The 250,427-nt window shown below is 41.7% G+C and overlaps 1 protein-coding gene, 1 long non-coding RNA gene and 1 pseudogene across 2 annotated transcripts; 2 read left to right on the forward strand and 1 right to left on the reverse strand.

The window, feature by feature from the left end:
* The first annotated feature begins 354 nt into the window (after nucleotides 1–354).
* On the forward strand, nucleotides 355–142,885 carry LOC132494212 (centrosomal protein of 78 kDa-like; annotated as a pseudogene).
* On the forward strand, nucleotides 64,909–108,590 carry LOC132493380 (BCL-6 corepressor-like). The gene is given in 19 exon segments (XM_060103841.1): nucleotides 64,909–65,060; nucleotides 84,996–85,129; nucleotides 86,450–86,528; nucleotides 87,475–87,528; nucleotides 87,530–87,901; nucleotides 87,903–90,317; nucleotides 91,497–91,683; nucleotides 92,495–92,557; nucleotides 97,088–97,333; nucleotides 97,678–97,687; nucleotides 97,689–97,753; nucleotides 97,756–98,019; nucleotides 98,605–98,786; nucleotides 99,035–99,268; nucleotides 104,154–104,320; nucleotides 105,699–105,844; nucleotides 106,286–106,348; nucleotides 106,519–106,675; nucleotides 108,098–108,590. Coding segments are annotated over 19 exon segments (5,271 nt in total). The 5' UTR covers nucleotides 64,909–64,919; the 3' UTR covers nucleotides 108,390–108,590.
* Nucleotides 142,886–162,997: 20,112 nt separating the features above from the next.
* Nucleotides 162,998–231,988, reverse strand: LOC132493394 (uncharacterized). The gene is made up of 5 exons (XR_009532977.1): nucleotides 231,780–231,988; nucleotides 196,469–196,595; nucleotides 176,000–176,096; nucleotides 167,868–167,951; nucleotides 162,998–166,688 (listed from the first exon to the last, which is right to left on the reverse strand). It is a non-coding gene; the product is annotated as an uncharacterized LOC132493394 (long non-coding RNA).
* Between the last annotated feature and the right edge of the window lie 18,439 nt (nucleotides 231,989–250,427).

Genomic DNA, 250,427 nt, shown 5'->3' on the forward strand with positions numbered 1-250,427 from the left:
CAAGTTCAGAAGAGTGGTCACCCAGGGTCAGCTGGGGAGTGGCTGTGTTTGGGAAAGTGGTCACATCAGGCTCTTCAACAACAATGGTAATGTTTCAGTTCACACGCTGGCTGGAGGACGGAGGGGTGTCTGCAATGTTATAATGTGAGCACGCTGCATGTGAAAGCCATTGCTGACCACATCTAGGGGATCTGATACGCGGGAGCTGGTAGTGGGTGGAGGCATCCAGAAGGTGGTGGTAGAAGAGGAACGTTGTATGCATAACGCCTAAGGCCTGACCAGAGGACGACCACTGTTCTAGAAACTGGACACAAATCCAACTTCTACGGCCAATGTTAAAAGACAAACTGAGGCATGTTTAAAACAAGACTTTACGTGAGCAAAACTAGATTCAATTCAGGCACCGCCAAAGCGGAAGTGGTGAGGAGCGCTCCAGCCACAGGAGCTGCAGAGATTTTTAGTTTCAAAGGGCAGAAGCAAAGCAAGGAAGTGACTGACTTGCTATCGCTTTAAAGCCTAGTTGGTGGTTTGTGACTGGTTGTCCTCAGCGGTGTGCGTCACCCTGAGGCGTTGACAGGCTTAGATTTTGGTTGCTTTACGTAGGCGGCCGCATCACTAGAGCCACCGCAGGCTAACGGCCTCCTTGCAGGGTTCATTTACTAACACCAATTGTCTGAGTCCTTACTCTTACTCGGTCACTTCACTTCCTACGCCTCACTTTCTCTTCTGTAAAGTGGATATTCAGTAGTAAATTCTCTGTGGAGTTGTCAGTACAAAACAAAGTGATTATTAGTAACCACGATCATGTCCTGAATGCATGGAACACGTCACCATTTGCCAACTACCGTGTCAGAAACGACAGAAATTAAGAGCTCTCCGCATAAATTCACACACCCGTGCACCAGGTAAGGGACCACAGGCAGACGTTCACTCAGCCTTTCGTGTGTCCCTCACGGAATACACGCTCTCTCCGGGGCGGGGGGAGCACAGACACTTACGGGAGTTTACTTTTCAAATGCGTTGATACAACCAGGTCTCACTTTTGTTTGGATGAGTCAGCAAACGCTTTTTGGAAGCCCCAAAGTCTCCACACCTCCAACGTTTCGCGCTGCCTTAGTCTCAGAGCTCAAGCCCCTACTCTTCAGGCCGCGTCACCATGGGAGACAGGCTGCATGCGGACGCGACGCACGGCGAGCGTGCTGACGTCCTCGAGCCCCGCCCCCACGGTCCCGCCCACTGACTTAAACGGCAGCCCCGCGGCGTGGAGGGCGTAGATGCGTGCGCCAACTCCAGGCCCTGCGGGGTGTCTGGAGCGTGGCATGGGGAAGGTTGGCGTAGCTGGGGCCCGTGGCCCTATGTCTTCTGGCTGCGACGCCGGTCCTGCGCACGCTGCGGGGCCGCAGCCGCCGGGCGGTGGGCGCCCGAGGGGCCGGGAGGCGAGCCGGGGCCCCCAGGCGGGTGTGGGCATCGTGTCCGCAGCCAGCGTCCCCGAGGTCGCGCTCGGGCCATGATCCCTTGGTGAAGCTGCGCCGGGACAGCGTGGTCGATATCTTTCCGCGCTCTGAGGACCTGTGCGCGCTGCAGGACTCGGTGCCTCTGCCCTCCGTGCGCGCTTCCCTACAGGAGGGCCTGCTGGACTTCAGGCCGACCGCCTCCGCGGGGTGCACTGGGCGCCGCTCCTGAGCACCCGCTGCCCCTGATCTGTATCCAGAGCTTCTTCCAGCCACGGCTTGTCGAGACAGGTTTGTACTTCCCGCTTCCAGGGCCCCTCGTGTGGGCGCTGAGAAGCGGGGTTTTAAATGGTGCAAGGTGGAGGGTGGGCACTAGAACCAGCGCCCAGTGACCGGGTGTGCGTGCACTAGACGGGGCGTGCGGCCTAGGACTCCTGCCAGCTCGGTGACCCCGGCCGAGTGCCTTAAGGCTTCAAGGTCTCAGTGTTGTCATCTGTAGCGTGGGCTTAACAGGACCCAGTCTCTGTGGCGGTTACAAGGATGCACTGTGTTAATGCTTCTAGACTGTACAAAGTAGAACACTTAGCACAGTTTGGAGCATCGTTAATTGTTGCACAGATGTTACCTGGTCTGTTGAATGACTTTGCCTGGTACACACCAAAGCGATTAGGAAATGGATATATCCCAGCTTCATTTCCTTTCCATTAAAACAGGGCTCAGGAAAGAAAAAATCTGTTTTTCAGTAGTCGTATCATATAGTGGAAAGAGCCCTGGTGTGAAGGCAGCCTAGGGTTTGAATTCCAGGGCTTATGGTGTCTGTGGCCTGGGCAGGTTTCTTTTGCACTACAATCCCCACACTTGTCAAATGACATTAATAACCACTCTTTCTGTGGGTTCTTAGAATTAATTAAGCAGGTTATGTGTGTAAAGTATCCTGGCACTTGAATGAGTTGTCAGAACCAAGGGCTGCTGGAGACGATGCTTCTGCCCTAGGTAATCTTCCCTTCTACTGGGCAGCAAGTAAACACAAGCACAGTAGTCAGTGCTCTGGAAGAAGTGAGTTCTGGTGCTATAGAGCACAGAATCTTGGAAGGGAAAGTTCATGGTAGGATTTTTGGAGGAGGTGCCATCCTTTCTAAGGATATGTAGAAGCTCCTGGGGTGGCAGGAGAGAGCAGTGTGTGTTGAAGTTTGAGAAATATAAGAAAATATGGCAAAACTAAGGTATAGGACTGGAACTCAGGGTTTGGGAGAGAAATGAGAGTTGATACTGGAAACTTAGTGGGGCCCAAGAGAAGGGGGCCTTGTTTGTCCTGTCAGAAGTTTGGATGTTTATCCTGAAGGCTGTGGGAAACACCAAAGAACAGTGAGATGAACTTGGGGTTTAGAGGCTCACTCGGACCTCCATGTGGGAGGCAGTTGATTTGGTGCAGGGTGAATTGTAATCTGAGGGTCCCACTGAAGTTATGAAAGGTGGGACTGGGTTTTGCATATCTGAGAGAGAATGGGTAGGGCCTGGTGACCAGTTAGAAAAGGGAGGGCAGCAAGCGTGGGTGACAGTTTACAGCTGCATCTTTTTGAGAGATACAGAGCCCAGTAGGAAGGGATTGGGGCTGGCGAGAGGATCTTACTTCATCTTCAGTGCTTTAGAGGGGCCTGGTAGACGGGTCTGGACCCAAGGTACAGATCTGGGCTTTTTGGGAGGACAGGTGTTTGAAGGCATGGTAGAGACTTAGGTTATCCACAAGAAGATCCAAAGAATCATAGGTCTGAGAGATTTTTAAGTGGGTATATTTGAGGATGTTTATAAGCTGTGAGAAAGCAGCCAGCAGAGGAAGGGTGTAAAGATCTAGGACAGGAAATGATTGTTCATTTGATTTTGAAAAGCTGAATACTTATCGTGTGCCTGGCCCTTTTCTAGGATCTGGGGTTCACACCATCTGTTATCTCTTCTGCAAGGATAGTTCAACTCATCCCCTGGTGAAGAGAAGTCAGATTATTCTTTGCATCCCATTCAGGTATAAGAACTGTTCTGTACCTCTGAAGGGACTTTACTTAACCAGAGTAATAAGTTAGAAATCAAAAGAAATTAGAGCTGGAAGGGACCTTAAAGGCCACTGTACTTAATTTTGCCTGATATTTGACATTGAATGTAAGAAAAATTTATTGTAGAGCCCATTCTCTTCAGAGTTCCTTCACTGAACTTTCTTTATGTCTTGCATCCAGTGGGTCTAGCTTGTAAATTTTGGCCTCCTCCTAAATTTGCTTCTTCATCCATATTACATTTTGCCCAGACTATGGCAGAAACACCTGGGTGGTTTCACGGCCCCTGGGTTCAGTTCCTCTAAGTTCATCTGCCTACTCGGGTTAAGTGATCTTCTAACAGAAAAAGATGTGCTTAAAATAATGCTGCTAATGGCTTGCCCACACAGAGTTAGTGCATACTAGCCGCCCAGCGTGTGCTCTGCACGGAGGCGTGTAATATGAACTGTGCTCGGCCAAGCCTTATAGGGCTCTTTGCCCTGAGGAAGGGGAGCTTTTTGTGATCACTCCCTTTATCTAGTCGGTCCTTCAGCAGCGGGAAGCCTTTTTCTAATCAGCAGAGGCATCCTTACTCAGCTAGTGGTAGCCCCAGGTCTCACCACCTGTGGAATACAAGCCATGCTCTCTCCCAGGCTTGCTTGGACCAACATCTCTATTTTCATTTCTGTCTCTTCTCACACTTGGACCCCTGGCCTTTAGTCATCCCCACCTGCAGTATTTACAGTGCCCATCAGGAGTCAGGCTTGAGTGTCTTTTCACACATGTTCCCTCTGCAGCTAATGCACCTCCTACTCCAACTCTGCGTAGTCTCATCTTTCCAGACTGTACTTCAGGGTTATCATGAAGCCGTCACTTAGATATAACTTTTTGCCTCCATAGGAAGCTCTGTGCATAAAGGTTACGTTTATTTATCTCATGTGATTGAAATTTTGAGTTTATACATCTTCCTCCTTAATGAAGGCTTTAAGGGCAGGAGTCGTTTCTAATCCTTAGCCCAGAGCAGATGCTTTTGTTTTTATTTAGATACTTTTTAATGATGATAAAATGTATGGTTTAAATCACTCATTTTACAATAATTTTGCTTTAGGTTGTGACAGAAAAAGAGTTTTCAGAAGTCGTGTTCCTGCGATAAGAAATAAAAATGTGACCTTTCAGTTGTGTAAAGCTCATAAATGCTGTGTATGTCCGTCGGGTGCTCTAAGGAACATGGAGCTAAGTGGGCTAGTTGTGTGAGAGAGAGACTTAACTATGTTAACAAACGTGAGCCTTCATTGTGTCCTGCCAACATTTGATAGTTGCTTTTGGGGCTAACTAAACCAGTAAAAGTTTAAACTGTTCCTCCCCATTAAAGGGATTGAATAATTGGCTTCTTTGGTGCACCTGTGTCTTGTGAATTGTCCAGTTGGGGATGGAGGTTTAGAAAGTGGGTTTCAGTCTTGTTTAAGTCTCTTCCCATCAGACTGGTCTCGTGATTTCCTACACACCGTGTCTGTCTACCTTTTCCTGTCTACCTTTTGTTGGTAGTGTTCAGGCCTTGATTGTCTCCTGTACCTGCTCAAGCCTTGGTCCATTCTCATTTGTACCATGGAAGTTTGTCATGCTGGATACTGTCAGAATTAATCTTACTTAAGTTTGTGTTAAGCCACAAACTACATGTTTTGTATATTTTCTGTTTTCTCTGTTTGTTTATATTTTTATGGTTTCTCTTCAAGAAGTATTATGGGAAGGGAAATAGCAAGATGAAGAGCAAAAAAGTCATCATTCTCTTTCAATTGTTAGAACATCTATCTGCAATCATAATTATGATGCACCGTGGTATGTGTTTTGTTTTTTTTTTTTTTTTTGCGGTATGTGGGCCTCTCATTGTTGTGGCCTCTCCCGTTGCGAAGCACAGGCTCTGGACGCGCAGGCTCAGCAGCCATGGCTCACGGGCCCAGCCGCTCCGCGGCATGCGGGATCTTCCCAGACCGGGGCACGAACCCGTGTCCCCTGCATCGGCAGGCGGACTCTCAACCACTGCACCACCAGGGAAGCCCCGTGGTATGTGTTAAAAGAAGAAATATATGTAACGTCCCGTAGGAGCAGCAAACTCAGTGGTGTTGGTGAGGGTGTGTCATGGAAGTAATCACAAAGCAGGTGACTCTTGATTAGGGTCCTGAAAGATTAGTGTGCCTTCCCTGTGTTCAGTAGTGGTCTGGAGGGGTCAGGAAGCCTGCCTTTCAATCTGAGGGAACAGAGAGTTTGAGGTCCTCTCTCTTCTATTGCTCTAGTATACTGCATAGCAGCTAATAAAATACTGGGTTTATAGTTGACATTTAAATCGCTGATTGATCATCAAGATTGGCATGTATCATTGGAAATGAAAATCGGAAGAATCGTATGCTTTTCAGGTTTTTCTTTTTTTTTCCCTTTGTCTCAAAAGTATGTAGTACTTTACTGAGTGGTTGGGAATAAAGTTTGCAGTATTCAGTGTATTCAGTTTTAGTACCTAAATAGAATTAAACTGTTGCTGTAAACTGGAATAACACTTTGTTACTGACGAGTTTTAGGATGCATCAGTTCATCAATTACCTGTTTGGGAAGATTGTAGTTAATGATTTTAAGAATGTGGCTATAAACCTCCAATTGACTCAAGAAAAGCAAATAAGTCAAGATTGACAAATGTATAGGCTCTTCATCTTATTGTGTGTGTGTTTTTTTTTTCCTTTTAGTTACTTGTCAAGGTATAAAGAACTCTATCACTGTTAAGACAGTAAACTTCACAGGGTATAATCTGACATGGCAGGGAACAGATCACATGGTCAAGATCTTAAAGGTGATTTGATGTTTAAACTTTCATGAAAACATATGTGATTGAAGCACATTAACATATTGATACAGATGGCAGTTAATTTTTGTCTTTTCATACATGTGAGTGCAGCTTTTGTTTTGTAGAAAGAATATGACTAAATGGTGATGTGAATTGCTGTTGCCTAAACTATAGTGTTGAATCCCCAGTGTTTGCACTTGAGTTTAACAACTCTGTGGTTTCCTATCTTCTTCCTGAGACACTTAATCTCAGGTCCATCCTCGTTACACAGAGTGGTAAATTAGAGAACAATTAATATCACCATTTAAAGAAGTGAGACTGAAATCTCAACCATCCTGAACATAGGAACTGAAGGGGGCTCTCAGCTGTTCAGAGAGTTATTACCAAGCCAGTCGGCTTAATGCTGTTCAGTTTTCTCCATAGCAGAGCTTTCCAGGTCCTTCTTTTGAGCTTATTTATTTTTATACACAATTCTGTATGGATACTGTACATAATACTAAATAGTTGTATTAACTGGGTTTAACTGGTGATGTATTTACATGAAGATCTAACTTCGTCTTGTTGATATCTTTTTAGGGGCTTTCCATTCATCAAAGCTTGTGATGTATGTAATCAGTTGCTGGTGTGTAGCTATCATATTTATGATATATAGGGCTTGAATTGGGAAAGGTGGATGGTCATTCTTCTTGCTTTTTAAACTGACAGAGCCTTACATGAAGCATTTCCCTCTCTGAAATAAATCCATGTAAAACATGTTTGGTCGCTCTCCCAATGCAACTGTGTAGTTGTGTGGATTTGGCGCATAAATGGCAGCCTTGTGGTTATGTCTGTAAACAAGGAAGCCTGTTTTCCAGTCCGCAAATCAGCTGTTACCCAGTGAAACGAACTTGACTGCCATTTCTGACCCCTCACATGGAGCTGTCATACTCAAGAATGTTCACATGTTTTCAAGAAACGTTGTTTGAGGGCTGTATGTACAAATTCCTGATCTGAAAGCCAATATAAAGCAACATCTCCCAAACCTCTGCTCTCTCACCAAGGCCACACACATTCCCTCGCTTATGGCCTCGTGGCAAGTGAATACTGTCAGTATCAGATTCTCCTTCCCAGTGGTCTTGGGAGACTGCATAGTTGCTCTGTGAAAGGCACCACTGCTGAGGTTGAGAGAAGCGCATCTTGGGTGTCAGTCCTGGTCTTGCATTCCCAGGGAGAGGGGTGTGCACCTCGTTCTCCTGTTAGGGTTTTCCTATGCTGCAGGGTTTGCTGCTTGTTGTCAAAATGATGTCCTAGTGACTTGTCTTCTGCGTGGTTATATAATCCCAGCACAGTTCTTTATGATCTGTAGACTTTTATGGGGTTGTGGCCAGGTCAGTTTTTAAATGTTTGGAAATGTCCTATTGAACAACATTGCAGTGTCAGTAAAGCTTGATGGGAGAATTGTATTACTGTTGCCCTAGTTTTGGCTTAAGGGTGGTGAGAAGATGAAATTTTTGATGGGTCAGTTTTAGTTGTGTATGTGTATGTGATTTATTTTTTTAAATTCTAATGTCTATTATTCACAGCTTAGATATGTTGACTTTCTGATTATTCATCAGTCCCTTTACTGATGTATTTTCCTCTGAAAAACTACATTTTCTTCCAGACTGTTTTTTTTTTTGCCTTATTTTATTTTATTTTATTTATTTTTTTAATTATATTTAATTATAACAAAGTGAATCAGTCATACATATACATCTGTTCCCCCATCCCTTCCCTCTTGCATCTCCCTCCCTCCCACCCTCCCTATCCCACCCCTCCAGGCTGTCACAAAGCACCGATCTGATCTCCCTGTGCTATGCGGCTGCTTCCCACTATCTATCTACTTTACGTTTGGTAGTGTATATATGTCCATGCCTCTCTTTTGCTTTGTCACAGCTTACCCTTCCCCCTCCTCATATCCTCAAGTCCATTCTCAAGTAGGTCTGTGTCTTTATTCCTGTTTTACCCCTAGGTTCTTCATGACATTTTTTTTCTTAAATTCCTTATATATGTGTTAGCATACGGTATTTGTCTTTCTCTTTCTGACTTACTTCACTCTGTATGACAGACTCTAGGTCTATCCACCTCATTACAAATAGCTCAGTTTCGTTTCTTTTTATGGCTGAGTAATATTCCATTGTATATATGTGCCACATCTTCTTTATCCATTCATCCGATGATGGACACTTAGGTTGTTTCCATCTCCGGGCTATTGTGAATAGAGCTGCAATAAACATTTTGGTACATGTCTCTTTTTGAATTATGGTTTTCTCAGGGTATATGCCTAGTAGTGGGATTGCTGGGTCATATGGTAGTTCTATTTGTAGTTTTTTAAGGAACCTCCATACTGTTCTCCATAGTGGCTGTACCAATTCACATTCCCACCAACAGTGCAACTTAATAAAATAATATGGGAAATTCCCATTACTAATCCTAACCATGTACAACAGAGGTCTGTACAGTAACATAGCAAAAATAAGTTCCTGTAATTTTACTTAGTCATTGCCTGTTTTAGACTAAGGAGCAGTGAGAGACATTTATAAATAATGACACCGCAGATCACTTTTGTTAAATGCCCTTTAATATTTGCATATTTGGATCTGGCTTGTGTTATCTATTTTACAATCTTGTCTTCTTTCTTTGCACTTTAGTGTAACAACTCTGTGATTTCTTATCTTCTTCCTCAGACACTCAGGTGCATCAGAATTTCCTGTGACTGTCGAAGAGGTCGACGTTTCCTCAGAACGTGTTCAGGAGGAGCCAGAGAAAATCCGTTTGAAACAAGAAGCATTGCAGGTACAAAGTTATCACTTTAAAGCTATAGAGAAGATTATTTTTCAAATGGAAGCCTGACTGCAACACTGCACAGCTTGTGTGAGGGTTCTGTTTTCTCCTCCCATCTGCGTTGTATCCCCTTGAATGGTTCCTTAAACTTAGACCAAGGTGAATGGTGGACATTTGAACTCTAAGAAATAAAAATCAAAATTGTCGTTAGTAATATATTTTCCTTTCCTTAGAACCTTAGTATATTAGATTTAGGGAGAAGCTTAGTGATCATAAGATAAAGAAATTGAGTTCTGAATGAGTAGAGTCAGCTGATTCAGTGCTCTTGTTTAAAGATGAGAAAATTGACAGTTCTAGTTGACCTCTCTTTTTATAAGAGGAAAATATGGCCTCATTTTAAATAAAAGTAAAGTTGAAAAACGTTTCGATGTTGATATTCTCCTTTCCTAAAATCAAAAATATCAAGAAGCTACATTCTATTACCAAATAAACCTGACCTCTAATGTCATTCCATACTTTTGTTTGTATGGACAGAAAAGAAAAATTGATTTTCATAAGAAATTTTTGCACCTCAAAAATAATATATTTATTTTATTTCAACTTCAATGCAGAGCTGAACACTTCTAGTAAATAAAGCAACACCATTTGGGGGGACCTTGTCTTTGTGCTACAAAGTCCATGTTTAATTTAAAAAAATTATTTAAATTTAATTATTTAAATTTAAAAATTATTTAATGTGATTTTCTTTTCATATGAAACATGAAACTTGACAGGTTTCAGAACTAATTATCCCATTATTGTAGGACTATGGGAATTACTCTTTGATTTTCAAAAGAGAAAGTTAGATTTTTTTTTTTTTTTTTTTTTTTTTTTTTTTTTGTGCAGTACGCGGGCCTCTCATTGTTGTGGCCTCTCCCGTTGCGGAGCACAGGCTCCGGACGCACAGGCTCAGCAGCCATGGCTCATGGGCCCAGCCGCTCGACCGCATGTGGGATCCTCCCGGACCGGGGCATGAACCCGTGTCCCCTGCATCGGCAGGCAGACTCTCAACCACTGTGCCACCAGGGAAGCCCGATTTTTATTTTTTTAATGAAAATTAATGATAATATAGAGAAATTTTAAGAAAAGAACTTAGAAAATTATGAGTTAGAGCAGGAGAAATCTTTAGTTCATGTAGAGTTACCCCCTTTCGTTTTATAAATGAGCACCTACAATTTGTAGCACGTAAGTGGTTTTTTAGTAAATAGCAGAGTACGACAAGACCCTAGAGCATGTAACCCGCATTCCTTGTCATTTTAGATGTGGTGTATTCATTTCCTTCACGAGTAGACCAGGAGATTGTATTTCTAAAAGCAGTGATAGACACTGGGGAAGACCAAGAAGTTTAAACACTGGGACCACAGAATAGCAGATTCAGAATGCATGAGAACCCTTTTAGCTCTTCTCCATTTTGACAAGACACAAAAATGATGGTATCAAAGTGTTTAAGTATATAAGCCCACAATAATCAAGAGATTTCAACATAGTTTGGGAAGACGGAAGACAGGTGGAAGAGTGTGAAACCGAAGCAGTAGAACAGAGGAAAAGCATCACCTAGAATATGCACAGGGACCACGTGCAACTGAGGAGGATTCTGACCCCACCTGCAGAAGTAGCTCCGTGCTTTGATGCGCATGTATGAGAGAGGGTGGGGTTAGTTAAAAGTGTGACTGAAATAGGGGAGCTCATTGAAGGGTTGTGTTTGGAGGAGTGGACACCCAGCCCCGCTCTCACCCTCCTGAAATGAGATGATTTCATTTTGAAAACAGTGAAACTGGCGAGATCTAGGGCAGCTAGTGTGAGTTTTTACACCCGAGAAAATTGTGTTTGGGGGGGATCCTGTTACAGTTACTCCCCACTTCTTCCTGCATAAGAAGCCAATCAATCGTTGACTTCAGGGAGCTTTCTGCACTCATTCTTTTTTTTTTTTTTTTTTTTTTTTTTTTTTTTTGCTGTACGGGGACTTCTCACTGCTGTGGCCTCTCCCATCGCGGAGCACAGGCTCCGGATGCGCAGGCTCAGCGGCCATGGCGCATGGACCCAGCCGCTCCGCGGCATGTGGGATCCTCCCAGACCGGGGAACAAACCCGTGTCCCCTGCATCGGCAGGCGGACTCTCAACCACTGCGCCACCAGGGAAGCTCTCTGCACTCATTCTTAAATAGAAAATAACTGTCATTTACCTGATAGCTGAGTAAAGCTTACAACATCAGAGAGGGGGAAAAAGAGTGAAAACATATCCTAGTAGGACCAGGGACAATTTAGGGAACAAAATAAATTAAGGAAAAACCTTAATTAATATCCTGAGAGAGGTTTAAACACACCTAGAAACTATAAAATAAGACTAGGGAGTTAATTAAAAAGAGAATGATCAGAAATCAAGAGAGGTCTCCTGGAAATGAAAATATGGTTGCTGAAATAAATTCAGTAGGAATTTAAAAAATTTCTCAGTGTATAAAAAAGAAAGACACAATGGAAAATGTGATAGAAATATGTTAGAGAGGCTGCATCTGGGAGATCCCACATGTTACTATTAGAAACTCTAGACCCAGAAAAAAACTGGAGGGAAGCTATCAAAGGGCAACAAAATTCCCCACAGCTGAAAGTAGACATCAGGCCTCAGACTGAAAATAGTTATACAAGACGAGCAAGAATAGCCTCATACCTAGGCACCCTTCCTTGTGAAACTTTAAAATACTGAAAAAATAAATTAAAATAGAATAAAATACTGAGAGAATACATCCATTCCAGAGAGAAAAATACTGGCTACCTAAAAAGAAAATTTAAAATCTGACTTTATCATACTTGTCATGAGCACCATGGATCCTGGAAGGCATTAGAAAGATACCTCCAAAGTTTTTCAGGCACATACTTTTCACCCTAGGGGTTTGTATCCAGCCAAACTATCAGTCATAAGTGGAGGCTGAAGAAGATATTTTGTACAGAAAGAAATTTGAAAAATTGACCTCCTGTGCTACACCTTAAGCTATTTATAGAAATAATCCAGCAAAATGAGGCAATAAACCAAGAAGGAAGGTAATAGGGGATTCAGTGCAGATTGCAGCTAGTCTAGAGTGGAGAGGCTTCTATTGATTGTGTGATTGAGAGCATAGAAACACCTTGAGGCATATTGTACTTACTAGGTATTAGGCACTGTTGGAAGGGAGGAGGGAGAGGAAGAGGAGAAGGAACTTGAACTCCAGAGGAGAAAAGGCTATACGGACATAAACATAAAGCCAACTAAACTATGGTTGATTTTTAACCTAGTATTGGTGAGGAAAGGAAGAATCCACTTCAACGTGACACTATAGATGTCCCCCTTTTCAGTGACACACAGGGGTAATGACCACGTATCTAATTTGTTGTCCAAACCAGAACTTGTCCAAACTCCTTACACTTCAATAGTGTAAGGAGGCACTCTAATGCTGTAACATCAGGACAACAGGTATAAACTGGAACAGCCCAAGGCGGCTTGGGGTATGTGGTCACCCTGCACAAGGGCAGTGACACTGGCACAGTATGGAATGAGGTGTAGTCTATACACAGAGACACAGTACCTCTGCAGTGGGCAATATTAATTTCACTGTAATAATGGCAGTACTGTCTTGGTTTGCAGCTTTTATTGTCAATTTGCATGTAAACACAAATAACTAAAGTAAACTATACTTAGTATGTATTAGTATTAACTTGGTATGTACTGAAATGTATTGTATACTGGTATGTACTTAGTATATATTAGGCTCTAAGTGTTTTTGCATATATTAACTCATTTAATCCTCTGAATTGCCTTATGAGGTTGGTGCTAATATCATTCCCACTTTTGAGAACAGGAAGCTAAGTCAGGGAAGGAACTTGCCCAGGCTGTACCTAATTTAAGGTTGGATCGAGCCTTTGAGTTCAGGCTCTCCGCCTGTTCTCTTAAACCTTACTCCGTACTGACTCTCAAATAACAGAAGACTTAACTGCACATAGAACAGAATATAAATTTCAACTTTGACAACGTAAAAGCTAGGTTTGGAAGGTAGACAGGAGGTAGAAAAAAGGGAAGATGGTATGAATGTCCTCATTTTACAAAGTGTGACGTTGAGAGAGTTTCTAGTTGATCAACAATGTAGGTTTTTAAGTATATGACTACAAGTCAAAGAGATCATGAGCAGTGGAATAACTCATGATGACATAACTTTACTGAGCAGTGTGGACATAGGAAAGAGTGTAAAGGAACTAAACCCTTACTTATTAGTAAGTTAGAAAATGAAGAGATAATGCCTCCAATTTAGTGAGAAAATAGTCATGTAAGAGTATTACTTGGAAATGGAGAAGAATTCAAAATAACAATAGTTGGACTTCCCTGGTGGCGCAGTGGTTAAGAAACTGCCTGCCAAGGCAGGGGACATGGGTTCGAGTCCTGGTCCGGAAAGATCCCTCATGCCGCGGAGCAGCGAAGCCCATGCTCCACAACTACGGACCCGGCGCTCTAGAGCCTGCGAACCACAACTACTGAGCGCACGTGCCACAAGTACTGAAGCCCGTGCGCCTAGATCCTGTGCTCCCTAACAAGAGAAGCAACCTCAATGAAGAGTAGCCCTCGCTCGCCGCAACTAGAGAAAGCCTGCACGCAACAACGAAGACTCAACACAGCCACAAATAAATAAATAATAAAATAATAAAAATAATAATAAAAAATAACAATAGTTGATGTAAACCTCATAAAAAAGGAAATCCAAACAGCCAGTAAACAGAGAAAAGCGTACGACTTCGTTAAGTAATAAGAGACAAGTGAGTCAAAACCAAGGAAACTACACGCCAATGAGATGGACAAATACATACAATCTGGTAGTATCAGGTATTGTAGACCTCGAGTACTATGGGAATCTTCTACCCTGTTTATACTGGAGTGTAAATCGACACAACTACTTTGGAAAGCATTTAGCCCTCTCCATCAACTGAAGGTATATAAATAGCCTGTGAGCCAGCAGCCCTCAACCCCGCCCTGTGTAAATGCACCAGAATAACCGGTACAGCAGGATTCCTGTCCATGATTTGCATTAGCACAAACTGAAAACAAACGAAATGTCCATTAAGAGTCAAAAATTAAAGATGATACAAATAGATGGAGAGATATACCATGTTCTTGGATTGGAAGAATCAACACTGTGGAAATGACTCTACTACCCAAAGCTATCTACAGATTCAGTGCAATCCCTATCAAACTACCACTGGCATTTTTCACAGAACTAGAACAAAAAATTTCACAATTTGTATGGAAACACAAAAGACCCCGAATAGCCGAATCAATCTTGAGAACGAAAAATGGAGCTGGAGGAATCAGGCTCCCTGACTTCAGACTATACTACAGAGCTACAGTAATCAAGACAGTATTGTACTGGCACAAAAACAGAAAGATAGGTCAGTGGAACAGAATAGAAAGCCCAGAGATAAACCAACATACATATGGTCACCTTTTCTTTGATAAAGGGGGCAGGAATGTACAGTGGAGAAAGGACAGTCTCTTCAATAAGTGGTGCTGGGAAAACTGGACAGGTACATGCATGTAAAAGTATGAGATTCGATCACTCCCTAACACCATACACAAAAATAAGCTCAAAATGGATTAAAGACCTAAATGTAAGGCCAGACACTATCAAACTCTTAGAGGAAAACATAGGCAGAACACTCTATGACATAAATCACAGCAAGATCCTTTTGGACCCACCTCCTACAGAAATGGAAATCAAAACAAAAATGAACACATGGGACCTAATGAAACTTCAAAGCTTTTGCACAGCAAAGGAAACCATAAATAAGACCAAAAGACAACCCTCAGAATGGGAGAAAATATTTGCAAATGAAGCAACTGACAGAGGATTAATCTACAAAATTTACAAGCAGCTCATGGAGCTCAATACCAAAAAAACAAACAACCCAATCCAAAAATGGGCAGAAGACCTAAATAGACATTTCTCCACAGAAGATATACAGACTTCCAACAAACACATGAAAGAATGCTCCACATCTTTAATCATTAGAGAAATGCAAATCAAAACTACAATGAGATATCATCTGACACCAGTCAGAATGGCCATCATCAAAAAATCTAGAAACAATAAATGCTGGAGAGGGTGTGGAGAAAAGGGAACACTCTTGCACTGCTGGTGGGAATGTGAATTGGTACAGCCACTATGGAGAGCAGTATGGAGGTTCCTTAAAAAACTACAAATAGAACTACCATATGACCCAGCAATCCCACTATTGGGCATATACCATAAACCATAATTCAAAAACCAGAAATTCAAAAAGAGTCATGTACCTAAATGTTCATTGCAGCTCTATTTACAATAGCCCGGAGATGGAAACAACCTAAGTTTCCATCATCGGATGAATGGATAAAGAAGATGTGACACATATATACAATGGAATATTACTCAGCCATAAAGAGAAACGAAATTGAATTGTTTGTAGTGAGGCGGATGGACCTAGAGTCTGTCATGCAGAGTGAAGTAAGTCAGAAAGACAAATACCGTATGCTAACAGATATATATGGAATCTAAGAAAAAAAATGTCATGAAGAACCTAGGGGTAAGACAGGAATAAAGACACAGACCTACTAGAGAATGGACTTGAGGATATGGGGAGGGGGAAGGGTAAGCTGTGACAAGGTGAGAGAGTGGCATGGACATATATACATTACCAAACGTAAAATAGATAGCTAGTGGGAAGCAGCCGCATAGCACAGGGAGATCAGCTCGGTGCTTTGGGACCACCTAGAGGGGTGGGATAGGGAGGGTGGGAGGGAGGGAGACACAAGAGGGAAGAGATATTGGAACATATGTAGATGTATAACTGATTCACTTTGTTATAAAGCAGAAACTAACACCAAATTGTAAAGCAATTATACTCCAATAAAGATGTAAAAATAAAAAGTGTAGGCTGTTTTTATTATTGGATGCAAGCTAGTGATGCTGTAAAAGCTTTCAGCAAGTATGTGTTTCTTTCTTATATAAAGAACTGCCATTAAGGCTGCCTTAATATTTTTTAGATTACATTTACCTATAGATTACTTACAGGTTCAAATCTACAGTGGAAATAACTTTTTTTTTTTTTACTAGTTTTGGAATGATGTTTTTAAACCAGTTCCTTAGAAGACTCCTATGTGACCCACACTAGTAAAATATACCTTCAGGTGCCTCCTCTGTTTGTAGGGAACAGCAGTGTAAAATATGTAAACAAATGAGTGTCCTTGTTTTCTAAAATTTAGTCTGTTGATCATGTTGTATTATTGCTCTTCCCCAAATTCTCTCTCTCCATCAGGTAACATTCCTTATTATTAGGAAGAGGAAGTTCCTTAACATGTTATTTCGACAGCATAATTTACCCAGATGATGGTCATTATGATGATGCTTCATTTGTTTTTGATTTATTTTATTTTTTTTGATGATGCTTTAGATTCATTTAGAGTCCACCATTCAGAGAGGAAGAATAGCTGGCCTACATTATTTCTCATACTTATTAAAAATTGCTGCATTCCCATTTGTGAGTTTGTTGAACGACTGGGTAGCATACCTCTTTATAAAGCTAAAATGGAGAGTAATAAATGAAAACACTCCCTAGCTATACTATTGATTTAATTGTTTATTAAAATAACCTCATATTGGACTTGTATTTTCCTCTTAGAAAATTGGCAAAGTGCTAATATATTTAGTTTAACTGGACCAAGTACATGTCTTATTTAACTTTGATTCCCCAGCACAAACTCATTTATTAAGAATAAATGCTTGGGGGCTTCCCTGGTGGCGCAGTGGTTGAGAGTTCGCCTGCCGATGCAGGGGACATGGGTTCATGCCCCGGTCCGGGAGGATCCCACATGCCGCAGAGCGGCTGCACCTGTGAGCCATGGCCGCTGATCCTGTGCGTCCGGAGCCTGTGCTCCGCAATGGGAGGGGCCACAACAGTGAGAGACCCGCGTACCGCAAAAAAAAAAAAAAAAACCAAAAAAAAAAAAAAAAAAGAATAAATGCTTGGGACTTCCCTGGTGGTGCTGTGGTTAAGAATCCACCTGCCAGTGCAGGGACACGGGTTTGAGCCCTGGTCTGGAAAGATCCCACATGCCGCAAAGCTGCTAAGCCTGGGCGCCACACTACTGAGCCTGCGCTCTAGAGCCCGTGAGTCACAATTGCTGAAGCTCACACACCTTAGAGCCCGTGCACCGCAACTACTGAGCCCATGTGCTGCAACTACTGAAGCCCACATGCATAGAGCCCCTGCTCTGCAATGAGAAGCGACCACAATGAGAAGCCTGCACAGTGCAACGAAGAGTAGCCCCCACTCGCCACCAGTAGAGAAAGCCCATGTGCAACAATGAAGACCCAACGCAGCCAATAAATAAATAAAATAAAATAAAATGGAATAAACAGTCGAGAATATTGGACTTTATTTAAAAAAAAGAGTAAAGGGCTGTTGAATCGAATTAATCAGCCAAACGGTAGACAAATGAAGGTTGTGGTTAATAAGATGGGCCAGACTGCAATAGTATTCTTGTTGAGAAGCTTGCTTTAATCACCTTCTTATTTTCCAGCCTTATATAATCATGTATTAATGTGATAGAATATTTCTCATATTGAGAAAATAATAGTTTTGTATTATGCTGAATCTGCCTGGGAATAAAATAGACACCTTATCAAATTCAGTGGAGGTGTCATGAGAATTGATACCTAAGGGTTGTTGTGGGAACACATTTAAATTTTAAAAATATACAAGATTTTTGATATTGTCTCATGCCCACTATATTGTTTGGGAATAATGCAGTTTCAATTTATAGAATTGCATCATGTATTTTAGGGCTGGAGAGAAACTTGATAAGCCCTGCATTGAACCTAAAGAGGAATGCATTGCCATAAGGTGCTCATTCAAAAATCAAATAATGGGGCCTCCCTGGTGGCGCAGTGGTTGAGAGTCCGCCTGCCGATGCAGGGGATGCGGGTTCGTGCCCCGGTCCGGGAGGATCCCATATGCTGCGGAGCGGCTGGGCCCGTGAGCCATGGCCGCTGAGCCTGCGCATCCGGAGCCTGTGCTCCGCAACAGGAGAGGCCACAACAGTGAGAGGCCCGCATACTGCAAAAAAAAAAAAAAAAAAAAAAAAAAAAAATCAAATAATGATGTGAATAATGTTGATCATCTCTGCTGGAGGAAAAACATGCTACACATTAAACACATTACTTATTATATATTTATTTAACAATCTTGGACTTTATTAATACAATGTTTTGTAGTATGTATGCCTTATTTCTTTTCTTATAGTTAAATGTCTGAATTCTGAGAAATTTCAGCATGCTTTGGTGAGAGGAACAGTCATCTTATTTTCAAAAAGATGCAGGCACAGACTGTTTTTGACCAAAAGGTGTATTACTGACCAAAATTCAGCCATCTAGTCTGGAAAATAAATGAAGAATTCTGCTGCTGGTGAGATGAATACATAGGTAGAGGGAGGTGAAGAATATAAACTACTTAGCAGCCTTAAAGTTTCTCTTGACTTTGATATAAGTGCTGGAGAAACATCAATGTTATCATTCCCAGAGACCATTCATTTAGAAATGTAAATTAGAACAGATGGAAAAATACAGTGTTGGAAGTTACCTATCAGGAAACAAAATGGATGTGTGTGATATCTACCCACTGTCATGGTGAGGGGCCTGCATTACACTTAACTGTCTAAAGCTTACTCTGCTGAAACCTTCACAGCAAAGGTTCCCGTTCCTCATAATGACCTCTAAGTGAAAGTGAATGAGGTTTAGCTACCAGGTATGTGCTTCTGGAACAACACACGAAGGGCCCTATTTTTTTTTTTTTACTTTATTTTTATATTATTTTATTTTTTGGCTGCGTTGGGACTTTGTTGCTGCATGCGGGCTTTCTCTAGTTGCGGCAAGTGGGGGCTATTCTTCATTGTGGTGCATGGGCTTTTCATTTCGCTGGCTTCTCTTGTTGCGGAGCATGGGCTCTAGGTGCACAGGCTTCAGTAGTTGTGGCTTGCGGGCTCTAGAGCACAGGCTCAGTAGTGTGGCACATGGGCTTAGTTGCTCCGCGGCATGTGGGATCTTCCCAGACCAAGGATCAAACCCATGTCCCCTGCATTGGCAGATGGATTCTTAACCGCTGCGCCACCAGAGAAGCCCACCGTGGGACCTTTTAACGTTGTTTCCAAAGCTATTTTCTTTGGAATACTGTTCTGTGAGATTTGGTAGAAAAAGAATCCCATGATCAGAATGTTTGGGAAACACTGAATATTTTAGCCCCACGTTATACATTCAAAATGTATATTTTTTACATCAGACCTAAAAATCCTAGAATAAACAAAAACTGAAAAAACAAACCAAAAAATCCTGCTAATTCGATTAATACAAGTTTTCCACTGACCACTTGTGAATGTTTTTGAGGCACTGGCTGATACTGAACACAGTCTTGGGAAGGCTGATCTAAGGAATTAAAATTCTGTAGATTATGAGGAAAACACTTATAGGTGAGAAGAGATGCATATGGTAGCAGGCTTCAGTATTCTGTATTTCCATTCGGGAAATTGTTCTTATTTGATCCCTTCCACCCTTGATCCTTTTTCCTTTCAGTGGACTCTATAGTAGGGATAAAGGGGAAAATGTCATTTACTACCCTAGAAGAGCTATTTACTCTAGTGTAAATACAGTGGAGGCTGGTAAAAGTGTGTTGATAATAAGACATATTAGCTTAGGTTCTCTTGGTAGCAAATAACAAAAACTAAATCAAAGTTGGATATGTGAAACCCAAGGGCAGAAATACAGCCAGGCTCAGGAAAGGTCTAGGAAGCAGCTATATCATTTCCAGTAATGTGATCGCCGAACTGCTTTTCAACAAAGGGCGTCTTCCTAATGAACTTCAAAATGAGCTCTGCTGCTTGTTGGAGTTAAAATATATACATATATATATATATATATATATATATATATATATATATGTTCATACATATATGTATACACACACACACACAAGCATGCATATATACATATGATACAAAGAAAGAAAACATATATAAGTGGATGTTTTGTTATTACAACATGCATGCCAGGCATTGGTGACCATGGGAGGTCACCTCCGTGTTTCTGAGCAAGACAGCCTAACACTCATTTTTCCATTATCACTGTTGCCCAGAGTGAACTTGTCAAAGAGATACTCCACCATTCAGACTTCCCAACCCCTCCACCCCCCATCTTGCTACTCATACTTAACCATTAGTATTTGCATAATTAATGCACATAAACATTTCAGGTGAAACTGAAGACACCCTTTATTTTAATCCCTGCCCAATCCCATTCCCTTCACTTGTTCCCCAGAGGCAACTGCAATCATGATTTTCAGGCTATGGTTCTATACTTTCACTATGCACATGCACCCACATTCACCAGGTACCCCTACCTCACCCCACCCCACCCCAGTCTACCCCCATATACCTACATTATTTATAAGGGGAAGACTGATTTTGTGTTTTCCAGGGCCCCATGGAACACCTTCTCCCTCCCACTGTGGAGATCCTGAGCTGCATCTGGTTGGGGTATGGCTGTGTTCAGAAACTCCTGGATACCTGTTTTAAAACTTAAAAAATGAGAGATTTGCCCACACGAATCAACCAGAGACGTTAATTTATTTATGAACCAATAACTTTATTGGAAGAAACGGAAAAACTGGAAGAAAAAAACTTAAGTGATAAAGTCCAGGAAAAGAGAGTCCTGCCCTTGTTGCCAAAAAAAAAAAACAAAAACAAAACTTAAAGTGAACTTCTTCTGCAAGGGCACTCTTGCCGTCTGCATGGCAGGCATGGTGACCAGGGCTTTGGTCACCCCGTGGCTCTGGGGAAGTCCAGTCCAGGCTCAGTTCTTCTTGTCGCTGTCGCCCAGGGTGAGCTTGTCAAAGAGTTACCCTGCCAGCTCGACGTCTGGGGCCCCCATCATGCTCAGGGTGGTGACATGACCCTCCAGCTGTCTGATGAGCGCCACCTACTGGCTGAGGTAGTGAGTTGCCAGGAAGTGGAGCAGGTGGGGGTCGCACTTGTCGGTGGCCAGCTGGTGCAGTGGAGCAGGCTCCGGGTCACTAGCTTCTCCAGGAACAAGGCGCACTTCATGGCCTTGAGGCCGCTCTTGCACTCGTCACTGACTGGCTTCCTGATGTCTTGGAAGTTGAGGCGGCCCCCCCGCTCTGGTTCTGCAGGCGCTTCAGGCCCTGGGCCCACAGTGGCGCAGGAAGAACCGGCTGAAGTGCTTCAAGGCCACGTCGTCGCGGTGGAGGTAAAAGGCCACGGCCAGGCACACGAAAGAGGCCTGGAGCTGCAGGGTGAAATGGCTGTTGACGGCGGCCTCACAGTCGGCGTGGTAGCTCTGACGCACCTGCGAGGGCGGCGCGGGCAGCGTGGTGGGTGTGAAGGCCAAGGTGAAGGCGAAGCCGCGGGGCCTGCGGTACCTGTCTCGGAGTCCCTTTCACGTGATTTAGCAATTTCCTTCGTCTTGGGTAAGTGCAGACTTCTCTTTTGTTTGTCAGAAAACAAAAGGCTTAGGTGTATTCTTAGAGAAAGAGCTTAACTGTGTGGATGTATTTATCCCCTCCAGCCTCATTTGTCCTTTCACTGCCACTCAGCAAGCATTTTTTTTAACCCCTCAATGATGTTGTATGGAATGAGCCGCAGTGGTAGGAAATACCATTGATCTCAAATTATCTTTCATTCATTCATTCAGTAAATATTTATTGATTACTTAATATGGCCCAGGCCCTGGTATGGGATTTGGGCATATATTAGTAACAAAGAGAGACAAAGTCTGTTCCCATGAGGTTTGTATTCTAGTGGAGAAGCAGACCAAAACAAAACAAAACAAAAAACTACTGTTTTTCTCCCTTTCTTGTCTCCAGTAAATACGTATAAGATATTACACATGTATATGATATTAAAAAGTCAATATTTTCTTAGAAGTTAAGGATGTTATAGTGGAAGACATAAGACCAATCTAGGTATTTATAATTAATTAATTCAACAGCCATTTCTAGACAGTATTCCAAATATGTGTCAGTGTTTGACTCTGGAGATACACAGAAGAATCAGACATGGTCTCTGTTCTCAAGGTATAAGAAAGAGTGATGGACTGTTTTAAGTGCTCTCAATGGTTTTAAAGTTTTTGGATAAAATAGCTGTTTTCACTTACAGTTTTATTACCATGACTTTGACTAATGTACTTTTTTGGGGGGTCCCTTTATTTCTCTTTGAAAGCTCATGCTGTGCTATAATTATTGTTCATGAAGGAAGCAAAGGATCAAATATCAACTGTCACTTTGTACACTTATCTGAGCAATTTTAGAGGCATTTAATTGTTGAGTCTGTAAAGAAATAGAATAATAACAATGTCTATTTGATAAGTTGATGTTAATGATAGGATCATACATTAGAGATGGAAAAGAACTACATGATCAGTTTCTCAGTGAGATAAAATTGTATTCTATGTTTGCTTAACACCAGTGTTTAGTCTTAATATAATTGCAATCTTTCAAAAATTTCCTTGAAATAGTCCATTGTAGACTTCACTGGAAGAATCTATTTAAATAGAAGAAATCTTGATTTTGTAGAACATTTTCTCCTTATGTCCCAAGATCATTTAATAATTAATTTATCTGGACAACTTTACTCTTCAAATATTAAAATAATACTATTGAATGGTTCTATGTCTACTAAGGGGTGATAATGGTGTTTCTCAGATTTTTTATCCCTCATCATTACTCCCTAGGTTAGAAGATAATGTTAAAATACATGTTATAACTAAGAGAAACCTAAGGTTTAAAATCTAACTTTTTAAAGGGAAATCAATAAACTAGCACGAACTGGAACCTCAAATTTCCATGAAGGAAATATACATATATCTAAACAAAAACATTGCATCCAGTTTTTCTTTAATGAGGAATGTAAAGCTAAATACAAACACAGAATGAAAAAACTTCAGAGCAGATGATGTTTTTAGAAAAAATTTAAATTTTATTTTTTAAATGTATTTATTTTATTTTTAAATTTTTGGCTGCATTGGGTCTTTGTTGGATGTGGGCTTTCTCTAGTTGCAACGAGTGGGGGCTACTCTTTGTTGCAGTGCATGGGCGTCTCATTGCGATGGCCTCTCTTGTTACGGAGCACGGGCTCTAGGTGCTTGGGCTTCAGTAGTTGTGGCATGCCGGCTCAGTAGTTGTGGCACATGGGCTTAGTTGCTCCGTGTCATGTGGGATCTTCCCGGACCAGGGCTCGAACGGATGTTCCCTGCATTGGCAGGTGGTTTCTTAAGCACTGTGCCACCAGGGAAGCCCCCGAAATTAAAAAAATTTGATAATCAAATTTTATAGTTTATAACTTGGTCTGTGCTAAGATAATGTCTTTTAAAATATCAATATAGGACTATAAGATGAAGGTTTCTTTGAAATGTTTGTGGTCAGTGTTGGTATTATGTTAGGATTCTCCAGAAAAACAGAACCAATAGAAGATATATTTGTATATTATATAAAATAAGGAATTAGCTCACGTGATTATGGAGGCTGACAAGTCTCAAAATCTGCAGTTGCTGTACTTGAGACCAGGAGAGTCCATGGTGTAGGTCCAGTCCAAAGGCCAGGAGGCTCAAGACCCAGGAAATTCAAGTTGAAGGCAGGAAAAAACAATGTCTCTGCCCCAAGGCAGTCAGGCAAGAGGAGTTCCTGCTTACTCAGAGGAAGGTCAGCATTTTTATTTTATTCAGGCCTTCAAATGATTGTATGAGGCTCATCGACTTTAAGGAAAGCAATCTGCTTTACTTAGTCTACTATTTCAAATGTTAACCTCATGGAAAAACACCCTTTCAGGCACAAACGATAATATTTGACTAAATATCTGGGTACCCCCTTTGAAGTTGACATATAAAAATTAGCTATCACAGTATTATTCATGAGAAATGCAGAGTCAACAAATAAAAATTCTCATGCTATAATCTGCAAAAACTGTTTCGAGTTTCAGTTCCCTTCATTAATTTACAAATGTTACAGAACTAATAGTTACACAACTGATATTAGACAATAAGTTCTGACTCCGTGTCAATGATTAGCTCTCATTCATTCATTCGGCATATTTCTATTGAGCACCTATTATATGACAGGTATTTTATAGGTACTAACATAAAAACTTGTTCTATAAGCTCCTGATATTTGTATTTCTTTTGTAGCTAAGTGCTAGTAAATGTTACATATAATTCCTTCTTTGAAAATTAATAGATGAAGTAGGATCAATGGTATAATCTTAAGGAAGTAGACCATAAGTAGCAGCAGTTGGTGGCTTATCTCACTCTCTGTGTTTTGTGTGTGTGTGTGTGTGTGTACATATGTATAAATCAGTCATTTAATGAGAGGTAGTGAAAAGTGATACATCAATATTGTATATCTCTGGGCTGTTCACACTGCATTACCTCACTATTACAGATACTGGATTAGATTTGATTATTATTACCCATATTTTACAGATAAAGAAATTGTGAATTAAAGTATGTAACATGATCAAACACAGAGCTTATAAATAGCAGAGAGTGACACTCTGAATTGGATTCCTCTCTAGGTAGTTTGGGAAGTTTGGCTGGACCATGAGCTCCATTAGAACAAAGACTGTTCAACTTGTGATGCTAAATTTCACATAGTAGGGGCTCAAAAATATAAATTAAAATATTGAGTGGCCTATGAAAAGCTTTAGTCTCATTATTTCTCCAAATTAAAAAAATGAGTGGGAATAGATGTTGAATATATATTTAAACTCTATTTCCTTTAGAAGGAAAAAAAAATCAAAGACACCCAATGGTGATAAATTACTATTATAATTTTACTTTAATATGCATAAACATAAAACCAGGCATAGAAATTGGTATGCTTTTATAACTGTAAACCAGACAATTTGTAAATATATGCAACTACAACTATAAAACTATTAAAATTAAGAAGTTCCAATTATGCACCCGATTATGCTTTTTGTCTTAAACACAGTCCCTTGTCACTGAGAACACACTAGTTGACGAGATGCAGGTTCCCTTTCGAGTGCGCCGTGTCTGTGTCCCGACATCCGTGAAAGATCTCAGTGCTCTACCGCCCTTCTGTACTGAAGACATGACATACTTTAGCTCATATGATGATTCATAATGTACTTTTGCTTTCAGGTAGTGGAAGTCATCATTCAAATAGTGTCTGTCCATGTTCTTTTTTATTAGTTTGTGAAAAGTAATTCTGATGCAGTTTGTTGATTTCATGAACTACCATTAAAAGCCTCAGTAACTTCAATAACTGAAGAGGCTGTTCAAACTGGGAATTGAGGGGGAAGAGAACTACGGACAGAATTTTAAGGGATAACACTCTTCCCTTTGAGTTTCATTCTATTAAACTATTTTTCACCTCCCAGTCATCACTTTAAAAGGAAATTTTAGTGTTTGCAGCTGGTAAAATGTGACTATAAGGGTGGACATGCGACAGTTGTCCTTTTTACACTAGAACATGCCAGCCTAGCAGCCGTCACACTCAGTGTGATTCAAAACACACACGCAGGCATGGACAGTGAGTTTGTGCTGCTGCATTGAGCTATAGACAGATCCAGATAATTCTGAAAATGCTTCCAGTCATTTTTCATTTGGATGTAAACACAAGAACAGATCCATGGAATTCACCAATACAGGTAGAGAACACTGAGTTAGAATGGCATGGACACACCATATATCTAGTCAATAACTATCTAGGACCTAATATATTCCAGCTTTGTGCTAAATGCTGAATGATTGCAACAGGCGTTGACTTTAATCTCATGGGCCCTAGAGTCGGTTTCAGTTCACTATGTTCACTGACAGAATGTATATGTGATGGATGTAAAATTAGATGCTAATGAGTTGATAATAGAATATGTATATATATATTGAAATATTCATATATATTCAATATTTTTTTTTTTTTTTTTTTTTTTTTTTTTTTTGCCGTACGCGGGCCTCTCACTGTTGTGGCCTCTCCCGTTGCAGAGCACAGGCTCTGGATGCGCAGGCTCAGCGGCCATGGCTCACGGGCCCAGCCGCTCCGCGGCATATGGGATCCTCCCAGACCGGGGCACGAACCCGTATCCCCTGCATCGGCAGGCGGACTCTCAACCACTGCGCCACCAGGGAGGTCCTCAATAATATTTTGTTTGAAATCTTTACTACTATTGTCACAGATACAGAAATTGCTACAGACGTTCTCATACCTTTTCCTACATAGCAATTAGGTTTAGGGAAAATAATTTTGGTGGAATGGTGTTAGTCAACCTACAAATCCAGAATGTCTTGGTTGAAGGTGTAGATACTTTGTTTCACTAAAATCAAGTGTAAGTTTTTCCAAACAAGTTAGGAAAAAAATGCAAAATCCTTATAAAATGTTCCTTATGATTCCATACCTTACTATACTATTAACCCAATGTGTTAATAAGCTTGTATTTAATGTAATCATTATTCTTCATAATTTGACATGAGTAATGTGCTCTCACATTTTAATTTTCTAAATTTTTTTTTTTGTGTGGGACGCGGGCCTCTCACTGTTGTGGCCTCTCCCGCTGCGGAGCAGAGGCTCCGGATGCACAGGCCCAGCAGCCATGGCTCACGGGCCCAACCGCTCTGCAGCATGCGGGATCCTCCCGGACTGGGGCACGAACCCGTGTCCCCCGCAACGGCAGGCAGACTCTCAACCACTGCGCCACAAGAGAAGCCCTAATTTTCTAAACTTTTTAACCATATTCTCAATGACTTATTTGCTGATTTCCTTTTTTATAAAAATATGATACCTCAACCAACCACTGTTAAACTCAGCAAAAAGCACAGTTTCCAAAGTAAATGTTTTGTAAAGTGTTTCCTGTGTATTACTCACATTTATTACTTTTCCTCTGACCTTTTTATATTTCAGTTCATACATGAAAAATAAACAATGTCCTTTTGACTTATTTTCTTGAAGTCTTTTGCCATTTTCCAAATATATCTGAGTAGTTAAGGTCAGTTAAACCTATTTAAAGTTTCAAATTTCTAGGAAATATCTGATATTTAGTAACTTTCTGCCCAAATGATTTTAAATCTCATTTATTATAAAGTGAATTAAAAGATTGGCATACGTTCTTTAAATAGAAAGATTATCAACCTGCTTTTGCTAATGTAGATGGTGCTCTTAAGTTCTGATTTCATACATGACAAACAACCCAGGATTAAAGGCTCATTAATAATCTGCCAAATACTGTCAGCTGTATGACTCAATGCTCCATTAGTAATGTAATCCCTTGATTTTCTTCTGCCAGAAAAGTGATTCTTTGAAACCATTGGCAGTAATATGAATTTATACATTATATGTGTGTGTGTGTGTGTGTGTGTGTGTATCTCTTGGAAGAGAGACTGAACGCCAAGACAAAACCTTGCATTCCTTTACAAGACGTGCAATGCAGATCTATTGTGGAGTAACTGCTGGATCTGGGAAGGAAGGTGAGGCTAAAGGCAGCCCATTAGAAAGGGAAGAGGCTGTTGGAACTGGGAGTTGAGGGGAAGAGAACTACTGACAATTTTAAGGGATAACACTCTTGCCTTTGAGTGTCTGTGTGGTAGAGTCCATGGCCTAGAGTAGAAGGGGGAAGCTGTACTAGAGCAGCTTCTGGTGGCGGGAATATTATTTTCTTATACATGCAGCTATTGAAACATTGCTTAACATTCCTCAGATCTTAACTGTCAAGGACAAAAACCAGTAATGATAACTGGAAATGTCAGTTCCACATCCACAATAATCTATTTACAATTGCTTCCCTCTTTCACGAGTTCTCTATCAATTATCCACGCTTTTATCCCCCCCCCCAAATCATCACTTTTTCCTTAATCACATGTATTCCTCAGTTATGCTGTAGAGAACTGCAATTTTCCCTTCGTGGCCCTTCCCCCTTAATCCTTTTTTTTTATTTTCCACATTAACAATCCCTAATTTTTAGAAAAAAGACAATAGTATATAAATGAATCAAGGTGCAGAATTCCTCAGATTATAAAAATCAATTCCTGGAGCGTTATTGATTGGTAACTATATTGATCACATCAGTGTAAGTATTTTAATCAGTCTGTCTACAGAGATTGCAGCTACAAGATAAAAAAACATAATCAGTTTATTCAGTTGTTACAAATGTAGGAGGGGGAAATGGAAATAGGTTTAACAAGATTTTATGCAGAACCAAGAGTCCACTTCCTTTTCTTTCCAGAGACACTATTCTATAAACCATGGTATTGCTTCTCCTAGCCAGACTATGAAGCATGTTTGTTTAGATTACATTTTGAATTATACCAGTTCCTTGGAGTAAATGTCTCTATGGGACACTTGGGTTTATAAAACTCTGTTTCATAGCTGGATGATGTAGAGCATCCCTCAGACTATCTTGTTGCAAAAGAATGCTGTTGGGTCAAATGAACAAGAGAAAACAGGTAATAATATAATATTAGAACTCTCTACAAAATAACATCTCAATTCACATTTTGCGCTACGTTCAGTGACATCTTAGAAAACCATTCTGTGTGTATGTATGTATGGAGTGCACAGATTCGTACGTACATATTGGGCTTTGATCACTAATGTTAATGTTCGCTAAAATTTGTACCTTAATGTGGATTGTAGTATGAATATATATGTAGTAAGTTATTATAAAGAGATATGGTTATTAATATAAAATAGTATTCTGTATTTTATAATTAGGGTTAGAGTGGTATAATTTAAAAATAATAATAATATTGAATATTTTTGCCTACCCTTCCAATATTGGACGTTAGTTAGGTAAAGTAGACATTAGTGGAAACATGCATCTTAGCTGATTGTGTATGTATATACTCTGTCAATTTTTAATTCTTTAAAAAATACAAATGTTGTATTAGAAGCCATGGAGTGTTAGAAGTCAGCGGTAGTGAAAAACTGAGGTTATTGATTATTTTGTGTTTTCATATCCACAATATGAAGTGATTTTGGAAGTTTTTTGCTAGCTACTAGAAAATAAGCTAAGATTTATGTTAGCTCTTTGAATGCATCTACCGAAGTTCCATCACTAGGAAAGTGAGGTCACCCTTCTTTGATTAAATCATCAAACATAACATAGTACCATTTACATGTCCTCAAAGTTTTATTACAACACAATTAATAGCCAAGATTTTAGCTATTTACAAGGTCTTCTAACTATATACCAGATAGTTTGATGTGTACATGGCATGAACTACCTTATAAAATAGAGCTGCCTCTTTTTATTTTCTAAATATTATAATCTATCTATATTAGTGAACTGGAGCTGTGGATCAGATGATAAGCTATGCATAACTGTGTGCACTGAGTGATTGGAATGCCACTTGTTATCTTTTTTTTTTTTTTTTTGTGGTATGCGGGCCTCTCACTGTCGTGGCCTCTCCCGTTGCGGAGCACAGGCTCCGGACGCGCAGGCCCAGCGGCCATGGCTCACGGGCCCAGCCGCTCCGCGGCATATGGGATCCTCCCAGATCGGGGCACGAACCCGTATCCCCTGCATCGGCAGGCGGACTCTCAACCACTGCGCCACCAGGGAGGCCCCCACTTGTTATCTTTTTTCTGGAAATGTCTATATAAGAAAATAAAAGGTACTTTATAGAAATATGAAAAACATAGCAGCCTGATACTGTTCATTCTTACCCTTTTTGGGAATTTGAATAAGTAATTTATTCTCCCTTAACCTCAAGTTCTCTATTTAAAAAAGTGACCTTGGACTAGATCCTGTTGCAGATACTGTGGTCAAATGATTTTATGCCCAGGGATTTCAGCCGTTGGCTGTGAATCAAAATCAGTTGAGGAAATTCTGATTCAGCAAGTTCGGGGTTGAACTCTGGCATATGTACAGTTGACCCTTGAACAACTTTGGGGTTAAGGGTGTGGACCCTCACACAGTCGAAAATTCAAGTATGACTTTACAATTGGCCTTCCGTATCTATGGTTGAACATCTTCATATTCAGTCAACCCCAGACTGAGTAGTACTGTAGATTAAGTGAACCCACCCGGTTCAAGTCCGTGTGGTTCAAGGATCAACTGTACTTTTAAGAAGTGCCACAAGTGATTCTGATACTCAGCCAGGATATGGAATATTGATTCTATGCTATTTGATGCAAAGAACAAAATGGGAATCTCTCAGTCTATATATTGATTATAACTTATCTAAATATCATACCTTACTAAGAAAAAATATCATTGGGTGTAGCAATGGTAAAATAGCTGCAGTGTATTTCATTATAAGAGAAGATGGTTACAGTGTTACTGGTAGAAAAATGATCAGAATAGTGTATTAGTTAGGGTTCTCCAGAGAAACAGACCTAATAGGATATTTATATTATATTGGATTCGATTGGATATATAATAGGTTATTGTATTTTATATAATAGGGTAAACTATCATATTGCGGTTGACCCTTGGATAATATGGGTTTGAACTGTGTGGGTCCACTTATACACGGATGTTTTTCAGTAAATACTGCAGTGCTACACGATTCGTGGTTGGTTGAATCTGCGGACGCAGAACCGGATTATGCAGTTTTTAACTGCACTCTAAGCCCCATGTTGTCCAAGGATCAAATGTATATATGTGGGGAGGGGAGATTTCTTTTAAGGAATTGTCTATTGGCTTTGGTTTATGTGATTGTGGGGCTTGGCAAGTCAGAAATCTGCAGGGTAGGTCAGCAGGTTGGAAATTAAGGTAAACGTTCATGTTGCAGTCTTGAGTCCCAAAGCTAGAAACTCAGACAGAATTTTTCTATTGCAGTCTGGAGGCATAGTTCTTTATTCATGGGAGGACTTCAGTCTTCATTCTGAAGGCCTTCAACTGATTGGATGACGTCCAGCACACTATGGAGGAATCATCTGTTTTTCTCAAAGTCTACTGATTTACAAGTTAATCACATCTAAAATACACCTTGACAGCAGCTTCTAGACCAAAGAACCAGGCACCATAGACTAAGTTTACATGTAAAATTAACCATCATAAATGGTAAACATGAGTGAGGGCTAGCTGATGCAGGCAGAAGAATGCCGAAGTGGGTTCATTCAGAGGGAATGTGATTGGGTATCAGAGGAGGGCTGGCATATGCTGTGTGGGTGGAGGAGGCAGCAAGGTTGTGGACTACTTGAATCTGTTGGGGCTCAAAACTGGTGCCCTGAGCCAGCATGAAGTCTACCACAGTAAATGTGGTAGGCAACTGAGGGTGGGCAGAGACACACAGGATGTCATACTTGAGACCAATTAGGCTTCATTTAACCAGTGAGTTTCATCACGTTGATTTTCATAGTTTATTCTCATTCCCTTGTTCATCTGTTCATTATAGAACACTCCAGTCAGAGCCTTTCAACTTGCTTGAGCATTTGTTTATTAGCTTAGTGGTGTTGGTTTTGTTTGTCAGTACAGCACTATTCATTTTTGGAGTAGTATCACTTCATACTAAGGCAGTTGTTGCCTATTGATTGAACAGGCCCGTTGTAATTTCTCTGCACTCCATAGCAATATCACTTTTCTTCAACCCAGGAAGGGTTGATTGAATAAGCAAGTTGCTTCCACTTTTAGTCTTTGAGCTGCCACTTGGATACTTACCATACTTTGAATCCACTTGCCAAACTGTCATGACCCTGTTATCCTGTGTGCCCACCAGTTATATACATATTATCTTTCCTTACTATCTTGCATATGCTGAATTTTGACTTTCTTCAAATTTGGTTACCTTGGATAATACCATTACTACTTTGGTTTTTAAAGCCTTTAAAAGTCTTTTGGGACTATAAAAGGCACAGGGCTCTAGAAATGGAATCCTCAGATTTTGGTGTGCATAAGATTCACCTATAGCTATATGAAATGCAGGTTCTTGGCTCCATTTCTAGAAAATTCTGATACAATTTATATGGAGAGAGGGGGTTTTGCAAATCTGCATTTTACAGGAGCTACAGTTTCTACTATGCTTAATAGCTATTCTGTGTTGATTCATCATAATGCAATGCAACTATGCACTTAAACAAAAACTAAACCTTTTTTTGAGAATATTAGATTCATCAAACAGTTGCAGAAATAGTACAGAGAGTTCTCATATACTCTTCACGCATCTTACTCTAATGTTACTATTTTACGTAGTACATATGTTAAAACTAAAAAGACAGCGGTGCATTACTTTTAGCTAAACTCCAGACTTTATTCAGATTTATCGATTTTTTTTTTACAATTATGTCTTTTTTCTGTTCTCGGACCTAATCAAGTATATCACATTGAATTTAGTTATCATCTCTCTTCTATGGTCTCTGACAGGTTCCCAGCCTTTCCTTGTTTCCCATGACCTTTATAATTTTGAGAAGTACTGGCCAGCCTTTTGTAGAATGGCCCTGAATTTGGCTTTGTTTGCTGTTTTTCTCATGATTAGACAGACCAGGGTTTTGGGGGTTTTGGGGAAGATTACCATAGAGGTGAAATGTCTTTCTCATCACCTTGTGTCAGTAATGACTTACTGGTGATGTTAACCTTGATCACTTGGTTAAGGTGAGGTCTGCCAGATTTCTTCACTGTGAAGTTACTATTGTTCCCTTTCCATAATCTATTTTTTGGAATCCAGCCAATACTCCGAAGAGGGAGTTTAAGCCCCATCTCCTGGACGGAAGAGTATTTACATCTGTTATTTGAAATTCTTTGTAAGAAAGATGTGTACCTTTTTCCCCATTTATCTATGTATTCAGTTATTTCTATCAGTATGGACTCATGAATATTTATTTTATATTTCTCTATAACTTTAAAGTTTAATTAATTTTATGACTCAAATTGTTCCAGCTTAGGCCATCAGGTGCTCCTTCAGTTGGGTTCTTGTGTCCCTTTGATCTGCCTCTATCCTTTTGATTTTTGAGTGCTGCCTTACTTCCTGTCCCTACATAATGCTCCAGGCTCATCTTGTGTTTTCATTGCCCCAGGCCTAGAATTAGTCATTTCTCCAAGGATGTCTGGTTTTTGTTATTTTGGAGAACCATGTTTAGAAACTAAGGCCTGGATGCTAGATGTGTTTGTTGCTACTTGGTGTCATTGTTCCTAGTCTGTCCGCAGAATTATGGAATATATGCATGTATATTAACCAATGTATACACATATCTATAATCCTTTCTATAGGTGTCTATCTCTATACCTATTAAACTAAACGTGAGTTCATACTGATGTCTGACTCTAATCCAGTATCACATGGTTCATTCTAGCTTTTGCCTCTTGCTTATTTGTAACTTCTGTTACTAACAGTGAGAAACCTGACTCAAATTATTTACCATTTATTTACTTATTTGTTCTACACTAGTGTAAGTGTGTTTTCATATTTCTTAACTGTATTCCTGTGAGAAACAAGCTTACCAACTAAAATGGTGTTTATGTACAGTTATTTCCGCGCCTAGTCTTAGAGTTACCCATCAGAACATCATTTTCCAAAGTCACTCGTGTCAGTTCCTTTTTCTCCACCCCCTTCAGTGCCGTTTTATCATATATTGGGAGTACAGTTAAATTTATTTGTCACAGTATGCATTACATCCAGGATACTCTGATTAAAAATTGCATACATTAAAGTTCACCCTTCGATGTCCTATTCTACGTGTTTTGACAGATGCGTAGTCATGTATCTTATGCCTAGTACCATACAGTGCAGTTTCATCAACCTAAAATATTCTCTGTGAGTGGCCTTTGTAGTCATTCACTCCCAACCTCTGACAAATGCTGATTTGTCTTCCATCCCTATAATTTGTCTTTTCCAGAACGTTGAGTGAACGGCATCATACAATATGTAGACTTTTGAATTTGGCGTCTTTGACTTAGCAACATGCATTTAGGATTCATCCATGTTGTTCTGTGAATCTATAGTTTCTTCCCTTTTATCCCCTGAAGTATCCATCATCTCGAATACCAAGTTTGTTTATCCATTCACCTGTTGAAGGATAATATGATATGATTATTTCCCGTTTGGGACAATTATAAAAAAAGCTGCTATAACCATTTGGGTATAGGCCTTTGTGTGAATATAGGTTTTCAATTAGCTGGGGAATATGATTGCCTGATCCTATTGTAAAACTATGCTTAGCTCTGTAGGAAACTGTCAAACTGTCTTCCCAAATAACTGTATCATTTTATATTCTCACTAGCAATGAATGTATGTTCTTGTTGCACTTCAACAGCATTTGGTATTGTCAGTTATCGGATTTTAGCTCTTCTAATAGGTGTGTAGTTATATCTCATTGTGGTTTTATTTGTATCTCCCTAATGACATATGATGTTGAGCATCTTTTCATATGCTTATTTGCCATCTGTATATCTTCTTTGGTAAAAATATGTGTATATGTATTTTTCTTTCTTTTGTTCTTATAGATTGTGTGTGTGTGTGTATACACACATATATAAAGTTAGGTTGCTTGTTTTCTCATTGTTGAGTTTTAAGAGTTCTTTATATATCCTAGATATGAGTCCTTTATACAATATATTGTTCTGGAAAGTAAAAAAAATGAAATGGATACAAGGTACAAATAAAAGTTTTAATCAACAGTCATATGAAAAATTTTGAAGCTGCCCAGTTGAACTTTAGGATATTTTAGAGAAGGGAATACTCATTAGCTTGTTAGTTACAGTATTATTAAAGGGAATGGTTGAAACATTGGCTCTTATATAAGTTCCTCAGAATTTTTCTAAGTAAGGAAGCTAAAATTATACCCTTATGAAAATTCTCTTACTATATAAATAAACATGAAATCTACTAAATGTCTTGAGACTTTAAAGCATATTCCTATAAATAAATGAAAATATTTGTGAGACATAAGAAGATCTCTATGACTTTTGCTTCCCCTTTATGCGTTGAATATAGTGTACTTCTGTTTTCTAATTCTAATTATACTGTATGAAATAGCAATATTATACTGGATGCTTATTCTGAGACAGATAACATGCAAAAAACCATGTTACATAAATTATATTGATTTACAAATAACCCATTTGTTTGATTTCATATGAAATTTAGAAAGAATCTATATTGTGTCCAGTTTACAGAGGAAGAGCCAGAGGCAAAAGAGTCATTTATCATTCCTCATTCACAAGGAGAAACTAAGGCATACTTGTTAGTTAGGTAGAAAACATCATTCAGCTACATCTAACAAAGGAAATGATAAATATTCCCTTGACAAGTTAATAAACATGTTTAGAACAATTAATTCTGTCATGAAAAATACTGTGATAAAAGAATAATCCAAGATGAATTCAAATCTTTAGAAAACAGCTTTTTCATGGGCATTGTTGTAAGCACCATGAAAGAGATAAAAATCTAACTGTTATTATTCATGGAAAAATCAAGGATTGCAATTGGATCTGTAGAGTAACAAATATAAATCTGTGATGTTAATCACCTACTGCTTAATAGGTAAATGTCTCAGTTTCCAAAGTCTTGTGTATTTATTTATTTATTTTCTTTATTTTTAAAAATGTATTTATTTATTAATTTATTTTTGGCTATGTCGGGTCTTTGTTGCTGCATGTGGGTTTTCTCTAGTTGCAGCCATAATGTATTTATTTTTATTTCTTTGGAAATTTATTTTCTTCTTACAGATCATATGGTATCACCACTGTTTAAAATTCTCATATTATTCTTTCATTTAAAAATTATTTTGCTAAAGTACTTAAAATTTTTATACAATATTAAAGGTTACTTTCCATTTACGGTTATTACAAAATATTGGCTATATTCCCCGTATTGTACAATATATCCTTGAGCCTGTCTTACACCCAAGAGTTTGTACCTCCCACTCCCCCACCCCTATATTCCCCTTTCCCCTCATGTCTGGTAACCACTAGTTTGTTTTCTATATATGTGGGTCTGCTTGTTTCGTGTTATGTTAATTAATTTGCTGTATTTTTAGATGATACATATAAGCAATATCATACAGTATTTATCTTTCTGTCTGATTTATTTCACTTAGCATAATGCCCTCCAAGTCCATCCGTGTTGCTGGAAATGGCAAAATGTCATTCTTTTTTATGGCTGAGTAGTATTCCATTATATATATTTGTATATATATATATATATAGTGTATATATATATATATATATATATAGTATATATATATAGTATATATATATATAGTATATATATATATATTTATATATAGTGTGTATATATATATATATATATATATATCTCACATCTTCTTCATCCATTTATCTGTTGATGGACACTTAGGTTGCTTCCATACCTTGGCATTGTAAATAACACTGCTTTGAATATTGGGATGCATGTATCTTTTTGAATTAGTGTTTGTTTGTTTGTTTGGTATATACCCAGGAGTGGAATTGCTGGGTCACATGGTATCTCTGCCATTCGTTTTTTGAGAAAACTCCACTGTGTTTTCCACACCAATTCACTTTCTCAACAACAGTGTACAAGGGTTCTTTTTTCTGCACAACCTCACCAACATTTGTTATTTGTTGACTTTTTGATGATAGCCATTCTGACAGGTGTGGAGTGATATCTCACTGTGGTTTTTATTGGATGGGCCAAAAGGTTCATTCAGTTTTTTCTGTAAGATGGCTCTAGTAGCACTTAGTTGTCTTTAACTTTCTTCAAAACAATTTTGTTAGATTGTATGTGACAGCTGTCATATCAGCATGCATATAAAGAAAGACTTATCGGGCCTCCCTGGTGGCGCAAGTGGTTGAGAGTCCGCCTGCCGATGCAGGGGATACGGGTTCGTGCCCCGGTCTGGGAGGATCCCATATGCCGCGGAGCGGCTGGGCCCGTGAGCCATGGCCGCTGAGCCTGTGCGTCCGGAGCCTGCGCGTCCGGAGCCTGTGCTCCGCAACGGGGGAGGCCACAACAGTGAGAGGCCCGCATACCGCAAAAAAAAAAAAAAAGAAAGACTTATCAAAATTGGTAAATTTTTGTGTAGCCATTTTAATATTGAAGATGGAAGAAAAAAGCAACATTTTTGGCATATTATGCTTTATTATTTCAAGAAAGGTAAAAACGCAACTGAAATGCACAAAAAGATTTGTGCAATGTATGGAGAAGGTGCAGTGACTGATTGAACATGTCAGAAGTGGTTTGCGAAGTTTCGTGCTGGAGATTTCTCACTGGATGATGCTCCATGGTCACGTAGATCAGTTGAAGTTGATAGCAATCAAATCGAAACAGTAATTGAGAACAATCAACATTATACCACGTGGGAGATAGCCAACATACTCAAAATATCCAAATCAAGCACTGAAAATCATTTGCACCAACTTGGTTATGTGGCTCACTTTGATGTTTGGGTTCCATATAAGTTAAGTGCAAAAAATCTTCTTGACCATATTTCCACCTGCGATTCTCTACTGAAACGTAATGAAAACGTTGCATTTTCAAAACACATTGTGATGGGTGATGAAAAGTGGATACTGTACAACAATGTGGAATGGAAGAGATCATGGGACAAGCGAAATGAACCACCACCAGCCACACCAAAGGCTGGTCTTCATCCAAAGAAGGTGATGTTGTGTATATGGTGGGATTGGGAGGGAGTCCTCTATTATGAGCTCCTTCCAGAAAACCGAAGGATTAATTCCAACAAGTAGCGCTCCCAATTAGACCAACTGAAAGTGGCAGTCAACAAAAGCATCCAGAATTAGTCAACAGAAAATGCATTAATCTTCCACCAGAATAACACAAGATCACATGTTTCTTTGATGACCAGGCAAAAACTGTTACAGCTTGGCTGGGAAGTTGTGATTCATCTGCCCTATTCACCAGACATTGCACCTTTGGATTTCCGTTTATTTTGGTCTTTACAAAGTTCTCTTAATGGAAAAAATTTCAATTCCCCGGAAGACTGTAAAAGGCACCTGGAACAGTTCTTTGCTCAAAAAGATAAAATGTTATGGGAAGATGGAATCATGAATTTGCCTGAAAAATGGCAGAAGGTAGTGGAACAAATGGGTGAATATGTTGTTCAATAAAGTTCTTGGTGAAAATGAAAGATGTGTCTTTTATTTTTCCTTAATAACTGAAGGCACTTTTTGGCCCACCCAATATTTGCATTTCCCTGATGATTACTGATGTTAGGCATCTTTTTATATGCCTATTGGCTATCTGCATTTCTTCTTTGGAAAAATGTCTATTCAGTTCTGCCCATTTTTTAATTGGGTTGTTTGTTTTTGATGTTGAGTTTATAAGCTGTTTATACATGTTGGATATGAATCCTATATTGGTCATATCATTTGCAAATATTTTCTCCCATTCAATAGGTTGTCTTTTCATTTTGTTGATGGTTTCCTCTGCTGTGCAAAAGCTTTTAAGTTTAATTAGGTCCCATTTGTTTATTTTTGCTTATATTTTCTTTACTTTAGGAGAGGAGTCCGAAAAATAGAGCAGAAATAAATGAAATACAGTCAAAAAAAAATCAGTGCAACTAAAAGCTGGTTCTTTAAAAAGATAAACAAAATTGATAAATCTTTAGCCAGACTCATCAAGAAAAAAAGAGAGAGGGCCCAAATCAATAAAATCAAAAATGAAAAAGAACTTACAACGGACACCACAGAAATACAAAGGATCCTAAGAGACTACTATGAGCAACTCTATGCCAATAAAATGGACAACCTAGAAAAAAATGTACAAATTCTTAGAAAGGTACAATCTCTGAAGACTGAACCTGGAAGTAATAGAAAATATGAACAGACTGATTACCAGTACTGAAATTGAATCAGTTATTTAAAAACTTCCAACAAACAAAAGTCTAGGACCAGATGGCTTCACAGGTGAATTCTACCAAACATTTAGAGAAGAGTTAACACTGATCCTTCTGAAACTAATCCAAAAAATTGCAGAGGGAGTATCACTTCCGAACTCATTCTTTGAGGCCACCGTCACCCTGATACCCAAACCAGACAAAGATACTACAAAAAATGAAAATTACCAGCCAATATCACTGATGAACATAGATGCAAAAAGTCTCAACAAAATACTAGCAAACTGAATCCAACAATACATTAAAAGGATGATACACCATGATCAAGTGGGATTTATCTCAGGGATGCCAGGATTTTTCAGTATCCCAAATCAGTCTGACACACCACATTAACAAATTGAACAATAAAAGCCATATGATCATCTCAATTGATGCAGAAAAAGCTTTTGATAAAATTCAACATCATTTATGATAAAAACTCTCCAGAAAGTGGGTATAGAGGGAACCTACCTCAACATAATAAGGGCCATATATGATAAGCCCACAGATAACATCATACTCAACAGTGAAAAGCTGAAAGCATTCCCTCTAAGATGGGAAACAAGACAAGGATACCCATGCTTGCCACTTTCATTCAACATAGTTTTGGAAGTCCTAGCCACGGTAATCAGAGAAGAAAAAAAAAAAAAGGAATCCAAATTGGAAAGGAAGAAGTAAAAACTGTCACTGTTTGCAGATGACATGATACTATACATAGGAAATCCTAAAGGTGTCACCAGAAAACCACTAGAGCTCATCAGTGAACTTGGTAAAGTTGCAGGGTACAAAATTAATATGCAGAAATCTGTTGCATTTCTATATGCTAACAATGAAATGTCAGAAAGGGAAATTATGGAAACAATTCCATTTACCATTGCATCAAGGAGAATAAAATACCTAGGAATAAACCTACCTGAAGAGGCAAAGACCTGTACTCCAAAAACTAGAAGACATTGATGAAAGGAATTGAAGATGACAGAAACAGATGGAAAGATATATCGTGTTCTTGGACTGGAAGAATCAATATTGTTAAAATGACCATACTACCCAAGGCAATCTGCAGATTCAGTGCAATCCCTATGAAATTACAAATGGCATTTTTTACAGAACTAGAACAAATAATTTTAAAATTTGTATGGAAACACAAAAGATCCCGAATAGCCAAAATAATTTTGAGAAAGAAGAACAGAGCTGGAAGAGTCATGCTTCCTGTTTTCAGACTATACTACAAAGCTACAGTAATCAAAACAGTATGGTACTGGCACAGAAACAGACACATAGATCAATGGAACAGGATAGAGAACCCAGAAATAAATCCACATACTCATGGTCAATTAATCTGTGACAAAGGAGGCAAGAATATATAGTGGAGAAAAGACAGTCTCTTCAATAAGAGGTGCTGAAAAACTGGATAGCTACATGTACAAGAATGAAATTAGAATGTTCTCTAACACCATGTACAAAACTAAGCTCAAAATGGATTAAAGACCTTAGTTTAAGAGTGGACACTATACAACTTCCTAGAGGAAACCATAGGCAGAACACTCTGACATAAATTGAAGCAATAGTTTTTTGTAAAAATACTTTTAATAGAATTTTAAAAATATGAACAGGGCTTCCCTGGTGGCGCAGTGGTTGAGAGTCCGCCTGCCGATGCAGGGGACACGGGTTCGTGCCCCGGTCCGGGAGGATCCCACGTGCCGCGGAGCGGCTGGGCCCGTGAGCCATGGCCGCTGAGCCTGCGCGTCCGGAGCCTGTGCTCCGCCACAGGAGAGGCCACAACAGTGAGAGGCCCGCGTACCGCAAAAAAAAAAAAAAAATATATATATGAACATGTGGTGGGAAAATTTTCTTCGCATTTGCATTTTTTTCTTCTTTCACAGAATTGGTCATCTGACTGGGTATAAACTATTGGTATAAAATAGTTTTTATCAGGCATTATTCTGTTGACGTCCAGTATCCAGCAGTTCTGGTAAAGGGTTAGTAGGTCCCTTGTTTTTCTGCTCTGACATCTTTTTAGAAAGCCTTATACTTAAGTTTCTGAAATTTCATCAGCGTATGTTTCGCTATGAATCTTTTTTTAGCACTTTGAACTCTGTAAATTACTCTGTGGACCTATTTCAGTCTAAAAACTCAGATATTTGTTCAGCTAAGGGATATTATTTTATTAATGTCTCTGATGATTTCTTCTCTGTTTCTTATGTTAACTGATTTTAGAACTTCTGCTAGTTTTGTGTTGGACTTAATCACCATATTTCTTAATTATCCCTCATATATTTAATCACTGTAACTTTTATTTAACATTCTGTAGTATTTCCTCAATTTTATTTCCCTTTTGCCTGATTCATTGCATTATTCAGTTCATATACTGAAGATTTAAATTCCAGAAATAGTATTTTAATTATTTATTTATAATATATAAATGTAATATTGTGTTAATTTTTATAACTTGCTTAATCTGAATTGTAAACAGATAATATTCTCTTATCTGGTGTTTTTCCAAAGGATGTTCCACTTGATATATGAGAGTTTCATAGGTATTACTTGAAAAAAAAAGTCTTTTCTGACATCAAATGAGTTTAGGAAACACTGCGCTTAACAAATATTAAATTTATTTCTTGAATCCGTTATTGTAAATGGCATTTAATGAACTCATGGGCATTGGGAAACTCTAAGAAGCGATTTTATAGGGCGAATTTTTCAGATTTATTTTACTAAAATATTTATAAATTAAAGAACATATTAAGGCACAGGGCAGTTTAAGAAATGGAACCATGTCACTTTAGAATATACAGCATTGGAAATACATTTTTTACAATCAAATTTTGTTAAATTTAATCTGGTATATTATTAGAAATTTCTAATGTCTTTGTATTAAATAAATAAATTAAGAAGTACTTTATGAAGATAGGAGCAAGGGAATATCATTTTCTCCTCCATGCCCATTTCATTTCCTCCTCCAGGATTTTGAAACTAATTTATCACATCTTTATTTTGGTGACAGGTTAAAGTTTGGTTGTCTTTTTCTAGATGATAGTAATTATATTAAATGAAGGGAATTAAAGTACTACAGGAAGGCTTGACTAAGTTTACTTTAGCTTTCCTCCTTATCACTATTAGGAAAACAGTATTCAATCAAGATCTGTCGGTTTGGAGACTAACTGTTGACAGGGTCTAAAAAAACACTGTGTTAAGATTATTTCTGGTATAAAATTTATTATAATCAGATCAACAGTGGGCCACAGAAATAGCTTTTTAAAAGTAAAACCAATCAGTCAACATATGTATTGACTGCCTATATATTTGTAATAAGAAGAGCTGTATTGTATATTGACTGTTTTGTTGCCAAATTACAGGAAAAACCACAGTTGTTTACAGCAGTGACTTTTTTACCCAGCAGGATGGAGAAAACATTCTCAGAAATGTTATAAATATTTTCAATGTAGTCAATTTTGTGGTTGCAACTGTATTTATTTTGATTGATTTAACTCATGGTTAAGTGTTTGCAAGGCCCTTTGTATGTAAGTCTGTGGTGCATTATTGTGCATTATTGAACTAGAGTTCATTAGGTAATGGAGTTTTATGAACTTTATTAACTTTTTCATTTTCTTACCCAGGAGTAAATAAATAAGGTTCTTGCTCTAAATAATAATTTCATGAACTATTGGTAAGATGACTTTAATTTTATTTTATTTATTTATTTTTTTTCTTTTTGCGGTATGTGGGCCTCTCACTGTTGTGGCCTCTCCCACTGTGGAGCACAGGCTCCGGATGCGCAGGCCCAGCGGCCATGGCTCACGGGCCCAGCCGCTCCGCGGCATATGGGATCCTCCCAGACCGGGGCACGAACCCGTATCCCCTGCATCGGCAGGCGGACTCTCAACCACTGCGCCACCAGGGAGGCCCGATGACTTTAATTTTAAAAAGGCTAGCAAAAATAAATGAATGAAAAGCTTGTTGCTGTGTTCTGTCATCATCATCTTGCAGAATACAAATTTCATATTCACATTAAAAAGACATATTGCTCAAGTTGATCATTAACTAGGAAAATGAGCCATAGGGTATACATTATGCTAAAGAACAGTGAAGTGAGAAAAATTCCCAAGACATTTGCCTCTTGAAAACAGCCTATAAGTAAAACCTTTTAAGCACCATGCTGTCATTTGATAAACTGTTATACTGAAAAGGTAAAAGTCAATACCCAAATTTGAGATGTCACCACACACATATACTGTGTGACTTCACTTGTCTGTAAATTGAAGTCCTCTTTTTAATTTTAGTTATAATAGTCAATATTCTGGTAGTTAGCAGAAAGTTAACAATAATAGCTTAATGATAAAATAGCAGCCCTGGGAATTGAGATAATTCATGATCTATATATATTCTCAGTGTACTGCTCCTTCATTTAAGATATATAGGTACAAAATGAATGCAATAAGCAGTCTTTATTTCTTTTGCAGGTATGAAAGACTTGGGCTTCTGTGTCCATAAGTCCTCAGTTGAAAGCTTGTTCCAAGCTATGTGAACTTGCATATAGTGATTTACTCATCAGAAGAATGGGGCTAATAATACCATATATTATAAGTATTAAGTTAGATGATTCATTTAAAATGATGCTAATGTTACACTTAGCTCATTGGCTTCAATTAATATGTGGTAGCAATTATTTTTAAAAGACTGACCTTGATAAAGTAGTCTATTCATTATGAAAAAACTCAAGTTCATTTTTAAACTTTAGGTTCTTCTGTTGTGAGTTTGGAAGGCTAACATAATACCTTTCCCCCCTTTTTTCTTTTTTTTTCTTTTCCAGCTGGTCACTGAAATCTCATTTATATTTTTTCTTGTAGAAGTGTTAGTAGGTAGCACATTTCCAGCATGTGAATAGCTTTTGGAATCAATAAATCCTGAAGATTAGTTTGAGACAGAGGAACTAAACTTCAAAAAGTAGCTTATCAAGGGCTACATTTATATGGCCTTTAGACATTTCTTATATTATTGTCCTGAATTTTTATTTAATTTCAAGAGTAACTCTCTTGTCTCTCTAAAAACAGCAGAAAAGGAACCTTAGATATTGTCTGTGTTTCCATTACAGATTTTTCTCTCCCAGAGGCTCAATAATAATGGTGTAATAAGTAGTAGATCTTATGGAGTTTTTTAGTCCACTGAATACAGATCCACTAAATATTGGTACTGATGCACTGTACTCTGAAAATTTTGAAGGTTCATCATGCTAAATTTGCTTTTTAAAAAAATTGGAGGAAAGATTGCAAACATACAATATATAGTAGATTTCAGTGGTTTTTATTTTTTATTTATTTTTTAAAATAAATTTATTTATTTATTTTATTTGTGGCCACATTGGGTCTTTGTTGCTGCGCGTAGGCTTTCTCTAATTGTGGCAAGCAGGGGCTACTCTTTGTTGTGTTGTGTGGGCTTCTTATTGTGGTGGTTTCTCTTGTTGCAGAGCATGGACTCTAGGCTTGCAGGTTTCAGTAGCTGTGGTGCATGGGCTCAGTAGTTGTGGCTCACGGGCTCTAGAGCACAGGCTCAGTACTTGTGGTGCACAGGCTTAGTTTCTCTGCGGTATGTGGGATGTTCCTGGACCAGGGCTCGAAACCATGTCCCCTGTATTGGCAGGCAGTTTCTTTTTTTTTTAATTTTTGAATTTAATTTTTTTTTTATGCAGCAGGTTCTTATTAGTCATCAATTTTATACACATCAGTGTATATATGTCAATCCCAATCGCCGAATTTATCACACCCCCACCCCCACCCCCCTGCAGCTTTCCCCCCTTGGTGTCCATACGTTGTTCTCTACATCTGTGTCTCAACTTCTGCCCTGCAACCTGGTTCATCTGTACCATTTTTCTAGGTTCCACATACGCGTGTATGACAGTCTCTAGGTCCATCCACGTCTCAACAAATGACCCAATTTCGTTCCTTTTTATGGCTGAGTAATATTCCATTGTATATATTACCATGTCTTCTTTATTCATTTGTATGTTGATGGCCATTTAGGTTGCTTCCATGACCTGGCTGTTGTAAATAGTGTTTCAGTGAACATTGGGGTGCATGTGTCTTTATGAATTATGGTTTTCTCTGGGTATATGCCCAGTAGTGGGATTGCTGGATCCTATGGTAATTTTATTTTTAGTTTTTTAAGGAACCTCCATACTGTTCTCCATAGTGGCTGTATCCATTTACATTCCCACCAACAGTGCAAGAGGGTTTCCTTTTCTCCACACCCTCTCCAGCATTTGTTGTTTGTAGATTTTCTTATGATGTCCATTCTAACTGGTGTGAGGTGATACCTCATTGTAGTTTTGATTTGCATTTCTCTAATAATTAGTGATGTTGAGCAGCTTTTCAGGTGCTTCTTGGCCATCTGTATGTCTTCTTTGGAGAAATGTCTATTTAGGTCTTCTGCCCATTTTTGGATTGGGTTGTTTGTTTCCTTAATATTGAGCTGCATGAGCTGTTTGTATATTTTGGAGATTAATCCTTTGTCCGTTGATCTGTTTGCAAATATTTTCTCCCATTCTGAGGGTTGTCTTTCATCTCGTTTATGGTTTCCTTTGCTGTGCAAAAGCTTTGAGGTTTCATTAGGTCCCATTTGTTTATTTTTGGTTTTATTTCCATTACTCTAGGAGGTGGATCAAAAAAGATCTTGCTGTGATATCTATCAAAGAGTGTTCTTCCTAGGTTTTCCTCTAAGAGTTTAATAGTGTCCAGTCTTACATTTAGGTCACTAATCCATTATGAGATTACTTTTGTGTACGGTGTTAGGGAGTGTTCGAATTTCATTCTTTTACATGTAGCTGTCCAATTTTCCCAGCACCACTTATTGAAGAGACTGTCTTTTCTCCATTGTATATCGTTGCCTCCTTTGTCATAGATTATTTGACTATAGATTAGTGGGTTTATCTCTGGGCTTTCTATCTTGTTCCATTGATCTATGTTTCTGTTTTTGTGCCAGTACCATATTGTCTTGATTACTGTAGCTTTGTCATATAGTCTGAAGTCAGGGAGTCTGATTCCTCCATCTCCGTTTTTTTTTCCCTCAAGACTGCTTTGGCTATTCGGGGTCTTTTGTGTCTCCATACAAGTATTAAGATATTTTGTTCTAGTTCCATAAAAAATGCCATTGGTAATTTGATAGGGATTGCATTGAATCTGTAGATTGCTTTGGGTAGTAGAGTCATTTTCACAATATTGATTTTTCCAACCCAGGAACATGGTATATGTCTCCATCTGTTGGTATCATCTTTAATTTCTTTCATTAGTGTCTTACAGTTTTCTGCATACAGGTCTTTTGTCTCCCTAGGTAGGTTTATTTCTAGGTGTTTTATTCTTTTGTTGTAGTGATAAATGGGAGTGTTTCCTTAATTTCTCTTTCAGATTTTTCATCATTAGTGTATAGGAATGCAAGAGATTTCTGTGCATTAATTTTGTATTCTGCTACTTACCAAATTCATTGATTAGCTCTAGTACTTTTCTGTTGGCATCTTTAGGATTCTCTATGTATATATATCATGTCATCTGCAAACAGTAACAGTTTTACTTCTTCTTTTTCAATTTGTATTCCTTTTATTTCTTTTTCTTCTCTGATTGCCATGGCTAGGACTTCCAAAACTATGTTGAATAATAGTGGTGAGAGTGGACCTCCTTTTCTTGTTCCTGATCTTAGAGGAAATGCTTCCAGTTTTTCACCATTGAGAATGATGTTTGCTGTGTGTTTGTCGTATATGGCCTTTATTATGTTGAGGTAGGTTCCCTCTATGCCCCCTTTCTGGAGAGTTTTTATCATAAATGGGTGTTGAATTTTGTCAAAAGCTTTTTCTGCATCTATTGAGATGATCATATGGTTTTTCTTCTTCAATTTGTTAATATGGTGTATCACATTGATTGATTTGCGTATATTGAGGAAACCTTTCATCCCTGGAATAAATCCCACTTGATCGTGGTGTATGATCCTTTTAATGTATTGTTGGATTATGTTTACTAGTATTTTTCTGAGTATTTTTGCACCTATGTTCATCAGTGATATTGGTCTGTAATTTTCCTTTTTTTGTAGTATGTTTGTCTGGTTTTGGTACCAGGGTGATGGTGGCCTCATAGAATGAGTTTGGGAATGTTCCTTCCTCTGCAAATTTTTGGAGGACTTAGAGAAGGATGGGTGTTAGCTCTTCTGTAAATGTTTGATAGAATTCACATGTGAAGCCACCTGGTCCTGGACTTTTGCTTGTTGGAAGATTTTTAATCACAGTTTCAATTTCATTACTTGTGATTGGTCTGTTCATATTTTCTATTTCTTCCTGGTTCAGTCTTGGAAGGTTATACCTTTCTAAGAATTTGTCCATTTCTTCTAGGTTGTCCATTTTATTGGCATAGAGTTGCTTGTAGTAGTCTCAGGCTGCGTTGTATTTCTGCAGTGTCTGTTGTTACTTCTCCTTTTTCATTTCTAATTGTATTGATTTGAGTCCTCTCCCTCTTTTTCTTGATGAGCCTGGCTACTGGTTTATCAATTTTGTTTATCTTCTCAAAGAACTAGCTTTTAGTTTTATTGATCTTTGCTATCGTTTTCTTTGTTTCTATTTCATTTATTTCTGATCTGATTTTTATGATTTCTTTCCTTTTGCTAACTTTGGGATGTTTTTGTTCTTCTTTCTCTAATTGCTTTAGGTGCAAGGTTAGGTTGTTTATTCGAGATGTTTCCTGTTTCTTAAGGTGGGATTGTATTGCCATAAACTTCCCTCTTAGAACTGCTTTTGCTGCATCCCATAGGTTTTGGGTCGTCGTGTCTCCATTGTCATTTGTTTCTAGGTATTTTTTAATTTCCTCTTTGATTTCTTCAGTGATCACTTCGTTATTAAGTAGTGTATTGTTTAGCCTCCATGTGTTTGTATGTTTTACAGCTCTTTTCCTGTAATTGATATCTAGTCTCATAGCATTGTGGTCGGAAAAGATACTTGATACAATTTCAATTTTCTTAAATTTACCAAGGCTTGATTTGTGACCCAAGATATGATCTATCCTGGAGAATGTTCCATGAGCACTTGAGAAAAATGTGTGTTCTGTTGTTTTTGGATGGAATGTCCTATAAATATCAATTAAGTCCATCTTGTTTAATGTATCATTTAAAGCTTGTGTTTCCTTATTTATTTTCATTTTGGATGACCTGTCCATTGGTGAAAGTGGGGTGTTAAAGTCCCCTACTATGATTGTGTTACTGTCGATTTCTCCTTTTATGGCTGTTAGTATTTGCCTTATGTATTGAGGTGCTCCTATGTTGGGTGCCTAAATATTTACAATTGTTATATCTTCTTCTTGGATCGATCCCTTGATCATTATGTAGTGTCCTTCTTTGTCTCTTCTAGTAGTCTTTATTTTAAAGTCTATTTTGTCTGATATGAGAATTGCTACTCCAGCTTTCTTTTGGTTTCCATTTGCATGGAATATCTTTTTCCATCCCCTTACTTTCAGTCTGTATGTGTCTCTAGGTCTGAAGTGGGTCTCTGGTAGACAGCATATATATGGGTCTTGTTTTTGTATCCATTCAGCCAGTCTGTGTCTTTTGGTGGGAGCATTTAGTCCATTTACATTTAAGGTAATTATTGATATGTATGTTCCTATTCCCATTTTCTTAATTGTTTTGGGTTCGTTATTGTAGGTCTTTTCCTTCTGTTGTGTTTCTTGCCTAGAGAAGTTCCTTTAGCATTTGTTGTAAAGCTGGTTTGGTGGTGCTGAACTCTCTCAGCTTTTGCTTGTCTGTAAACGTTTTAATTTCTCCATCAAATCTGAATGAGATCCTTGCTGGGTAGAGTAATCTTGGTTGCAGGTTTTTCTCCTTCATCACTTTAATTATGTCCTGCCACTCCCTTCTGGCTTGTAGAGTTTCTGCTGAGAGATCAGCTGTTAACCTGATGGGGATTCCCTTGTGTGTTATTTGTTGTTTTTGCCTTGCTGCTTTTAATATGATTTCTTTGTGTTTAATTTTTGACAGTTTGATTAATATGTGTCTTGGCTATTTCTCCTTGGATTTATTCTGTATGGGACTCTCTGTGCCTCCTGGACTTGATTAACTATTTCCTTTCCCATATTAGGGAAGTTTTCAACTATAATCTCTTCAAATATTTTCTCAGTCCCTTTCTTTTTCTCTTCTTCTTCTGGAACCCCTATAATTCGAATGTTGGTGCGCTTAATGTTGTCCCAGAGGTCTCTGAGACTGTCCTCTGTTCTTTTCATTCTTTTTTCTTTATTTTGCTCTGCATCAGTTATTTCCACTATTTTATCTTCCACCTCACTTATCCGTTCTTCTGCCTCAGTTATTCTGCTATTGATCCCATCTAGAGTATTTTTCATGTCATTTATTGTGTTTTTAATCGATGCTGGATTCATCTTTAGTTCTTCTAAGTCCTTGTTAACTGTTTCTTGCATTTTGTCTATTCTATTTCCAAGATTTTGGATCTTGGAAATAGCATCGTGGATCAGCTTTACTATCATTATTCTGAATTCTTTTTCAGGTAGACTGCCTATTACCTCTTCATTTGTTAGGTCTGGTAGGTTTTTATCTTGCTCCTTCACCTGCTGTGTGTTTTTCTGTTTTCTCATTTTGCTTATGTTACTGTGTTTGGGGTCTCCTTTTTGCAGGCTGCAGATCTGTAGTTCCCGTTGTTTTTGGTGGCTGTCCCCAGTGGCTAAGGTTGTTTCAGTAGGTTGTGTAGGCTTCCTGGTGGGGAGGGACTAGTGCCTGTGTTCTGGTGGTTGAGGCTCGATCTTGTCTTTCTGGTGGACAGGTCCCCGTCTGGTGGTGTGTTTTGGGGTGCCTGTGGCCTTATTATGTTTTTAGGCAGCCTCTCTGCTAATGGGTGGGGTTGTGTTCCTGTCTTGCTAGTTGCTTGGCATAGGGTGACCAGCACTGTAGCTTGCTGGTCGTTGACTGAAGCTGGGTGCTGGTGTTGAGATGGAGATCTCTGGGAGATTTTCGCCTCTTGATATTATGTGGAGCTGGGAGGTCTCTTGTGGACCCGTGTCCTGAAGTTGGCTCTCCCACTTCAGAGGCACAGCACTGACTCCTGGCTGCAGCACCAAGAGCTTTTCATAATGTAGAGAACATATCATGGGAAGCACATAGACAGTTGTTAAGCTTCTCCACTGTATGATAAAATTCTTGAATTATTACATTATAAACCGGTCCGGGGAGGAAGGCGCCATCCGGGAGCGCGTAAGGGCTGCGCGGCGCAGGCGGCGGGCAGGGCCGAGCGGTGGCAGCGGCGCTGTCCTAGGAGAGGTACTGGAGCCGGGGGACGCCGAGGCGGCGACAGCGGCGTCGGGGGCGCGGGGCCCTCTCTTTGTGTCTTAATGAACAAAGGATAACTGGGCCTTTTTTGAAGTCTTTGCTTGAGTTGAAGACACAAAATGCAACCTGTACTCTTATAATATGTTCAGTTTATCAGTACACAAACTTATAAACCGTGAATTTCCCTAAAGTTATTATACCATTTAGAAGATGTTTGCTGGGACGTTTACTTAAAACCAAACAATTGAGGTCTATAGGTCCAAATAATTTCCTTCTCTCTTGCTGTCTCCATTTCAGTTTCCTGAGTTTCTGGGAAGGCCTGGTTTCCCCAAAGGAACGATTTCTGGTAGAGGTCTGAAGGTCTGACCCAAGAAAAAAATCCAGTATAGCCAATGAATGGAGGACAAGAAGGTTTCCAGTCAGGAACATTTAATCTCATACATTACAATCACCTTAAGTAAGGTGTGCTGATAGCTGGATATGATTTAACTTCTTGGAAAAAGATGCATATATAACCTGCCCCACAAGGAAGCTGTTCTCAATTCCCTTAGTGGTTGTGGTGTTTATCAGAGAGTGCCTTGGGGGAAGATGAATACAATAACAGTATGATGCTTTTCTTTTCATTTTTAGCTCATTGTTGCCACGTACACTTGGTGATCTTGGTGCCTGTGGTTTAATCCCAGGAGGTTAGACATGTGGAACAGCACATTAACCCTTTTTAGTATTTTCTCCCAAGACAAATCATTTTTATAGGTTGTCTCCATGGTCTTCTAGTTGCTTATCAAAATTAAGCATCAAGTCTTCTAAGTGAGCAATAGCCCCAGTCAGTGTGAGGAAATCAACCTGGTTCTTATTGGGGCACAAATTCTTGGTCTTGGCACAAAGTGAGTTCACATAGGGAGTTAGAAGGAGAAGAATGGGGCATGCGAAAGGGGAGTTCTCTGTTCTCATTTACCTATGCATGTTGAAACTCCACTAACAGTTTTATTTTCATTAGCAATTTGTGATAAAAACTTAGGGTAAAGGGAATAATGAAGCTGTCCCATTATATGGCAGGACAAAAGATAGTAGGGACATCAAAATCAGGGCCTATCTATCTCATTTGCAGTTATATACTCAGTGTTTAGCATAGCATTTGACCCCTCATCAGTATTCAATAAGAAGATGCGTGTTGAATGACTTAGGGATGAATTAATGAATGAAAAAAGTTAATATGGTAGAAAATGTGTTTTATCCTTGTATTTTCGTGTGTTGACTTCTGTATTTCAAGACCCAGCGCTGTAACTGACACATAGAATATAAGCAGTAAAATTTGCTGAAAGAATGAATGAGTCCCCAGAATTCTAAGAAGAATTTTAAGACCAACACAGACCCCATATCTGCCAAGGTCTATGACAGAAGTATCCAGAGAAGAAAGCCTGATCTCAGCTAGTGGTAGAGCTGACAGAATTTATCTAGTTTTAATAATTTACAGCTCATCCCATTACATCTAGGCATAGTACCTACGTGAGCCATACAATTAAATGTTGACTGAAAAAAAATGCACAACCTAAAAGTTGAGAATTATGTTTTATTTGGAGGACATACTGAGGACTTAAATCAGGAGACAGCCTCTCAGATAGCTCTGAGCGACTGTCCTGAAGAGGTAAGGGAGGGCACAGGATATTTAGGGGTTCTTGCAAAAAAAAAACCCAGGTAGTTGGAACATCAAAAGATTACTGTTAATTAAAGAAACTAGACATCTTAAGTTAATAAATTTAGTACTTTTCTATATATGGTGAGATGCAAGAATATGGTCTCATGGAAATCATTCCCTTGATATGCACTTTAATTATCTAGGGCCAGTATCCTGTTTTCTCCATCCTGAATCCCCTCAGGGTGCAGCATTGGGGGTGGCTTCTGTGGCTGATGGCTTGATGGCTATAACATCCTCTGTTACTGATACCCCAGGCTACATTCTTTGTCCACGTAAATGACTTGAATATGGATAGTAAATCTGTGGATTTGCAAAACGTAATTCTTGGAGCATTTTTAGAAGGACAAAGTTAAGGGCAATTTCAGAATCACTAGCAGCTAAAATTGCTATTTATACTTTTCCACTGGTAGGTAGTAATCTGCTGTTGCTATCTTCAGTATTCCCAAGGGATAACAAAAGCCATTTAATTCAAGAAAGAAATGTAAACTTTAGCACAATGCAACTTCCACAAAACCAAACACACAAACACACACCCAACTCTCGCAGATATGAAGTAATAATCTGAAATAGAATCCTGGAACTAATTGCAAAAAAAAGAGCAAATGTACTCATATTAGATTTTATCCTTTTATTAATGTTTGATATATATATATATATGTATTTATTAATAAAATTCAGAGTTGCTATATGGAGAAATAGCTTTGTACGAATATTGTCTTTGTAGTGTTTATCAATAATGTATGAGATTGCCTCCTATGCTCCTTTTCCTTTATTCTCTTGCAGGCAGTAAATGTAGTTATCAGTTGTTTTTAAAATTTCTAGGCAGCCAAAGGACTAGTATCACTTAAATAAAGAAGGCAAATTGTCCCAAAGTAGGAACAATTTCCCTTCATTATGGAACATAAAGTCCTCATATGAAGGGGGAAGAATTTCATAGCTAAAAGCTTTCAACTACAGAAGATTTATGAGTAACTATGTATGTTGTTTCAAAGTGGACTCTCTATAATTAATGTCTAGGGGTTATCTTTGGTATATAATGGATTTTCATTTTTTAAATATTATTAGATAATATACAGAAGAATATATTTAATTGTATGTAAGTTATGAGAAATAATAAAAACTCCTGCAAACACACCACCAAAACTAAGAAGTAGAATCAAAACTGCTGAGTCTTCTCTCTGTTCTCTACCCTGATCCCACCTTCCTGCTTTCACCAAAGAAATCACTCTGATCTTAGCTTTATGTTCAACATCCACATAATTTTTATCTGATTTTGCTTATTATTGAGATTTATAAAATTGATATCATACTTTAGTCTTCTGTGCTTGCTTTTTTTACTCAACATTATGTTTCTAAGGTTCATCCACTTTAACTAGTGTTCATTCATTTGTACTACTGTATAATATTTTATTGTATAAATACAAGAAAATGTGTTTATTATTCTATTAATGATATTTGGGTTGTTTGGGGCCTATTACGGACAATACTTCCATGAACATTTATTTTAATGTTTCCTGGTACACATGTGCAAGATTTAACATAAGTAAAAGAGTAGACATACTAAGAGTAGAATTGCTGAGTTGTAGGGAATTCAAATATTCAACTTTAAAGATTCATGTCACAATGTTTTCCAAAGTTATGGCATCAATTTTCAGCCCTTTTGCTCTATAGCTTCACCAGTTAGAATGGTCATTCTAGTCTTTTGTTCCTTGTATTAGTCTGCTCAGGTTGTCCTAGCAAAATACCTCAGATTCAGTGGCTTAAAAAACAAGAGATTTATCTTCTCACAGTTCTGGAGGCTGGAAGTCCAGGCTCAAGATGTTGGCAGTTTTGGGTCCTCCTGAGGCCTCTTTCCTTGACTTGCAGATGACCACTGCTTTCTTGCTATGTCCTCACATGGCCTTTTCTCTGTGTGTATACATCCCTCTTATCTCTTTCTCTTCTTACAAGGACACCAGTCATATCAGTTAGGGCCCCACCATTATGACCTCATTTAACCATAATTATGTTTTTAAAGTCCCTGTCTCCAAACAGCCACATTGGGAGATGGGGCATCAACATACGAATTTTAGGGAACACAATTCAGTCCATAACAATTTTAATTTGTATTTCCCTAATTACTGATAGGCTGAGAATCCTTTCATCTGTTTAATAGTTGCCTATGTTTCCTATTCTGTGAAGTCCAGAGAATATCTTTTGTCCATTTTTCTACTGTTTATCTTTTTCTTACTTATTTGTATTGTTTTTTAAATACAAGCAAATAATCTTTGGTCAGCTATATATGACACAAATAAGTTATTTCATACCTTCTAACTTTTTTAATGTTGTCTTTTGATAAATAGCGGCTCTCAATTTTAATGAAATCAAATTTATCTTTTAGCTTAGTGTCTTTTTGTTCTACTTAAAATGTCCTTCCCTAGTTTAATGCTACCCAGATATAGTATATTTTCTTCTGAAAGTTCTAGTGTATCTTTGTTTTATATTCAAGCCATTAATGCACTTACAATCGTCTTGTCTGTATTATCCAATTTCTTTGTTTTCTGATGAATAATTAAGTTTTCCAGGACCATTTTGGAATGAATGGATTTTTTAGGTGTGTCTGAGCTGTTCTTGACCATTCACATAAATTTCAGAATTGGCAATCCTGGAAAACCTCTATTAAGTATTTTTATTGTAATTGTATCGACTCTATAAATTAAGTTGGGGGAAACTTACACCATTATGATGAGTCTTTTCTATCCATAAACAAGATGTACCTCTCCATTTATTTAAGACTTCTTTAATATCTTTCAATAAGGTTTTATTTTCTCCATAAATGTCTTGCACATTTTTATTTAGATTTATTCCTAGGTAGTTTTTTTTTCCATTTTAAATACTTTTTAAGCTCTCTCTTTGTTCCTGGATTATAGAAATCCAATAGATTTTTGCATCTTGAGCTTATATCTAGCCATCTTGCTAATATTGTTTTTTAGTAAGAGAGGATTTTCTTAGCAAAGAGGAATAAATGTAAAATTAAATAAAAAGGTTATGGGTCAGCTCTGGTCAATAGAACTTTCCATGATAATGGAAATGTTCTTAGTGCTGTCAAAAACGACAGCCATTAGTCACATGTGTTTTTAACTTTTTAAATGTAAGTTCAATAAAATTAAAATTTCAGTTCCTAAGTCAAACTTGCCCACATTTCAAGTATTTAATAGCCACTTGTGACTAGTGGACACTATACTGGACATTGTATCTCTAGACTATTAGACTGTGAAGCCATGGCGTCCCGGGATTTTATCTTTGTCAGTGGCATAAGTGAGATCTTTCATGTGACAGTTATTCTGTTATTAAAAAGAGAAGTTACTTAACCTAGTCATCCCTAACTTTTTGAAATAATCCAACATAGCTTTCACCACCCATGAATTTCTTGAATCATATTTATGTTTCTAAACTATTTCTTATGTCATGTGTTCACTTTGTAGCAAGTTCATTGTCCTAAAATGGCACATACCAAAGTATCAAGAGGTTCCCTTATTCCTGATAAGCTGTGATTGGATGAAGAAGACCTTGTTACCCTGCCTATCTGATTTTTATTATAATCAGATGTTAATCTGTATCAGTCTCCATATTCAAAATTCACCTTCAAAATTATATGTTATTCCCATGATGGTTGTCTTTATTTCATTTAGCTAGTATCATGACCTTTTAAATGCAGTTTTGGTCATTTTCTACTAAAACCTCATATTTATCTGTGTGGAAATACATCTCCTACTTGTTTGCCCTCTTATAAACTCTTCCTGTAATTTAATCCTCATGAGCTTTATTTCCCCGAATTTTAATTACTTAATATTTTGTAAAACATTTAAGAGATCACTGGTATGCTCTTTTTTTCAATCATCTATACTTTTAAACAGTGTGTTGCAATAAGAAATAGTACTGGTAATCAGAAGACCAGAGTCCTAGTTTTACCCATAAAAATGAACTATATGTGCATTTAAATAAGTTTTATATAAGGTTATATAAGGTTTATTCTGATTCTAAAATTGTTATGATTATTTAGAAAATTATGTTTGAAATATGACATTATTCAAAACCAATAGAGGTTTGAAATCTATTAAAAATCTACAAAGAATTCAACTATTTCACCTTTTTCCCTGATTTGATATTAAACTGTAATCCTTCATCTTTCACTTACAGCATGCTGTAGCTGCTGTTGACACAAAGACAAAATATAATGTCTAAATATTGTGTACTTGTTTTTAAATGAATACTTTTGTTTAAAATTGTCTTTTACATAGATTCTTGATTCCCTTTTCACAACTTTTCCATTCCCCATGCTACTGCAATCAATCACTCATGATAGAAAATTATTCTCTTTTCTGTTTGCTAAAGCTCTTTTTAAAATACCAAGTTTCAGGGCCTCCCTGGTGGCGCAAGTGGTTGAGAGTCCGCCTGCCGATGCAGGGGATACGGGTTCGTGCCCCGGTCTGGGAGGATCCCATATGCCGCGGAGCGGCTGGGCCCGTGAGCCATGGCCGCTGAGCCTGCACGTCCGGAGCCTGTGCTCCGCAACGGGCGAGGCCACAACAGTGAGAGGCCCGCATACCGGGAAAAAAAAACAAACCAAGTTTCAAATGATCATCAATTCAAGAAACTTTGGGAAATGAACCTCATAATTTCCAGAATGAATATTTTGTTTCACTGGCTACCAGGACACCATCCTCTCCTAGATTTCTCCCCTCTCACTCACCATTCCTTGGCAGCCTCCCTTGGTGATGCCTCCCATCCCTCAACGTCTGTTAGAATGCCCTAAGGCTCATTCCTGGCCCCCTTCACTCTCCATCTACCTTAACTACTCATGAGTTTTAATCTAGTCCCATTACTTTAATGGGAAGATGACTTATGACTCCCCAATTCATACTTCTAGCCCTAAGCACTCACCTAACCTCCAGACTCCTAATTCCAATTTCCCACTAAATATCTCCAATCTATGCATAATAGACATTTCAAACTTAGCAAATAAAACTAAATATTTTGCTTTGATCCATCCATTGCACTCCAGTTTTTCCTGGCTCCATAACTCATCCAGTTGCTCAGGCCAAAAATGTTAGATTCATCCTTAAACTCTCACTTTCCCACAATTCCTATGTCCAGTCCATCAGAAATTCTTGCCAGTCTAACTTGAAAATACATCCTGAATCCACCTACCTCTCACCTTACTCTTGCCGTCTTTTCTTACTCCAAGCCATCATTGCTTGCCTCATCTAATGCAATAGGCAGCCTCTTCCACAACCTCCTTGCTTCCTCCCCTCTTGCCCCAATCCTTATAGTCTCTAACCAATACAATAGCCAGAATAATCACAAAAAAACCATGAATCATATTACATTATTTCCCAAAACCTGTTCCCATCACTTTAGAATAAAAATTAAACTTTTTACCTGTCCCACGTGCTTTATCCAGTATTTCTTCTGCCCTACTCTCCAAGCTCGTTTACTACTACTATTCTCTCACACACACATCCAGATTTTCTTTCTGCAGTGGCTTTCCCAACATCAGGGCCTTTGCACTTGCTATTCCCTAAAACCTGGAAGATTTTAAAAATCTGTAAGATTCCTCCAAGCAAGATCTTAGAAGGTATTTACATTTCATTTTGTAGAGACATTTGGTAGAAGACATTTTTGCAGAAGATTGATACATTTTACTTTGGCGGCTATTCACACATCTGGCAATTTCCAAGTTGGTTAAATAACAAATGTGAATTGATGAAGCTAAAATAAAAGAACTGTAGTTGGTGAGACCTATGTGTTTTAAACCGTGAACTTTGAGGAATTGTAGACATGCAAACTACACCATGGTTTCAGTGTTAATGTGTGAGAATTAGCTAAGGTATTTTCCAAATACTCATTACTCTCTAAAGAGCTTCTGAGCAGGAAATCAGAACAGGGCCTGTGGACCTGAATTTTATCTAGTACCACAGTTGATTCTGTTGCAGATGGTTTTCAGTCAGCCCTTTGAGAGACACCAAGCTGGGGTATTTGCCCAGATATGATTACCAATGGTCATGCAAGTCACCAATGAGATACAATCGAGAATCAACAAATGACTGAAAAGAGTGACAAAAGAAGAAGAGGATCCAGTAAGGACCAGTAGAGACGCTATCCCAAGCACTCTTGGCTAGGAGTTTTACAAATCCATTCATATAAATGGATGATAGTTAACAGCCAAATGGCACTGCATATTTTTTTAAGTTGCTGAGTATTAAAGTGTATGGCTAAGCATCATAAGTTTTGTTAAATTATATTTTGGTTGCTATAAAATTAGGTGTACATTGTGTGTCATAGATGTAGGGATACAGATGTGTAAATATATGTCGTTGTTTCAGTTCTTCAGCTGATACTTCATAATGTCTTTGCAACTTCTAAATGAAGGACCTCTTCAAATATTGTTTAGAAAGAAAAGATGCCTGTTCATCCCTGTCCACCTCCCTTTCTTCATCCCCTTCCTTGTCCCTTCCCTTCTTTTTTTAAAAATCTTTATTGGAGTATAACTGCTTTATAGTGTTGTGATCCCTTCCCTTCTTGAACAAATTAGTCCATTAAGTGAGGTAAAATAACCCTTTGTCAGCATGGGGGAGGTGGGCATTCAAGGAACCACATGACTTGGCATTGGGTCTCAGAGTCTGAGAAAGGGGAGAGGATGTCTGCATAAGGGAGCCTGGAGTTGACTGCTGAAGTCTGATTCGTGTGAAAGGGCATCCACATGAGGAAGTGGCCTTGGCAACCACTCTGTACAGATTGTCATAACCCGTGCCAGGTGGAGAAAATGTGTGGATGGGAAAGTGGCAGCTACAAGAATTTACTTAAATACAGGAAGATTGATCAAATAATTAAGGATATTAAGAATATGGTAATCAGTGTTATTTTAATATCTGTGGAGGGAGTTAAAATATGAAAAGGGCAAAAACTAGAATGAAAGGGTGTTGAAAGGGAATGGAGGATGTTAATGTGAACACATGATTTTCAATATAGAGACATTATAGAAATAAACATAGACTATATGTATGCATATGTTTATGAACGTGTTTGTGAATATGTGTAAATGGTTATGAATATGTGTTTTCATATGTGTGTATATATATATGTACATAAATCCCCTAGCTCTGCCTATTGAGAGTACCTGGGACCACTGCTTCCCAAGAGCAATGAATACACCTAGTGTCCAGATCTTGGTTTCTAAATACAGCTCTCCAACTGAAGGAACTAAAGGTCTTTGGAGAAATGGCTGATTCTAGAACCACTACAGGGAAAATATAAGATGACCCTAGAACATACTATTGTTTCAAGAAGTAAGGGATCAGCCATAAAAAGAAACGACATTCAGTTATTTGTAGTGAGGTGGATGGACCTAGAGTCTGTCATACAGAGTGAAGTAAGTCAGAAAGAGAAAGACAAATACCGTATGCTAACACATATATATGGAATCTAAAAAGAAAAATGTCATGAAGAACCTAGGGGTAAGAAAGGAATAAAGACACAGACCTACTAGAGAATGGACTTGAGGATATGGGGAGGGGGAAGGATAAGCTGTGACAAAGTGAGAGAGCGGCATGGACATATATATACACGCTACCAAACGTAAAATAGATAGCTAGTGGGAAGCAGCCTCATAGCACAGGGAGATCAGCTTGGTGCTTTGTGACCACCTAGAGGGTTGGGGTAAGGAGGGTGGGAGGGAGGGAGACGCAAGAGGGAGGGGATATGGGGATGTATGTATATGTATAGCTGATTCACTTTGTTATAAAGCAGAAACTAACACACCATTGTAAAGCAATTATACTCCAATAAAGATGTTAGAAAAAAGAAGAAGAAGGGAGATATCAAAGAATAATTGGGAAACATCAAAGGATATGGAAGCCAAACTGAAGGGGTTTCCACTGGACAAATCTTGAACAATCTAAGCCTCAAAATAAATAATGGTAGAAACGTATTATAGTCAATTGAATAAAATAGGAGTCTATGAGTTCATACTGATTTAAATAATTAAATTGAATAAATTATGTTTGATGAGGAACAGGATATTTACATAATTACAAAGTGCCTTACCACAAAAATTATTAATAATGAAGGAGAAAAAAATAACTTTACAATGGAAAAGACTGGGTGATACACCTTAATCAAATGAGTAAAATAATATTCCAGTAAGGTTACTAGTTAAAAGTTTGCCGAAATTGTTTGATAGGAAGCAGTGAGAAGAACAGAGCTTCACCACTGTGTTATTCCTGCCAACTATACATATCCTGAATAATCATGAGACAAATACAAACAGCTAAATCCTACAAAATAGCTGATCCATATTCTTTAAATTTTTCTAGTTTATGAAATTCAAGGGAAGCCTGAGAAAATTTTCCAGATTAAAAAACTAAAGAGACAGGACAACTAAATGCAACATGCGACACTGGGCTGATCCTTTCATTATGAAGGACATGATTGGGATAATTGACAAAACTTGAAAGGGGTCTGAAGATTAGTAGCTCTGTAGTCATGTGTCAGTGTTAATTTCCTGATTTTCATGATTATATTTGGACATATGTTTGTAGGAAATACTAGAGGATTTGGGGGAGACATTGCATTGTGTTGGCAACTACTCTCAAATGGTTTGGGAAATAAATTATTTTTATTGTCATTTCAACCTTTCTTTAATTTTCGAGATTGTTAAAAGAAGGCAAACAAAGGAGAAGACCCCTGAGTCAGGTAACCCTCCTTTTCCTGGCGACTCCCATAGTTAAAAGCTCAGTTTACAATGGTGGTCAGTTTTTCAGTCTATTTGTGCTAATTTCTGTTACTAACAACATAGCATCTTATTTTCTATTTGAGGTTTTTGGATTTTTCCTAATTATGCTTTTGCTTTTTATTCTATCAAATGTCTGTGAGTTTGATAAAGTCCTTGGTATTAACACAAAATCAGTAAGATTCATAAAAATAAAAATAAGTTCTTGGAGAAATTTATAAATTTCTACCTGCATTCAAATTGGAGTAAGTTGGCAAGAAATTTATAAGGGGAAAATACTATAAGGAGCACTCCCATTCAGAAACTCAAAATGGTTGCACGGGGCTTCCCTGGTGGCGCAGTGGTTGAGAGTCCGCCTGCCGATGCAGGGGACACGGGTTCGTGCCCCGGTCCCGGAGGATCCCACATGCCGCGGAGTGGCTGGGCCCGCGAGCCATGGCCGCGGAGCCTGTGTGTCCGGAGCCTGTGCTCCGCAACGGGAGAGGCCACAGCAGTGAGAGGCCCGCGTACAGCAAAAAAAAAAAAAAAAAGGTTGCACGTGTTTATCCTGTAAGAGGTCTGTGATGAAACAGCAGGATGAAGGCTATATGTCCAAACTTAAATGCAATCTTTTAAATCACCTTTCATGTCAGGCCATGTAAGAACTGGGCAATTCAAGAAGTAAATTAGAACAATTCTTATTTTCAATAATTTCTTAGGTCAACACTTAGAATAATGAAAAACTTATCTTTAACTCCAAGAAATCTGGACAGTTATTAAAGCAAATGTGTTGTCCTACTGGCCTACACCTGGTTATAAACAGCAGTACGACTTCAGAAAACCCTGAACACTGAGTGAACTTTCTAAATATAGCTTTTTCGGGCCTCCCTGGTGGCGCAGTGGTTGAGAGTCCGCCTGCCGATGCAGGGGACACGGGTTCGTGCCCCGATCCCGGAGGATCCCACATGCCGCGGAGCGGCTGGGCCCGCGAGCCATGGCCGCGGGGCCTGTGTGTCCGGAGCCTGTGCTCCGCAACGGGAGAGGCCACAGCAGTGAGAGGCCCGCGTACAGCAAAAAAAAAAAAAAAAAAAAAAAAAAAATAAAATAAATAAATAAATAAATAAATAAATATAGCTTTTTCTTTCTATAAAGGTGTTTTACAAGAATGCTATCTTTTGTGAAAATGTGGCCTTTATAAAGGGTACACTAAGGTCTGTGACTTTTAGACCTAGAAAAGATTTGAAATATTTTCTTAGCCTGGGAATCCACATTTTAGAGGCATAGAAAGAGAAACCCAATGAAATTAAATATTTTGCCCACCATCAAATGGCAAACAAGCAATAACGACAGCACTCAAGCCTCTGTCTTCTAAATCCATTGAATGCAGCATAAATAGATTGCAATAACTGCTGATTTTCATTGTCCTCAACGCTACATTTCTTCCGTGCCTTATCCCTCTTCTTTGAAGAGGGATGACAACATTATCTGCAAACTTTATCTATAACTATTTTTTTTTAATTTTGCTGTTTTGTAACTCATTTTTGAAAAATTCTGTTTCTATGTTGAAAATGTGTAAGGACATTTACCTTCTTTCTTGAAACACCTTTGCCTGCATTTATCTCATTTTATTTTGAACTATTGTGTAGCAATAAGTTCAAAAGCGCGTCTAGTAGAGGAGATAATGTCAGAGGCAACAAGGTGTGTGTATGGGGGGGGTCGGGGTTAGAGTTGACATACCTTAAGGGAGATGAGGAGAGAGGGAAGAGAATAGAAATTTTATTTATTTGAAAAAATATGATGGCAAGTTAGAGAATTTTGGCTAAACTTAATACAATATAGCTTTCCTTAACTTAAATTCTGGGTTAACTTCCACTGTTTACATTGCCACAGACTAGGGAATAAACAAAGCAAAAAGATTTGTGGTACCACCATTTTGTGTTAATTTCATAAAGATTTCTACAAGACTTTTAAAAAATAAATTGAAAAACGAAAGTCTTGTCTTTAGCTTATTTTCCCTGCATGCTTGCACTTTAATAAGTTGATAAATGACATTTAAACTCAATAGTTATGATTAATTCTGTCCCACAATTTTTAAAAGCACTGGGGATTGTGTGCGCGTGCATGCGCGCACCTTTACAACCAGTAAAATACAGTTCTTGATCAAAAAATTATTATCACTTAGACTATTGAATAAAATCAGATATGATAGAGGGGCCAGCTGTTGATAGGTTTAAAAGTCACCCTAGGTGATTAATTCATGCAGCAGTGTTGCACGTTTCTCTTTAGATGAAGCACTTAGAAGTATAACCAAGCTTGGCTCTAATTTCATATCTGAGACCTGTTTTATTTAGAGTTCTTTGGCAAGTGCTTGCTCTGTGTTTTTATAGTCTTTGGTTGTGCTATAAAAATGTCAAAATTATGAATTAACAGATATGCAAAAGTGAAATCCTAGAAGATAGGATAAACATGAAGTCCTCTAATTATCACTCAAATAAGTTTGGTTGACACAGAACTGGGAATCAGATAAAGACATTAATAATTCATAATGCTGAAGTTAAAATCTTCTAGTTACAGTACAAAAGAAATCCTAATTTGTACCACAAGGTAATGAATTCAGTACTTTTCATTTGTTAAATATTTGCTTATTACCCTGCACCGTGCATAGAACACTGTTGCCAAATTTGGAGGGCAAACAGGAGAAACAGACACTCTCTACCCTCAAGTTGTTTATACTGCAGTCAGTGAAATTTCTCTACTTTGAGATCTTTTAATTCCTCAGTTCATTGTAACATCTTCTTCAGATGAATTGTTTTTTATTTGTTAAAACCAATGTTTAGCACTTTAAATAGTTTCTTCAATGTTCCTGATGGTGAAATAGAGTCATCATGCTAATTTCCAATACTAATTACAGAGTTGATAGGAGAAATGCTCAAGATTGATAGTAAAGTGATTTCGATAATCTACAAAATGTCTTGAAGTTTCCCAGATAACAACTTGTCTCCCAGACAAAAATGCACTTATTATTGATATTCCAAGCTTATAAAAATTTTTGCACTTTAATCATATAGCGATTTTACAACATCTTTTCATTCACATTTTAAGATATTTTGTTCAGTAGATTATCTCATTTTGAAACTATTGATTTATATATACATACTATGTAAATATTAGTATATATTTCTCAATGACTAGATTAGTGCTTTCTTAACTACTTAAATTTGTTTAATTCATATTGTTGTTCTTCAGCATTTCTTTTACTCACTGGAGCCTATCCCACTGACTTCAAAAAAGCCTGAAAACTCTGAAAATCCCATTTAAAGTAACTGTATGGAAAATCGTTAAAATAACATGTAATAATGGTAGAGAAGAAGTGTATTTAACATTGTGCTGAGATTATCCCATTAATAGAGAGATCAATCAATAATTCTAACATTCAGACATATAATAAAAATGAAAATCATAATACTGAGCAATGACATTTTCAATAAAGGGAGATATTAAATATTGTATAGGAAACGAGAATCTGCAAAGCAGATAAGTTGGCAATGATTATACATATATTTAAAATACGTTGAAACAGTCATAGACAGTTTTTCTTTTTGGATGGAAAGAGGCATATTGAAGTGTTTAAGCACTACTTCAACTGGAATAGATATTTAGACACTATACAGAAAACACATGATTGCAGAAGAGCAGATATTAGCAGGTGTGTGAATGTGTATGTCTTGAATTAATGCATTTTCTTTTATTCAAAAAGGAGGAGAATGCCAAATTTACTTTAAAGGTGGCATTGTGATATGTTAAAGTTCCATTCTTAGACTTTTGCTGCTGTTACTGTTCCTTTAGTATTCACCAAAGAGTACCGTCCTGTCATTTATCCAAGTTAGAAATCTAGAAGCAATCCTAGGATTCTCATTATAGGGTCCCCTACCTTCATGCTCCCCCCTCAAGAAGTAACAAATTCTTGGCTCTCCTATATAGGAAAGCTCTCTCCAACGTACGCCTGCTCTGTAACTCTCCGGGTCTCGGCGCGCGGCTGGGAGAGCCGCCCCCGCCGCCCCCCATCCCCTCGGCTCAGGATCAACGGGCCGCCCGCGCCGGCGCCGCCGCCCAAGTCAGTCTCTCACTCGCCCAGGACGCGCGCCCGGGCGGGGTGTGCGCAGCCAACTCGGTCCAAGCGGGGGAGGGGAGGACATGGGGCGAGGGGGACGCCACCCATGTGGTCTGGGGTTCGGACCCAGCTAGGCGAAACGCGCCGGGAATCGATGACGGCTGGGGAAACTCGGGCAAACCTTTCTTGGGGAATCACCCCTCCGACACCCCACCGCCCAGGCGCTGCAACGGAGGGTGAGCGGAGGGTGAGCGGAGGCTGGGGGAGCTCAAACTTGCGAGAGCTGGAGGAGGCGTCGGGCAGGCGGCTGTCGCCCGAGCGCTGCGCCTGCGGGGGGAGGGGAGTCGGCTGCTGGGAGGGAGGGAGGGCGAGCGAGAGGGCGGAGGGAGGGGGAGGAGGAAGAGGAGGGAACCAGGGACGGAGGGCGCGTTGGGATCGCGGCGCGCGGCGTCAGACGGAGCCTGGGCTCCCAGCGGCGAGGTGAGGCGGAGCTACGCTCCTTGCTGAACGCGAACCGAGCTCGGCGGCAGCGGGGAAGACGCGCCGGAGCCCAGACCGCGACCGAGAGCGGGAGCGAGGCGGCAGCGGCGGCGGAGGGGGAGCCCGCAAGCTGCCGGGCGGGGAGCCCAAGCCGCGCTGTCGCCGCGCAGGGAAGACTTGGCCAACACACTCACACACACACGTTCACACACCCAGCCCGAGCTGGCGCTCGCGGCTAATCGTCAACAAGGCGCTGGGGCTCCTGCCCGAGCGCGGGCGGCAGCAGCGGCGACGCGAGAGCTGCTGAGCCCGGCCGAGCCCGGCCCAGCCGCCGGAGCCCGGAGGATCGCGCGGGGCTGTCGCCACCTGCCCGGAAGCTTTGAGCCCGCCCCGCCCTGCCCCGCCCCGCCCCCACCCGGCCCAGAGCCCACCCCTCGGCGGGGCTGACCCCGAGGGCAGCCGGCTGGCAGCAGACGGCGAGGGAGGCGAGCGGGCGCGGCGCCGCGAGCGGGTTGCGGGCAGCGGGGCACGGCAAACTTTGCAGTTCGCCGCGCTTCCCCGGCCCGGCCCCTTCTCCCATCGCCAACGTCGCTACCCCACTTTGCTCCAACCCCGCACACCTCTCCCCACCCACCCCACCTCCCGTCGCTCCTCCTCGCCGCCTCGACTCTGCTCCGGGGAAAACTTCAAAGCGCCGGATCGCAGGCTCCCTGCTTACTCCCCGGCTGGGGATTTCAGGTCAGTGCCCGGAACACCTTTCCCCGCGGAGGCCGCGCGGGCTGGCGGGCGGGCGTGCGTGCGGCGGGCTGCAGTCGGCCCCCTCCCTCGGGGCCCAGACTAGCGGCGGGTGGCTCCTCTGACTCTCTCGCGTACCCCTCGAAGCTTGTGCCTCGCGCTTCACTTTGGCTGCTTTGCTCGCTTTCGTTTTTATTTCCTAGCTGTAAGTTATTAAAAATGCAGCCAACCTAAGCGGCCCGGCGTGGGCTTCGGGGAGGGAGGGGCGCGGCGGGGGCGGGCTGCCGCCCCCCTGGGGGCTGGGAGGAGAGCAGGGTGTTCGCGGAGTGGAAGTTTGCAGGCAGTGTGTGCCTGTGTGCGCGGGAGCGCGGTCCTCGCTGAGTGCCGCGAGTCGGGCGTGGGGGGCGGGGGGTGGGTGAGCTGGGCTGGAAGTTGGGAAGCTCGTCTCGGCGTTAGCTCGCTAGCAGGAAGGGGAGGGCGGCGGGTTCCCGTCTGCTTTCTTTTTCGACTCGGGAAAGAACTGTAAAAAACCCCAGCCGCCGCTGCCTCGTCTCGCCTCTCCGGGGGCAGCTCGTTCTTGCTCGTGGAACGACGGCGTGTGCGTGCGCGAGGGTGTGTGTGGCGGGCGCCCCGGGCCGAGCCGAGCTCGACCTGCCGCCGCTGCCGCGCGACTCGGGAGGGGAGTCCCGGGTTTTTGTTTTTTTTGGCTTTTTTTGGCTTGCTCCAAAGCGTGAATCACGTGGATTAAAAAAAATACTAGGAAATGGAGCAGAGCGAGGGGTTCCGACTCTGCCCGCCCGCCAGCCAGCCAGTCAGGTCAGACGCTTTGTTTTGTAAATGTTCTTTTAAAATTTTAATCTGCCACTCTGGTCCACCCCCACCTTCCCCGCGACGTCGTGGGGTTGGTTTTAAGTTGTGAGACCCCAGGGGTGGGGGTAGATCGTGCGGGGGCGGGGGCGGCGGCGGGCGGGGGTGCGAGACCGGGGGGGCGAGACCTGGTTCCTCCTCTGGGTAGCGTGGAGTCTGGTGGAAAGCCCTGTAGGGCGTGTGCGAGTCTGCGGCCGGAGGAAGTTGGTCCCACTCGGAGGGCGTGCGGCGCAGAGGCTGAGGGCGAAGAGGAACTTGCGCACCCGGGCGCGATCCTCGGCCGAGGCGGGGAGGGCGAGGCGCCGCTGCGCCTTGGGGCAGGCGGGCGGCTGCGCTGCAGAGCCTCCGCCAACTAGGGGGCTCGGGGTGGCGGCGACGTGCTCCTGCTGTTTACCAAGCAAGCCCCGGGGCGCCGTGTGCGGAGTAGGGCAGCTCGAGGCACGCGTGGTCCCGGCGGGCTTCCCGCCGCCTGCACTCTTGAGTGGGCACGTCCCCGGGTCCCTGAGACGGCTGAGCCTGGCCGCGTGTAGGCCGAAGCCGGGGCGAGGCTTAATTTGCAGTTAATGAATCTTTTCCAGAAAGTCCGCGATCTCCAGCTAGAGGCTGTGAGTGCCCGCGCGCGAGGGCGCGCGCCGCCGGCGTCTAAAGGGTTGGGGGGTTGCGGGGATGGAAGAGCGAAGGAGGGGGGAGGGTTATGTGTATTTAAAAACAAACCTTAAAAAAAGAAACCAGCGCGCTTCAAATAGGTATTCGTACAGCCTCTTGTGTCTAGAGTAGACAGCTCAGGGTTTTAGCTTTTTGTTTGTTTGTTTGTTTGTTTCTTTTTTGAGAGAAGGCCAGAGGAGGGGTAGTGGTATTTGCTTCTAGGGGTAGTCTCTGGAGAAAAATCCTTAAAATGACTTGGAAATAAAAACGAGGAGGAAATGGCCCACCCCAGAAGGTGGTGGGTGGTGAACGCAGACAGACTTGGGTATTTGTAGCCATCTGACACTTGCTGTGGCACTGGAAACGGACACCGCGGGCCGAAATCAATCCTTACGAGGTGTTGGATTCGGTTTGGCCAACAGAATTGCTTGTGTGGAAGGCATTTTAATTGTCGGCCTCCGATACTCCTGTACGTGGACACTTGGAAAATACATTTGCTTCTCGACCCTTCCCACTCCACCCCTGACCTGTTATCTGGTCTGGGCTTTGCAGTGTCGGTTCCCGTGTTTATTTTGGGCATGATTTCACCGCGAGGAGGAAGCGGGGAGATGGCGGTGATTAATATGCCGTCTAGGTTTAATCCGAGGCTGGCCTTTAGTGTGTGGGTTTACGCCGCCACTCACCGGGATTGCCTGGGGTAGTGGGGGGGCGGGGTTCGGGCGCCAGGCGCTCCGCAGGCAGGTCGGGGTTGGGGCTCGGATGGCCCCAGCGCTGTCCTTTGAGGTGCTGTCACCAGTAGGTGACTGAGAGTTAATTAGGAAGTGTTCTCCGGATCAATGGGCCGCACAGCTCATTAGCGATTCTCTCCAGCCCTTTGCAGGGCCGGCCGGGCCTGTGCCTCCCACACAGGCCGGGGCCCCGCGGCCCGGGCTGCGGAGAGCGCCTCTGGGAAGTGGGGAGGGATGGGCAGCGAGGGGCGACCGGGAGGTGCGTGTAACTTGGCCGGGCGGCGCGTTGCGTGCGGCGCCTCGAGGCCCGCGCAGCCCGCTCCTTCTTCCTGCTCTCGGTCGCCTCGACTGTGTCTTTAACTCGCTCCCGCTCGCGTCGCTGCCTGGCTGCTCGTCCCCGGCTCCCTCGCCTATCTCTTGTTCCCTAAGCACGACGCCTGTGCTCCCCGCCCAGTTTGGGATTAGACAAGATAAAAATCGGCGCGCAGAGCTGTGACTGTGCCCCGGCAGCCGGGCTGGCGGGAGCGCTGTGGGCCGGGGCCGGGGCGGACCCGCTGTGCGCTCGGGGCAGCCCGAGCCCGTAGAGTCCCACCCCGACCCTGCAGGCGCGGTCACGCTCCAGCGTTCTGTCCGCCGGGAACCGTGCGGGCAGGGGGACCTGGGTAAGGTCTCCGCGCTCTCGCGGGTGTTGTTGGTGTGCCTGTGATAGATGGGTCTAGACAGGCATGCAGGCTCCCTCCCGGCTGAAGGACGGGAAGTGGGGGGCGGGCCGCGGAGGCGGCGGCAGACTCCCGTGAGCGAGCGAGCCTTCGGGCCCAGCGACCAGGGTGGAGGGAAGGCTGCGAGGGTTTCTCTTAACCCTTTAAAGACGATAGGGAGAGTGGGGGTGGGGAGTGTAGTAGAAATTCCTGGAGGCAAAGTAGCCCCCTGGGGAGAGGAGGCGGGAGTCTGGGCTTTAGGGTTTTCCTTTCTCTTCTGTGTATGCAATCTCACATCCTGGTACATTGGGCTCGATTCTTCGACGAACCAAACGCAGCTGCTAGGTGATCTAATTTGACCCGATACTTCTCAGTGGGGAAGGTGTGAACACACACAGTGGGCACCCTCACTTAAGGAAGTGAGTTGGGGAGATGCAGAGGTTTGACCTTACCGTTCCCAGCGGCCCAGTATGTGAAGGTCTGCTCAGAGCTTTAGTCAGTGGGGCCTCTGACCGAGAGTGTTGCCTACCAAAGACCCAAGCCTGAAATGCCTGTCCACTGCGTACAGGTATGCGTCGGAGAGAGCAAAGGGGTCCTTGAGTTGTCTATGTAAATAAAAACACTTTTAACCATGAACTTGTGGAGAGTTCAAATAAGATATGTTCAGGGAGGCAGCCTCCAAACAGGAGTTGGACAGCGATGTGTACAAGATCGATCATTTGTATACACATCCATGGGGTCAACATTGAATGGGTCTAAAAATTTAATACAACTCTGCAGGCATTGGTCTCGTTCTTTCCCTGAGGTAGACCCCTGAGGTAGGTGGGTTACCCTATAGAGAAATGAATCATTAGTCACACTCCTCTCTCCTTCCCCCTCCTCTTCCTTTTAGGGTTTGTAGTCTTAGGGGATCCTCTAGGTACATTAAACTGCAAACCCATATTGGTCTGGGAACGAGCCCCATTATAGGCAAAGCAAGAATGTAAGTCGTGGGGAGGTGTACGTGTTAGACAGGAATGCACAGATTAAGATGTGCGCCTGAATGACATGTGCTGAGACAAATCAAGACACGGGCTCTGGTGCCCACATGGAACAAGAGATAGAGAAGAGAGAAAGAACTGGCCGCGAGGAATGTAAACATGGGTATGCAAATACTGAGACCTAGAGCGAGATTCTAGGAGAAAATCCCAGACTTTGTTGAGCTGGAAACTGGAGCAGAATTTCTGTAAGTTCGTTCGAGAGACAAAAGCCCATTTAAAGGTGTGAAGAGGGTCACTTGGAAACACAAAAAGCATTCACATGCATACATCCATGCTTAGATACACAGGCTGAATGACAAAAACTCCTCAGTGCCTGATGAAGATTTTCCTGCCCGGTGAGACACAGCAGGGCACGGAAGTGTGGGCCACACAACCACATGCGCACACTCATTCACTGGGAAATACTGTGTCTTCGGCTAGAGGGAAACTGAGGGCGACGGTGCCTAGCTAAGGGTGGATGGCCCTTGGTTACTAAGATTGCTTCTGGTTATAGTTTCTTCCCATTTAGAGTGGGGAAGAGAGTACGTCTTGAGCAGGTAGGAGGATTTCTGAAAGATTTTTGAGTTCTGGACCCTGAGAGGATGGATGGTGGAGGAAAAAAGAGGAGTAGCTTTGCATCCTGGGTCGGAAGCAAGGGATGTTGCGCTCCTCTAAGCCCTGTTTGCTAAGGTGGCGCAGGGCCTAGTGAACTGAGAGAGACTGAACCGAAAGAAGTGCGAAGCTCGGCCTCTGGGCGGAATCAAGGGGAGGTATGCTTACTTTCCCTTTTTTTTTTCCCCCTTGAGGAGACCGTGCGGGGACGGCCAGCATAGGGAGGATTAGCAGGCGCCTCTGTGACCCCAGACGCGCGTGTAAACTCGGCTTGGGTTTGGTTTGCGCGTGGCGTCGGTTTGCCGCGGTCCCTCTTTGTCTGAGCCCAGCCGGGAATTCCAGCTTTTATTGGGAAGACCGCACTCGGGTGGAGCCCTTGCTGGGTTGGGCACGACAGCCGGGGCTGGGCAGGAGGCTCGCCGGCCTCCGAGCCGCCCGAACCCCAGGACGGTCCTCGGGAGTGCCCAGCGGCCCCCGGCAATGCCACCTCACGGGTCCACTTGGGCCGCCGTACCGCCCCTCTCCCCGTTGGCCCCACTGCTCCCCCGCCAGCCCGAGGCCGAAAGGAGCTCTGAAGGCCCTTTGTTAAGCTCCAGGGTCACACCCGTGCCCTGGGGGCCGCGCAGGGGCGGGAGGACCTTCTCCTGGCTGGAGGCCTCCAGCCCTCGGCTCACAGGGGCCTCGGCCTGGAGGGGCCTCGCCCAATCAGGGGAGGGGAGGCTGCCGGCAGGATTCCGTTTGTTTGCAAGGCTGGCTGCGCTGCCGGGGCCTAGATGGTGGCGCTGGCTTGAGAAGCAGCCGGGGCAGGAGTGGAAGGTCTTCTCAGGCCATCCCCGTGGCAGCCAAGCCGCCTGTGCCCCGAGCACTTGGCCGGGGACGTCTCCCAACCTCCAGCCCGGCCCGTCGGCTTTCGCTGGTTGCCCCCCATGTGTTCCTCCGGAAGGGATAGCTGACTTTCTGTTGGATGGGAATTAACCAACGAGCTCCCCCGCCCCCGCAACGTTTCTGTAGCAGGCCCCCTTTCCCAGCGCAGGCTCATTTCCGCCGGCCCCTAGTCGAGGGTGTTGGAATTGGGGGGGGGGGGCGTCCCCGCACTTTGTTATTTCTTAGAACCATGTCTCCCCGGCCAGCCATCGCCCCTCAGCACCCATGGGCTCCGGCGCCCCGTGATTAGACTAGCGGGAAGTCCGCTAGGAGAAGATCCTGACAGCATTAAATAGAATTTGATCTAAAAGACAGTTTCCAGTATAATCTCGTTATGCATCACAGACTCCCGGTGTTATTTTGTGGAAGGCGGACAATGATCAATTTACATTGACCCGGGGCTGGGCGAGCTTTTAGATGGTAATTGCCATATTGATTTGCATGCAAAAAGGAGACCTGCTAAAATTAAAGACCGGAAGCTAAATGAAACTAAATTTATTGTCTAGGTGCAAACCAGAGGAACTGCTGGGGGGAAGAGGGTGAGTGAGGTCGGGGTGCTAGGGGCAGAGCAGGTGAGAGGCCCAAGAGCTCCGGGAGGTCACAGATTTGGGGGCGATCTTTGCCCTGATGATTTCAAAACGTGAGGAGGGGGCTTGTTTAGGGTATGGGGACCCAGCAGGGAAAAGTTATAAACAGGCACTATTGCATTGAAGGCACTGGGATCTTTTAATGCTAATAGTAACTGCGAGGGGGGAAGAGAGGTTTATAGGGTTATAGGGGTCTTCCTGCACCATTTCCGGCACCCCCCATTTCTATTGTTCTACCCGAGCGCTCATAACCGTGCCAAGGGCACCCAAATTCTTGCATCTGAAGAGTTAAATTTTTTTTTTAAAGACAGGCCTTAAACTTTCCCCGCCCTCCTCCCCCCCCTCCTCCCCCCCCCCCCCCGCGTCTGGTCTTTCGAAGAGAGCGCGAGTAGGGGGCGGTTCTGCATGCCGCTGCGGGCAGGCCTGGACCTTTGGAGGCTGCGGGAGTTCCTCCCCGGACGCAGCAGCAGCCCCAGACTCGGCCGGACGCTGATCGCTTTGGGAAGCGGCTCGTTCCAGGTGGCCCAAGTGGCGGGGGCGGGGGAGGGTCTGGCGGGGCCAGGGACTCACGGTGCCCGGGGGCGGGGGTCACCTCCCTGGAGGTTGGAAGGGCCTGCACGGAGGGTGTGGAGGAGGGAAGGCGGGGGCTGGAAATCCTGTCCCAATCGGCGTTGATCGCCAAGGCCGGAAAGTTTAAAAAAGAGAAAAAGCCACTGGCTGCAAGCCAGGGGCTGCCGGGCCGCCGGGGCGTGTTTGGCTGACTAGAGGGGTGAGGACCCGGCTCCGCCATCGCCTCGGTCCCTCCCGCTGCGGAGGCCCTGGCCTGCCCCAGGCGCTCCTGGAGCCATTTCACGCATCCGGAGCCTCGGCCACTGGAGGAGCCACCCGGGAAGCCGCAGGGGCGGCTGAGTGTCCGGCGCTCCTGCCCGTTCCCCTTCCCACCGAGCTGAGCTGGAGACGGCCCTCGGTCGTGGAGCCTGTCGCGTCTGTGGCATCGGGTGTGGATGGTTCCCGGAGCTTCTGAAAGCCCGGGGCAGAGCAGGAAATTGAGGATGGGGTGGGGAGGGCATGTTGAGCGCTGACCCTGCGCTGCTGGGATGAGAAGTTGGGGAGAGGAGAGAGAACCCCAACCTCCGGCTTGTCTCGGGACTTGGCTTTTTGTGGGGACCCCCAGGAGTCCAGGAGGGTCCAGCATCTTGCAAGCCGCTTCCCCCTCAGTTGCCTCCCCAGCCCACTTTGGTCCCTGGGTTTTTCATTAAAGTCCTAGGAAAGGTAGATGTAGGCAGTCTTTCCAAAGGGCTTTTGCTCTGTCTAGATAATTTGATTGATGGCTTTATGTGGCAAAACTAGTGTGGCAGGCCTTCTTGTAGTTCCAGGTGTCAGCACTTTTTCCAGAGACCTAAGAGTAGCACCCACCTCCCACTGCCTGTTCTGGGCTCCTGGAGGAGGGGAAAGTGGAGCCTTGTTGGGAATCCCTGGCCTCACAGCAGGGTGTTCCAGTGTAGGGAGATGGGTAGGATGTTGGCAGAAATTTCGAAAGACTTCACATGGACCAAGAGATTTCTGGGTGTAGGAGAAACTAGGATGCGGGCTCCTTGTGGACCGAAGTTCATAGGTGTTAAGTGCTATCCTTTTACTCTGTATTGGAGTACAAGGGCTAAGGAAGCCTTCCGAACTTCTTGGGGATTCTGGATGGCACAATTTGACCGATAATTGGCTCCTCTCCGCAACTCCAGGACTGAGTTTGACCGTGGCCCATTTTTACTAGCTGTGTGACCTTGGGGACAGGTTATTTATGGCCTCTGAGCCTCTGTAAGTTTCTTATTTGTAAGACTGGGTATAATTTTCCACCTTTAGGATCAGAGAATACTTGGCACATAGTAGGCCCGGAGGATTAGTAATTGCTTTGAATGACTGGTCAGATTCCTATAGGTTGCTTCTCCGTGCCCTGCTGCCCCTGAGATGCCTGCCGCCCTCCCCCTGCAAGACCTGCGTAGGCCAGTGTCTGGGAACCAACCTGCAGGTTAAGCTCCCCTCCAAGGGTATTCCTGAGGCTATTCCTCCAGGTCTGCCTCCGTGGGTTCCTCCTTCTTTCCCTTTGTTACAGTTCTTTGCATTCTGGGCTTTAAAGGAATCCATATGAAAAGGCTGGGATTTTTTTTTCTCCCCCTAAGTGGGATCATTTATATGGTTAGGAATTGATTCCAGAACCGGTATCTAGGTGCTCTTTGGCAAGTCCTCCCGCCATTCTTTCGGGGGGAGGGAGCAGCAGCGGCTGGAGGGGAGAGACCTGGTGGTAAGAGGTGAAAGGGTCTGGCCCGCTGCAGAGGCCAGAGGTGCTGTGGTTTGTCTGATAGGGATTAAGTCCGGATGTTATGAGGTCTCAGTGTGGTTTTCAATAAAAGTCTGTCAGGGATTGCTTCTTTTCTATCGATATGTATTTTTAAAAATTTACTAGCATGAGAAGAAAACCAGACCTGTATGGATCCAGGCCGGTAGTTAGCTACTGTGATCAGGTTTCCTACTAGACTCCCAGAGGGGAAGTCAGCGTTTGATTGAAGCTACACTTGGTTCTTGACTCTCTGGGGATGCCTGCTCTGAAACAGGAGCCCTCCCTTTCTCTCCTCCCCCCCCCACCCCCCTTTTCCCTTCTTCCCCTAAAAGCCTTTGTGCTGAAAGAGCTTCAGTAGGCATGAGTCCCTGGTACCTCTCTAAAGAATGCCTTCCAGTCTTTGCTGACATTGTTTTGTGAACAGTGGGTTTTACCAGGCCAGCAGTTTTCCCTCGATCTTAGCTCACTATTTTAGAGGTTCGAGTATGCCCAGGATGCGCCCAACTGCAGTGCTTTCCAGTGTGTGTAGCCAGGGCCTTGCCTGTAATCTGAAGACACCTTAACCTTTGCCCTAGGTGCCCCCCCGCGGGTGGGGGTGGTGAAGGTGGGGAGAGCAAGGACAGGGGATCTTGTTGAGGGTCTGTTTGTTTTCTCCAGCCACAGAGGCAGAGGGGTGGAGTGGGGCGAGGCCGAGAGTACGTTCCAGCCTTGGGTCTGATTTAAAACTTGGTTTAATTGGAGAAACTCTTAGGCAGTTAACAGTTCTGTACAAATGCAAACTTGACATAGCTCTAGGCCTACGTCAATTAGGAAAGAATAAATGAAGTACAGAGATGTCCAAACTATGTAATTCCTAGAGTTGTCTGCCCTCCCATAAACACATGACAAGTGCCAAGGCATTTCCAGTCAAAACACCCATGGAACCAGCAGCCTCCATCCTTTATATTTATTATTTTATTAACAGCATTTTACAGAGCATTTAACAAGCACAGCCTGCCTGCTTTCCACCACGGCTCTCAGCAGACTGAGGGGTGGAAAACAGATGGGGGTGGCGAGGAGTGGTCTCTAGAAGAGACTTCTAAGCTGGAGAAATCTCTTCAGATGGGCAAGGAAAAGGAACATTTGGGGTTCCTTTCTCCTGGCCCCAAAGAGAAGACAAAAGTAATGCTTTGGAGGAAGAAATCCCCTCTCCCTTCTCCGGAGGAAAGTTGTGCAGATGTGGTCTGTCTAGTCTCCACTTGGATTCCAGAAGGTGTGAAGCAGGGTCTGCTTTCCCAATACTCTGCCCATCAGTTATTGGTGCTTCTCAAAGAATAAGTATTTGTCTGCTATCATTATTCTATATCCTGGTGGAAAGTTTATAAGGAAAACTAATGCCTTTCTTAAGTCATAAAATGAGCCTTGTATGATTATTTAATTAAAATCTATTTAAGGACCGATTAGGCATGTAATTTGCGCTAATAATGACGATGATGGAAATGTTCGACTTAACCAAAAATCATAAAAGGAGACATTTTGATCAGTGGGGCGACCAGGAAGGATTCAGGGAGTTGGGCGGTTTTTCCGAAACACGAGGCTTTGGGCTGCAGAAAGTGCCGAGCTGCCTAGCCTCTGGGACCACGGTAGAGAGGGCTGCAGGACCCCAGGCTTGGCCGGGGCAGGCCGACCCACGCTTTGCTGAGCAGAGAAACCGACCCTGGGAGTCTGAACAACCTTTATTCCCAGCTGAGGAAATGGGGGAGGGGGCCTGAGAGGCGGAAACTCTGGGAGAGAGCTGATGAACCCCACAGAACTCTGCGCGAAATGGCTGTGTTCTCTTGCTTTAACAATCAGCAGCAACACACGCATTGCTGCCTAGGCTAGCCTTGGCTGGAGCCTGGAAGGGTTGGGGGCGGGTCTCTTGTTCTGGAGAAACCTGCCAGCTGCTGGGCTTGGTGCGAAGGCAGACACAATGCTGCTGTTGGTTTGATCTCTAACTGGATTGTTAGTCTGGCTTTAACTGTGTGGTAAGGGGGGAATGTGAAGGCTGTTTACAGCGAGTGCAAATAATGTGACAGCTGTTGGTGCAGGAGCAGCGCTGTGCCTCCTCGGCGCTCACACAATGCGTGCACTGTGCAGGCCCACGGAGAGCTGCAGAGGTGGCCGCCCCTTGCTGGCCCGGGAGCCCTCGGATGCGCTGCGAGAGAGCCCTCCGGCGGCGGCACCCGCACCCCCGCACCCCGCGACACGCATCTTTCTGGCTCCTGGGATCGTGGTGGACGTGCGCGCTGGTTGGTGTGTTGTGGATTAGGGAACTTGTTAGGCAGAGGTGGCAGGAGAAGGCCTGCGGGGTCACGAGTGTCAACTGTCTGGAGGGGTTTGGCCGGGATCTGTTGACCTGGGGCCTCAGTGGCTTGTGACCGGGTTGTTAAGACTTGGGAAAGTAACTTTCCACCCTAAAGCAAGCCTGTTGGAAAGAATGTATTAACTGAAGGCTTTCTGGAAATTGCAGAGGCTCTGAAGGCCGTTGTTCTTCCTCTGAAATGGCCCTGTTATTCAGACAAGTTCAAGAGACAGGCGGCCGCTGTGTTCTCTGCCCTCGGCCCCGTTTCCTGGATTGGAAACACAAGTGTGTAGGTTCAGGACCCGAAGGGGGGTGAATGGGGGTGGGGAGGGGTGCAAGTGGGCTTTCGATCACCCGCCTCCCTTTGCCTTCCCGCTTCTTAAGAGCGCGCTTGCCTTTCAGCTGCAGGACCAGCGGTGCTGTCTTGAGCTCTGCCCACAGCGCCACCCACTGTGTGACTTAATCAACGAGATGCCCGCAGCCCGGCCTTCTCTGAGTTCCTGGTCCTCTGCCAGGCACTGCGGGGAGGCGCCAGGGTGGGAGGGAGAACAGTTGGTGGGTGGCAGCAATACCCCGCTGGGCCGGTCCAAGCTGGCGGGCTCAGGATGGTCCTCAGGATGGTCCAGAAGCTGGGCCTGCCCCTGGGCTGTCCTGGGGCAAGCTGGGTGTCAGCACCACTCCCCCCAACCTCAAGGTTGAAGGCTTCCGCAGCCCTGGCCCCCGGGCTTTGGAGGATCATTTAGAGCTGACTTAATTCTATATCCTGCCCTTCTGTGTGATTTCGGCCCCTGAGTGTACAGCTTGCAGGATATCTGCAAATTACGGGTCCACCTCCGCTCCCCCCTGCCCCCACATCTACTCTCTGAGTTATAATGTGGACTTCTACATCTAGTTGGGTTCCCTAGTGGGGAGCTGGGAGATGCTTCTGGAATGATACATGAACTTCGGTGCCAGTTCTAGAAATGGGTCTCTTTTTAGGACGTGTGCCATTTTCTGTAGGAATGTTGCTTGCAAAACGAGTTTCGCCTTGGAGGAAAGGCGGAAAGATAAACAAGCCTGCAACGCCAAAGCGCTGGCAGTCTTTCCCTCCTTCCAGCTCTCTTAAAGCAGCCGGGCTGCATTTCCAGGATTAGACTCGTGCTTGTGAAGAGGGACTCTGGTTGGCTTTTTTTTCCCCCGAAGCAAATGCAAATTAGAGAAAAATAATTTTCTTTCACGGATATACAACGTAGGAGTCACTTGTTATCGTGCTCCGAGGCAGGCCTCATTTGCGCGTCTGCCAGCTCGCTCACATCTGCTCGGCGCTGTTTGGGGCATTTTAACCTTGGTGGTGTCGTGTCTGGTCCCACGGGTCAAGGAGGAGTAATTAAACTCTGAACAGCTAGAAAAATTCACGGGCCCCCACGTCTACCGCAGTTTTCCCACAGCTTTGTTTGGGGTGTTTCGGGTTCCAAGATGAACAGACGTGGGGTTCCTATTGTTCCTCGTAAAGAAAGTGGGAGCCCCTGTCCTCCTCTGACCCTCATCCCCAGCCTTCCCAGGACTCCCAGGCTGCACACAATCAGCAGGGAAGCCGGGTGCAGATCACAGGACCCTGTGTTTTATGCATCTTTTATTCGTAAAAAGTTCCTTTGTGCTTCCTGTGTGTACTAATCATAGCTTTCTGGTCTAGCTTGTTCCTTGTGGGGGGAGGAGTTTGCAGTGAGTTCACTTTATTTCTTCAAAGCCCCGATGGAGGCTGCAGTGCAGTGACACCCCCTCTAGAGTCGTGGTCTATGGGTCGTTTATTCTGGATCTGCCTCCAGGTTGTGTAGACTCCAAGTGGGAACCCGGCCTGTAGGGACCAGACCCGAGGGGGTGTGGAGGGTGGGCGGGCGGGGAGGAGAGGAGTCAGGTTGGTTAATTGCTTTCAACCTCGGTTTCCTGTCCTGGGCTGCTGCCTCCTGTTGAGGGACGCCAGCTTCCAAGTGGGGCCCCCTCTTGCATACACGCGTGCTTGTGTGTGGCACAACCGTGAAAGAAAGTGAAAGGAACAAAAAGCCGAGGCCTGGCGTCGGGAGGGGGGGTTGGCGGGCGGAAGGGGAAGTGTCTGAGGTTGGTCCAAGAGCTGACGGGGGGCCACGGCTCTGTTTTTGGGAAAGGGGGTGTGTGGCGGGCAGCCCCGGTTTGGCAGCGGCTCTCCCGGTCGATCCTTGCTGGTGCCCCCCTCCCCAAGCCCCCGAGCCCCCTTTTACAGCTGGCTACACCTGGCTTGCATCTTTGAACCGGGGAAGGTGGGGGAGGCTTCCACGGAGAGAACACTCCAGACTGGCCCAAGGGAGCGCAGGACGATGGGCCGGAGCGGTCTCCAGTCAGTGCCCACTCCCCTGGGGCGCGCCGCCGCACATCCTGGGTTCTCCGTGCGCCCACCCAAAGTTGCTTTTTGTCAGAGATTCAGCGGCAGGCGCCTGGGAAGGGGGAGCCCAGAGGAGCGCGCGGGCGGGGTGAGCTGGGGTCGGGGGCTGGCCGAGAGAGCCGGGGGTCCTGGAAGGTCGGGCGAGGGGTGCGTGTGGGGGGGCGGCCCCGCGCGGGGACCTGGCGTAGGAGGGGCGCGGAGCCTGCGGCAGCGCGGGTGTGTGTGGTGGGAGAGAAAATCCCTTTGCAGCGCGGGTGTGTGTGGTGGGAGAGAAAATCCCTTTGCTGCCGACCGATCCGACCGATCCGTGTTCGGGGCTGAGGCGGGGGAGGGGGCGCCCCTCCCCCACTCGCCGCCGCCGCTGCCGCTGCGGGCCAAGTTCACTCCCGACTGACCCGAGTGGCTCGCGGCGCTATCCTGGCGCCCTGGGAGGAGGCAGGGAAGGTTCTGGTTGCTCAAAAGGTCAGGGCCAGCCGCGTGAGTTTCCCGTCCCCCACCCCGTCACACCCGCACTCCTGCTCCGCAGCTCTGTTACTAATGCAAAACTTGGGTCGTGAGTAGGGACGCCTCTGGAGGCGGCGACAGCCATGACTTGGAGTGTGCCAAGAGACAGCGCCTGGGCAGGCTGGATCACTCCTTCCACCCCTCACTCCCCCCCAGCACCCATGCCCGGCTGCAGGGACCCGTCGGGCGACCTCCTTCAGCCACACCCCAGGAAGCCTGCGACCCTTGCCCCGACCTGGGGGCATCCTTGGGGTTCCCTTCTCCCCACTGCTACACATACTGGGGAAAACATCCCAGGAGGACTTGCCCCAACGCTGCACACCCTGGACCGCTTTTTCTCATCTCCCACCTCCTCGCGGCCCCCAGTGCTAAAATAGGAACTTCTTCTTCCCTCCCTTCCTTGACACCAGTAGAGAAGTGTCTGTGTGTGACTCAGTCTGCGCTTGGAGCAGTCCCAGGAAGGGCTCCCGCGCCATGAGCTTTGGGCTTCCATGAAAGCCACACACTCTGCAGAAGGTCACCCCTCCCTGGTTCCCTCTGTGTCCCTGCCTCAGCCTTCCCTCTGCCGCAAGGAAACTATGTAGCCATTCTGGGGTTTGTTTGTTACGTAGACTGTTTAGTGGAGTCAGATGCTGTTGAATGGGTTAGATGTGGCCTGCACCAGCTATTGCCAGGCAGAACTCAAGTCCATAGTGTAGTTTAATCCTCTGGAAAACACGGTGCCAAATATTTACAGATGAGGGGGCCAGAGTTGAAGAGGTCCGGCCACCTGCCCAGAGACACGCCGTGGATGAGAGTGGGAGCTGGGAGGCTGTGGTGACTGCGTGCGCGCGCGCGTGTCCTCCACAGAGAACCAGCCATGCCGGTGCAGCGAGAGACACCCCTTCCCCGAAGAGGTCCCCAGCCTACGGAGGACCGTGGCACATGGCATGCTGGCTGGGAGCCCTGCCGTCTGCCCGGCCTTCTGAGCCGGAAGCTCCCCAAAACCCGTCCAGGTCTTCTTGGTCACTAACTGGATAAGTGCCTGATGCGGCATGGGGTGCCTAGAGAGTGAGGCCCTAGGAAGGGGCACCGTTCCTATTGGAGTGGAGTTGGGATGGTTTGGTGGCACTGCTTCCCATTCCGTCGCTGTCACTTGACAAGCGTGCTGTGCAGACTTGAACCAATCCATCAGCGCCTCAAGGGCGGAGGCAGTGGAAAGTGGCCCGGTGCCAGGAGGAGCTGGGGTGGAGAGAAAGGAGAGGTGGCAGGAGTGGCCTGGTGCTGCCTTCCTCCCTGCGCTCACGCCAGCCTCTCACGGCCACTGCTCCTTCCTTTGCAGCCTGTTTGTTGCCTGCCAAGGGAAGTCGCCTTTAAAGAAAAAAAAACAAAACAAACGTTCTCTCCTTCTCCTCATTCCATAATGGTGTCTTCATGGCAGGAATCGGCAGAACGGTGGTGGGTGCAGCTGGGGACCCGTGTGCCCCCTCGTGTCTTTTCACAGAGGGCCAAAGTGCCCTCGCTCAGGGATGCCGAGGTTGGGGGGACAGCTCCTAATCTTGGTCCCTCTGACCTCTTTCTGCCAATCAGGCTCTTCTCCCCAGCGTCCAGGCCAAGCTCGGATGCTAATCATAACTCTTGGCTCCCGGACCAGATGACTGCCTAAGTCTGTCGAGGGAGACTCAAGCTCTCCTGTGCTTGCCCCTAGGGCCAGACCGAAAGCCGGAGACCACGCGGCAAGTCTGCGTTTTGCAAGCCGGGTCTCTCCCAGAACTGGGTGTTCAGCGGGCAGCCACCACAATTCCTGGTCTGTTCTTCAGAAACCAGACGCTCTTCCGTCTCCCCGGCTGACCCCTTCTCTTGGCCACCTTCCCTCTTCATCCCTGTCCCACATCCTTGCCCCCTTCTCTCCACTGCTGGAAAAAAGGGTTAAAACCCAGAGCCAGGGTATAGCTTAGCAGCTCCCACTGGAAACAGGTTGGTGCTTGTAAAGTGCTTTTCATGACTGGCTTCACACATCTTGGCACTTCCAGAAGCATCACCCACCTGTGGAAGAAAAGGGGGGGGGTCGTTGAGAAATAAGGGCAGATGAGCCTCTTATATACAGCAGCAAAGCGCCTGCTCTGTCTGTCATCTAAATCACGTCATTTGCACCCTGCAGCATGACCCACAGCCAAGGGTCAGGGAAGTCACTTTTGAAGAACTTTTCCTTGGAGGTTAAAAAAAAAAGAAGAAGAAGAAAGTAAGAAACACCCCCAACTATTTCAATAGCCGCTTCTAGAAGAGGAATGGGGTGAGCGTGGCGGTGTCTCTGACCCTATCTCTGTGTCCCTTGCGCCCACGATCCCCTTAGTTAGTTTAGTTCTACATCCCAGAGAGATGGGGGGTGGGCCCGTTCTTCAGTGATGGTGGGGTGTACGCAGTATGGCCTTTGCCCAGGATGAGGGTGTTCCTGCCCAGGATTTGGGCTGTCACTCTGGAGAAGGGCCTCACGCCAGGCAGGGCCCCCGGCTCCTTGGCCCTTTCCGCTCAGGTCCATCTTTGGCCCGGAACCTGAAGAGTTAAACGTCTTTAGCTCGTTGCAATGAAATTATGGCTGGCAGTGGCGCCGCTGTTTGTTCAACAGACCTCCACTTTTAAACAGTTCACAAAAAGTTCATGGGGCAGCTAAAGTTTATAAGTGTGTGTGTGTGTGTGTGTGTGTGTGTGTAGGTGGGTGTAGTCAGCAGGATCCAGTACTGAGCCTTGCCCCTCCTCCTCTTGTTTTTTCACGGCCAGCCCCCCGCCCCGCCCCGCCTCCACTCCCGTGACACCGGACCACGCTCGGGGCCTCAACCCTCCATCTGACCCTGTGCACTAAGAACACTTCATCCTGACACTGGGTGTTATTTATCTGTGCGGCGTTAATATTGAAAACCCCACCAGTCAAGACCTGGAAGGGCGGGGAGAGGCTTTGACAGCACCCCATGGTCCCAGGTGTCTCTAAACTGCATTCCCCTCTCATGCTAAGTCCAGGCCACCCTTTCTAAAGAAAAGCCCTTTCAAGGGAAGGGGGCTGCTGGCCCTTTTTGAGGGGAGGGGAGAGGGTTCAGTAGGATGATTGTGGCAGGGGCCTTTCTGTTTCCTCAGTCAGGTGCTCAGAGGTCCTTGTCCCAAGGTGACAACTAAAGGAGACATGTAAGAGGCAGCTTGTGTAAGTTTTGAAGACTGGAGCACCAGAAGATTGGGGCTTCGAGGGCACACACGCTTCGTCCCTCATCCTTTTCTTAAGGGTTTGATGGAGTGACCCTTTGGCTTCTGGTATAATGTCCAAATTTCATCATGACACCCAGCCAGGGGGTGGCATGGTGTGGTCCTCCCGCTGCAGCCACGGCCAGGACACTTGCACCGAGGAGTGTTGCTCCTCCACCTTGTAGATGAGGCTTCCCTGGACATCTTCCTTTTGGTCTTCCTTTTGTAGAAGGGGCTGCAGGGGTTAGGGAGGGGACACTTTGTTGAACGTGCCTTCTGGTCGGCCCTGCACTAGTGGTGGCCTGCCCCCAACTTGATTTGTATGTTCGAAACACGGAAGAACAGCCCGTGAGCCCCCAACAGAACCTTCCTTGATGCCCAAGTCCATCTGAGTCCACCTTTTCGGGGCACTGTGGCCAGCCACTGGAAATGCCCCAGTCTGTCTAAAGAAAGGGACGCTTCCTAAAGAAATAGCTTCTCTAGAATCCCACCAGGCCGGACACAACTGGGAGATCCCTGTCTCTCCTCCAGCTTCATCGTTGAGCTCTTAACTACGCGCCGTGTGTCTGCGGCGTGGGGCTCTTGATGAACAGACGGTGTTCTCTTCTGTATAGGGGCCGATGGGGGATGCTGGTGGACAAAAGCCTGTGTTAGGACAAAGAAATGCAGAGGGATAGCCTGGCTGGCTTTGGGATTCAGGTCTCCCAGGTGCTCCCCGACCCCACCCCTAGTCACTCTCGGAAAAAGAGTCCCCAGTCCTTGGTGGCTCCCACCCAACAGACCTGGCAGTCAGCTCCGTGTGCTGAAGTGTAAAAGCAAGCATTTGCGTATTTTTTCCTGCTAACAAAGGAAATGTGTCGACTTGGGGAACATTTGGGCTTTCGGGAGCTGTGTGGGTGGGTGTGTGAGGGAGGAGAAAGAAAAGTTGCCCCCATGAGCTGCACACCAGTGATTTCACACTCAGGTTTGGGTCCTGTGTAAAGAGCCCGTGGCTGGGGGGGGGCCTCCCCCGCCACCCTGCCCCGGACAAGGGAGTCTGTGAGCAGGGGAATTGCCTAGGGCCATCGGTCCCAGGCATTAAAGGCTCCCCTACTTATTAACCCAGCATTTAACAGCAGGATATGGAGCTGAAGCGCAGTCAAAAGAAACGGCTCAACCTCCAAAGAGCAATTAAAATCCTGCACGAGGATAAATCACGCGCCGTGATAATCCTGTGAATAAAATGCAGCTTGTCCTGACCCTTCACTCATGCAGCAAACTAGAATGTGGTGTGGGTGGGGCTGGTGGGCCGGGAAGTTAAGGAGGGGGCGGGGCTCTCCCCGTGCCTCAGCAGCCTCCCCCCTCCTCCCGGTAGACGGGAAACGGGTGGCTTCTGCTTGCTCCCCGTGGGCCGGAATCTTGCAGCCCCAGCCCCAGCCCCAGCCCCAGCCCCAGCCCCAGCCCGGCAGCCTGGGCTGCTACGATTTCTGCACTCGCTCCTGATTGCTGGTCCCCAGCGAGCAGGCGTCATTGAATTACTCAGCCGCCTCCCTCTGCAGCTCCCAGGCCAAACCACCCAGGTTTGGGGCTTAATCTAATCTAGGGCTCGGGTGGGGTGGCTCGCCAGCCCACTGACTCTTTTTACCCCTCCATCTGTAAGTCACACGCACCGCAGCCGTGGAAGTGAGTCGTAGTTTGGGCCGCCACACCGGACTGTTGTGCCTTTTATCCCACACCCCACCCCTGTCCCCAATCCTTTCAGCCACAAGAAGAGTCAATGTGGGGCTCCCTGGAATCTAGCACCGTCCACTTTCGATCCAAGTGTGTTCTCCAAAAGGCTGGGAAAGGGGAAGGGAGAAGGGAGAAGGGCAGGTTAAGGGTGTCATGTGCTGTACCTTGAATGGTGTGGCCTGTGGCTCTTGAACTCTCTGCATCCCCAGCGCCTCCTGCCAGAGAAGTTCCACCTCCCTCCTTGAACCTCTGGCTCAGGTGTGTTCCTTTGCTTCTGGCCATCTGTAGAACGTGGAGCAGGGTCTGCCTTCCCAAGTGCATTCTGTATGAAGTGCCTAGAAGGAGGGTTTCTCTTGTTCCCTCTTTGGCTCCTTTTTTATTCAACCTCCTGGGCTTCTTTTTGTTTTAAACAGACTAGACGCTTGAAGAAAAGCTGCCATCCAAGAAGACGACATGCTTTCAGCACCCGCCCCCCCCCCCCGTATGGGAATGTTCACAGCTGGATGAACAGCGAGAGGGTTCGCATGTGTGGGATCAGCGACGACAGGTAAATGCGCGTGTCCGGCTGAGGCCTGGGGAGAGCGTGGGTCCTTCCTCAGGGCTCCTGAGCAGAGCCCCCCCCTTCATGTCCTCACAGCCAGAGTGGGCCCTAAGGGGGTAGGGGGGAGATCTCCTGCCTAGCTGGTGGCCCTTGATTTACAGTTTTAACAGGCAACCTGGCTCAGCGAAGCATTGCCGCCCTTTAAGAGGTTAGCCCCTAAAGCGGCCTTTCAGTGCACTTTCATCCTTAATTTATTATTTCATATTTACGAAGGAGAATTAATCCCAGTCTATATGCTGCTTTAGCTCTAAATGTCAGGATTGTGGGCCCAGGTGGATCGGCCTTCGATGTGCTTTTAAAACAAATAGTTTGCTCAGTAATAAATGGGACGATAGCCACCCTTCACACCATTGAAGCCCAGGGTTTCTCTGCGTCCTCCGCCACCTGTTAAGCGAGGCCACTGGCTCCTGGTTTCAGTCACCCGGCAGCTCTGTTATGCTTCCTCATCAGTAATTTTGGAGTGCGGGGTAGAGGCAGCTAAGCAGTAGATAATTGAAGCTGCTCTTCCGGGTAATGATGAAACTTCTCTCTGCCGCTTGTCAGTGATTTTATCCTGGGGATTTGGAAGTTGGCACCAAGCACTTTCTTTATCGATGCTCTCTGATAACAAGTTCCAGGGGCAGCCGCAAGCAGCCTGGCACAGATGTGCGGCTTCCCCTGGAGCAGCTGACATTTGTATGATATTAGTGTGTTATCCCCCATCATTTTGATAGAGGCAGTCAAATATGGCTTCATTATCACCATGGAAACCAGTTTCATAGGACATGGTACCTAACTTTGTTTGGGGAAAAGTTTTGAAAGCCTGACCTCACGAGTAACACAGAAGTAATTGATGTAGCCAGCTCGCAGACTCCAGCCTTGAGGTCCCCACTTTGGCTTTGGACATTGTATTACTTCATTCCTGTCCTCAGGTAGAGCTTATAAGGGTCTGCTAGGACAGCAGAGCCCGGACTGTCCTGCCCGGCCTCTCTGGAGGAAAAATTGTGAGGGTGACGTGGTTGTGCAGAATTTCTGCCTTACCCACCTCGAGGACGTAGCATCTGTGATTTCACATCCCTGTTGCCCTGCCTTTCCTTTGTTTTTCCCAGTCCCGTTGAATCACCATTCGGGGACAACTTTCAATATGGGCCATTGGGGAGGATTTTTTTTCTTTTAAGGGCTGTTGGAAAAACGGAGTTATTAGAAACTGGTCTATTCTGGGGCAATCTATGAAAGATGGATTAAGTGAGGAATGCTTTCATGAAGTTGGTGTGTCCTTCTAAATAGGAAAATTCCTGTAAACGAAGGTGACACTTCAAAGGCCTTACTGGAACTAAGGGAAGAAAACCCCTTGAATCACAACGTGGTAAGAGATTAATGGCTTCTGTTGATGTGCTGAGTATCAGTGATCTGTAATCAATCGTGCATTCATTTGCATACCATTAAAGGGCCTTTTGGGGGCGGGGCGGGGTGTTTCAGGGCAGGGCTGAGTAGAAAGCCTAGGCCTCAGGACGAAGCCTCACCCAATTTCTTCCTGGCTCGCTTTCTTGGCTGTGCTCGCCATTTACGTCCTCGTCCCCTGGTGACTGGTGGGATACGTGCCGCCTTTTCTTCGATAAGCTACGTGCCACATCAGTGCTCCCAGCTGGATAAATGTGTAGCCTCCAAGTAGACCCTTAGGGTTTCCCTTCCCAGTAAAATATGAAACAGAGCTGTCTTCAGATACCAGGGAGAGGAAGTCAAAAGACACAACTACAGTTTGACCCGCGGCCTCTTCATTGATTTAGAAATGAGACAGCTCAAGTCCTTCGTTCCTTACTGTCCCCCTGAAGGTTGGGTTTTGTTATGTTAAAGAATGCCTCCCCGCTCCATCCGGGAAAAACGCAGTGCACATCGCCCCGCCCTAACCTGACTGGGGCCTGGGGAGGGTGAGTCCGAGTTCTGTACCCCACGAGGGTGGTTCTGAGAGCAGTGGAGTTGGTATCACCTCAGTTGCAGCAAAGAATTTCTGCTGAGAAGGGGGATCTTCCAGAGTTAATAGATGACTGCATTAATGCAGGGGCCTCAAGTCTAAAGGGACCAACGTTTTCCGTGCTTTGAGGACACTAGTTGGACAAAGGTGAGGCGGCAGGCAGAGGAGGGTTCTGGATAAGCGGGGAGGGGGCCAAAGACCTTGTGAATCCTTCAGTTTTTAGCCGTTTCGGCTCAGATGTTGAGGCTGATGTCCTGTTGAGCTAGTCCGCGGTTTCTCTTTGGGATGGGCTGCTTTGAAGGCATGTCCGCGGTAACACCCATATTCTTCTTCTGCGAAGGTGGACGCGACCACGGCCCATCGGATCGATGGCCTGGCAGCGCTGAGCATGGACCGCACGCACCGGCCTGATCCGGGAAGGGCTGCGTGTCCCCGGAAACATCGTCTATTCTAGCTCGTGTGGACTGGGCTCAGAGAAAGGGCGGGAGGCTGCCACAACCATAGGTGGTCTGGGGTTTTCTTCCGAAAGAAACCCAGAGATGCAGTTCAAACCGAATACACCCGAGACGGTGGAGGCCTCCGCTGTCTCCGGAAAACCCCCAAATGGCTTCAGTGCTATATACAAAACGCCACCCGTAATACAAAAAAGTGCTGTCCCCACGGCAGAAACACTGGGCTTGGACAGACCTGCCAGCGACAAACAGAGCCCGCTCAACATCAATGGTGCTAGTTACCTGCGGCTGCCCTGGGTCAATCCCTACATGGAAGGGGGCCACGCCAGCCATCTACCCTTTCCTCGACTCGCCAAAGACGTATTCCCTGAACACGTACAAGGCCTTGCTACCTCAGCAGTCCTACGGCGTGGCCCAGCCGCTGTATTCTCCGGTCTGTACCAATGGGGAGCGATTTCTCTACCTGCCGCCACCTCACCACATCAGTCCCCACATCCCATCATCCCTGGCCTCGCCCATGAGACTCTCGACGCCTTCGGCCTCACCCGCCATCTCGCCTCTGGTCCACTGCGCAGACAAAAGCCTGCCCTGGAAGATGGGCGTCAGTCCTGGGAACCCGGTCGATTCCCACTCGTATCCCCACATCCAGAACAGTAAGCAGCCTAGGGTGCCCTCTGCCAAGGCGGTCACCAGCGGCCTGCCGGGGGACACGGCTCTCCTGTTGCCCCCCTCGCCTCGGCCTTCACCCCGCGTCCACCTTCCCTCCCAGCCCGCTGCGGACACCTACTCCGCGTTCCATAAGCACTGTGCCAGGATCTCCACCGCGCCCTCGGTCACCCTGTCGAAGCCATACATGACGGTCAGCAGCGAGTTCCCCGCGGCCAGGCTCTGCAGCAGCAAGTATCCAAAGGCTCCAGAAGGAGCCGAAAGCACCCAGCCAGCTCCCGGGCACACCCGGAAAACAGCAGGTGAAGACAGAAAAGATGGCAGCTCACCTCCTCTCTTGGAGAAGCAGACGGTTACCAAAGGCGTCACCGATAAGCCACTAGACTTGTCCTCTAAAGTGGTGGATGTAGATGCTTCCAAAGCTGACCACATGAAAAAGGTGGCTCCCACCGTCCTGGCTCACAGCAGAGCTGGAAGCGGCCTAGTGCTCTCCGGAAGTGAGATTCCGAAAGAAACTCTATCTCCTCCAGGAAATGGCTGTGCTATCTATAGATCTGAGATCATTAGCACGGCTCCCTCGTCCTGGGTGGTGCCCGGGCCAAGTCCTAACGAAGAGAACAATGGCAAAGGCCTGCCGCTGAAAAACAAGGCCTTGGACTGGGCCATCCCGCAGCAGCGCAGTTCTTCGTGTCCCCGCATGGGTGCCGCCGACAGCGTGGTCACTAACGTTTCGGGGTCGGTGTCGAGCGTGGGCCGCCCAGCCTCTGCGTCGCCGGCCCCAAATGCCACCGCCGAGGGCAGCGAGACCAGCAGGAGCTCCGTGGATACCACGCCATCCGTCATCCAGCACGTGGGCCAGCCCCCGGCCACACCTGCCAAGCACAGCGGCGGCACCGGCAGCAAGGGCGCCAAAGCCAGCAACCCAGAGCCGAGCTTCAAAGCGAATGAGAATGGCCTCCCGCCGAGCTCAGTATTTCTCTCACCAAACGAGGCGTTCAGGTCCCCACCAATCCCCTACCCCAGGAGTTACCTGCCTTACCCAGCGCCCGAGGGCATTGCCATAAGTCCCCTCTCCTTACACGGCAAAGGCCCTGTCTACCCTCATCCGGTGTTGCCCAATGGCAGTCTCTTTCCTGGGCACCTCGCCCCAAAGCCGGGACTGCCCTACGGGCTACCCACGGGCGGGCCGGAGTTTGTGACCTACCAGGACGCGCTGGGGTTGGGCATGATGCATCCCATGTTGATACCTCACACGTCCATCGAGATCACTAAAGAGGAGAAACCGGAGAGGAGGTACCGGTCCCACGAGAGGAACCGCTACGAGGACCCAAGCCTCCGGAACCGGTTTTCTGAGATGCTGGAAGCCGGCAGCACCAAGTTACATCCAGAAGTCCCCGCGGACAAGAACCTAAAGCCCAGCCCCAGCTGAAATCAAGGGAAGACCGTCGTCAAGAGTGACAAGCTTGTCTATGTAGACCTCCTCCGGGAAGAGCCAGATGCGAAAACCGACGCTAACATGTCCAAACCCGGCTTCAGAGCTGAGAGTGTCAGCCAGAGTGCCGAGCCCACCAAACCCCCGCCTGACCCGGCTCTACAGCCACACCGGGATTTCATTGCCCTGAGAGAGGAGTTGGGGCGCATCAGTGACTTCCACGAAGCCTATACTTTCAAACAGGCTCCGGGCCAGCCAGTCTCCGGCTTAAGCAAGGAGAATGTTCCAGCGGTAACCAACAAGGAGAACCTGGCGATGCCGGTCTCGACTCCATTCCTGGAGCCGACCCTGGGGAGCGACAGCTCTGCGGTCACTTTCGGGAAAACCCAAGAGGATCCCAAACCATTTTGCATGGGCAGTGCCCCACCGAGTGTGGACGTCACCCCCACCTACACCAAAGACGGAGCTGACGAGGCAGGATCAACCGATGGCAAAGTTCTGAAACCGAAGCCATCTAAGCTGGCAAAGAGAATCGCAAACTCCGCTGGTTACGTGGGTGACCGGTTCAAGCGTGTCGCTACTGGACTGTACGCAGACTCCAGTCAGCTCGGCCGGGAGCAGCGGGCATTGCAGGTGAGCCCCCCCCCACCCGAATTTCAGGAGCCTGACCAGTTGTCAGGTTTTTTTAATGTGTGAAGAGGAGGGAGCCAGGGGTATGAGAGGGCAGGACACCGGACTGATCTGGTTAATGAAGCTTAGGATAATTTAAATGTTTGAAATGTGTCCAGTAAGGGGACGTAAGTGGATACTTGAAGTTATTCTGTAGATTTTAAGCGAACTCCACTCAAATGCTGATAACGGAAGTTTTAATTATTGCGAAGGATGTCTAAAAGACTGCATGACATTTACCTATCAATCGCTTTGATTTCTCTGCCGTTATTGTACGTTAACAAATATACCTAAAAGCGCTGCTTAGAATGCCTTATGTGATACTTGGTGGAGGTGTGTAGCGGCCGCATGTCTGTGAGATTCGTGCAATTTTTTTTTCCACCAAACAAACAAACAAAAATAATAAAAAGCAAACCTTGCTTAAAGGGATAGAGTATGTATTTAACTTGCTAGTGAATGATAGATGTTGTATAGGAATTTCCTTAAGATATTTTACTTTTAATTAAAAGACAAATAAAGCCAAATTGTTTTGCAATGTTAAGAAAAAATTGGTTTATGCTTAAAAAAATGGATGAAGTTATCTAAATGATCCATTCAGTGCCCATTTTAATGACATAGATGGAAGGATTACAAGAGGACAGTATTTTATGTCTACCCGCTGCTGACTGTAAGGTCAGTTTTTCAAATTTTTATTACTAGAATCTTCCATAGACCTTTTGAGTTAAATTTCATTTCCAAATATACAAAGGGAAGTTTGTGGGCCATGGTCGTCTTTATACATTGTGCATTTGTTTTCTTTTCTGTTGTGTTTTTGTTTCGCTTTCTTTGCGTTGTGTTTTTGTTTTGTTTTATTTACCTTGGAAAGAGAATGTCTGTATGTATGCCACAGTGTATGTATGGCTATACATACACACCACATATATCTCTACATACATATGGCTTTAGGAATAAAGAGTGTGTGACTAGTTACACATAGACACTCTTACATTTCTATCGTTCAATTTTAAAATATCTTAGTTGTATCATAAATTGTGGTTGGTTTTGGGCAAACTTTTCTTTGAAGATACTTTCCTTTAAGGTAAGGGCAGTGAAATAGCTTTGGTGGTAAGGTGTGTCATTTTTCCATCTCCGTTCTCTTTCTAGCATGCAGTGATGCGCTTCTCAGAGTTGGAGATGAAAGAGCGAGAAGGTGGCCACCCCACAACCAAAGACTCTGAGGTGCGCAAATTCAGCCCCGCTGACTGGGAAAGGCTGAAAGGAAGTCAGGACAAAAAGCCAAAGTCGGTCGCCCTGGAGGAGGCCATTGCCGACCAGAACGACAGTGAGAGATGTAAGTGAACCCAGGCGGCTCGCGTGTGGTACCACGTCGGTGGGAACGGGGCGGTTCCGCTCCCAGTGCCGAGGGAGGTGAGAGGAAACAATACGCTTCCGACGGCCCAGCGTCTGGGTGCTGGCTGTTCGGAGAACGGGCTGCTCTGGGCACCCTTCCCAGCTGTGGATTGCAAGGCTGGTTGTCCTTTTGAGCGTTGCGGCATCCAGGAGTGAAGCACCTATGAAATGTTGTTTCCTGGCACGCATCTCCTTTTTCCGGAGAAATGCTAGTCCTGTAGTTAGTAATAGTCTGATACAGTAGAGCAGAGCAATGGCAGTGCAAGACCTCCAGCGTAGCAGGTATGTGTTCTGTTTTGTAGCAGGTACGGATACGCGTTTTTGGTAGCAGTGGAATGACACTTGCAGCCAGAGCCAGACCCTCCAGAGTGACGGTCTCCTATGGGAGGGAGTGGGGAGTCCTCGGATTCTCCCTCCGAAGGCAGAGGTTCCGTTCAAGTGAGATGAGGGCTGATGAAGGCACCAGAAAGAGGAGCAGAATTGTTCTCTGTGGCAGGCGTGTTTGCAGTCACTAGGAGTTGACAGCACGCTCCGAGGGCGTGGGATCGACGAGGCCGTTCTTCCCACCAGACGGGCTGTATTCGGTTTTGGAGGCCAAACGGGAGAGAAGGCTAGTGTTTGCCTCGAGTCACACTCTGCCGTCCCATCAGCTGCTCCCCCACTGGGGTTGACTTCGGGCTTTGCCCTCGAGACTTCCTGGGCTAATGAGATGTGTTGGCAGCAAGTGGAGGTCTTTCTCCCGCTTTCTTCAGTGTGCGTGCTTGTGGCCTGTGGCCTGCAGCCTGCTCCGGACCCCAGAAACCTCACCGGTGATGGTGAGTGAGGGCACCTAGGTGAACGTCGAGGACAGGGTGGGCGTGAAATCCTCCTGAGACGGGACAGTCGGGGGTGGTGGGCACGTTTGGGAGGCCCAGGCCCTTGGACCCAGTCGTAGGGTCGGCGTTCGCCCTCACGCTTAGGTCGTGGGTGCCTGATGCAGTTCGGGAAAATTGTGGTCAGCCACAGCGTGTGCTTCTCTCTGCTGCTTGGAGCACTGCCCTCCCCCAGCTCATCTTTAGGGTCAGACAAAGGCCTGTGGCCAGGGTTCTGGGTAAGCCACACCGGGACCGGTTTGTCCTACGTGGCTCCCATAGAAGGGGATTTCTGGGGCTGGTCAGTGGCGGCCTTACCCGAGGGATGGTGCTCTTGATGTGCCTGTAGTAGACGATTCCGAGCTCCTCCCCCTCGGGACTGATGAAAAACGGAGGGTCCAGGCCACCCTGGAGTGAAGCAGCAAGAAGGCCTCCCTCCTTGCCTGTGCTCACCGCTGACACGCAACCCTTACCCTCCTCTGAGTGGCCTCATAACTCAGCTCCTGGGGAAGTTTCTCAGAGAGATGTGATAAAAGTGGGCAAGGCCAAGTTCACGGGGATGCACTTTTCTGAGGAGGGGATCTGCCTGTTCTGGGTGGACGGTGAGGGAGGCTGGAGTAAGGGAGCGGGCAGTTAACTGGCCTCGAGTCTTCTCGCCCTTTTCTCCAGCAACGTGGCCAAACCCAGGGTGGCCGCTGCCCTTCACTTTTCAGTGGCCTCAACCGCCCTTCTTCCCAGAGACGTTTGTGTGCGTCCTTCCCAGTCTTTCCTGCTGAGCGTGGAGACGAGAACTCGGTGTGGCTGATGGGGAGCAGGGCCTGAGCCCCAGATGATTCCGAAAGACCCCTTCCCCCACCGCCTGCCTCCAATCTCAGACCGACCGACGGGTCTCTTCCTGGAGCACCCGGGACATGGCCCAGTGAGCCATGAATCGTCACCATGGGAGGGCAGGAGAAGGGTTGGGGAAGGTGAGGGGCTCCGTTTGAAAGGTTGGGGCAATGGAGGTGGGTTCCCCACCCACCCTCTGTCTTGTAGAGACGTGGGGTTTGTAAATAGCTGGTCAGGAAAGGTCACCTGAAGGGGCCACTGTTCTTACCACGGTCTCCACATCCAAGGCCCAGCAGGTGTTCATTCCATTCAGCTGGATATGAACGGGCCTTCTTGTTCTTGGGCCATCACGTCTTGAGCTGATATGGGCTCAGGTCCTTCTCATGGGTGTCGGTGTGGCCGAGAGCCGAGCTGTGAGCACATGGGAGCTGGGGCGGGGATTTGGGGCGGGCAGGGGTCCCAGAGAGGGTCCAGGATGCCTTCAAGATGCCTTCCCCCTTCTGAGGCAGCCCCTACCCATGGAGGGACCAGGAGCTTCCAAGGTGGTGGGTGCTGTTTGCGTGGCCCTGGTTGTCCTGGTGTGGGTGCATCTTGTTGCTAGGGGCTTGTTTAAAAAAAGGAATTAACTTGAAAACACAGTGGCCGAGATACTCATTTATTCTTTATGATCACATGGGTGGCTGAGTGAAATTTTTATTTTGGAAGTTCACCAAATGAGTTTGGAGGTTCCTCAGACTTGGAAGTTCATCACTAGGAACCCTCAGTGGCATTTGAAGATGGGGCGGGGCAAGGAGGCATTGGTCCCTTCCTTCTCAAACTTGGAGTAACCATCTCCCTTGCCAACCACTTGGCTGGGACAGGCCTAGGACCTGCTCAGTGGCAGTGCCTGGCCAGGAGCTGGAGGAAGCCTCAGTCGAGGGGCTTCATGAAACTTCTTTGCTCAGGGAACTTCTCTTCCAGCTGAGCACCTGCACGTTTGTAAACTACTTTGGAACAGAGATCCCCTGCACTCCTTGTGTAGCGGGTGTAACTTTGAACAAGGTTAGCCCTGACTGGAGGTGCTATTATAGTTAAGCTACAGAGAAGGGGATTTTAATCCTGGGGAGCCTTCCAGCAACTCAGAACCCTCTCACCTTGTTTAGGCCTCACTGGGCATGGCTCAACAGTGGTGAGGGTGCTTTGCTGCCACAGTGACTTGTAAATGTTGCTGTGGTGATGCTTCTGTGAGGTGATGCTTCTGTGAGGTGATGCTATGGTACAACCATAATGAATTTGGGATATATGTGTTGTGAGTCATAGGACCATGCTGCAGGGACCACGTTCACATCTTGCTTAGACTGGGTGACCAAGGGCACATGGCTTCCCACTTTTAGAAGGGCCAAAATTAGCAATGATGGCAAAGCCTGATGGTTAGGATCCCCGTGTATCTATTTATCTCCCCATCTCCTTTGCCCTCAAGGGTCATCCTCCTGTGGGTCGTGGTTAGAACAGTCTTTGAGAAGCTCCAAGTGACACGGAGCCTCTACCCCATAGCTGGTGGCCATGGGTATCTTGAGCAGTCGGGGTGGGTGTCCTTCAGGGTTATTAGTGGCCTGGGTAAGGTCACACTAGCGTAAGGTCTTGGGGGGCCTTAGCTGAGGGGAATTGAGATCTTTGCCCTACAAGGCTCCGGGGTTGGGGGAAGGGTGGATGGACCTAGTCTGGAAAAAGAAACTTTCAAATTGGACATGGGGGTTCTTAAGGTAGCCCTTCCATTCCTCCATGGATGCCCTCCCACGGAGCTTTTAGGGAAGGCTGATTGGACCAGATTGGACCAGAGAAGTCCAATGGTGTAACCAGCAGGGCTCACCTCTTAAAATTTCCTACATTTCAGGCCTGAGATTCAGGCTGGTCTGAAAGTCTTGGCATCTTTTGGTTAAAGGGATTTTTCCAGCCTTTCTCTGTGCTGAGCCCGGCCCGTGATTATGAAGCCCACCCCTGGAGGGAGGCTAGCAGTAACCTTCCCACTTGACAAGTGAAGGGGGCCGAGTTGTAAAGCGGCGCCATTCCTGCCCGAGTGTTTAAGAGGGTCACAGAGCAGCCGGAGTGAGAGTTGCAGCACGCCGTCTTCACCGGGCCTGCGGTAGCCTGGGCTGCACAGGCCAGGAGTTTGGGGTTTCTCCTGCTGCCATGATAGGAGACCCTCGCGGTTGGGGTGATTCCACCATTCCGGCAAGAGTAGATGAGGATCTCTCCCACCTTGGGATACCCTTGGAGAAGAGCTAAGTGTGTTCCAGCATTGAGAACACAGGTCATACTAGCCCAGGCCAGGGTGAGGTTCATCCCCACAACTGACTGCCATTAAATGCTGGGAATGCCCCCAAGAGAGGCTGATCAGGGGACCAGCCGGCTGGGCAGAAGTGGGAGTGATACTTGAAGTGGTCTAGGGAGAGGAGGAGGAATGCGAGCAGCATGTGAGGGGTGTGTCCATGATTTCATCTAGAAAAACGGGCTGTGGGAGCTTAGCTCAGGTGTTAACGAAATACCAAACTCATACACCCACCCCCACCCCCGGCCGGTGATGGACACAGGGTCATCTTCGGGGAACTCTTTAACAGCACAGTGATCATTATGGAATTATTTGTGTGTTAGAAACAATGTGACTAGCTAAGCAGTTGAACTGTTTCTTTGGCTAGAGCAAAAGTGAGGAGTGATGTTAGGCTGGGGTGATTGGAGGAAAAGCCCCAAGTGGATGCTAGATTGAGCAGAGGGGGCAGGAGCAACACAGGCGGAGCTGAGGTGTGAGCAGTTCAGCCCTGCCCGCCACACCCCCCCACCCCACCCCCATGAAAGGGGTTGGAGTCTTGTCTTTGAAATGTCCTTAGATGCTTGTTGCCTGGGAAGGAAGGCGTGGAGACGTGCCAGGTGGGTGACTGGTGTCACTGAGGGCCTTCTTCCTAGACAGGAAATAGGAGCAGCCCCTCGATGGCAGTGAAATGCTTTTCCCCCCACCGGTGTGGAAAGAGGACAGACGGACTTGTAGCAATCTGGTTGAGTTCTTTGAAATTGCCCTTGACCCTTGTGTGTGCACCAGGAAGCCTTTCCTTTCCCTTTGCCAGGCTCCTCTTGCCTTGGTCCCCCCAGCTTCCCAGCCTCCCACCATTCTTTCCCTACCCTTTTTCTTCACCCTCGCCCCTGCTGACCCAAGTGAACATTGGTGCTATGTCTGTGTAGATGGCAGTTGGGGGCTATTTGGTCTCTTGATGACATCAGCCTTTTTTGTTGACTAGCAGCTGTTTCCATAGTCATTTGTAGCTCTGCCCTGATTGGTTGGATCTTACTGTGAGGTCACTCACCCCCCCTTTAACAGTAAGCCACCTTGGAGAGTTAAGCAGTTAGGGAGTGATCTCACATGCCTATAGACGGATGGTGTAGATGCCTCACCTTGACCCTTGAAGGATGGATTGTGAGTGGGCTACGCGCCTCATTTTCTGCTTTCTTTGCTGGTTGTGTTCAGCTGTCCTTCCTTTGGGACGTCTTTCTGAGGGTTTTGTGCTTCCAGCGTGTGAGGCCCCTGGTCTCCAAAGGGGGGTGGTCTGTTGGTAGCAGATTGCCTTGGGCATGGGAGTCCTGCCTGCTCCTGGTGACCTTTGTTCCCTCCTTTCCGGGTTGTCTCCCCTCCCCTAGGGGAGTGTTATGATGGAAGCAAACCTGACCCCTTCGAAGCCCCAGAAGACAGTGATCTTCCTGAGGACATGGACACGGAGCCCCCGAGAGAGTCCCCCGCCGACCAGGCGGCCCCGGACGCGTCACGCAGCCCCACCCTCCGGCTGAACAGAAAGCGCAAGGTGTCTGGCGATAGGAACCACACTGAGACCACTGTGCTCCCGGAGGACTCTCTGCTGAAAGCCAAGCGGAGACGGGTCTCCAAAGGTGAGCTCGGTTTGGCTTCGGGCCCGCAGGACACCCTACGGCAGTCCTGGAGCAGAGCAGTTGAAAGTTGCAGTCCCACCCTGGAGCCCTGGGGGGAGCCACTCACACCTCCCCATCCCCCACCCCCATCCCACCCCCCACCCCCCCAAAGCCAGGTGGCGGGGCTGGAGCCCAAAGGTGGCCAAAGGCAAATAGGCCCCCTCCCGAGACTTGGTGACAAGTTCCAGCCAACACAGTGACCACACCCCTCCCCTCCCCCACCCGTTAGTGATGTGTAAGACAGTTTGTCCCCCACCCCCGCCCCGTGGGGCTTCTTCATTAATTTGTAGTTATTTCTCCATTAGCTGACTGGCCTGAGGGAAATGACAAACAGTTCCTCTAACCGCTTAGAAGAGCCACATTATAGTGAGCTGACCAACCTGAGGTGTGCATTGAATTAACAGGGCTCCATCCCAGAAAGCAGCGCTGCTTGCTGCACCTTAGAGAACGGCGGGAGCAGCAGGTGTCGGTAGCAGAGAGCAAACCTGGCCGGCAGGGCAGGAAGGAAGTGACCCAGGCGGTTCAGCCTGCGGTCACCCCCCAGGGCAATAGCATCTCCGAAGAAAAACCTGGCAGGAAAAGGGCAGAGGCCAAAAGCAACAGCAGCTGGTTGGAGGAGTCCCTTAAATGCAGTGACAATGAACAAGGTACGCACGGGGCGGGGGGCGCTCCTGGAGGGTGGATCACCCGCCCTCTGTGGGAAACGGCCCTGGAGGGGACCTGAGCGCCATCCAAGTTGACAAGAGTAGCGTGTGGCGAGCGGGGAGTTTTCTTCCTGAGGTCCTTTCAGCCTGCACACTTCCTTATGGAATGGACAGTGAGGCGGGAGCTCGACTTCCTGGGCTGCTCCTCATCACCCAGCCCGCAGCTGGGCAGTAAGGGAAGTCTTGGGTGACCCCGGGCGCTTGTCAGTGCCCTCATTCCAGCCTCAGGCTGTCTGTCCCCAGGCGCCCTGTCCCGAGCACCCAGGCCCCCCACGGGTGGGGACGGGAGCGCACGAAGGGCTGGCTTCTGCCCTGTCTTGCGGCCCTTTGAAGCGACTTGCCATTTGGCGTTTCGTGGGTTAGCCTGTTTGCCGGTTGAATGTGGGATAATTAAAATATTAGTGCTTTGAAAACATAATTGGTATATCTTTAAAAACTGAAGCTGCTCCAACGATCAGTGCTAACAGTGGGCTTTTCTTTCCTCACCGGCTACAACTGTGTAACGCCCGCTGCTTCTCCCACTGACAGATGTGCTGTGCATGGACGAAGGAATGTTTCGGCAGCCTTCGCCCCTGCCGCAGAAATACACCAACAACAGCGAGAAACCATCCGGGAAGCGACCGTGCAAAACCAAGCATTTGATCCCTCAGGAGCCCAGGCGGGGCTTGCCGCTGCCAGGGGACTCCTACGTGGACAATGCGGATGGCAAGGTACCTCTTGCCCCTGGCTCTCCCCCGCCCCCCGGGCCTGTGCAGGCACATCCCGCCTGCCTACTTCTCTGCTTCTGGGGACAAAGCTTTCCTTTTCCTGAACCCCTCCCCCCAAAACGTCCCTGCCCCTTCCTAGGGGACCTGTCTCCTGGGTGGCGGTGAAGTTTCCAGCTAGTAAAAATGTAGGCCCTTCCTCGCGCCCCGCCTCCCTCAGACGGAGAGGAGGAAAAGTGCTTTCCTCCACTCAGGAGCGGCCTGAGCCCAGTTCCGACTATGATCTTTCGCCGGCCAAGCAGGACCAGAAGCCCTTGGACCGTTTGCAGCAATTGTTACCAGCTTCCCAGGCCTCGCAGCTGACACGCTCAAGCTCCCCTCCAGAGACCACCCAGTCCCGCCCGATGCCACCGGAAGCGCGGAGACTTATTGTCAATAAGAACGCAGGCGAGACCCTCCTACAGCAGGCCTCCCGGCTTGGCTACGAGGTGAGCATCCTTGTGGGTGCCCCGGATCAGGATCCGCCGGCTGCTGCTCCTTGGGTGGGGGACACACTGGCTGGGGATGGGGTTGGGTCTCAGAGCCCAGCCCCCTCCACGTGGCGGGCTGGGCTGGGTGTTCCAGCAGGGTGTTTGCGTTGGCCCCGCTCACACTGCGGGCTCTTTGGTGGCTTGTTCAGTCGTGGTGTGAAAAGAAAGGCAGGCATCTCTGATGTTCCGTTCCCGTTCAGGCAGGTAGGCTGCTTCAGCCAGTCCGGCTCACTTATCTCTGATACAAAATCTGACCTAACCCAGGGCTTGGCGACCAGGGGAATTTTAATGAGCCCTTTTGGATTCTGAATAGCAAGAAGGAGAGTAGTTATTAGCTCTACTAACTTGTGCTGTTTGGGGCAGAGTGATGCCCCTGTGGGGTAGCGGGTGGGAAGTGTCTGTGCAGAGTAGGGGTGGGAGTGGGGCAGACCTGAGCAGTCTCTTTCTGAGAGGGCACGGGAGCCGAGGGCTGATGGGCGGGGAGCAGGGGTTGAGCCTTGCACAGAACTCCCTGTCCACACTGCTGTATCCCAACCCAGCCCGGCTGATGACAGTGACAGCCTCTATTGCTAGAGCAACATAGAAAGATAGCTGATATCTGCCTAAGCCCGTGTGATCTGTAGTAACTCCTTTCGCCCTTTTAACATCTTCACTTGGGAGTAACGAGTACTAGCCCACTCTCGGATGAGGAAACTGAGCCTCAGAGGGGTTAGCTGATACCCGTACAGGTAGCAATCCAGCAGTGCTCCACAGCCCACCACGCTCCTCAGCAAGACTGGCTCACACTGGAATTGCCCTTTTTACAGTTCAAAACCTCTGTGAGACAGATGACTCTCCCTGCCCTGTGCAGTTCCCCCACCATACTTGTCAGTAGCAATTGTGATGTAATAGCCCACAGGGCAAAGGCATTTTTCTGTGCTGGCATCAGCCCTCTGGGAGTTGAATGGTGACAGTAAAACACGGTTCAGCAGGCTGAGCGTGGAGGTGTGTGGCTGAGCACTGGGGTGGCAGGACCCAGGCTGGCCCGGAGCCCTGGCGCCCACACCCTCAGCCAGCTCTGTGCCCCTGTCCCCCGTCTCCCGTCGTGTCCCCCCACCCCGGTCCATAGTGCCGTGAGCCCTTCGAAGTGTGCCTGCCTTGGCCCTAAGGCATGACTGTGGGTGGGAAGTTGGAAGCACTAGGTCTATGCTTAGTTTGGGGGTGTTTTTTGTTGTTGTTGTGGGTTGAATGTGCTGTTGTTTATATCTACACGTCTCTTGGAGACCTCTCCATTAGCTAGAGAGCACTTTGTGGTAGTTAGCGCACTTACTTGCAGGTGAAGTCCAAGGAGCACCCAGTTGGTTTCCCAAGAGCTGAGAGCGGGCGCCTAGGAGGACAGGGCAGATGTTGCACATAGTGTTGAGCTAGACCCCCCGTGGTTGAGAAGATAGTCTCCTTGCTTCCAGCAAACGCTGGAGGTCGGGGGGAGACCCCTAACCCCAACTTTTGGGTTAGGGTTGAGAAAGCAGACTCCCGCTTCCAGCAAATGCCGGAGATGGGGGGGCGGGGTGCTGCTGCACCCGCCGTGGAGGGCGGGGCTCCGAGCCCCACCTGTGAACTTGGCATCATTTCCAGCAGCCTCCCTTTGGGACCAGAGACGTCAAAAGACCCTCGTTGGTCCTCTAAGACAGTTTCCATTTTGGTTTGGTGGCTCTGAGGCCTGGACCAAGGGGCACTTGATCCATACTTTTTTAGGCTACCTGGCCTTTGATTGCACAGGAAGCCTTGGGAATGTTTACGGTGGGATTTGTTTTTTTCTTCAAATGTAAATTTCAATATGTAGATTCCACAGATCACCAGTGTTGATGCTGAGCATTGTGACAAGTAGATGAACGCTTTCAACTTTGAATCCAACTTCCTGGGATTTCTCGGGGCAGAATTTTAAATGTTGGGATGATGGCCCAGTTGGGAGATGTGGCAGCTTCAACCTTTTAAAATTGAAGGACAGTTTGCTTAAGCAGATAAGGGTGTGGTTTGGGAGGGTTTTCCTGAAGTTTGTCTTCAGCATTCTTGGTTATTTTCTTCTGCTTAGCCAAAGATACCATGTGCAGTATAAAGGCTGTCTGAGCTTTATGTCATGATAATGTGGTTCTGGAAGTTTAGAAACACACTCTGGCTTCAGATCCGCATTAAATAGATCACTTGCGTGGCCAAAGACCTCAAACCTTTCCCTCCTGGGAAAAAGGCTTCTATTTCTTAGGCTGAAACGCCCGTGTGCAACCACATGCTTGTGCCTTTAGCGGTGATGGTTAAATTTTCTATGAATTGAATGTCATGTTTTTTAAAAAGTTAATGAGGCATTTAATTAATTAACAACGTCGGGCTTATGACCTTTATAGTTACATTTTGCGGGTAATGGCATTCGGCTTATAGCTGCTGAACGGAGAGCTGTCCGACAAGAGCAGTTTGACTTTGCTTGGGAATGGCTGGGCTGCCCTTCAGACACTCCCGTTTATTTCTAGCGGAGAAAATAAACCAAGGAATGTGTTGCGTCGACAGACTCGCCCCGCCTCTTCACCTTTCAGTTAGAGAAAGTGTTGGTGGCGATGGTTGCCATCCATTTAGAGGCCATCACCCTCCTAGCTAGGAGAGTGTAGTTAGCCCACTTGACCCCCAACAGAGAAGGCCTGTGGGATGCTCGTCACAGCTGGATTGCATCCCTCTAACTGGGGCCCTCTTGGGCCTTTTGAATCTTCCCAGCTGACCAGGTACCAAAGACCTGAGTTATAGGTCTAGTACTTCATGTTAATTGAACTTGGGGTTTAATATCTCTGGGCCTCAGTTTCCAAGTGTTGAATGAGGATAGTACTACCTTCCTTTCCTGCTATCTCCTGGGTTCCTGCGGGTGACAGAAGACGTCCTCATCTGGGGAAATGAGAAGCACTGTGTAAACAGTGGGATCGACGTGGTTGAGTTAGGACAGCCCGTGGCAAAAGGTCTGACCTGGCCGTGGGGCTACTGCTGCCTTTGCTGCCAGCTTCCAGGAGAAGAGAGTTGACTTACCCACCAGCTTGGACGGCCTTTCATTTCTAGGTACCCTTGAACCTGCCCTAGTAGTGATGAAGGTTTCCAGGCGAAGGCCGTGATTGTCACAGCAAATAAACCCTGGATTGAGTAAATTGATGTGTGCACAGCAGTTGGTGGCGTTCAGACCTGATCCCAGAGCCACGTGACAGGGCCTCTCCCTGGCTGGGGCACACAACTCATTAGCTTGCAGCCGTCCACTCAAGTCTGGCTAGTGAGGGCCTGCTAAAAGAGCAGCAGCTTCATGCGGTATCCTGGATACCAGGGCTCGGGGCAGGTGGCCTGGGAGCCCAGAGGATTGTGGGCTTTCTGGCAGGTTGGGATGTAAACGGAGAAACGCATTCGTGGGCGTGCCTTTTCTCTTCCTCCTCTTGTTTTGGAAGGGAGCTGCTGCAGTGACCTGAAGTAACAGGGCACCGATGGCCAGGTTTACCAGCATGCCCCATTGGGTTCACGTGGTAAGGAAATGGAACATTCTAGTTCGCTCCCAAGTGAGTGGTCACCTTTGATTGGCGTGTCCTCCAAAGGGCATAAAAGGTTTTACAGAACCCATCTCGCAGTTATGGGCGGCTAGAATGGCCCCCGTTTTGGGTATAACAGATGAGTTACCTGAGAGATGTCACAAGGAGGCCTGTTCTGACCCCATCGCATCCCCCCTTACCCAGCAGACCATGTGTTGGGCCACATGCACGTTCTGCCTACTCCCAGCTCTCAGAACCTGACAGCTCTCTGCTGGGCACAACTTACCCAGTATAAACAGTGTAACGTGTTTTCTGGTGGCAAATGCTTTCGATGTGTCTGAAAACTTTCTTAAGGTAATAAAACATTGAATAAATTCCTGCTCTGCTTACTGGGAGTGGTTCATATTAATATTTTAACAAGCCAAAGAAATAAGGTTAATAACAGTGATTCTAATGCACAGTGTTGACACAGAACATCTCTGGGGGCGGGGGGGGGGCGGTGAACGTTTTATTTGATTCTTGAAATGTGGAGGTTGCAGCCTGTGGTGTATCAGGTTCCTGTCATTAACTTGAAGAAATATGAAAATATTAGACTGATTCTGCCCCGAGAGGGTGGAGTGAGGCAAAATAGAGGGTGGGGTTATTGGAGGCATTTTGTGTCATTCCTCGAGGATGGAGGGAGAGAGCTTCTCTTTAACTCTTCTTAACATACAGACAAGAGCATCTGAGGCCCAGGTTCTGATTGGGGGTCTTAACAGGGGGCGCGAGGATGTAGCTGACCTGGGTGTCCCTGCTTCTCTAAGCTGGGGAATGTTCTCTGGCTGATTTAAGCTCTCTTTAAGTGTTGGTCATCCATACTTTTATCTAAACTTGTGTTATCGTCCACTGCCACCGACTGAACAGACCCATCAAGTGAGAATGGTCTGTGCTTGGCAATGTGTCATCTAAGATGTTAGCAGCCGTGACACCTCTGTGCTGGTCACGTCGGCCCCTGGGCTGAGGGCTTTCATCGCTATCCGAAGGCGTCCTCTCAGCAGCCCTGTGGAAGCTTGGAGAAGTTCAAGGGTAACTTGCCCATGGCCAGGCCACTGGTGCAGCAGAGCCTTAGACAACACTGTCTGCATCTCCAAGCCCTTCTCACGCACTCTCGCCCCCCAGCAGGATGCCTGCCGCCTGCCCGCGCCATGGTGGGCTTTTGGCCCCAAGGACGTATGCCTTTGAAAGTGGGCACCGCCAAGCTATGGGGAGGTCACCCTTACAAGGTTCACTGTATGGTGGTCTGATGGTATCTCCTCTCCTCTCCTCTCCCCTCCCCGTAGGAAGTGGTCTTGTACTGCCTGGAGAACAAGATTTGTGATGTGAACCACCGCGACAACGCGGGTTACTGTGCCCTGCACGAGGCTTGTGCAAGAGGTTGGCTCAACATCGTACGACACCTCCTTGAATATGGCGCTGATGTCAACTGCAGTGCCCAGGATGGAACCGGGTCAGTGACGGTCTTGCGCTCTTGGCCTGACCCTGCTGGGGCATAGGCAGTGGTTCTCAGGGTGTGCGGGGAACCCCAGAAGGAAAGATGGAGAGTGAGTGCCATGTAAGCACACTGATGGCGGAGTCCTCTAGAATGGAATCGCACAGATCTTTCTGGCAAATTTACATAGAACTTTAAAAGTCTGTGACGCTCTTATGGACAGAAGTCCCTGAAAATGTTGAGCCTGCATGAATAATCAGGGGTGTTCTCTTTTAAGACCCTGGACTCTTCACCAGCGTCTGTTGAATCTCAATCTTGAACATATATGTGAGTTGAAAGTTGCAGGAGTACAGACAGGTCCAGTGGCAACTGGCTTGATAGGACCTGCCGTGTCCACCCACATCCCCGGGCCTGGCCCCCACTCTGTCCTTGACCTCGGTTTATTGGCCAGAGGCCCAGGTGTGAGTCAGCCCAAGCATCTTCCTGGTTGTACCTGGGATGCCACCACGAGGCAGGGCACTGGGGCTTTCCTGACAGTCATAACATTAGCAAAACCGTAAGGTAGGGCCTCCCTGGTGGCGCAGTGGTTAAGAGTCCGCCTGCCGATGCAGGGGATACGGGTTCGTGCCCCGGTCTGGGAGGATCCCATATGCCGCGGAGCGGCTGGGCCCGTGAGCCATGGCCGCTGGGCCTGCGCATCCGGAGCCTGTGCTCCGCAATGGGAGAGGCCACAACAGTGAGAGGCCCGCATACTGCAAAAAGAAAAAAAAAAAAAAAAAACCGTAAGGTATTTGGTGGTTCGTGGTTTCCAAATAGCATCCTTTCTGGATGGGACTGCGGACAGTGTTCCTGACCCCAGCGGACACGGGCAGGAGGACTCTGTATCCTCCTGAGAACTCGCCCTGCCTGTCGACTGCTTCTGGGCGAGAGGGTTGATCACTCATCTCCAAATTGGTTTCAGGAGAGGTTCCACTTTGCCCCTAGTTTCTTTTACAAACTGCACTTTTTGGGTTTTGTTTGTAATGGTGTAACAATGGCTTGTCGTATCTGCTTCCGTGGTGCTGGGGTTCTTCCCCCCACCCCGCCGTATGTTACCTTCTTACAGTCTGTCACTATTAAAGTTCATTGTAAACGTTTTCATCGTGGCCTGAGTTCCTCCTTGGGCCATGCATTAAGAGAGATTTGCATTGAAGAATTAGGCCTGAGATGGTCCCTTCACCTGTCCCGTAAAGGGTTATGTGTTGAAATAACAGAGTAATTTGTCGCAGCGACCGTACACTCACCTCCTCGGTGAAATAGCGCGCCTACGAGGCTTGGCCGCACACGCTCGATTTTGCCCCGTGTCCTTAGAAGCAAGCGTCGCGTGCACAGGTGTAATCCCCCTCACCTCTCCTAGGCCTCTCCACGATGCTGTCAAGAATGATCATCTCGAAATTGTCCGCTTGCTCCTCTCCTACGGTGCTGATCCTACCCTGGCTACGTACTCAGGTAGAACCATCAAGAAAGTGAACCACAGCGAACTTCTGGAGAAGTTCTTAACAGGTACAGCAGAGGTCAAGACACGGTCTTGTTCAAGCATCTAGACGGTGACTTCACAGCCTTTCACCTGGGTTCCCCCTACCCCCACCCCCCGTTTACTCTAAGTGACCCTTTACTGGGAGAAGCGGCCCAACGTTAGTCTGTCAAAGAAGAGATACATACTTTGAGTTTTGCGAGGTGGGGGGCTGGAAAACTCTTAGCTAGCCAGGCTAGCTTTTGTTTGGCAGGCTGGGGCGGTGAGGCGGGCAGTCCCTCAGGAAGGCGGGTGGACGCGTGGGGAGGTTTCAGTCAGATACCTGGAGGCGTGTGCAGTGGGACTTGTCAGGAGGTGACACCAGCCCCAGCGTGAGCTGTTCCCGAACTCCAGCAGCATTTGCCTCTTACCAGCAGGCGTTATCTTGTTTCTCTCTCTCTCTCTCTCTCTCTCTCCCCCTCTCTCTCCAGACTGTTTAAATAACCTGCAGGCTCCTGACGACTCTTCGGAGTTCTCTGGCAGCTGTGTGTGTGGTGAGCAGCCTTGTTCGTTTCAGTTGGGCAGGTGGGGGTGGGGGTGGGGGTGGGGGTGGTGCTGTGAGCAGAACTTGCTTGGGAAAGAATTTTCCCAGGGTCCTTTTTGGCGAACAGCTGGAATCTTGCTCCAGCTTACTGACCTCTCTCTTGTTTGCCCCCCCGGTTAGAACCAGATGATGAAAGTGGTTACGATGTTTTAACAAATCCCCCAGGACCGGAGGACCAGGATGACAACAACGAGGCCTATGGTGACCTATTGGAATCTGAATTTTCTGAAGAACCCCTTTTGCCGTGTTATAACGTCCAGGTGTCCGTCGCTCAGGGGTGAGCGTGGCCAGCGTGTGGTCGAGAGCCAGCCCAGCTGCTCTGTGGGGTGGCAGGAGTTAGAAATCCCCTTCAGCAGATGAGGGTGGATGGGTTGGGGGGTGAGTGAATTCCTCACCAAGTGTCCAGCGACCTCACATAATGCAGTGGAACTTTTCCAGAAAAGTTTGGGGGGTGGGAGGGCTCCCCAGCCAACTGCCCTCATTGGAACACACCCCTAGAGCCCAAAGGACACGGGAGTCAGCGACTGCAATTGCACAGTTTCAGTCACTAAACGCTTGGGGAAGGGATCCTCCCCAAACGGCTACCATAGGGGCCTTCCAAGGTGCGTGAGGTCCACGGGACGATACTGATGTGTACCCTCTTGTCGTATAAGATTAGAGAAAGCCGTATGTGGCACCTGGGATCTTATGTGTCTTCAGATTTGCTTAGATCGAGTCTTGTCCCCACGGTCGGGCCACTGTGCCCCATGACCAACCCTTCGGAGTGAACATATCAGGAGACCTTGCTCTGCTGTGTGTTGACCCCGGTGCTTAAGGAGTAGCATCCTCCTTGGACTCTGAGGCTGGGAACGTGTCTGCCTTTGTGGTGACATTCTATTCGGGATAGAGATGATAAAGCGTGGCAGGGTATCAGGAAGGATTGTACCACCTCCCTTCTGGAAAAAGCCTCACTCCCGGCAGCATTGAGGGGCGGGTTGGAGGTGTGGGAAACGAAAGGAAAGCCAGGTGACCTCGAGTGTTTCTCATGCTCTCTCCATGAGGGCCGGTGGAGAGGAGAGGTCAAAGAGGTGTTTGCCATCTCTCTTGGATTGGCATACAGACTGGTTTTCCCCAGTGACTAGAACGGGGTGCACTTACTTGGAGAGGGGTGACCTGAGTTGTGACCAGAGCCAAGGCAGCACTGGGGTGGCCTGCAACGAGGCTGGTTCAGGGGCGCTGCTCCTGCTTTTGTCTAAGTTGGCTGATCCGCCCTAGGTGGTCTCTTAACACATGCACATGAGTCCAGAGTTCCCCCACTAGAAGTAGATCTTCCGGGCTTCCCTGGTGGCACAGTGGTTAAGAATCCGCCTGCCAGTGCAGGGGACACAGGTTCGAGCCCTGGTCCGGGAAGATCCCACATGCCACGGAGCAACTAAGCCCGTGCGCCACAGCTACTGAGCCTGCGCTCTAGAGCCCGCGAGCCACAACTAGAGAAATCCTGTGCGCAGCAACAGGCCCAACGCAGCCAAAAATAAATAAATAAATAAAATTAAAAAAGAAGAAGAAGTAGATCTTCTAAGGACAGTGAGAAGTGGGGTGGGGGTGGGGTAATCAAAGTGGAAGTAGCAGGCCCTTTCACCGCCAGGAGACTGGTAGTTCATAGTTGGGAGCGCCTCTGATTTTGCCGGAAACTCAAACCACTGTCCTTTCTCTGGTGTAGGCCTCGTAACTGGCTGTTGCTCTCAGACCTGCTCAGGAAACTGCAAATGTCCTCCTGCATATTCCGCTGCAATTTTCCAAATGTGGAAATTGTCACCATCGCGGAGGCCGAGTTCTGCCGGCAAGTGTCAGCAAGTCGCTTATTCTCCTGCCCCAAAGACCTGGAGTCCTTTAATCCAGAAAGTAAGGAGCTCTTAGATCTGGTGGAGTTCACGAACGAGCTTCAGACTCTGCTGGGCTCATCCGTGGAGTGGATCCTCCCCAGAGACCTGGACTCAGACGACGACTGGTGAGCTCGCCGGGGCCCGCCGTGTACAGTGTGTCATGGTGTTAATCCTTGTGCATATGTGTCCTAATACAACTATTTCTGTAAAGAAAGGACACTATGAGACACGACTCCAGTCGGAAGGACTTCAAAACATGTTTTTTTCTTTTTAAAATTTTAAGTCAGTTTTTATGAAGTTGTTAATAAAGTTTCTTTACTTTTCAATGTACACATGCTTTGGAATATGTTTGTTTTTACTCGGAACAGTTGTTTCTTTTCTTTTTTAAGGAGAAAAAAAAAAGGCAAAGGAGCTCCACACTTGGACTTAATTTCATACAAAGCTCCGACGACAGAGGCCATAACTGTTGAGAGTTGCTTTTGGGGCAAATTAAACCAGTAAAATTTTAAACTCTTCCTCCATATTAAAGGGATTGAATAAATTGGCCACTTTGGTGCACCTGTGTCCTGCGAATTGTCCAATTGGAGATGGAGGTTTAGAAAGTGAGTTTCAGTCTTGTTTAAGTCTCTTCCCATCAGACTGGTCTCGTGATTTCCTACACACCATGTTACTTCCTGTCTACCTTTCCTTGGTGTTGTTCATGCCTGGATTGTCTCCTGTACCTGCTCAAACCTTGGTCCATTCTCATTTGTACCATGGAAGTTTGTCATGCTGGATACTGTCAGAACTCATTTTACTTAAGTTTGCGTTAAGGTGCAAAGCACACGTTTTGTATATTTTCTGTTTTTTGTGTTTGTCTATATTTTATGGTTTCGCTTCAAGAAATATTATGGGAAGGGAAATAGCAAGATATAAAGAGCAAAAAAGTCATCATTCTCTTGTTAGAACATCTATCTGCAATCATAATTATGATGCACTGTGGTATGTGTTAACATAGTAAATACATGTAACGTCCCGTAGGAGCAGCAAACTCAGTGGTGTTGGTGAGGGGTGTGTCACGGAAGTAATCACAAAGCAGGTGACTGTTGGTTGGGGTCCTGAAACATTAGTGTGCCTTCCCTGTGTCCGGTAGTGGTCTGGAGGGGTCAGGAAGCCTGCCTTTGAATTTGAGGGAACAGAGGGTTTGAGGTCCTCTCTCTTCTATTGCTCTAGTACACTGCATAGCAGCAGTATACTGGGTTTATAGTTGACGTTTAAATTGCTGATTGATCATTAAGATTGGGATGTATCTTTGGAAATGAAACTAGGAAGAATTGTATGCTTTTTCTTTTTTTTCTTTTTTTTCCTATATCTGAAAAGGTATGTAGTACTTTGCTGAGTGGTTGGGAATCAAGTTTGCAGTATTCAGTGTATTCAGTTTTAGTATCTAAATAGAATTAAACTGTTGCTGTAAACTGGAATAGCACTTTGTTACTGACAAGTTTTAGAATGCATCTGTTCGTCAATTGCCTGTTTGGGAAGATTGTAGTTAATGATTTTGAGAATGTGGCTATAAACTTGCAACTGACTCAAGAAAAGCAAATAAGTCAAGATGGACAAATGTATAGGCTCTTCATCTTATTGTGTGTGGGGGTTTTTTTTTTTTTTCCTTTTAGTTATTTGTCAAGGTATAAAGAATTCTATCACACTTAAGACAAGTTAAGTAAACTTCACGGGGTGTATTCTGACATGGCATGGAGCAGATCCCATGGCCTAGATCTTAAAGGTGATTTTATGTTTAAATTTTCATGAAAACATATGTGATTGAAACACATTAATATATTGATACAGAGGGCAGTTAATTTTTGTCTTTTTGTGTGTGTGTGTGCGTGTGGTACTGTTGTGGCCTCTCCCGTTGTGGAGCACAGGCTCTGGACGCGCAGGCTCAGCGGCCATGGCTCACGGGCCTGGCCGCTCCGCGGCATGTGGGATCTTCCCGGACCGGGGCACGAACCCATGTCCCTGCATTGGCAGGCGGACTCTCAACCACTGTGCCACCAGGGAAGCCCTAATTTTTGTCTTTTGATACATGTGAGCACAGCTTTTATTTTGCAGAAAGAATATGACCAGTTTTCAGTTTGGGATTCTACCATTTAGTAAAGATAGTCCACTTAATTTTAGAAATAAGAGATTTAATATATAATACCTAATAATACTTTTATGTATTTTTTTTACTGAAAACTTTTATTGTAATACTGTGAAGAAACTATTCCATTCTAGTCTTCAAGACTTAAATGAATCAAGTGTTTATTAGCTGTTGTAGTTTTTAAACTAATAAAAGTCAGTACATCAGCAATTTGTAAATACAGTTTTTAAAATAATGCCTTAACAACTTTACAGTGGTTATAATGACTGTATTTAGGCCTAAAGTTAGTTAATAATTTGACATGAAGGCTTTTTAATAGTTTGATGGTGCAGATCAGGGATAGGTAAACTCTGGCTGGTGGGCCAGATCCAGCCCGTCGCCTGGCTTTGTAAAGGAAGTTTTTCTGGAACATAGTCGCACCCATTGTTTACATGGTAGTTATGGCTCCTTTCACCCCACACCAGTGGGGCAGAGTCGTTGCAACAGAAACTGTATAGCCCACAAATGTGGAAATGTTTAAATTTAGATTTTAAAAATTGAAAACTTCTTTGAGCCTATACCTGGCGAGTCCATTGACCCCTGAGGTAGAAAACAGTCAGGAACTTGGGTGCGGAAGCCAAATGGCCTAGGTTCAAATTCCCTTTCTCCCATTTCATAGCTCGTGACCATGGGCAAATCACTTAACCTCTATGCCTCGTTATGAGATTTAAATGCACTTATTTGTATAAATAGTGCCTGGCGCATACTAAGCACTGTGTAAGTGATTGCTGTTGTTTCTGCTTGGAGCTTTAATAAGTTATTGTTAATAGAAAAATGACACTAATGATTTTCCTTTTAGAGTAACAAAGGCACTTGGAGTCTTTTACTTTTTCAGGAATGTAATAAGACTTTTTTCATTGACAGTCAGTGTTCCCTGTTACCAAAATTTACCTTATGAATATAAAGAACTGAATGTCTTCAAGACAGTACTTTTGCTTAAATGTCAAACCATTATTTTCCCAAGGCACATCAAACTGGCTCTGCATAGTCCAGGCCTCTAAAGCTTGTGTGCACGCCCTAGGTAGCATGTGAGATACATTTTGTAAATATAGTTTTTTAAATAATGCTTGAGACTTCCCTGGCGGTCCAGCGGTTAACACTATGTGCTCCCAATGTAGGGGGCTTGGGTTCGATCCCTGCTCAAGGAACTAGATCCCACGTGCCTGCCATAACTAAGAGCCCACATGCCACAACTAAAAGATCCGGCATGCTGCAACTAAAGACCCGGCACAGCCAAACAAACAAACAAACAAATAAATAAATCTTTATAAAAAAATAAGTAAAATAAAATAATGCCTTAGGAGTTAGGAAAAGAAAATATTAGAACATTTTTTACCTTTGTATTATTTTTAAAAATCTCTGTAGTTTATCATGTACATAAATTCTATGTATGGAACTTTGTATATATAATTTGTTAATAAATAAGATGCATATTAAAAAGTTTTCTTATGGTTTGCCCAGTCAGGTGTTTGGAGGCCATTGGAGGACAGGATGATGAAATATAGGGCCTCAGCAAAGATAGAATTTAGAACCAATTCCCTGACTTAAAAGATAAGGAAAATAATTCATAGACTGTAATTGAGTTGTCCAACTTTACATAAGTGTTCAGAAATAGGAAATGCAGTGGCTAGAATCTAATCACTGACCGAGCAGAATCTGGGTCACTGGACTCGTAAACCAGAAGTGACTGTTGAATTTCTCAGGTTGATGCTCCTGGCATATATGCTTGATCTGTGTGTGTGTGTAAATCTCTGACATAAGAAGCCATACTCAGGCACACCCTGTTTCCTTATTCAAGCATCTTAATTTCATCCCATTAAATCTTTGAAGTATCAGACTACCAGAAGGCATGAAGAAACCTGGGCTGAGAGTCTTCATTCCAGGAGACCTGATCTTGACTGCATGGCTGGTTTGAGGCACATCACTCTGAACTGCAACACGCTCATTGGTGACCTGGGTGCAAGTGCTTTGGCAGAATCTCTTAGTGAGGATTTATGGCTTAGAGGGAAATTCTAAAATTGAAAATATTGAATGTTTAATATGAAATATGCTTAGCTTTTGGCATGATACTATTGTGATAGGATTTTTTATAGCCTCATTGTACTGATAGCTTTTATTTTGCTTTTCAACTTTCTCTAAGAGTTGCATATATCCTTTACAGAAAATACAGAGTAACAAGAGAACAATTACCTATCATTTTAATACCCAGATATAATCACTGTTCATTTTGACGTATATACTTTCAGTCTTTTTTTTTCTACAAATATATATGTACACTTAGGGATTACAAAAATAGAATTGTAGTATACTTGCTATTTCATATTCCTGCTTTTTTCACTTAATGATGTATCATGTAGTATTGCGTCGTATTGATGTCCCATAGTTTAATCAATTCTTTGCAATTCTATTTAGACAGTTTGCTTTTCCCTGTCAGAGACAATGTGAATACGTTGTATATACATCTCTGTGTCCATCGGGATTACTTCTGTAGAATAAGGTACTACAAGTGGAATGACTAAGTGTGACCTATTTTTAAGACATTTGATACACATGGCCAAATTACCACCCAGAAAGGCTATGCCAATTTGTAGTCCACCCCAACAGTAGATGTGAAGCCTGCCTCTCACAAACGCTGGCCTGTAGCACTTGTAAAAAAACGTAAAACTACAAAAATGAGTACCTCTCCATTTTCTATGCAAGTGGGATTACTCCAAATTTTATAACTTTTTTCAATTAATTTAGTATGAGCATTTTAGCAAGTCAGTAAATTTGCATCTCCTATATCATTTTTTGTGATTGTTCCGTATTCCATTATATGAATATGCCACAGTGCACATAGCTTATCCATTCTTGTATATAAGCTTTGTCCAGTTTTTCAGTTACAAATAGTACTCTGATATATATCCTTACCTATATCTCTGACTGTTTCTTTTGGTTAAATTCTTAGAAAGAGAATTGTTGGATCCAAAGGGTATAGACATTATTTAAAGGCTTTTCTTACAGAATCTTGGCTTCATCTGATAGGAGAATAACCACATTGTGTTTTATTTTGTATTCATTTGATTGACTGGTGAGGTTTACTGGCTGTTTGTATTAATTTGGCTATTTGGTTAATTATACCCTGTGTCCATTCTTCTGTAGTGAGAGTTTGTAAGGGTTGTATCATATCCTGTCAGATCCGTATGTCTGACTTGCTATTTCTGTGTGTCATGGGGGTGTTGAAAGACTCCAGTTATTTTAATGTGATGGTCCACACAACACTTAAACAAGACTCATGATAGTTTCCTTTCATGTAATAGTTTTTAATACCTGTGCTTTAGTGATGATCCCTTTGGTTTAAATGAGTAGGTTGTTCAGCCCCAGAACTACTAGAATTCATGATCAGTTTTTCTGATTTTTGTCTGACCTTTTACTGCGAGGGTTCTTGACCATCATACTTTCATGATAGGTTTTTAGTATGTATTCTCTATTCACACATTGTTGAAAGTTTTTATTATTTGTATCCTCTTAGACTTGTCTTTTTTTCCTCTAAAACTAACAGTTATTACATTTCTTCTATTTTGTTTTCCCCTTTGAACTAGTTTCAAGTGTGATTTGGAGCTGAAGATCATGATCAAAAGAATGCAGTGCATTTCTGAGCTCCACCAGGTTTTGCTTGTGAGGTTTACACGCCCCTGCCGCCCTTGCTAATTATGAACTGAGATTCATTTTGTGATGCTTTTTGCTCATAGGTTCTATACAGTTATTCTTCAGTTCTGTAATTGTAAAATACGTTGTCTGATTTATTGGTACTAAAGCCAGGGTTATCATTGCACATCCAAGAAGAGGTTTTAAATTGGATTATGCATTATGTGTGTGCGTATATGTCTCTGTTTTTTTCCATACCCAAAATTACAAACCTGCCATGACTTGTCTTGTGCAGGACTCTTCCACACGTGAGAAAATGAGAGTTGTCTATATGTTAAGTCTGTAGAGTTAGCAAGTGACCTTTTGTCTTTCATCGAAAGCACTTGACCTGCAGCAGTGCGGCCTCACCAGTGAAGGAGCAAAGGCTTTCCTAAAGGCCCTTGAAACCAACAGAACTCTGCTCGTTCTGGATATAAGAAAAAATCTGCTTGTTGGTATGTGGTCACTTTTTTTAAATTGATGAACACATAGCAAAACAAAAAGAATTTGTTCAGGTATTGACAGTTTTTTAAAACTTAATGTGTTTAACTTTCCTCATCATATCCAGTTGGCCCTTGAACAACGTGGGCTTAGGGGTGTCGACCCCTACGCAGTTGAAGATCTGGGTATAAGTTTATAGTCAGTGGTTCCACATCTGTGGATTCAACCAACCTTGGATCATGTAGGACGATAGTACGTATGTATTGAAAACTATGCGTGTGTCAGTGGACCCGCGAGGTTCAAACCCATGTTGTTCAAGCTTCAACTGTACTTTTCTAGTGTTGCACTTCCCTTATGTTTTTAGCAGCTAATGTACTAATTAAAGTGAATTATACTTGTAAATTTTTCTTATCTCTACTCTGAATAGAGGTGAACCTAGATACTAAGCCTGCTTCCACCAAGAGCATTCTTTCTTTCCTGTGCAACCTCTGAATTCTTGCCAGGAGTACTTTATTCATTGTCAGATTCACAAGTAATTTTGTAATCATCTTCTGTGTGCCAGATACGGGTTTAGGGACTAGGGATAAAGCAGTGAACCAGACAGACAAAAGTCTTGCCCTCATGGAGCTTACATTCTAGTGAAGGAGATCAGATAGAAATGAGTAAACAGATAAGTCATATAATTTTAGAGAGTAGGAAGTGCAGAAGTATCTTAATGTAAGGAGAGTGAGGGAGAGCAGGTAGGACTCCATTGGATAGGTTTGTTAGGGGACAGCTTCACTGGAGAAGTGGCATTTGAACGGAGACCTGAATGAAGAGAGGAGCAAGCCATGGAAGATGTGGAGTAAGCACATTCCAGGACAAGGAGGCAATGAGTATGTAGGCATGTAGGTGGGTGGCGTATTTAAGGAAAAGCAAGGAGGCCAATCTGGGCAGAGTACCGAGTGAAGAAGAGTGTGGTATGACATGAGGTCAAGGAGCTAGCCAGGGGTCTGCTCTTGTAAAGTCTTGAAGGCCAGAGTAAAGATGTGGATTATTCTAAATGAGTAGAGGGGTTTGAACTGGAAAAAGGCATGATCCAAATCGTATCTGAATAAGGTGACCTGGTATAGAGAAGGGACTTGGGAGGATAAAGAAGAGGAACAGGGGGCTTCCCTGGTGGCGCCGTGGTTGAGAATCCGCCTGCCGATGCAGGGGACGCGGGTTCGTGCCCCGGTCTGGGAAGATCCCGCATGCCGCGGAGCGACTGGGCCCGTGAGCCATGGCCGCTGAGCCTGCGCGTCCGGAGCCTGTGCTCCGCAACGGGAGAGGCCACAACACTGAGAGGCCCGTGTACCGCAAAAAAAAAGAAGAGGAACAGGGAGACCAGTTAGGAGACTATCACAGTGCTCCAAATAAGAGATGTTTATGGCCTAGGTTAGGTTGGAAGTTGGCAGCAAGTGAAAAGTGGCTGAATTCAGGTTGTGTTTTGAGGGTGTAGCTATCAAGACCTGCAGATAGATGTGAGGTATGAAGGAAATAGTAACAAGGAGACAAGTCGTTGATTATGTGTGCAACTGGGTAGTATCACTTAGAAGAAGGGGGCTGATGGGAGGAGCAGCTTTTGAGGGAATATCAGGACTTGGTTTGTTATCTTGGATGCTCTGGTTTGATATCTTAGATTCTCTTTAGGTACCTAAGGGTCTGGACGGCGCTCAGACTGTACTTTGTATCCAAAGGTCTCCAAAGCCACTTTAGATGCAAAATGTTTAAAGTTGACCTTTGCTGCTGCCAAAATAGTAGCCACTGTGGGCAGTCTGCAAGATGGCATCTTAGGTTTCTGAGGAAGAAATTAGAATACACAAAGGGGGAAATAAGTGTATAATTATATAATGTAGATTTCATATTTAAATGTATGGGAAAAGCAATAATTAGTTGGCTTTTGGTTTTAAATGGAAATAGCCACTCATTGGAAAATAATTACTCTGTAATTTCAATTCATTTTACTTTAGATCATTCTGTGATGAAAACAGTTACCAAAAAAGTTCTCCAGATGGAAGGAGTGCCAAGTCAGAGGTATATAACATGTTTCAGTTCTCTCGGAAGAATTTCTCTTTAATGGCTTGGTTTTCTTTCTTTCTTAAAAGAAAATTATCAGGGTACTTTCTGCCATCTTAAAACTAAGATTTTAGTCAAATCAAATGGCTTTTCTGTTTTTGAAAATGTTGTGTGATGCTTTAATTTAGGTTCCCAGATATGCAGCTTGAAAACCTTTTAACTTTTTATTTTCTGTAACATATTATCATTAGTCACAAATAGTCTCTTTTTTTTGGTGATAAGAATGAATAGCAGGAGCAGCATTTGTGAAACCAAATCTAATATGAAACTGACTCTTTCTTGTGAGTAAATTTGAATTTTGAAACAGCAAAACAATAAGGTTTAATAAAAAGCAAAATAAATTTTTTACGTTTATGATCTGCCAATTTCCCAGAAAGAGTTTTGTGGTGACTTTAGTTATATACCAGATACATTAAAATCACCAGTGGACAACACATCTTTTATTCAGGTGCCCTCTGAAAGTTTTAAAAATTTGTTGACTTCATATCACTGAACGGTCCACTTTAAAATGGTTAAAATTATAAATTTTCTGTTTTGTGTAGTTTACCACAATTTTTAAAAAATGTGTTGTTTGAAGATTTTTGGGTTTTATAAAGGTATTGTATTAGCATAAAAATGAAAAATTTAAAAGACCACCTCTAATCCCATTATCCTATCAAGCAATATTTACATTTTAATTTTCTCTTCCTGCTGTCTATAAACATAATTCCACATAGCTTCAATATAATTTGCCATTCTTTTCATACTAAATTTAAATTCTGTGATTCATAGTTATACTTTTTAACATTGCATTCACAAGGTTTCATTGAGTAGGTCAATTTTTTAAATTGGTGAAAAATTGGAAATAACCTCAAATAAACTATTGTAAACATCTTCATAAATACAGCTTTTTTTTTTTCCTACTTCAAGTTGTATGTTTTTGATTCTCTATTAATCAACTTGCTTGGACAATAGTGTATTAAATAAGTTGTTAAGAGTGTTTATGAAGTCAAAAAAAAGCTTCTGATCGTCTGCCCATTGTTATTTCAAGAGAGTGATATTTTAATAATCAAATAGTACATTCAAAGAAGTTAAGATTTGTGATATCACACTAATTAGATATTATTATTAAAAATTTATATCATATGTAAAGCATTCTTAAAATAGCTACATTGACTTTTGCTATGATATTAGAAATGGAAAGATATATAAATAAAACATGTATATGTAAAACATTAGGAATTCTGTAATATTAGTACAGAATAATAGGGCATCATGGAATGAGAACAGTTAAACATTTTTTTTTAGTTAGCATGATTAAACAAAGTGGAAATGTAACTGAAGTATACAAGCTCATTGAGCTCTTCTAAGAGTAATTTTATTTCTTGGGCTTTTTTTTGTATTTGCCTCAGTTATTTGGAGACATAGAGGTAAGCCAAATCAGTATCTGGGTATATACCTAGATCCAGGTGAGTATAGAGGTGAAATAATGGTGTGAATTGTGTCACATTTATATTATACTTATGTATGCCTAATAAAAGATGGGAACTTTTATTAGAAATTTTTTAATCTCCTAACAAGAAAAGTGTAATTTAAAAAAATTTTAATACAAATGTATTTGCATTAGTTTCTGAAAGTAAAGGAAGGGTATACACATACAAACCATATGCATACAAAGATTTTTTTTTTTGATGGCAATGAAGTTAAAAAACACAATAAAATAGCACAAAATGAACTGAGCTCCTATATATTTTTAAGAGGCATGTAAATCACAGAGGATCGTGTGGTGATTATCAATAAGCTACACTCTATGAAATATTTGTCCTGTATTACCGCATACACTCCATTTTACCCTGCATCCTAATGCTGCTAAAATATAGTAGAAAGCAGCAGCATAGCACAGGGAGATCAGCTTGGTGCTTTGCGATGACCTAGAGGGGTGGGATAGGGAGGGTGGGAGGGAGGCTCAAGAGGGTGGGATATGGGGACATGTGTATGCATATGGCTGATTCGCTTTGTTGTGTAACAGAAACTAACAAAGAATTCTGAAGCAATTATAGTCCAATCAAGATCTATTAAAATAAATAAATAAAATAACATAAAATACAGCAGCTTTGAAGGATAAATATTACCATTTTAACCTATGATGTTTGTTTTCAGTAAATTCAAATTAAATATTTAAATGTGAATTTTAATATATGGCTTATTCTAAGTAAAATATTAACACGTAGGTCTAGTTTCTGCAACCAAATGTTTCCTATAAAGATACTTGCCTCTTTACTACTGAAATATAGGGTAAGTCTCCACATTTCACTCTTTCATCCAGTGGGTTTCATTTGTTTTTTGTGTGTGTTTTCTATATGAAATCAAAGGAGCAGTGAAGGTTGACAGGCTTATAGGAAGGTAAAATTGACTCACCTACCCCCCAGCAACTTGCAGCCTTATAACTTGTATTGTTTTTACATAGAAAAATTCATCTTAAATTTAACTTTTGGTCTACTTCTGAAGATTCTGTTTGGCAGAAGTCATGGGTGTATCTGTGTTTCTGTGTCCTTGAGATTCAGAAATGCCAAAGGTGTTCTACGATTCAGGAAACTTGAGTGTTTCTGCATGATACATGAAATGTATCATACTTTGGGATTTTTTTTAAACTTTATTTTTGCATTTCTGCACATGTCAATACTTTTGTTTTAGTTAAAATAACTTGTTACTGTAGAGAACTTATATGTTTTAAAATGCTGGCTTATGTAAAACCTTTGTACAAAACGATCCTCTTTTTAATGGGCTTGGCATCATTGTCAAGTGCCTTCTTGATTCCTTTCGACGTGTGCACGTGTGACAGTTGCTCTGTAGACCTTTGGTGCATCTTGATTCCTTGTTTTCATGCTTTGTCCAACGTAGTCTTGGCCGCAAAGAAGCCTGTAAGTAATGGAAGGAAACACTCTGCTGGTAAAGAATGTTACCCTCCTGAAGCGCTACCACCTGGAGTGTCTGGTTTCCGGCCATTGTGTCCTGCAGAAAGTGCAAAAAGCAACAGGTAACATGTTTGCATTCCCTGTCTTTTTCAGTCATTTAGAGTTCTTTATTTTGGAACTTGTATTATGTGGGTGGTCTCTGGTGCTTTGTGTAGAGGAAAAAAGGTAACTCACACATGGCTTCTGCCTAATGAGCCCTCTAAGGAAGAAAAATTAAAAGTAATTGGGAGTTTCAAGTTGTTTCTCAAGTGTCACAACAGAGGTAACTCCGTGGGAGTCTTGAGACTAAAATGATCACCAATTGTGCATGTGAGAAAAGTTTGATTAAAGGCAGGTGTAGTTGAGCGAAGCCCTACAGCACAGAAGTAGGAATTTGGAGACGTACGAATGGGAAAAAAGACATTTTAGGCATGGGAAATAGTTTAATGCAGAATGGATGAAAAATATGCATTAGACCTATTCTAAATCAACTGGCTTATTAACTCAGTAAATCCGATTTAGTGAGTCAAACTAGCATTACCTGATTTCTTATCCAGGGGATAGCTGTTCATAGTAATTTTTGTCACAGAACAGTAAATAAAATGGTTGAATTATAGCTTTAGGCTTGCTAAGTGAAATAGATGGCTCTAGATGATCTTCAGGTGACTTACTTGGTAGTAATCAGGAAATTGGGGATTAACAACTGCTTAAGAAAACAAAGAGAATTGATTTTAAATAGTACCTGAAGTAGTTACTGTGTCAAATATCTGTTCAGTTGCTCATGTTAAATGGATGTTTCTAATCCCCACTGGACAACCGACTACTTTTTTGCAAATGGTAATGTGAATTGCTGTTGCATAAACTATAGTGTTGAATCCCCAGTGTTTGCACTTGAGTTTCACAGCTCTGTAGTTTCCTATCTTCTTCCTGAGACAATTAATCGCAGGTCCATCCTCGTCACACAGGGTGGTAAATTAGAGAACGCTTAATATCACCATTTAAAGAAGAGAGACTGAAATCTCAACCATCCTGAACATAGGAGCTGAAGGGGCCTCTCAGCAGTTCAGAGAGTTATTAGCAAGCCAGTAGGCTGAATTCTGTTGTGTTTTCTCCGTAGCAGAGCCCTCCAGGTCCTTGTTTTGAGCTTATTTATTTTTATACACAATTCTGTATGGATACTGTTCATACTACTAAACAGTTGTATTAACTGGGTTTAGCTGGTGATGTATTTACATGAAGATCTAACTTCGTTTTGTTGCTATCTTTTTAGGGGCTTTCCATTCATCAAAGCTCGTGATGTATGTAATCAGTTGGTGGTGTGTAGCTATCATATTTATGATATATAGGGCTTGAATTGGGAAAGGTGGATGGTCATTCTTCTTGCTTTTTAAACTGACAGAGCCTTACAAGACGCATTTCCCTCTCTGAAATAAATCCATGTAAAACATGTTTGGTCGCTCTCCCAATGCAACTGTGTAGTTGTGTGGATTTGGCACACAACGGGCAGCCTTGTGGCTATGTCTGTAAACAAGGAATCCTGTTTTCCAGTCCACAAATCAGCTGTTACCCAGTGAAACGAACTTGACTGCCATTTCTGACCCCTCACATGGAGCTGTCATACTCAAGAATGTTCACATGTTTTCAAGAAACGTTGTTTGCGGGCTATATGTACAAATTCCTGATCTGAAAGCCAATATAAAGCAACATCTCCCAAACCTCTGCTCTCTCACCAAGGCCACACACATTCCCTCGCTTATGGCCTTATGGCAAGCTAATACTGTCAGTATCAGATTCTCCTTCCCAGTGGTCTTGGGAGACTGCATAGTTGCTCTGTGAAAGGCACCACTGCTGAGGTTGAGAGAAGAGCATCTTGGGTGTCAGTCCTGGCCTTGCATTCCCAGAGAGAAGGGACCTCGTTCTCCTGTTAGGGTTTTCCTATGCTGCAGGGTTTGCTGCTTGTTGTCAAAATGATGTCCTAGTGACTTGTCTTCTGCGTGGTTATATAATCCCAGCACAGTTCTTTATGATCTGTAGACTTTTATGGGGTTGTGGCCAGGTCAGTTTTTAAATGTTTGGAAATGTCCTATTGAACAACATTGCAGTGGCAGTGAAGCTTGCTGGGAGAATTGTTGCCCTAGTTTTGGCTTAAGGGTGGTGAGAAGATGAAATTTTTGATGGGTCAGTTTTAGTTGTGTATGTGTATGTGATTTATTTTTTTAAATTCTAATGTCTATTATTCACAGCTTAGATAGGTTGACTTCCTGATTATTCATCAGTCCCTTTACTGATGTATTTTCCTCTGAAAAACTACATTTTCTTCCAGACTGTTTTTGTCTGATGGTGAAGAATAAATTTTTCATTTGCAGTATAAAGTTGATCTGAGAAAAAGTGTTTACCTTGGATCTTCATTTGGCTTCTGTGAAAGAAACTTAATAAAATAATATGGGCAATTCCCATTACTAATCCTAACCACGTACAACAGAGGTCTGTACAGTAACATAGCAAAAATAAGTTACTGTACTTTTACTTAGTCATTGCCTATTTTACACTAAAGAGCAGTGAGAGACATTTATAAATAATGATACCTCAGATCACTTTTGTTAAATGTCCTCTAATATTTGGATATTTGGTATCTGGCTTGTGTTGTCTTTTATACAATCTTGTCTTCTTTCTTTGCACTTTAGTTTAACAACTCTGTGGTTTCCTATCTTCTTCTTGTGACACTCAGGTCCATCAGAATTTCCTGTGACTGTGACAGTAGAGAGTCCTTCCTCCTCAGAAATCGAAGCGGTCGATGATTCCTCAGAACGTGTTCAGGAAGAGCCAGAGAAAATCCGTTTGAAACAAGAAGCATTGCAGGTACAAAGTTATCACTTTAAAGCTATAGAGAAGATTACTTTTCAAACGGAAGGCTGATTGCAACACAGCACAGCTTGTGTGAAGGTTCTGTTTTCTCATGCCATCTGCATTGTATCCCCTTGAATGATTCCTTAAGCTTAGACCAAGGTGAATGATGGACATTTGAACTCTAAGAAACTAAAATCAAAACATGTCGTTACTAATATATTTTCCTTTGCTTAGAACCTTAGTATATTAGATTTAGGGAGAACCTTAGTGATCATAAGATAAGGAAATTGAGTTCTGAATGACTACAGTCAGCTGATTCAGTGCTCTTGTTTTACAGATGAGAAAATGGACAGTTCTAGTTGAACTCTTTTTATAAGAGGAAAATATGGCCTCATTTTAAATAAAAGTAAAGTTGAAAAACGTTTCGATGTTGATATTCTCCTTTCCTAAAATCAAAAATATCAAGAAGCTACATTCTATTAGCAAATAAACCTGCCCTCTAATGTCATTCCATACTTCTGTTTGTATGGACAGAAAAGGAAAATTGATTTTTATAAGAAATTTTTGTACCTCAAAATTAATATATTTATTTTATTTCAAGTTCAATGCAGAGCTGAACATTTCTAGTAAATGAACACCATTTGGGGGGGACCTTGTCTTTGTGCTACAAAGTCCATGTTTAATTTTTTTAAATTATTTAATATGACTTTCTCTTCATATGAAACATGACACTTGACAGGTTTCAGAACTAATTATCCCATTATTGTAGGACTACGGGAATTACTCTTTGATTTTCAAAAGAGAAAGTTAGATTTTTATTTTTTAATTAAAATTAATGATAATATAGAGAAATTTTAAGAAAAGAACTTAGAAAATTATGAAATGTTAGAGTAGGAGAAATCTGTAGTTCATGTAGAGTTACTCCCTTTCGTTTTATAAATGAGCACCTACAATTTGTAGAACGTAAGTGGTTTATTAGTAAATGGCAGAGTATGACAAGACCCTAGAGCATCTAACCCGCATTCCTTGTTATTTTAGATGTGGTGTATTCATTTCCTTCACGAATAGACCACGAGATTGTATTTGTAAAAGCAGTAATAGACAGTGGGGAAGTCCAAGAAGTTTAAACACTGGGACCACAGAATAGCAGATTCAGAATGCACTGAGAACCCTTTTAGCTCTTCTCTGTTTTGACAAGACACTACAATGATGGTATCAAAGTGTTTAAGTATATATGCCCACAACAATCAAGAGATTTCAACATAGTTTGGAAAGACAGAAGACAAGTGGAAGAGTGTGAAACTGAAGCAGTAGAACAGAGGAAAAGCATCACCTAGAATATGCACAGGGACCACGTGCAACTGAGGAGGATTCTGACCCCGCCTGAAAAAGTAGCCCCATGCTCAGGTGCGCATGTAGGAGAGAGGGTGGAGTTAGTTAAAAGCGTGACAAATAGGGGAGCTCATTGAAGGGATGTGTTTGGAGGAGTGGACTCCCAGCCCCGCCCTCACCCTCCTGAAATGAGATGATTTCATTTTGAAAACAGTGAAACTGGCGAGAACTGGGGCAGCTACTGTGAGTTTTTACACCCTCGAAAATTATGTTTGGGGGAGATCCTGTTACAGTTACTCCCCGCTTCTTCCTGCATAAGAAGCCAATCAATCGTTGACTTCAGGGAGCTTTCTGCGCTCATTCTTAAATAGAAAATAACTGTCTTTTGCCTGTTAGTTGAGTAAAGCTTACAATATGAGAGAGGGGGAAAGAGTGCAAACATATCCTAGTAGGACCAGGGACAATTTAGGGAACAGAATAATTTAAGAAAAAACCCTAATTAGTATCCTGAGAGAGGTTTAAAAAGAGCTAGCAACTATAAAATAAGACTAGGGTATTAATGAAAAGGAGAATGGTCAGAAAGCAAGAGGGGTCTCCTGGAAATGAAAATATGGTTGCTGAAATAAATTCAGCAGGAATTTAAAAAATTTCTCAGTATATAAAAAAGAAAGACACATTGGAAAATGTGATAGAAATATGTTAGAGAGGCTGCATCTGGGAGATCCCACATGTTACTATTAGAAAGTCCAGACCCAGAAAAAAAATGGAGGGAAGCTGTCAAAGGGCAACAAAATTCCCCACAGCTAAAAGTAGACATCAGGCCTCAGATTGAAAATAGTTATGCAAGATGAGCAAGAATAGACTCATACCTAGGCACCCTTCATTGTGAAACTTTCAAATACTGAAAAAATAAATTAAAATAGAATAAAATACTGAGAGGATACATCCATTCCAGAGAGAAAAATACTGGTCACCTAAAAAAAAAGGTTAAAATCTGACTTTATCATACTTGTCATGAGCACCATGGATCCTGGAAGGCATTAGAAAGATACCTCCAAAGTTTTTCAGGCACATAATTTTCACCCTAGGAGTTTGTATCCAGCCAAACTATCAGTCATACGTGGAGGCTGAAGAAGATATTTTGTACCCAAAGAAATTGGAAAAATTGACCTCCTGTGCTACACCTTAAGCTATTTATAGACATAATCCAGCAAAATGAGGCAATAAACCAAGAAGGAAGGTAATAGGGGATTCAGTGCAGATTGCAGCTAGTCTAGAGTGGAGAGGCTTCTATTGATTGTGTGATTGAGAGCTTAGAAACACCTTGAGGCATATTGTACTTACTAGGTGTTAGGCACTGTTGGAAGGGAGGAGGGAGAGGAAGAGGAGAAGGAACTTGAACTCCAGAGGAGAAAAGGCTATATGGACATAAACCTGAAGCACACTAGACTATGGTTGATTTTTAACCTAGTATTGGTGAGGAAGGGAAGAATCCACTTCAACTTGACACTATAGATGTCCCCCTTTTCAGTGACACACAGGGGTAATGACCACGTATCTAATTTGTTGTCCAAACCAGAACTTGTCCAAACTCCTTACACTTCAATAGTGTAAGGAGGCACTCTAATGCTGTAACATCAGGACAACAGGTATAAACTGGAACAGCCCAAGGCGGCTTGGGGTATGTGGTCACCCTGCACAAGGGCAGTGACACTGGCACAGTATGGAACGAGGTGTAGTCTATACACAGAGACACAGTACCTCTGCAGTGGGCAATATTAATTTCACTGTAATAATGGTAGTACTGTCTTGGTTTGCAGCTTTTATTGTCAACGTGCATGTAATCACAAATAACTAAAGTAAACTGTACTTAGTATGTATTAGTATTAACTTGGTACGTACTGAAATGTATTGTGTACTAGTATGTACTTAGTATATATTAGGCTCTAAGTGTTTTTGCATATATTAACTCATTTAATCCTCTGAATAACCTTATGAGGTTGGTGCTAATATTATTCCCACTTTTGAGAACAGGAAGCTAAGTCAGGGAAGGAACTTGCCCAGGCTGTACCTAATTTAAGGTTGGATCGAGGCTTTGAGTTTAGGCTCTCTGACTGTTCTCTTAAACCTTACTCCGTACTGACTCTCAAATAACAGAAGACTTAACTGCACATAGAATAGAATATAAATTTCAACTTTGACAACGTAACAGCTAGGTTTGGAAGGTAGACAGGAGGTAGAAAAAAGGGAAGATGGTATGAATGTCCTCATTTTACAAAGCGTGACGTTGAGAGAGTTTCTAGTTGATCAACAATGTAGGTTTTTAAGTATATGACTACAAGTCAAAGAGATCATGAGCAGTGGAATAACTCATGATGACATAACTTTACTGAGCAGTGTGGACATAGGAAAGAGTGTAGAGGAACTAAACCCTTACTTATTAGTAAGTTAGAAAGTGAACAGATAATGCCTCCAATTTAGTGAGAAAATAGTCATGTAAGAGTATTACTTGGACATGGAGAAGAATTCAAAATAACAATAGTTGGACCTCCCTGATGACGCAGTGGTTAAGAAACTGCCTCCCAAGGCAGGGGACACGGGTTCGAGCCCTGGTCCCGGAAGATCCCACATGCCACGGAGCAGCGAAGCCCGTGCACCAGAACTACGGAGCCTGTGCTCTAGAGCCCGTGAGCCACAACTACTGAGCCCATGTGACACAACTACTGAAGCCTGCGCACCTAGATCCTGTGCTTCATAACAAGAGAAGCCACCGCAATGAAGAGTAGCCCCCGCTCGCCGCAACTAGAGAAAACCTGCACGCAGCAACGAAGACCCAATACAGCCAAAAGTAAATAATAATAATAAAATAATAAAAAATAACAATATTTGACGTAAACCTCATAAAAAAGGAAATCCATACAGCCAGTAAACAGAGAAAAGTGTACGACTTCATTAAGTAACAAGTGAAAAGTGAGTCAAAACCAAGGAAACTACATGTCAATCAGATTGACAAATACATAAATAAAAAGTCTGGTAGTATCAGGTATTGTAGACCTGAAGTACTATGGGAATCCTCTACCCTGTTTATACTGGAGTATAAATCGACACAACTGCTTTGGAAAGCATTTAGCCCTCTCCGTCAACTGAAGGTATATAAATAGCCTGTGAGCCAGCAGCCCTCACCCCCGCCCTGTGTAAATGCACCAGAATAACCGGTACAGCAGGATTCCTGTCCATGATTTGCATTAGCACAAACTGAAAACAAACCAAATGTCCATTGAGTCAAAAATTAAATAAATGATGTGTATTTGTACAGTGGGAAAACTATCCAGCAATAAAATTGAATGAACTAGAGCTACAGGCAGCAATGTGGATGAATTTTTTAAACCAATGTTGAGAGAAAGAAATAAGATAGAAAAGACTTCATATACTATGATCCTGTACATAAAGTTAGATGTTGACCCAACTAAACTCTTTTGTTAGGGATGCATGCAGGTTAAAGGAAATGACTGTCAAGAAGTGAGGTTGGTGTTTAACCGGGAAGAGGGAAGGAGCTTGTGATGAGAAAAGGATATGGGGGGGTTTTTGCGATGCTGACAAGTCTCAATACTTTCAGATTCGAGTCGTGCTTATGTAAGTATTCTCTTTTTATTTGTCACATTCACAGTTTTGTTCTGTGCACTTCTCAGTACACATATCGTATTTTACAATTAAAAACTGCGTAAAGAATCGGTCGCTTCTTGAGTGCTGGATGTGGGAGTGGGATGAGACCGTTTCATTTTAAGCCCTTCACTACTGTTTGCATTCGCATGTTCATTCATTCAGCATTAATTGCACATATTCTATGTACCAAGCACTCTTCTAATTTTATATGTGTTTTAACTCATGTAATTCTCACAAGAGCTCTGTAATATGGGAGCTTATCTCCATTTTATAGATGAGGAAGTTGAGGCCTAGAGTTATAGAACTTGTCCAAGGTTATGTAGGTAATGGGTAGTGCCAGGCCCATTTGCCTCAGAGAATCTGAATATTTACAATATAATCTAAAAGAGAAATTTAATGACTAATTATAAGCAAAAAAATTGCACATTAAAGAAGATGACAAGTTTTCATCTATCCAGTTAGAGAAAAACACACAGTCCGTCTTTCACACACGTACATTTTATATGTACGTGTGTGGCAGGGATTTTCCTTATTAAGCAATTATTTACTGACCGTCTATGTTGTGCTAGGCACAGGTGCTGGGGATAAACACTTAATAAAATACACCCCCTATCTTCAAATAACTTGCACTCTAAGTGAGGAAGTAAGCCAACAGTTATAGTAGAGGTTATATACCAAGTGATACATCGCTGATGGCAGTGTAAAATCTCAGAAATCTTTTGGAAAGAAGTCTGGACGTAGGTACCTCAGAGCCTTAAAAATGTTCATTTGCTTTGATCTCAAACTCATTTTTATGGATTTATTGTAAGAATGTTATTCTCAATATGGAAAAAGGCCTTCATGCATAAAAACGGTTATTTTGTCTGATAATACTGAAAAGTTGGAAAGAATCTAAATGTGTAAAATGGTTAACCAGTAAACCCACTCAGTGGAATATTTTGTAGCCCACACAAAAAAATCAAGTTTATGAATCCCCTGATTATATGAGAAATGATTGATTTCAATGTTAAATGGAGAAAAGTGGAACATAAAATTTGATATCCAATATGATGGGAGCTTTGTCCCAGAAAAATCACCCTAGCCGGTGTACAGAAGGGTGGAATGGAGAGCAGATGGCAGGAAGGAAAATTACTCCAAAGCCTTATCATTAGTCTTACTTAAGTAATAGAATATCAAGCAATTTTACTTTCTAACTTTTTTGGTTCCATATTTCCATGTAAGGGACATGAATTCTGAATACTTTGTAGGAGGAGGGTACACTTTTTCACAAAAATTGAACACTGTGTTCTAACTTCCTCCATTAGAGGGAGAAACTGTTGCATGTAATTGCAATTTGATGTGCTATTTAGAACCAGTCAGGAATTTTAGTGTAGCTTCCTCTGACCGTGCTGAGGGTTTTTTGTTTTTTTGTTTATTTGTTTAGAATTTCTTTGAAATCAGTTTTAGAAGATTGATTAAACCATTATATTAAAAGTAGAGGAATTCTGCAATTTTTTTCCCTTTTTCCCCATTGAAAACTTGACTGGCTTTAGTAATGAAACATTAAAGAATTTGAAGTTCTTAGACTCTCAATTTTTTAAACATGTTCTGAATATAAAAATATATGTAGGGGCTTCCCTGGTGGCGCAGTGGTTGGGAGTCCGCCTGCCGATGCAGGGGACACGGGTTCGTGCCCCGATCCCGGAAGATCCCACATGCCGCGGAGCGGCTGGGCCCGCGAGCCATGGCCGCGGAGCCTGTGTGTCCGGAGCCTGTGCTCCGCAACGGGAGAGGCCACAGCAGTGAGAGGCCCGCGTACAGCAAAAAAAAAAAAATATGTTCATTGAGCAAATGTTTGAAAACAATGAACAACTTCTTGAAGGAAATAAAAGCCACCTCTGCATGTACACACACCTAATCTGCTCTTTTTTTTTTTTTTTTTTTTTTTTTTTGCGGTATGCGGGCCTCTCACTGTTGTGGCCTCCCCTGTTGCGGAGCACAGGCTCCGGACGCGCAGGCTCAGCGGCCATGGCTCACGGGCCCAGCCGCTCCGCGGCACATGGGATCCTCCCAGACCGGGGCACGAACCCGTATCCCCTGCATCGGCAGGCGGACTCTCAACCACTTGCGCCACCAGGGAGGCCCTAATCTGCTCTTTTGTCTTAAGAAAGTATCCGAAATATTTTGCCATGTCACTAACTACTCTTCTACATCAGAGAATTTGATTAAGCTTATGCATCATCTCCCAGGAAAAACGCACAGATATATTTTTTTTTTTTTTTTTTTTTATTTTACAAATTTAATCAGTTATACATATACATATGTTCCCATATCCCCTCCCTTTTGCGTCTCCCTCCCACCCTCCCTATCCCACCCCTCCAGGCGGTCACAAAGAACCGAGCTGATCTCCCTGTGCTATGCGGCTGCTTCCCACTAGCTATCTACCTTACGTTTGGTAGTGTATATATGTCCATGCCGCTCTTTCACTTTGTCACAGCTTACCCTTCCCCCTCCCCATATCCTCAAGTCCATGCTCTAGTAGGTCTGTGTCTTTATTCCTGTCTTACCCCTATGTTCTTCATGACATTTTTTTCCTTAAATTCCATATATATGTGTCAGCATACAGTATTTGTCTTTCTCTTTCTGACTTACTTCACTCTGTATGACAGACTCTAGGTCCATCCACCTCATTACAAATAGCTCAATTTCATTTCTTTTTATGGCTGAGTAATATTCCATTGTATATATGTGCCACATCTTCTTTACCCATTCATCCGATGATGGACACTTAGGTTGTTTCCATCTCCGGGCTATTGTAAATAGGGCTGCTATGAACATTTTGGTACATGTCTCTTTTTGAATTATGGTTTTCTCAGGGTATATGCCCAGTAGTGGGATTGCTGGGTCATATGGTAGTTCTATTTGTAGTTTTTTAAGGAACCTCCATACCGTTCTCCATAGTGGCTGTACCAATTCACATTCCCACCAGCAGTGCAAGAGTGTTCCCTTTTTTCCACACCCTCTCCAGCATTTATTGTTTCTAGATTTTTTGATGATGGCCATTCTCACTGGTGTGAGATGATATCTCATTGTAGTTTTGATTTGCATTTCTCTAATGAGTAAAGATGTTGAGCATCCTTTCATGTGTTTGTTGGCAGTCTGTATATCTTCTGTGGAGAAATGTCTATTTAGGTCTTCTGCCCATTTTTGGATTGGGTTGTTTGTTTTTTTGCTATTGAGCTGCATGAGCTGCTTATAAATTTTGGAGATTAATCCTTTGTCAGTTGCTTCATTTGCAAATATTTTCTCCCATTCTGAGGGTTGTTTTTTGGTCTTGTTTATGGTTTCCTTTGCTGTGCAAAAGCTTTGAAGTTTCATTAGGTCCCATGTGTTTATTTTTGTCTTTATTTCCATTTCTCTAGGAGGTGGGTCAAAAAAGATCTTGCTGTGATTTATGTCATAGAGTGTTCTGCCTATGTTTTCCTCTAGGAGTTTGATAGTGTCTGGCCTTACATTTAGGTCTTTAATCCATTTTGAGCTTATTTTTGTGTATGGTGTTAGGGAGTGATCTAATCTCATACTTTTACATGTCCCTGTCCAGTTTTCCCAGCACCACTTATTGAAGAGACTGTCCTTTCTCCACTGTACATTCCTGCCTCCTTTGTCAAAGATAAGGTGACCATATGTCCGTGGGTTTATCTCTGGGCTTTCTATCCTGTTCCATTGATCTATATTTCTGTTTTTGTGCCAGTACCATACTGTCTTGATTACTGTAGCTTTGTAGTATAGTCTGAAGTCAGGGAGCCTGATTCCTCCAGCTCCATTTTTCGTTCTCAAGATTGCTTTGGCTATTCGGGGTCTTTTGTGTTTCCATACAAATTGTGAAATTTTTTGTTCTAGTTCTGTGAAAAATGCCATTGGTAGTTTGATAGGGATTGCATTGAATCTGTAGATTGCTTTGGGTAGTAGAGTCATTTTCACAATGTTGATTCTTCCAATCCAAGAACATGGTACATCTCTCCATCTATTTGTATCATCTTTAATTTCTTTCATCAGTGTCTTATAATTTTCTGCATAGAGGTCTTTTGTCTCCTTAGGTAGGTTTATTCCTAGATATTTTATTCTTTTTGTTGCAATGGTAAATGGGAGTGTTTCCTTGATTTCACTTTCAGATTTTTCATCATTAGTATATAGGAATGCCAGAGATTTCTGTGCATTAATTTTGTATCCTGCAACTTTACCAAATTCATTGATTAGCTCTAGTAGTTTTCTGGTAGCATCTTTAGGATTCTCTATGTATAGTATCATGTCATCTGCAAACAGTGACAGCTTTACTTCTTCTTTTCCCATTTGGATTCCTTTTATTTCCTTTTCTTCTCTGATTGCTGTGGCTAAAACTTCCAAAACTATGTTGAATAAGAGTGGTGAGAGTGGGCAACCTTGTCTTGTTCCTGATCTTAGTGGAAATGGTTTCAGTTTTTCACCATTGAGGACGATGCTGGCTGTGGGTTTGTCATATATGGCCTTTATTATGTTGAGGAAAGTTCCCTCTATGCCTACTTTCTGCAGGGTTTTTATCATAAATGGGTGTTGAATTTTGTCAAAAGCTTTCTCTGCATCTATTGAGATGATCATATGGTTTTTCTCCTTCAGTTTGTTAATATGGTTTATCACATTGATTGATTTGCGTATATTGAAGAATCCTTGCATTCCTGGAATAAACCCCACTTGATCATGGTGTATGATCCTTTTAATGTGCTGTTGGATTCTGTTTGCTAGTATTTTGTTGAGGATTTTTGCATCTATGTTCATCAGTGATATTGGCCTGTAGTTTTCTTTCTTTGTGACATCCTTGTCTGGTTTTGGTATCAAGGTGATGGTGGCCTCATAGAATGAGTTTGGGAGTGTTCCTCCCTCTGCTATATTTTGGAAGAGTTTCAGAAGGATAGGTGTTAGCTCTTCTCTAAATGCTTGATACAATTCCCCTGTGAAGCCATCTGGTCCTGGGCTTTTGTTTGTTGGAAGATTTTTTATCACAGTTTCAATTTCATTACTTGTGATTGGTCTGTTCATATTTTCTATTTCTTCCTGATTCAGTCTTGGCAGGTTGTGCATTTCTAAGAATTTGTCCATTTCTTCCAGGTTGTCCATTTTATTGGCATAGAGTTGCTTATAGTAATCTCTCATGATCTTTTGTATTTCTGCAGTGTCAGTTGTTACTTCTCCTTTTTCATTTCTAATTCTATTGATTTGAGTCTTCTCCCTTTTTTTCTTGATGAGTCTGGCTAATGGTTTATCAATTTTGCTTATCTTCTCAAAGAACCAGCTTTTAGTTTTATTGATCTTTGCTATCGTTTCCTTCATTTCTTTTTCATTTATTTCTGATCTGATTTTTATGATTTCTTTCCTTCTGCTAACTTTGGGATGTTTTTGTTCTTCTTTCTCTAATTGCTTTAGGTGCAAGGTTAGGTTGTTTATTCGAGATGTTTCCTGTTTCTTAAGGTGGGATTGTATTGCCATAAACTTCCCTCTTAGAACTGCTTTTGCTGCATCCCATAGGTTTTGGGTCGTCGTGTCTCCATTGTCATTTGTTTCTAGGTATTTTTTAATTTCCTCTTTGATTTCTTCAGTGATCACTTCGTTATTAAGTAGTGTATTGTTTAGCCTCCATGTGTTTGTATGTTTTACAGCTCTTTTCCTGTAATTGATATCTAGTCTCATAGCATTGTGGTCGGAAAAGATACTTGATACAATTTCAATTTTCTTAAATTTACCAAGGCTTGATTTGTGACCCAAGATATGATCTATCCTGGAGAATGTTCCATGAGCACTTGAGAAAAATGTGTGTTCTGTTGTTTTTGGATGGAATGTCCTATAAATATCAATTAAGTCCATCTTGTTTAATGTATCATTTAAAGCTTGTGTTTCCTTATTTATTTTCAGTTTGGATGACCTGTCCATTGGTGAAAGTGGGGTGTTGAAGTCCCCTACTATGATTGTGTTACTGTCGATTTCTCCTTTTATGGCTGTTAATATTTCCCTTATGTATTGGGGTGCTCCTATGTTTGGTGCATAAATATTTACAATTGTCATATCTTCTTCTTGGATCGATCCCTTGATCATTATGTAGTGTCCTTCTTTGTCTCTTCTAGTAGTCTTTATTTTAAAGTTTATTTTGTCTGATATGAGAATTGCTACTCCAGCTTTCTTTTGGTTTCCATTTGCATGGAATATCTTTTTCCATCCCCTTACTTTCAGTCTGTATGTGTCTCTAGGTCTGAAGTGGGTCTCTTGTAGACAGCATATATATGGGTCTTGTTTTTGTATCCATTCAGCCAGTCTGTGTCTTTTGGTGGGAGCATTTAGTCCATTTACATTTAAGGTAATTATTGATATGTATGTTCCTATTCCCATTTTCTTAATTGTTTTGGGTTCGTTATTGTAGTTCTTTTCCTTCTGTTGTGTTTCTTGCCTAGAGAAGTTCCTTTAGCATTTGTTGTAAAGCTGGTTTGGTGGTGCTGAATTCTCTCAGCTTTTGCTTGTCTGTAAACGTTTTAATTTCTCCATCAAATCTGAATGAGATCCTTGCTGGGTAGAGTAATCTTGGTTGCAGGTTTTTCTCCTTCATCACTTTAATTATGTCCTGCCACTCCCTTCTGGCTTGTAGAGTTTCTGCTGAGAGATCAGCTGTTATCCTGATGGGGATTCCCTTGTGTGTTATTTGTTGTTTTTGCCTTGCTGCTTTTAATATGATTTCTTTGTGTTTAATTTTTGACAGTTTGATTAATATGTGTCTTGGCGTATTTCTCCTTGGATTTATTCTGTATGGGACTCTCTGTGCCTCCTGGACTTGATTAACTATTTCCTTTCCCATATTAGGGAAGTTTTCAACTATAATCTCTTCAAATATTTTCTCAGTCCCTTTCTTTTTCTCTTCTTCTTCTGGAACCCCTATAATTCGAATGTTGGTGCGTTTAATGTTGTCCCAGAGGTCTCTGAGACTGTCCTCTGTTCTTTTCATTCTTTTTTCTTTATTTTGCTCTGCAGCAGTTATTTCCATTATTTTATCTTCCACCTCACTTATCCGTTCTTCTGCCTCAGTTATTCTGCTATTGATCCCATCTAGAGTATTTTTTATTTCATTTATTGTGTTTTTAATTGATGCTTGATTCATCTTTAGTTCTTCTAGGTCCTTGTTAACTGTTTCTTGCATTTTGTCTATTCTATTTCCAAGATTTTGGATCATCTTTACCATCATTATTCTGAATTCTTTTTCAGGTAGACTGCCTATTACCTCTTCATTTGTTAGGTCTGGTGGGTTTTTATCTTGCTCCTTCTCCTGCTGTGTGTTTTTCTGTCTTCTCATTTTGCTTATGTTACTGTGTTTGGGGTCTCCTTTTTGCAGGCTGCAGGTTCGTAGTTCCCGTTGTTTTTGGTGTCTGTCCCCAGTGGCTAAGGTTGGTTTAGTGGGTTGTGTAGGCTTCTTGGTGGAGGGGAGTACTGCCTGTGTTCTGGTGGATGAGGCTGGATCTTGTCTTTCTGGTGGGCAGGTCCACGTCTGGTGGTGTGTTTTGGGGTGTCTGCGGACTTTTTATGATTTTAGGCCACCTCTCTGCTAATGCGTGGCATTGTGTTCCTGTCTTGCTAGTTGTTTGGCATAGGGTGTCCAGCACTGTAGCTTGCTGGTCGTTGAGTGAAGCTGGGTGCTGGTGTTGAGATGGAGATCTATGGAAGATTTTCGCCGTTTGATATTATGTGGAGCTGGGAGGTCTCTTGTGGACCAGTGTCCTGAAGTTGGCTCTCCCACCTCAGAGGCACAGCACTGACTCCTGGCTCCTCAATTTGGGATGATGTGTTGTCTATTCATGTATTCCACAGATGCAGGGTACATCAAGTTGATTGTGGAGCTTTAATCCACTGCTTCTGAGGCTGCTGGGAGAGGTTTCCCTTTCTCTTCTTTGTTCTCACAGCTCCTGGGTCTCAGCTTTGGATTTGGCCCCGCCTCTGCGTGTAGGTCGCCGGAGGGCGTCTGTTCTTCGCTCAGACAGGACAGGGTTAAAGGAGCAGCCTCTTCGGGGGCTCTGGCTCACTCAGGCCTGGCGGGAGGGAGGGGCACGGAGTGCGGGGCGAGTTTGCAGCGGCAGAGGTCGGCGTGACGTTGCACCAGCCCGAGGCGCGCCGTGCGTTCTCTCAGGGAAGCCGCCCCTGGATCCCGGGACCCCGGCAGTGGCAGGCTGCACAGGCTCCCGGAAGGGCAGTGTGGACAGTGACCTGCGCTCGCACACAGGCTTCTTGGCGGCGGCAGCAGCAGCCCCAGCGTCCCACGCCCGTCTCTGGGCTCCGCGCTTTCAGCCGCGACTCGCGCCCGTCTCTGGAGCTCCTTTACGCGGCGCTCTTAATCCCCTCTCCTCGCGCACCAGGAAACCAAGAGGGAAGAAAAAGTCTCCTGCCTCTTCGGCAGCTCCAGAGTTTTCCCGGACTCCCTCCCAGCTAGCTGTGGCACATTAGCCCCCTTCAGGCTGAGTTCTCGCCGCCAGCCCCAGTCCTCTCGCTGCGCTCTGACCGAAGCCCGAGCCTCAGCTCCAGCGCCGCCCGCCCCGGCGGGGGAGCAGACAAGCCTCTCGGGCTGGTGAGTGACGCTCGGCACCGCTCCTCTGTGCGGGAATCTCTCCGCTTTGCCCTACCCAGGTATGTGGGGAGTTTCTTGCCTTTTGGGAAGTCTGGGGTCTTCTGCCAGCGTTCAGTAGGTGTTCTGTAGGAGTTGTTCCACGTGTAGCTGTATTTCTGGTGTATCTGTGGGGAGGAAGGTGATCTCCGTGTCTTACTCTTCCGCCATCTTACCCGGAAGTCGCACAGATATATTTTGAATGTAGCACTCCTGAAGCCCATTCATGAACTCTGGTTGAGACCTCTTGTCATTCTTAGTGGCTTCATAGCGCATTCCTTCAGACGATGAGCTGTTTTTATTTAAACCAGTCCCAATTCGGAGGCTCTTAGCTTTCTTCTAGGGTTTGGTTATATACAATCTTATGACATCATGTTGGTAGATAAATCTTTGCCCACATCTTTGATTTCCTTAGGGTAAACTCCTGATATAGGATTGTTGTTAGGTACCAAAAGCTACTGTCCAGACAGTGATACCAGCTCCTCTCCCAATGATGGCAGGTAATAGAGTTCCTCATTCTTTAAGTGATTGTTCAAAGCAGTTAACATGTATAAATATACCTTACTGTTTTCATAAGTATAGGTATTATGATTGTTTATCACTGCATAAGAAACCACCCCAAAACAGTGGCCTAAAACAATGACAATCATTTATTTTGCTCACGAACCTGGGGGTTGAGTAGAATATTAACTCTTTTACTACACTCTTACTGACTGAAAACAATACCTATTTGACTAGCTCAGAGTTCTGTAGGTCAGAAGTCCAGGCACAGCGTGACTGGGCTTCCTGCTCAGATACATACGGGAACTTGTGGGTTCCCTCCTGAGAGTGTTAAAGCACGTGAAATTTAAGTGTAAGATATTGAGCCCCAAACGTTGGATGTTCACCATAGTTTGTGTGGGCCACAGAGCTGAAATCAAGATGTCAGTCTGGCTGTGTTAGCGTCCAGAGGCTCTGGGAAAGAATGCCTACAGGCTTCTTCTGGCTTGTTGGCATAATTCAGATTCTGCAGTTGCAGGACAGAGGTCCCCATTTCCTTGCTGGCTGTCAGTCGGGGGAGTGTTTCAGCTCCTAGAGGCCTCTCGCTTGCCTTCCCTGCCGCAGCATTGGACTTCTTCAGAGCCAGCAATGGAGAGTCTCCCTCTTGTCCCTTTTGTACTTCAATTCAGGAAGAGTTCAGGTCCTTTTCATGGGGTGCCTGAGTAGGCCACATCCACCTAAAATAATCTCCCTATCTTAAAAGATCAACTGATTTTGAACCTTAATTCCATGTGCAAAATCCCTTCACTACAGCACCTACATTTAGAGTTTGATTGGATAAGTGGAAGGTTTGTGTACTTCAGTAAGTGGTCACCTTGGGGGCTCTGTCAGAATTCTGCCTATTGCAAGCAGTGTCCCCACTTCAAGGACCGAAGTGTCTTAGTTCCTAAAACTCCTAAGATAGTTTATCAGTGTTCATTTTACTTCAGTGACCTTGGTGACGGGAAGACTACCACCTCCGTGAGCAGGAATGGCAGCCAGCTTCCTGAGTCCACAGTGTGGCTCTGCTACTTAGTAGTGTGACCTTGGCTGTGCTGCTCTACTTACTCTACTGCTCTGCCTCTGTTTCCCTCATCTGTAAAATAACATGGAGCTAGTGATCGTTCTTTCCTCGTAGGGTTGTTTGTTTTATAAATTTATTTTTGGCTGCATTGGGTCTTCGTTGCTGCTCGCCAGCTTTCTCCAGTTGCGTCGAGCGGGGGGCTACTCTTTGTTGCGGTGCGGTAGCTTCTCTTATTGCGGAGCACAGGCTCTAGGTGCACAGGCTTCAGTAGTTGTGGCACGTGGGTTCTAGAGCGTAGGCTCAGTAGTCGTGACGCACAGGCTTAGTTGCTCTGCGGCATGTGGGTTCTTCCTGGACTAGGGCTCGAACCCGTGTCCCCTGCACTGGCAGGTGGATTCTTAACCACTGTGCCAGTAGGGAAGCCCCCTCTTAGGGTTTTGATGATTCGATTATTTAATACCCAGAGAACTCCAGGAACAGTGCTTGACTGTAAATTGCTTTAAAAGTGATTACTTTTTTAAAACATGCTTTTGAATCTGCAATTATGCAATTCAGCTATGCTAAGCAGGTTCGTTAATAGGACTTCCTGCTATAAAGAGACCCACAAATAAAAATAGAATTTTTCTTTCTTGGTCGTAACTTCTTATTTCTGACTTACTATGTTATATGCATATGCCTTTTATGGTGGGCTGCCACAAATTTATGTTGGAAAGAGTGGAATTTAAATAAATCTTTGCAAATTTGATAGATTTTGATCATTCATTTCACTGGCATGGTATGATATGACCAGTAGCAGACTAAAATCTGAGTTCACTTCTGGCTCTGCCCCTAAATCCTGATGAGACCAATAGCTGGAAAGGCTTTTGGATATTATACTATGAATTACTTATAATATTGACTCTGTTTGTTTAGGAAACCCTGGAGGAGTGCCTAAAGCAGTTAAAGGAGGAAAGAGTAATAAGACTGAAGGCTGATAGACGAGTCAGTGAGGTAAACATGTTTCATCTGCTTTTGAGAGTGTTTTGGTTTTATTTTGATTTGATTTTAAGCCATATACACATATTTTGTAAGCTTTAGAACTGTAATATGTTGCAAATTGGTTGTGTCATATGGACTTTTGCATTTACTGGTATTTAGTGATCATATGATCTATATTCCAGAAAGCATGTTTTTAAGGATGTGAAAATCTGGTTTTGTGTATGTGTGTGTGTGTGTGTGTGCTTTTATATGACATTAGCTTATTTCCTGTTCATGATTCTTTGATTCAAGAAGGCACTTTCTGTGCATGTATTGTATATACAGTAACATAAAAGACATGATGAGACTCTCCTGGCAATGAATTAGGAAAGTGAATCATTGAAATAAATTTAAGATATTGGAAAACTTCTAAGAATGCAATGAAAGATAAAAATATATACTATGAGAATTACATTAGGTAATGTGCATGAAAGCAGGGCATAATTAAAAAGTTCTATCTAAATATAATTTATCACAGGGTGAGTGTAGGGAGGAATTTTTGAAAGTGCATCCATTGGATTGGCAGACACTCATTCAATAAATGTTGAGTACCTGCTCATGTAAGGCAAAAGGGGCATCATGAACATTAACAGCCTTTCTGAGAAATACGAGAGTTGAGCTTACAGGGGGTTTTAAGTGCGTAGATGATGAGCGGAAGGGGAAGAGTGCACGGGGGTGAATATGTTGAAGAAGCCAAAGAAAATATTGGTGATCGTACATTTAATAAATTGGGTTGGGTATGATTTAGGACTTTTAAACGTAAGCATTAGATATTTTACTCACTAAAGTTAATTCTTAACATTCAGCAGAGTTGTAATATGTTTTGTTCAAATCAGATTCTATAACTCACTTTCTAATTTAAGGGAAACTTAAAGCAGGTCATTTTCTAATGTGGAATGAGGCTCCATTATGAATTGAACCAGTTAGAAATGTGATCTTTTGTGAAAGATCATTAATAAAACGGTAGCTTGGGTTTATTTATATACCACCTAAGTGTTATATAGGAAACTTTGTTGGGTGCCTGTGGGTTTTGGTTATTATGTGATAAGGTCTCTGTCTTTACTGGCGGAGGGTTACATTAATTATAAATTAATTACATTTTGAGTGTTTTAGTTTTGTTCCTTGAAACTAGGCAAGACTACTTTTTGTTTGTTTGTTTGTTTGTTTTTTGGGTTTTTTTGCGGTATGTGAGCCTCTCACTGTTGTGGCCTCTCCCGTTGCGGAGCACAGACTCCGGACACACAGGCTCAGCGGCCATGGCTCACGGGCCCAGCCGCTACGCAGTATGTAGGATCTTCCCGGACTGGGGCACGAACCTGTGTCCCCTGCATCGGCAGGCGGACTCGCAACCACTGCGCCACCACGGAAGCCCAAGGCAAGACTACTTTTGATGACAATGAGAAAAAATCATGTCAGACGTTTTCAGTCTTCTTGTATAGCTGGAACATGAAAATGCCCAGTTAAGAAACACAACGTTCTCTTTGTGTGAAGCCCTTCATGCCCACTCATTGACAAGCATGATCCTGGATGATGAAGGTGTTTTGGGCAGCACTGAGAATTCTTTTCAGAAGTTCCATGCTTTCCTGGTTCTCCTTAAAGATGCTGGGTTAGTTCATTTCTCTTCATGGCATTCTTCTCTTTGCGACTCTAACGGTAGTTTGCTGAGGAACTGGAGCAATTTTCATGACTTACGTGGCTATATTTAGCCAAATTTAGTGTAATTATAGGTAATATAGTTGACGTTTTAAAATGAGGAATTAAATTTTTTAAGAAATGCAAGTAGGGAAGCCTGCTTTGGTAGAGTGGGGAGCCCATTATAAAAGAGTAACCTGTAGACAGAATAATTAGTAGGTATAGTTGTTTTGTAAAGACTAAATTAAAGGCAGTTTTCATTGAAAATAGTCGGGAATGCATAAGAATTTTCCTATCTTTCACTTATTTTGCTTGTTTGATAAGTTTGAATTAAAGTTATCTTTGCCTTAGACATAAAAATGATTATTAATCTGCAAGGAAGATATAGGTCAGTGGTTCTCAACCAGGAGCAATTTTGCTGAAAGAGGGAAGTGGAGATTGATAGTTGATGGAGTGGTGTTTTGTCAGTGAATGAATTGGTGTTGGTGTTGGGAAGGAAGGAACAAACACATTCTTGAAAACTGGAGGAAAGGTGGTAAAGAAGTGTGGGAATGGAGGTGTGACAGGCAGTGGACAGGGTGCATGGAACATATTGAAGCTGCTAGTGAGACAGTGGGATGTCTCCTGGAGGATGAATCTGGAAAGGGCTGAGGATTTGGGGGAGAGAGAGGCTTGTAGTCTGGAGTAGGATGTTGGCTTTTAAGATTTTAGAAGTAGGGCTTCCCTGGTGGCGGAGTGGTTGAGAGTCCGCCTGCCGATGCAAGGGCTACAGGTTCGTGCCCCGGTCTGGGAGGATCCCTCATGGCGCAGAGCAGCTGAGCCCGTGAGCCATGGCCGCTGAGCCTGCGCGTCCGGAGCCTGTGCTCCGCAACGGGAGAGGCCACAGGAGTGAGAGGCCCGCGTACCGCAAAAAAAAAAAAAAAAAAAGATTTTAGAAGTATTTCATGATTGTAGGTCTGGGGAAATCTAAACTGCTCTTCTGTGATTATAATAACCTTTGTCTTTTCTCCTTTCCTCCTCTCGTCTAGGCTTGGGCAGTTGGCCACAATGGCTGGTATAAATCAGTCAGATTTTCAATTACTAGGTCGTCCCCAGATGAATTCTCCTGTTAGTAGTCCACCTAAAGAAGAAAAGAAGGCACTTGAAGAAGGAAAATCAGAATCAAAACAGGGTGCCCCATAACAAATGCAAAATAGCCAAGTAAATGGACAGAACAGCACTTAATGATTCTAAGAGTGATTAGCAAAAAGGAAATGACCAAGTCAGGGAGAAAACAATAATGATCAGTCTCTAATAGCTCACATGCTCGGGAGCTAGAAGACTCTGGAGTCCTTTCCAAATCTGAGATTAGTAAATGTGTGCCCATTTCATGATACTGTACTTTTGTAAATAAGAAGACTGGAAGTTCTCTAGAAAATTTATGAGTTAAAGCAAACTATCCTTAATGAAGAAAGAAGACATTAGAGAAAATATTCCAGATTTTAAATTGTATAAATGTCTATTCTGTTCATATTTTATCTAGGTTTCTATTTGTATGCAGTCAGCTTACAATGAAGGAAAACTAATGAAGGTATACATACTGATATAATTTTTAAAATAAGTAGTCCAGACATAGCTAATAGGTAACATATTAGAGTGAATCACCTGGTTATGGGAATGGGAGGGGGAAACCTGTCAGCTTTTCCTCTAGCCTTACTTGGAGCCCCCATCAGCCAATCTCAGAGTGGTCTTGGGAACTGACAGCTTGAGAACACAGTCTGGTCACAAACTATATAAGGTTTACATGTGCCTAGAGGATAGAAAAGAAATTAATTATCTTACAGAATAGGGTTTTGTTTTTAGTGAGGGAAAGGAAATGGGTAATAAGTACCCCAATCACCAAAGTCTGAAAACGTAGTGGACATAGCCTTGGATATAGCTAGGTTAAGCTGAGAATCACTTGGCAAGATATAATTACAAAAAAAACTGGCTCTGAAATCTTCTGATTAATCAATTGACTGCGTTAATAATAAGATTACAGAGTAACATTGAAGTTTTGAACTCTACTTTTTAATGGTTGGCTTTGTTCATCACTGAATTTTTGTCTTGTCTTTTGTCTTCCCCTCCACTTTCCAAAAATTACAGGTGATGCTAGGATTCCTTTGCCTCTCGACTCCTTCCGTGTCCCAGCGTCTAATCAGGAGGCCTTAGAAACTTCCAAGGACAACCTGGGGGTCCCAGTCACAGAGCAGCGGCAGGAGTCTTTTGAAGATTTCATTGCTAGAACATGTTCTCCTTCAGCAGACGTCATTTCTGGAACTGGAAGTCAAAGAAAAGAAGAGGAATTATCTAGAAATAGCAGGTCTTCTTCAGAAAAAATGAGCAAAGCAGGTAAATAGACCAAAAACTACTCTGCTAAGAAACAACCTGGGAAGGACCTGCATTCCTGCTCTGACTCACCTGTAAAGCAGAAAAGCAAAGGAATTGGGCAAAATAATTCTTTGGTTAATAAACCAATTAAAAGTGAGTCTTCGAAAAAACACATTTCTGTTAAGAAAGAGAGTAGAATAGTGACTTTCATCAAAGACAACTAAAAGTAAACTCAGTCTACTAGAACAGTCTGAAAGTGATACTCTTGGATCTGATAGTGAATTTCAAGAAAGCATCCATACTCTATCATGCCTAACATAGGTCTAAATCTTTTAAAATTATGTTTTTGCCTTCAAATTTTAATAAATTACTTTTGTTTTTATTATAGCATATGGTGTTCTCAGTTACTTGACTGGAAGCCATTAGAGAAAGATTTTTTAATCTATACTTTTTTATTATAATGAAAGTTTGGGTGTACTTTTCCTTGTAACACTTTGCGCCATTCATTCAGCTAGTGTTTACTGAGGGCTTCATATGTACAGTACTTTTCTGGGTGCTGTTGCTTTCAGCCGTGAACAAAATAAAGCCTTTACTCTCCTGGAACTAGCACTCTGTGGTGGGAGAAAACATAAACAACAAAGCAGGCTAAGGGTTAAAAAGAGATGGGAATAATAAATGGAATAGTTTTACCATTTGGTTAAACATCAAACTATTATAAATCACACGGCCAGAAGCCATTGACATATTTTAATTCATAATAACCAGAGAGCCTCAAACATTTACCAAGGCACTTAACCGTGTTTATGGATTACAGCAACGCTCTGAGGTAGGGAACTCTTACCATCCCCATTTTATAGATGAACAGTCTGAGGAGACATTGTGTGAGTTGCCCAGAATTACACAGCTATAAGTAAGTGGGAAGTTGCAATGTGACCCGAACCCATGCTCTTTTTTTTTTTTTTTTTTAATGTATGGACTTTATTATCTTTCATTTGTTTCTGATTTATGTGAATTTTTTCTTTAAAGATTTTTTCTGATGTCAACCATTTTTAAAGTGTTTATTGCATTTGTTACAGTATTGCTTCTGTTTTATATTTTGGTTTTTTGGCCTCAAGGCATGTGGGATCTTAGCTCCCCGACCAGGGATTGAACCCTCACCCCCTCCATTGGAAGGCGAAGTCTTAACCACTGGACCACCAGGGAAGTTCCCCTTATGTGACCATTTTTCTGGCAATTTTTTAAAATTTTATTTTTTATTGACATACACTTGAATTACAGTGTTGTGTTAATTACTGCTGTACAGGAAAGTGACTCAGTTACACATTTATGTACATTCTTTTTCATATTCTTTTCCATTACGGTTTATCACAGGATATAGAATATAGTTCCCTGTGCTCTACAGTAGGACCTTTTTGGGTTTTTTTTAAATACATGCACTTTTTAAAAATAAATGTATGTATGTATGTATGTATGTATTTATTTTTGGCTGTGTTTGGCCTTTGTTGCTGCACACGGGCTTCCTCTAGTTGAGGTGCACATGCTTCTCATTGTGGTGGCTTCTCTTGTTGCAGAGCACGGGCTCTAGGTGCCTGGACTTCAGTAGTTGTGACATCCAGCTTAGTTGCTCTCTGGCATGTGGGATCTTCCCGGACCAGGGCTTGAACCCATGTCCCCTGCATTGGCAGGCGTATTCTTAACCACTGCGCCACCAGGGAAGTCCCACGTAGGACCTTTTTGTTTATCCATCCTGTATATACACCAGTTTGCATCTGCTGATCCCAAACTCCCAATCCAACCCTCTCCCACACCCTCCTCCTTGGCAACCGCCAGTCTATTCTCTATGTCCTTGGTTATGTTTCTGTTCACACATAGGCTGTAACCAGGCTCTTAATTACGTTGTTATCCTGTTTCCTTGTTAAGAGAAGAAGGGTTTAAGGAAGGCACTGAGAGAGAAGCCAGTGACCACTAGAAGTGCAAAGACAGTGGGGCTGTCAGAAAGCACACCTGTCTCCTTCCCCCATCGTGAGCAGAATTTTTAAATGGCAGAGTATGTAAGAGTATGTGATGACACATCTCTGGATTAAATGATGTCTCCCTGGTAAAACATGTACAGATAAGTCTTTAGTTCAATCAGAGTGAAAGGTGAGATCAGAGAAAAGCTGGAGTGTCAGATTTCTTGTAGAAGGTCCTGCCTGATTGTTACTAAGAGGGCTACTAAGTACTAGTTAGTTCATTAGTCATGGGTTGAGTGTTAGAGGAGTGAAACAATGAGTAAGATGTAGTGTTGGCCCTTTAGCAGTGCAGAGGGGAAGACGCACAGCAGATGTCTCATCCTGCACGTGACATGCTGTGACAGGCATATTCAGAGCGTTTAGTCAGTGTTTGTGGAAGAAGAGGGGGAGCCGTGAGGCAAAGAAAAGTCATCAAAAGAGGCAGTCCCTTGGGCTTCCCTGGTGGCGCAGTGGTTGAGAGTCCGCCTGCCGATGCAGGGGACACGGGTTCGTGCCCCGGTCCGGGAAGATCCCACATGCCGCGGAGCGGCTGGGCCCGTGAGCCATGGCCGCTGAGCCTGCGCATCCAGAGCCTGTGCTCCGCAATGGGAGAGGCCACAACAGTGAGAGGCCCACGTACCACAAAAAAAAAAAAAAAAAAAAAAAAAAAGAGGCAGTCCCTAAGCTAAGTCTTAAAGAACTTGTGAGAAACTGGTGAGTCAGCCGGTGAAAGGCAAGGATACTCAAGGCAGAGTGGACAGCGGAAGTCCAGAGCCGTGAGTGTGCAAGGGGTGTGTCACAGAGCCACAGGCACAGGCTCTGGAGGATCAGTGCAGTGTCCCCAGGCAGCGGCAAGTGCCCCTAAAGGAGGCAGCGAGGAGGAGGAGAGCAGGTCTTAACCATCCATGTGCGTGGAGCTGGTTTCCTCAGAAAATAGCTAAGAATGGAAAGGACAAGTTCGGGTGGCATTTTAGACCACTGACGTCAGTATGGATGAGGACTCTGAAGAAGCCTGGAGATAATTATGCCCCACTCTTCTGAGGAGCAGTGCTTTATATTTTCAAGTGGGACTTTCACGCTGCCACCTCCTCTCCTGTCCCTACTGAAAGGTTTATAGGCCGGCAGAAGGGAGGACCTGGCTTAAGTAAAGTTAATCAGGTTCCCTTACTGTACAGCTTCTCGGGGCTGCTGTAGGCTAATGTTCATTCTGGATCGTCACAGCAGGAGTATGGTACACAGCCATCCTCAAAGCTATTTGACCCTAGAGTCCTTTTTTAATAGAATGTCTAACAACTGGTTCCACCAAACAGCAATTTCGTAACTTCTAGACCAGGTAATGGCAAGAAGAAAGGGGTCTGAAATAAGGTATAGATGAAGGGAGGAAATAAGTTCTAATTGTATTTAGGAAATTACCAGCAAGACTTGACCTTGGGAAGTAAGGAAGAAGTAGGAGGTGGAGGCTGAACCCCCATCTGTGTGACTAAGGTTGGGTGGTGGTATCATTGAGTTTGGAAATAGGGGATAAAGAACTGAAGTGGGGAAAAGACTTTAGTTCTGGACATGTAGAATTTTATTTATTTTTTTGTTTGTTTGTTTGTTTTTTGTTTGTTTTTTGCGATACGCGGGCCTCTCACTGTTGTGGCCTCTCCCGTTGCGGAGCACAGGCTCCAGACGCGCAGGCTCAGCGGCCATGGCTCACAGGCCCAGCCGCTCCACAGCATGTGGGATCTTCCCGGACCGGGCACGAACCCATGTCCCCTGCATCGCCAGGCGGACTCTCAACCACTGCGCCACCAGGGAAGCCCTGGACATGTAGAATTTTAAAGCACCTGTAGAATTCCGAAGACAAACTGGTAGATAACTGGACATGCACGTGAAGACATGGAAAGATAAAAATTTGAATGTCATCAGCACATATCAGCAGTCATTAAAGTCATGAAAATGGATGAGATTTCAGAGAATTGTGAGTACTGACAACGTTTAAGTAATAAGCAGAGAAAGAATTCTGGGAAGGAGAGAGGTGATAGAGTTTCAAGAAGGAGGAAGTAGATGACAGTGTCATCCTTCAGAGAATGTGAGTGTCCATTGGATTTGGGCAGTTAGGTCCCCAGTGACCTTAGAGCAGTGCAGTGAAGTGGTGGACAAAAAGCCAGATGGCAATAAACTGAGGGTGTAGGGCTGCCTGTCGGGGCCAGGCGGGGCTAGTGAGGACAGTGGGAATAGGCTACTCTCAAGGAGTTTGGATGAAAAGAGAAAATAATTAGCAAAAAAGAATTTTTTAGAATGAGAAGGACATATTTTGTATGTTGAAATGAAGGAACCAATAAAGGAGATCCTGAAGATGTAGATAATAATTTAGAGAATTGGGGAAACATGGACATATGAATAAGAAAAAAAAAATTTGCACAGTATATAAAAATCACTTGTATCCTTCGAGCTGGATGGATACTGGTAAGTTTGGGAGGAAATAAAGGTAAGAAGAGATAGAAGTTAAATAAGTTTATACTGATAGCCTCAGTTTTCTTTGACACAGATTTTTCAGACACACATATATACACATACATAATTACCGTTTGAAAATTCTTTCATAGTTACATGTTATATAAATCACGTCTGAGAAAAGTCACTGATTTTCATTTTGTACAGCATTATCTTGTAAGGACAAGATACAGTGACAACTTCCATGCTTTTTGCATATCACAGCTGACATTGAAAGTATCTGCATAATTGAATTTTCACTTCTTATTTGTAATAAGTTTATCCTTAGGAGGATACTTTCATAGTGTTTGATCACAGATGAGTTTGGGCATTGCTATCACTCAATAATGTTAAGCATCTGTCAGGTTCTCTCCTATACTATATATTAATTTTTTGTCCGTTAAGCAAATATTTATTGGCGGCCTGTGGGAATAAGATACACCTAGGTCCTCTTTCCTTGGTATATTCACAAAAGCCTCTGAAACTAAATTTCCAAGTCAGGCCATACTAAGGCCTGGCATAATAAGTTTTCATTGTTAACAGTTTTTTTGTGTTTGTGGGGGTTTTTTGTTTTTATTTTTTTGAAGCAAGGATGAGACACTGTCTTAACTCAGTAGTTGTCCATTCATTAATAAGTCAAAGAAGACATTGATGAAGCATGGTATTTTGAATATCCTTTCCACAGAATAGGTAATGGGCCATCCTGAAACTCTGGTGAGATGCTTATCATTTTCAGATTTTGGAGTGGCTGAGAAAACCCTATTACACCTTGAATTATCACTAGAAACATGAATTCAGCCAAATAAAAACAGTGCCTCTGCCTACTGAGGTTGTCAATTTCCATCTCAACAAAAGTGACCATTTCTCCTTTAGATTAAAATCAAGAAAATCCCCTCTGTCCAGGATGCAATGATAGGGTGCACGAAAGAGGAAAACTGAAGCTATTCCCTCTTTACACCTGAACAGTGAATTCATTCTGATATCAAATATTTGTTATGATTCTGTTATGACCAGGTGCTTTATTGTTTAGAGATCAAGTTACTGTTCATTCTTGGTAAGTAAGAAAAATCCATGTTTTAGGACTCTGAATAGTAACTTTATATATATATATTATATATATATATTAAAAATAAATATGTATATTATATGTAATATATATTCCACCTATTCAACAAAATTGTAACTTCCATCATCTCTTACGAATGATGAACTGTATTCACTCTTTGGAAAGGGCTTATAGGGAATTAAAGTCTCCATATACTTTTTATATAAGACCGTGGAAACCAAATTCTCAACTGGGAGCAAACTTAGGTTTTGCTCTGAAGGTTTATGCTTGCCTGGCCTTAGAGTGGTAGGCCAGGAACTCAAGTTTTTTTCCTCTAAGAAGTTACTTTCATTGATGCCACCCTGAAAAAATTTGGAGGGAGTATTTTTGAAATAGCTTTATCTCAGTAACCCTTTAAAAATGCTTCAGGGTATGGGGAACATAACTGTCAAAATGTTCAAGCAACTCTTGTTGATTTAAGTGTAATGGATCAGGAGCAATACAGGAAGGAGCTGGGTACAAAAGACAAAAGGCGTGAGGCTATTTCATGTATTGTTTTTGGCTTATTGTACAAAACAGAGAAAGTCTCATACACTCACACAGCCAAGGTCCCCTGCTGTTCTCTCCTTTTAGTAGAAATAAAAGAGAGCTCGCTTCTCAGTAGCATCATTCTATCCTTAAGTGGGTACACAGTGATATTCTGATGGTCTCTGGAGCAGAGAATAATTCCGTGGCAGCGCTGACCTCCAGTCACCGGGTTCTCTGTAACTTAGTCTTTCGTGGCCAAGGACTATAATCATTATTTCGATTTATATTTAGCATCTCAAAATGGAAAGGATTCCATGGACAACAAAACAGGAAGTGATTTCATGAAGTGTTTTAGTATGGATAAAACAATAAACTATAAAAATAAAAATCATCAGTAAAGCTTTTTCTTTCCGGAGAACTATATTCAGAAATTAATGTAAGCCCCTAAGGTGCGCATGTGTGTTTTTTCACCCATGATCATGTTTGTATGTGTGTGCATTCCACTGCTACAGGAGACATGCAAAATGATATCAGATTTGTACTGGTTTCTCCCAAGAACTGTGTGCTCGCAGGGTTCGTTCAGGAAGGTGAGTGCCCTCCCACCACATCACAGTCGTATCTCATCACCTTCGGCAGGAATAGTTGACACTTTAACCTCACATGCAGGCTTATTAAATTAGTATTACTCATCAGAACTTGCTTACTAATAAAACAAGCTGAATTAGCCACTGCAGAATCATATTTGGAAATTCAATGAAAATTTTACCTTTTTAATAAAGGCCCAGAAATATTATTTCAGGGCAGGTGGTACAGAAAACTGTGGTCAAATTTGACATTCATTCATCATTGAAGTGTGGAACGTGACAGGTGAAAATTGATATTGATTTCTTTCCTCTAATATTTGGAAGAGTTCTAACAGGTAAATCAAATGAGATAACAAGACATATCAAGTCTCACTCATTTCTATGATCACACCCTCCCCACATATCACTCCTTCGCCTGCCATGTTTTGAATAATTCAATGCCCATAGTCTTTCCAGTCCAGTGTATTATAAGACACACTCAAGCTGGGTTTCAATCATATTAGACTGAAAGCTGAACATTTTAGGAAGGATTATTTAAAACCAAATGCGTCTTGAGCCCGACAGCCTTTGAAACCAAACAATCCTGGGAGTTCAGTTGGATTCAGAAAATTCAGTATTCCTATTTGATGTATGTTAACCGTATCAATATTAACAACCTTCTGCTGGATTTCAGCACTGATTTGAGAGCTGAGTTACTACTGGTCTTGTATTTTACCTAGTTGTGAAAGCACTGAGAGAGTTGTTCTTGGGTTGAACTTGACCCGCCTCTGGGAATGCTCTCTGTTCTATCCATCTTGAAAAGCTTTATTCAAGTGCATTTCTCGGCCTTCCTTCTGTTCACTTGCACCCCTTGGGAAAATGAAAGATGCTCAAATATAGATGTGAACACTGCAGGTGCTCTGCTTGGCAATGGTGTCTTTCAGCTTCCCAATAAAAAATTATATTGCTGACCACCCATTTGACTGAAAAGTGACTCATTTTACTGACAGATATCTGGATTGAGATGCCAAAAGAAATAGGTCATTTCAAATTTCCTTTTTAAGTCATAGCTTTGTGTTGCAACACTACTTGTTCAAAACTTAGATCATGAAGGTTCCTTCCTATGACCTCCAAATAATTAAAATGTTCTTCAATAGGCTCTATGAAAAGCAAGCAGAGGGGCTTCCCTGGTGGCACAGTGGTTGGGAGTCCGCCTGCCGATGCAGGGGACACGGGTTCGTGCCCCGGTCCGGGAGGATCCCACATGCTGCGGAGCAGCTGGGCCCGTGGGCCATGGCCGCTGGGCCTGTGCATCCGGAGCCTGTGCTCCGCAACGGGAGAGGCCGCAGCAGTGAGAGGCCCGTGTACCGCAACAACAAAAAAAATAAATAAAATAAAGCAAGCAGAATATTCCTAATTATCAATCTTTGTCTTGAGTCATATAGTTCTTGTAATTTCAAGGAAGAGAAACTCAAATGTAAAGTGTTACAATAGCCAAGCATACCAGCACTATTATCTAACCATTCAGCAATTTTATCTGCCAAGTCACTCTGAACCTTAGACTACTGAGGATGTCTTCTTAATTAATTTTTAAAATTCTCCTCTTTTGAGTTAAAAAATGGTCACAATTTTATAAGTAAAATTAAAGAAAAATACCAAATAGAACATCTGAGATGTTTCCATTAGGCATTATATATATATATACATAAATTTAATAGATATACATATATAAATACACTGGGATACATCTCCATCTTCTGTGTCAGTCGGACATAGGGCCGTTTTCTTAGGAATAGGGAACTCCTTTCACAATGGAAGTGAGGAAATTGGCAAATGTACACCATATAAGTACTTTTGGATGGTAGTGACCAAGTTCTCAAAACACACACACACACACACACACACACACACACACACACACTGAAGAATATCAGAACACTTAACGTTTCAAAGACACAGGAAGAGAAATGCAAGTTTCCCCTAGAAAGCCTTTTGTTTTTTTGAAGTCAGAATTCTGAAAAGATGTTTTTATCAAGCCAGCTTTTTCTAACTTAACTGCATATGCAATAAAAGAGTCCTATCTTAGTCATTTTTAGGGCAAGATTTTCTTTAAGTCCCAAGAAAGTAAGCACTTGTAAATGTAAATTTTGTATGGACATAAACCTGGCCAGGATATCCGTTGGAGGCTGGAAATCTGTTGTTGTTCCTTTTCCTTTTGTATTGAAAGCTAAGTTCCCCATTCTGAGTTCAATTTGTGAAGATCACTTTTATTTTGACAAACTCTATTAAAGTTGCCAATTCAAGGAAGACAGGTTAGTCTTCCACCTAATTACCCAGTCCAGCTTTTACTCAGTGTCTTTCACCTGAGCAAAGTCTCCCCAGTCTTTCAACTGAGGATAAACCACGCAGTGTCTAAACTGAGCAAGATCTTCCCAGTGTCTTTTAAGTGAGGCTAACCCACTTGAGCAAAAGTCTTCCAGTGTTTTTCTACCGAGGTTAAGCTCTCAGTGTTTAAACTGAGTAAAAATCTTCCCAGTGTCTTTCACTGAGGATGACCCAGGTACTTCTTCTTGAAACCAAGTTTCAAGGATAACCTACTACTCAAGAGAAGAGTTTAACACCACTGAATAAAACTTAGGATCATCAACCAAAACTGGAGATCCAAGAACCAGGAGATACTCACCCAAATTCGTCCGGACTCTCTGAGAAAGCGGACAGGCCCAAGAAGCCTCTGCTGGTGCCAGGACTCTGGATCCTCATAGAGTTCAGGCAAAGAAGAAAAGTCTGCTCTGGGCTCCTTCATTGGTTGCCAAGACTGCTGACTGAAAAATATGCACAACCCAAAAGGAGAATTATGTTTTATTTGGCAGATTTTCTGAGGACTTAAGCCCAGAACACAGCCTGTCAGATCACTCTGAGGAACTGCTCAGAAGACCTAAGGGAGCAGTCAAGAAAAACCAGGTAGTCAGAACATCAAAAGATTACTATTAATTAAAGAAAACTAGACCTCTCAAGTTAAGGACTTTAGCACTTTTCTATGTATGAGAAGATGAAAGAATCTGGGCTCTGTGAAATCATTCCTTTGATATGCACCTTAACTCTAGAACCAGTACCCTGTTTTTCTCCATCCCGAATCCCCTCAAGGTGCACAGTTGAGGGTTCCTGCTTTGACGTCTGACTTGATGACTGCAACATCCTTTGTCTACTGATATGGCAGGGAACATTTTTCATCCACGGGTAAGAAATTGAGAAAATTAACATAATTCAAGATATAAAACCATTACAATACTAAAAATTCCCAAATGTCAAACAAACATAAGTACCCTTGACCTGTAAAATGGAAGATGCCAAAGAAGGGAAAAAAAGAAACAATAAAGAAAATGTAGAAAATAAAGCATAAAATAAGATGGCAGAAATCAATAACAGTAGAACAATAATTAAATAAATCAAGGTAAATGTTATCATAAGATTTTTAAATTTCAAAAAAAAACCCCATCAAACAAAACATATTGAAAATAAAGTAATAGAGAAAATTTAGAGAGCAAATATGAATGCAAAGAAGACCTGTTAGGTAGTTAGTCAGACATTAGCAGCAAGGAGGTGACAGTGGTGAGAAAGACAAGAAGAAGAAATTGAGTCACACCCAGCCATCTGGGGACTCTCCCTTGACTCCACCCAGAACGGGAGAAACTATGGTCGGGTGGTGGGCAGCTTATCCTGTTAAAGAGAGGCACAGTAACACAAGGGGACTTCTCCAGGCTGTGCGTGCCCAGACCAGACAGGCGTATAACCTATAGTAAATCCAAACTCATTATACCATAATTACAATAAATTACATGTGGTTTTGCCCCTCCCCCCACCCAGTAGGCATTTCTTGGGGATTCAAGGATGAGAGCATGCGCAGCAGAAAACTTGTTCCATAGCTCAGGACTGTCAATCAAATAATGATCCTTGTCACTCACCCCCACCTCTCTGCAAAATGCTCCTTAAAAGCGCTCGTAAGCCTTTATAGGAATGCTGCTTTCAATCTGCAGAAACAGTACACCCATCCCCCCCCACCCCGAGAGTGTACCTTTGCTTCGATATACTTTGCTTTGGGCTTGCTTCACTTCGCTGAAATAGCCTGTTCTCAGAAACAGCCTGCTCTTTCTCTCTCCTTCTCTCTCTCCCTCTCTGAGAGTGTACCTATGCTTAACTAAACTTTGCTTTCTGCTTAAGCTTAACATGGGAGTTTGCGATCCTTTGCTTACTATCATGGAACCAAGATAGCTGGTCCAGGCCTTCCACTGACCTCCTCGGTTGAAGCTATCTTGTTACAAAGCATGTCCACATGGTGACAGACCTAAGTCTAAATTTTGATAAAAGGTGGAATTAAGGTGAGAATATCATATGGGAGGAAAAGACTGTAGGAACAACAGTAGATGTAGGAGATATGTTTGTGAAAGTGCACATTCATGGCAATATAGCCAAATAAACTCACTTGCCCACGTTCCCACTAAAACTGTATAAAATTATGACCAACAAGCAGAGAATACACATTATTTTAAAGCCCTCATGGGGCATTAAGACATATTTACCATGTGAATCCTTCAGTGAATCTTGTGTTACTGCTAAGGGATAGGAAGTGGTGTCATAAGGGAATTTTGTGTAAGACTCAAAGCTCCCTTTCTATATGGTTCAGGCTGGACTTGAAGCTTCAGGGGCCTGGGAGGATGGGGCAGGAAAGGCAAGGCACACTCAGAAAAGAGAATACATCCATAACACACTAGGGATATCTGAAGAGGCTGCTCAAGACCTGGCTCAGCCCCAAGGGTTTGACCCCTAGTCCTACTCTTCACCCTACAGCCCGTTAGGGTCAGGACCTTGGCTCACCCTAACCCATTCCTAGCTTCCGGGTATAGAATGAGTGCACATGTGTGAATGTTCGTGTTCTCTCGAAATTTACATGTTGAAATCCTACCTCTTAAAGATAGGAGGCCGGGCCATGCAAAAGTGCTTATGAGCTTTCATGAATGGGATTAGTGCCTTATAAAAGAGACTCCAGAGATATCTCCAGCCTCCTCCCATCATATGAGGATACAGAGAGAAGGCTCCAGCTGTGAACCAGGAAGAGAGCTCTCACTACGAGGTGGTCATACTGGTGACTCGATCTTGGGCTTCCCAGCCTCCAGAACTGTGAGAATAAATGTCTGTTGTCTTTACTCTACCCAGTCTGTGGTACATTGTTACAGCAGCCCTAATGGACTAAGACCACATACTGCAAAATTTATCTGGAGCGTGGGGACTGTCTTATCGTTGCAAACTAAGAAGTTGGGTTGAGACAACATATGAAAGATTTTTTTTAAGTAGAAAATTATGGATTATTGGATTTGAAAGTACTAGAGTGGTTAAGGAAAAGGAGTACGTGTGTGTGTGCGTGTTTGCAGTGTGTCCCAAAAGTTTTTGTGCAGTTTAAAGATTTACTAACTCCAGAATTATAAACACTACAAGCTTACAAAAATATCATTTGAAGGTTTAACTGTTACCAGATGCAAGTCTGTGTGCCTGATGCACAGTGAGGCTAAATACGGAAACATCAGAGTTTGGAGCAGAGAAAGGTTTACACAGTGCCATGCAAGAAGACACGTGGCTCATGCCCAGGAAAAACCCCAAACTCCCTGAATGCTTTCAGCAAAGCCTTTTTAAAGGCAAGGTGAGGGAGGGGCATGGCTAATTGTTGCAAATATCTTGGTGTTGGATCTTTTGTTCTAGCAGCTGGCCAGATGGGTCAGATCCTGGTCAGGTCACGTGTTCCTGTAAACCTCCAACAAAACAATTATTATTCTCTGTTCTGCAACTTTTTATCTCCAGGAATGGGCTCTTAAAAGTCAGAGCCTTAGAAATAGGCTATCCTGTATATTTCAGGCTCTAGGCAACATTGTTTTACAAAAAGTGCAGAGCCAGCCCGGGTCACAGGGATGGACAGACTTAGCTCAGGCAACAAAGCATAAAGATTAAAGTAAAAAAGATCTGATGTGGAGTCAGATTTGTTCTTCCCTATTACATAACTATTTATAATTCTTTCATACTTATGAATTTTGAAAAATAAATTATTTTAATTTTTGTGTGTAGTTCCCTCTGATAGAAAATGAGGCAAAACATACACTATTCAAAATTCACAAAACTAAATAAGTGTAAAAGAAATTCAAGTTCTATCCCTGGGTTTACACAAGACACAAACATGATGTGGGAAAGTTGGAGCTGAGGACAAAGGAAATCCTGAGTAAAAATATCTGTGAAACAGCCAGTCTTCCAGGGTCAGCTTAAGATGTTCAAGAGTTATCAAGTTGGTGGGCCTCAAGTAAAGGTCTCTAATGGATGAAGGAACCAGGTTCCAGAGGGAATGAACAGAAAATTGGCTAAGGTCTCTCTGACAGGATGAGAGTAGTTGGAAGGAGGGATCTGGAAGCCCCAGGAGGGTGCAGGTGTCTGTGGGTCTGGATGGGAAGGAGGGGCAGTGATTCAGCCTCTTTCTCTTATTGCCCCTCCCCCACACTCAGGAGCCCTTTGTGACAAGGCCACAGCTCTGTGATGCAGGCCTGGGGTTCTGCCATCAAGTGAACTCCCAGTGCTCTGTTGCCTGAGGGCAGCAATGCAGTTCAGAAGATGGAGAATCTCTTTTCTTTGAAAAACACTGTTGCTATCTGGCTGAGATCCAGCCCAACTTCCTGGGTGATTGATATCATCCTTGGGTTCCTGTGTGGACTGGGGCTCTTCCTAATGTTACTCCCCTGCTTCCAGAGTAATCCATTCTTAGCACCACCTAGGAAACATAGAAACATCAGGAAGGTAAGAAACCTTTGGCTTAATCCCAGCAGAGATTATCTTTTTTTCTTATTCTTATTTCCACTTTTCTAAACCATCTAGAGAGACTCCTGAGATGGGAACTCTCAGAAAAGTAGAGAACATCATCCTTCTAGGGAAAAGCCAGGCCAGAGAGTGGTTAGAGTGGGCATGAGGATTTCTAGCCTAAGATCGTAGACCAGGAGTTCAGGTATGGTAGAGGGCTCCAGGGCAAGTCCCCAATGCAGTGACTAATGGTTAAGGACTGGATTACTAAGAGTTCAATCTCTGCAGGAAGGCTGACCCCTGAGCCCTGGTTCACCAGCCACCTTCCCACAGCGGGTGTCTCAAGTGAGACCTTCCTCTGTGTTGGGGCTGATCTAAGGGCAATGCTGAGCCCCTGAGAGCCTGAGAGAAGAGGCTGGAGTGGAGGTCTAGCCTTGGGAAGCAGAATCCTCTCTGACAAAGCTCACGTGGGCATTTAGGTCTGAGAATGTGTGTGTTTCTTGATCAGAGGAACAGTGACAGAAGAAATCTATGGTGATTAAAACTTAAAAAATCCTTCTTGGGCTACCCTGGTGGTGCAGTGGTTGAGAGTCCGCCTGCCAATGCAGGGGACGCGGGTTCGTGCCCCGGTCCGGGAGGATCCCACATGCCGCGGCGCGGCTGGGCGCATGAACCATGGCCACTGGGCCTGTGCATCCGGAGCCTGTGCTCCGCAACGGGAGAGGCCACAACAGTGAGAGGCCCGCGTACCGCAAAAAAAAAAAAAAAAAAATCCTTCTTTGCACTCTTCAAAGAAGAAAAACTGAAAATATTTTTATCCACTTTAAAAATAAGTAAAAGGGGAAAAAAACCCACAGAGTTTTAGTTAAATGTAGAAAGTCATGTTGTTCATGAACACAGCTTGCCTAGATAGATGACAGTGAGTGTTGGGTGTTAGCCCCTCATTTTTTCTTCTCTCTCAGCATCAAGTAGAGCTGAAGGGGAGGAGCAGGAGTAGGAAGAAAAGTGGATCTTTGAAAGGTAAGCCTTTGCCTTTCAGCCCTGCGTGCCCCCGAGAGTTAGCTTCCATCTCTCCTAATCCTGAGGGCCCAGCTTCACGGTCTCTGAGGATGCCAGTGGCAGAGCTTATTCTTCAGGAAACAGAGCCTTGGGAAGGCTCATTGGAAGGAGATCAGAGCCCAGATACTTCCCAGAAATTTGTGCTTAGAATGAAGCCATGAGGACCTAGAAATGGGGTGTGTGGACTGTGGTGGACCATTGGTGCCTGGGTTGGGAAGTGGGACCTCCAAGTCCAACTGTGGACAAGTTGTTTAACTTTGCTCAGATTCCTCTGTGTGATGACCACTGACCTTTCTCCCCCTACACGGCAGTTGTAAGGGCTACAGGGGTTAATTAACGTGGAGGCACTTTGCAAAGGACAAACCCTTTTCAAGTGAGACTTACCATCACTGTCAGGGACATGTGGCCTTGGACACTGATACTTGGGCTCCAGAGTCTAATCCTCCAAAGATTTCCCTTAAAGGGCCATTGCACTCAGCCTCCTGAAAGACTCTTAGGCCTCTGCCTTCACCACCATGACCCAGTCTCCTGATTTCCAGCTTGCAGAGATTGCCTGGAAGAACTGGAGGGGACTCACAACCTGGTTTCACTTCTGCAAAGGTAAAGAATCTTTCCCCTTCTCTCCTGGGTCGTCCTTCCTCCCAGAGCCTATAATGTGACCCCAGCCCTGGGAGGGGGAGCCATGGGAGGGCGTGGCTAAAGCCCTAGGGTGAGGGAGAGCAGGAGCATTATGAAGTCAGTGTGGGGACAGAGGAGGGTTCTTGGGCTACAGGTGCCCACCCCTGCCTGTCCTGTCCAGCCATCCTGGCCCCATCTGCTCTCCTACAGCTGCCTGGGGAGGCTTCCTGGCAAGGGCAACTTTCATCAGCTCTCATGTCAAGACCCTCCTGGTGAGATGTGCAAAGCAGTGCCTGCTGGAGCCTGTGGAAGATACTGCTTGAAGGGTTGGGAACCCTGCATGAACACCTCCTGTAGGGTTTCCTTCCTTGATCCAGACACTCGAGAGGTGCTGGAAGCACATATTAGAAGGTTTTGGGTAAAGCACAGGTGGACCCTCCCCCTCAAGGTCCTCAAGCCCATAAATCTCTTGAAGCTGAAAAAGCTCCAACCCTCCACCGTTCTGCAGTTTGCCTCTTCCCCTTCAGCCACCTGTGTGTCTGGGTCCCACTCAACAGTCACGTGTGCTGAGTTCCTGGAGAAACCTCCTCAGGCTCATTCAGGAGAGAAGGTGATAACAGAAGAGTCAGTTCCTACCCTGAAGAGGCCTCTCCTTGTCCCCTCAACTGTGTGTAAGGAAATCCAGAGTGCCCTGGGAGCGATTCCATCTGCTGACTACCATGGGCCCTCAAAGGCTTCTCTGACTGGACAGGAGGGCAGGCCACCTTCTCAGTCCCTCACACTCAGCCTTGTGGGCAGAACCTGGAAGAGTGAGACTGTGGAATGGGTCAAGAGGGACAGCCTAGAGCCAGGTCCAAGTTCAGCAATGGTCAGGAATGAGCCAACAGAGGAGAGTGGTGGTCAGGCCTCAGGAGACCCCTGCCATAGGGCAACAGTGATGGAGGTGAACTTAGGATCCCAATCTTTGAGAGGTGAAGAGGCCAGGGAGGCTGTGGAGGCCAAGGACTCTCCTGCTCTTCAACCACAGTCTAGTGTTATCTTGGAAACCAAAGTGTTGACAAAATCCCAAACCACAAATGTACATATGAGTTTAGAGGTGCCAGGGGCCAGTAAAAGTCTCCTACTACCTAGAATGTCTGTTGTCCAACATCCAGGTGAGCCATGCCTTAACATGGGGGTTGCTAGTGAGTTTAACTCCAAAGTAAAGGTACAGTCAGACAACCAGCTTCAGGACTTTCCCAAACACATGTTCCTTGCTGCAGACAACTTGGCTTCTCAGGTGCCTCAGTGCCACCCCCAGAGAGTCCCCACCAGAGACAGGTTAGCTTCCCAGGAGACAAGTGGCCTTATGGAAGCCCAAAGGAGCAACCTAGGGCAGCAGGAGCCCAAAACTTCAAAACTCCAAGACTCATGGAAGAGCCAGAGCAAGATGATTGCCCCTACTTACAAAAGAGAGGACTGTAGGAGGCATAAACCAAGAGAGCATGAAGAAAGGTTTAAAGAATTAGGGACCTCTCAAGCTGGAAGTATGAGCCACCCTGCCCAGGTCAGGGGAATAACAGACTCTATTGGGAGCAGATGTCTCCAGCTCATGCCAGAGAAGAAACATAGCCCTCCAGAAAGCCTCTTCAGAAAAAGGATGAGGCTATTTTTAAAGTGGATTTGCCCCAATAAAAAAGTCAATGGTCGAGATGCTCTGCAAAAATTCAAGCCCACATCAGCCACTGCCCAGAGTCACGGATCCGTCAAAAGCAGATCAACCTTGAAGAGTGAGACTGCTGAGGGTCAAGCACTCATGACAGCTGTTGGACAGATCCCAGAAGAAAAAAGAGCAATTCACCATGGACTTCATGCCACAAAGTTAAATGAACACAAACTGGAGTTCCAAGTCCCAGTATGTGGGTGTTTCTGCTGCCATAGGCTTACCTCCTACCCAGAGCAACGGAGAATGATGGGTTATACAGCCTGCAGTCATAAAGCCACCTCCAAGGGCCAGAGTTGTTCTATCAGGGAAAGGGAAGTCAGACACCAACACAGTTTGAAAAGTGTAAGGTTCGACGATGAGCAGCTGGGCCTAAGGTGCCTCCCATCCTTGCCCCCCAAGAAGAGTTTGTTTCCAGTTAGTACCTGCCAGTATGGGCCAAGGATTCCAGGTGCCCCAGCCCGCCATCAACACTGTCCAAGGCATTGTCATCTTTGGGGAGGTGTCTTGCCTGGTCGACAGTAAAATCCTTCTTTAGTCTTCCCTTTAGTAGGAAGACATGTCTCCAAGTAAAAATTCAGTCCATGTAGAGAAAATGATTTTCTCATTAGCACATCCAAGATATTTAATGTTCCCCAATACATATATATATATATATATATATTTTTTTTTTTTTTCTAATAAAAGCATAGTGTAATGGCTGCTGTCTGTGCTGTGCACTTTGTCTTCTAGAAGGGAGGGGCATGGAGGGAGGTTGACAGTAGCAACACAAGCTTGCTCCTTGTCTCGTGTCCCTTCATTGCACCTTATAATACTGTCATTACACAAACCAAAATTACTCTAACAATGAGATGGGGAAAACCTATGAAACCCACACCCAAGGATCTGGTTCAACCAGTCTTTCTCCTCCTTCTATGCTACTTTGAACTTTATGCAACTGTAGTGGATAGGTTTACACGATAGGGCCGGACATTCCAATTCAGGCTCCAGGAAGTGTCAGAGCCAAGTGGATGGAAGTTTGGGGGGAATAGAGTATGGGCTCTGAGTTCAGAAACAGGAGAAATCTTGCCCCTGGATCTCTTGGTAGGGAATATACAACATCTGCTCTTAAGAGTTCCTTCTCTCTCTGATGAAGGTTGGGATTGAGGTATGCCCTATGAACCCCTTTTAGCTTAGCCATAATAAAATGTACAGCATCACCCTCCCCCACCTCTGTTTTTCCTATACTTTAGAGCAGCAGCAAGGATGGCATTTCCAGCTCTGTGTGTGTAGGTGGGGGGAGTATCAGGGAGGCTGCTGAGGGCCGTGTTGAGTCCAGTCCCATATAAATGAATGGCTGTGTTCATGGGTCACCTACCTTCCACTCTATGTTAACCCCAGAGAAGGAGTTTTGGATGAATGGAATAGGGGTGTGACTGTGGGTAGTAACTATCTGATGGTCAAACACTGTGAATTTAGGGTGGGATGTAGGTGTAGAAAAATCATTGGATCCAAGGAAGGAGGCAAAGTGGTACCAGATTCCCATAAATTGCAGTTCTGAAAGAGCAGCCCCCTGACATACAACCACCATCTAAAGGCCTAAAGGGGAGGAAAAGTTAAGGGTCCAGTAGCTCACCATGGCCCCACCCAGGGTCTCTACCCTATTCCAACTCTAAGATCACAGACCTAGAGAAACCACCTTTAGGTCAAAACAGAAGGTCAAACTTATAGAAGTAAAGCAAATCAGGGAAGGTTAATCTCTTAATACTATATTTAATAAGCTTACACATCATCACCTCTTTTTTTTTTTTTTTTTTTTTTTTTTTGCGGTACGCGGGCCTCTCACTGTTGTGGCCTCTCCCGTTGCGGAGCGCAGGCTCCGGATGCGCAGGCTCAGCGGCCATGGCTCACGGGCCCAGCCGCTCCGTGGCATGTGGGATCTTCCCAGACCGGGGCACGAACCCGTGTCCCCTGCATCGGCAGGCGGACTCTCAACCACTGCGCCACCAGGGAAGCCCCATCATCACCTCTTGACTTTTAGAAAGGATAACTTAACAATAGGTGTAAAAGCCAGGACTAGGGATCTTGGGATGTGGCTCCTAGTCAGGTGACCTTCACATAAACACATGGCCCAAGGACTGCTCCAGGGGAGAGGTGGGGACTGGCTTGTGATTGTGTAGTAAGCCTTGCCTGTCTCCCAGTCCTTGATCACCCCAGAGCCTGGCAGGTGAGGAAGCAATCAGACAGGATTTGTGGTGGTGTGGAGGTGACCTGTGCAAAGTGGATGGGGCAGGGTGCAATCCAGGAGTGTTCCACTGATCTGCTTCTGGCACAGCTTTTCTTGTCTCCTGACCCCCATCCATATGGAAAAGCAGGGAGATGAGGAAGAATTTCTCTAGAGTGATTTGGTGCTTTCTGCCATGTGCAGGGCGCATGGTGGACACAGCTCCAGGTGGTGTCTTTCTCATTGTGGAGATTTCTGTTCCAGCTGATGCCCCTGATCCAGATGACAACAGAAATGGACCCCATCCCCCATACCTGTCAGGCCCCGCAACACGTGGAAATGCTGTGACCTGGGGTGGAGGGGGCAGAGTGAGCACAGGACTGCTCACGCCCCTGGTTTCTCCCTGGAGCCAGGCCCTACCTCTGGGCCCCGATTCCCAAGGCAGCCTCCAGAATGGGCAGAGCAGTGAGAGTGGAGCCAGGACTTGTGGGAGGGGTCGGTACCCAGAGGAAAGAGTTGACAGGGTTGGGACCTGAGCCTGGCTACTGCTGGGTCCTCTCAGAGGCACCCAGAACTGAGTTCTGGGAATATGGGGAAGCTGGACTTGGACCCCCCTGGCTCCTGCTGGGAGAGTGCCACAGACAGGTGATGCTGATGGAACAGCAAGAAAACAGAAAGAAGCAAGTCCCTTTGCCCTTCTCTTGCTGCTCCGTCTTCCATAAGGTACAGTAAGACAAGAAATTGAGAGACCAAAAGAAAAAAAGAAATGGAGAGACCCAGAGACAATACACAAAGACTTCACGGACACACCTCTCAAGAGAGACTTCTCACGCAAACACCTTTCTCAGAGATCACATACTGAGACCTCACACAGGGACCTCATGTTGCTTCACAGACCCTCAGACAGAAACCTAGCACAGATTTAACAGATTTCCCAGAGATACCTTCCAAAGGGACCTCATACAGAGACTTCACACAGAGATCTCACCCAGAGACAACACACAGAGACCTCACAGAGACCTCACATCTATTCTTCAGTATCCATTGACAAGTCTTTCTTAGTGAATATGAAACCACTTAGCAAACTGGCAGCATGATAAATATATTATCAGTTGTGCCCCTCTGAGATCCACCAGACACTCACTGTCAGCATTACTCTAAATGGGGAAATGTTGGAGAAGTTTTGTTCTTTTGGAATGTCACTGCCTCTGAACAAAAGAATTATACATTCCAAATGTAGATTTTCAAATTTCATTCTTAGGTGTTCATTAGCTTGAAAATCACATATTACATTATTTTATTTTTATTTATTTTAGAAGAATGAAGAAAATAATGTTTATTTCTTAGAAATGCATGTAGTACTCTATTTTTTTATTTTAAAAGATTTTTATTGGAGTATAGTTGAGTTACAAATTTGTGTTAGTTTCAGGTGTACAGCAAAGGGAGCCAGTTATACATATACATATGTCCACTTTTTTAAAAGATTCTTTTCCCATAGAGGCCATTACAGAGTATTGAGTAGAGTTCCCTGTGCTATACAGTAGGTTATTATTACCTATTTTGTATATAGTAGTGTGTATATGTCAATCCCAATCTCCCAATTTATCCTTCCCCCCTTATCTCCTGGTAACCATAAGTTTTCATTTGTACTCTTTTTTTAGGAGAATCACAAATTTTAAGCACAACTAAAACACTGTCAGTCTCCAGTGAGAGAAAATATTTGTCCAGTTTAGTTATCATCCAGTCAAATGGTATCTGGCACATTTTTTTACTTTATTGAGGACAGAACTTAAACTTGAGATGGCTTACTTGTTTCCTTTGGAAACATAAGAAAAACCTGCAACAAAGGTACTCTAGGAATGAAATAAACCAAGAAAGAAGCATCCGGACTCACATTCACTTCCCAGAGGGCTGTGTAACTAGCACATTATTTTGCACATAATAGCTTGCATCAGGTTTGTGGGGTTTGCTTTAGTTTTTAACAGGCCAATAATCATGTGAGGATTTTTCACAAGTCAAATTTCTGGTTTTAAATTTTACATTCTGGCAAAATTATGCTTCTGAATATTATTTTATTTCTTAAAATGTGGTAATGCCCTAAAATGATATTACACAATCATAACATTCAGCTAACATACTTAAAAAGATGGGCTATTAAGGATTCATTCTTCAATAATTCTATGAAATGCACATTTTCTAAGACATGCAGTTAGGATCCATTTTATATTCATTATAGGGTTAACACATTGCTTTAAAATTTTTTGAAAGATTATAAAATATATGACTTAGCCTATGCTTGACATTATACATGTTACCTCATAAAATTACTGAGGGAAGGATATCTTAATATCTGAATTGAAGATAGTGTACATTTAATCTACATTTGGCTTATAACAATGAATAATGAAAGGCTTTCATTTATTATATATCTCACACTTTCCAAAGGGTACACTTCTAAAAGACTACTGATTTCTCACTGCTAATAAGCAACCTATTGTCCTTGCCTTGGTAAAATCTATTTTAATGACAGCTGGTTCTCTCCCAGATTATCCATTGGTATTACAGCGTCACGGTCTTTTAAGAGGAGCAGGGCTGACACGAGGACTCTTTGGGCTTATTTCTACAAGAAATTTAGTTTTTCTATTCTCCTAATTAAAAAATGTATAATTATTAATTTTTCACTTTACTCCCTTATGTCGTTGAATCAGAAAACAATGGACTATGGTCATGTATGTCATCTAATACTCTATCAGATCACTTTTTTTTAAATAGTGCAGCTTACTCAGGTAAGTTTACTGATCAGAACAAAATGGAATCAATTAGGAAAAAGTTCATACAGGAAAATACCTTTTTCAAAGTTGACTATCTTAACACAGTTAAATAAGCGATTATTTTTTAATCCTTTGAGTTAAAATTGTTCAGGGTGGCCAAGAAAGTCTGGAAACATGAAAAATGTCCATAAAAGCACTTTATTACTATAATACGTTGAATGTGTTGCTCCTCATTATTAATTCACAGTTCATTAAGCTGGGCAAAATTACAATGAACAATGTGCATTAAAGCAAAATTCCCATCAATCATGTTCCATCTGTCATACATTCTGTCAGATGATTTGTGTGTCTAATTTTCATGGAAAAACTTGTACCTTTACTCCAGAATAAGAAATCAAGGGGGATCAATCTATTAAAAAGATATTAATATTCCCAGACTCTGTGGCCTTCAGTATTTTCTTTTTAAGAAGATTCACCTAGTGCAAATCTTATAAATATTTTTACCATTTAATATGCCCAGACAAAATGGATACAAAAATTAGATAAAAGAGAAAACAACAAAAACAGATCTCCTTTGTTTTCAAAACATTTGATGTTTACATCAAAATATTTTGTTGAAAATGAAGTGATTTTTAATCTATAGTTAAAAGACACTATAATGATATTTAGAACATATTACAGATCTGGATTTTTACAAATAGATTTTTATTTAAAACAGGTCTCACACTGATATCAATAAACCAGGCACTCTAGAACAAAATGTGGAGAGATGGCAATTATGCGATGACTTCTTAATACTCCAAGGGAAAAAGATTTTCTCCAAAGTAGTCCATCTACAATATTAACCCTTAAGATCTACTCCCCTTGATAGGTTTCAATATTATTTTCTCTTTTATACACATTTACTTTATAATTAACTCCTACAGGAGGACATTTCTGGAAATGTTCCCAGATATCTACAGCCACACTTTCGGTCATGATCACACCATAGAAAAAGTAGGGAACATCCAGATCCTGATGATCCAGGGGTTTCATAATTACCCCTTTGAGGTCAGTCAGAATCATAATCATTCCCAGAACAGGGTCGGTCTTTACATTTGTGCCCCTAGACATGCAGATTGTAACACTACCCACCCAAAGGCAAGTTGTCTTCCTTACTCAGGTTTGCAGGGGCACCACTCACTGTGGTAGCTAGAAGAGTCCGCTGCCCCCAGCCCGGACCTGCATTCTGTACTCTCCACAGACACATTGTACTACAGATATACCAGTGGTGCTGATGAAACTTCCAGAAAGCTATAAAATAATGCATGCCAGGCACGGTAGATGAGGAATTAGAAAATGCTAACATCTTCTCTAGGAAATAAAGGTGACATACCTATGTGGCTTTAAGCATTTTTGTGCATTAGCTGGCCCCCTGGATCTGGGAAAAAGCATCTGATTTTAAAGTTTCTCAGCCTCATTCTCTGCAATGAAATCTGAAGCTCTTCCTTCCTTCTCTGAGTCCAGAAGCTGGAATTGATACAGTCTGCTCTCTGTGATTTGTCTCTACCATTTGTTTCCAGTGACCACTTCAACTCAGATATCTCTCAATTCAGGGATCACTCCTAAACTTCAGGAGGAAGGTCACTGCCCTTTTTATTCCCACCACAATTTTATGCTAGTAACCCTTTACAGTGTCAATAAACTTATTTTGTAGAATGTGCCCCCTGGACTCCACCTGCTAAATCTGTTTTTTGGGCAAATCATTTGTTACTTAGCTAAACAAATTTTATAAAATCATATTTCATAAAATTGTATTTTATAAAATGTTACTTTCTTATTTTATAAAATTGGTAAATCCAGGGATTTAGGCTTAATTATTATTTTTAAAAATGTTGGTACTCATTTTGCCAATTTTTCTCTTTTTACATATATCAGAAAATATGTTAAGAACTCAACTGTGAAGATACCACTATTTTTATTTTTTCTCACTTTTTGTACACAGGAAACAAGAAAGTTTGTTCCTTGGAAAACATCAGTCCTAAGAACGTACTAAGTTAAAGCTTAGCGTTAGATCTGCGAGTAGCCTTGTCTTTTTTTTTTTTTTTTTTTTCGGTACGCAGGCCTCTCACTGTTGTGGCCTCTCCCGTTGCAGAGCACAGGCTCCGGACACGCAGGCTCAGCGGCCATGGCTCACGGCTCCAGCCGCTCCGCGGCATGTGGGATCTTCCCGGACCGGGGCACGAACCCGTGTCCCCTGCATCGGCAGGCGGACTCTCAACCACTGCGCCACCAGGGAAGCCCAACCTTGTCTTTTTTTTAATGATGCTTTTTTCTGAATTGGTAAAAAAAAAAAAAAAAAAAAAAAAGCCTTAAGGCTTAGGAACAGAAGCAAATTGAGAATTAAAATCCAAATCATTCAAATGAAGTTTGTCAGAACAGTTTGTGTGTGGAGAGGACAGCTTCTAGGCACTTCAGAGAAACCAGCAGGACAGAATTGAGAATAGCCAGCACCTTACAGGGCTTCTCACAGAAAGGCTTTAATGCAAAGAGGTGACTGGATTTCACAGGGAGACCAGGGAGAGGATGCAGAGATAATTAAATCACATTCAAGCACCTGTTTACCTGGGAGGTAAGTTCCTTCATATTGTGGTCAGATGCTGTTTAGGGGGACACTGGTGCAGGGGAGGTGTTGGGAGGATGAACTCTTTTCTGAGTGATTTTGCAAGTGTGAAAATTCATCCAACAGAGATGCTAGAAAAATTTGCTCCTAGTAGCGAGCGTCCAACATGATATTTTGGGACAAAAATGTGTATTTGGAAGAATTTTTCACAAAAGAGCAGTGATGGGAGGAAAAGATTCATATGGGCCTGGCTAGTAATATTCTTCCTTCACAATTTTCTTGTGGGTTCCTGAGGCCTGTTGGGACTGCTTGGAGACCTGGTCCCCAAGCAATGGCCCTCTTTGTCATACTCAGGGTAACCCAGGAAGTTGCTTGTCTGAAGCAGAAAAGGTTCTCCCTTCCACTCGTGTCCTCTTGCTGATCAGATGAACACATGGCATCATCTACAGCTGAGAGGTGTTTGTTAACTACCTTTGTTTCATAGGACACAACTCATATATACTCTACAGTAGTGTTTACCACTGTCTTTTATAATCTCAAGGTAAGAAGTAATCAGTGTTAAAATCATTCTACTGGAATAACAAAGCACATGATTTTTTTTTCCCTAATAGTGATTGTATTTGTTTGCTAGGGCTGCCATAACAAAAGACCACACTGGCTACTAGGTGGCTTAAACGACAAAAATATATTTTCTCATAGTTCTAGAGGCTAGAAGTCCAAGATCAAAGTATCAAGTTTAGTTTCTTTGAGGTCTCTCTCCTTTGATGGCTACCTTCTCACTGTGTCCTCACATGGTTGCCCCTCAGTCTGTGCATGTCTGTGTTCTAATATTCCCCCCTTATAAAGAGACAAGTCATATTGGATTAGAGTCCATCCATATGATCATTTTACCTTAATTTTCTCTTCCAAAGCAGTATTTCCAAGTAGAAGTTAAGCTTATTGTACAAGCAATCAGGTATTTAATAAGAGGCATTGCTATGGAGACAAAAAAACAATGGTTAATAATTGAGGCAAATTTCATATCAGTTTTTGAGTTCTGAGGGTAGACAGTTGAGAAGATTTCTAAATGTCAGGGTTAAAGCATCTTTTGTAGTTTGAATGTCCATCAGATGTTCAGGTAAACTTTCTGAGTGGTCCATATAGCAACAGGAACGAAGAAGACTGTCTAAACATGAGCTGCTGTGGAGATTTCTCTGAAGTTTATATTAAGATATCTACCTTCAGTATGCAGGACTTCAGAAAAAAAGGCAGTTTTAGTTTCAATTATTCCAAGTCAAAAGGGTGGGAGAAAATTTGGAAACACTAGTTTGGAGAGTTGTAGTCAGGTAGTGGAGGAAACTAGAAAAATTCAGGATACAGTCCAGTTTTCAGGTAATTAACAAAACTTCAAGGAAAATTAATAGCACTAGAATCTAGTATCCACAATATGTATTTTGGTTTCTATCGAAAGATAATTTTTCTCTCTAAAATCACCCTCATTTCTATCAAAGATAGCCAAATTAAGACAAATTTGTTTGCAAAATAAGTCTAGATTCAATAAACTTGGTCTTATTTATATAAGTATAGCAAGGATTGTGACTGACCATATAGGCTTATTTTTTATTTTTATTTTTTGCTTTTATTAAGAGAATTTATTGCCTCTCTCTCCTCCCAATAGCTCAAACATGAAGAAGCAACATCAGAGGAAGACAGACAGACAAATGGCTCGTTCAGTTTGTCCTTCTTGGCATTGGTGAAGGAAGAGGCAGCTTTCTCAAAGTTTTTATCTGCTTAATTGGATGTAGTAGAGAAAGGGAACAAGGAAAGTCAGAGGATAAGTGAACAGGCTCTGCACCTACCAAGGATGTGTTATCCTCCTAATCGTCCCAGTAGGAATATTCCATTCATGTTCTTTGATCTGATCCTTGCATTGGAAGACACTTCTTTTTTTAATCTCTTTTTTAAAAATTTAATTTTAATTTTATATTGAAGTATAGTTGATTTACAATGTTGAATTAGTTTCAGGTGTACAGCAAAATGATTCAGTTATACATATACACATATCCATTCTTTTTCAGATTCTTTTGCCATATAGGTTATTACAGAATATTGAGTAGAGTTCCCTTTGCTATACAGTAGGGTCTTGTTGATTATCTATTTTATATATAGTAGTGTGTATATGTGAATCCAAACTCCTAATTTATCCCTCCCCATACCTTTTCCCTTTAGTAACCATAAGTTTGTTTTTTAAGTCTGTGAGTCTGTTTCTCTTTTGTAATTAAGTTCATTTGTATCATTTTTTTAGATTCCACAGATAAGTGATATGATATTTGCCTTTCTCTGAATTACTTCACTTAGTATGATAATCTCTATGTCAATTCATGTTACTGCAAATGGCATTATTTCATTCATTTTTATGGCTGAGTAATATTCCATTGTATATATATACCACATCTTCTTTATCCATTCATCTGTCAATGGACATTTAAACTGCTTTCATATCCTGGTTATTGTGAATAGTGCTGCACTGAACACTGGGGTGCATGTATCTTTTGGAAGTATAATTTTCTCCAGATATATGGCTAAGAGTAGGATTGCTAGATCATATGGTAGTTCTATTTTTAGTTTTTTAAGGAATCCCATAATATTCTCCATAGTGGTTGAACCAATTTACATTCCCACCAACAGTGTAGGAGGACTCCTTTTCTCCACACCCTCTCCAACATTTTTGTAGTCTACAGTTTGTAGACGTTTTGATGATGGTTACTCTGACTGGTGTGAGGTGATACCTCATTGTAGTTTTGATTTGCATTTCTCTAATAATTAGCAATGTTGAGCAGATTTTCATGTGCTTTTTGCCCATCAGTATGTCTTCTTTGGAGAAATGTCTGTTTAGATCTTCTGTCCATTTTTTGATTGGGTTGTTTGCTTTTTTGATATTGAGCTGCATGAGCTATTTGTATACTTTGGAGATTATTCCATTGTCAGTCTCATCATTTGCAAATATTTTCTCCCATTCTGTAGGTTGTCTTTTTGTTTTGTTTATGGTTTCCTTTGCTGTGCAAAAGCTTTTAAGTTTTATTAGGTCCCATTTGTTTATTTTAGTTTTTGTTTTCTTTCCTCTAGGAGGTGGATCCAAAAAGATATTGCTGCTGTGAAAGAGTGTTCTGCCTGGATTTTCCTCTAAGAGTTCTATAATATCCAGTCTTACATTTAGGTCTTTAATGCATTTTGAGTTTATTTTTGTCTGTGGTGTTAGAAAATTGTTCTAATTTCATTTTTTTACATGTAGCTGTCCAGTTTTCCCAGTACCACTTATTGAAGAGACTGTCTTTTCTCCATTGTATAGTCCTGCCTCCTTTGTCATAGATTAATTGACCATAGTTGTGTGGGTTTATTTCTGGGCTTTCTATTCTGTTCCATTGATCTATATTTATATTTTTGTGCAAGTACCATACTGATTACTGTAGCTTTGTAATACAGTCTGAAGACAGTGAGCCTGATTCCTCCAACTCCATTTTTGCTTTCATAGTATGCTTTGGCTATTTGGGGGTTTGTGTTTCTATACAAATTTTAAAATTTTCTGTTCTAGTTCTGTGAAAAATGCCATTGGTGGGGGCTTCCCTGGCGGTCCGGTGGTTGGGACTTCACCTTCCAGTGAGGAGGATGCAGGTTTGATCCCTGGTCAGGGAGTTGGGATCCCACATGCAATGCAACCAAAAAAAAAAAAAAAAAAAAAACATAAAACAGAAGCAATATTGTAACAAATTCAATAAAGACTTTAAAAATGGTCCACAAGGGCTTCCCTGGTGGCGCAGTGGTTGAGAGTCTGCCTGCCGATGCAGGGGACACGGGTTCGTGCCCCGATCCCGGAAGATCCCACAAGCTGCGGAGCGGCTGGGCCCGCGAGCCATGGCCGCGGAGCCTGTGTGTCCGGAGCCTGTGCTCCACAACGGGAGAGGCCACAGCAGTGAGAGGCCCGCGTACAGCAAAAAAAAAAAAAAAAGGTCCACATGAAAAAAATCTTTAAAAAAAAATTCCACTGGTAATTTAATAGGGATTGCATTGAATCTGTAGAATGCCTTAAGTAGTATAGTCATTTTGACAGTATTGATTCTTCCAATCCAAGCACATGGTATATCTCTCCATCTGTTTGTGTCACTTTCGATTTCTTTCATCAGCATCTTAGAGTTTTCAGAGTACAGGTCTTTTGTCTCCTTAGGTAGATTTATTCATAGGTACTTTTTCTTTTTGATGTGATGGTAAATGGGATTCCTTCCATAATTTCTCTTTCTGATATTTTGTTTTTAGTGTATAGAAATGAAAGAGATTTCTGTGTATTAATTTTGTATTCTGTGACTTTACTGAATTCATTGATGTGGTGTATCACACTGATTGATATGAGCCTGTGAGCCATGGCTGCTGAGCCTGCGCCCGGAGCCTGTGCTCCGCAACGGGAGAGGCCACAACAGTGAGAGGCCCGCGTACCACGAAAAAAAAATCATAAAATGGGGCTTTCCTGGTGGCACAGTGTTTAAGAATCTGCCTGCCAGTGCAGGGGACATGGGTTCAAGCCCTGGTCCAGGAAGATCCCACATGCCGCAGAGCAACTAAGCCCACGCGCCACAACTACTGAGCCTGCGTTCTAGAGCCATTGAGCCACAACTACTAAAGCCCACGAGCCACAACTACTGAAGCCCATGCACCTAGAGCCCATGCTCTACAACAAGAGAAGCCACTGCAATGAGAAGCCCACGCACCACAACGAAGAGTAGCTGCCATTCGCTGCAACTAGAGAAAGCCCACACACAGCAACAAAGACCCAATGCAGCCAAAAATAAATAAAATAAATAAATTTATTTTTAAAATCATAAAATATAACCATCTTCTTCAGTTTACTTAGTCCCATGTAATTAATTCTTGTTTTGTTTGATCTTTTGTTAGAAGTTTTATGAAACCATCAATTTCTCCATTAGGGTTTTGTAAATTCTTACTCAGTTCAGTGTAATGATTTGAAATTCATCAGAAACTTGTGTTCTAGAATACTTGTTAGATCCTTTTCCATGAATTTCTCTGAACATGAAACACATTTTCAGGAAGCTTTTGTAAAAGCATCTGAGTAAAACCATTGTCTAAGTAATAAAAGACAAATATCCATTACTAAAAATTTGATTCATTCTAATGGAATTGACAAGAAAATTTATCTCTGTGACACAAAACATTTAAGATAGTAACTAGAATTATGACTGATAACATTATACTAGGACATACCCAATTTTAGGAATTTCATATACTTTCTAGAACATTTATATTAATAACATTCACCCTTATGATATAACCTAGGGTTTATGATCATTTATTTAGCAATGCTTCCCATGTAAGTAACATACCAAATAAGCCTAATGAGTTTCATAGCTCTCTTTTCTAATAAGATAAAACAAATCTTTTAAGGTGTTCCAAGGGGCCTCTGGAAAACCTGAATGTTATTTCCAGGTCAATAAGACTTCATTTAGAATTTGACTTGGGGGAAAATCTACTTTTTCAAAAATAAAAATGTTTTAAAACACTTTGTCAAATATGATCATATGTCACTGTGAATTAATATTTAGTTATCAATTTAATCAAAGTGACAAAGATTCACATGTAAATACAGATAGTTAAATAGTGTAAAAAGACTTAGCTCTTTTAATATTGAAAGCATTCAGTTTTTCTTCAAAATTATCAAAGACTCATAAAGACAAAATGTACAATATTTGTTTTGCTAGACAGATTACATTAAATGTAAAAAAAAGTCTTTGTTTACAATTTCTCATTAAGAGCAGACCAATAATTAAGAAAATTTTACAAAAAGAGAGAAAAAACAAATTTTAATTTTCTACCAGCTTACTTTGGATATTAAAACTCAATCACTTTATTAAATTCATTCCAATCTTAGACCTGACTACACATAAAATTCCTTTCTAAAGATTCCTTTTTAACAAACCTCTTACAACTTTCTCTGTCCATTTTGATTTGTCCCTTGTTCTCTTTCCCATTTAGAAGTTACCAGCTTTAGAACAAAAATCACTTAACAAAGTTTTTACATTAACAAAAACATCTCCATACCTTACACTTTTTCTCACCCCAAAACATATTCTAATTTCCTTATAATTCCTAGTAGCTTTAACCACATCTATTATTTACAATTCTTTTTTTTTTTTTTTTTTTTTTTTGCGGTATGCGGGCCTCTCACTGTTGTGGCCTCCCCCGTTGCGGAGCACAGGCTCCGGACGCGCGGGCTCCGGACGCGCAGGCTCAGCGGCCATGGCTCACGGGCCCAGCCGCTCCGCGGCATATGGGATCCTCCCAGACCGGGGCACGAACCCGTATCCCCTGCATCGGCAGGCAGACTCTCAACCACTTGCGCCACCAGGGAGGCCCTACAATTCTTAATCCTTTGAAGCTTTACTTTTTTTGTAAAGATAAAGTTAAAAATTATTAACTGTGTAAGTATTTTCTGGCTTGGCAAACTTATAAATACATTTCATAATTTCTAGAAACATATTCTACTTCATAGTACAAGCTTTTAATGAAGCACAAGACATGGTTACTAATAGAACCAAACATATTTAGTGTGTAATAAGAGGTCAAAAGTAGGTAAACTTAGACTCGTTCAGCAATTAATATTTCAGTATTTTGTCTTAGTTGGAAATGATCTAGACATTCAATTCATTTAATTTAACTTAGCAAAACTCGAAGGGTACAATTTATCAAAGACATTTAGAAAACTATTTAAGTTGACATAGCAAAAACAATTATTGCTAAAAAAAGTTTACCTAAAAGAATTCTTATCTTATGTCTATTTAATTAATTTGTTCTTAACAATCACTCAGATTACTCATGACAATTTCATAAGATGTTAAAGTAGTGTTAGCCATCATCTTAAATTATTATTATTATTACTTTTTTCTGAGAAATTTTGTAAAAGATAACATGAGCTTATTTGACTTTTAGGAAAACTACATAGCATAAAGCTATTATATTTAATGCTGATAACTCTTAAGATATGTCTGTATTAATTAAACCATTAAACCTGAACTAGATTTTACTTACCAAAAATTATCCTAGATCATGTGAATTTGAAAAATATTTGTATTCATTTTTGTTATATTTTTGAGAATTTTTATATTGCTTGTTGGAATAAATTAAGTTTACTCACTCAGATAGCTACAGTCTTTTATTATTTATGGAGAAGACTTTTAAGTCTTCTTGCCCTTTAAGTGTACTTGCCCTTGATAAACAATTTTAAGGAGACTGTGATTTAGAGTTTGAGCAAGAGAGGGTTTTTCTGGTGGTTTTTGTTTTAAAAAAAACCTCTTTCCTTTTTTTTCTTTAAATTTTAGTTTCAGGTTCTAACAATTGAGATAATCTGGGCTCAGTCTCAGGCAATGTGGCTGTGTTTACATTTCAAAGACATGGTAAGATTTATAACTTTAAGGGACAGAGAAAAAAGTGTAAATTTTCTTCTGTGAGTTTTGGAGTGTATTTTTCTATTATCACAAGTCTCAGGGTAATTATTATTTTAAAAACTTTTTCTTCTTAAGTACAGGACAATTTTGCTCCAATTATCCTCAACTTTTATAATATCTACAAGAATTTGAGAGGAATAGGTTTCAGGGTTGGTGAAGATAAATGGGCCTTGACTTGTTCCTAAGTTCCATTTCTGGTTTTGTAGAGATTTGGAAGACAAAGATAATTGTTTCTATTAGCTCTTGAATATTGGCTTCCAACTGATCTTTTCCTAATTATTTGTAGGAGGGCCTAAGGAATTGCTGAGGAGATGGGGCAATTTTTTAAATTTTTCTTAAAAAGGGGAATTCATGTTGGATCTTTAATTTCTGTTATTTCATCTTAATAACGATTCCCTAAGGCTAGCTGTTATACATTATTTTTCCTTTCAATTTGATCCTTCCATAAATACCAATATGACAGCTGTTTATGATGAGAGCTCTCAAAAAGGTAATCTTTTAAATACAGCAAATTTAAAGGATCCATCATCTGGCCATTGAGGAGTAAGACCTTTCATTAATTTCAAATAGTGACTCAAATCAGTAAGCCTTTTTATGGAATGACGCAGAGGTAACTTTTCAGGCTTAGAATAAATCCTTACCATGGATGAAATAAGCATACTTTCAGATGGAGAGGGCACGGATGATAGCCCCTATAATGTGCAAATTCATTTCCAAGGATAATCTAAGAAAGCAAAGGCCTTCACTGCACAGGCAGTAAGGGTGGTATAATGCAAACTGTGTCCCTGGTCTCTCCTGGGAATTTGAGGCACCTCTGATCCCAAACCTACTAATCTGTGACATCAGGCATAGGCTGCTGGAATGGGCCTTTTCCAACACTAACAAGGCAATGAAGGTTGAAACAACAAAGGCCCCTTATGGACTGGGTCCCCTTAGGACAAACTCCTCTGACAGCTGGCACAACAAGACTAGAGCGTGCTGTTTATGACTTTGTGTCTCAGAACCCCAGTCAATTCAACTGGTTACCAGATGCACCCCAGTAAATACACCATCCAGATGGTGGAGACCAGAGAGAATATTCTCACTGGACAAAAAGCCAAACTCTCAGGACACAGAAAAATACAGAAGGAAAAATCTCATCCAGTTTTTATACAGAGGACTGACAGCAAAGTTTGTCTTAATAGGCACTGGACTGGAGAGAACTGGTAACTCACCAGTCTGTGAGGCTGTCTCAGACAGCAGGCTTATAGGGCCTATGCCTGTCTTCTGCCCTACGGTTCTTTCTTCTTATGAAACATGACTCAGGAGACAGAGACAAAGAAAAACAGTGACTGTCTCTGGGAGGAAAGATTAAGAAAAACTGAGACGAGATTACTCATTTCCAAAAACCAGATTTTCTATGTCACAAGGATCTTGCTCCATAAGTATTTTCTTCTGCTAATCTAAATTTAGAGATAGAGAAAAGGAGACTCTTAAGCACTTTCCCTCCCACCAGATCTTACAGGCCTGGGAAGTTGAGGAGATAAGAAATTTTACCTTCTGCTGGCCTTTCTCATGTGTCCTAGGATCTCTCAGCTGCAGCAGTCTTGTGGTGGGAAGCAGGGTTTAGCCAGCCTCCTGGTTGTCTTGTCAGCTGTTGAGGAGGAAGAAATGTCCCTGCCAACCTTCTTGAGTTAAAGAAGTAACAAGGTTTATACAGCCTTCTTGACCCTGCATTCCCTATCTCTGGTGCTAATGATGTCTTTCTACCTCCTGGTACAGGGAGGGCACCATTCACATGAGATACTAATTTCCTGCTTTCATGGAGACAGATAGGAAGGTCAGTGTGTCTCTCTTGCATCAGTCATTTCTTCAGTAACTTTAATTCAAAGTAATATTCCACTGAGGCATATTTTGGAGCATCCTGCCCTGGGCACCAACAAAGTCAAATGGTTTAGAGAGAAAGCAAGTCCCTTTGTCAGCAGTGACCTGTGCTCATGGTGATTGTTATTCCATCTCCACAATACCATTGGGCTGGGTGCTCAAGAAACAGAGCTGTGAAAACATGGCTCCCGTCTCTTATAATTTATACTACCAATGTTTCAAAGAAAAAATTTTATTTAGTGCCTCCTTTGTGTTAGACAATAATGCTGGTATATTTTCAAGATATACAAATAATAGAAAGAGACATGTATGGTACTTGAATTGTAGTGAGACATTAAAATTCCCCCCCCCCAAAATCTTTTTCTTTATACTTATAAGGAAAAAAAATGTAGATTCATTTTGGATAAGATAAAGAAAATTTATGAAGTGATAAATCTAACCTGAGAAAGTAGAAAAGAACACAGTACACAGGCTCTGAGCATTCTACTCACAGAAAATATTGTCCTGTTCTTTTGCAATATGGACTTGTTCCCCTGTCCCTATGTCTGTCTCTTCCCCTCTCTGTTTCTGCCCCTCTTCTCTGTCTCCCTCACACATAAACACATTCACTGCCCTACAAAAAAACCCATTGACTAAATGCTAATTGGCAGGCACTGTGCTCAAACTGAGGCTACAGTGGTGAGTTAAAAACAGAGATAATTTTTCCATCCTCATCAAACATATATTCCAAGATGGAGAAAGTGAATACTAACCAAAGAGTCACACAACCATAATATTGCAACCACAACGAACAACCATAACCACTGAGTTAAGCTAAGCAAGCCACTATTGTCAGCTTTCTCTCAACCCTCAGTAGAGTGTGTTCCACTTAAAGGCCTTGAGTAAGTCACTATTCTGTTGAGAAAATCCAGGAAATTTCTCAGTCTTCCACATCTGAAATTATGCAGTTTGGAATGTCAGGAACAAGAGTGAGGGGGAAGGTCATTCAGAACTGCAACTAACCAGTTTCTCTCTTTCTGACTGCTGCAATAACCTCCTGGTCTATCCTGTGTTTACTCCCATTCCTCTGGCCTGTTCACAGAGCTGCCAAAGTGGTCCCTTAAAATTTAAGCCTGATTGTGCCACGGTATACTCAACATCATCCAGTGAATTCAATTTAATTACAATAAATCCAAAGTTCTCACCAAGGCCTCAAAGTCCTTTTTGATCTGTTCTCCCCTTCTCCCATGTCTCTCTTGGTCTCATTCCTACCACTCTCCCCCTTGTTTTCTGTAATCCAGCCAAACTTGCTTCTTCTCCAGCTTTTACTAAAACACTACTTAATAGACAAACAATTTAATTTAAATTGGGCAAAAATTTAATAAGACACTTAACCAAAGAAGATACATGAATGGTAAATAAGCAACATTTAAAAATGTTCAGCATTATTAGTCATCAAAGAAAAATTAAAACCACAATGCAAATAACTTCACATCTACTAGAATGACTAAAATTAAAAAGATTGATAGCATCAAATGTTAGTAAGGATGGAGAACAACCAGAAGTCTCATACATTCCTGAAGAAAATGTGAAATGATGTACTACTTTGGAAAACAGTTCGGCATTAATACAACCCCCTAATTTCACCCCCTAGGAATTTAAATTAGAAAAATATGTCCACACAAAATTTGTACATGAATGTTCATAGAAACAACTTTATTCATGATTGTGAAACTGAGTAGGATCCTGTGGGGCCTTCCCAGTGACAGACTCCCAGTGTTCCCTGCTTCTAGTTGGAAGAACAAAGCTTTAGTCTCCTAGGCCTCCCTTGATTTCCAGAGAGCAGTTAATGATTATAGAACTGACAAAGTTCAGAAACAAAGGAAAAGCAGTCAAGCAAGAAAAGTAACAATAGATTGAAAAACAGTGTTGTCTATATCCCTTTCTCCTCAAGGGATATAGATAACAGTCTGACACATATCCTTGATGTGGTGCTCCAAGGACAATGGTGCTTCAAGGACAAAGGACAACCCTCTCTGAAAAAGTGTCAGCGTTACACCCCTTATCAGACCCTTAATTGCCCTCCCCACCATGTTGTGATGGTTATGAAATTCCTGAGCCCAGCTGGGCCATGAGACCTGTCCCAAATAAGAAAAGGCATCTTCCCTGTCCCACTGCCACCCTATAGAAGGAAAGTATATGCGCCCCGAGCAATTAGTAAACGAAATTTTCACCTTGGAGCATTCCTTTGTTTTCTGGCTATAAAAACTGATCAATAGCACATGTTTGGGGTCCACTCCCCCAGACTACTAGGAAGTCAGCCTGCTGTTCTGGCAGAGACACTTTCCTCTAATAAATTCTATCTTCTTTACATTCTGCCTTGTGTCTGGAAATTCCTTTCCAACCCACGTATGGACCACGACACTTGAGCGTTTTTTGTAGACACTAAGGCTCTCCACCTGATGGAGGATTTGACTACGTGCTGACCACAAGCATGTAGGTCCCAGACTGGTTGGAACAAGAAGGCTGATGATTAAGGTTCCCAAAATATCACCCTGTCACCTCTCCACCAACTAATCAAAAGAATGTCCATGAACTGATAATTCACCCTGAGACCCTCACTCCTAATGTTGTCTTTAGAAACACTTGCCCAAAAGTCTTCAGGGAGTTTGGGTCTTTTGAGCATTAGCTGCTTGTTATCCTTGCTTCGCATCCTGCAAATAAACACTGTACTTTCCTTCACCACAACTGCTATCAGTAGATTGGCTTTGGTCTGCATTGGGTGAGTGAATCTGCGTTTGGTTTGGCAATAATTTTGGCAACCATGAAGGGGCCACCATCCCTAGTGGGCATCTCAACCATAGCACACTGGCCCCTGACCAGTGGCAGCTCATGGATACTACTCAGCAGCTGCTTGAGCACCTTTGTCTCAGAGATGGCCCTGAACACTTGCCACTGACCAGGCATCATTGGCCCATGGCACTTTTGATTTCTGTGGTAAAGGGAAAAAGACACATGCTTTGCTGGTTGAGATTTCTCTAGTAAGTAGTGGAACTAGTGTGTGATAATACCAGGGTATTCATTCTCTTAGCCATTTGGGGCTGTCAGTGGCTAAACATTTGTTGGGATTTTCCCTTTTGGGCTGAGGAGTTTGAAACCCTGAGAGACTACATTTGTTTGTTTGAGATTTTAAGATTACCAGCCATAAACAACTGAGAATGGGTAATCAGAGCTCTGTTTCATCTTATATTCCCTACGGTGTATTTTGCAGAATCGGGAAATTCTTAGCTCTTAGTTTCATGGGCTCATACCCATGAAAAGGAGAAGGTGATATTTTTCTAAAATCATGTGGTCACAGTATTCTTTAGGCTCTGGAGAATAATGACCCAGATGGGGCACTGTTTGACATTCTAAAACTTGTTTTTGCCAATGAAAAAGCTGGCTTGTTAAAAGTATCTCTTCACTGACCAGAAGGAAACAAATCTTACTAGGAGAAACTTACATTTTTCTCCCTGTGCCTTTGAAATGTAAATGTTCTACCCTGGGCTCTAATGTACTCTCACTCACTCTTGTCTATACCATCGCCAATTCCTGAGACTGAGGGGGAAAAAAGGGGAGAAGAGTCCTTTTTAAACTCAGGCAGGAAAACTGTGAGATCTCTGTTTGTCTGGAATGTATGTATGTCCATGTGTACATTATAAATATATCTCTTTTCCTTTGGATGGTATTATCAAAGTTAGTTTGTAAATGAGCTCTATTTAATTGACTTAAAGGAAATTAAGCACTTACAGAAATTCTCAGAAATATAAAAGAAACTAACTTGAATGAATTTCAGATTCATGTGATCTGAAAAATATTCAATATTAAATTTGGGATAATGGCTGACTTGGTCTAATGTCTCATAAAGTTTTCTTGGGTAATCTAAACATAATTTTTGAGAACAAGTGAATAAAATAGAGGTAAATGAGACAAGAGTTTTTAGGTGAACTCTGGGAATAATTATGTTTTAGGAATGTCTACTTAAAAATAGCTTTTCTGGATGTTTTAGTAACTTGAAATTTTAGAGTTTAACCAAATTAAGCTAAATGATGAGAATTCATTGAATATCGAGGTCTTTTCCAAATAAAATAATATACTGAAATATTAATTACTAAACATTGGCTTCCTTTTACAGAGAAAGTAAAGATATTTAAGACTATTAATAAATATGTTTGGTGTCACACTGAGACATTTTCCATAAGAAAGCACATATTTTTAGAAATTATAAATAGCATTTATTTATAAATTTGCCAATCTACAGAATGCTAATGTAAAGAACAGCTCATAATTGCTTACTTCTTAATTTTCACTAGGAATTTAGGTTTTTAAGACTTGAGAATTCTAATTAAATATGTAATTAAAGCCACTAGAAATAATGAGAACATTTTAGTATACAGGGTAATAGGATGTGTGTTTTCATTAAAAGAAGGTATGAAGAATAGGAATTTATTTTGTTAAAGAAAAAGGAAGTAATTTTGTCTTAAAGCTGGTTATTTCTAAATAGGAAATAAAATAAAGGGCAAGTTAATATGAATATAGAAAGTTGTAGATTTCTGGGGAAAAAGTAATCTTTAGAAAGAAATTCTATGTGTTGTCAGGACTCACTAAGATTAGAATGAATTTAATTGAGTAAATGAATTTTAAGATTAAAAGTAAAGTGGTACAAAAACTTAAAATTTTTTTCTCTCTCTGTTAAGAGAAAAAAGTTTTCTTGGAATATTCATTTGCTTTTGATTACAGATTGTAAATTTTCTTTACCTTTTAAATAATCTGTTATAACTTTCTGTACTTGCTTTTAAAATCTTTCATTGTAACTTTGGTTAAATGGATAAGCACTGTTTCACAGTGATCTGTAATCCTATGTGACCAAGTGTCTTGAAACTTTTTAACATTTTGGATAAACTTCTCAAGGATAGAATCCTAATTAAAGATATTTTGACCTCTAGATAGCTTTGGGATGTTTCAGAGGACCCCTAAGTTATCTCAAAGAGAGATATTAAACTAATTAGGATTATTTGGTATGTTATGGGAGGCACTGTCAATTGATTACAGATAAATGTATCTCCAACCTTCTTAGGTTGAACATTTAGATTATACTAAATATCACTAATATAGATATTCTTATGTTATATGAAATTAAATAAAATTTCTAAAATTTGAATGTCAAATTTGTATGTTACAGAAGTAAACAAATTTTTTTTTGTCAATTTTAATCAGCATTTTAACCAGCTCTTTATTTTTTATTTATTTATTTTTTTAACTCTTAAAGTGTTTAATATGCCTCGGTTTACCTTTTAACACCAGTTATTTACAATAAATTACAGAACATCTGTTTGAACAATGGAATATAACACAGATGTTACAAACAAAAATGTGTATGATGAAACCTTTATCCCTTCACTTCTGAGGGTTTGCACAGTTTTAGGGCCTAGAGGATGGTGATCAGAACAAAGCCACTGCTTCACAGGTCTGAAACCTGAAGGGAGAGATGGTTACTGAACAAAATACACAACTACACACATAGAGACAAATTCTGATAAAAGCCACGGAGGGAACTTCCACTGTAATGAAAGAACAAAAACAGGGGGTTCCAGTTTAGACCAGGGATCAGAAAAGGCTTTTCTGAATCCATGACACTAAGACAAGCCTCCAAAGAGGAGAGGGCATCACCCAGGCAAGGGGGGGCTGGAGTTGGGAAGCCTGAGAAGAGGCAACACAGCCGGCGGGGCCAGGGTGCCGACCACGGGAAAGGGCGGGACCTGAGGCTAAGAACTCGTCCCCAGCACAGTGGGAAGGTTTCTGGAGGGAAAGGACAGGATCTTTCCTTTCCAGAGTGACCGCTCGGAGGGTTCTGTGCAGGGAATAGATGGGGACAGGAGCCTGTGGTCCCCGGCCTGGCGGGAGAGCTGAGTGGGAAGGTGAGCAGGGAGAGAGTCAACGCGTATATTTCTGCAACAGAAGAACTGGGATCATATCGTACGTGCTGTTTTGTGATCAGCCTGTTTCTACCTGTCACCCTGGGCACATCGCTCCTTGATAACTTCCCTTAATTTCCTTTAACTAGAAAAAAAATGTGGCCACTTTTATACCAAAATGTTCAGAGTGGTCATATCTGGGCTGATATAATTGCAGGCAATTTTAATTTTCTCTTTATACTTTTCTGTATTTTCCAAAAGTGCACAATGAACGCACGCTACTTTAATAACCTGGGGAAGCCTGGGGGAAGGTACGACACAAAGGTATGATTTGCTTGTGTCTTGTGAAAGTAACTCTAAATCCTATTTAGAAAGGTATAGTTTATCTTTTGGCAGGGCTGAAATTAAGTTGAAAATCAAAAAAAAGAAAAAAAAAAGAGGGGGAAAAGGCAAAGGCTGCTACACCCACAGTCATTGTTAAGACAGTTTCCTGTTACAGGACTGACATTCCTCAACTCAAGTGTTTCTTTTTTCCTCCTGCTCTTATTAATATTTCAGGGCAGTGACAACCCTGAACACTAGTCCCCTTTCCAGAGGAAGAGGAGGAAACATACGAGTCACCTGAATCCCTGCATCTCCCTCATAAGCAAAACCCCGGCCTTAGAGTGAGACCACCCGAGGCCACCTGTCACCAGGATGAAGGGATGGCAGCCTCGCATCGGCGCCCCTCAGGGTCACCCCCTGGCCCTTTCCTGATAACGGACAGCAAGGCAGAGCTGTGCGTCTGTCTGTTCCAGTGCCTGAGACTTGAGGGACAGTTTAGTGGACCAGCGCCCGGAATCCTCTCTGCAAAGCTTGCGTTTCCCACCATCACTGCTCCTGCCGAATGAGGGGCACAGCCCCATGGCCACGCGGGGCCTCCAGGGCACGGGGGTGGGTGCACTCGCGGGTCCAGCCCCGAGAGGGGCGGCCAACCATGGGCCTACGAGTTAGAAACAATGGACCCCGGGACTCTCCTGCAGGTCCAGTGGTTAAGACTGCGCGCTTCCAGTGCAGGGAACAGGGGTTCGATCCCCGGTCGGGGAAGTTCCACATACTGTGCAGTGCAGCCAAAAAGAAAAAAAGAAGAAACAACGGAGCCTGGCGGTCTGACCAGGGTCGGCTCAAACCCGGAGGCAAGAACCAGGGTTCCTGCAGGAGGAGAGCTGATCAGACGAGGACGAGGGGAGATGGCATCACCGCCGACACAGTGTGACACGTCCACAGAGCCCCGGCGTGAGCTTGTCCGGGGGAAGGGGGGCTGGGCAAGCGCGGCCGGGGGGAGGAGGGGGGCGAGAGGAGGGGCCAAGTCGCCGAGGAGGAAGCCCCTTCGTGGGCACCGTAACCAGCTCTTTAACTGTGTCTTTTTAAGTCTTTTTATCATTCATAGATGCTTTTGCAAAAATGCTTCATCTTCAGGAAGATTCATACTAAAGACTTTCTGACAAGTGCAGGTTTCTGATAACTTTCAAATCATACCGTTGAATTGGGTAAGAAATTAAAGAATTCTAATGGAAATCCCGATGGTTTCATAAAGGTTAAGGCTGCAAACTGTAAACAGCTCAAATGTTCATCATCAAGTGAATGAGTAATTCACATCAGCAATAAAGGGGAATGAAATATTAATATACATAACATGGATGAATCTCAAAACATGCTGAGTGAAAGAAAACAGGAACCAAATACACACTGTTAGATTCTATTTATGTAAATTTGAGAATGGGAAAACTATAGTCACTGAAAGCAAATCATCATATCACTTTTGTAGGAAGGTGAGGGTTGACCACAAAGGAGCCTAAGGAAACTTTCTGGGTAATGGAAATTTTCTGTATCATGATTGTGGTAGTGATTACACAACTGTATATATTTGTCAAAATTTATCTAACTGTGCTATACACTTAACATGAGTGCTATTAGTTGTATGTAAATTGTACCCCAATAGGGGTGATTAAAAGGAAATATATATTATGTATGACATATAAATATATGTTTACATGTATTACATATATATCATGACAATAGAATAAAATATGTTCTTAGCGATTAAACTGCCATTTAGCCAACATCCAGAATGCCAAACATCCTTATTTTTTTCTTGTTTTTCCTTTCTCTAACCTTTCAAAAAGCATCATTTTTAATAGTCACATCAACATTGCTGATTAGATTTGCAGTAATTTGAAAACACAGAAGACATTCCTTTTAAAAATATAAACAAAAGCTTCTTTCATCTGCTCTCTAGATCTTTTTATTCTTATGCCACATTCTTTACACCAGTTGACCAATTGAGTTAGGCACTCATTTACTTTTTCACAAATCTTTGTTGGGTTTCTGCTAGTTCTGCATTAGGGACTATTAAGGAGGAAAACCGCTGACACAAAATGGTTTCATTTGTGCTGAAGCCCACGATACCACGCATATATTTAATACCTAACCTACTTGCAATTTCGACCTTCACCAGAAATGTTATCTTAATTCTGAAATCTGGAATTTTCTGGTCAGCACCAATGTGGTAATCTATCACAGGGGCCCTCTCCATCTCCCCCAACCCAAGAAGAAGAGGCAATCTGCAAGATAAAACTCAAGGCTTCCCTTCCCTACAAAGAGAAGATAGTACTCGTCCCAAATAACCTTTTTTTCTTTTGCTAATGACTTTCTTGCCCACCCTCCTTTCTATAAAAACCTTCCACTCTGTATAACTTCTCAAAGTGCCCTTCTATTTACTAGATGAGATGCTGCCCAATTCATAAAGCATCCAATAAGGCCAATCAGATTTTCAAATTTACTCAGTTGAATTTTGTTTTTTAACAAGACATGATCTTAAACAAGATAAACATTGCCCCCGTTTTCATCTCAGGTGGCCTCAGCCTGCAGCTGCTGAAGCAGGATTTTGGTTCCTGGCCAGAGATTGAAGTCAGGTAGGGGCAGTGAAAGCACTAAATCCTAGCCACTAGACCACCAGGGACTAGTGGCCAGTGACAAGGTCCTGGCCTGTCTGCTGTGTAGAAATGAATTTCCACAGAGATGGAAAGTAGTGAAACAAGTAAAGTGTTTATTAGGAGGACAAAGAATACATGTGGATAGACACGTGGGCGGGCTCAGAGAGAGAGTTGCGCTCGCAGGGTAGTTTGAATCACTTTTATGGGAAATTTCTTCCAGGTTTCCTTTGACCAATCATCTTGCTTTGCCTGGTTCTGAGTCCATATTTGGTATACCTCAGGGTCCTCCCGTGTTCATGTGCATCTCTTAGCCAAGATGGATTCTAGCGAAGAGGCCTATGGGTAGTTGACATCACTTACTATGGGGTGGTGCCCTCTCCCTTTTTGACCTCCAAGGAACCCTTCTGCACGTGTGTAGCTGGGAAGGTCTCCTTGACTACGAGAATGAGGAACATCTCGTCTTTTATCTCTTATCTGGGCAGGGCACAGCCTCCTTTCTCGATTGCCCTGTTATTGATATTTTGGAGTTTCTGTCCAGAGGGAATGAACTCCTGCTGCTTACCCTGGGGCCCATCTATCTCCTGCCTCACTTTCACAGAACTCACAATCTGCTGTGAGAGACAGTCAGAATATGAGCACACACACACACAAATAATTTTAAAGCCCGATAGATTTGAAGTCAATAGAAAAGACATTGAGGGCTTCCCTGGTGGCACAGTGGTTAAGAATCCGCCTGCCAGTGCAGGGGACACGGGTTCAAGCCCTGGTCCAGGAAGATCCCACATGTCGTGGAGCAACTAAGTCCGTGAGCCACAACTACCGAGCCCGCATGTTGCAACTACAGAAGCCCATGAGCCTAGAGCCCGTGCTGTGCAACAAGAGGAGCCACCACAATGAGAAGCCCTCACACCGCAATGAAAAGAATCCCCTGCTTGCCGCAACTAGAGAAAGCCCACGCGCAGCAACGAAAACCCAATGCAGCCATAAATAAATAAATAAATAAATAATAAATTAAAAAAAAAAAAGACATTGAAAAAGAAATGGGCCTCCTTTTGATAAGGAAGTCAGAGGTTCCTCTGTAACTTCTTTTGAGAACAATAAGCCATGTCTTTTCCTTCTACATTTTCTCTCCCCACTGCTGACCCCAACAAAATGCTGAAGACAGAATTTGCACTCAATAGATTATTACCTTTTAAATTGATGTAAAAGTATAAAGTATATTTAAGTGCATTAAAGTATGGAAGGGCATACATTTGGAGCATAAAAGCTCAGTACCTGCTGGAAATATCACATAATTGATGAATATAAAACTAATTATATAATAGGGAAATTAAAAAGAAATTTCAGGCTGTGTAGAGACTAAATTAAGAGAACAATATCATATATAATAGCTGAATATTTTGGCATTTGAAATTGGAATTTAAAAAATAGATAGATAAGAGAGGAAGAAATAGGAGTCTTAATTAATAACTGAAGGACAAAGGGGGGATAGGTAGCTTATTTAGCTTATTTCTGCCTTTTTAGTTGCAGAAAATATCAGTTTTGAAACCAGATATGGTTGCAATGTATTAGTTCTGCACAAAGTGCTAGGATGAGTTTCCCCACACCCACAGTTTGGGGATAGTGCTTTACTCATAACTCATCTTTCATGCATTTGCCTAAATTCTTGTGGAATACAGCTGGACTTGCAGCTCATAAATGTGACCTTTGGATGTGTTTTAAACACTACTGAACTCCATTTTAATTTTACATATTAAAGCCTCTGGGCTCTATTTACTCTTTCATTATATAACATTCATTTATCTTATGAAAAACGCTGTGATTCACTGTTGGTCTAGCTTTTTTTTTTTTCACTTATTTGGATGATTTTTAGAATCCAAACTGTATTGTTATTTATCTTGGAAAACAGAAACACTTTCGGGAGTCAGTTCTCTGAGTCCCAAACCCCTCACCTGACACCCTCTTGTGGTGCTGTGCCCTGGGGGGAGGATACAGCAGGATCTGCAGGTGGAGAGGCCTAGACAGCTGAGGGTATTATGTGTCTGGTTTATCGCCAAGATTAGTCAAGCCCCAAATTATAGTGTTGAGGGAGAAACTTTTCACGTAATGAGGTATGGGGAAATCATTTAGGCTTATACATGGTTCAGTGTAAACTTTGTGTGAACTGAAAGAGCCTGTCAAGCACACACAGCACATCTGCTTTAACCATTAAGGAAAAGAAATGCCTGATTCAAAAAGAAGGATAAGTGACTCCCTTCTTACGATGCCCATGTTCACACCCTCTCGAAGACAAGGCTCCTTTCCCACGTGCCAGGATCCTACTGTCTCACTAGACATGTCCTCAATCTGTCTCTTTTGAAATCTTTAAGGAACAGACGCCTGTCATGTTTGATGTATGTTCTTTGTTCTGATAAAGTATAAGACTACCATGCTTCAGTGGAGAAGTTCCTTAGAGCCTTTTGAGGGGCTGCCTCCCAGATTATAGCCCTCAGCTTGGCTCAAATAAAACGATTTTCTGTTCCTATTATAAATTCTTTATTATCTCCCTCCACAGTGTGTTATTCCTTATGAAGTCCAGCTGTTCTAGGCTGACACCAAGCCACCCTGAAGCAGCCATCGTGTCTTCATTGCCTCTTTCTCACATCTGGGTCCTTGAAGGTTGCTGAGATCATACTTGCTTGTCTGTGTCCATGGAACCCAGGGCAGAGCCCAGGTCCTCCCACCAGGGCCCTGGATTCTGGTACCAAACCCAGGAGAAGGTGTGCTCTAGTTATATCAGCCTCACCTGGCACCAAGGCCAAGATCGTCATGTGTTTTTTCCCAGACTTCTTCTGTGGGAAAGGGTTTGGGGATGTTTTGTTTTCCCTAGTTCACCCTAGAGAGATGCAAGGAGGAAGTCTGATGCAGACTTTCCAGCTTACAAACATCTGAGGGCTGTGTCTCAGGTCAGGATCAATGTTCCCTTTTCCATGGGCAATGAAGTCAGTGAGGCAGCCTGACGTGAGGGCCAGGACTCTGCCTCTGTAGTCCTGGAGTTGATGGCTGAGGGCTGGGGACAGGGGCGCTGCAGTTCTGCCCAAGGGGAATTAAAGGCCAGAAAGCCCTGGTTTCTGCAGGAGTCTGATCATCGCCTGGAATGTATGCCAGTTAACATATAATTTCTTTATCCTATTTATTCATTATTGTTATTTCTCATTGTACTTTGGGACTCAATTTTTTATTGTTATATAAATCCAATGTTTTCAAAGATTCTCCCTCAAGGATTCTACTGTTAACATTTTTCATTAAGAGAAATGCCTGTCTATTCCAATCTTTCTTTCCCTCCATTATTTACTGTGTCTTTTCTAGGTCTTGTCCTTGTCTCCTGGGCCACAGTCAGTAATGTCTCCACTTATGTATTCTGAGTGTGTGATCATTTGGTCCAAGGGATTCTGCTGAATGAAGTATAAATTCTGATATCTTTCTCTTGCAAACTTTCAAAACCTACAAATAAAATGAAGATATGGGCAATATAAAATGAAAATATGATTTTCCATTCTTATTAATATCTATCTCTATATTTCAATAGAATTCAATTATTGGCCCCTGGTGACTATATTTTTCAAAAGAATTCCCTAAATAATTACCAGTAATTCACTACTCCAATGTAATGTAGAAGATATTCTTAGTGTATTCTTCAAATTCATGTTGATGGAATGCTCAAGTTCCCTATATCAAATTGAGCTCCTATATTCCCTCTGAATAATAAAACTAAGATATGTTTGCTAAAGATTGTTGAAAAACAACATTTTAGCTTGACATGGACAGTACAAATATAGTATCACTAAGGGTGAAAATTTAGTATATGTCCTGTGGACTACCAATTTCATGTTCCACAATCACAATTGAACCATTTAAATACAGAATTATTTCCTAATTCTCTATTATATAAATCTCATTATAAATAACAAGCTTTTTAAAAGCTTTAAATTTTTAACTATAGCTCATAAATTTGTACCTTTTCTCCTCTATCAACAAAAATTGACTTTCATGGTTAACTCAGTTAAAAAATAAAACAGCACAATAGGAAAGAAGTAAAATATCTCCATTGCCTACAATATATAATAATATATATAAATATGCTGATGAAAAAAACATGGGTCTGCTCTCCCATGTGCAGTAAAGCAAATCTACTGACACCAGGTTATGGAGAAGGAAAGTGCAGTGTTTATTGCAGGTGCCAGGCAGGGAGTTCAGGTCAGCTAGTGCTCAAAACACCTGAACCCCCTTTCCTGATGGGTTTCATGAAAGCATTTTTAAATACCAGGTGAAAGAGGGGAATCACAGGGTATGTGATCAGCTCCTGCACAATTCTTTGGTTGATGTGAGGTAACAGAGCAGTGTCACAGTGGTTAACATTATCAATCCTCAGGCTCCAGTAAAAGATCTCCTACTTAAAACAGTTTTTAAAGTTAATAAAAATAAACATTAACTGGGTAGAGGGAAGGTATCCTCAATTTCAGAACAGTGTAAAGTCAGCAAATATCACAACTGGTGCACCCCTTGAAGAGACTGATCTTGACTGGTTGCAATTTTTTTTTTTTTTTTTTTTTTTTTTTTTTTGCATTACGCGGGCCTCTCACTGTTGTGGCCTCTCCCGTTGCGGAGCACAGGCTCCGGACGCACAAGCTCAGCGGCCATGGCTCATGGGCCCAGCCGCTCCGCGGCATGTGGGATCTTCCCGGACCGGGGCATGAACCCGTGTCCCCTGCATCGGCAGGCGGACTCTCAACCACTGCGCCACCAGGGAAGCCCCTGGTTGCAATTTTTAAGAAAACACATTTGGGTAAAATTAACTCTGCACTTAAAAAAATTGACTCACAGGTTTTAGGTTTCTAAATGCTCTAAAAGTACTTATTTTTCCTTTCCAAGAAGGGACTTTCAACCTCCCCCAAAGTAAAAGGGCAGTGCCTCTTGTATTGCTTTCTCTCACTGAACACACCGAAGAAAAATTGCATCATGTTGGTGTCTATCTGAATAATGTGCTCAGGGCTCTCCCTGAGTCATTGCATGGTTCTCATTTGCACGTGGGAGCCAATGGGTCTAAGTGCAGGCCACCACAAGATGTGCCACTATGGCATGTGGATTATTTTGAGCTGAAAACAATCAGGCCCAAAAGACTCAGGAAGAGCCTTTGAACTTCCCCCTTACTGCCTAAAATAATTTAAGACAGGAGGCCTGTCCCTGGAAGAAGCTATCACTAGAGATAAATGTAGTATAATATTAGGTGTGGTAGAACAGGAGGAACATTGAAAAGCCCATTTGATCAAAATCCTCTCTGTGGGGCTTCCCTGGTGGCGCAGTGGTTGAGAGCCCGCCTGCCGATGCCGGGGACATGGGTTCGTGCCCCGGTCCGGGAAGATCCCACGTGCCGCGGAGCGGCTGGGCCCATGAGCCATGGCTGCTGGGCCTGTGCGTCCGGAGCCTGTGCTCCGCAAGGGGAGAGGCCACAACAGTGAGAGGCACGCGTACCGCAAAAAAGGAATTCTCTCTGTGTCTCATTGTCTTTGGATGGATCAGCAAACATTTGTTTACCAAACATTAACTCTTTTTAACTTCCTGTGAATTACCTTACTTCCCCTTGAAATTTCAGACCCATACCTCCTTCTGATGCTGAAATTTGGCCTCTGTGCACTGGTATGGAATCGAATTCGGGGGCAGAGTTTGGGTGAAGTAGAAAAGAATAGGTTTATTGTGTTGCCAGGCAAAGGGGGACACAGCAGGCTAATGCCCTCAAAACTGTGTGTCCCAACCTGGGGGGATTTGGTGAGGAGTTTTATAGCAATGGTTCAAGGTCAGGGTTGCTGATAAGGATTATGGTGTGTTCAGGGCCTGCAATCCTTTCATCTGGCCTCAAGTGGTCTCCTGATGAGCTTCTATGCTTCTCAAGGTTATCAAACTGTGACCTTCTCTCTAGAATGAAGGATGCTTCATAAAGTAGTTAACATCTTCCATTTGTTGGGGGGTTTAGTTCTGTAGAAGAGCTCAGTTATTGTTATATGTTTCCCTTGAGGCAGAACCAGGATCTTGTCCCAAAGCTGCACTATTGTTTCTTGACAGTTCCTCCCTTGTCTCTGCAGCCCCTCCCTTCCCTGATTAGCAACTATTTGACCCTACCCTTTGGAATTCAGGGAAGGTTGTGGAGGCTGAAGCCTAGTCCCTGCAAACAAGAAATGGGGGACACAGAAAGACTTTAGTGCCCAGGAGCCCCACAGGGTCCTGCTCAGTTTCACTTCTCTTTAGTCAAGAATATATATATGTCACCTTGTCTTGCTGTCTTTGGAATTCTTCATACTTATGTGAATTCCCCATGTGCACATAATAATTTAATTTTCTCTTGTTAATCTGCCTTATGTCATTTTCATTGCCAGCCAAAGAGCTAATGTTACCCAAAAACCTGGGTTTGCCTCTTGGTGGGTGTCAAGCTGAAAGGCACAACAAAAACAAAGATTGGGAGAAGAAAGGATTTGTTACTTGCAGCAAGTAAAGAGAACACCGGGGGGTCTTTCCCAAAGCAGTGTCTTCCTGAACAGCAAAATTGGGGAATTTTTAAGCTAAGGGTATATGCATATTCATGAAGGGGTTTGGGTGGTCCACAGAGTCCAAGCTTTAGTGGACTGAAGCCATGAGGGTCAGAAAAGGTCAATATCATCATTCCTTATGTTCCCAGTTGATCAGGCTAATCTTTACCATTGAAAGAGAACTGGGAGTCTTTACAATTATTTTTGTTATTGTTACTTCTTTTACCTGAAAACAGTCCTTTGATTCTGCATTATTTTGTCCCTTTAAGATCATTAATTACTGAGACCCTTTCAACGGCAAGCATCCTGGCCAGGCTTACATTGCAAAATGGCTTAGGCCAAAAATGACTCCTAGATATACATATTATTAAACTTTTGTTTTATTGTCTCCTGTTAATCAGTCTCACGTCAATTTAATTCTTAGACCAGCTAAAAGTGTTACCTGAAACACTTCTTTTGTTGAGCCAAAAGACACAACCAAGCCAAAGGGCAGGAGAAGGAAGGCTTTATTACTTGCAGCAAGTAAGGAGAACACCAGGGATTTTCCCAAAACGGTGGCTCCTTGAACAGCCAAATTGGGAAAGTTTTAAACTGTCAACTGAAAAAAAAAAAAGCACAAACTGAGAGTTGTGAGTTAAGTTTTATTTGGGGCAAAATGAGGACTATAGCCAAGGAAACAGCCTCTCAGATAGCTCTGAGGAACTGCTCGAAAGAGTTAGGGGGAAGGTCAGCATGTATGTGATTTTGGTGAAGGGGGACACATGGAATCAGGGACACATTTTGGCAGAAATTTGCTGCTAGTCACGAAATGGTGGCTGCTAGTCACAAGGAGCAGATGTCTCCATTAATGATTTTAGTGCTTTTCTAGATATGAGAAGATAAAAGAAACTGGGCTCATAAAATCTTCTGAAAATATCTAACTATCTGAAGGCCTGTTCTGCCGGGTTTTCCCAGAGCATAGACTGCCTCATTCCTGATCTCTGTCCTGAATTCCATTCAGGGTGTGTTGAAGGTTGTGAAACAAAATTTATATTTTATGGCAAGACAAGAGAAATTTAAACATAAACTCTTCTCTGCCCTTTGGTCTCCTCTCTCCCCACACTGTGCATTGTGCATCTGCATTATACATTGACCAAACCTCCCCCATAGGCAGGGACACTTGCTCAACCATAAAGAGCAACATTCTCCTAACATCAACAAGACAACTCCCTCCTTAAGAGATAACATTTCTTCTTGACCTTGTAAGGGGTTACATGACCAGCAGGATGGCACTTAGATCTGAATTATGTAAACGTTCAATAACATGTCATTTGATGTACAGCCCTCTGTCTCAAAAAAAACTTATACACCTCCCTGGGTTTCTAATGGGCAGAACAGTTTTCAGAGTTTTCTGAGATGCTCTTCCCAGGTTATAATCCTCAAATTTGGCTCAAAGAAAAATTTCTTTTAGTTCTCTTTTAGATCAAGTGATTACTTTTTTGTCAAGGTCAGAGACTACAGTGGCTAGTGACTTCATTCTTATAGAACCAGATGGTAGGGGACAATTTTATTTCACAAGATCATTAATTACTGAGACCTGTTCAAGAGCAAGCATCATGACCAGGCTGAGATCACAAATGATTTAGGCTTAAAATGGCTTCTCTTGGGCTTCCCTGGTGGCGCAGTGGTTGAGAGTCCGCCTGCCGATGCAGGGGACAGGGGTTCGTGCCCCGGTCCGGGAAGATCCCACATGCCGCAGAGCGGCTGGGCCCGTGAGCCATGGCCGCTGAGCCTGCGCGTCCGGAGCCTGTGCTCCGCAACGGGGAGAGGCCACAACAGTGAGAGGCCCACGTACCGCAAAAAAAAAAAAAAAAAAAAAAAAAAATGGCTTCTCTTATGTCAAAAAGTTATATTTGATTCTTTTTCTTTGGGGACCCCCTACTGCATTTGCCTACAGAAGGGCAGAGGAAAAGTTCTTCCTCTCTGACAGTCTTCATGACTGCCTGGAGAAACAATGATGGACTCAGGAGTTCTTCTCAGCCTCGATGTGCACAGAAATCTTTATGCCTATGGTAAAGGGGCATGGAAAGGAGAGGGTTCTCAATGTGTAGAAGTTCAGATGCTTTCAAAGGCAGGCAATGTGCCCTGCACTATAATGCCTGTTGGGCAGGAAGATAGTTTCCTGTACCCTTCTAGATTTTTCTGGTTAGTCTAGGAATTAAATTGACATGAGACAGATTAAGATTAACAGGAGAAAATCAAACAAAATTTAATAATATGTATACATGGAAGAGACCCAGGAGAATTCAGTAAATCTCCCAAATGGCTGAAATCCTCACCTTAAATACCACTTTCAACTAAAGACAAACATGTTGGGTGTAGTCATTTGGGACTTCAAAGGGGAGGAAGGCAATTCTTCCTCGGACCTCATACATGAAGTCACCATACCTCAAGGGGAAATTCAGCTTGCACTGCAACTTCAACTAAAGAACAGTTCTTCGTGTAACACTGCCGGATATTGGAAGATACACAGGCTCCTCGGCCGACCGAAGGCATTCCTTCATTGAGGCAGTTCGCTAGTCGCAGAACACCCTGCTTTAAAAAGTTGATTCAGTTTAGGGCACAGTGGGTAGCTTGTGTCTCTTTTACTTGTTAGAAAACACACGTATTTAGGCTGCGTGTCAATCTAGACATGGCGTCTATAGCGAAAAGCCTGGTTTTCCCATTTTGAAAGCTCCATTCTTGCAGCCGGAAAAAACCTGAAAAACACTGTTGTTGCCATGTTTCTAGTCCCTGCAGGCATGGCTCTGAGAAAAAAAAGAGTTTTCTCGAAAGAAAGAGGGTGCTTCCAGGTCCTGGGTGGGAGCTCTTCCTGCCCTGCTCTAGAGCTAAGGGGAATCTCAACGGGGGCCCTAGCCTCAACGTAAGGTCTTGATTTGGCATCCAGAAGGGTAGGCGTGAAGCAGGTTCCCTGAGGCCTTAGTCGCAGTTCTGCATTCGTTTAACGGCAGTAAGTGTCTAGAGACTCGTGGCCCCGTCGCGTCAGCGCCAGTTTCAGGACAAGAACTCTGAGGACCCGCCGGCTCCCCTGGGCTTGCTGGGCCACACTCAGACCCGTAGGCCCTTCAGGGTGCCCCAGGGTAGGCCGAGGGGAGGGTAACACACTGCAGTCTACCTTGGGGGAGCTAGATGTTGATGTTCCAACTACCGGGTTGTTTTTTTTTTTTGCAAAAACCCCTAGATATCCTGTGCCCTCCCTTACCTCTTCAGAACAGTCCCTCAGAGCTATCTGAGAGGCTGTCTTCTGACTTGTCCTCAGTATGTCCTCCAAATAAAACATAATTCTCAACTTTTAGGTTGTGCATTTTTTTTCAGTCAACATTTAACCTGTATGGCTCATGTAGGTACTATGCCTAAATGTAATGGGATGAGCTGTAAATTATTAAAACTAGATAAATTCTGTCAGCTCTACCACTAGCTGAGATCAGGCTTTCTTCTCTGGATACTTCTGTCATAGACCTTGGCAGATATGGGGTCTGTGTTGGTCTTAAAATTCTTCTTAGAATTCTGGGGACTCATTCATTCTTTCAACAAATTTTACTGCTTATATTCTATGTGTCAGTTACAGTGCTGGGTCTTGAAATGCAGAAGTCAACACACGAAAATACAAGGATAAAACACATTTTCTACCATATTAACTTTTTTCATTCATTAATTCATCCTTAAGTCATTCAACACGCATCTTCTTATTGAATACTGATGAGGGATCAAATGCTATGCTAAACACTGAGTATATAACTGCAAATGAGATGGATAGGCCCTGATTTTGATGTCACTACTATCTTTTGTTGTGCCATATAGTGGGACAGCTTCATTATTCCCTTTACTGTAAGTTTTGGTTTTTTTGCGGTACGTGGGCCTCTCACTGTTGTGGCCTCTCCTGTTGCGGAGCACAGGCTCTGGACGCGCAGGCTCAGCGGCCATGGCTCATGGGCCCAGCCGCTCCGTGGTATGTGGGATCTTCCCAGACGGGGGCACGGACCCGTGTCCCCTGCATCGGCAGGCAGACTCTCAACCACTGCGCCACCAGGGAAGCCCTACCCTAAGTTTTTATCACAAATGGCTAATGAAAATAAAACTCTTAGTGGAGTTTCAACATGCATAGGTAAATGAGAACACAGAATTCCCCTTTCGCATGCCCCATTCTCCTCCTTCTAACTCCCTATGTGAACTCACTTTGTGCCAAGACCAAGATGTGCCCCAATAAGAACCAAGCTGATTTCCTCACACTGACAGGGGCTATTGCTCACTTAGAAGACTTGATGCTTAATTTTGATAAGCAACAAGACCATGGAGACAACCTATAAAAATGATTTGTCTTGGGAGAAAATACTAAAAAGGGTTAATGTGCTGTTCCACATGTCTAACCTCCTGGGATTAAACCACAGGCACCAAGGTCACCAAGGGTACTTGGCAACAATGAGCTAAAAATGAAAAGAAAAGCATCATACTGTTATTGTATTCATCTTCCCCCAAGGCACTCTCTGATAAACACCACAACCACTAAGGGAACTGAGAACAGCTTCCTTGTGGGGCAGGTTATATATGCATCTTTTTCCAAGAAGTTAAATCATATCCAGCTATCAGCACACCTTACTTAAGGTGATTGTAATGTATGAGATTAAATGTTCCTACCTGATTGGAAAACTTCTTGTCCTCAATTCATTGGCTATACTGGATTATTTTTCTTGGGTCAGACCTTCAGACTTCTACCAGAAATCGTTCCTTTGGGGAAACCAGGCCTTCCCAGAAACTCAGGAAACTGAAATGGAGACAGAAAGAGAGAAGGAAATTATTTGGACATATAGACCTCAATTGTTTGGTTTTAAGTAAACGTCCCAGCAAACATCTTCTAAATGGTATTATAACTTTAGGGAAATTCACAGTTTATAAGTTTGTGTACTCATAAACTGAACATATTATGATAAGAGTACAGGTTGCATTTTGTGTCTTCAACTCAAGCAAAGACTTCAAAAAAGTCCCAGTTATCCTTTGTTCATTCAGACACAAAGAAAGGGCAAAAAGGGCAAGTTTCTAAGTCTTTTTCTTTAAAATTTACTTCCTTTCTTCAGTCTTCATCAAGATCTTCAGGAAATTAACTTTATTAAAGTTAATTATTCATAAAATAAACATAGGAACCTGCAGAAGACTATTTCACAGAGACCTGTAATGTACAATATCCATTGCATACATGCACCATGAGCTTGTCTTTTCTAGCACTGGCATACACAAAACTCTGTGTGTGTGTGTGTGTGTGTGCACACATGTGTGTCTTTTTTTTGTGATGGAGCCATAGGGAGAAAATAAACCTATTGGCTGCAATTCAGTGATGTAGAAAGATTTAAGGGTAAAGGAAAAGGCTACATCAAGTGAAGCAATAAAGTCATGAGGTTGTGCTTCCATAATAATAACAATAGCAGTCTTCTGTAACCAAGGGAGCAGGCTCCTCAAATTATAGTCACACCTGTTAGACCATCTGCCCATAAATTTCACACTATCATTAATGGAAAACAAATGGCACTGTCTCTCCTTCCCTTTATCCATTGGCCATTCTCACATAAACGATTTTTCTCTTCAAGGTCATGCTCTATCCTATCTGTTTAAAAATATTAGGATTTAGGAGGAGTGATACATAATGTGCCATGCCTTGGTACTTGTACCAGTGATGGCTCTGTAAGGAGCACTGGATTGTTAGGAGGCTATAAATTGAATTCCCCTAGAAGCAGAACCTGAGGCAATAATTTGAATGCAAACTGTTCATCTGGGAGGTGCTTCCAGAAGACTCAGAAGTGGAGTGGGAATTGAGAATGGAGGCATGGAAGGAAGCCAACAGAGGTGCATTACTGAATAAATTACTCCTGCAGGAAACTGCTGCCAGTACTTCAGGGGAGTTCTGTGAAACTCTATAGAACATGTCTCAGTTATCCCAAGAATTGGTGAGAAACTTGAAGTACTTATCTTCCAGTCCCCTCTGTCCTTGGTTGAAAGCTACACCCAGATACATTAACTCCTGTACATTTCTGGCCTGCCCTAAGGTGGATAATTGCAGGTGGTAACATGAGACTATCAGCATATACTGGAATGATGAGTGTTGGGGAGATATGAGTGGAGCATTGAAACCATCTAATACAGTCGGGGCAGGAGGTATTAATTATTGGCTTGCAAGTCCAAATGGGTAACCTTAAATTCCTGGGTTAACGGTTTTACTTTGAGGTATTTAAGCATGATGTATGAGTAAAAATTTCCTCTATTAAATCAAGTTGAAGATCCTAAGTCCCTAATCTTCTGGAAAACTGTGGGTATCTTTTTAACAGATTTTTGAAAAGTAACATGATTAAGATTTCAAACTGACCATCCATTCATTCATTAACTCATTCAACAAGCATTTCTTGAACACCTAAAGTATGCCATGGGTTAAACTAGGCACCAGTGTTACTGTTACTAAAATCATTATCGTGCCACCTAGAAGTCAATGTATTGTGACACTCAAATAAGAAAATCCATAGTTACTGTAAAAATTATTACAGAGTGATATAGGAAGACACGGTAAGACCTTAATTCATGCTGTGGACAGTAGTATATGGGGGATATCAGTAGGGCTTCCTGTAGAAGGCAATTGAAATGGATATGTAACATGAAGGAAGGGTGAATTTTTGAGGAAAAGAGAAGATAAATTCATGTTTGCCAGAAAATTAATGGTTAAGGATCAGTCCAGAAAGGAGTTCCATTCATAATCAGTATAAGAAATGTCACTGGGGTTTCCCTGGTGGCGAAGCGGTTGAGAGTCCGCCTGCCGACGCTGGGGACACGGGTTCGTGCCCCGGTCCGGGAAGATCCCACATGCCGCGGAGCGGCTGGGCCCGTGAGCCACGGCCGCTGAGCCTGCGCGTCCGGAGCCTGTGCTCCGCAACGGGAGAGGCCACAACAGGGAGAGGCCCGCGTACCGCAAAAAAAAAAAAAAAAGAAAGAAAGAAAGAAAGAAAGAAGTGCTCACTGGAGTGTAAGAAAAGAAGACAATGGAGAGGGTGGTAGAAGCCAGACCATGAATGGTCCATGTATGTATACTAAGTGCTATGGTCTAGTCTTTGTGTTCCCCTCCAAATTTATACGTTGAAATCTTAATTTCCGGAGGTGATAGTATTAGTAGGTGGGGCCTTTGGGAAATGATTATGGTATTAGTGCTCTTATAAAAGAGACGCCACAGAGCTCCTGAAGCTCTCAAAAGAGGGCCCTCATCTGACCATACTGGCACCCTATCTTGCACTTGCAGCCTCCAGAACTGTGAGAAAAAAATGCCTGTTGTTTATGAGCCACCCAACCTGCACCATAATCTTACAGCAGCCCAAAAGGACAAAGAGAGTTTGGATGTGAGATTTTACTCCAAGAAATATGGGAATCCATTGAAGGATTTTAACTGGTAACTTAGAGGAGAGAAAAGTTTCATAGCACAATCAGGTATTTTTGTAAGAAAAATTTGTTTCATTTTCAGAAAGATCACTCTGGAAATACTGTGACTAGATTTTTGGAGAAGGGTGATGGCAGTCCCGGATATAGAAAGATGAGTCAGTAGTCCATTAATGTAAGTCAAACAAGAAAGTGGATATAGAAAGTGTGAATTTGTGGCTGAGCATTCTTTTCTTTTAGCACTTGAAAAATGTTATGTCAATGCTTCTGACTCCAGAGTTTTAGACAAGAAATATGCTGTCATTGGAATTGGTGTTTCTCAATAAGTAATGCATCGTTTCTTCCTGTCCACTTTCGAGATTTTTTTTGTCTCTACTTTTCAGAAGTTTAGTTATGACACGTCTTGGTAAGGATATCTTTGCGTTTTTCCTCTTTGGGTTTGTTCAGATTCTTGAATTTGTGTTTATGTCTTCTAAAAAATTGGGAGCTTTTTAGCCATGATTTCTTTGAATACTTTGTCAGTCCTACTTGCTCTCTTTTTTCATTCTGGAACTTTGATGACATGAATGTTAGTGCTTTTGTTACTGTTTACAGGTTCTTGAGATCCTGTTCTTTCTCCCATCTTTACCCCTCAGTCTATTTTTCTCTGTACATTTGGTACATTGTATTGATCTCTTCTAAGTTCATGATTCTATGCTTTGTAATCTCCACTCTATTCTTTTTTTTTTTTTTTTTTTGCGGTACGCAGGCCTCTCACTGTTGTGGCCTCTCCCATTGCGGAGCACAGGCTCCGGACACGCAGGCTCAGCGGCCATGGCTCACAGGCCCAGCCGCTCCGCGGCATGTGGGATCCTCCCGGACCGGAGCAGGAACCCGTGTCCCCTACATCCGCAGGCAGACTCTCAACCACAGCACCACCAGGGAAGCCCTCCACTCTATTCTTGAGCAAAGTTTTTTGATTGTTGTATTTTTCAGTTCTACTGTTCTCATTTGTTTTTATTGTTATAGCTTCTAGTTCTTTGTTTACATTTTCTATTTTTCCCATTTCTGTCAAGGAACACATAATTGCTAATTGAAGCATTTATGTGACAGCTTATTTAAAATCCTTGTCTGATCATTTCAATAGATGTTTTATCTCAGCGTTGGTGTATGTTTATTGTCTTTTCTCATTTATTCTGTGATTTCCTGGTTCTTGGTGTCATGAGTATTTTGCCATTGTATTCTAAACATTGTGAGTTATTATATGATTCTGTAACCCATTTAATTTTATTATTACTTTTTAGAAGGAAGTCATCCTATTTGAGGCATAGTATGAGGACTGGCGGGTTACGTACAGATTTCCATTGGGCCCTACTGACAATACCCCAGCAAAAGTGGGCACTTACATTGTCTCACTGCAGACAGATCAAGTAGAAGTTCAGCTATCCTATTGGCCCTTCTGACACCTTCCCCCCAAAAGTGGGAACATTAATATCATTGTGTTGCCTTTTAGTAGGAGTGGAAGTTCATCTCCCCAGTAGATTTCTTGACACAGGGGAGGGGAGAAGTGAAGTGTTTGCTGTCCTTCCTCCCACTTCATTCCTTCTTGTTGATGCCGGGTGTGGGTAGAGGGTCAGCTACCTGCTGGCCCCACTGACACCAGGGTAAGAGGAAGAGAACTGACAACTAGCCCTGCTCGTGCCACCTCATTCTGTCTTACTGCCTCAGGATGGTTATGGGGATTCAGCACCCCATTGGGTCTCACTGACATCATGTGTTGGGGGTTAGTGGGGTGCCTACTCCCGCCAACCTGTAACATCCTATTCTTATTGATGTCAGGGAGAGATGGACGCTAAGTCCCACCATTGGACCCCACGACTGTGTGAGGGCAGCCCAGTGTTAACAAGCCTGTCAGGCACCACTTTTTTTTTTTTTTTAAATAAGTAAATTTATTTATTTATTTGGCTGTGTTGGGTCTTCCTTTCTGTGAAAGGGCTTTCTCTAGTTGTGGCGAGCGGGTGCCACTGTTCATCGTGGTGCGCGGGCCTCTCACTGTTGCGGCCTCTCTTGTTGAGGAGCGCAGGCTCAGTAGCTGTGGCTCATGGGCCCAGCTGCTCCGCGGCATGTGGGATCTTCCCAGACCAGGGCTCGAACCTGTGTCCTCTGCATTGGCACGCAGATTCTCAACAACTGCGCCACCAGGGAAGCCCAGGCACCACCTTTTAAAGTCTGTTTGCTAATGGAAAGGGGTGGAGGCTCAGCTCACCACTGGACCACACTGAAACAACCCTGGTGGGGAATCAGAGCGCTGGCTCTTCTGGAGGGCAGGAGTGGGGTGGTGTGGAAGATCAAATCCTACCTTGGCCCAACTGAAACGACAGGACATAGGGGATGGGTGCAATATTCCACTGGCACTTGGCTCGAGTAGTGTGTATATTCCACTGGCACTTGGCTCGAGTAGTGTGTATATTATTGCCCAAATGGTCTTCTGTCTTTAGCAACCCCTTTCCTCATACTTTGGCTAGGGGGAACAGGGTTTTGTGTTTTTTTCTGAAGCTTTTTTGTCTGTTGTTCTGTTGGTGGTTATTGATTGGGGGTGCCTGTAATACCATCTCCAGGATGTATGGGAAGCAACAGGAAACACAGGGGACTCATCACCATGTTATTCCTCAAGTCCCAAAGTCCCTAGTTAAGTCTGCCTTCTCATTTCCACCTTTCAGCGTCTTCCTATGTTTGTTTGTTGTTATGTTCAGGGTTTTAGTTTTAAGTGGGAGAACCTGGGAGAAATGGGCTACTTCATCTTCTTGGAAGCAGAGGTCTGGAGGCCTTTTGACGTTAAAAAGTACTGCTGACTGTAAATTAAAATGTGATGATATACACCTTGCCCTTTAAGAATTATTCTACTAGATGATGTGGCTTCCCAAAGTTGCTACAATTTGATTTTCATACTTCTAAAAGCCAAGTGTTTGGCTGGAGTTGAAATTTAAAGATAAGCAAGAGATGAGGCTAAGGTGATCTATGTGGTAACAGATTAAAGTTGGAAACATCAATATACATTCATGTTTTGCTTAATATTGCTTCATATTACCTTAATACACATGGCTATGTAGAGAGATACTTATAGATATGTGCGTATACATGGGTAATGTGCACACATATTATATCTTTGCTCTGTCAGCTGAGAAGATCTAGAAGCAATGACATCCGAGCAGCAATTAGCACACCCCACACCCAGATCCTGCTGTCTAATACCGTTCTCCACTAAAAAGACCTAGTTATCTTTGAAGAAATAGCTGATTCTAGGACTAGGGCAGTAAATATACAAGATTTATATACAAGACCATCTTATAGTGTCAGAAAGTAAGGAAGTTCCAAAAAAAAAAAATACAGGATGGGGATACCTCAGAGTGGCACAAGAGCCAACTGAAAAGAGTTCACAAGGGTCAGGACTAGAGCAATTTGAGGAACAAAGTAACTAAAGTAGAATTAGATTATAACCCAAAGTATAAAATAAAAATCCATGAGTTCTTCTGGTATAAATAAATAATTGGATACATAAATGCAGGAGAATGGATAAATCTCCAGTGCAAACGAATTCCAAATAATTTATGTAGTACTCCATCTTAAGCATAACTCCCTATTCCTTAGTTGTGGGCTGAGCATATTGACTTCCTTCCAAAAAAGTACAGTATGAAAAAGGGAAAACAGTAATCTTACGATGGAGAAACCTGAAAAACACTACCTCAGCCTGGTGATCAAAGTCGACCTCAGCATTCATAATGCATATTCATACTTTGTACACTTGATGTGATCTGACAAAATAACCCTTCTACTCTGTGGTCTTCCTCCCCAAAACACATAATCCCAATATTATCATGAAAAATGCATCAAATAAATTCTAGTAGTGGGCATCCTAAAAAACCCTAACTACTCAAAATTGTCAAGGTCATCCAAGGAAAATCTGAGAAGCTATCAAACCCAAGAGGAGCCTAAGGAAACATGGCAACTAAATGTAATGTGATGCTTTGGATGAAATCCTGGAATAGAAAAAGGACATTAGGTAAAAACTAAGAAACTGGACTAATGTATGGACTGTAGTAAATGATAATGTATCAATATTTGTTAATTGATTGTAACAATGTAACATACTAATATAAGCGGATCATCATAGAGGGAAATGGGTATAGTGTATATGGAAACACTTTATACTATCTTCTCAATTTTTCTGTAAAATTAAAACACTTCTAAAAAATAAAGTCTATAAAAACGCTGTGTTTTCTTGTTTTATGATTATGTGCCTGTATTTCCTAATGAATATGTAAATTTGCTTTACCTTCCTTGATACTGATATTACAGAAAATACTAAGTAACTCTGAAAGAATTTGTAACTGCAATTCAACAAGCAATAATTCTTGTATTAACTTTTTGGAAGAACCCACTGAATAAATCAAAGCAAATTGTCCTTAAAGGCTGAATTTCTTTTCAGTGTTTAATCTTTTATATGATTAATGCATACCACAAGCAAGATTCTGTTTCAAAGGGCAGAAAACATTGATTGTAGGCAATGTCTAAAGTACAGTGAAATATTAATGCATGATGCTATAACAACTTTAATGTATTTTATGTTTTCAAAATGATGAATTGTTATTTCAGTCAATAAAGTATTCACTTTTATACATTTCCTACCCATCTTTTCCCAAGACACCCACAAGGAAATGATACTATCATCTGACATTAGGTTCATCAATTTAAATTGGAGTTTTTGGTAGCTGTGGTTGCCAATGGTACTGGAATGTGTGATACTTTTACAAATCCTCTCCATGGCAAAATCTGATCCTCACAAGGTAAATCACAGTAGGTGCCTAAAGCCAAATGACATATTGCTTTGTAGCTAGATTACCAAGCATTTTACTTAGAGGCACAATAGAAAGTAGAAAAGGCCATTTCTCTTTCTGTCTTTCTGCTCAAAGGTCACTCACCATCTTACTTTTTATCAGCCATTTCAGAAGTTTTCCATAAATTTAGACTATATAATGTCACTTAATGTGAATGTAGCTCAACATTCTGTTTTAGTACAGCTAATCTCACATTATTTTATTGGTGCTAAATATGTAAATCATCAGCAAATTTTTGTACTTAACTTTTTTTTTTGGATGTGGACCACTTTTTAAAGTCTTTATTGAATTTGTTACAATACTGCTTCTGTTTTATGTTTTGGTTTCTTGGCTGTGAGGCATGTGGGACCATAGCTCCCCGACTAGGGATTGAACCCACACCCCCTGCATTGGAAGGTGAAGTCTTAACCACTGGACCGCCAGGGAAGTCCCTGTACTTAACTTTTAAAAATAATTAAAATAAGCTATTCAACACATTTTTCCTTAAAAAAAAAAAAAAAAAAAAGCAATTCTCCTTAGGCTGGCCCTGGGCACATATGTGACTTTGCCATTTTTTCCATGGACTATTTTCTTACCTGTTCTACTGTGTCACATTTGTTCTACCTTCTCAAAAAGAAGCATTTAAAAATTCATCTACGTGTTCATGCATTCATACATTTATTAAATAAATCTATTGAACACCTACAGACAGCACAGAAAAAAAGGCAGAAAACTAATCTGGGTTGCACAGAAAGTAATGAACTCAGTTAAAATTTTTGGTGAAAATAGGTATTACTCAATCTACTGGAAATTACATTTCATTATGGGGACTCACAGACTCAAGGAAAACCAAGACCTAAATAATAATAAAGTAATAAAAGCACTAGCCATTTACTGAGTGCCTGCTTGTACCTGACTCTGAAACTCTAAAATCATTACGGATGTTCTGATGATTGTCTGATATAATTGTAATCTCCATTTTACAGATGAAAATAACAAGGTTCAGAGACATTAGGTTACTTGCCTAAAGTGAAGTGGCCCAGAAACTACAGAACTGGAAATTGAACCTTAGACTTCATAATGCCAAAGTCTGTGCTTTTAATCACAATGTGTGTGTGTGTGTGTGAGAGAGAGAGAGAGAGAGAGAGAAAGAGAGAGAATGTGTTTAATAGAGAACCTCTGAGAAATGGCAAGAAAACTGCCAGGTATCCATAAAACAATAATTTAGGAGCTTCTTACTATACAAGTAATTGTTAATCATATGGCTGAACTAAGGATCTCTCACTTTTGAACTAAGAAATCAAAAACTTCCAGAAGTTGAGTCTAAATTTTACACTTACATAAGATACTTCATACAGAATGCTCAAGTATAATAACTAAAGAGCTCTGAAAATACTGGAAGCATTCATATAAGTATGATTTCATAATGTGGATAATAGAGGATTTAAGAAATTGGCAGATGCAACTGCAGACTCATTTGTTATCATTTCTGTGAAGGGCAAGATAAAAGAATAAAATGAGAAAAATGAAAAAAGAATGGCTAGCAATTTTAGGTAGTTTGCTGAATCTCCATACTAGGAAAGACTAAGCAAAAAAAAAAATTCTCGAAATATTATTTTGAAAGCACCTACAAGTGTATATGGTCTTTTTATACCAAATAACTTGGAATTATGAACTGTCAAATAAGTCTAATCTTCTCTGATGATAAAATTGCTGACTTTATTTCAAACTATGGAATGAAAAATGAGGTAATAATCAGAAATTCTTAAGAAAAGGAGTAGAAAAAACAAAATTATAAGAGTTATGTTAAAAAATATTTTGAAACAAACATAAAATCCCCATTACTGGTACAGAGCTTTTAAAACTTTATTTTGGTTTTAAGTTTTAATAAATATTTATATGTTTACATAATTACTGTCATAAGGAAGACACAACTGTAGGTCAACTTTCTTCATTCTTTCTTTATTAAGCATTATTCTATTTTGCTCCATCATCTTGTAATTATAATATAGTAACTGTGTAACTTTCTACTAAGTGGATATTTCCTAAACTGTTTTCCTATTGTTAACAATTAAAGGTGTTTCCAATTTTTTGTTATTACAAATGACATGACAATGAGCATCTTTATATAATAATTTTCTGGATTATAAAGTATTTATTGGCATAAGCTTCCAGAATTAGAATTAATGTGTAAAAAGCTATTAACATTTTTATCTTGCTAGACATTGCCAAATTACTTGTCAAAAGATGGAACCAAATTATATTGCAAAAATCTTTGCCAACGGAAGACATTATATATAATTTTTGATTTTGCTAAATTAATAAGTTGGAAACCTATGTTCCATTTCTTTGAATTCTTTGATAACAGAGTGCTGCTGGAGGCTGGGAGGGCAGCCATGTCCGTGAAGGCTCCCCAGAGTTGGAGCGGGGAAGTGGAAAAAGGTCAAAAAAAAATACTAATTGTATTTTCCCTCCATTGTTATCTCTCACTCTCTTCTGCCTCTGTGTAACTTATATCCAGGTAGCTGGAGAAAAATCATGTGGCAGGGCAAATTGGTATTCCAATAAATTAATAATCACCAGCTTCAAATGGATTTTCAAGACTGGAAATATTGCTCTGACTTACAGTAAGCTCTTTCTAATTCTCCTTAAGGACTATTTTCTTAGAAGCTTTACTTAACCTCCATCCTCTCTACTTCCTTCACTCTGAGCTGGTGAGGTGCTTCATAACTCATTAAGAACACAGAAGTCAGTAAATAGTCCACTGCCAAATCCATTAATTCATTAGCATTTGCATTGATCTTTGTATTCCATTTTACTACAGGAGTTAAAGTTAAAAGGCCATGTGCACTACAGACAGTATTTCATTCTCTCTCATCTTCTCAAGTACTTCACAGCCCTGCATTTTCTACAGCCCATCTACTCCTTATGAATGATTCTTGCCAAAATTCAACCTCATTCTAGACTAGTAACTCCAACTTAAAATGTTAAAAACTATACGTGTAACATGAAAGCCTCCCTCCTCCCCTAATCCCTGCATATCTTCTTTAGCCAATTCATGTCTGAACTTTTCAAAATCGTTATCTTCATATATTGTTTCCATTTCCTCACGTCCCATTTACTCTATAATTTCCATCCATCTGACTTCTCTCACCGTAATCTCACTGCCCACTGTCCTGAAATTTTACTTATGAAGGTCACCAGCGATCCCCATGTCAGTATAGCCAACGAATAGTTTTTGTCCTATTTCTAGGCTCTTTCCTTCTTTAAAAAAGAAAAAGAATAAGAAAAACAAAAACCATTTTTTTCTTCTATGCTTTTACACTCTCAACTTCTGTCTTGGTATATTTTATTGGCTTTCTGTGTTTAATCTGATTTCTAACATTCTATTAGTTTCCTTTATCTTCAGTGGAATAAACCAGTATATGAAGGATTATTCTCAACAGTTAGTTCTCATAATAACAGTACTAGTAGCAGCAGTCAATACTCTGTAATGCTTATCATGTGCCAGACACTATTCTAAGACACTGTTTAAATACATATATATAGACACACACACACATATATATATGAGGTTTTCCTCATAGGCCTATGAAATAAGCCTATTATTATACCCATGTTACAAATGAGAAAACTGAGGCAATGAGAGGCCAAGGTCACAGGATCAGTACTTGGTGAAGCCCCGCCTGAGTTAATGCTGGAACTTTAGAGTAGACAAGTTAATAATGTCTCACAGATTGGCCTTAAATGTGAGCAACATTTAATTAATGACTTGTGAAGTATCAGAAAATAATGGAATATTTTAAATTGATTGGGAACTACTAAGTCATGTATCAGTAACTAAGAATGACTCTTATTGAATGAAATTATTTTTCATTATTCTTTTGAAAGGAGAATATTCTTGTGTTAGTGTTTCAGTTTTTTTTCATTCACATATTTATTCATTTATTAGCCACACATTTCCTACACACCTTCTTTTTTTCTTGCAGTGTCTGCTGCAAGCCTTGGAAGATTCAGTGGTGAGCAAAAAATTACAAAGTCCTTGCTCTTAAGCAAATGTCCAGTTGTGGAGGAAGACAGAGTAAACATGTAAATAAATTTTGTACAGCGACAGAAATACGACTGGACAATGGGACGGAGAGGCACTGAGGAGGCAGGTCTCTTTGGTCAAGATAGTAGTGGTGGCGTTTGAACCGAGACCTTAATGATCAGAGGGAAATTGGTCTGGGTAGAAGGATTAGCCAATCTAAAGCCGGGAGAGCAAGAAGTAGAGCTTGTTGCATCTGAGGGACTGAAAAAGACAACTGTGCCTCGAACGCCATGAAGGTCAGGGAAAGATGTAGTAAGTGACCATAGCCCATGGTCCCTGTGAGCCTGGCTAAGTAGTTGAAAATTTAATCTCTTTACAATAGATAGCCTTTAGAGGTTAGAAGCAGTGCAATAATAGCATCTGATTTATGCTTTTTAAAAGACTACTTTGACTGTTGAGTGTCCTACAAAAGCAAAATACTTTTGTCTCTATGAAGTGCAGATAGTAAATTTTAAAAAGCCCAATGAGCTCATAAACAGTTGGTTTACTAAGTGTAATCATTTATCTTAACTAGACTTCATTAATATAAGCTTGGTGACCTTGGGGCCCTGGGACATATTAGATTAGGGAAACCCAACTATTTTCAAATAGTGTGATTTGAAAAATTCTCGAAATTGTTGGGGTTCAGGAAGACTATTTTATTGCTGGGCCTGGATGGGAAGTTTAGAATAAAAGAAAGTATGATGGCTGGCTTCCATCTATTCTCCCTTTCTGTGGGAGAAATATTGATGGGGTGACTACTTTGCTGTTGACCCAATGCTTAAATTTCAGAGCTAGTTCAATCCAGTAAATATTTGCTGAACAACTATTATATGTTAGGCACCTAGCTGAAACTGGGAATATAAAGAAAATAATTAATAATAAAAGCAGGGGGAGGGCCTCCCTGGTGGCGCAAGTGGTTGAGAGTCCGCCTGCCGATGCAGGGGATACGGGTTCGTGCCCCGGTCTGGGAGGATCCCATATGCCGCGGAGTGGCTGGGCCCGTGAGCCATGGCCGCTGAGCCTGCGCGTCCGGAGCCTGCGCGTCCGGAGCCTGTGCTCCGCAACGGGGGAGGCCACAACAGTGAGAGGCCCGCATACCGCAAAAAAAAAAAAAAAAAGCAGGGGGTTTCCCTGGTGGCGCAGTGGTTGAGAATCTGCCTGCTAATGCAGGGGACACGGGTTCGAGCCCTGGTCTGGGAAGATCCCACATGCCGCGGAGCAACTAGGTCCGTGAGCCAAAACTACTGAGCCTGCACATCTGGAGCCTGTGCTCCGCAACAAGAGAGGCCACGACAGTGAGAGGCCTGCGCGTCGCAATGAAGAATGGTCCCCGCTTGCCACAACTAGAGAAAGCCCTCACACAGAAACGAAGACCCAACACAGCCCAAAATAAATAAATAAATTAAAATAATAATAATAATAATAATAAAAGCAGGTATTACTAACAAGAGACAGGCACTGTGCTAATGCTTAACATGCACCATCTCAAGTTACATTAATTTACACTATGGGGTAGATGCATTTATTATACCATTTTCCGGGTAAGAAATCTAATCCCTTTAAGGATTAAGTTACTTCTCCAAGGTTACACAGCTAGTTAGTGGCATAGGTAGGATTTGAACTCAGGTCTGGTATCAGCACCAATTCTCTTAGCCATTATGCTCTATAAGGACCTTACTTGAGAAGTTCAGGATTATACATATATGGGTACAACCAACCCTAAGACCATCTGGCAAAACTGGCTGCTTGAGAAGTCCTGGATTTATGTAAGATGCTCTTGGAATGGAGAAGATCGTGAAGGAGGGTCCCCAAAACACACTCTCTATACTAAGGGGCAACAGAAGAGAAAAAGAATTAGCCTACAGCAGTATGATATTGAGGACCAAGAAACAGTGTTTCTCTCTTTTGTGAATAGTTATTAAATTATTTCTACTTCAAAATATCAGAAAGAAATCACAGTACTATGGGCAGTTTGCGGAGCCACCCTATCTTAGCGTGAATCCTGGCAGGTGTAGAGTTCATAGTATGACCCTGGCACCTAAGTGTAGTTAAGTAAGCTTTCATTTTTCTTTAGCCTTAAAGCAAAGTAGCTTTCTGATAGGTATAATTTAGGAAAGTCTTCAAAGAAAATATTTAAAGTCCACTATCTCAGAGAAAAGCAATTTTGCAAAAGATCTATCGGCAAAAGCAAGGCCAAACACACCAATTATTTAGTGAGACTTGTATTGTTATATCATTGCTCATGTTGTTTCTTTATGCATTTACCTGGAAGAAGGCTTTTAATGTTCAACAATTCTCAAAGAGATAAAGACCCACACTGATGTGTCAGAAAGAGCTTTGCCCTGGAATTAGATCAGTTTAGGTTTGGCTACTTACTAGAATTAGGTAACATTCTTAATCTTTCTGAACCTGTTTCCTATCTGCAAATAGGGATAACACTATCTATTACAGAGGGATGTGGTTAAATTAAATGACACATGTAAATGAAATATATCCTTCCAGACTGAGAACATACCTAGTAAATGTTAAGTGATCTGCAAATATTCTGCTTTCTTGAAATGGATGAAACCTGTTATCATGTTCTTAACCAATGGTCTAAATATCAAGACAATATTTAGTTAAAAGTTATATTTGTTCTTTCACTGTCCATCTGCATTTTAACATATTCTAACATATTCTCCTTGATCAATTGTGTCAATATTAGTAACATTTGCCATTTAAGCTATTACTGCTCATATGTTTAAAATATTTCAATGTGATATAAGTCATTACTCAAAGGGATGCCTAGCTGGCTTTGTCAAAGATTTATTTTAAGTAAAAATGAAAGACACATTTTTCATTTTCACCAAGTTTTATTGAACAGTGTATTCATTAACTGTATAAACTTTGTGGCCAACCCAATACAGTAGCCAAGACATGGAAACAACCTCAGTGATTTTTGTGGATGAATAGATGAAGAAAATGGGGTGCATACAACCTACTATTATTCAGCCATGATAAAGAAGGAAATCTGGCTATTTGTGACCACATGGGTGGATTTGGGGGGCATTATGCTAAATGAAATGTCAGACAGAGAAAGATAAATACTTTAGGATCTCATATGTGAAATCTAAAATACTGAACTCATGATAGAAAGAATGGAATGATGGTTGCCAGAGCTGGGGGTTGGAGGTGAGGAAAATGAGTGAAGATGATCAAAAGATAAAAACTTCTAGTTATAAGATAAGTGAGTAATCGTGATGTCATGTACAGCTTGGTTGCTACAGTTAACAATACCGTATTTTATGTTTGAAAGTTGCTAAGAGAGTAGATCTTGAAAGTTCTCATCACAAAAATAAAATTTGTAATTATGTGAATTAAGGTTAACTAAACTTATTGTGGTAGTCATTTCACACTATATATATATATATATATATATCAATCATCACATTGTACACCTTGGACAGATACAATATTATATATCAATTCAATCTCAATAAAACTGGAAAAATCTCATTTATAGTTTAGCATAAATATATCAAATGGGTTTCTTGACAAGATTAATAATAACTATAGATAAAAGGAAATAAGATATTCTTGTTGCTGTTGTTTGCTTTTCCAGAGTGCAAAACACTAAAAAGGGGGGAGGTGAGTATGGGCTTGCAAATGCTGCTTCATGGGCCCTAATGCTATGATACAGACATTTAGTCCAGATCTGAAAGAGAACTTGAGTCATTTCAACAAATCTGCAAAACAGTCATGTTCAAACATGAAGAGATATTAGTAAATTCTTTTTCACACTGCAAGAAATCTGCCTTCAGCTTTCAGCAAAACCTCAGTTTTTGGGTTATGAGGGTAACAGTTCTTAAGCAAGCAGTACAATGCTTCCACCAGTGCTTTCTCCCTATGATGAATAAGTTTTCAGTCTCCCCACCAGTGCTCATCCTTTCTCCCCTTAATGTCTTGGCCAAAATTCAACCATCAGCCCAGAAAACTCCTTCCCAGTTTCATTGCCTGTACATGACCACGTTATTTCAATCACCTTGGCACATTTATATTACCTACTTCCTAAGGTAGGTATTATATATATGAGATTTTATATAAAAGAATGCCTGTAAAGTACTTAATGCTCAACTCCTAGCACAATATGAATATTCCATAACTGCTGACTAGCATTATTATTATATCATTTACATGAAAACTAATCTGTACTTTCTTTCACACACCCATGTTCTTTGTCCCCAACTGGGGTAAAGGAAATAAATGAACATTTATTGATTATCTACAGTGAGAGTATAGAATGCAGTGTAGGCTATAGAATTAGTGGTGTTCAAGACTGAAACTGACCTGGATTTGAATTCCAGACCTCTCACTTACTTAGACTTTATGACGCTTCAGTTCCCTTACTGATAATTAGAGATAATAGACATTTCAGGGACCATGGTAAGGATTAAAAATATTATAATGTTTGGATCCAGAAAGGGCATTCATTACCTCATTTAATGTAAACTCTTAGATAATCTGATTGAGTTTTGAGAATCTGATAACGGCTCTGCATCCTTTTGCTATTTGCTAACTATTCATAGCATTTTGCATATAATTCCAGGGCTTTGCTAATATGAAAATCAATCAAAGGCTTTAGTTGGCACAAAGAACTCAGAGAAATTGTTATGGGGCAAGAATTAGAATTCTTCTTGAAATACAGACTATCATCCTGGAGAAGAAAGAACATTTTAATGTGGTCAAATTTGGGTCAAAACTATGCACTTCCATGGTGTTTCTACCAGGTCTTGATTTTACTGGGATTGAAATTTCTGACATTACTGTCCCCATCACAGACTTGAAAACCTGGCAGACAATCAAGTGCAACCTATAGTTAAAGGTCGCTCATCTAAAAAAATGGGTATGTTACTACCATTCTGACAAGAGCGTTATGAAGATTAAGAAAAAGCACAAATAAACTCTCCTAACACCTGACAGCTAAGTAATACATCTTTCAGCTCTTTCAATTCTTTTTCCTTCTTACCTGACTTATTTCCTTCCTTGCTCTGAGTTCTCACTGTGTTTCATGTCCCACAATGCTGAAGTCATTGTAATGCTTTTACTCAGAAATCTCACTTAACATTTAGCATAGTAAATAAGAAAGCCTAAGAAGTGATTGAGGTAAACTGCCATTATTACATCATTCTGATAACCTGATTTGTCCAGAAATGTAACTATGTGATTCTCCTTTACTTCTAGTTGCTCACCATTCATGGGCACAAATTGAGTGTATATCAGATATATTAAATTCCTGCAAAATTCTCTGTGGTGTGATTTGGGGTTCTATTTGTGTACTACAGCTTTCCTAAAACTAAACTATTATCATTTCTACTCCTCTTCTGTCTGTACATCCTCAAAACATAATTTCTAATTAATAGTTATACTAATTGGCATTATAGTCATTCTTTTTTGCTTTTTCTCTGATTATAAGTATCTCCTGACACTTAAGTCAATCACACGGGTTCTCTACATATGAGGAAGTTCAAAGAGGAAAGTAGGAGGAGTAGGGTAAGAAGACATTCACACATAGAATTAGTGGAAGCCTTAGCAGTAACAAAGCTAGTGAAATTAGAGCTAATTAATTAGCAGTCAGGAAAATTTCATCATGTGTTGTCATTAACTGGTCAACTAGGGTAATTAGGCTTACAAACAATAGAAAGCAAAGAATGGAAAATCTGTTGTTTCTGCCAGCTTCTCCTGCTTGTTATAAGCGTAATTTTCTCCTAGTTTATGAAACAATAACAGTTTGGTATTAGAATTTAAATGCCATCAATATAAGATATGGAGATATGTGAAGCCTACTACACTTTCTTCGTAAACTAGTACTATAGCATCATAAATTCCACAGTAGAATGATTTAGTTGAAAGATAAAATTCATGCGGAGTACACTATTTGTTTAAACTTCAAAAGAATCAAAAAGGATTGCTATATCTTGGCACACTCTTCTTTGTAGAATATGTTAGAGCCGGCCTTTTTTTGATTAAGAGCTACTGTTCTGTAGAGAACACTTTTTTCATATTCATAATCATCAGGCAAATCAAGGCTCTGACTTCCTTAGAATCAGTAAGTGTTTTTTTCCTCACTTCTTAACAAAGAACAGAACAGCTGATAAGAAAACTAAAATACCTCTTTTTATTGATGTATAGATGATTTACGATATTATATTAGTTTCAGGTGTACAACATAGTGATTCAATATTTTTATAGATTATACTACATTTAATTATTATAAAATGATGGCTAAATTTCCCTGTGCTGAACAATAAAATCCCTCTTTTGTTAAAAAAAATAGCAAATGATGGAATGTTAGAAAATTAATTTATTTCCCATGAATAATGATCAATAACTATGGGACACTGGCCCATGTAAATTAAGAGGCTTCTTTTTCCATGTGATTCTGAATACAAAATGTATCCATATTCAGGAATCGTTTTCAAAGTGAATTTTTTTTGGTACCTTAATAATCATAATGGGTAGTAAGATCAATTTGTTTTAACACTTATGTAGATAAGTGTTGAATATAAAATGATAAAACGTAGGGTCTTTTCACTTTTTAATTTTAACTCTGTATATGGGACAAAGAAAACGAACTGCTTTCTATCATACTGTAGTTTTTGCTCAACTACTACGACCAAAATCCTTGAGAGAATTACCTGTTTGTGTCCTTTCAGAACAAACCCCTTGCATACCAGGGCCATAAAAAAAACAATAGCCTCGGGCTTCCCTGGTGGCGCAGTGGTTGACAGTCCACCTGCCGATGCAGGGGACACGGGTTCGTGCCCCGGTCCGGGAAGATCCCACATGCCGCGGAGCGGCTAGGCCCGTGAGCCATGGCCACTGAGCCTGCGCGTCCGGAGCCTGTGTTCCGCAACGGGAGAGGCCACAACAGTGAGAGGCCCACGTACCACAAAAAAAAAAAAAACACAAAAAACAATAGCCTTGAGAGACCATTTAAGGAAATCATTGTTATTGATTCATCCCTCAAATAGGACCCAATTGAGCAACAAAATGATGCTGAAGTTTATCGTTTCTTCTCAGTGAATTTATAACTCTGGAAGATTTAAATGTCTTTTCCTAGATGACAGAGGCGGCTTCTATAAACATACACAACAGACACATACACACAAATAACATCCTCATATCCATTTTACATCTGTAATTCCACTCTGAATTCTCCCTGCCATTAACCAACTCAAATGCCACATTATTCAACTCCTTTCCCTTGCTGGTTGGATTGGGTTCAGGAAACAGGGAGTAATTTTAATGTCCTCTTTAGTAAACCTACACTCTATTTATGAACTAAGAGGAAATAGTTTTGGTTTCTATTTTCTGATATCTTGAGCCTTTCATATGATTGCATCTCTCCAACTATATAGCTTGCAGAATTAGTATTATGACTAGAGATGCAGAAAAGTTTTGATGCCTAAAAATGTCTTCTCATCTACTAACTGATGGTTGGCGCTCAACTCTCATCCCTTTATCTTGGAATCTCATCCCTTTAGCTTAAATCTTTTTTTCCCATTAAAATTCAAATACTGGTTGTGCTTTAAGATCGTAGTCATTTTTACCTCAGCCTGAATGATCCAAAAGCAAGTTTTGATGATGTGCAAGAGGGAAGAGAACTTGAGGGCATAAGTGTTCTGCAGAGGGTATCAGGGAATAGAGAAGACAGAGCAATAAATAGACTCACAGGGGAAACTCAGAAAGTGGAGCTTGATGAAACAAGCAAACATCACGGTTTTGCTAAGGTCTATTCTAATTAGTTGTTATTCGTGTGTAAAAGTTTGCCTAAAAAGCAGAACCTATGAGTGATTTGTGCCCCTGCATATTACGGATGTATAATATAATTCAAACAGTGCAAGGAACACACAGATTACCACATGGCCTCAGCCGTGCTCCATTTTGTAGTCTGCCCACTTTGAGCATCAGAAAATGGATTGTAGAAATCTGGTTCATCTTATTTTAAACTTCTCATTCCCCAAATGTGAAATAGTATTTATTTAAAAACTAGGCTCTTTATAAAGATCGCAAAAACACTATAAAGTATTCATTGAAAAGAACCTAACATTTACTACTGTAGTACATTATGTACAATTTATTGACTATTTCTACTGAATATACATTTATGTATTACATAATCTAACATTTATATTAAGTATAACTATAATATGATTCTTGTGTCAACCTTGACAAAGCTGGTGAAATCCTTTGCTACAAAAATATGTCTCTGCCTTCTATTTTTGTTTCAGTATTAGTTTCCACATTTGCCAGCAAGATACTTTTCATCCTACTAAACTAATAGGCCACTTAGTTGAATACTGGATAAAATACAAATTGCAGAGAATTCTCCATTTTTGTTTATAATTTTAAAAATTTCAACTAAAAGTGCAAAGGTTTTATCAATTTCTGTAGCTTGCTCTCTTCCTAAACCTACTTGCTTCTTCCATCAATATTTAAGTTTCTGGTTTTAAATAACTGTGACTCTCCTTTAATGTGTTCTCTGTTAAAGGCTTTCTCTCCCTTTAGAATTGTTAGTAGAAGTGGTATTTTTGTGGGAAGAAAACTGCATCTTCTTTGCTACTCAGCTGTCAGGACTATAGAGCTACATCCTCAGTTGTATAATCAAAAACCTGGCCTGGCATCAACTAGTGAGATTAAAAACCACTTTTTCAAATTCCTTGCAATTAAAATATTTACATCAACTTCTCTTGGTTTTAACAATAGCATATAGAACCCAGTGTGGGTGTGGCTCATGATTCTGCTTCTCTGACTCATGATCTTAGACTTCTTGCTTCCAACTTCCTAATGAATGTGCCCTTTAGCAATTGCTGGGGGCCAGGTTTGTTTACTGCTACTCCTTTCCAACAGTTCAAGGCCACGAGGCATCTCTTGAATGTATTTCTTTGCTACAAAGTATTTCTCTCCCCTGCCCTCACCCCACTCTCAGGTTCTGTTGCTTATTTAAGATTTGCATCTGTAAAGAGTCCTTTGGGTTTGTTTCCTTGGTGGACTGGCTGTCTTCCAAGATTTTGTTGTTAATCTTGTCTGACATTTTAAAGATGACCTTTCGGTGTTGTTATAAAACTTCTCAAGGAAAGGAAAACAGAAGTGCTCATCTAACCCTCTTCTAAAGACTATGCAAAAAAGCCAGTTGTTTTAAAACATTATGGCTGGTGATATAAATGGCTGCAGCATATTATATCTACACCTGCATGTTTTTAACTTCCAGAAACTAAAAATCACCTCTGCAACATGCAATCAGCCATGAAGAAAGAAACAAACAAAAACCCAGTATTGAAAATTTTCTGCCTGATACTTGAATGTATTGGCGAACAAGCCTGCTACTTCTAGTATTTACATAAAGACAGTAGTCAAATAACCAATGCAGTAAAACAAACAATCCTTCTGTGAGAAAAAAGAATGATGCTACTTAAGAGTTGATGGACATGAACTTTAGGAATTTTAGAGCTGAAAATAATCTTGGAGGCCTCCTTTTAGAGATGAGGAATATGAGGTCTATGGTGGTTAAGTGAATTGTCCAAGCCAGAGGTGGGACTAGGGTCAAAGTTGAGGTCTTCTGCCAGGATGTTGAGCTTACTCTTTGAACTTGCTGGGTGTTTACATATTGCATCAACAGAGCCCAAATGTACTGGATTTTCTTCCATTTACTAATAGAAGGAAGTTAGTGCCTTTACAGGTATTGTTGTATAAAATCAGCCCATTCAGCCAAAAATTAGTCAATCTAGGAGTCCCAAAGAGACAATGCTTTGCAGGCTTTTTCTTTTCTTTTCTTTTCTTTTTTTTTCCACTGGAAATGGGAATTAGATAGAAAATGCATGTTTGTGTGTATGTATGTATACATATATATATATATATATATATATATATATATATACACACTTATATCTCGTTCAAATTTAAAAGAATACAATTTTTATAGTCTACTTATGTATGACATAAAAATAGAACATCGTTAATCAAATACATTTGCAGTATTTATTTTTGTAAGTAACTTCCTTTCTTTATATATCTATACAGTTTTAAAGATAATGGGACGACACAGAAATATTATTCATTTTCAAGCTAACACTGATAAATAATGTTTTGTAAGTGCCCTAAATTATGTAAAGACTAAAAGTTCCATTGTTCTATCTATCCTATGGAAAGTGGTTGATGTTTAGCTATGAAATAATGTATCAATCTCAGGAAACAATTCTTAGGTTAAAAAACTCATTTTCCCTATGATGTCGTTTCACAAAGATTTAATTCAAAGAATTTGCCTTTGTAAGATCTCCATCACTTTTCACCATTGTTCCCATGCATGTTCCTGTTAAGAGTGCCTGATTCTGTTGCTAAGCAACCTTGCAGTCTTGTTGGGTCATGATGGTGAACTAATAATTATTTAAAATATGTGTTTGGATAGGGTCTTTTAAAGAATATTGTGATACTTTTGTGTAAGAGGCTGGGTAAGAGGGTTCTTCATTTCAACTTACAGTTGTACAGGAATATAAGTGATAGAATGATGTTTTCCAGAAGAGTTGGAAGAATGCCAAGAGTACACTAAAAAGCACTAGCTCTTACTTCCTCCTGTTATGCTTTTTTTCTAGAAAAGGGTAAAAGTCAGTCAGGTGACAAGTCAAGAAATTTAGCAAAGGATTTCAAAGAAATAAGAGGAACATCAATATTCCTTTTATTGACTAGATTAAATTATTATGTTTTTCCTTCTCATCCCAAATTCTTAAGAAAAATTGTCAAGCCATATTATGTTGAAAAATAAGTCCCATGTAAGCGAGACCTGGGTATTTGAATTTTATCAGGCTTCCAGATAAAACTAAATTGTTGATTAAATCCTCTCCATCCTGCTTGCTCTTGTCCCAGACATCCCTCTCCAGTTCAGGAATATCCTCCTTTAAATAGCTTATTTAACCATATGGGACTGATGCCAGTAGCCTTAATATTTTCTGTACGGTATACTGGGATATATAAGGGGACTACCATCATATCTCTAGCATGTAGTGAGAGTTGGTAAATAGCATTCCCAGTGTGTATCTGGAAAAACAAAAAGGTTGTTCCTTTAAACAATCTTTTTTGGTGATAAAGCAAAGAATCAAAGGTATTTCATTACTAAAGAATCAGAGAATGTCCTAACTCTAAGAGAAGAGCACTTCTAATGTCATCTCAATATCCATCCAATCCAGAAGCAGAGCTGATGGTGCTACCAAGAGACAGAGTCTCCTTGTGGTGACACCACCTTCAAAGGTTTTGGAAGGAAACCCCAAACATCACCAGTTTTCTTTACACCCTTGCTTGTCTCTAGTATTTAAAGATACATCTGATACTTATTGATTCTATTTATATTTTGAGGGTGATCCCTTCTTAGGGATATCATCTCATATGCAAAGTTAAAAGTATTGATCATTTTTCTCTCCTAAACTTAAACTATTATAATTTATGTTTAAGGCAGCCAAGTTTAATAGCTTTATGACTTGGGGCCATAAAGGTGAGTGTTTAAATCTTGGTTCACTGTTCTGTAGGTGGTATATGGCCACTCCAGGAATCAGTTTTCTTACTTATAAAATAGGGTTTGCAGTGCTTTCTTCACAGATAAATGATTCAATTTGATATGCTAACATAGTGTCTACCATATAGTGTACATTAAATGTGAGCCCTCTTTCCTATCTCCACTGGGTGTGGCCAACTTCTAGTTTTCTAGGATTTACTAGAAAATTTCATATCTTCTAGGAATATATGGCTTCTGATCATATTCCCTTACCATCTTCATTTTACTAAACTAAAGGCTTTTAATTTTTTTGTAATTCCCACATTCTTATTTCCTATCTCAGTTACTTTTCTGTTAATTTTATAGAATTCAGTTTATTTTAGCAGGCATTAATTGAGGTAAGGGGAATTACAGTAGGTCCTATGCTTACAAATGTAAACAGGATCCCTGTTCTCAGGTACCTTACAGTCTAGTGTCAAGAGTAGTAAACAGACAAAAAGTTGCAATTTGACCCGATAAATTCTGTGATATTGGTAACCCTGTGACAACACAAGTGAAATACCTAAATCAGATTAGGGAGGATGGGAGATTAAAGGTAAAGGAGCTGTTCATACCTGTAGGCTTTTCTCTAGAGTTGGCAAACATCTGTACCTGTGTTCAAGGTTTAGATTGACCAAGACAGCCTTAACATTCCTTTCAGCTTAATAAAACTTTAGACAGGTTTCTTCCTGACTTATAGGCCCTTGACCTCCCCTTATTTAGAACATTTACTCTAAAAAACATGCAAATTCTTTTTTCACCCCTTTGACACGTAAATCTTCTTCTAGTAATCTTGCCAGATTTACAACCCAGGAATGTCTTTCTCACGGACATGGGAGCCATTTTTCGAAATGTAATCATCAAGAAAGATAGCACCGCATTCTCTGTGGGAGGGCAAGAGTCTAACTTCAATAAGTGCTGATTAGCAAACACAGATGGCCTAATCACATTAACCAGTCTCCTCCTAATGTCCTCCAGTACCAGTCCACTAGCTCACTCCAGAATTGATAAACTGTCCCACCTTTTGTTTCAGCAGAGTTTAGTCCAATCTCTCTCTCCAACTGCAATAGTTTTCAATAAACTTTCCCTTGCCTGTTTAAGTCTGTCCTTGGACAGGATGCATCCAGGTTGTGTACAAGGGGAAAAAACGGATTTTTGCCCAATAATCTGCTCACTGATGCCTGGCACTTGGTCAACTTTTGTAATTGCTGATTAAAATAAGTCCATCAGGGCTTCCCTAGTGGCGCAGTGGTTGCGAGTCCGTCTGCAGATGCAGGGGACGCGGGTTCGTGCCCCGGTTCGGGAAGATCCCACATGCCGCGCAGCGGCTGGGCCCGTGAGCCATGGCCGCTGAGCCTGCGCGTCCGGAGCCTGTGCTCCGCAGCGGGAGAGGTCACAACGGTGAGAGGCCCGCGTACCGCAGGAAAAAAAAATAAAAAAATAAAAAAAAATAAAATAAAATAAAATAAGTCCATCATGTCAATGTCTAGGGGGAAATGTTTTCAATGGCTCTAAACACTTTGAGCAGTGATAAATGAAATCTCTGAGTTCACCATCTTCTAACTGGAACTAGAATTATTTTTCCAAAAATATATTTCTTTACACTTATGCACAAAATGAGTCTCTGCCTCAAAGAGACTCTGAGCAGGCTCAAGTATCCACTCGTCCTAATAGCTTTATACTCATTCTTTTGGTATTTCAATTATCTCAAGTGTTCAGAATCATGAATAAAGTTGGGAGCAATTCGTGATGATGTTAATCAAGTATAAATTACTCAACAAGGGCTCCCCTTATTATACTCTCCATGAAGCTCTCTAGAGGATCAGCTCAGGTACTGGCCTCAGGCACAGTCTAGATTGAGAGAGGATTTCAAATAATTGATGGTTTTAGCCAAAATTTTGAATTCTAAAAATGGATGGAAATTTGGAAATTCTAAATCAATCACAGCAAATTACAAATTATCATCAAGAAAGACTGTATAATAAAAATTTCTAAAGGTTACTGTAGAAATTAAGCTTAAATTCAAATTTAATTCTAAGGAAAATAAAAATATGTATTCCATTTTCTTTTTTCATTATAAAATTTATAAAACCAGAATTTTCCTTCTAATGTGCACATTTGGTGTACTTGCTTTTTATTTCCAAAAAAAGTTTCCCTAACTTAAGGACATATACAACATATGGTACCTTAGAATTAAGGAAATATGGGAGAATGATTTTGATTACCTCCTCATGCTACATGAAAATTCATTACTTCAAACTTTCTTGAACAGTTTTTTTTAAAGATGCCAGTTACCTAACTCATACAAACACCCATATACATATGTACATATTTCTTGTTGGGGAACAGACTTATATTAGTGTAAATAAGTGGTCATTAAAGTTAATGTGTTCCTTTTATATAGTTATAATTTAAGATATAGTAGAAATTCGTTTGAATATGATATATACCTTTTTAAAATATATTAGAGACTTATAGAACCACCTCACAGTGACTATATTTGTCCATTATGAGGTTTAGAATATACTTTACTACTTAAATGAGTTGAGTATGATATTTTATCATTATACCTTTGCTATTATCATATATTGTGGATGTAGAGTCTTTGGTCAGAAACATACCCTCTATATTATAAAAACATCATTATAGAAAAATGTAGTATTCTTTTAATATATAATTTAACATGAAACTAGGACAGATTTTCAGCAAAAGAAGGGAGCTGCATATAGTTGGCTTTTACTGGCAGGCCTCTTTCTGCCCAGTAATTACCCAATCTTTACATACATGTGACAGTTAGTTCAGTGCTTTTAAGGAAATCCAGCTTTCTTTGCTCTCTGATCTTTTCTTCTCACAAAATACTTAGCAAACACATAGCTATTAGCTCCATAGGAAGTGGTTGTATATATCAGGTATTTTTCACAAGCCCACTTAACCAAGGTACCAAGTAATTTGACTAGAATCCAAACCAAATCAGTTGAAGAGCGAAGTGTGCAAAAAATCCTGTAACACACTAGATTCCAATGAGCCACAGTTTTATTAACACTGCATCACTTGGCAAACTCAGATGGGGTCTTTGGGTCTTTATGTTGAGTTTCTTTAATTGGCAAATGCTTAAGAGCACACTTTATTTATTGATTGATTATTTATTAAAGAATCATCTTTTTAAAAATTTATTTATTTTTGGCTGTGCTGGGTCTTTGTTGCTGCACGCGGACTTTCTCTAGTTGCGGGGAGTGGGGGCTACTCTTCGTTGCGGTGCGCGGGCTTCTCATTGCGGTGCCTTCTCTTGTTGCAGAGCACGGGCTCTAGGCACGTGGGCATCAGTAGTTGTGGCACACGGGCTCAGTAGTTGTGGTGCATGGGCTTAGTTGCTCCACGGCATGTGGGATCCTCCCGGACCAGGGCTCGAACCTGTGTCCCCCGCATTGACAGGCGGATTCTTAACCACTGCGCCACCAGGGAAGTCCCTAAGAGCCCATTTTAAATGCAGTTACACAATGACATCATGATAAGAAATGCTATAGGAATATATACATAGAAAAAAAAATTATCATCACTCACATATGCCCTGAGCATTTTCTGCTGGAGAATCTGAACTTCATAATGAGGGTACTAATATATTACATGCTTCTGATAGTAAGTTCTTATCACTTGAGAAATATCATTAAACGTTATATCTCTGCAGCTTAATCCTTCTTAACCTGAAATATACCTTTAGAAATAATATTTTAACAGTTTGAGAAAATTCAGCTATTACATAGCTATTTACCTAAATATTTACATGAGATAATTATGAAAGCATTTTATTAATAATTTTTTGAAGACATTGTAATAACAATTTAGTCTTAGAATTTTAGAAAAAAAATAAACCAATAAAGGTACTTCTTCTGGTTCAAATTGTACAAATGAAAATTCTGAAGCTAAGTAAATTGGGCAAAGTATGTTGCTGTTTCATAAGTTAATGAAAGTAAATTTATTTATTAAATTTTTATTTATTTATATTTTCATGGGTTTATAACACATAAGGTTCATGTGTATAATATTATATTTTGACATTTATATAAACTACAGTGTGCTCACCACCAAAAGGTTAGTTGTCAACTGTCATCATATTGTTGACCCCCTTTACCCATCTTGCCCTCCCTCCACCCCCTTCTCCTCTGCTAACCACTACTCTGTTCTCTGTATCTATTTGTTTCAGTTTGGTTTCTTCATTCATTTTGTTTTGCTTGTTTTTATATGCCACATATGAGCTAAATCATATGGTATTGGTCTTTCTCCATCTGGTTTATTTCACTTAACATAATACCCACAAGGTCCATCCATGTTGTCCCAAATGCCAAGATTTCATCTTTTTATGGCTATTATTCCATTGTAAGTGTGTGTGTATCTTCTTTATCCATTCATCCATCAGTGGACACTTAGGTTGTCTCCATATCTTGTCTATTCTAAATAATGCTGTGATGAACACAGGGGTGCATATATCTTTTCAGATTAGTGTTTTTGTATTCCTTGGATAAACACCCACAAGTGGAATAGCTACATCACATGATAGTTCTATTCTTAATTTTTTGAGGAATCTCCATGTGATTTACCATAGTGGCTGCACTAATTTACATTCCCACCAAAAGTGCACAAGGGTTCCCTTTTCTTCACTTCCTCTCCAGCACTTATTTCTTGTCTTTTTGATAATAGCCATTCTAATGGGTGTGAAGTGATATCTCCCTGTGGTTTTGATTTACATTTCCCTGATAATTAGTGATGTTGAACATTTTTCACATGCTTGTTGGCCATCTATATACCTTCTTTGGAAAAATATCTATTCAGTTTCTCTGCTCATTTTTTAATTGGATTGTTAGCTTTTTTGTTGTTGAGTTGCATGAATTCTTTATCTATTTTGGATATTAGATACATGATTTGCAAATATCTTCTCCCATTTGGTAGGTTTTCATTTTGTTGATGTTTCCTTTGTTGTACAGAAGCTTTTTAGTTTGATAATAGTCCCATTTGTTTAGTTATGCTTTTGTCTCCTTGCCTGAGGAGGCATATGCAGAAAGATATTGCTAAAACCAAAGTCAAAGCGAATACTGCCTATGTTTTCTCCTAGGAGTTTTATTGTTTCAGATCTTACATTGGAGTCTCTAATCCATTTTGAGTTGATATCTATGTATGGTATAAGATAGTGGTCTAGTCTCATTCTTTTGCATGTGGCTATCCAGAAAAACTAAATTTAGATGCTCTCCATCCTTTCATCAAATTTTAAACCCATTCAGATTAATCTGCAAAACTTCATCAAGAGGTTTGAAGGTAGAGAACTTTTTACTGTCTAGCTGATTTTTAAGAGTGATTAGGGCAGAGTTATATATCAAATTACTGCAAAAAACGTTCTGGCTAGTCCATGTCAGTCACTTTCCTAAATATCAAGGTTATTGACTGCTCAACTTATCTTATGACTTTAAATTTGAAAGCCTCAAATTAGCAACAAGTTTTCATAGGATTCAAAGCAGTAGGGGTTTTACAGAATGATTCTGTTAAACTAGTCTTTTCCTCATTTGAAACATACATGATTAAGATACATATTAATTTATTCAGAAAAGTCATACATTTTTTCAATGGAAAAAGTCTTCCCTTCTGTGCTCCCTAGGGCTATTTGTGTGCAAAATTTAACAAATATTGGTTCAACTCTTTTTTTTTTTCTGATTCAAAACTTCAGCATGAGTGAGGATTAGTTGGATGGCTAACGAGACAGTAATCTCCTCAAACATCTTTTAACCCACTTGTACATTCTACATGAAGCAGCAGCTCAGTAACTGTTGAATGAATGAGTGGACAGATCCCACTTACCCAGAAGACTGAATTCTTCTTTAAGAATCTGAGGTTTAATTTTGTGGTCCAATGTTTAGAAATGGAAATAGAACTCAAAGTTCCACTTGACTTATAACGTGACTTCTGTCCTCAGCAGATGGTTAAAAAGGTTAGTTCTACCAGTGGCTTCAGAAAACATACAAAAGGTGTTAGCAGAACCATGATATTTACGGTACATATTTGATTGTTTCAAGAACTGAGCGAACAGGTAGTACTTGTAAGGGCAATCAGGTGCCAGTTTCAATGATCAGGCCTGAACTGCAGGGGTTTCACACTCAGCCCTGCTGCTTGTTAATTCTGGCTTCACTCATTATGCTTCCTGATGCTGCCACACAGCTCCTTATTTTGAGGTAATAGGTGATCTGACTATGCTTTTTTGTTTGTTTGTTTCTCTAACGTTACACAGAAAGCTAGAGTCAAAAATTTGTGTGTAGTCTGAAAATGATACTTTGGATATATTGCTGTTTATGATAAGCCCAGACTTACATGTTTACCTCGAACTGGAAAAAAATTGCTAACTAGAATATCCCCCGTAAAAGTAATTACTGACAATGTCTTCCTCCTTAACCACATGGACCTATATCAAGGCTGCTTATCTGTGCAAGATACCAAAGTTGTTACCACAGGACTATGCTATCAGAAGCAGATTTTCTGCCAGTGGGCTGGGCCAGCTTTTGCAAACTACAGGAAACCTGGGTTCATAAAATAACCTAAGGGACACTCCTGGTCTAAACTCAAACAGAATGGGGTTAATACATAAATCCTTGCAGGAAGTTTGGACACTGAAATGACCTCTCACTGAGGATGGCGATACAGCTTAACAAATGAGGCAATGAGACTGATGGAATACGCCCTTTCCAAGGAAGAAGTTACAATGATTTCCGTTGATACTATCAGTATTTCCACAGTCCTGTTTCCAGGAGGTTATATATAGTATCACAGAAGAACCCTGAGAACAGATAATCAAGCCTTCATTATAAAGAATCAGAGAAATATATTAAATGTCTCTTAACAAGGAGAATTGAACTTTTTTACTTATAATAACCATTATTATCATTATAGAATTATTATATTGTTCTTAATATTTTATTATTAAGTAAATATTATCTGCATGGAAGGCAGATTGGCATCACATAAGTGTTACGTCACTGAAAACTAATCAATACACACACACAAAATAATGTGCTAAGGCTACACTAGGGAGTCTCACTTCTGATCTCAAGGTTATGCCAGTTTATCCCAAGTTCTCAACAAAACTCTTTATCAAACTTATTGTATCTTATCCCTCACTGTATCAGAACTGTTTCAAAAGGGATCTTGTTAGTCACTTTCCTTAAAAAAAAAAAAAGAGAAATCCAAGTCATGCCTTTTCTATGAAACCTTTGGAGGTTGCTCTGACAATGTTATTTGTAGCTCAGCCCACAGTTCATATTCTTCAGCTTTTACCCAGAGTCACCTGGTTCTGCTTGCTAGGTATCATCTTCTAAGTCTCCAAGGGATGTTGCCAAAGCTTTCTCCAGAGACTGGGATTGGAAAAATGACGGCATTATTAAATGCTGCACTGTACAAAAATCATTTCTATTTTGAGCACCCTAACATAGTTATCTTCATTTTGATTAATCCTTGTTTTTAAACAAGGATGTACATTTTTACATGGTTGCAATTACAGCAAACACAGGGTTTTGTGTTATTCCTTCACTATTTCCAATAACTAAAGCATTTTTCATATATTACAATTGGGGGATTATTTTAATGTTAAAGAATACATGATATTTAATGGATACAATCTATATTTAATTTAATCAGATTCCTATTACTAGCCATTTGTCTTCATTTTTTCCTTATTACAGATAGATTCACAAATAACATTATTATGAATATTTTTTTCCTCTACAGAATTGTTTCTTTGAATGAGACAGGGGTGATGGTTGTTTGGCTTGTATCGACAGTATTTATAAAAGTGTAAATCTGAATGTGTTTAGGTGAGGCAAGTACAGTAACCTGTATTCCCATTGCCTTCCCCCCCAGGCCAACATGGCACATTTAGATTACTTGCTTGACCCTGAAAGCATGTGAATTTTTGACTCCTGGATTACTGGGTCAAAGGCGTAAGTATCTTTATGACTTTCAATAACAATGATCATTTCACTCTTCTAAACCAGTTATACATGTATTTCAATGTCACCCACTTTCATTTATTTGAGTACTTTCCAAACCTTAGGTGCTGTATACGCATTGGGGACACAATGATGAAGACAATGAACAGGGAGTTACAATGCAGTCTGAATTAATAGAACTTAGAATAGGGTACTAAGGGAACCCATAAGAGGGGCAGAAACAAGTCTTCTCCAAATCGGGTCATTACATGGGGAAGTGGTGGCAAGTAGAAGAACGGAGGAAGGAGAGAACTCCAGGCAAAGAGAGCACCACATGCAATGGCCTGGAAAACATAAGGCAAGCATATTTTAAGTATTATGAGAATGTAGAGGGTGAGGTTAGTGTTGAAAGACATGAATATATATGAAAAGGCATATATATATATGATTTTGTAACGTAGTCATCATTAGGTATCATTTAATAATTTTTTGTCAAATTTATTAACTATATAAACATGTTATACATGTAAAGTAGATTTAATATGCATCACATCTAAGAAAATCCAATTCCTGACATAATCAGCAGAATGAAAAGTGACACAGAGATTAGAAAACTGCCCAGCACTTGAGAGAAGAGAGGTTTGTGCAGTTTGATGGCAGCACAGGCCCATGTGTAGGAGAAGGGGAGGTGATGGGGCAGCAGGGATAGGTTAGGACAGTTGGAGTGCCTGGAGGGCCAGGCCCAGGAGTTCACTTTGTATTAACTCAATGGTCAATGAAATTACGTAGCAATTTTAGAGGAAACAAAATTATAATTAAAACTGTAGAGGAAACACTCATTCCTTTCACGAAAGCAAAATTCAGAACATCCTGGTGTCAGCACTGGAAAACAATCTCCAGGTAATTGAAGCAGGAAAACCACATCCATTTAGGGGTTCTCTCATTTTCATTATGACTGCTACCACCATAGCAGCCTCTAGGCTTCCATTCTAACACTTTTGTCCAGGTATGGAGCAATCAAAAACATCTCGCTTTGTTTCACTTTAGTACAAATGATATAGAAAAGACATCAAAAGAATTTATTAAGTGATAAGAGAGAATAACTGGGAAACAGAGTGTGTATGAAATATATAAACAGTCTAGTTTACAAAGAACTACTTTATTCTTTATAGAACATGGTTAGCCCATAGTCCATGTTATTCTACATTGGACACCAAGTATCTCTTAAACCTATGAAATAATATGTAAGACATTATGTGCATTTATATAGCCTTTGTATAAAGGATGTGATGGAAGAGGACCTCTACCAATAGATAGAAAAGAAATTCTTGCAATTGTCTGTTATGCAAGCCAAAAGCAGATGGGGTAATTTGCCAGAAATAATACTATAAGGGATATAAGTAATTTGGTCCAAGTACACCGCTCTCTGGGTTGCATTATTCAAGAGTAAATTTTAGAATGTCTGGAAGCAGAGGTCTTACCCAGTGTTTGAGACATATGAGGTCTCTGAGAATTTCTCTGAAATCACACTGAACATCTTGTGTACATGTATGTGTGTGTGTATATCTCCTGGGAAGTCTTTAAAAGGCTCATAAGCTCTTTTATGGCACTTCTTCATTTCACTTCTGTGCTGGGCCTCCCCATTTATGAAAGCAGAAGTTTCAGCCTCGGAGACTTTGGGCACAAGTCAGCAGGTGGTGACAGCTTTCTCTTCCAACACTGCATCTTTTAAGTATTCTTAAGAAAGCAAGCAGCCATCAGTTATGAACATCATTCAGGTGACGTTCTGTATGTATGAACGGCATTTGAGATTAAAAGACGGGGAAGAGATGGGAAGTGAGTAGACATGAGACTATTATAGGGCTCAGGAGAAAAGTGGCAGAATCTAATTACGATGGGATGAGTGGGACTACAGAAATGAGGATGGGCAGAGGATGCACATCTTGGTATTTGGTATATGCCGCAGGGTTTTTTTCACCAAGTTGTCATTCTGTGTTTGGAAAACAAAATTGGGGGAAAAATAAAATCAAAGAGTAAGTCAGTGCTTGGCATATAATAGGAATGTAATAAATTTTGGAAAGACTCACACTACCATGGTGAAACTTTTAGTATTAAACATATATTTAGTATTAAACATATATTCATTTGCAGAACAGACAGTAGTTGGACTTTTATATTAGTAATGCTTACAATACTTCAACTTCTGGTCATCTTACACAAGTTCATTAGACCACTGATCGTTGTTGCAGTAGAGTTCTGAAAGTTTAATTTTGAGACGTGAATGAGGAATGAGGTCATGGCATAGATGAAGACAGGCAATGAAACTATAAAATTGGTAAGCTTGGTCTATGAGAACCTATATGAGCAAAGAATCTGAAAAAGAATAGATATCTGTATATGTATAACTGAATCACTTTGCTGTACACCTAAAACGAACACACTGTAAATCAACTATACTTCAATAAAATTAATTTATTTTAATTAATTAATTAAAATTAAAAAATGGTAAGCTTGGTGAACTGTAGTTGACCTCGTTCAGGAAAGTAGAAGTGGGCACTGGTTCTGGAGGATACAGGAGTGGTTTGCATAGAGAGAGGGCCAACTTTACTTCCTAACAGTAAGTTAAAATTAGGGGAATGCAGAGATCATAGAATAATAATCAGAAAATGGCAGAAATGTAAGAAGCAGGCTGGCTCTTCTTATACTAGAGAAAGAGAAAGGTAAATTTGTGGTGGAGATGGTAGGGGAATCATTTGAAACAATCCAGATTTCAACTGAAGTGAAGAGGTCAGAAAATATTAAGGATAAATAAAGCTTAGTTTATTCATTAGGAACATGGAAGTTAGAGTTAGTAAAAACCAGTCTCAAAATGATAATTCTCTAATTTGATAATTCTGAACTAATCAGAAAAAAATATGAACTATAGTGCACATTAAGTCAATGTTGAGGAAAACGATGTATTTATTTGAGTACAATTCAGTTGTTATTTTACAATGCTTTAACAAAAGTACACGTTAAATACATCGAATTTTATATATACTGTAAGTATACTTTTTAGCATAGAAAATTACAAAATTATCTAATCACTTAAAAGAAAATAGCATTATCCTTCTCACAAAGTTCTGAAATTAAAGAAAAAAATTATGAAGATATAAACTATTCACTGAAGTTTCTGAAATAATCAGAAAGCTTGAATCAAAGAGAGATTACATTTAAGGAGGATGTGTTATTGTTTAATTCAGTGGTTAAAGAAATAGAAAAATTAAATGGGAGCACTTTTCTGTTAAACTTTCCCCTCTGGAGGCTGGTATAAATAAGGGAGCTGGTATGGACCCTCCATTTCCCTTGAACAGGTGTTAACTTCTTCCTAGAGGGTTTAACTTCATGGTTAAGAGCATGGCCTCTGGGCTCAAATCTTTTGTGCCTGAATCCTAGACATGTCACTTGTTAAGTGTGCAACTTTTGGCAAGTTTCTAACTTTCTCTAAGTCTCAGTATTTAACTGTGTAATGTGGATAATATTTGTGAGGGTTAAATGCCACTGACAAACGGTAATTGGTATACATTTAAGCGTTCAATAAATTTGTCTATCAGGAGGAGTTTGGACATAGAGGGAGATGGTAGATAGATTCTGAAGGGAAATGTGAGAATTCGTTTAGAATGAACAGTTTCGAGGAAGATAACAACTGAAACGGGGGTCCTCCTTCCCATTCAGCTGCTAGAAAAAGAGGTGTGTTTAACAGGACAGAGAAAACAGGTTGAAAACTGGTGGCCCTGTGGGCACTGGAGTAGGGGAAACAGGTTAGAAGTGTTTCACACACAGACTGAAGAAGCTAAATACTACACATCCAGCAGAGCTGTGGATATCTATTTCAGTATGTCTGTGGGTCTATCTGTACAATGTTTCTCTTGGAAAGTCAGCAAGCGCTGTGAAGACAGAGCTCCAATCCTCTCTGACACTTGTTTAGGGGAGGGGCAGCAGCAAAGAAATCTCAGGGTGGAAGACAACCTACAAATACCTGCAGGGACATACATGACTACTTGCCACTTTCCTCCTGGCATCAGAGCTCTCAAAGTAGTTTATACCCTTTCATTACCTTATTCATTCCCTTCATGCATCTTCCACAATCAGGCTTCTGTTTCACATTTTTTACTTCATTTTCCTCTGTAATGTTGTCATTGCAAAAATGAAGTGAACTTGCCTCAATCCTCTTCCTTCTTGTCCTCAATAAACTATGAACTGGTAAATATATATCTTCTCTTTCTCTTATCGAGAAATCCACCCTTTAGGGCATGAAATCCTACAATGTGTAAGACAAAATTGTTCTCTTACACTTAACTGTGTAAATATAAACCTTCGCATTCATTATATTCAGTTGTTATTCATAATATATTTATTATATCCATATATATATATAATGAATGTGAATATCAACTTTATCCCCTTAAATTTAAGCCCTCCAGGTAATAAATATTTTTGTCTTTATGAGCTACATAGGTCTGTAACACATATTCTTTCTTTTTTTCCTTTTTTCTTTTTCTTTTCTTACAACCTTTTCAAAATGTAATAACCATTCTTAGCTCAAGAATAGATTGCACCTTTAGGCCATAGTTTGCTTACTGATGCTTTAAAATAAATAACTCTGAATTTGAGAAAAATACAACAAAACTCAATAATCAGTTATTCATGTTGGCTATGGTCCACTTTAATGCAAGTGAGCGACAACAAGGACTATGGTGAGAATATGCTTATCAGTTCCCAACACACCTGAGGAGTGAAGGTAAGTTGTGTGAAAGGAAAATAGAAATGGAGTCATTACTGGTGGGGAGAGCTCTCTCACATGGAGCCTCTGAGGAAGCCACTGAGGAAGTGTGACTTAGGCACATCTCAGCCGAGATGGAATCTGAACTTTGACTACCTATTGCTTTGACACAGGCATCCAGAGCATCTGTCCACGTTCCAGAAACTCAAGATACTTACCGGACTCTTACCCTAAAATAACTTGTGACAGAGAATCCCTTAAGGACAAATATTTCCTTTCCTGCGTCACAGTCAATCATAATCCCTGACAGACAGCTTTAACAACCTTGTACCTTTTATCTTTATAAGTCCCTGACTCTTTCTCTTCCACAGAGCATCTCTGGGTTTTACCTGAATCTGTGTCTCCAGGACTGCAATTATCAAGACCCCAAATAAAACTTTGTTCTCTGCAGCCTCCATACTGATTATTGTTCGACAGTTGGGCCCCATAGTTTACGAATAAGTGAGACAAGTTCTTATCTCTTGGTTCATGCCTCTGATCTCCTTTTACTTGTTCAATTTAAATGTTATTTCCTAAGAATGACTGCCTCCTTATATTGAGATAAAGTTCTAATTTTCACCTTAGATCTAGTCATGTGACAAAGGAATGATTTGTCACATGACAAAGGAATGAGAAAATATACTCATTTTCTCAATCTCTTACGGATTGCTTTCACTTTGATACAGCAAAAATGTTACTGTTGAGAAAATTGTTTCTTTTGCCTGTTAATTTGATCCCCTCAACCTTTTCTTGTACATTTTCTATGCTACATTTAATCAATTTAAATTACTGACAGTTGATTTCCAGGCCTACCAATATACCACTTCTGCCTTTCAATACTCACTCACCTTGTTTCTTTGCACTTCTCTTTTCTGTCATTTTTGCTCCAAATTGCTCATATTTAAAAAGTCCTCTTGCAATATCATGCATAATTCACTCACAGATGTGAGGAGGAACAGCTGTAACATCTTTCTGCCAAGGCATACACTCATTCACAATGCCCAGTGGTTTCTCAGTTGTGTGTAGGGTTTTTCTGCTGGGATGGGTCTTTTATCATCTTCAAACATGCATGACTCAGCCACACATACTAGCTTCACAGAGTCTTCCCAGCTATAAAGTTTAGAACAAGCTTCGACTCCCAAGTATCTGCTATGGTCTGAATGTTTTATACATTGAATTCCTATGTTGAAATTCCTATGTTGAAACCCTAATGCCCAACGTGATAGTATTAGTAGGTGAACCTTTGGGAAGTGCTTGAGTCGTAACAGTGGAACCATCATGAATGAAATTAATGCCTTATAAGAGGCTCCAGAGAGATCCCCTGCCCTTTCTACCATGTGAGGACGCAGGGAGGTGGTGTCAGCTTATGAACCAGGAAGAAGGTCCTCACCAGAAGGCAAACATGCTAGCACCTCAGTCTTGGACTTCCCAGCCTCCAGAACTGTGAGCAATAGTTGCTGTTGTTATAATCTACCCAGTTGGTGGTATTTTGTTATAGCAACACGATTGGAGTAAGATCGCATCTTTCTACCCTAGAGGAATAATTCCTAGACTAATTACCTAGTAAAATTTGAGCATTACCTCAGCATACACCAAGTGATGCTGGATGAGGTAAAATCCAGAAACAAGGTTGCTGAAGAGTTCTGTCATGATCTACTCTCACATACTATCACATACCTCAGAGATACTACATATTTACTCGTGTTAGGAGCTTCACATGGCAGTGGTTTTCTTCATGGCAGTGTGAACACCAGCATCACTGCTACTTGCTACTCCTAAAGGAGCTTGAATGCCTCACTCCTCTTCCTTGTTTGAGAGCTATTCCAGTTTTCACTTGGCTGACCTTCAAGCTACTTATCATAAGTGCCCATTCTCTTGATTTTCAGGAACGCTCATTACTATTATATCCCTCAGGGCAATTTTAGAAGTTTAAAGCAAGGAAGAGTAGCTTCTTATGATAAGAAAAAGAATAAGGTGGATTGTTGTTCATTTATTGATCATTTATGAGTAGCTGTCATATGCCAGGCATTGGCGCATTGTGCTTTTGATGTCAGAAGCAGTCCTTGCTTTCAAGTGGTCTCTGGTAAAGCTGGGAGGAGTTTCAACTGGACAGAATAGTATAACATAATGAGTACATAAGTGCCAGGACAGGGTGCCAGGGTGGGAAGGAGGACACAGAGAAAGAACAAGTTTATCATGAAATATTTTTGAAGAACAGGACACCTGATTTGTGTTTTGAAGGAAATGTAGAAGTGTGAAAGACAACAAAAAAGTTTCAGAAATGAACATCCTAGGCAGAGGCTACAGCAAGATTTAAAAAGCAAGAGGGGGCCTCCCTGGTGGCGCAGTGGTTGAGAGTCCGCCTGCCGATGCAGGGGATACGGGTTCGTGCCCCGGTCTGGGAGGATCCCATATGCCGCGGAGCGGCTGGGCCCGTGAGCCATGGCCGCTGGGCCTGCGCGTCCGGAGCCTGTGCTCTGCAAAGGGAGAGGCCACAGCAGTGAGAGGCCCGCATACCGCAAAAAAAAAAAAAAAAAAAAGCAAGAGGGCACAAACCACAGAGCTGATCTCCCTGTGCTATGCGGCTGCTTCCCACTAGCTATCTATTTCACATTTGGTAGTGAGTGTATATATGTCCTGTGACCACCTAGAGGAGTGGGATAAGGAGGGTGGGAGGGAGACGCAAGAGGGAAGAGATATGGGGATATATGTATATGTATAGCTGATTCACTTTGTTATAAAGCAGAAACTAACACACCATTGTAAAGCAATTATACTCCAATAAAGATGTTAAAAAATAAAATAAAATTTTAAAAAAGACACGAGGGCATACAGAGCAATGGTGGTCCTAAAGAACTGCCAATAGGTACGTATGACTGGAGTATAAGATCATTTGAGCAAGTAATGCAAAAGATACCAAAATTTGCAGTGGATAATCTAAGGTCAGGATATATCACCTTTCTTTTTTTCACTCTAGAAATATTTACTGAGTGACTCTTATGTGCCAATGATTGTTGTAGGTTCTGCAGTGAAAAAATCATGACTCTACCTGCACAGAATTTGCATTCTACCTAGGGAAGAGACCGAAAATAAACCAATACCAAAATATTGATATATTGTTTGGCAGATGGGAACAAACATATGGAGAAAACTATATCAGAGATGGAATGGAGCATGTGTAGGTTAATGTGTGCACCTGCATGGGGATGCACAACAGCTGGTTTTTATAGGATGATCAAGGTCTCACTGATGTGGTGACATTTGACCAGAGACTTGAAGGTAGTCATATCCTATCTATTATCATAACCTCTAGTATCATATTCTATTTATATGTGTATGGATTACTTTTCTAGAACACTTCCAGAAGATGAAATCGTAAATGCAAGGGCCTTTGGATGGGAGAACGTTGAGTGTTGAAAGTACAAACTAAGAGGCTGGTGTTCCTGGTGTGGCAAGAGTGAGAAGAGCAGTGGATAAACTGGAGAGCTGCTGGTGGTGAAGGGGGTGAAGAAAAGATAGGGCTTTTTAGAGTCTCTTTAAGTACTTGTTCCCTTGTGGCTCCCCATCTCTTAGACAGAATCAAGGAAATGTCTAGGCCCAGGCAGTGGAGAATAGGCATTTGGTAGTTTTTGCTAAAGAGTTAAGCTTAAAAGCCTAAAATCTTTATGGACAGAGAGAAATTTTGCTAAATTTCTTCTTTACTACATCAGAGTAATAGATGGATAAATCCAAAGAATTTTCCACAAAGGAAAAGCACCATCAGGATTTGCATAGTTTTTGTTTTGTCTTGTTTTTTAACAAGAGGGAAGGGAAATTACCATTACTATTTTGAATCTGAGAAAGACTGGGGTAAAGAGAGGTTAAATGGCTCATACACGGCAAACCTGGGCTTAAGAGTAGGACAGTCAAGAGTATTCTACATGATGCCCTCGGCCAATCACTTACTCAGAGGAAGGCCAATTATTTTTTTAATTAAATTAAATTTATTTATTTATACAGCAAGTTCTTATTAGTTATCTATTTTCTACATATTAGTGTATACATGTCAATCCCAATCTCCCAATTCATCCCACCACCACCACCCTTGCCCCGCTTTCCCCCTGTGGTGTCCATACGTTTTTTCTCTACATCTATGTCTCTATTTCTGCCTTGCAAACCGGTTCATCTGTACCATTTTTCTAGATTCTACATATATGTGTTAATTTACGATATTTGTTTTTCTCTTTCTGACTTACTTCACTCTGTATGACAGTCTCTAGGTCTATCCACATCTCTACAAATGACCCAAGTTCATTCCATTTTATATATGTACTACGTCTTTTTTATCCATTCGTCTGTCAGTGGGCATTTAGGTTGCTTCCATGACCTGGCTATTGTAAATAGTGCTGCAATGAACATTGGGGTGCATGTGTCTTTTTGAATTATGGTTTTCTCTGGGTATGTGTCAGCAGTAGTGGGATTGCTGGGTCATATGGTAGTTCTATTTTTAGTTTTTTAAGGAACCTCCATACTGTTCTCCATAGTGGTTGTATCAATTTACATTCCCACCAACAGTGCAAGAGGATTCCCTTTTCTCCACACCCTCTCCAGCATTTGTTGCTTGTAGATTTTCTGATGATGCCCATTCTAATTGGTGTGACTTTCAATACGCTTCCCTGGGGCAGTAGTGATTATCTTCCCAATAGCTTGGGCAGCTTGGTAAAGAAGATCAGAAGCTGACTTCAGCTTTTCATAGCTCTCCATCTTTCTACTTCCTAAATTCCCATTCCTTTTACTTGAGCAGTGGTTCATCAAATATTTAACAGCAGCAGAAGTTTCTCCTAGAAACTTGTTAGAAATGCAAATTCCCAGCTGAGGCTCCGGAAATCATTGTTTTCACAAGCCTTCTGATTCTCGCTAAAGCTTGAGACCCCTTGCTCTTCTTCTGATCTGAGAGAGAGGGAGAGGGGGAAAGATAGAGAAAGCCCAGGAAAGAATGCTGGAAAGTAAATTCAGATAGCTTTTTATATGGGTTTTTACTGTGGTAACTCACAAATGGTTGAAAAAACCCCCACAAATTGAAACATGTAGCTACTTTAAGGACTCTTTAGCATAAATCAATCTTATTCCCGATCTATTACTTAATAGGTCATTTCCTCATAGGGATGACTAATAGCAATTCATCAGAAAATGCTTTTTATATTTAAATAACACTTTCTGTTCCAAGATGTCAAAATGTTCGACAAGTGGTCAAACAGCTCACTAATATTCTCAACCCCATGGTAGTAAATAACCCACATCTACCATCACTGCTCTTTATTGGTGACTGCTTGTCTGGGAAAGTTGAAGCGCCTTTGCTATCTCTGTAGAAAGTCAATCACTAAAGGAGGAAACGTCCTTCACCTTGGTTCCCATAGGAAACCAAATTGATAAATTATTCACTGACTTCTATTATTGCATCTCAAGGATAGTTAACAATGCTCATCAAGGAAAAATCCCAAAGAACATTCTTGCCCTATCTCTGATTAACCCTGATTTTGGAAAATCATCTGGCTCAATCTACATTTAATTACAATATGAATGCTACTTAATTCCCTATTACTTCTGATTACACAGGATCAATGCCACTTGAAGAGGAAGAAGCAAAGGTTCACTACATTGGGGTCTCCTTGACAGCCAAGCCTGTGCCTTAGTCATTTTGACTCCCTAGTGACCAGCCTGGTATGTGGAATAGTATATGCGATCAGTAATTATTTCTTGAATGTATGATGTAGGAATGAGTCAAGATATTTTTAGAGTTGGAGTCATGGATCAAGAGGAGAAAACGTGGTTTAAAAGAAACTACTACAGGGCTTCCCTGGTGGCACAGTGGTTGAGAGTCCGCCTGCCGATGCAGGGGACGCGGGTTCGTGCCCCGGTACGGGAGGATACCACGTGCCGCCGAGTGGCTGGGCCCGTGAGCCATGGCCGCTGGGCCTGCACGTCCGGAGCCTGTGCTCCGCAACGGGAGGGGCCACAACAGTGAGAGGCTCGCGTACCGCAAAAAGCCCCACAAAAAACAAAAAAACTACTACATTCTCAGAAGCCGGTGCTGCAATGAATGCTAATAACAACTTGACAATGTCCTCTGTCATTGCAAATAATGTGATACCAACATCTACTAATCAATCAAAAAAAAAGACTTTCAGAGTTCAAAATTGGATAGGATTTTGAGCTGGGGATTCCTAGCACCCACCTTTTCTTATGATAAAACTTGGAACTGTAGTGTCAACAGATAATATGCCAGTTTTCCACTTAAAATTGGAAAATTTAATCTAATTTCGGAGGCATGAAATAAAAACTGATGGGCAAATATTAGAATTTCCATCAATGAAAAAGCTTAATTTCTAAAATGCTGAAGGTTAGTTTATCAAAAGACTGAAATTGCCTCATATCACAAGTCAAAGCACCCTCTCTTTACTAAATAAGGAGCTATAAAGTTGCACAATTACTGTCCATTTTTTTACTTGGTTTGAAAAAAAGTTGCTTGTTTTAAATAAAACAAAGTTCAACTGAAGTGACTATAATATCATCAGTCTTGTAAAACTCCTTGTGTTAGATTTCTTCTATCCCCAAGATGCCAACCATGCATATTAAACTGACTCTTGTTTTTTGCGTATGATTTCTGTACATCTTTCCTATTGGAATTTTCATGTTAAGTACCCTTGCTTAGAGTGTGGATTGTAACCACTCTGTTTAACACTCTATCACCAGTACCTAGAACAGTGCCTGCCACATAAGAAACACTTCATAAAATTTCTAAATTATCTTGATTAAAATCCATACTCATCCTAGCTTGAAGCACATGAAGACAGAAATAGGTTCCAACTGCATAAGAACACGTGAATAATCCAGAGAAAATGTTAACTATAAGTACAAATTATCTGTTGATTAAAATACAGAACATGTCTGAGATTTGGAATTACTTCCTAATAACCCTGAGTCAGAGCTGTGGTAAAGGCTTCCTGGGGGCATGTTACCATTTTCTGAGTACACACTCAGAAAAGGAAGAAGTTGATGAGAGAACATGCAAGATTTTCCAGGCTCAAAATGGAACTTGACTCATCTGCATGGAACCATCCGGCGAAACACAGCAGAGCTCACTCTTCTGATGGATTAAGCTCACCCTGGTGGAACGGAATGGAACAGAAACAAAAGACTGAGGTCTAGGCTTTGAGGATCTTCACTCCACTTACCTGCTTTCACAGGACCAGGCAACGGACAAGAAGAAATGTGCAACTGTTGCTGTGTACCTCTAAACAAATACAGTCACCCTATGTAATAGAATGTGTCCTAAATCTGACCAATTAGAATAATTCCTCCATTCTTGGTGGAGTAGCTCTGATAGAAATGGACAGAGCTGGGCTCGGGGTGGGAAGGGGGTGGTTTCCTTCTGTTACAAGCTCTAAACTTTCTTCAATTTTCCTATGATTTAAGCCTAACTAAAATTTATGGACTTTTGAAAAAGAGTAGGTACTAAAATTAAGTAAGCTGAGAGTGTTGAGGATGAAAAAAATGATAACAAATTTAAGAAAATGTAGAATTATTACTATGAGAATTACCAGAACTGTGTTTGTTCCAAATACGAGCCTGCTATAGCATTTTAATTAGGAATAGAATTAAACAGAAATTCACTTGCTGTCACCATCTGATAATATTACCAGAGACTTCCCTTAAGGAAATTTAAAATTATTTATTCTATGTAAATCTCTACAAGTCCTTAATTTCAACCTTATTATAAGAAATAACACACAGTATCAACAAGCTGGCAGAATTTTGACAATTCTCCTGCCTCCCTCCATTCCGCCTGCTTTTCCTCTTTCCCTCCCTCCCTTTCCCTCCTCTTCCCTCACTCCCTTTCTTTCCACAAAGCAAGGAAATAGGTATATAGCAAATAGTAGGGATCACACGCTTTCATTACAGGGCTTGGGCATGTGGACTCTCACAAAAACAGACTTGATTTTAAATACTGTATCTGTGCCTTACTAATTTAATCATTCTGTGCCTCAGTTTGTCTGGCTGTAAAATAGGTGCAAACAGCACCTACCTCTTAGGATTGTTGTGAGGGGGGATTCCAACTGGTTTTAAAATAGTATTTAGCACAGAGGAAGCATAATAATTATTATTTTTCACTTCTCTGAATATATAAAACATTTAGTATTGGGATTCATAGTCTCAAAATCTAACACTCACTGATGTGAATATCTGATTAGCTAAATGGAGAAAAACATTGTTATAGTAATTATTTCTTTAGTTTCTCGTTTTGTTTTTTTAACTGAAAACCAGAATCACAATTTCTTGTTATTATCTGTTATCAATGAACAGTATAAGACTATAATATTACTTTTGACAAGGCACTGAATATTCGAAATGAAGAAAACTAAGAAATAGTAGTAAATAAAACTTTTCTTGTGCTAATCCCAGGTGAAAGATGAAATTAATGATGATATATATGTGGAAACTCTGGAGAAGTCATATAGAAAGAACCTCAAGTACTTGAGGCACACTTGAAATTCAAATGACACTAAATGACTAATTCTTAAATCAAGAACCCTTCACTAAAATTAAAAACACAAATGCTTTCTTTTTCTTGATTTCTTGTAGGAAGTGAAAGAGTACTCGGTAGGTGTCAGACTATTTTAAAAAGCAGGTTATAGAGATGATATTTCAGGAGTGTAAAAATACTAAGGCGGATCTCATAAATGATTGGTATATTATTTAATTCAGGTTAGCATCAGAATTGTCAATGTTTCTTTATTAAGCAATGCAATCCTTTAGGTAGGAAGCATGGTTCTTTGGAGAAGTTGATAGACACAAGATACACAAACTGGAATAAGGTGAAAAAACAGACAGTAAAGATTTTTTAAAATTAAACCTAGGAATTATTTAACATGGCCATTTCTTTGGGTTGAAGAAAGAAATTCATATAGATTTTCCTGGTTCAGGCTCCAGTGAGGTCTATAGGCAAATTTGCAACTAGAGCAAGATTCAGACCTATTTCCATTTTTGTGCTTACGTCTTAAATATGTCCAGTTCCTACAGCACAGAGGAAAGCACTAGATTGGCCATGGCATGAAACAGGTTAGAATTCTGGCCCTGCCACTTAATAACTGTGTACGGCTTAAATGGGCAATTTGCTAAACTTCATGAATTTCAATTCCCACCCTCCAACCCCCACCCTGGGCAAAATGAGTATAATCCTTTTTCTACCAACTCTAGAGAGCTAGGATGGTCTGAGGAGAAAATGTACATAAAAGTGCTTTGAAAATTATTTAATGCTTAAAAAATATTATTTATCATTATTATTTCAAGATGAGGGAAAACTCCCCCTCCGCTAATATATTCAGTTTTTTATGGCCAGCTAGATCTTCCAGAAAGCTACATAAAAACTGAACATTTTAACAATACTCGGCAATGTTTAGATGTTAAAAAAAATTATCCAAACTGGCACATTTCTTCTTAAACAGTTCTAAAAGTAATACATACATATTGCAATGAATTTGGAACTACAGAATGAGAACGGGAGGAAGTAAAGGTCACCCTGACTCTCTTATTTCTTGAGTTAACCATTGATAAATAATTTTTAAATTTTCTTTGGGTCTTTTTGCTCTGTGTGTGTGATATTCAAAACCAAGTTGTGAATATGCTGTATTTATTATTTAACATTCTTCTCTTCTCACTTGACATTTTACAAAAAATTTTAATTTGTTAGTTTCTGTATTGTTTCCGATTCTAAGCATCATAAAATACTTAATAGTGAAGGTTACCTATGAGCTATTATGTTAAAAAAAAGTTCAGCATATATAACCTAAATAAATATATTAGAAATTCATATGCTTTAAAGCAGTGATCCCCAACTGTTTTGGAGCTAGGGACCGGTTTCCCGGAAGACAATTTTTCCACCAACAAGGTGGGCGGGGGAGGATAGTTGGTTCAGCCTGTAATGGGAGCGATGGCGAGCCATGGGGAGCAGCAGATGAAACTTCGCTCGCTCGCCCGCCGCCTACCTCCTGCTGTGCGGCCCAGTTCCTAACACAGCCAGGGGGTTGGGGACCCCTGCTTTAAAGGATATCCCTATGTTTTTATGTGATTGACCATTTCAAAAGTATCATAGACAATTCCAATATTTATATTTAATTAAAGACCATGAAACTTTTTTTTAGTATTTTTAAATAAGATAGTTAAAGATTACTTCATTTAAAAGCTAATAACAAACCTCTAGAACACTTCCTTCTACTTAAGTGAGGTGTTAGATTAAAAAAGCACTATAGAAATACAGATTATACTTGACTTTAAATAAAAATCTGAATAAATACTATAGAATTGTTATCTCCCCTTTATTCTGTTAATAATTGGTAATAGGAATATTATGGAGAATGATTGAAGCTTAATAGTCATATGTCAATTACCAAGATCACATCTGTGTGGTACAATGAATTTGCAAAGGTAGACTATCAAATATATTTTATTGTCAAAGGTGGTCTGCCAACTGGCAAGTCATTTAGTAAGTTATGCTCTAAAATATATCATTTACTGATACCCAAGAGACATCTCGGTATGTCATTAATAGTGCAGAAACTCGAAGCCAGGGATATTTTTGTCTTTATAATTAATGTGAGACAGCAGCTAAGAAAAACCAGAATAATAACAGTAATAACCTTCAAATTAATTTTGACCCTAAGCTATAGCAATTTCAACAGAAGTTAGTATATTTACATACCAAATTAAAATTCCTAAACTTGTACTACAATTGATGCAATGTTTTTATGAAATACTACCTGTATAATATTTCATTAAAATAATAAAATGAGAACAATATAGAAATGTCATAACTGTTTGTGTCCTAGAAAGTATTTAGAGGGAATTTCTGGTAGTATAAATTAATACATGATTATTATTATTAATCATATTACTTTTATTTATAAAGCATCCAAACATACACATCTGTAATCTTATATGTCTTTACCATCAAGAGAAATATATTCCAGAATTAATTTTAAAAACACTGCTTTTACTGTGCTTATGTTTTCTAGTTGAGAAGTCTGGACTTTAAGCATTTTTAAATTATAGAACTAATCAGAAAGCAGGAGGAAACCAACAATACAACTGATGGCATTTGTTAATATAAACCTTTGTGTAAAAATGTTATGAAACTAAGAATGGAAAAAGAAGAGAATTATTAATCAACAAATGGCTATTTTTAAAAACCTAGTTAATAGTATACTACCTGGGTTATCCTCTTACTTGAAAAAATTACAGTATATTAGGTTGTCCTAATTTGGAACTATGTAACTGCCACTCTCATGTTTCTAGTTTTACTAGAAGAGTGCATTTTTTGGTATAAGCGTAAGAAAAAAAAAAAAAAACTGGAACATTCCATAGTGCAGTTTCCTTCCTCCCTTTCCCCAACAGAAAAAATAAGAAATACTGTACCTAACCAACAGATCTGATGATTCCAACAGGGACACGTCTCTATTCTGAAACACTATTCAAGTCAGAACATTCCAAATTACGATTTTGTGAGACACTGGAAAATTATGGCATGAAAAATAGAAGAATATTTCTAATGCACTATAAAATGTATTCCTCAAAGCAAAAGAGCTAATGGAAGGTCAGAGCACTTAATGGATAAAATATAATCAAATGAAACAGAAGCATGTTCCAAGCTGAAAGGCAACAATATCACTATTCTCACATAATTGGATAGTAGACATAACCCAGTAAGATCAGGTTTAAAAACATTTAAATATATATAAATACACATATGTATAAATAACATATATAGCACCTGAAGTAAATACATATTCGTATTCATATATTAAAGAATCACTTTGAAATTTAAAAATATTTTTTTAACTATTGAAAAATAAACAGCTAGTGAAAAAATAAGTTTTCTTTGCAAAACTTGACTCTGGAAACAAAGATTCTTCAAATGCTTCTCCAAGAACTTGTCTCTTTATTTTAAATATAACCAAATAAAAAAATAAAAAATATAATCAAATATTTGAAATAGAAGGCAAATGTTCATGAAAGCAGACATATATACATGCATATATATGCATATATATATTTATACACATAATTGGATAATATAATTAATATATATAATACACATAAAACACACATCTTCCTGAACTTACTATGGCATTGCATCCTGATAAACCCATCATCAATTGAAAATATCATAAATTGTAAATGCTTATAGTACACCCAATCTACCAACTGTCATAGTTTAGCCTAGTCTACCTTAAATGTGCTCAGAACACTCACATTAGCCTAAAGTTGGGCAAAATCATCTAACACAAAGCCTATTTTATAATAATCTGTTGAATATCTCATTTGTTTTATTGAATACTGTACTGAAGGTGAAAACCAGAACGGTTGTAAGTGTGTCAGTTGTGATCGAGTCGCTGAGTGGGAGGAGTGGCTTGCTGCTGCTGCCCAGCATCACAAGAGAACATCATGCTGCATATCAGTAGTCTGGGAAAAGTATAGTTTCTACTCTAAATTCAAAGTAGACTTTGAAAAAATGAAAAAATTCAAACTATAGTTTCTACTAAACGAGTATCACTTTCACACCATGGTAAAGTTGAAAAATCGCTAAGTCGAACCATTGTAATTCGGGAAATGTCTGTATATAAATTTTTGTATAATATATGTGTATGCACATGTATATTTCAAACAGGAATTTAGACTGTTTGCTACATCTCTTCTTAGAAGCAGACTATGCCCAAAATCTATGCCTCAAGCCTTTGGTGAATAGCTAATGAATTCAGTATTCAAACAGGGATTAAAAATATTGACTTGGAAATTCAGGACAAACTTACTACTAAAAATGTTTTACACTTTTTACTTAAAAGAACATAGTTAGGTACACATGATTAGACTCTACCAACTGAAATAAATTATTGCCGATTTGGCTAGAGTTGTTGATCACCACAAAATTCTCTCTTGTGGACAACTATGGCTTACATATTAAATGGAAGGCTTTAGGCAGTTTTTGTACTTGTTTCCTTAGACCTAAATGGTCCACATAATGATAAAAAGTCAAATAAGAAAAAAATGTAAAATTATGTGCTTTTCAAGCCCAACAAAATTTTTTTTTTTTTTTTTGCATTACGCGGGCCTCTCACTGTTGTGGCCTCTCCCGTTGCGGAGCACAGGCTCTGGACGCGCAGGCCCAGCGGCCATGGCTCACGGGCCCAGCCGCTCCGCGGCACGTGGGATCCTCCCGGACAGGGGCACGAACCCGCGTCCCCTGCATCGGCAGGCGGACTCTCAACCACTGCGCCACCAGGGAAGCCCCAAAATTGTTATCATACTAAAGCTCATCTAGTGTACTAACAGTGCAGTTTTTATAGGCAGGTGTTTCTGGTACTAAAGTTTTCACGTTAATTGAGGCTCTATTTTTGATTTCAGTTTAAAGGTGTTGCTAGTGATTGAATCTACTCAGTAGTGCACGTTTATGAATAAGACTCTGAATATTAAAATTCTTACATGTACTCTCTAAATTCATTGAGATTCAGTAAAATAGAAAGATATCATATACCAAGAAGATTCCTTTGTATATGATGTACAACGGAGTAACAGATTAATTTTCCTTTCTGGACAACCTAATGATACTGATTAACATTAAAAAACTTCAACAGTTACATATTTAAAAAAAAAGACTGGGGTACAAGGCAGATAATTAGTAGTATTACCTTTAAAGGCTTTTGTTAGAGGAACTGAATGTTAACAACTCTTTATAAATTAAAGTTGCCCTCTCCCAGGAACTTCAATACTGTATCAGAAAAAAATAAAATAAAACTGTCAACTATTGCTTTTAAGAAAGGGAACAATTCCCATTTTCTATAACATTACTTCTGAAATCAACACCCTTATTCAACAACCTTGATATCATTTCTGATAATGAGTCAGTGAAAAGAGTGATTAGACAAATGGTACAATTCAGAAAGAAAATAAGATGCAGAAAGAAATTCAGAAAGAAAATAAGATGCCACGTGAGTTCTCCCAGGTCATCCAATCAACTCCTTGCAGAGTTAAAAATAGAAGCTAAGACTAATTCCCACAGCTACTGCCAGATCAGAGCCTGACAACTTTGCATTGTGGTAGCTTCAACCTCTCCTGCTACTGGGATTACCTGCATTGAGACATCTTCCTATGAGGTTCAGTCATTTCAAGGTTTGCTTTAAAATGGAGAGGGGTGGGAAAAGGTTCATAATTTTAGGGAAAATCTGTGGTAATGAGATCTCATTGTAAACTGCTCACGAGAATTAGAAAGATAAAACCTGGAAATGTTTACTAACCCTTACTATGTCTCAAACACTGCAATAAGTTCCCTTTTATGTTATCTTCTTTAATCTTCGCAACAACCCTGTGATTTTCCTGTTTTAAATATCCAGAAACAATTCACAGTGGTTAAGTAACTTACCCTAAGTCATAGAGATAGAAAACAATAGAGGTAGGATTCAAACTAGGTGAGGTTCAAAGTTCGAATTCACTTCCTGAAAAACATGATTAGAACATAAATGGTAGCCAAAACTCCCCAAAATAAACTAAAAGATTAAAAGAAAGAGAGAAAGGAGGGGAGGAGGGCCTTGTGGGCTGCATACCTTAAAAATAATGTTTAGACTTTTCGATTGATCTTAAAAATGACCAAAAGCTAGCTAGCTGCCTGAGAGCTCTAAGAATAAAATTATTAACAAACTAAACAAAAAACATTGATTTTTATACTCACTTTGAGATCAACCCAGTTGCTTTCCTTTCATAACACTGTACTGCCATTTTATTTCATTTTCTATTATATTTATTAAGGGATATTTTAAAGACAAGTATTTTGCCTAACAGGTTAATGATTTTTTTTTCTTCTAAACGATGACCAAGATGCCAATCCTCCTCCCCTTATTCAATGGACTAATTAGTGTCAGATCATTTTAGGGTCATATTTAATTTTTGTGGTGAAACAGTGATTTCACAAACCCTGTGAAGATGTTACACATCCATTATAACATGCATGCAGGTGGAAAAAATTTTCAACTGATGTAGATTTTGCTTTCTCTATGAGTGTATTCTTCACAATCAATGAGATAGAAAAAGACATAGAGATAAGAGAACTGTTGACTAATATTTTCTTATGAAAATCTGTATCTTGGGCTTCCCTGGTGGCGCAGTAGTTAAGAATCTACCTGCCAATGCAGGAGACATGGGTTCGAACCCTGGTCTGGGAAGATCCCACATGCCGCAAAGCAACTAAGCCCATGCGCCACAACTACTGACCCTGTGCTCTAGAGCCCGCAAGCCACAACTACTGAGACCGTGCGTCGCAACTACTGCAGCCGGTGTGCCCTAGAGCCCGTGCTCTGCAACAAGAGAAGCCACCGCAATGTGAAGCCCGCGCCGCAATGAAGAGTAGCCCCAGCTCTCCACAACTAGACAAAGCCCATGCACAGCAACGAAGAACCAACACCACCAGAAATAAATAAATAAATAAATTACTTAAAAACAATAAAATCTGTATCTTGCATTTTCAATTTTCTAAAAGTTCAAATCCATTGTGGTTGAAAAAAGAAGAGTAATGTCATATGTTTTCTTGTCCTGGGAAAATGGACTGTGCTTGGTTGAGTGTGTTTATTTATTTATTTATTTTATTGCCAAAATTTATTTTTTATTATTTTTATATCTACTAGTACTTATTTGAATTCTACTCACTTTTTTTTTTTTTCATCTTTGTTGGAATACAATTGCTTTACAATGGTGTGTTAGTTTCTGGTTTATAACAAAATGAATCGGTTATACATATGTTCCCATATCTCTTCCCTCTTGCATCTCCCTCCTTCCCACCCTCCTTTTCCGACGCCTCTAGGTGGTCACAAAGCACTGAGCTGATCTCCCTGTGCTATGCGGCTGCTTCCCACTAGCTTCTATTTTACGTTTGGTATATATGTCCATGCCACTCTCTCACTTTGTCACAGCTTACCCTTCTCCCTCTCCATATCCTCAAGGCCATTCTCTAGTAGGTCTGTGTCTTTATTCCCGTCTTACCCCTAAGTTCTTCATGACATTTTTTTTTCTTAGATTCCATATATATGTGTTAGCATACGGTATTTGTCTTTCTCTTTCTGACTTACTGGTTGAGTGTCTTGAACTGCTCAAACTTTAAGGTCCATCACCTCTAATTTGCACCTTACCAAAACCTCAGACAAGAAACAGGAGAAAGGGTAGTGCCATCCATAATTCATTCCCACCACACCTACAAAAATAGTCACAAGGAACTTGTGCAGAATACCAATTCTTTTGTATTAGGAAGGCAGTTTTCAAAATTAAATGGTATTGGTTCATTTTGTTGTTTAATAAATATCTTGCAAATGCCTATAATAAAGCCAAATACCAAACTGACCACTTAAGTTGCAGGAATTTTTACGGTCTTGATATTTTACGATTTTAAAGTCACAGTTTACATTTGAGTGCTCACCACAATATATAATACCAATGAGCTCCCGAGAAATCTAAACGTTTATAGAATACACCAAATGCTGCTGTCTCATGCCTTGCTTTGCAATCCTGGATTGCTTTCTCCTAGGGAGATGATGTAAGAAATATAAGCTAGATATCTCTTCTACGGGATCACCAGCCATGTCTCAACTAACTTTTATCAGTGGAGACTCTCAGTACATACATATTTATTTATTATAAAACTCTTCGTTACTGATCATTAGGTAATTCTGGTAAATGTGGGCACGTAATAATAGTTAAGAATGTCAGCCCCATTTCATTTCAGCTTGATCCACTGCAGAAAAGCACAAATTAGATGAAAGCAATTTCCCCAAGAACAACTCACTTCCTTGAGATGAGAGATAGATAAACTTGGATGAACAATGATTTGTCACAATTTATTTTTGAGAGTAGTGGTTTTAAAAAAGTGCTAATGTAATGTTTTCAGAATGAATTCTTTGAAAAATACATTAATTCTCCAGTGAATATAGCTTATAATTAAAAACCTATACATGTAATTTTACTTTTCTACATTTTTACATATGACCATATATAACAAATATTGAAATCTTAAAATCTTCGTTATCTTTGAAATTTGATGGCCTTTAAATCTGAATTTGGATTTGGTGAGTCTGACGGATTATTCTTAGTGACTCTATTGGGTACCACCAATTCAGATTCAACATTATTTCTGCAAGTCTCAGAAGCATTAAGTTTTGTGAATGGATAGAGGGTATTAGCATCCTGGTGGTTTTTCACTCCATTGAGATGACCAGAGAACCTGAGTGTGAAAGATCATGGAGAGGAGTGTAAGAAATGGCACTAAAGGTATCACTGACTTCTCTATATATACTCAGATTCTGCAGTATACAGCAGAAGGAACAAAGCAGGTTGTGTTGCTGCTACTGTGGCAATGACCAAGGATCCTCAGTCTCATAGCCATTGCAGTCCATTGTTTAAGATGTGAGCTTGTTGGTGCTTATTCGGCAAAAGTCAGAATGCTTATTTGTTTTATGTCTGTTTTTTAATGAGGGTTTGATGAGACAGCAATAAAGACAAAAGTAAATAGGAGAAATGTTTATTAATAGGTCCCTCCATCCCTATCAACCAAAGAAAAGGCATACCTTAAAATATTGTAGTGAAATGTCTAGGGTGTGTCTGTCTGTGTTCTTGCCACCCTTCACCTTTAAGTAGCTTTTCAAAAATATGTGATAAACATGTTGCTTCATCCTTGCCCTTTTAGCCTGTTAATGTCTAATTTAAGTAAAGCAGGATGCAATCCCCAGCAAGTTATCTGTTTCTCCTTTCTTGGACCATGCAAATCAAAACAGTCTTCTTCTAAGGAGGGTAGTGAAAAGTTGTGCCTATTGTGTTCATACTTCAGCTATTCCAACATTCTTTAATTTAGCTTAAATGAGACATTCTCATCTT

The sequence above is a fragment of the Mesoplodon densirostris genome, chromosome 7, assembly GCF_025265405.1.
Source record: "Mesoplodon densirostris isolate mMesDen1 chromosome 7, mMesDen1 primary haplotype, whole genome shotgun sequence".
NCBI classification, from domain to species: Eukaryota; Metazoa; Chordata; class Mammalia; order Artiodactyla; family Ziphiidae; genus Mesoplodon; species Mesoplodon densirostris.